At 40.1% G+C, this 239,475-nt stretch overlaps 2 protein-coding genes across 2 annotated transcripts; one reads left to right on the top strand and one right to left on the bottom strand.

The window, feature by feature from the left end:
* Positions 1-36,364: 36,364 nt before the first annotated feature.
* On the bottom strand, positions 36,365-212,870 carry LOC128739710 (uncharacterized). The gene is made up of 11 exons (XM_053835208.1): positions 209,809-212,870; positions 208,911-209,727; positions 147,541-147,955; positions 93,963-94,157; positions 72,419-72,996; positions 70,753-71,366; positions 38,415-38,761; positions 37,792-38,372; positions 37,130-37,735; positions 36,524-36,949; positions 36,365-36,478 (listed from the first exon to the last, which is right to left on the bottom strand). Exons 1-11 carry the CDS (start codon positions 212,868-212,870, stop codon positions 36,365-36,367), a joined length of 7,755 nt encoding a protein of 2,584 aa, XP_053691183.1.
* LOC128744690 (glutamine synthetase 1, mitochondrial-like) lies at positions 47,961-49,166 on the top strand. Its single transcript, XM_053841859.1, has one exon. It carries the CDS (start codon positions 47,961-47,963, stop codon positions 49,164-49,166), a length of 1,206 nt encoding a protein of 401 aa, XP_053697834.1.
* Positions 212,871-239,475: the final 26,605 nt, after the last annotated feature.

The following is a 239,475-nucleotide window of genomic DNA, read 5'->3' as shown; positions in this document are numbered from 1 at the left end:
AATACGATATGTAGGCTAAAAATCTATTGGATTGGCAGATAAGACTCCAACCCATACTCTTTTGTTTGGTACCTAAAGATTTTATGCAATTAAACTACTGCCGCACCCTTACATTAGATAGTCTCATATCCAATTTTGTTCCCTCAATTTTTTATCATTCCAGATCAGCTCTCCGACGATGATAATTAGAGAAGTGCTATCCGTATCTTAACGAACGTTTGAAGGAAGGGAGTATCATGGAGTATTGTTAGTAGGAGTAGGAGTATTAAAGGAAGTATGATGGAATGAAAACGCCAGTGGTTTCCTTTACACCTTTTCTCTACTGCTACTATTTACTATTATTTGATCTTAACGGTACAATGTTCAAAATTAAGGTATCATTCAATAATGACGTCCATTGCTTATGGGGGGAGGGGGTTGTCAATTTTGTGACAGGTTGTGACAAAGGGGGGGAGGGGGTCTAGGCAAATGTGACATCCGTCGAAAAAAATTGCATTGCAAAAATATGTTTCTCAGTCATTCATCACTCATCGATTTATTCCGATTTAGAACTTATTGTTACAGCTGACGGCGCTTGAATGTCACGCACAATTTATCAATGCTAACTAGATAGACCACGCGTTACATTGAATGATTTATGTAAATCAATTTCAGTTCATTTGCAATCAAAGTTTCTAGCTTTTTACTAAATATTGGATAGAAAAGTACAATGAATTCTAAAAGCTATCGTCACGATGTAGTGAAACCTGCTTCGCCGATGCAGGTTGAAGCTTGTTTTGAAGCGGAGCCGTGCTACTTCAATTGAAACCAAAGCTTCATTTCTTCATTGATTTGTAACAATTTGCAATTGAATGTTGTTAGAGACCTTGTTCGCAGTTAGGCGCATCTTCAACCTCTCCACGACCTGTTAATATTCTCAATAATCGTGCTATACTAGCAGAATAAACGATTTGTCATCTTAATGAAAAAGCCCTCCCAAGAAACATTTATGCGCTGATTAAACATTTTAGCAGCCATTATTATTCAGCCATAGCAGGATAGGCATCGAATAAAATTTATGTAAACAATTCTACAATACTTATTCAGACGAAAATGGAGAACTTGTACAACCTATTTCGTTTGAGGTAGAAAAAACAGTTATTAAGCAATTATATCGCCCTTTATATAACCTTTGAGCGCCTTATTTCCACCTTTTCGCAAATTGGTTGTTAAAATGCACAAAAGCCTCTATTAAGCTTCATTGCAGCTTCGAAGGCAGCTATTAGCAAACCCGAAGCTTGATAAAATCACCAAATTTACATGTTTAAGAGCTGAAAAAAGGTTTTTATTTCTAAAACTAAACCATGGCTCAGCCACAGGTTGAATAAATTCAGCTATAAAAGCGTTTGATCAACCTGAAATTGTTACTTTGGTAGCTACTTTCAAAGCTGCAAGGGAGCTTAATAGAGGTTTTTGCGCGTTTATAAATAACCAAATTGCGCAATGTTGTCAGTTCTACTTTTAGAACGAGAAATAGTTTTGCAATGCTTTTTCAGCCGCTTAATCAACGTCTCATCAGCCTCTATGCAGCCAAAAAATAATTTATTTGAGTAGTTCTCGCTGAAACGGGGCCACTACTAACACGAGGTCTTCAAATATTGGAACTTTTGCGCTTAATTGATTGAAAATGGGTAAAAAATAAGAATTATACTTTTGATACCTCGAAATAGTACACCCCTCGTTCGCCAAGGGGCCTAACAGTTTCAAAAAAAGTTGAATTTTGAGCTAACCTCCAGATCTATGCCATGTGATATTTCATAAATTTGCCATGAAACAACTAACAAATGGCCCGGTTCTGTAAAGACGAAAAACAGGGCTTTCAAAGGGAATAAATTTTTTTGGCGGCCATCTTGGATTTGGTCGCCATATTGGATTTTATCAAAAAATGACCGTTTTCACCATGAGCCCCCCAACCGACTTTCATTTTAAGACCACCATTGGAAAGCTATAAGAATGCTATAAGAAATGCCATAAGAAAAATTCATAAAATTAGGTGTGCAACAGCATTAACTGAATAAAACAATCAGTTATTTGTAGCAAGGTTCACAATTTTCATATAATTGTTGTGATATTTCCAAAATTTGCTAAAAACCAAACTTAAAGCGACACGGTTTTGTAAAGAGGAAAGATACGGCTCATAAACGAAGTGAAAAAAAAATTGGCGGACATCTTAGATTCGGCAGCCATGTTGGATTTTATCAAAAAATCGCCGTTTTCGCCATGATCCCCCAAACCGATTTTAATTTCAAGATTACCATCGGAAAGCTGAGAAAAAATCCTAACGGGTGGCAACTAACATTTTGTATTTTTTTGCGGCCATTATACTCAACAACAAACGATCTAAGAGAGAAATGAGAGTATGTATGTGTAAGCTCTCTCTCTCCTCTTTTTGTTAATATTTTTTATTTTGTTTATACTTACCCAGTTTTGCTAAAAATGGCGTCAAAACAAGAAGCATTTCGGGAGCGCGTTGTACACTTCTACGAACTGCAACAGAAATCTCGGCAAAAAGTGTACGGTACAACATTTAAAAAGCAAATATATTGCAGCTTCGACTGTTTACCATATCCTAAGATGCCCAACAACTATTCGTAAGCAAGGTAGTGGAAGACCAGCCAACATTATGGACGCAGAAGGACATCGTTCTCTTTCTTGTTTCTTCAACAACAAGCCTTCTGGTTTGACTATCAATTAAGATGCACCAGACATATGTTTGGAGAAAATTTTGATCCCGTTTCTACAAACATATCATGCAGATGGACAATACGTGTTTTGGTCGGATAAAGCATCATCGTATTACGCCGAAAAACACAATCGTTCCTGAATACCCATTCGATCCCATTTTTAACCAAAAACCGTGACCCGAAAAATCTGTCTCAGTGCGCCCAGTCGATGATTTCTGCGGGATTTTAAGTTCCTTGATGTACAAAAATAATTGGAGAGCCACGATTTGCAAATAGTTGATTGGTAGAATCAAGACATGCATTCGCAAAGTTGACATGATGGCAGTACAACGCTGTGGCTGGAAAACCGATTGATAATAACTTTCTTTTTGCATAACATTAAATCTTTTGCAAAAAAAAAAAATGAAAAATTGTACATCTAAATTTAAGAAATATTGTATGCTATGATTTTTAAGGGGTTTTTACGCCTGAGATGGGATCGTAAATGTTGCACAAAATACCTTTCCAACTTGGCTTTTCCCCTTTTATACATATATAAATAAAAAAAACACTTTACTTTGATGAATTTTTGTTTGCGTGCTAAAACAAAATACTAGAATATGGCAATATGGCTTCGCATAAAAAATGATTTTGGTGTTGAACTGCGGTATTCTTCAAAATAGTAGCAAAAAATCTGTTTGGTCAGGGTGCTACCGATTTAATGGCTCTATAAAACATTATTTAACAGATTTATTGCGGTTTGGCAAGCAACCGCAAGATGATCAATTTTGATTGGTGCGCCATTTTGTATTGCTACGCCACACTTATGGTAAGTTTATAAGAGACGTAGTGCAGCAAACGAGTTTTAACGTGGTAATATAAGCAACCATAATAAATTTGCTTTATTAACAGTTTTATTATGGTTCTCTAGCTAGCTATAAGTGTGTTTCGACTCGGATCCTTTCGGTATTGCGCAATACCATAATAAAACCAGAGGTAATGATTAATACCGCAATAAAATCTTTGTAAAATTCAAGTAAAACCAGGTAGCTTAAGAACTTTTACTTGGATTATCACCTTGTAGATCACTATTGAATTGTTTTGCGGTCCGACATTTTTTTTTTAAGTTATAAGCAAAAATATAAAAATTACGTGACATGATTTTCTCCGGAACCGCTCAACCGGTTGTAACAATGTTAGTATCAAATTAAAGCTCTTGCTTCCGCATATGTTTTCGGAGAGTTTTATTGAAAACAATCAAGCGGTTCAAAAGTTATGCTTAAAAATGTGCTTTTTCAAGGTGTCAATTAGTCGAACGTTTCACAGAGACGGCCAAACCGATTTATGCGCTATTAGTCTCAATTGTTAGGTAATATAGCCTCATAGATCACTATTGATTTGTTTTTTGATTGGATGTTCAATTTGAAAATTATGAGCAGTCGAGTACAGCATAATAAAATTTACAATTATTTATAACGATTTTAACCAGATAATTAATCAGATTTCAATTATTTTAGTATCAAACGAGAGGCCTTAACGCTGTGAACATATCTGCTAAATTTGATTAGAATTGGCCTTACCAGTCAAAAGTTACTTGATACAATATTGATGAAATTATCTAAGAAAACTTTACTGGTATGAACCAAATAGAAGAAAAACCTAGTGTGCCTAATTTTTCAGGTGGTGTAACTTTGGAAAACTTTATTAAAAAATATGGTGCAACTTTTTCCATTATTGGGGTGACCGTAAATCCACCTATTAGGGCGATACAAATCTTTGTTTTGTTTAAATGCATTCAGAAAAGTACAGTGTCTCAACAAAAGTTCTAGAACACAGTAAAATAAGCAACTTTTCTGCACATAATGGAAACGAAAAAACAGCTATTTTTACGCAAAACACTAAGGCGTAAATCTAAGTTTTCACTCTTTTTCAGCGCCTACTGATTCCCATCACGGAGTCTTACGGCTTAATGTTATACCTCCCCGGATAGAGGTCATCCTAATGAATACAATGGTGTATAATAAGCACATGATTTTGTCGTATTAGCAATGTCAATGTGCATTTCATGCTAAAGTGTCCGTTATAGTCGTATGAATTTTAAATCAGAACATGTTTCTGATAAGAATGCTTATGGTATTATGCTTCTGAAGTTCTTCGGCCCATACTGGTACGGTAATTTTGATGAATTCACTGTCCTGTAGGTCATAATTTAATAGAAACCTTAGAATTTCGTTTCGAATTTTTGACATTTTATATCGAAATAATATACTTATTTCACAATTCACATCTCAGGCAAGATTATTAGGATAACAAAAATGCACTAACCAGCATTATTTCAATCGATACACTTTGTCACTGGGCACTATCACTAAAACTTCATTTTAATTTCAACTACAAAAGTGTCGAACTTTTGAACTTATCGTACCTATCATGTCGAGTATCGCGTATAAACTGAGTTTGAATAGCAAACAAATCTGCACAAAAAAATATATTTCGGTAAACGATTCATACATTATTTTCCTACGCGAATAACTCGTTCCCTCTCCAAGAGGCCCAATCCACTGTGACGCCATATCGTTAAAAGTCGCAAAAAAAAACAAAAATTCATTCATCGTTCCAACGAACGTAGGCCTATCAACGGTAACACCCCACCGCCAAAACAAGACGACGCCTTTGAATTGCAAAAATTAAAGCATCGACTCTCACTGGACCACCGCACCGGTTGCAGTCATCACAATCTGCAGATCGTTCGTTGGCCAGAGTTGTCATCGGTCGCAATCGCAAAACAAGCCCGGTTCGTCGTTTACACATCGAAGCAAATCCCCCGGTCAGTCCAATGCAGTCCCAAGCACTATGAAGTAATTTCCATCGTTTTGTGAAATCAGCTGATGGTTGATCATCGAACAAAAACATCCAGATCTGAAACCTGAACTACGCCAAAATAAATGGTACCTACCAGATGACATACGTACGTTTTTCATTGCTGGCTGACCCTAAAATCGCTTTGTTCAGTTGCAAAGCCGTTTCAATTGTCATTATGGGTGATTTTGTGTGCCATTCCAAACCGTTGGTTGTTGGCATCCGATGAGGGTTCCCCCCGCTCGATGGATGGTGACGTAACATATTGACCTGGATTGGCATGGATTAAAATTTGCTTGATTCGAAAATGTTAATTGTCTTTAATTTTTCCATTAATTAATTTAGTCTCCAATCATATTAAATTTCTAGCATGCTAAAATACTATGAATTTTTAAATTTTGAACACACAGTAGTAATTTGTGTTCAATGGTTGGCAGTCGGACAACTTTACTGTTACGCTATTTGAGCATTCACCTAAGCGAAAAACAATGACGTTACACTTGTCCGATCTGATCCGACTGGTTTGGCTTTGGCGTCCCATTCGTCATTGAGTGGCTTCCCACGCATGTTTCGTGCACCTTTTTCGGACACAGTTGGTGTTAGTTGTGAGGCAATAGGTAGGTACCGGTTGGTTTTTGCAGACCGACGATTTTGCAATGCGAATGAGACCACAAGCTTTTAATGACTATAACCACTGGCCGTAGAGGTTTTTCAACTTTTACAAGTTTAAATTCTGCTTCGTAAAAATTACCAAATAAAGACACACATATTTGTAAAAGGGATTCTCAACGATATGACAAATGATCAGACTGTATATGAGCCAGACCGCAATTGAATAATTTTCCAGTAAATAAAATTTAAAGTAAATAAAATTGTTCAGTGGGATTTCAAGTTTGGCATGGTTCGATTTTAGCAACAAAAGTATCCGTTTTTGGCAACACAAAATAGTTCACTTCCAAAAATATGCTTAAATATCAGTCAGTTTCCGCATACATACTTTAACGGTAAATTAGCAGTCATTAACTGTTCGTCGGAGAGCTCAATTTCGGAAGCAGTTTTTGGGCCCAAAAGCGGGGTTCTGTTTATACAAATGTAAATACTGTATTCTTCTTGCCAATCTGAACACAGCGAATATATTTTCATGAACAGAATTTTTGTTTCAAACAAAAAAAAAACTGCTTTTAAAACTGGCAGAATCGATGACTGCTAATTTCACCTTAATATAAAGTTGTTCTGTGTGGCTGACTAAAGTGTTACATCGAAGTTCTAACCTCAACAGTGAATCGTTGAACGTTGGACACTCTGCGTCACCACTGATTTTGGCTTAGCCTGGAGCAAAAGTGCAGGACGTCCTTTCGGATCCAACGATTCAGCCGGGGAGGGTAAATCATGAATGCGAGAATGTATTCCATCGCACAATGAAGGATCGTGTTAGTGGCTTGTTTAAATGAACTTGAAACTATTCCCAAGTAGCACACTTTAGGTCCATGATAGTTGAAGCAACCGGATTACGACTGAAATTAGTCATATTTCGGTTACCACAACAACTTTGTAACAACCGTGCTAGTAGAGTTGAGCACCCGAATAGAGGGCACTTAACCCTCGTCGAGATTCGAGATTCGAACCGTAACCCTCTTCGAGATCCAAAGGGACTCGAGACTGCCCCTGATGCTCGAACAACACACATTACTCGATCCATCGTCGCCTTGACCAATAGCGTTAGTTAATCCGGAGATCCGTAGTAGTGCATAATCTACCATTGCTGATCTCGATCGATCGTGTCATACGCCGGTTTGAAGTCGATGATTAAATGCTGCGTGGGCACGTTGTATTCGCGACATTTCTGCAACACTTGCCGAAGCGCGAAAGTCTGATCCGTGGTGGCACGTGCACCCATGAATCCCGCTTAATATTGCCCCACGAACTCCTTTGCAAATGGTGATATTCGACGACATAAAAGTAGAGAGAGTACCTTGTAGGCGGCGTTCAACAGTGTGATACAACAGTCCAACTTGTCGCCCTTTTTGTAGATCGGACACACGATGTCTTCCGTCCACTCCTCCGGTAGTAGCTCCTCCTCCCAAATCTTGACAATGACTCAGTGTAGCGCTTTAGCCAGTGCATCACCACCGTATTTCAGCAGCTCGCCGGGTAGCTGATCAGCCCCAGACGCTTTATTGTTCTTCAGTCGACCGATCTCTTCTGCTACCTCCTGGAGGTCGGGGGCTGGTATTCTGTCGTCTTCTGCACGTGCTCCAAGATCTATTGCCATATCGTCACCTTCATGTTCAGCTACATCGCTGTTAAGGTGCTCGTCATAATACTGCTTCTACCTCTCGATCGCCTCACCTTCGTTTGTGAGAAGATTACCGTCTGAGTCCCGACACATATCGGCCTGCGGCACATGGCCTTTGCATGAACGGTTTAACTTTTCGTAGAACTTCCGTTTATCGTTAATACGGTACAGTTCTTCCATCGCCTCGCGATCTCGTTCTTCCTGTTGGCGCTTTTTTCTCCGGAAGACCGAGTTTTGCCCGTTCCGTGCTTGTTTATATCGATCCACATTCGTCCTCGTACAGTGTTGCAGCATTCTCGCACGTGCTGCATTCTCCTCCTGCACTAATTGCTCGCATTCGTCGTTGAACCAATCGTTTTTTCGGTTCGAATTCATTGTACCTAGTGCCGCTAGAGCAGTACTACCGATGGCGGTCTTAATGCCTTTCCAGCCATCTTCAAGAGTTGCTGCGCCAAGTTGCTCTTCCGTTGGTAGCGCTGCTTCCAGCTGCCGCGCGTATTCCTGGGCAACTCCGGTGTCTCGTAGCTGCTCGATGTTGGGTCGCGGCGTACGACTTCGACGCGTGTTATGGACCGTCGAGAGTTTTGAGCGCATGCAGACTGCAACTAGGAAATGGTCCGAATTTATATTCGCACTGCGGTAGGTGCGAACGTTTATAACATCAGAGAAGAATTTACCGTCGATTAGAATATGGTCAATTTGGTTTTCTATTCGTTAGTCTGGTGATCTCCAAGTGGCCTTGTGGATATCTTTGCGGGGGAAGAAGGTACTTCGGACTACCATACCGTGGGAAGCTGCAAAACTTACGCATCGTTGGCCGTTGTCGTTCGTTGCGGCATGCTGACTGTTTGGCCCGATTACCGGTCTATATTTAGCTTCCCGTCCTACCTGCGCGTTCATGTCACCGATGACGATTTTCACGTTCCGTCGCGGACAGTTCATTGGTTATTAGAAACACTGAAGATTGCCGCGAGCTTCAGAAAATTCTTCATCGTTTTGTTGAGTGGTGCAAGTGGAACCGTATTATCATAAGTGTCGAGAAATGCTGTGTTGTATCATTCACGCGTTGTAAAAATCCAATACTTCACGACTATTACATCGAAGGTAGTTGTTTGGCAAGAGTTCATGAAGTAAAAGACCTAGGCGTTACATTGGATAATAAATTGACTTTTGATACGCATCGATCGATCATCATACAGAAAGCAAACTGCCAGCTTGGGTTTATCAAAAAAGTTTGTAACGAGTTCAGTGATCCATTGTGCTTTCGATCGTTGTACTGCGCTTTGGTAAGACCTCTCCTAGAAACTGCTTGCATTGTTTGGGGCCCATATCAGGAGTACTGGAACGACCGTATAGAACAAATACAAAAGCGATTCGTTCGGTTTGCTCTACAACGATTACCTTGGAGAGATGCCAATAACCTGCCTTCGTATGCTGATCGGTGTCAACTGATCAATTTAAACACACTGCTTACACGTCGGAAAATTGCCCAGGCCACATTTTCCGCCAAAATTCTGAAAGGCGAAGTTGACTGCCCCGCCCTGCTGTCACGTTTCCAGTTCAACACGCCTGAACGGCCGTTACGTCAACGTAGCCTAATCCATTTACCATTCCACAGTAGTCAATACGGCAATAACGAACCAATAACCAGGCTCCAACGAACATTTGATGAGGTCATCGAACATTCGACTTTCACGAAACTACTGCTTCCTTCAAAAACATGCTGAAGACGACAAGAGTTTTTGACTAGTGGTGTATTATGTGTGGGACGTTTTTATTTAATTGTTTATGACTACTATATTATTTGTAATTTTTTATAGTTTGATATATGTATGTATGTGCCTAAAAGATGGTGGGGTTTTTATGCCTCTTGAGAATATCAAGACGGCTTTTCCCCACCCCAAGATCATTAAGATCAATTAGATCGGATGATTATATTCAATAAACATAAACATACACCTGCTCCAGCTGCGCGTAGAACGCCTTCTGCTCGTCATCGGGTATGTTATTGGACATGTTTCGGACACGATATACAAGCTACAACATGACTTAGGGCTGGCATTCGCGATGAGCTCCCCTAGTAAAGTCACGTTTTCCATTTGGCCGGCCGCCAGCACAGCTAGGGCTATATGGGAGTAAAGTCACGTGGTAGCGACTTGAAATGGCGAGGTGGCAAACGGTGCATGTGTCTCTGTCCCGAAAAACCTTACAGGCCTTCAAGTACGTGCCAAATCCATCGACGGGCGGTCCCCGGGCGGGAGTAGGTTCAGATGCATTTTCCTGATTTACGCCGATCTGGCTCTGAAGTGCAGTTGCCCATAAGGCGCTGCCCGAACCCTCGCATGGTTCTCCCTGTTCCATAGATCGCCATAGGATCATTAGAGCGACTACTTCAAATGGGCTTGGATAGTAGCTTGAAGGGGGACCCTTTAAAATCAAAATGAGTCTTCTAAACAAATTTACAGCAAGTGCAGATACGGTGGAAAACCCGTTCGCGAGAAGAGGTATCCAGCGTTCTCCACCAAGGGTGGAGAAGGATGCAACTAGAACCGCTAGCGTGGGTGGCAAGGGCAGCGGTATGCCTGCCACGCCAGACACAGCGATGGACGGCCCAGCGCTAATCAGAGCGATGGGAAATAATAGGGACGCACTACCTAAAGTGGTAGCAGCTCGACAAAATCATCGAGTTCACGTCAAGTCGTGGCAATTTCAAGCAGTGCTTGCTCATGTTTTAGAAAACCTTGAGTGCAGCAACCAAAACGCACAACGACCTCGTGGCGCATGTAGGAGAGATGAAGAAGGGGACCGTGAAGGCGTCGAACTCAATACAGACGAATGCCTGCCCGCTGACGGGGTGTCGCAACGCGGCCCAGGAGCCCACGGAGAGCGCTACCAGCAGCAGTAAGGCATCTGCCAAGCGTCTGAGACAGTCCTCGGGGGATGGCACCCCTGGTGGACCAAAAAACGCCTGATCGGTAAAAGCCCTCAGGCTATCGGGTTGGTGCAGCCAACCAAGTAACCAGCGGGAAGCATCAAGAAGGACCGTGAATCGAGGTCAATGCCCTGAACAAAAAAAAAAAGAGAAAGCTCCCCCTAAACCGACGGGGAATTATCATCAGGCGATTTACGGGAGTAAAAGGTGCTGAAAGGAGGACAGAGAACGTGAAGAATTAGAAGAACTATTCCGAACTAATGACACGTGCAAGTTTTACGAAAAGGTTAACCAAACACGTAACGGTTACATACCGGAACCGGACATGTGTAGGAACGAGGGAGGGAATCTAATCACAAAGCAGCGCGAGGTGGTCGTAGAACAGTTATGAGATCGTAGAACAGTTGTGAGATTTCAGAAGAGGAATAAATCGCTTTTGGAGACACTTTTTCAAACACACCTGTCTATTAGAGTGTCCCAAAATAGCACTATGTCAGAAAACCCGGCACGATGTGACACATTCTGATTTTCGATGTACAAAACTTTTTCGCAAACGAGCTGTTCTTTCGATGGCATTTTTCATATTTTTGCGCATCTGATAAAAAGACTCACACCGTATAACCAATGCACTTTGAACTTTTTCCATTCACCACTTGAAAAGTATCTCCATCTATTACCACCGCAGTTCCAACACCCGAAGAGCTACCACGTTCTCTACCAGCCACCATATACCGTGACCGCACATAATTGCGATCAGCTCCTAATTCCGATCACTCAGCCTAAAGAGTCATTTTTTAAAAAATTGAACCAAAATCTGTAGTAAATGAGTATGCTCCGTTGTTGTGCTATGTTTTTATGTGTCAATTGTTGAAAAATTACTGTCTTTGGGGAACCGAGCACTTCAAAATAAATTAAATACGACAGGCAGTCGCATAAAACGCCATCAAAATGTATTTTCTTAGCCGAAGTGCTAAGCGCACGATCAAATTTGCTAAGATTATAGCAGCGTAGAAACATATTACCTTCTTCGGTATTCTATCATAACAAATAGATACAAGCATATATAACCGTTTTATATCATATTTGGCTGAAAATATGCTGAATTTGTGGAATTTATTCCATTAAAGTGATTGATCGGAATTATGAACATAACTTTTTTTCCTGCTTTTAACTCCGATCACTATATCAAAGTTATAAACTCTCAAAATGCATGTTAACGAAGCTGCTATTTGGATTTTAGGGTTATTCGCAACATGATAACATGGTGGAAATATAGAAATCTTTTGACGTAGAACTACGTCTTACGACAGGATGTCAATCCAAAATTTGGAGTCAAACCAGCGCACTATGGTCCAGAAAGCCAAATTAGGTGGAAAAAATTGTTTACTCAGTAGTCGTTGATTTTAGACTATTTACGTCTTAGCAACAAAATCTTGATTTAGGATGGCGCTTTTTTTGGCATGAGCTATTTTAGGGTGACCCTTAAATTAACCAAGATCCAGAAATTATCTTCAAAACGAAATAAGATAGAGCGATATTCACTGCAGCAATTTCATAGCTTGAAATATTTTGAGTAATATTGTAGAAGACAAAATCCTTCTATCTCCAACCCTTTTCCATATTAGGGCGATTTTTCTGAGTCAAGTTAGGGTGACCCTGCTATTTTGCGATTTTTCTCCATAACTTTTTTATTTTGCATTTCTCGCAAAACACTTCTTCAGATGACTTTTGAAGCTCAATAAGACGCAACTTTTGGTGAAAAAAGAAATTGGCTATCTATTTTACTTCTACACTTATATTAAATTTTATGATAAAAATAGGCCGTTTTCAAATGTTAGTATCTCAGAAAGGTGCAAGCAGAATTAAAATCGGTTGATTGCGTTTGAAAGATCGTGATTTTTTGTGCATAATATCAAAAAATTGGAGAGTGGATTTTTTTCTATCTCAAATAAATCAACTTTGAATATGTGTGGTTTTAACATATTTAAGTATATAAAAGTAAACGAGTTGCGCCATAACTCCGGAAGGCCTTGACTGTTCTTGATTAAACTTAGCGTACATGTTTCTTGACATAAGTAAATCAGTACAGGGGGTTGACAAAAGCGGGGTGGTCGCTGAAAATGGGAGCGGGAGGTACAAATAAGTAAAAGTGGCTGTAATTATATTGCATTTAAACCGTTATAAGTTGTGTGAGTGGTCCAAATCTAAAGGAGAATGTATAAACTTAACCTCATGTTTGTTGACTTGAACTTTATAATGAGGTTATACATTAAAAACGGTAGACTTTCCAATAAACAGAGGGAATGGTAGACAAAGTAAAATCATATGTGTTTCATAGTATCATGGAGTGGAACTACCGAATGAGAAGTTTAAATAGTTTTCTACCCGCGACGGGGATTTCCGTGATTCCCACCTCCCCTTTCATCAGAGGCCACCATTCTTTTGTCTTTCAGCCACTTGTACATTTGTTTTCGTTAAGGTTAAAAATCACAGGCGAGCGTGTGTGAAAAGCATAGCATCCAAAGCGTACTCCACTGACGCAAGCCTACGCCAAACAACTGCTGGCACTGTGTGCATACATTCTGCGTTCGTTCGTTTTTTATTTGTTAACGGAGACTTTAAATCATTAGATTCATTCGTCTCCGATATACATTCTGCTACCTGCACACTCGCGAGTGTACAGCCTCATATTAACTTTCTACACATCCCGCCCGCGAATCTAAATCTCACGAGCTGTACATAGGTCGTGAGCACGAGCGGCACACTAGGTCGTATGGATACGGATTTTACTTTTCTTCTTCATTTTACACCCTCGCTTACACAGGCGGGTAAGTGTGCGGGCCAATGCGAGCGATGATAGGTATCAACTACTGGGTTGCAATGACGAGCGTAAGCAACGACCGTAGCTGATAACTAAATAGCAAAGCATTGCAAAGCCTAGGTGCTACATTCCGTTATCGAAACTTGACCTTCTGTTTTTTTATACGACAGATTTTGCAGCCAGCTGTTAGAGTGCAGGACAATTGCAGGGCCAGTTGCTACGATCCTGTTGACTCTAACAGCCTCTCCCAGTCGGAATTCGAACATATGACGGCTGGCTTATTAGACCAGCATCATACCTCGAAGCCAACTGGGAGGTGATAACTAAATACACTATGGCAAAAACTTGTCGCAGTGCATGAGAATATCAGCAAAGAAATCCGAAAGAAACGATCATGCATATGTGTTCGTTAGAAGTCATGACGCGAATGCGGTCTTCACAACACTACGTTTCAGTTTGCAAATTCTCATAATACAAAAAACAAAGCTTTATTCCTCATTTAGACATATCTACCGCTTTCCTTGATAAGCTCTTCTCGGTCAGCGGCCCTTTTGTCTACAGCAACGCGTACGTCTCTCCGAAGATAATGAAAGAGACATAAAGTCTTCCTTATATTGTTCTACTTCCGTAGTTGTGACCCTCCCATCTTTTCACACGCTCTTCATCTTATCTCCCAGCCACTTGTACAACTTCTAACCGACCAAATGCAAGATATTATTATTATTATCTATACCTATAAAGAAGGATTTCTGTCTGTCTGTCTGTCTGTCTGTCTGTCTGTCTGTCTGTCTGTCTGTCTGTCTGTCTGTCTGTCTGTCTGTCTGTCTGTCTGTCTGTCTGTCTGTCTGTCTGTCTGTCTGTCTGTCTGTCTGTCTGTCTGTCTGTCTGTCTGTCTGTCTGTCTGTCTGTCTGTCTGTCTGTCTGTCTGTCTGTCTGTCTGTCTGTCTGTCTGTCTGTCTGTCTGTCTGTCTGTCTGTCTGTCTGTCTGTCTGTCTGTCTGTCTGTCTGTCTGTCTGTCTGTCTGTCTGTCTGTCTGTCTGTCTGTCTGTCTGTCTGTCTGTCTGTCTGTCTGTCTGTCTGTCTGTCTGTCTGTCTGTCTGTCTGTCTGTCTGTCTGTCTGTCTGTCTGTCTGTCTGTCTGTCTGTCTGTCTGTCTGTCTGTCTGTCTGTCTGTCTGTCTGTCTGTCTGTCTGTCTGTCTGTCTGTCTGTCTGTCTGTCTGTCTGTCTGTCTGTCTGTCTGTCTGTCTGTCTGTCTGTCTGTCTGTCTGTCTGTCTGTCTGTCTGTCTGTCTGTCTGTCTGTCTGTCTGTCTGTCTGTCTGTCTGTCTGTCTGTCTGTCTGTCTGTCTGTCTGTCTGTCTGTCTGTCTGTCTGTCTGTCTGTCTGTCTGTCTGTCTGTCTGTCTGTCTGTCTGTCTGTCTGTCTGTCTGTCTGTCTGTCTGTCTGTCTGTCTGTCTGTCTGTCTGTCTGTCTGTCTGTCTGTCTGTCTGTCTGTCTGTCTGTCTGTCTGTCTGTCTGTCTGTCTGTCTGTCTGTCTGTCTGTCTGTCTGTCTGTCTGTCTGTCTGTCTGTCTGTCTGTCTGTCTGTCTGTCTGTCTGTCTGTCTGTCTGTCTGTCTGTCTGTCTGTCTGTCTGTCTGTCTGTCTGTCTGTCTGTCTGTCTGTCTGTCTGTCTGTCTGTCTGTCTGTCTGTCTGTCTGTCTGTCTGTCTGTCTGTCTGTCTGTCTGTCTGTCTGTCTGTCTGTCTGTCTGTCTGTCTGTCTGTCTGTCTGTCTGTCTGTCTGTCTGTCTGTCTGTCTGTCTGTCTGTCTGTCTGTCTGTCTGTCTGTCTGTCTGTCTGTCTGTCTGTCTGTCTGTCTGTCTGTCTGTCTGTCTGTCTGTCTGTCTGTCTGTCTGTCTGTCTGTCTGTCTGTCTGTCTGTCTGTCTGTCTGTCTGTCTGTCTGTCTGTCTGTCTGTCTGTCTGTCTGTCTGTCTGTCTGTCTGTCTGTCTGTCTGTCTGTCTGTCTGTCTGTCTGTCTGTCTGTCTGTCTGTCTGTCTGTCTGTCTGTCTGTCTGTCTGTCTGTCTGTCTGTCTGTCTGTCTGTCTGTCTGTCTGTCTGTCTGTCTGTCTGTCTGTCTGTCTGTCTGTCTGTCTGTCTGTCTGTCTGTCTGTCTGTCTGTCTGTCTGTCTGTCTGTCTGTCTGTCTGTCTGTCTGTCTGTCTGTCTGTCTGTCTGTCTGTCTGTCTGTCTGTCTGTCTGTCTGTCTGTCTGTCTGTCTGTCTGTCTGTCTGTCTGTCTGTCTGTCTGTCTGTCTGTCTGTCTGTCTGTCTGTCTGTCTGTCTGTCTGTCTGTCTGTCTGTCTGTCTGTCTGTCTGTCTGTCTGTCTGTCTGTCTGTCTGTCTGTCTGTCTGTCTGTCTGTCTGTCTGTCTGTCTGTCTGTCTGTCTGTCTGTCTGTCTGTCTGTCTGTCTGTCTGTCTGTCTGTCTGTCTGTCTGTCTGTCTGTCTGTCTGTCTGTCTGTCTGTCTGTCTGTCTGTCTGTCTGTCTGTCTGTCTGTCTGTCTGTCTGTCTGTCTGTCTGTCTGTCTGTCTGTCTGTCTGTCTGTCTGTCTGTCTGTCTGTCTGTCTGTCTGTCTGTCTGTCTGTCTGTCTGTCTGTCTGTCTGTCTGTCTGTCTGTCTGTCTGTCTGTCTGTCTGTCTGTCTGTCTGTCTGTCTGTCTGTCTGTCTGTCTGTCTGTCTGTCTGTCTGTCTGTCTGTCTGTCTGTCTGTCTGTCTGTCTGTCTGTCTGTCTGTCTGTCTGTCTGTCTGTCTGTCTGTCTGTCTGTCTGTCTGTCTGTCTGTCTGTCTGTCTGTCTGTCTGTCTGTCTGTCTGTCTGTCTGTCTGTCTGTCTGTCTGTCTGTCTGTCTGTCTGTCTGTCTGTCTGTCTGTCTGTCTGTCTGTCTGTCTGTCTGTCTGTCTGTCTGTCTGTCTGTCTGTCTGTCTGTCTGTCTGTCTGTCTGTCTGTCTGTCTGTCTGTCTGTCTGTCTGTCTGTCTGTCTGTCTGTCTGTCTGTCTGTCTGTCTGTCTGTCTGTCTGTCTGTCTGTCTGTCTGTCTGTCTGTCTGTCTGTCTGTCTGTCTGTCTGTCTGTCTGTCTGTCTGTCTGTCTGTCTGTCTGTCTGTCTGTCTGTCTGTCTGTCTGTCTGTCTGTCTGTCTGTCTGTCTGTCTGTCTGTCTGTCTGTCTGTCTGTCTGTCTGTCTGTCTGTCTGTCTGTCTGTCTGTCTGTCTGTCTGTCTGTCTGTCTGTCTGTCTGTCTGTCTGTCTGTCTGTCTGTCTGTCTGTCTGTCTGTCTGTCTGTCTGTCTGTCTGTCTGTCTGTCTGTCTGTCTGTCTGTCTGTCTGTCTGTCTGTCTGTCTGTCTGTCTGTCTGTCTGTCTGTCTGTCTGTCTGTCTGTCTGTCTGTCTGTCTGTCTGTCTGTCTGTCTGTCTGTCTGTCTGTCTGTCTGTCTGTCTGTCTGTCTGTCTGTCTGTCTGTCTGTCTGTCTGTCTGTCTGTCTGTCTGTCTGTCTGTCTGTCTGTCTGTCTGTCTGTCTGTCTGTCTGTCTGTCTGTCTGTCTGTCTGTCTGTCTGTCTGTCTGTCTGTCTGTCTGTCTGTCTGTCTGTCTGTCTGTCTGTCTGTCTGTCTGTCTGTCTGTCTGTCTGTCTGTCTGTCTGTCTGTCTGTCTGTCTGTCTGTCTGTCTGTCTGTCTGTCTGTCTGTCTGTCTGTCTGTCTGTCTGTCTGTCTGTCTGTCTGTCTGTCTGTCTGTCTGTCTGTCTGTCTGTCTGTCTGTCTGTCTGTCTGTCTGTCTGTCTGTCTGTCTGTCTGTCTGTCTGTCTGTCTGTCTGTCTGTCTGTCTGTCTGTCTGTCTGTCTGTCTGTCTGTCTGTCTGTCTGTCTGTCTGTCTGTCTGTCTGTCTGTCTGTCTGTCTGTCTGTCTGTCTGTCTGTCTGTCTGTCTGTCTGTCTGTCTGTCTGTCTGTCTGTCTGTCTGTCTGTCTGTCTGTCTGTCTGTCTGTCTGTCTGTCTGTCTGTCTGTCTGTCTGTCTGTCTGTCTGTCTGTCTGTCTGTCTGTCTGTCTGTCTGTCTGTCTGTCTGTCTGTCTGTCTGTCTGTCTGTCTGTCTGTCTGTCTGTCTGTCTGTCTGTCTGTCTGTCTGTCTGTCTGTCTGTCTGTCTGTCTGTCTGTCTGTCTGTCTGTCTGTCTGTCTGTCTGTCTGTCTGTCTGTCTGTCTGTCTGTCTGTCTGTCTGTCTGTCTGTCTGTCTGTCTGTCTGTCTGTCTGTCTGTCTGTCTGTCTGTCTGTCTGTCTGTCTGTCTGTCTGTCTGTCTGTCTGTCTGTCTGTCTGTCTGTCTGTCTGTCTGTCTGTCTGTCTGTCTGTCTGTCTGTCTGTCTGTCTGTCTGTCTGTCTGTCTGTCTGTCTGTCTGTCTGTCTGTCTGTCTGTCTGTCTGTCTGTCTGTCTGTCTGTCTGTCTGTCTGTCTGTCTGTCTGTCTGTCTGTCTGTCTGTCTGTCTGTCTGTCTGTCTGTCTGTCTGTCTGTCTGTCTGTCCTGTGTTCCTTATAGAAACAAAAACTACTGAACCAATCGGCGTGAAAATTTGCATGTAGAGGTTTTTGGGGCCAGGAAAGGTTTTAGTGATGGTTAGAGACCCCTCCCCCCACTAAGAGGGGGGGCTCCCATACAAATGAAACACAAATTTCTGCATAACTCGAGAACTAATCAAGCAAATAGAACCAAATTTGGCATGTGGGTGTTTTCGGTGACAAGAATTTATTCTAGGGTAATTTGAGACCCCTCCCCTCTTTATAAGGGGAATTATAACTCCTCTCCCCTTTAAGAGGGGGGGTTTCCATACAAATTTCCTCATAACTCGAGAACTAATCAAGCAAATAGAACCAAATTTGGCATGTGAAGGTTTTCGAGGGCAAGAAAATTTTCTATGTTGAATTAGGACCCCTCCTCACTTTAAGAGGGGGGGCTCCTGTACAAATGAAATACCAATTTCCTCATAACTCGAGAACTAATCAAGCAAATGGAACCAAATTTGGTATGTGTGTGTTTTTGAAGACAAAATTTTTTTCTATGATGAATTGGGACCCCTCCCCACTTTAAGAGGGGGGGCGGGCTCCTATACAAACGAAATACAAATTTCCTTATAACTCGAGAGCTAATCCAGCAAATGGAACAAAATTTGGCATGTAGGTGTTTTTGGGGGCAAGAATGTTTCCTATGATGAATAAGAACCTCTCCCCACTTTAGGAGGGGGGGCTCCTATACAAATGAAATACAAATTTCCTCATAACTCGAGAACTAATCAAGCAAATAGAACCAAATTTGGCATGTGGGTGTTTTCGGTGACAAGAATTTATTCTATGGTAAATTGAGACCCCTCCCTCTTTATAAGGGGAATTGTAACTCCTCTCCCCTTTAAGAGGGGGGGCTTCCATACAAATTTCCTCATAACTCGAGAACTAATCAAGCAAATGGAACCAACTTTGGCATGTGAAGGTTTTCGAGGGCAAGAAAATTTTCTACGGTGAATTAGGACCCCTCCCCACTCTAAGAGGGGGGGCTCCTGTACAAATGAAATACAAATTTCCTCATAACTCGAGAACTAATCAAGCGAATTGAACCAAATTTGGCATGTGTGTGTTTTTGGAGACAATTTTTTTTTCAATGATGAATTGGGACCCCTCCCCACTTTAGGAGGGGGGGTCCTATACAAACGAAATACAAATTTCCTCATAACTCGAGAACTAATCCAGCAAATGGAACCAAATTTGGCGTGTAGGTGTTTTTGGAGGCAAGAATTTTTTCTGTGATGAATTAGGACCTCTCCCCACATTAGGAGGGGGGGCTCCAATACAAATGAAATACAAATTTCCCCATAACTCGAGAACTAATCAAGCAAATAGAACCAAATTCGGCATGTGGAGGTTTTTGGAGGCAAAAATATTTTCTACGGTGAATTAGGATCCTTCCACACTTCAAGAGGGGGGGCTTCTACACAAATGAAATACAAATTTCCTCATAATTCGAGAACTAATCAAGCAAATGGAACCATATTTGGCATGTGGGTGTTTTTGGAGGCAACCATTTTTCCCATGATGAATTAGGACTTCTTACCTTTTTAGGAGGGGGGGGGGGCTCAAACGAAATACAAATTTGCTCATAACTTTAGAACTAATCAAGCAAATGGAACCAAATTTGGCATGTGAGAGTTTTAGATGGCAGAATTTTTTTTCTGTGGTGTATTACGACCCCTTTCCCTTTTAAGAGGGTGGGCTCCCATACAAATGAAATACAAATTTCCTTATAATTTGAGTACTAATCAAGCAAATGGAACCAAATTTAGCATGTAGGAGATTTTTGAGTCTTGAATTTATTTTATGATAGTTAGAGACCTCTCACCCCTGTGGTAGGGGGATATGGACTCTCATACAAATAAAACAGAAATTTTTGCGAAACTCAAAAACTAATCCAACTCGAGAAATTCAAGACTCTTCCATAAAACATTAATCAATAACAAGACCACAAAAACTATCTATAGTAACACTAGATCATTCAGGACGAGCCGGTCGCGAGTGTTGCCGGTGACCCGCCGTCGGAAGCGCCGCCCACTGGGGGGCTTGCAAAACTCGAGAAGTGACAAAGATCATCCGAGATTCATGATTTATGTACAACACAGGTTAATTTGTGGCAATACGAAGTTTGTCGGGTCAGCTAGTTATTCTATATTTGAGAGGTTTTCAGCCTGTGGCTGGTTCGCCCCTTAATGCAAGAGGATCGCAGCCACTTTTACTTATTTGTACCTCCCGCTCCCATTTTCAGCGACCACCCCGCTTTTGTCAACCCCCTGTACTGATTTACTTATGTCAAGAAACATGTACGCTAAGTTTAATCAAGAACAGTCAAGGCCTTCCGGAGTTATGGCGCAACTCGTTTACTTTTATATACTTAAATATGTTAAAACCACACATATTCAAAGTTGATTTATTTGAGATAGAAAAAAATCCACTCTCCAATTTTTTGATATTATGCACAAAAAATCACGATCTTTCAAACGCAATCAACCGATTTTAATTCTGCTTGCACCTTTCTGAGATACTAACATTTGAAAACGGCCTATTTTTATCATAAAATTTAATATAAGTGTAGAAGTAAAATAGATAGCCAATTTCTTTTTTCGCCAAAAGTTGCGTCTTATTGAGCTTCAAAAGTCATCTGAAGAAGTGTTTTGCGAGAAATGCAAAATAAAAAAGTTATGGAGAAAAATCGCAAAATAGCAGGGTCACCCTAACTTGACTCAGGAAAATCGCCCTAATATGGAAACGGTTCGAGATAGAAGGATTTTGTCTTCTACAATATTATTCAAAATATTTCAAGCTATGAAATTGCTGCAGTGAATATCGCTCTATCTTGTTTCGTTTTGAAGATAATTTCTGGATCTTGGTTAATTTAAGGGTCACCCTAAAATAGCTCATGCCAAAAAAGCGCCATCCTAAATCAAGATTATGTTTCTAAGACGTAAAATTTAAAACGGATTTTGATCATAAACGATGCAGCAATTGTACGGCTTTCTTAAAAAGATTGTTTGCCAATCACTATTTAGTGAAAATTAACGAAAACTTTCATTTTTTCATTTTTTAGCGCATAAGGGGGTCTAGGAGACCATGTCGCCAGTAAGAAATATCTATACCTTCCATGCTGTGCTAAGGTAGAGGGAGATGTTTGGCATCTCAGAATAATAATCTTGGTAATCGAGTGAATGATCGGAAAGTAGTGGATAGCTGAGATAAAGCTGACAATAGTGTTGAATATAAAAACAGAATGAGATTGCAGCGTATAGATGATGCAAATGCCGTGTAGTTCTTTAATCAAAATGCTGTTGGGGACACATACCCTATCTTGTACCTAAATACCTGCTATAAAGGGTACCTGGAGTAATCTTCGTTACCAACCTCAGTTTACAGATCCTATTTTGTATCTGTTCCGTTTAAACTTCTTCCCTTTCTGTCATTTACGTGTTAGTTCTAGTCCAGTCGAGCTTGCCGCTTTGACGGCCTCGGTATCGGTTACGGGTTAAGCAGATTTTGAAGTAAGATTGATGCCATTGTATTGCTTTTTCGAAACATGTTCGCGACTCGTGAAAATTAACGAAAAGTTTCAAGCTAAAATTTTTCCACATATTTTCCGTATAATAGTCTTGTTGCCCAGGCTGCGGACAGACGGACGACCATTACACATGCCATTATTAATGCCTGTTCTCTTATTAGAACATATTACTTTGAGGACTCATAGTTTTCTCCTAGAACTTTATTGATAGCTGGATGCGTGTGGCAGATTTCTATACTGATATATTCCGATTTTGGCACTGGTAAAAATCTTCTTTTTTGGTATCACAAAATACCTCTCCTACCAAAAATACGCTCCAATTTATTAAGCAAGATAATATTATTATGCTGTTGGTTTTTTCTCACTTTACACTACACATATATCAATATGGTGTAAAATTCTTTAATATTCGAGGTTTCTTCTACAGCCTAACGTAGTTCTACGCCAACTACGCGGTCATATCTGGAACACAACCTTTCTGATTTGAAGGCTGAATGTGGCTCAGTTTTATTATAATTGTAACAATTGAACGAAGATAAAAGAAGGGGAAGGTTTCATAATCCTAATATTCGAGGTTTCTTCTACAGCCTAACGTAGTTCTACGCCAACTACGCGGTCATATCTGGAACACAACCTTTCTGATTTGAAGGCTGAATGTGGCTCAGTTTTATTATAATTGTAACAATTGAACGAAGATAAAAGAAGGGGAAGGTTTCATAATCCGCTTGTCGTGCTCTAATGATAATAATGATCATTAACGCAAGCAGAAGATGACTGGTAGGGGAATTGTCGTCAGACTCTATAAACGCAAAACATTTCAGATCCACTTTCACTTTCGTATCCATTTGGTACAAATTGACAATAGTTTTATACTTTAACAGCTAATCATGACGTGATCGGAATTAGAATCACCCCTTAAAATCGGAATTAGGTGCACTGATACAGCATACTTCGATGCATTTTTTGTAACTTTCGGTTAATAATTTAGGCATTTTAACATTTTTCCATGAAACATAATTGAAAATACTTGCTAAAGACACATACTATGTAAATAAATGTGTAACCTTTATTTTTCAGTAGGGACTCAAAGATGAATCATGCCTTAGGTGATCGGAATTAGGTGCTTTCACGGTACTTCGTTTTGGCAGAGTTTATGACAAGCGCTGTTCACGCAGCTTCCTCTTTAGGAGGCATGAATGCCTCTTCCATAGCTCTATGGTTAACATTGATGATATCGATGTCTTTCGCGAACCACAGGGGCAAGTGAGACTTCGTGATGTAGGTACCGTTTCTTTGCACACCTGCCTTTCGACCAGCATCTTCCAATGCAATGTTGAATAGCAAATTCGATAACCAATCATCTTGCTTGGAATCATCTAACATCGCAAACGCGTCTGACGTCTCGCCCGCTATTCTGACGCTTGATTTTGATCCATTTGATTCATACGTGCCTAGTCAATTTTGTTGGAAAACCATGTTCAAGTATAATCCGCCACAGTTTATTTCGTTTAACTGAATCGTACGTCGTTTTGAAGCCTATGAAAAATGGTGAGTCTGCAAGTTGAATTGTCGCAATTTATCGAGGATTTGTCGTAAGGCGAACATTTGGTCCGTCGTGGAGCGTTCCTCTCGAAAAGCGTACTGGTATTCGCCATCAAAGATTTCCTGTAACGGCTTAAGTCTATGAAACAGGATGCGTCCAAATTTACTTTTAGCCAGGCCTTATGAATCACGAACTACAGGCACTGCTTGGAAAAATTCCCATCGTCTATCTGGCGGAAGTCGGTAGGCTATGGTGAGCCGAACACGTCGTAAGGATGCCGGATGACAGGGCGAAGAAAACAGTTATCTTCAACAACCCAACGTGTATAAAGGCTCGACCAGGCCGAAAGTGATTTTCGATTTCTGAGACGACATGAAAATTGGTGACGAGTGGCTCAAGTGGCTCAAGTGGTAAAAATATTTTACTGGAGGAGTATCGAGATTACTACGTTGCGGTACAATACTGGTCTTACAAACCAACCGTCGTATGTTAGAATCGCGGCTGTGCGGTGCTGCTAGAGTCAGTTGACCGTTACACTAGCCCCGTAATTGTCCTGTACTCTAACAGTCGGCTGGGAAGTCTGTCCATAAAGAGGGGTCAAGCCTTTGAAAGACGTTTAAGCCCAAGGCTTTACTCCGTTAGATTAAAAATATTATGTAAAAGATATGCCCTTAGGGTGATAGATGAAAATCGTTTTGCTTCGATTTAGATGTAGATGTACTTTAGATTTGAAGAGAAATAGTTAATCTCTTATGACATCATTCCTCACTCGCATTCGTTGACTTTGTCTTCCACACTGAAGTGGGGAAAGTAACATGGCAACCTTACTTACCCGATTTTGCAGCCACAACCTTGCTCTGCATCACCAAATATGTTTTAAATCACATTCAACTTACCGTAAAATCTCCCAACAAACGTAACGCCTTTGTTCACGATGATTGTTTATATTTGCCAAATATGATAGTAAGCAACCATCAGTGAAACGTTCGCTTATTGTTCAGCCAAACGATGACGTACTTACGTTTTTTTGTTTTCTTCCCAAGGTTTACTGCTGCAAAAGCTGCGAAATTCTTCTTAAGGCGTGGGTGTGGGCGTCAGACTCAACGAAAAAAATCGACTCATTTTAAAGCCCGGTTGTCATTGTGCAAAGCAATAAATGCTTTCGTCTTCGGTTTCACGTCCAGCTGGCCTTGACCGGCATTTCTGTCGAAGCCGCGGCTGATACTATCCGCTATCCGGTTTCGGTGGGAAGTCGGCCTGTTAAGTTAGTTGAAAGCCGCAAGGCCATGGTTTATTTTTATTAAAAACAATAATTTATTTCAATTTACCTTACTTGATAACTCTAACCTTTACAAGTCTATTTTCTTGTTTCATTTTCTTTTTTGTGTGTGTTTCACTCAATTTACCATTTTTGTTTTTCACTGATTTTTTTTTTTTTGTTTTCTTGTGTAGCGTTCAATTGAATAGTAAATGTTTAATTTTTTGTTAATGAGATAAACAACATTCCTTAATGGTTCAATCTTCCGAAGTACAGTTCAAAAGGATACATTCGATTTGAGTCAACGTTCCAAAATAACGAGCATGCTGTCGTCGGTTCTTGTAACCAATTTCTTTTTTTTTACTAGATGCGTTCACAATGATTCCCGCGCATAGCTTACCGGGGCCCTAACCTTCCATTCTCTAGCATGTCATTCTGTTTGTTCCAATAAATATATAGTATATATAGTTTTTTTTTGAGATTTCACTTTACCAAACAGATGTTTTAATGTTTGCTTTGAGATTCACTTACATCGTGGTTGTTTTTGTTTAATTTTTGTTCTAAATAGTTTCACTCTTGTTTTGTTTATTTTGCTCTACTTTTAAAGTACATTAATAGTTTAATTTTTTTATATATGATTTTCTTTTTAAACTAGTACACTTTTGTTGCTTTGCTGCTAACTGACGTCTAGCTTCGTCGGTAATGTTTTGCGGTGTTCTACCTTTTCGTCACGTCAACTTTTGCCTATCTTCCTCCTTCGTCCGTCAGCGTTATTGAAATATTAAATCCTTTCAACGATATAGCAATTGTTACATCATTATTTGCTGTGTTTGCAATGTGTCATTTAACTGTAGCAGAATATGTGTGTACATTTGTTTACTTTTTACGTTCTACTTGTTTGCTATGCTACGACCATCTGTGGCTAGTTTGCTCTGCTTATTATGTGTATATACTGTTGTCAAAAAAGTTGCTTCCACATGTCAGTTGTGCGATGTACAAGAATCTCCTTAACCACTACTTAATTCCCATTGTTTTCTAAGCGCGCGTGCGCTTCCTAGAACCAAGTTCAATTCACCAAAACCGCTCAGCCGAGCTAGATCGAAACCGAAACGAAGGGTGGTGGTACTTAAAGTTTAAACGAAGACATACGTGATTCTAGTTTTTCTTAGAAAAAAAACACACACACTCACTCAACTAAGAACGTAAGACTAACACAGCTTTAAGTGAAAAAACAAAAACCCCTTTTATTTGGAAAGTCTTTGGTGAGTTATTTTTTTCGTTCTATACTTGCCGAATGTAATCGTTAGAATCAGATCAGATCAGATCGGAACCGAGGAGCAAATGAAACAAGCACAAACATCCAGCTCTGTAAAAGGTACAACTATTTGTTTCGTCTTCCTTTGGCACTAAGTATAGTTAAAGGTTTTGTTTTATTTATTTCTGTTTTGTTTTTTTTTCTTTATTGGTTTTGTTTGAGTGGGTGGCTAGCTCGAATACACTTTTATTTTTGTTTATGTGTTTGTTTGTTTTTTTTTCTCAGTTTATTTCTTAGGGCGTATATTTACTAGTATTGTATTACTGTTGCTGATTTCTGTTTGCTCTCGAGGCCAAATTAGCTACCACTAGAGTTCGTTCTGTTTCACGCCCAAACATTTCCGACGACAATTTGAGCGATTATTACGAATGTCTGTTCTCCATCTGCTTTTATTGTACAATATTTTGCTTGAGTTCATTTGAAATGCATATATGAATTATTCTAGCTTAACAGTAGTCGTAATTATTTACTTTTCTTCGGCATTTTCTGTTTGAGTAATGTGTCATATTTACAATTTATAGCGTTTATTTAATGTTTTTCGACTGAAACGCTCGTTTTATCGGGTTTCGTCGGACCATTCTAAGCCTGTTTTTTTTTTCTCTTTATTCTAGGAATAGTGACTTTTTACAATTCTGCCTACAAACTATTATGTGGTTTCAATTCTCTTGTGTTTATTATTTGGTTTTGCTGGCTCCCGCTTACGCTGCTAACTTACCTTCAAACTAGCTAATTTACGATCCAATTTTAGATTTTGGTGTATTTTTGGTTAATGTTCAACGATGTAAAGAAATTTTTACGGAAAAGTGCTTACAATAGAGTTAAACAGATTGTCCCGGTGGTAAAACTTTTTGAGTCATTTGGCAATAACACGAACAGGTTTATTTTTTAGTATGTGTCAGTCAGTTTTGTGTAAATTTAAAATTAACAGATCATCCTCATCCTGACAGAAATTTATCTGCTTATGTTTACAGATAGCTTAGCGTTTCGATGTCGTATATCTATTCCATAAAAATTTTTTTCCTTTTTAGGTTAAAAATCTCTTTGGTGATGTCCAATTTCTTAAACTATTCGATTACTAAATAATCGAATAATTTGCTGTGACTTGTTATGCGGTTTATGAAGAATATCAATTTGATTTCTATAGATTTGCTCACTAATGTAATTAGGTTTCCATCATGGGCTCAACAAACACAGTAGGCAGTGAAAAGTGCCATCATAATGCATATTTTTCATTGAAAACATAAACAACATTGGCACAAAGATCAAAAGTTTGATGCTTTTCGCAGGCTCGTACGAACGGATGTTTATCAGAAGGTAATAAGTAAATCATAAACAAATCCATGATAATCGATATCGTAGAGCGTTGAAACTGGTCCACAAATACGACTGTTCAAAAGTGATTGAAACAAAGGAAAACAATAAACCGAGGTGCGTAATGCATAACACATAACTAAAGGCATCTTTACAGTTTCCGTGGAGATAAAGATCAGCTGGAGAAATCAAAGTGTCTTTAGAATAAGGTAATGTTTCTAAAATCTGTTTCTAAAATCCCAACCGACGAGTGAAACCCCAAGAGGAAGTAGGCGGCATAATATGAAGACGCTGCCTGCATTCGAAGCCGAAGAACCTTCTCTGGGAATTAAACCCCTTAACGCTACCTTTTATAATGGAACCCTATAGCAGAATACCGTGGTCCCCCGCTAATTTGAACGGCCATCTTATATATGCTGAAACTTGTATTAACTGCCCCCCCTCCCTACTCTTTGTTACCACCAAAACATGGCTTTATTTAGTTGGCAGTTGCAAACAGCGAATAGCTCGTTCTCCGATCGAGTTTTTATCAGCATCGTTAGGAAAACGGAATGTGGAACAGATTAACACGCAAGGTCAGTACAAAACAAAAAATGCACGAAAAAATTGACAGCCCTGCCTGAGAGCGGTTGGCGGAAGGCATGGTTGGTAAATGGTTGGTTAATGCGTAAAACAGACCGCATAGTGGTCCTTAGCCTCTTATCCAGCAACTGCTATCTCTCCCTCCACATGGTAACAGCCGGAATACGAGCAACTTTAGCGGAGATCTGGTAACCAAACCCGGTGGAAACTAAAAGTAATGGGCTGGAAAGCGATCAATGAGAGGATGTGCGTGTTGAGGGTAAAAGGCCATCCTAAACGCCGAGTGCAGACCATAGAGGACTTGGGTGTTACTATTGATTCCAAAACCAGATTCAACGAACATATTTCAAAAATCACTGCTAAGGCCTTCGCAATACTTGGATTCGTGAAAAGAAACACCAACGCATTCCAGGATATATATGCGCTTAAATTGTCGTATTGTGCAGTTGTTCGCAGCATTCTGGAGCACGCAGTTGTTGTGTGGGCACCATATTATGCTGTGCATATCAACAGAATAGAGGCCACACAGTAGAACTTTTTGAGATATGCTCTACGTCTTCTGCCCTGGAACGATGCCGCAAAACTACCAGCCTACGAGGAACGTTGCAAACTTATTGATCTGCATTCGTTAGCTGCCAGAATAAAATTACTGCAACGGCTTTTTGTCTTCGCATTACTGAGTTGAGATGTCGATTGCAGCTCGCTCTTAAGCCAGGTAGACATTCATGTTCCCCGAAGGCAGCTTCGAAATCATATCCTACTGTGGCAGCCCTCGCGTCGCATAAACTACGGATACAACGAACCTTGGGCCATGTGTTGTTTTCAATGAAATTAGTGAAGCTTATGATTTTCAAATAAGTAAGACTGTTTTTAGACGTAGAATCCAATCATTAGTTTAGTAAATTGTCTGTGTAACTTTTGTGTTGAAGATGTAATAAATAAATTGAATAAACATGGATTGTCCACTCGAAGGTAGACCTGAAGAATAGAAGGAAGCGTTCTATGTGCAGCTGGAGGCAACGTACGACAGTTGCTTACCACGCAACATCAACATCGTCATCGGAGATTTGAACGCCCAGGTTCAAATTCGGCCCAGGCGGCCGAAAATTACGCGCGCGTACTGGATGAAGGTCTGCTTTCCTCTGTGGAGTTAGATGCTTTGACCCTCGAGGCTCGAACCGCAGTGCTAGGAGTGGTAACCTCGAGTGCATGAAATGATTGGTTTGACGGGGAATGCCAACAAGCGATAGAGAGGAAAAAAAGTGCTTGGAAAAACATATCCCCGAGAGAGAATTTGGCCAAGTATCGACGAGTGGGGAATGAGTTGACCACGATCCTAAGAAGGGAAAAGCGTCAGAAGGAGGAAAGAGATCGTGAGAAGCTGGAACAACTATTCCGGGCTAATGACACGCGCAAGTTTTACGAGAAGGTCAACCAAACTCGTAAGGGCTACACACGTAAACCTGACATGTGTAAAGACGGAGGGTGGGACAAGAACCGCTAGCAGCGGCACTTCATTGGATAATTTCAAGGATTTGGAGGAGGAGCAACTACCGGGCGAGTGGATGGAAGATGTAGTCTGTCCCATCTACAAAAAGGGCGACCGACTCGATTGCTGTAATTACAACGGCATCACGTTGGTCAAGCCCGCCTAAAAGGTTCTCTCCTAGATTTTATTGTGTCGTCTATCCCCAATAGCAAGAGATCTCATAGGTCAGGCGGGCTTTATGGGGGCCCGTGCTACTACGGATCTACGGATTGCTCTCTGACAAATCCTCCAGAAATGTCAGAAGTACAACTAGTTCACGCATCATATTTTCGTGGATTTCAGAGCAGCATACGATACAGTTGAACGCTAACAGCTATGGCAGATAATGCACGAATGCGGTTTTCCGGACAGACTGACGCGGCTGGTTAAAGCTAACCTGGAGCAAGTGATGTGCTACGTGCGCGTTTCGGGGACACTCTCGAGTCCTTTCGAATCGCGCAGAGGGTTGCGGCAAGGGGATGGACTGTCCTGTATGTTATTCAATATCGATATTGAAGGTGTGATCCGGCGAGCGGGCATCGAAACGAGAGGAACTATCTTCAGCAAGAGTAGCCAACTTCTAGCCTTTGCAGACGACCTCGACATCATTACTGGAAACCTTGGGACTAAAAATGGAAGCTAGGAGGATAGGATTACAAATCACTACGTCAAAAACCAAACAAATGGTAGGAAGAAGCTCCAGAGAAAACAACGTTTAACTCCCACAGACAGTGATTATTAACGGCGATGAACTGGAAGTGGTTGATGAGTTCGTATATTTGAGATCTCTGGTCACCGCCGCCAATAATACGGGCAAGGAGATCCAATGACGCATTCAAGCTAGAAATCGAACCTACTTTTCCTTCCGCAAGACGCTTCGATCAAGGAGCATACGTCGCCGTGCAAAGCTGACGATGTACAAAACGCTAATCAGATCGGTAGTCCTCTACCGCTAGATTGCGAGTTTACGGAGCGTGAAGAAATAGAACTACTGCAGCAAATCACTATGAGAGCGTGAGAAAGTCCGCAATAACGCTTCGAAAACGTCATAAGTTTAGACGAGGTAAATAAAACAGCTATGAATCGCGAGGTCTTTTGAAGCAAAGAGTTAAACAGAAGCCGTTCTGGAATAGGGTAAACAACGTATTTTGAACTCCATAAGCAGCTGTGCATAATTTGGACACTTCAAAATCAAATGGAAGTGTCCAAATTATGTACAGCAGCTGATAGGTACCAAAATAGGTTGGTTACCCTACAAGCCCAAAGTGAAATAGGGAAAAGTAAAGCCATGGGTATAAACGTCCTTTAGAACTTGACCCTTCTTTATAGACAGACTTCGCAGCCGGTTATTAGAGTACATGAAAATTACGGAGCTAGTGCAAAGATCCTATTGATTCTATACGCAGCACCGCTCAGTCAAGACTCAAACATACGACGACTGGCTTGTTAGGCTAGCATCGTACCCCGGAGCTAACTGGGTGGACAAATAGGGAAACAGGGGAAACAACCGATTTGTTAGGCAGCAGACCGGTCACCGAGTTCCAAAAAGCTACAGTCATTCTCTTGGTAAATGCGTTCGATGCGGTTCATTTCGCCAAAACGGAGAATCTCGAGAGTGTTTTGCCCGAGGTGCGAAGTGCAATATCTACGGGCAGCGAGGACATTACGCTAGGAAGAGCAGAAGCGTAAAAATTTAAAAAAATATATCAAGGTGATTGGAAGTCTTATGCATACGCAAACTGCGATCCACTTGACGAGGCTGCCATTTTTTAAGCTTGGATCTCTGTCAATCCAACGAAACCCAGAAGCTACGCCGAGTTCTTCGTGTTTGCGGGTGCACGAAAATCTTTACTAAGTAAACGTACATCAGATGAATTAAAGATTTTGAAAAAAGGACTCAATGTACTACACATCAATTCAGTTGGTGGATTGGGGATCAAAGCACTGGTCAAAGCTTTCTCGAAGTTTCCTAATATCCAAATAATATAGTCTATTGATCGCACAGTACCTCCAAAGAAGATCGCTTACTTAAGAATTCCCTCTGCATTGCGGAAAAAGTTGATGATAAAATACAAGAAATGCTTTTCAATGACGTCATCGAAAAGGTTGAAGGTCCTACTGAATTGATATCACCTATGGTGGTGGTCCCTGAGGGTAAGAATGATGTTATAATATGTATCAAACATTCTAATTCTACATTCTACGCCATTTAATTTCCCGTTATCGACATTTTTCTAAATTTACTTAGAAGGTCCAAAATTTACTCACATTTGGACACAAAATACGCCTATCAGTATGTCGAGCTTCATCCAGAATCCAGAGACATAACAACATTTATAACCTGAAGAGGTCTGATGCGATTTAAACGCCTGTTGTTCGGGATAAACTGTGCACTCGAAGTTTTCCAAAGAATTTCGATGGAAATGCCACCTGATCGATCGATCGATATGTAATTGTCTATATTGACGATATCGTCGTTTCTGGTAGGACCGAAAGAGAGTACGACACGCGGCTTCAGCAGAGGTGCTAGCGGATTGGATTGGTTAATGAATAGGAATAATGTAATCCTGAACAAAAGAAAATGTATCTTCGGAGTAGAAATATCAAATTCTGGGGTTTGAAGTGAGCGCGCACTGTAGGTATAAGTCCGTCGGAAGAGAAAATAATAGCGACTGAAAACTTCCGTCCACCATCATCCAAAGAAGTAATCCGGACTCCGGAGTTTCCTAAGACTTGTCAGCTTTGTCGGACAATTTATTCCAAATCTATCTGCGAGAACGGAAAATCTGTGGAATTGATGATGATAATTTACGTCACGACCTTTGTAACAACGTTCGTAAATTTGGATATTTTAATCCAAGTGATGTCACAAGGTTAAATATCGATGCCTCTCCGGTAGGTCTAGGTTCAGTACTTGTTCAAAGAGACAGCAAGAATCTACCAAGGATTATATGCTTTCCTTTCAAAGGTCTAACTAAGGTAGAAAGAGTGTAGCCACAAACACAACGAAATTTTATTTATATCTTTTCGGACTTCGGCTTACCATTTCACCGAACACTAGAATATGTGTATGGGACGATTCAAATATGACGTCCACTAAATTTCTGCTTTTTTAGACCCCCCTCCCCCATCTGTCCCGTTGTGTCACAAAACACAACCTCCACCCTCCCACCTTTAGACGTCACACAAACCCAAAATAAAAATGTAAAGCGTGTTGAAAGTAAAAAGTGGTTTTAAAAATAGCTTAACGTTTTAAGAGTTAGTGTATGATTAAAAAACTATAGAAACTAACAATTAATAACAAATAATAACTGCTAACAAGGGTTCTAACAACATTCAATTGCAAATTGTTACAAATCAATGAAGAAATGAAGCTTTGGTTTCAATTGAAGTAGCACGGCTCCGCATCAAAACGATAGCTGACGACGATACGCTTTATGAGTTCATTGTACTTTTCTATCCAATATTTAGTAATAGCTAGAAACTTTGATTTCAAATGAACTGAAATTGATTTACATATATCCTTCAATGTAACGCGTGGTCTATCTAGTTAACATTGACGAATTGTGCCTGACTTTCAAGCGCCGTCAGCTGGAACAATAAGTTCGAAAATCTAAATAAATGGATGAGTGATGAAAGACTGAGAAATATATTTTTGCTGCCTTTTGAAGAAAATGCAATTTTTTTCGACGAATGTCACATTTGCCTAGACCCCGCCCCCTTTGCCACAACCTGTCACAAAATTGACACCCCCCTCTCCCCCAGAAGCAATGTACGCCATTATTGAATGATCCCTATGGAGGAAAGCATCGCGAATGGAATACAAAGATCCTTTTGCAGTGCACGAAGGACCCTTGGCCGTCGGTTATGAAGGCTTTGGGCACACAATGTTGCTCAACGGAACTATTTAGATACAAAGCGATTGAAAGAAAACCCACTGTGATCGACGGTATAGTTGTAAGGGATGAAAGAATTGTTCTACTAAAAAATCTGCCCCAAAGTGCACAGCAGAGTGCACATCGAGGTTACCCTGGAGCGGTTACTATGCGAAGGAGCCTTAGAGAAAAAATCTGGTGGCTATGCATGGATCGAGATATGGCAAATGCAGTGCAATAATGTGCTGGATATGCAGCCGCTTGTGAACAACATTCACCCGACCTAATGATACACAAAGAGGTGCCGAAGTGACCATGGCAAGAAAATTGGAATTGATTTCTTTCCTGCAAAAAAACGTGCTTCGTCCCTAGTTATCGTAGATTAGTACAGTCGATTCTTGAAAGCGATGGAAATGAAAACGACGAACGCCGCTATGACCATTGAGGCATTGGAAGAAGTTTCCGTGAGCAAACATATCCAGAAACTATTCGTAGTGACAATGGTTCGCCGTTTGCCAGCGAAGAGTTTGCCGAATATTGCAAGTACAAAAATATTGCGGCCATTCCGTATTACGAGGACAACAAATTGTAATTTGGTTAAGCTGGTTCAAGACCATATGTACATGTACAACACGACTCCACATTCGATAACCGAAAAAGCGCCATTGGAACTGATTGGGCGTCCGGTTAAGGATCTTTTACCGTCGTTGAGAACAGACCCACACTAGCACAGAGATGTTGAGGTACGAGAACGGTATTTACGGTATGAAGAAACTGCAAGGAAAGTATTACGCGGATAATCGTAGGCAAGCTAAACCTTCTGACATAAATGTAGGCGATTCTGTAATATTACGGAACTATGAGACAGGCAAACTGGAACCAAAATTTCGACTTGAAAAATTTACAGTTTTAAAGAAAAATGGGAATGATACTATAACTACTAATAAGAGGGAGTTATGTATCGTATCAGTAAGGCCATTGCAAATTATTTTTAAAGTTTTAAACTTTATAAAATATTTATAATGGCCTAACGCAGTTGCGAAAATTCACCTTCACTGGTTGAAAAAGGTGACTGATTCGGAAGAACAAGAAGATCCGGATATAAACTAATAAACCGGGTCCTCGGACAATAAAACGTAAACAAGTTGACACGTCAAGTTACAAGTCCCACGATAATCCAGAGCCAACAGTAAAATGCACATTAAGAGAAGAAAAGATTTCATTAAAATACCTATAATGGTAACATTGATTTCTTTATGTAACCTAATTTGATGGCGTGGAAAATTAATTGAATAAAAATAATAAAAAAAATTAACTTTCTACAAGCACTGCTTACTCACTGAAATATTTGTTCGTTCGCTTAATATGCGTTCATTATTTAATGCTTCGTACACACCCCATGAGTTGAAAAGCAACTTAAGTGTCATAATCATGTCATAACAGCATGCAGAACGGATAAAAGCAAAGTTATGAGTTGATTTGCTAGAAACTACGCTCGATGCTTTGTTCGTACAGCCAGGTCCACTCCAGAGCGAAGAAGTAGGACATCGCGAGGCACTTCTTGCCGCCAAATATAGGTAATCCGACATTCAAAACATTCTTTCTCTTCTGGAGAATGGCAAGAACGTCAAACAAAGCCTGGTTCCGGCTGCCGAAAGCAAGGTGGCTACATCGTTGACCTAGATTGGAGCAACCGGCCTAACGGCGAAGAAGAACCTGGGCAAAATCATCTACTATAAGGAGTGGTTGAAGATATTGGTCAAAACTTCCTTCGGCTAAGCGCATCGTCGCGATGACGCTGGATGGCAACGACTGGCAGTGGGCCCATCAAAAAGGTAAGTGATGACATCAAATATAGATCCCACATCAAGTTCACGAAGAAGGTTCTTCTGTGGTTAACGATAAGCGAGAAGGGAATGTCCAGGTCGCTGTTCTTTCCATCGCGGCTTGCAGTGACCGGAAGGATAAGCAGTATGAAGTGCCTGCCACAATTGCCGCCTTTGGACGACCATACTTCAGCCGTTTAAACCAAGATTACCAACCCTTTCGACGTCCCAGGCCGATAGAAAAACCTCAATTGCAGGATCTACTCCAATGAATTCGTGGCCAAAACAGAGCAGCAGCTGTTCGCCAAAGCCACAAGAGAGAAAAGTTTGTTCCATTGAATTATCTTTTGGAGTTTTTTATCGCCTTCCGAAATAAGTTCATTTTTTAATGCATACATTAGTGTTCCACGTTCCGTTTAGGTCTGAGGACGCAGACGAGTAAATTGGTCGTAGAACAAAGTTGGACGTAATACTTTGGACAATGGGTTTGGAAAACAGTTACCGACATTAAATTATAACCATTTTTTTATCGAAGAGATTTTAAATTTTAAATTCATTCATCTCTTGCAAAGCCATTGACAATGTCGAAATATATATAAACTAATAGTCTGATGCAAGATCTCGATATTTATAACACCTAAAATAAACTGACGCAGGCATTTGACGATGATTAAAAGAATAAAATAAACCATGTTCTTATTTTTGCCAAAATAGCTCAACCCAGTACGGACAGTTGAAAAAATAGTTCATCAATAGATTAAAAGTTTACCGCGGAGAAGCTCATTGTTAGCACCTCGAATAGACGTTTACGTACTAGAAGAAAACAGTTTTGTAACAGTGTTCACCGCCTGAGCGTGTCCGAACGGTTCGTCGGATAACAACTACATAATTGAGCTTTACCTTTGGAAGGAAGATCGATATGAACAATATCAATTGCAACGAAAAAAAAACACGATCACGAAAATGATTTCAGTGCGAGGCGCACTTTGCTGAGCTCGATAGTTTTTAGTTTCACGTCGATAAAGTAGAAAGAACACCGACAAATGTAGAAGAACTGTCAGTGGAACTGCGAATCGGAATAAACAGTCAAAAACCTTTGGTATATCATGTGTAACTTGACCTCACCCAAAAATATGTACAACTTGCCTGAACTGTTGTCTACCCTCTATGGTTTGATTACTTGATTTTTTGGTTTTACAGCTTCGCTTCTTATCTACACTACCTTTAGGGTCATGGCTACAAGCTTACTTACGTGGAGGGAACCTACGAGAAAGCAATGAAAATTGAGCATCTTTTTTTCCTAGAAAAAGGGGAATCCATTCCATAAACGCTATGATTTACAAACTTGGAAAATTCTCGTTGTGTGCGATTTTTGTCCACATGTGATCCTTAACTGAACGCACACTCCGCCTCACTTCGATTCGCTTGCAATCGCCGTCGATTCCACTAGACTAAAATTATTGTTGTTATTCTTACCAATAGTAAAGCTACCTTCCTCGAAGTTCTGCTGCAGTTGCTGCTGTTTCTGCTCAATTCGTATCGTAAAATTGATCTAATCGCCGTGTCAAACGTTCATCGCATAGAACACAGCACCCTGGCCTTGGGTGCCGCTTCCTGTGGAGGCGCCAGCGGATGACGCTGTCGGACCTGCTGGACCAGCCGTCGGTGGCCCGTGACCTTGTGACGTGGGCGAAAGAAGATTGCCGGCATCCGCTGGTTGAACGCTGGCCGCACCCTCAGGAGCTCCACGTTCGGTAAATTTAACCCCTCCTTTTTCCACCGGATACTGACTATAGGCTGGAGGTTTCCCTTGGGGTGCATTGGTATTGGGACCAGTAACCGCAGCTACCGCTGATGATGTGGCTGGATTCGCGCTAGTTCCTAGCCGCGGCAGGGTGGAGTAATGTGGTGGGAGAGCTCCACGACCGGCTACTACGTGTAGCTGCATACCGGGAAGCGGATATCCTACGGGAACTCGAATTGTTTGTTGTGTTACCTAAAAATGTGTGAAAATTTTTGTTATTAACCAACTGTAAAGCTTTCCAAACCAAGTCCGGAGCTTCCATCTCAGAACTTGATTCCGTCCACATCAATAGTGAAAATGAAACCACACTAAGCGAAATGAACGAAATGAATAATCGCAAGCTACTAAAATCACACAGGTTCCACGTCTCACCTGTTGATACTCAACAATATTGTGCTGCCGGCGGTAGTTTTCCTGCTCCTGGGCCGTGTAACGCTGATAGGTTTCGGCATTGTACGGGATCAGTACCATCGTCTGGTGGTAGTTGCGCAACGGTGGCGGAGACTCCGGCCGACGAGTGGGACTTCGGGCAAACTTGCCGTAAGCCGCTGGATCTGCTGCGGCGGCTGCCGCTGCCGACTGATGTATATGGTGGGCCGTATGAACTGCGTGATGCTGTGTGTGTATCTGCTGGGACTGCACGTGAACCGTATTGGCCTGGATGTTGCCGACAGGCAGCTGAGCACAGTTCTGGTAGATTGCCTCCTGACCGTGGTAACTGTGGCGTGCCTGAGCTGGGATATGGTAGTAATTTCCGTGCGGATCGACAGCGGCAACCATGTTGGGACCGGCGGCCACAGCAGCTACAGCCTTCGTTTGGGACTGGTCCACCGGATAGTAACTCCAGGAAGCGGTATGTTGATGAGTCGTAATTTGTTGTTTTGCTGCGGCCAACTGCAAACTGCTAGCCGTATGGGGTCGTGGGAATGTGTTTGATTGTATTGGGTGAGGTGACGCTGCACTAGACTGAGACTTAGGCTGCAATAAATTTCATAAATAAGCGACTTAAAAAATAATGAACATTCAACGTTTACCTGCGGGGGTGAAGGAGCGGCCAATTGAGCTTGCATTTGCTGCAAGATTTCGTTGGTTGAACCGAAGCGGGGTTTGATGCCTCGAACCGAGGGCCGTGAATTGAATCCATAATCATTATGCTCATCATCATCGGAACCGGCACCGGAAGCGGGTGCCGAGGTAGACGTTTCTGCACTGTAACGCTTCTTTAGTCGCTCCGTGCGGGCTCCCTCCTGTTGCACAAATGCTGCTAACTCGTCCGATTCCTGACCGGGTGTACCGGCAATCACATCCGGAGCCACCTTCTTACCATCGTCATCATGTAGCGCAGCATCGATATCGCCCAGACTGTATTCGGTGCACTGGGAACTACCCAATGAATTTCTGTCCCCGGGTTGAGCCAGTGTGTAGTATGACAGATCGTCGCGTTGGCCAGCAACGCACGCTGTCAGTGGAGCAAGCGTGGAAAGGAACTGCCTTCGTGAACCGTCGGTTTGACGCTGCTGCGGTGGTTGATGGATTTGTGTGTGTGCACCCTGAATTTGAACGCCCATTCCGATGTCAGGCCCAGCCGGACAACGGCAGTCCTGCAAATAATCACCATATACCTACACAAAACGTCCGATCTGCATCTAAATTTATCATACCTGTGGGATTATTACAATCGGATTCTCGTCCGCTTCCGGGATTTTCTCCTGCCGTCGATCCCGGTGAAACAGATCGGTGATCTTCTTGTAAGTCGATCCGTTCGATCCACTGGATGAGCTGGATGCCGACGAACTGGGCGAGAAACTTTTGTCGGGAATGTATTTGGGTTGCTGTGGATTTTCCTCACCGGCCGGACTATCCCTCCGCTCCATATCTCCTAGGTCGGCAGCGTGCCCTTGGTGATCGCCATCTCCACCCTCGTCAATCGGATCATCGATGTCGCACGTTAACTGACGAATACGTTCCTCTAGCGAGGTGACGTCTCGTACTGGGATCTTTTTCCTGTGAACAAAAGAAGCGTAATGATTTTAGTCAATGCTTTGCAGAAGAGTTATGCACCTGACAGAGGTGAACCGGCGAGCTTCTGGTAAAATGATATCTAATTATATTTTTTCTTGGAAAATTATAATTTCGACCCAGCCGCTCGAAGAAGCTGCATGCCTGCAAAGTGCAGCAGAAGCTGAAAAGAACGACCGAGAATAAGATGGCCTCACCGTTCCGCGTCTTGTGCCGGGATGTCGGATCAACCGGCTGAACGGAGAAAAAGTTACCTGGTTATCGGGCGTTTTACGTTAAAAAATCATTGTTATAGTTGAGTGACTGGTTGGCGTGGGAACTCAGCCCTCGCTACGGAATAGCTATAACTGTAAATAATACTAGCTCTAACCCAGTGGTGCCCAGGCATAGGCATGGTGCGGGCCAAATCAGATCGCCCATGAATGCCGCGGGCCGCAATAATCTCTGGCAATTCCTGTGCATAACAAAATGTAAAATAGGTAGCTACAAAAACCATTTTCTAGGAATCACCATTAGATTTAAACCGGAAAGCATTCAGATTCACAACATGCACGAGACATAACGATTAAATGAGGGACTCCTATATCATCAAAATTTTTTCTGCTAAGTCCACCATCTTTCAAATCAGTCCGCGGGCCGCACGAATCATCTTAAAGGGCCACATGCGGCCTGTGGGCCGCAGTTTGGCCATCACTGCTCTAACCAGTGATGCCAGATCTTCGGATTTAACCGTAGTTCTACGGATTTAGACATTTTTTACGGACCTTCGGATCAAGTGCTCGTATATATGGGTTTTCATAAACTTCACGGAAATGATTGAAAATTTCTTTCAGTTACAAAATTCATGGGTACATTACACACAAACAACGAAGAGACGCAGTAAAGACGACGAAAAGTAATTGCAAAGACGTCAAAATAATGACAAAAATTTGAAAAAATGAAGTGTAAAAAGTGTTAAAAGAGAGAAGTAACATGATAAAAACGACGATGAAACATCGATGAAAATGCAACAGCAACATTTTTGTTGTCTTGACAAGCAACAGTATCGCAAGAAATTAACAAAAAAAAATGATGAAGAGACAACAAAAAACAACAAAAGACGATAAAAAGATGACAAAAATGAAGAAAAGACGATGAAAGACCCCAAAACAGCAACGAAAAAGTCGGCATAAAGTATGAACAAAAATACGAGAACGAAACGAACGAGAGAACGAAAAGATGTCTAAATATCAATTAAATAGCGAAAATAAGCCAAAACAGCGACAAAAAAAACATGGCTAAATACGACAAAGAAAACAAAAAATACGATAAAAAGAGGTTTAAAAGTTTAAACAGGCGTCAAAATAGAAATGAAAAAAACGAAATAAAAACGCCAAAGCCGAATGAAAAAGCGACAAAAATGTTAAAAATAAACTTCAAAAAACGACGAACAGACGTCGAAAATATCTGGAAATCATAGCAAAAAGACGTTTTCATGACCTTCAGGATGGACATCAGAATGCCCTATTTCTAAAAGACGGTTGTAAAAATACGCGCTGTTGTATTTTATACAACGCCTGTGAAACGTTAACTTTATCTCGGGCAATAAAAAAGTCACTCTTTTCAGCAAAGTGATTCAGTAGACTAAGGTCTTTCAATCGCTGGACAAAGTTTTTTTAAATCTTTCACCAAGTGGCGTTAGTATTCGAGTAAATTTTATTTTGTTTCAGCCTGCCTATGAATTAAAATTGGCATCACTAACGAAGCGTTAAGCCTATATAGTGGCGTATGGGGTTGAAAATGCTAATGAGTTGATTTTCCTGTATAAATTTATATAAATTTTAACCAATTTTGCGCATATGGGACCGCTGATGTCATAAAAAAGACTAGCGCTGGAAAAACGAGGATTTTTTCCATTCTCGAGCTAGTTTACGGAGCTGCTTTTGTGCTATTTCTTTGATGTTATCTCGTTTCCCTACTTTCCCCCTTTACAGTTTTTCAAGTTTTTACACATATTCATTTAGCCTGCAAAAATTATCTTTTGTGTAAGACCATGTAAATACAGTAGTACTCCTCCGAAAATTTTTGGTAAACATATTAAATATGCATCTTAGTGAAAAACAGTCTTCACAGAAAATGTGTGTTTTAGCATACTGAATAACTTTTAAAGCAATACAAAAATCGTGTGCGAATTTATTGAGCATAATTGATTTTTAGGTGCTCTTTTTAAACACATAATTAGGGTATTTTGCCTATCATTGAACGATTCCAATGATTGGACAACGTCCAATAAAACGCTAATTTTAGAATATATATACGATCAAGCCCTATCCAAGTGCACGAATTACTCACTTTGATCAGTTGTGGATCATTTCTTGTAACAATAGCGTTACACAAGGCAAGATTTAATAACAAAGATTCAAGTTAAACATTGTCATATACAATATGGGCTATAACCCTCAATTTTGTTAGCATTTCAGATAAGAAACATGTCTCACTAATTAACGTTTAAAATACTTATATTACCATATCATGCTGTACACAGCTAATGATATTCATGTATGCACTATTTGTCAACATTTTCAAGCAAAATAAAAAATTACTTATAGTTTTTAAAGTATTAAGATTTGACTGTTTAATCATTGGACAATAAAGCAATGGTTGTCCTAAGCTTGTACAAGAACTGAAATAGCATGAAAAAACCGCATTATTTCTCATTATGCATGTGTATTTGACAGTTTTTATGTTTATGGCACTGTTTACAAAAGGTTTTCATTTGTACGCAAAAGTTTTCCGATGAAAATTTATGTAATGGTATTAATTTTTTATTTTACATACATCCAAGCTCTTAATTTTTTTTGTTTTAATGCAACAATTTCGAGAAAAATAGTCCTTTTGCAAATTAAAGCTACTCCAGATTTGTTTAAACTATTTGTACTTGTACCTTATCTGAGAAATTTTACTATCGTGTATTTGATTTGGTGCTAAAAGTGGCTGCTCCTGAATTAGGGTAATCACAAAAATCACCATTTTAGTCTAAAAACTTGAAGAAAATTAAGAAGTTTGAATCACCGAATCGTTCCGGTCTTATTGGTACTGACAGCAAACGTAAGATACTTCTATGAATATTGTAGAATAATATTGGGTTGAAACAATTTTTTTATATAACGTTGAAAATATTTTGTTTTCTAAATTTTCGCTAACAATGGCGAGCTAGTTTTTAATATTTTTTGAGAGCTAAATAATTTTAGCTCTCAAAAAATATAAGCTAAATTTATCATTACTTTTGAAAAATTTTGAATTTTATAATTTTATTTCTTTTATAAATAAAGGTTCGATGATGAAACGAAGATGAATGGTGTATTTTTTCAACTGTAAGGAAATGGATTTTCGTAGTTTTTCAGATTATTATCTCGCTTACAAATTTGTTTCGAGTAACCAGGAGAGAAACAAACATAGTTTCCCTTGTAAAAACAGTTCTTGCCAATAGACCGCAGGAAATAGAAGAATAGCAAAAAGTATACTTCGAGGGAACTGTAAAGAGAGAAAAATTTGCGGGAAAGCAACAGAAATGAAGGAGAAGAGCATCGAAGTTTAGAAGGGGAAAATAACATCCCTTAAGAAATATATTGATAATTAGTAACATGTTTACTAATTGCGGGTTATTTTTAATGAATATATCTTAAAATGTATTCATTCTTAATAGTAAGCTATAAAATTAACTTTGAGGTCGGTACAATATATTGCATGTCCAACCATTGGACAATAAGTGTCCAACTATAGGACAATACGGTTTCAGAACTGTTCAACGATTGGGCATTCAAGCGTTTTCAAAAAATCGCATATTTTTCCACGAAAAGCTTATTTATTTCGTGAAAATGGCCATGTAATGTGAACACATTTTGTATCTGATTCAGATTTTTATGTTTCTGTCTATTTGTAATTATTTGTTTAGCAAATATCGTTAAAACTCAAAACTCAGAGGCTTAGCTGTGCGATCATTGGCAAATTACCCTATATAATGCAATTAAATTCGCAACCAGTAAGACACAGTTAGTTGCTATATTCCGCAAAGTTGCTTATTTTAGTATATTCTACAACTTTTTGGAGAATAATAATTTTTTTGGAATCATTTGAAAACAAAGGTAAAACAAGAGTATGTATCACCCTAAAAGCTGAATCCACGTAGCAAACTACTATGATTTTGGAGGTTTCATTAGGGTGATACAAATGTTCATTTCTTTAAATGCGTTTAAAAAGGCATGGTGAAGACACCAAATAGTTGCAAAGTTGTAGAACACATTAAAACAAGCAACTTTGTTAAATACAGTAACTCTCTACCTCTTTTCCTAAACGAGCTAAAAAAAATTTTATCAAACGTAAGACATTTTTCAATTGATTTTTTCTGAGATTCCTTTGGAGATGGAAATATTTTTTTATAGAGAGAATATAGTACTTTCACCTAATGGTTGTCTGGTTTGCGTGAAGCTACTCGAAATCGAAATCGAAATAGTCGCACAGTTAGCTTCGAGGTACGACGCTGGTCTAACAAGCCAGTCGTCTTATGTTCGAATCTCGGCTAGGCGGTGCTTCCTAGTTAGAGTCAGTAGGATTGTTGCACTGGCCCCGTAATTTTCCTGTACTCTAACAGCCGGCTGCGAAGTCTGTCGATAAAGAAGGGCAATGTCTAAAGACGGTATAAACCCATGGCTTTGCTTTTTGCTCGAAATCGAATTTTTTTTTTGAATAGTGCGAATTTTATTTTCAAATCTATCTATCTATCTATCTATATATATATAAGAGCCTTGTCTGTAGCCAAAACGAGGGACGCCATATATTTTCGTGGTAATAATCGCCCACTTTGGGCAAAGACTCAAACCAATCATACCAAATTGCATACAAGACGAGCAAAATTAACGTAGTTGCACCTCATAGAGTTGCATAGCATTAGCGTTACATAGCGTACCTCCAATTTGCTCTCAATAAGACGCGAGGTGTCGCACGCGTGTTACAGCTAGTATATATATAAGAGGCTTATCTGAGGCCAAAACCAAGTCCCTGACAGGATGTCATAAGAGGCTTATCGGTAACTAAAAACCAGCCCCTGGCAGGAAATCATTCTTTCATAGCAATGGGTTCTATTCTCATTCTCCTCGCTGGTCGACTGCTCGATTGCTCAACTGGTCGACTAGACTGCTCGATTTGATTGCTCGACTAAACAACTCAACTGAACTGCTCAACTGGTTATTCATCAAACTTGGCACAATTGTTCCTTGGCATAAGAGAATCAGCACTGTTCGTTATCAGTCCGTTCTTTATCAAACTTGGCATACATGTTCCTTGACATCGGGGAATCAGCACCAGGGGTTGACAAAAGGGGATGGGAAAGGGGATGAGACTAATAGGGGGAGAGACGGTAAAAGATGGGAGTTGATAAAAGAGGGGGTAACAGGGGGAAGACTCCGAAATGTTTGGACGGTTCTTCCTTAAGTGACGGTGGGACACAAGAAGGAGCTGATGACAAGAGGATGCTGACAGGAAGGGGGGAGTAACGCCCACATGACTGTAACAATTTATCCGTACAACAGAAAAATCCAAATACGAAACACTAAACGGCAATGTTCGCAGCTGTAGATTTGTAGATCAAGTGTAATTATGCGCCGAATCAAAGTGATCCATGTAAAAAGTATTCGACCATTAGTGCTAAGTGTTGCTGGCCGACTCTATTTGAGTCACAGGGGCAATCATTCAAACTGTGTGGAGTTGATCTGAGAACACCATGTTTTTCCCATGGTCAACTTTTTTGTGGCATATTCCAGAGTGGGCTCGGCCAATAATTTGTGTACACTTGCTCCTGGTGGTGAAACTAAAAGCATTGTTTACAAACAAGTTTTGTCTTGAAGTGAGATGAAAGGAATGACAGGTTTTTTGTATCCATGGAAGAAAAACTGTTGCACCTTCTACTTTTTTTGAAAAATTCAATAACAAAACTATTCATTGTTAGCGGAAGGTGCAAATAGGATAAATATCTTTGTTTCTCTTCCTGTATAGAGTTTTATAGGGATTTCCGTAAAGAAAACAGATGTGTTAGTGGCCGGGTAGACAAAAGAGGGAGAGCTGACAAATAAGGAGGAACGTCCAAAAGAGGAACATGCGTTATATTTTTGCATTATAAGCATTTCGGTTACAATAATTGATGTACAAGTGGCTGTGAGACGAAGGCGCTCCGAGTAAGATCGGGTACTCAGCTAGAAATTTTTAAATATGCGTTCTAGCGACAAACAGTGTTCAGAGAAAATATGTATTTTGGTAGACAAAATAACTTTGTGGAACACTCGAAAACAATAAAAAAGTCGTGTGCAAAGTTATTGAGCGTAATTGATTTTTAAGTACTCTTATTTAACACATCATTATATTTCGCAGCCGGTAAGAGATAGATAGGTACTATATTCAGCAAAGATACTTATTTTAGTATGTTCTGAAACTTTTTGGAGAAATTTTAAATTAGGCCATTACAAATATTCCGGTGTTCGGCCACTGAAGGGGTGGAGGGCGAAAAAAAAACAAAGTGAATTTTTTAATCGAGCTTTTGCTCAACATGGATTTTAAGAATTTTTATTTAAGGTTTAAACGTGAAAACCGAATCTGTTCTTGCTTATAATATATACGTTATTATTTTCTATGCAAAAATATACGAAAAAAGACAAAAACGAAGGAAAATGTTTTTGGACGATTTTCGGAAATTCGAATTTCCATTTCTGTTTCGTGCTAGAAGCGTTAATTCAACTCGGAGACTCATTTTTCGAGTTTTTCAGACTGTAGAGCCCACAGACAATTGATTTTATAAAAAGAAATTTGACTCATATCCTACAAATTATTTTTTTGCCCACCGATTTTTCAAGCCAATTTCCAAGGGGGGTGACAAAAACTTTAAATATAATTTACAATGGCTTTATTTAAAAAAAAAACAAAGTTTGTATACCACTAAAAGGTGAATTCACGGTCATTCTAATAGTATAGAAAGATGCGCTATATTTTATTAACTTCTCCGAAGACACCACCCCACAGTGGTCCAATCAGCGAAATACGTGATCGAGTGAAATTGCGCCAAAACGTAAAGTTTTTCGCATATAGTGTCGTTAGGAACATTTCTTGGTATAACAAGCCCCTTCTTGTGAGAGAAATCTTTGGGTGGTTAATTCCCTTAAAAGTGACATAAGAAATTTATTTTCTCGTACATTAGAGATACAGGTTTGGTACTTTCGGCAAAGTTGTAGTAAACATCAATGCAAACAACTTTGTGAAAGACACTATACTTGTATCTCTTCATGGAAATTATCTATGAAGCATTATTCGTGGACAAACCCTTTAAAACAGTTTTTAAACCCTGACTTATTCTGGTCAACTTTTACGTGTTTATAGTGTTCTAGAAAGTTGTTTATCTGGCTAAAATCAACGTTTTTGTAGAACATTATTATAAGTGACTTTCTGAAGTTTCGGAGATTTTGAGCATTTTTGATGAAAAATAGTACTACTTTGAGCTAAAATATTTCCCAAGGAGGCAAGGAGGCACTTCCCTAACACAGACATCAAATTTGTCTAAGTGTAATCGCGGTCGTATTTTGTTGCGACGACAGGGCTTTATTACTCTTTCTGGCGTACTTCCCAAGCAAAGACATCAAAGTGATCTTGGTTCAATCCTTGCAAAAAATCTTCGACCTGTTGGGACGGGGGTGTATTGTCACTTTTTTTTCTAAAAACACGCTCAAATAATGATGGCGTCTTTTCCAAGCAAACACGAAGCGAGGATTTCCAGTTAGACAATTTTCAATTTTTCAATAGTGCGTACTTTGAAATCGATAGGTTTCTACAGAAACCGATGGGGTCGATGCGTAGAAGATTTTCCGATCGATCGAGATAAAAATATTGAAAATTGATCTAGAAACCGTTAAGCTGTTAGCGCTCAAAATCTATCATTTTTTGTGACGCTCGAGTTTTTTTAATTTTTTGGAATGACACCTTATCCCAAACTTTGCCGTACGACGTAGTCCTACGTCAAAAATGATTGAAAATAGGCGCGAGACCCGTTACTCTGCCATACATATACAACATAAGTTCAAACCGATCGATACTATTTTGCTAGCATAATAATCGATTCCGTATGTGGGCTTTACGAAGGATAAAAACCGAGTGTAATGAACGAATAAAAACTTGCCGAAAATACCCTCAAACTCCCTATAACGTTGTGTCCTATATACATTCATTCTGTGAGGCTTCTTGTTTCATTATAGTGTTGCGAACAGCTGCTCATTTTGTCCTACTTCCCACATAGAAACATTTGCGTGATGACTGTTGCTATTTGTTTCTGTTGTTGGTTCAATTATGGAAAGACAGACAGAACCCGAATAAGTACCCAGATTGGATAGTTTTGAACACTTTCATGACTTTCACAGATTTCAGGCGCAGGGTTGCTGTTAGATTTTGGGATTTTCCACTCCTTAATTGTCACTGCTTTCGGTTCGCTGTCTTCCAACTTGAAGAAGGAAGCACACGCTTGGGATGTTCTTCTCGTTTTCTTGGTCCGTACTTATTCTCTCTACCTACCGGCACGTTTCGCCTGAAGAAGTAAAAGCTATCCGACCGGCTCTGCTAAAATAAAAATAATAAATAAGGGAGGAATATTTTTTGTCCTCAACGCCAGCCAGACCGATTCGAGCGAGGGTTTCCCTCATTTCAGCGTTGTTACAAGTACTATTTTATCAACGAATAAAATATGCCATGATGCTCACAGATTTCATTAGATGTAAAAAGAAATTAACCATTTTTATAAATAGAGTACCTTGACAAAAGTTTCAAACTGAAGTAATCATAAAAGTCTCAAATATTTTTTGTTCGAAAGACTTGCTCCGGTGGCAAGCCTGGTCAGGCTTGTATGCGTATTTTACGCTCTGCTCTCTCACATCGCCGCCGGTTGAGCGGTTCTCAGTCGCGGTTTGGCTTGTATCGCAGTGGTTCGTTTACCAGGCGTTTGACCTGTGTGTTGTACCAACGTACCGGAGTTTTATCTGCTGAGTAAGTGCATATTCCTGGCTGCATTCGTTTGCGAAGCGATTTATTTGTGCAAGAAGCATTTGATTTGTCTTTTAGATTGTGCATTGCAAGGCAACTGGTGTTCGTGTTCGTGGGCTGCAGCCGCAAAACAGCAATGGCATCCAGAATCGTTAGCATCTTGTGTCGCCAGAATGTGTCGCTATTTAGAGGTCGTTCCTCATCGCGCATGATCCATATCAGTTCCACTGTTTGTTCCAATATTCTAAAGGACTCGCCAAATGCACAGCTCAATAAAACTCTGCTGGATCGTTACCGCCGGCTGAAGTACAATCCTAAGTACATTCAAGCAACTTATGTTTGGATCGATGGCACTGGTGAACATGTACGCCTGAAGGACCGTGTGCTGGACTTTGCACCGGAGAAGCCAGAAGATTGTCCGAGTTGGCAGTATGATGGTAGTTCCACGTATCAGGCTTTGGGTGGTAATTCCGATATGAAGTTGGTTCCACGAGCTCTCTATAGAGACCCCTTCAAATCTGGTGAAAAGGATGTGATTGTGCTGTGCGATACTTATCAACCGGATGGCAAGCCAACTGATTCGAATAAACGAGCGGCAATGCAAGAAGCGTACAATAAAACGAAATCATTGGAACCGTGGTTTGGAATTGAACAAGAGTACACTTTCCTCGATATTGACCATCGTCCGCTGGGCTGGCCTTCAGGTGGATTTCCCGGCCCTCAAGGACCCTACTATTGCGCCACGGGAGCCGAAAATGTAGTCGGTCGTGATATTGCTGAAGCTCATGCCATCGCTTGTCTGTATGCCGGAATTGATTTTGCCGGGACGAACGCTGAGGTAATGCCAGCGCAGTGGGAGTTTCAGGTTGGTCCAAGTCTAGGAATGAAGTGTGCCGACGATATCTGGGTTTCTCGCTACATTCTTTGGCGCATCGCCGAGGATTATGGTGTGGTGGTCACATTTGATCCAAAGCCTATGGAAGGAAACTGGAACGGAGCTGGTGGGCATTGTAATTTCTCCACCAAAGCCATGCGGGAGGACGGCGGACTTGATGTTATCAAAGCGGCCATCGAGAAGCTGTCTAAGAAGCATGACAAGCATATCAAAGCGTACGATCCTCGCGGTGGCAAGGACAACGAGCGGCGTCTGGTCGGTCGGTTGGAGACTTCGTCGATCGATAAGTTCAGCTGGGGTGTCGCCGATCGGAGCACCAGTGTGCGCATTCCGCGCAGTGTCGCCAATGCCGGCAAGGGGTACTTCGAAGACAGGCGGCCCAGCTCCAACTGCGACCCGTACAGCGTTTGCAACGCGATCTTAACTACTTGCTTGATTGAAGAGTAATTTAGAACATCAATACCGTGAAAGAGTAGATTTAATGGGCTTCTTCCAGTGTCAATGTGCTTTTACAATATACCTCAACTTATTGTGAATTTAAACAACATTTCAGACAAATATGAATAACAATAAAGTTTACCATATTACATATATGTATTACAAATATCAAATTAATTCGTTCAATAAATTAGAATATGTGTTTTGTCGTGAATTGATCAGATATAACTTTGTTTTTTAATTTTAGTAACATTTTATCCATATTTCCTAGGCTTTCCGCCGTGAAACTTAAATTTCTGGGTTTTAAAAGCTACTCAAGCTATTATACAAGTCAGACACCAAAGGTTCAGGTTGCAAGTCTTTTTAGCATAGTTGAACATGTAAAACTTTCACAAATGGGTCGCCTTTTTGATTATCGAGAGGAAAAAATGATTCTTTTTGCTTTTGTTTCGTATTTCACTTGAATTAATAAGACAAAGCATGAAACTTCGCATAGCAAAAAGAAGAAAAAGTTGGGTTTTAACTGCGCTGTAAGTTCTGGCTTAAAAGACCAATGAAGTATTTTCCTAATTTATTTTCTTAGATGCAGAAAAGAAAGATAAATAAATAACCTAATTTTGAGTGCCTTAGTAGAATTTTGAATAAGAGTAAAAGAGAGAATTTTTCATTTAATTCGACTACTATAGAATTCACACAATATTCATTACACAAATAAATCGTTTGTTTGAATGTCATTGTTGACAAGCAACAACAAAAATGATTCTTTTAAAATTTTGAACCAATCCTTATATTTTTTTGATGAATCATATAACTTATCTATATATATATATATATATATATGACTTATCTCTTTTTTTTCCTTCTCGCTTGGTTTGGCGCAGACCGAGGGGTCCATATCAGCCATGTCATATCATTGTAACAATGTTTACATTTAGAACTTAGTAAACGAGCGCGTTTTGGAATAAATTCAAATTGAAGAAGTGGTAGTTGTGAACAGTGTTAAATGCTTAATTTTAATTCTTTAAGGAATTTCGCGTATTGTATGATCTTATCTATTTGGTTTTCCGCAAGAATGGAAGTTATGTCAATTTTATTATAGAGAACAGTATATTTTCTTCTGATACTATTGTGTTTAGGACAATCATGTAAAATGTGTACCGTGTGTTCCGTTATATTACAGTGTTCGCAATTATCATTTGCGATTAAACCCCATAAGCAAAGTCTATCCTTAGTGGCAGTATGGCCTGATCTGAGTCTGTTGATAGTTACTGTGTATTCAGTAGAAATTTCCAAATTTTTAAACCATGGGTCCAATGTAAGTTCTGGCATGATTTCGCGGTGATAACATCCTTTGGTTTCAGACAATGTTTTATACCGTTCTTTCCAGAAGCAAATCGTTTCGTTTCTAAAGCTTAGTATCAAGTCATTTTTGGTGAGCGATGTGTCTTCAATGCATGTTCTTTCTGTACCAAGCTTTGCAGCTTGGTCTGCTCTCTCGTTTCCAGTCAAACCAATGTGCCCTGGAATCCATTGTATTGTGATACTTTCTATGTTTGATTGACTTACTAATCCGAATAGTTTACCAATGAGATAGTTATCCGATGATTTGTCGCCTTGAATTAGCTTGGCTGCACTTTTGAAGTCTGTAAAAATGACCGCCGTCTTAATACGTTTAGTAATTAAGTATTCAACTGCTTTAATGATGGCTATAATCTCAGCGTTCATTATTGTAATTTGGGTTTTCAGTCTTCCACTGTAAGACAGCATTTGTTGTTTGTCGTAGTAGCCGTAGCCAGTTTTACTATTAATTTTTGAACCATCAGTATAAATGTGATATGAATTTTTGTATTGTGTATTAATTATTCTTACAACGATTTGTTTTTGGATGGTGACGTTTGATTTTTTTCTTAAATTATCTATTTCAGATTTAACTGTGATTTTATTTGTTCGTTGATAGTTTATTTTTTTAGCAAGTTGTAATATGTGATAGTTGTTAATGCTTGCAATGTATTCCAGGTAAGTCATGTGTTTGTCTTCACTGTCAGTTTGTATGAAATGGTACAAAAAAGGTGTCAATGGGGTATTGTCATTATAAATTAACTTAACTATTTCTTTAAAAGCTAGTATTTCAGCTCTTTCTTTTAGCGGTAAAATGCCTGATTCAGCTAAGATGACGTGGTTAGGAGTGGACTTGAGATATCTCATAGATACTCTAATATACAAGTGTTGGACGGTTTCTAACTTGGAGAATGAGGTTTTGGAGGTTCCTGCAATTACCGTCAGACCGTAATCAAGGTGTGGTTGTACTATTGCTTTTGCAATACGCAACATAGTTTTCGGGTGTGCACCGTTTTTCTTTTTGGTTAGCATTTTAAGTATGTTAATTTTTCGTTTAGCTTTGGCAACTGTAGTTTGTATATGCTTATTGTAATTAAGTTTATAATCTATAAGGATTCCCAAAAATCTATGTATGGTTTTAATTTCAACCGGGAAGTTGTTGAGTTGAATATTTGTGTTTGGATGAAAAGTATTATAAAAAATCATGGCCCCGCTCTTGTCAGGGTTGATTACCATGTCAAGTTCGGAGAAGATATTGGATAATTGTGCCAGGAAAGTATTCATCTTATCGGTAGCATTGCACAAATTATTAGCCTTTACCAGAACTGTAAAATCGTCTGCGTATTGAACTAATATTTTGTCTTGCGTTGATATTGAGTGCGTTTGAATTGTATACATGTTGAATAACGTTGGTGAGAGGGAGCAACCCTGAGGAAGTCCCTTGTTCGTAGTTCTGTTTATTACAGTTCCATCTGCAAGCGTAAGAGAAACATTTCTTAGTTTAAGATAGTGGTAAATCCAATTGGTTATTGATTGTGGAACGTTTCTATTTTCTAGAATTGTTAACAATTTAGTTATATTGACGTTATCGAACGCCTTACTAAGGTCCAGGAAAGTGGCAATAATAGTCTGTCCGTCTCGTTTACTTTGTTTGACATGGGATAACAGTGTATTCATACAGTTAGATGTCGATATCTTACTTTTAAAGCCGAAGGAATATAACGGTATTAATTTGTTTTGTTCAATATATGTAGATAATTTCCGTTTAATGCAAAAATTAACTATTTTCAAAATGACGCATAACATTGACAAGGGTCTGTATGAAATAGCTAGATTCGGATCCTTGTTTGGTTTTAAGATGGGAATAATTTTTGTGTTTCTCCAATCCTCAGGGATAGTCCCGTCATTGACCGTGACCTCCATTATTTCTATAATTCGAGATAGTAAGTGAAAGTTCATATTTTTTAAAACGTAAAATGAGATACCGTCTATACCAGGAGTTGATGTGCTTTTCTTACTGTTTATTAGTTTTATAACTTCATGAATATTGATTTTTATTGAGTCATTAGTTGGTTTGGGGTAAAAGTCAATTTCTTCCGCTTGTGGGAAGTTGGTGTCCATAAACTGGGTTGCTACTGAGTGGTCATTTAAAAGGCTTACGTTATTTTTTGAAGGAAATCCTCCGCCTATTCTTTTAATGGTATTCCAGAGAGTTTTTTGGTCCATGTCTGGATTAATAGAGTCGATTAGCTCGTTCCAACTTTGTCTGGAAGCTGTCCTAATCATCCTTTTCAGTTTAGCTTTGGATTTCTTGAATTCAATGTAGTTTTCATATGTTTGATTTCGGTAGTATTGAATCAAGTGGCTGTTTTTAATCTTATGTTGTTCATTAATTTCCTTATTCCACCAAGGTTTAGGAATTCGATTGCTATTAGAACGATAGAATTTAGCCTTATTAATTTGTTCTCCCAAAACAGTTATAAGGTCAACTCCGCAACTTATAGAAGAGGGGTGGAGGTTATTAATATTTTCGATTGCATGTGTTTTGTTTACACATTCAGTAGGAAAGTTATAATTTTTAGTGCCGTTTTGGATGCTGAATTTTATTATTTTATGGTTGCTAAAAACTTCATCGTGAATAACATTCCAGTCAGTTTTACATGCTATTTCAGGAGAAGCGAAGGTAAGATCAATAACCGACGGTTGACTATCTGGAGGTTTAATAAGCGTAGCGGTACCGTCATTGAGCATGACTAGGTCTGTATTATCAAAAAGATTAGCAATCAGTTCACCTCGGGGACAGGTAGAACGTTGCGGATTCCAAGTTTGGTTATGTGCGTTAAAATCACCCGCAATTATTGTGTTTAAATTAAATTTTTCTATCTCATATATGATTTTATTTAATGGATCTCTTATTTCATGGTTTCGAATTGGCAATGGTGGTACATAAATAGATGTTATAATCATTGTTGGTTCTGTGTTTAAAGTTTTAATGGCTATTGCTTCTACTGGGTTGTGTTGTGGGAGTTTTACTATTTCAAACCTTAGTTCTTTTCTAATTAAAATTCCTACCCCACCGTATCCAGCGGGTCTTGAGTGCTTAATAAATGTATATCCCTTAAAATCAAAGTTTTCATTAGGTCGCATCCAAATTTCTTGTAATAGTGCGATATCGATTTTATTTTTTGAAAGGAAGTGTATAAGTAATTTACGTGTATCTGTGGGTCTGATGCTAGTAATGTTGTGTTGCATGATGTTTAAATTTTTGTATTTATCCATTGTTGGTTGAAAGAGGGATATGATCGTTATTTAACTGTATTACTTCCGGATTTAATAAGGATTGTATTTGGTCGCTTATGTCAATCAAGAAAATGTCAGAGTCTATTGAGTTTTTACGATGTTTATACTGTTCTGAATGTTTGATGATAGAAGAGTGTATTGTTTTGATCTTATGCATTAGAGTATTTAAATTTAGTTCTTTAAAAAGTTGTTCCTTTACCTGTTTAACGATGTTATCAAACTCTATTCTATCCAAGGAATCGTTTGTATGCGACCGTTGGTTAGTGGTGACGTTTGCTAAGGTTCGTTGGTACTGAAGCTGTGTGAAGTTGTTAAAATTTCGTGTTTGTGGTTCTGTTACGGGCTGTTGATCGGGGAGTTGTGGAAAATCTCTTATTGAATCGATTCTGTGTTGTACCCTCTGATATTTAGGGAACTTGTCTGCGGCTTCGAGAAACGTGAGCTTATCAGTCGCCATAGCATAGCGAATCTTGTCTTGTCTGGCTCTTTCCGGGCAATCTCTGCTATTTGCTGGATGTGCACCAAAGCAATGTACGCACTTGGGTGTTGTAGTACATTCTTTATCAATATGATTGTAACCACAATTGACGCAACGGGGCTCTTTGGTTCGGCAAGCTTTGGGTTTATGCCCGTATCTCCAACATAGGCTACACATTTTAAGCGGAAAAATATAATAGTCGACTTTTGTATCAATTCCAAAGATTGAAACTTGATCGGGGAGCGTTTGTCCTTCAACATAAATTTTAACAGTGTATGTGGGTACAAGGATATCATCAATCTTTCTGCTTATACGTTCTATCTTTGTCACTTTCTTGTTTCCTGCGTTCATGTTTTCTAGGATTTCTGCTTCTGAAAGCGAAGGGGGTACATTTCGAATGACTCCGATTGTTTCTCTTAGCATGTTCGGGATATAGATTTGTAACTTAAATTCGTCTGTTAATATTTTTGAGTTTAGAAGAACTTCAGCGTCTCTGGGTTTATCAAATGATATTCTAAATCGTCCTTGTCCTGCTGCCTTTAATTCTTTGTATTTTTTGATACCGACTTTATATAAGATTTTTGCAAGTTCCATCGGGTGAATTGTTTTTGGGGTTGTTTTATTTTCGGTTTTGTTTTCATCTGGTAGTTTTTGTCTCTCAATAAAGAAAATGTTGCTGGTTGTATTTTTAATCCAGTTATCTTTGTATACTTTGTTTAATGATGGATTTGTGTTCTTTGTTTTCTGTAGTTGTTCTGTTGTATTGGAATTAATTTGGGTTTTGTGATTTTGTGAACTGGTTGATTGATTCGGAAAATCGTCTGTAATCATTTTATCTGTGATGTCCTCTTGAGATTTGGTATTCTTATCTGTTTTATTCTCCTTTATCTTTTTGTTAACCATATTTCTGTTCTTTTTATTTACCGTACCTTCAGATGACGAGTGTCATCGCTTATTTCATATCTACGACGTAAATTTCTTCTTTCTATTTCTATGTTAATCTGAGAATCATCGAGCTGCTGGGGGTCCAGGCAGTCCTCAAATCCTCCAAAATCGCTATCTTCGCTATTCATACACTGTACATAACTTACCCTAATGCTTACATAAGAAACTAAAGAAAACTAAGAGAATACAATATATCTAGTTGAAATATTTAAAAGTTCGATTTAATATAACTTTTTCACATCCGCCAAACTTGTTGAAAATATTCGAAAATTTTAGAAGCAAAAAACCACGTGTCGCGTAAAAGAAAAAAATGGCCGATACTTTCCGATCTTTCCACTGCGAGGTTTTGAGCGAGAATGACTTATCTCTTGATCAAATAAAAGGATTGAAATTCAAATACAATGCGTTAAATTTGATGGACATTTTTTATAATACATTGCGTTTGTGGGGTTTCAAACTATTCAAATATTTCGCAAATACATACTACCTTCTTTAGTGCTTTGGTGAATCATCATATTCCATTTTATTGAAACATTTCTTGTTGTCGATGGCCTTACAACAAAAGCTTGCTTGATGAGAACAAACCAATGCATGCTGCTGATGCTGACTTTGATGCAGGTTTACCATTCAATAACTTTCGCTCTACCGAACGGAACAGTTTTGAATCCAATTAACTCTACTCTTAATTATCACCAGGCTAATTGAATCGTTTGTTTGAGAAACCCCACAAACGCCATTTTTATGAAAATGGACTTTTTAACAGTTTTCGAATCCTTGAGGAGATCCACACCTTCCCTCAAAATTCCAGAAAAAGTTAGTTCCACGAACCCCTTTTAATTGGGGTTGCAAATATCCGTTTGTTTGAGAAACCCCAAATATCCATGTTTCCGATAATCACCTAGAGCGGCGCTGCGATAGGTACAAAATTATCATTCAATATTTACGTGCAATGTTGTATTCGCAACACAATTCAATAGTGTAAAAATGTCTTTGGAATCGAAAAATTACGAGTTGGACACAGTCAAAAAGAAGAAACATAGTGTTCGGCGGACTAAAGAATGCAAGGCGAAGGTTATTAAAAGTAAAAGAACGACGTCGAAAAGAAAAGGATGTTTTAGCTGAAAAAGTGCGAGCTGATTGCAAATGCAGATAAGCTTGGATTAGTTAGTCGACAAGATAAATGCAAATAAACCGTACTTGTAATCTAGATATAGTAAGAACTGTAGCAATCTCGTTCCAGAAATCGACAGACTAAACTATCCATGCGTTTCTCACAAAAGCAGTAACCCACCATTTACTATACACTGTTAATAATAGCACAATACAGTAGACTCTCGGAAAAGTTAACTCTCTAAAAAGTTAATTGTTCAGAAAAGTTAAGCGCATATCAGCTCTCATGCAACGCTCTAAAAAGTTAATATTTAACTTAACTTTTCTGAGAGTTTGAATTTATTGGTTGTCCAAGCGTTCGTACACACACGTTTCGGTTTATTGTCGCCTTTCCACAGTCATACAGAGTCATTCAGAGTCGCATCATAACTGGGGTTCAATTAAACTTAAATTAAAATAATTGCAACAATAGCGTATTGAACTATTTGCTAGTTACACATAGTTACTTCAGGATTATTGATAACATACTGGAAAAGCGCAAACTCAGATTGAGTTTTAAATGCAAAAGAAGGAACAGCAAGAAACTAAAAATAAGCGCGAACATTATCAAAACGTAGTCGCAGACTATACGAAAAAAACCAAAGTAAACTAGTGTAACCGACTATTTTAAACTTACTGAAAGAAACTAAGTATTATTTCATAAAGATCTTGCTACATATTTCTTTTCATTACATTTTCAAAATACATAAAAATGTCTATCCTATATCCCGGAGTGCATTTTTCGCTTTTGTATTTATCATTTTCAATAATTTTAGGGACTACTCGGAAAAGTTAATATTTCGGAAAAGTTAATCGACCCATTCCCCAATCGATTAACTTTTCCGAGAGTATACTGTATATAAATAAAAGGCTTAATCTTCTATTTATCTTTTTTGTTAACTCGTTGCTTTTCCTAATGTAAATAATCCGTCGAGCACTCCCGAGTAACTGCAAAATCAATAATTTATCATTTCGAAGTATTTAAGATGCTGTTCACGTATCTTCATTTCCTTTTGGTATAACGTAATTTGAGAACAGGCCCTTATTCTCAGATTCTGTTCCATAATCATAGTACGATTGTTATCCAAGATTTAAAATGTTTATTTTCTGGTTATAATATCTTTCATTACTACTAGCAAAGTATCAAGGTATTCTATTCGATGTGAATTCGTGTTACTGTGGTCCATTTATGCAGTTCAAAAACCGCTGTTACTCCATTTACCTTTTATTTTTTAATAGGTAAATGCAAACCATGATAAAAATTTGGATTAAAAAAGAACAAAACTTTTTCTAAAACTTGTATTATTCTACTTCAAAATTTTTAATAAATAATATTTAGCGCCCCTCCCCTCTTTTTCCTCTTAGCGGTACGTAGTTTTTTAACATCCTCAGTGATATATGGTAGCAAATTACATACTATGAGTATGGAAAGAGCACAAGTTTGAATAAAAACGGCTTAAAACTACTTAAGTGCACTGTCAATTTCTCGTTTGTTTGAGAAACCCCAAATATCCATCAACTTTAAAGCCTTGCAATTTCAGCTAGAATCATTATTTTGATCAAAAGATAAGTCTACATAATGTATTTTAGATATTATCATAGAACCTCATACCAAAAAATGTAAGGATTGGTTCAAAATTTTGAGAAAATCAGTTTATTGTTGTTTTCCAACAATAGTGTCGAGTGGACTTGTGGGGTTTCTCAAACAAACGATTCAATTGGCTAAGATATGACATGAGTGATTAGATAAGACATAGCTAAGATATATATTTTACGCTGCGAACAACATGATTGATTAATTAAATTGGCAAAATAAAACAAGCGTTGATTTGTCTGAGTAGTTTTGGAATGTGCCAATGACTGATGTCAGAAAATTATTCTATAAATTGAATTTTACCAATATGGTCGCTGTAAACCAAATCGTTCCGAATAATCTGACAGTAAAACTCTAACTTTTCTGCTCACGGATGTATTTTAAAGCTAACAATGCTGATGAACTGATTTAACCACAGACCTCATAGTCCCTAGACAAGTATTGGCGCTGGCATCGCTGGATATTTGCAGGTTATGTTGTTTTGCTATGTTCTGTACTACAAACGTCAAATTTGATTACATTGAACTCGTGCAGATCAATATTAACCATATACAACGTTGATAGATTGAACACACTTGAAGATTTTTCTTGCAAAAATGGGGCAGGAATACTGAGTAGTAAGCTGCAGACGTGGGTGCTAATTATCTAAGCGGTAAGCGGGTCCAACGGGTCCTTTTACTAGACTAGTGGATTGAGTCCTGAGTCGATGCGAACAAACTGCAAGTATGCTTGCGTATGCTTTCAATTGTCGAGCCTATAGGATAACCTGCACCACAATTTGCAGCAGATTTTTACCGGTTAGCTGATACATACTTTTAAACCCGACACACCACACACTGACTGGGGCAGATTCGGCAACTAATTTAACACAAAAATAAATATCCGAAATGACAATAACTTCGCTGCTTTAGCCACCTATTTCACTGCGATAGCCCGTAACTCTGCGGGCTGCAGATTGTACTTATTCCAACATCCGCAGCTGCTCCCGGCAACTTCAGCGATTTCAAAATGAATATAAAATATATTTAAAAACGGTCGATTGTTTGATAAAAGGGATCCGTTACTGTATCGCAAGCACCGAGCACCGACACCGGGTAGTTGTTTTTTCCTTTTTCTTTTTGGTAAACGTAAACACACTTTTGACACTTGTAGTTCAGAAGTGCTGGCTTCTTGCTGGAAGATGATTTTCCAGGAATACAATGGGAACACTAGCGCCAATACTTGTCTAGAGGTATGAGGTCTGTTGATTTAACTTTTACCAGAACGACAAGCGAAGAGCATTATTAAATTATGGCGGTGGCTGTCAAGCAGCGAAAGCTTAATCGGTTTTATTGCTGCTTTTAGCAGAGCGTGATACAACTACTTGAGCGTATATCCTGATTCTCATAGAGGTTACGAAAACATTCTGAGGAGTGGGTCACTTGGTCAGAAAGCAGTTTTATAGTGGTCATCAGAAAGTTCTGGTGGAGCTCTTAGTTTTATTAGCGGTTTTATGGTCATGAAAACCACTACACGAACATAATAAAACTTGGAATTGTTACTTGGGTTGTCTCGGCACTATAAGATGGCAGCACCATCACGAGACTCGGTAGCGTGGCCCTAGTACAACTACCTATCTAAATGCAAAATACTAAAACAGTCAAGGAAATTCTACTGGGAATATTTGGCATGCACATAGGCGGCGAAATAAGGACATGGAATGGAAGCAGCAGATCGCTAAATTTCATGGGCGGCAACAGGGTGCTGCATGATCAGTTAGAATCCCGAAAGTTTGGCATCGTGACAGTGCAGGAGTGTGGAGGGTCCGAGGCGGCCCAGCCCAATTCTACCAGAGCAGTGGAGTGACCAACAAGTTGGGAACGGCTTTGTAGTAACGGGCAGAATGCAAGATCGCATAATGAATTAAAAGCAATCAACGAGAAAGAAGCGCTCTATGCACGGGACATCCAGATCGTCATCGGGAATATAAACGCCCAGGTCGACAGGGAAGCAATGCATAGATTGGGGATGGAGCCTCATAGCCTGCACACCGACTCGAGCGATAACGGCCAACGTTGCATGAACTTTGCAGCTTCCCGAGGTTTGGTGACCAGAAGCACTTTCTTTCCCGCAAAGATATCCCCAAAGCCACCTGGAGATCACCTAATCAACGAATATTGAACCAAATAATCGATCACATTCTCGTACATCATCAACGTACGCATTCTACATGGTGTGGATATCGACTCGCATCATTGCATATAGTAGCAGTACATGTGCGCCTCCCAGTTGGCTTCAAGGTATGACGCTGGTCTAATAATAGGCTGCTAGAATCAATAAGATCGTAGCAACAGGCCCTGCAATTGTCCTGCACTCTAACAGCTGGCTGCAAGGTCTGTCGTATAAAAACAGAAGGTCTAGTTTCGATAACGGAATGTAGCACCTAGGCTTTGCTTTACATGTGCGCTTTAAACTATCAACGCGATGGTATATACCAATCGCTCGTCGGTTGAACATTTGGCATTTGGGTAACCCACGAGACGGACGTCCATGAGGCCACAAGCGGAATGCTAGGATAAGAAACCTCAGGTGCACGAAATTATTGGTTTGACGGCGAATGCCAACGAGCGGTGGAGAGGAAAACAGAGCTTGGAAAAATTATTTAAGCATTGGACGGAGAATTTGGCCAAGTATCGAAAGGCGCAGAATGAGTTGACCACGACCCTGAAGAGGAAAAATCACCAGAAGGAGGACAGAGATCGGGAAGAGCTAGAACAACTATTCTGGGCTAATGAGACACGCAAGTTCTATGAAAAGGTGAAATAATCTCGTGAAGGGTACACACCGAAGCCTGATATATGTAGGGAGGGGGACGGAAACCTGGTCACAAACGAACGCGAGATGGTCGATAAGTGGAACCAATTCTTCGATAGGCATTCTAATCGCAATATAACAGACGGAGACGGAACTGAAGCTTCCCTAGGAGTGCCTACAAACGATAACAGGGAGAAATCGCTCAGTTGAAGAATAATAGAACCGTCAGAAAAGCCGCCTTACGGCAGAACTCCATAAATATGACCAAGCACCACTAGCAACGGCACTTCACTGGCTTATTGCAAGGATTTGGGAGGATAAGAAGCTACCGGAGGAATGGATGGAAGTAATTACCACGGAACTACGGGGATCAACGCCACCTACAAGGTGCTCTCCCAGATTTTATGACGTCCTAATAGCAAGAGAATTCGTAGGGCAATATCAGGTGGACTTTATAAGGTACCGTGCTACTACGGATCAAATTGTCACGCTCCGACACATCCTCTAGAAATGTTGCCCACGTATCATATTTTTTTCTACATCAGGGAAATAAAAATATTTTTCCTGGACCTATTTCCGTTCTTTATTCAGCTCCAGTTTATACATCTGTAAGTGTCTTCACTGCTGCCCATCAACGTACTCCATCGCGCCCTGACCTAACCACAACTCGAACGGAAGAGGACAGAGATATATGACACAATCAATAACTGTCTAAATGATCCACGTCTTATGTTCACAATTACCACTATAATAGTCATGAACCATTGCCAATAAACGAAACATAACTATGAACAGTATCGCGCCTTCCTGATAGAGTACGCAATCTTGAAAACGTTGTAGGTAATTAGGTTTATGATATACTACGCCATTCCACATGCAGAAAGCCAAAGTCGCATAATACGCAAACGGTAACATCACTGAAACGACGAATTTTGCAAGTTCTGCATATTTTGGTAGACATATCCAAGTTACAATGATCATAATGACGGGATTCAGGAAAGCGTACAAAATTGCTAATTTCCGATACCAGCGTAAATCCATAGTTTGTTCACGTACAGAATCAAGACAACAGAAACCACTTTAGTACAGCTCGTTCGCTACTGCGCTGCTGGGGCTAAAATTTCGTAGATTACAAGGCAGCATAAGATACAGTCGAGCACGAATATTCAGCTAGAGACAATGCATGAAAACAGTTTTTCAGACAAACTGACGCGGTGGATCAAAGCTGCCTTAGAGCGAGTGATGGCTAGGGTTACTCTCGAGTCCATTAAAATCACACGGAGGGTTGCGGCAATGGGATGGAATTTCTTGTATTTTATACAACATCGCTATTGAAGATGTGATCTGGCAAGTGGGCTTCGAAACGAGAGGAACGATCTTCAGCAATAGTATCCAACTCCTAGCCTTTGCAGACTACCTCGACATCATTACTAGAAACCGTGGGACGGCGGAGGCAAACTAAAAACAGATGCTAGAAGGATTGGGTTACAAATCAATGCGTCGAAAACCAAATATAAAGAGTGTCCACGGTTAAATTGCAGCACACTCAAATTGCTCTATCTTTTGAATTTGCATAGAGAAAGTTCAAAGTGCATTGTTTATACTGTATGAGTCTTTTTATCAGGTGCGTAAAGATATGAAAAATGTCGTCGAAAGAACTGCTCGTTTGCGAAAAAGTTCTGCACAAGTACATCGAAAATCAGAATTCGTCACATCGTGCTATCGGTAAAAAGTTGGAATCCCAAATTCTACCTACTGCAAAGTGTAAGTTTGATGTTCCAGAGAACCTCCAAAAACAGAAAATATCGAACTTTGCCAAAAAATTCGTGATTTGGCAAGCAATTTGTTCATGTGGAAAGCGGAGTACACCCTTCGCGACCCCAGGTTCATAAACATAGACAGGTGTGTTTGAGAGAGTGTCTCCAAAAGCGATTTCTTCCTCTTCTGAAGTCTCACAACTGTCCTACGATCATCTGGTAGGATTTGACTTCATGGCATTGTGCGAAGGTCGTGCTGGAGTGGCATAAGGTAAATGTCGATTTCGTGGCGAAAGATTAAAATCCCTCAAATACACCGGTGCTGGGGCCAATCGAGATATACTCGGCTATTATGAAGCAGAATCTTCTGAAACATCCTAAAGTAGTTAAAACAGTTGAAGAAATGAAGAAAGCATGGGCAAATATGCAACTCCGATCCCGACCTCCTCGTGGTACCAGCCGGAATACGAGCAACCTTAGCGGAGATCGGGTAACCAACCCCGGTGGAAACTAAGGTCGTATACCAACCGTGAAGGAGGTATTGTGAGTCTCGGCACTATAAGATGGCAGCCCCATCGCGAGACTCGGTAGTGTTGCCCCAGTACGGCTACACACCTAAATTAAAAAACTTACAAAATTCAAGTAAATTCGGAGCGGAATATTCGGCTTCGACCTAGGCGACGGAACAAGGACGACGAATGGAGACTCGGGACTTGGAACTGCAGATCGCTAAATTTCGCAGGTTGCGAGCGGGTGCTGATTGAACAGCTTGAACCCCGCAAACTCGGCATCGTAGCTCTGCAGGAAATCTGTCGCAAAGGAGAGAAGGTATGGAAGATCCGTGGCGGAAAGGCCCAGTTTTACCAGAGCGGTGGCACTACCAACGAACTGGGAACGGGGTTTGTAGTGTTGGGCGGAATGCAGGATCGCGTGATAGATTGGAAGGCGATCAACGAGAGAATGTGTGTTTTGAGGATAAAGGGCCGTTTCTTCAATTATAGCATAATTAACGTGCACTGCCCGCACGAAGGTAGACCCGACGATGAGAAAGAAGCGTTCTACGCGAGGCTGGAGGAAACGTACGACAGCTGCTCGTCACGGGACATCAAGATCGTCATCGGGGATATGAACGCCCAGGTCGGTAGGGAAGAAATGTATAGACCGGTGGTAGGACCCCATAGCCTGCACACCGACACAAACGATAACGGCCAACGATGTATAAACTTCGCAGCTTCCCGAGGCCTGGTGATCCGAAGCACCTTTTTCCCGCGCAAGGATATCCACAAAACCACCTGGAGATCACCTGACCAACGCACAATGAACCAAATTGACCACGTTCTCATAGAGGTTTTTCTCTAACATCACGAACGTACGCTCCCGACGGGTGCGGATATTGATCATTACCTAGTTGCAGTACATGTACGCCCAAAGCTGTCCACTGTATACCGGACACGTCAAAGCCGCCCTACTCGACTGAACATCAAGCAGCTAGATAACCCGCAAGCCGTCGAGAACTACGCGCGAATACTAAATGAGGCACTGCCTTCTTCCCAGGAGTTAGGTGCTTCAAACCTCGAAGACGGTTGGGGCAGAATATGCTCGGTCATCGGAGATTCGGAGAGACCGCTACCGCGGCACTAGGTATTGAACCTGAACTACACAAAATGATTGCATTGATGGGGAATTCCAACAAGCGGTGGAGGGGAAAAACTGCTTGGAAAAATTATCTAAGTATTGCCCCTAGAGAGAACCTGGCCAAATACCGACGAGTTAGGAACCAATTGACCACGATCCTGAGGAGGACAGAGATCGTGAAGAATTAGAACAACTATTCCAAGCTAATGAGACGCGCAAGTTTTATGAGAAGGCGAACCAAACTCGGAAGGGCTACACACCGAACATGTGTAGGGACGAGGGAGGGCATCTAATCACAAACGAGCGCGAGGTGGTCGACAGAAGCAAGCAGTTCTTCGTTGAACACCACAATGGCGAAGTCGCAGAAGGAAGCGGAATGGAAATTAACCTAGGAGCGCCCATGGAGGATAGTAATGTCCTAACACCTGATCTCCAAGATGCCAAATGAGAAATCAGCCTGCTGAAGACCAATGAAGCCGCTGGGAAAGACCGCCTACATGGCGGAGAAACGCTAGCAAAGGCTCTACACTGGTTTTTTTCGAGGATTTGGGAGGAGGAAAAGCTACCGGAGGAATGGATGGAAGGAGTGGTTTGTCCCATCTACAAAAAGGGTGATCGGCTAGATTGCTGCAACTATTGCGGGATTACGCTGGTAAACGCCGCTTACAAGGTACTCTCCCAGATCCTGTAACGCCGATTGTCACCGATAGCACAAGGTTTCGTAAGGAATTATCAGGCGGGTTTCATGGGGGCTCGCGCAACTACGGACCAAATTTTTACTATCCGGCAGGTCTTGCAGAAATGTCGGGGGTACAACGTGCCCACGCATCACATCTTTATTGATTTCAAAGCAGCATACGATACAGTCGATGGAGACAAGCTATGGCAGATAATGCACGAATACAGTTTTCCGGACAAACTGACGCGACTGATCAGAGCTACATTGGATCGAGTGATGTGTTTCGTACGCATCTCTGGGACACTCTCGAGTCCCTTCGAGACGCGACGAGGGTTGAGACAAGGTGACGGTCTATCCTGCATGCTGTTCAACATCGCTCTTGAGGGGGTGATCCGACGAGCGGGCATCGAAACGAGAGGCACGATTTTTACCAAGGGTAACCAACTTCTAGGCTTTGCAGATGACTTCGATAACATAGCCAGGAACTTTGCGACGGCGGAGGCAATCTACGCCAGACTGAAAGCGGAGTCTAGGAGAATTGGGCTAAAAATAAATGCGTCGAAGACCAAATACATGAAAGAAAAAGGCTCTAAGGAAACAAACGTGCGCCTCCCACGGACGGTAACCGTTGACGGCGACGATCTAGAAGTGGTAGAGGAGTTCGTGTATTTGGGATCGCTGGTGACCGCGGACAACAACACTAGTAAGGAGATCCAGCGGCGCATCCAAGCGGGAAATCGGGCCTACTTTCCCTTTCGTAAAATACTACGATCATGAAGCATACGCCGCTGTACGAAGATAACAATGTACAAAACCCTTATTAGACCGGTAGTTCTTTATGAACTTGAAGCCGTGACGCTGCTCACGGAGGACACACGCGCCTTTGCCGTGTTCGAGCGGAAAGTGCTGCGGACGATATTTGGCGGAGTACAAACTGAAAGCGGAGAGTGGCGGAGGCGTATGAATCACGAGCTACAGGCATTGCTTGGGGAGACTCCCATCGTACATCTAGCGAAAGTTAGCAGGCTACGGTGGGCCGGACACGTCGGAAGCACGCCGGACGACAGTGCGACGAAAATAGTCCTCTTCAACAATCCCACCGGCACCAAGAACAGGGGGGGCTCAACGTGCACGATGGCTCGACCAGGTCGAAAGCGACTTGCGACTTCTGAGACGACTAGGAAATTGGCAACGAGTGGCCCAAGGCCGAGTTGAATGGTAGTTCTTTATGAACTTAAAGCCGTGACGCTGCTCACGGAGGACGAGACGAGTGATTCAAACAGCACGAGCCACCCCGGCTCTATGCTGAAGAAGAAGAAGAAGAAGAAGATGGGCAAATATGCAAACCATGTCGATTTTGAGGTTGTGCAAGATCTTATGGATGGGGTTAAGGCCAAAGTACCGACATTCGGATACGGAAGTGAAATTTAATAAAATAAAAACACTAAAACTAAGTTTGATTGTTTTTTTTATGCCCTGAAAGTTTGATGACAATCGGATAAAAACTCAAGTTTTGCGAATTAATTTTGTGTGTTGCAATTTTACCGTGGACACCCTTTACGGTAGGAAGAGGCTCCAGAGAAAACAACGTTAGCCTCCTACGGACAGTGACTATTGACGGTGATCAACTGAAAGTGGCGGATGAGTTTATATAGGGTAAGGAACGAGTTAAGCAGTGTTACCTATTTTAATCAGTTGAACATAAATGATCCGAAAATGCACTTTTTTATTCATATTTTCCAAATCTTTTGATAGGATCATCTTCACAAATCACTTAACCATACATTTGGTTCACACAAACACAATTTACTGGGTTTCCGACAAGAAATATGATGAATTAAAAATTGTTGTCCAAAAACGTACGTTTTTCAGCTGCTCTTCAGCAATCGCCACCTCGCTACTAACGAATTCATCAAATTTTCAGCACTGATTACAACCACTCTGAAAGTCAAGCACTCAATTGTCACATACCATATTATTCAGTCTCTTTTTACCTTTGTTATACTATAACAAAGGTTTAGGAATTGGTCGAAAAACACGAAATTGATCCGAGGCCCGGAGGGCCGAGCCACATATACCAATCGATAGGGTTCGACGAACTGAGCAATGTCTGTGTGTGTGTGTGTGTGTGTGTATGTGTGTATGTATGTGCGGGGCGCAACTTTTCTATCGTCTGTTTCTCGGAGATGGCTGAACCTATTTGTTCGCAATTACTTTTGTTTGAAAGGTATTATTGCCTAGTATATCACTATTGAATTAGTTCGAGGTCCGACATTTCGTTTAAAAGTTATAAGTAAAAACGTGAAAATTACGTGACACGATTTTCTCCGGAACCAAGTGACCGATTTCAACGATCTTGGTATCGAATGAAAGCTCTTGTTAATGCTAAATTTTTCGGGTAAATTTTATTGAAAACAAACAAGTAGTTTAAAAGTTATCCTTAAAAAACCTGTTTTGACAAGGTAATAATTATCGCCTGTTTCTTAGAGATGGCTAAACCGACTTAGGCGCTTTTAGTCTCATTTGAAAGGTAACATAGCCTAATAGATCACTATTGATTTGTTTTTTGATTGGACGTTTAATTTGAAAATTATAAGCAATTGAATACAACACATTAAAATTTACAATAATTTATAACTATTTCATCTAAGATGATTTATCTAGTTTGAATTATTTTTGCATCAAACTAGAGATTTTAATGCTGCAAATATATCTGCAAAATTTCAGAAGAATTGGTTTTGCCGATCAAAAGATATTAACCCTCCAACACTCGCGCCAACTTTTGTAATACGGTTACTCGCGCGCACAATGGCCCGAAGCCAAAAAGACATGCGCACTAGAGTTTTGACTGGGAAAACTTGGTTTTAGGTTTATCGAACCTTTGGAAGAATTTCTTGAAATTGAAAGTTCTATCGTCTGGTGCAATTTAAATTTTGATTAATCCCCCTAAAAGTGAAATAAAAAAAATGTTTTTCTTCAGTTTCAATATAACACATTGATGTGTTCTGCAAAGTTTTAGAGCATATCATTACAAGAAATTTTGCTGAAGACAGTAACCCTCTATCTCTTCAGCGAAGCTAGAAAAATCTTATTTATTGTATATGAATTAGTGAAATCAGTTTTTCATTTTAGCTCTTTTCGTAATTGTTGTATGACTTTTTCATGTATTACAAAGTTGCACAAATAGTAAAAATACATAATTTTTCTGAATATAGTAAACCTCTACGTTTGCTTGTTTAGGAACTTTAGAACTTTGATTATAAAAAATACCCTAATTTTGACCCCGAATCACTCGACTACCAACAGACGGATACATTTTAAACATTTTACATTATTGCTGATTGTTTTGATGCACATAGACACCATTTTTCCATATGAAGAAACGAGAGAAAATTCCAGTTGGGCCAATTCCGGTACACCTCATATGGATGCTTCATTTCTGTGATGTCAGTTTATGCTGATCTATTTTTTCAACAATTTAAAGTATTAATGCATTGACTAATTATGACATTTTGCTCATAAAAAGTTTATTGAAGAATATACGTTAGTTACACAACGATTTGTAACTTTATAACAATATGGCGTTCGAAAACCTACACGTGTTGTACAAAATATAACAGCGTGAGTAGCCGAAGGTTAATAAAAATTGATGAAATTTATTCTGGAAAACTTTATTGGTGTGAATCAAATAGGCATTACAGGAAATTATGCATAGTTCAAAAATCTATAAACTAGACCTTTACTACGCAATGTATATGTTCAAGAATAATATTTGCTCTTACAACTTACTTTTACTTGCACTTACTCAAATTATTAACAACTTACTTATCTTTATTCAGCACTTTCATGAAAAAAGGATCTATCAAAATGGTGGTCATATTTTGTTCAAATTTTGCAAACTTATTCAATTTTGAAAAATTTTATGTAAAGCAACGCAGTACGTAACGTTAACCAATAGATGAATTATACTCCGAAGACGTGTCGATTTCTATCTCAAATAGCAAGAAAGACCGTATAACAAAGGTTCCTTTCACCACTAGGTGGATTAAATCGGGTTTTTTCTATTATCTAAGGCTTTGTCACTAGCCGAAAGTTTTATTATTTTCTAACAAAACTGAAAACAAATTCTGAATTGATGGAACCTGTTCACCAGTAGCAGCAGCTGCAGCACAACTGATGAACTATCGTGTTGCCAAGATACTGTTTCGGTTCTGGAAATAAGAATTTTTAGTTTGAAATTAACTGAAACCTCCTATGGTGAAAACGTGGTTCAATACTTTTAAGAGAAAAGGATGTTCATAATTCTCAGTGATTTAATGAAGCAACGATGTGTTTCAATGTTATTTGCTTTGACAACACTGTTCTAAAGTTAGATCGTGTGCACTTCTATGTTTGCCTCTTTTGTTCTCCCACCATCCTTATGAACAGCGAGTGAGACGTCAAACTCGCAGTTTCCCATAAGAACACAAGAGAATAAAAGAGACGACGAATACCGTTTGCCGAACGGTGCGGTGAGTGTATGCCCCGATAAACAATTTAGACAGATGGCATTTTACGCATATGCCGATACGCTATGCCGATTACGCATCAGATGCCGATTAGTAGGTCGCGGATAGGAACGCGAACTTACTGAATAGGGGGAAAAGTTCGAGGGATTTTTTAACGGGACGTAAAAAAATTCAGATTTCAGGATTGCTGAAAACAGCACCCTGCGGGTGAAAATGGGTTCGGTGTGTTCAAAATTAGTTCCATCGCCCCAACTTTTAAAGCGAAAAATCATAAGTTTAGCTCAACAATAGTGTCTTCCAATGGTAACAGCTTGAAGAACTAAAGATAGCAAGAAGATTGGTATGCTGATATCCCCCACTTAGTCAACCCATCGCTTGTAATAAGGTAAAACAATCAGTGACCCGCTTAGACTGCTTAAAACTAGTTCTTTACCCTATTTAGGATCTCTGGTAACCGCCGACAATAATACGAGTAAGGAGACTCAACAGCACATTGAAGCTGGAAGTCGGCCCTTCTTTTCCCTCGGCAAGACGCTTCGACGCTACATAAACTACATAAACTACTACGAGCTGCAAGCACTACTTGGAAACATTTTCATCGTAGATCTGGCGAAAGTTAGGAGACTACAGTGGGCCGATCACGTTTCAAGAATGCCAAACGACTGTGCAGTGAAATCCGTTTTCTTCAAGAACCCCACTGGCCCCAAGAATAGAGAGGTCCAACGTGTTAGATGTCTCGACCAGGTTGAAACCAACTTGCGTGTGTCGAGACGCTCAGCGAATTGGCGACGAGCTGTCCAGGACCGAAAGAAAAACTAGATGCCCAGCAAAACCACCCAGACTCTATGTTGCTTGAAGAACTACAAAAATATTGTTTTTAATGTTCAGTTATTTTTTTTGTGAAATGGTTTTCGAATATTTTGACTAACGTATCAATTCTTGATTGCAGAAAAAAAACATTTTAACTACCCAATAGATTAAATCGAGTATCGATTTGCTGCATAGGTATTAAAATATTAAAGAGGGAGAGGTGCCACTGTACGAGCGTTTACTCAAGCAGCATGTGTTTTTCGAAATTGAATGTGAGGACAGCTTGAGCCGATTTTGGTTCAAAACGAGTATAGTTGACTGCAACCGCTGTGATAACAACTGAGATGCAATAAACAATATCTTCGCATCCAAAACAGTGCTCTACAAATTGTTGACAATTTATTACACTTTCAGCTGAATTAACGCTAAAGGTTTGTTCTTTTAAAACAGTGTGACTTTATAAAAAGTGCAGAAAAAGTTCTCAAATTGGATGTAAGTATGTTTTATATAAACTGTGCTTTGAACATTTGATACTTGAAAATCGACATTTGAAATCGAAAAATTTGTAAATGTATCACATATAAATCAACAAATCAGTTATTTACTCACTTCGGTTCATACTTGATGAGTGACCGGCGAAGGGCATTCCGTTCGATCGTCCTTCGAATGGTGTCCGTTTCCGTCCCGCAGGAACCACCCGGGCTGCCGGTCGTTACCGAACCGCCACCGGCGGCCGGATTGATGTTACTGCTACTGCTATTGCTGGTGATACTGTGCTGGTGGACCAGGGCGGGTTTTTTCGAGTCATCAAAAGCCTTCAGTGCCTCCTGCGTTAGTGCCGTTGGGTTACCGGCCGTGCTGGCGCTGGTCGTGTTCACTGCCGCCATCTGTACGCCCGTTGCCATGGTGGTGGTGGCCGTGGCCACCGTCATCACCGTCGCACAACCGGCCGACGAAAGCAACGGACTGATTGCTGAACTCGGAAACAGCTGCCGAACGGCCGAATTCGGTCGGAGCGCATTGTGGAACAGACTGGACGAGTGCCGCTTCAGCGTATCCGACATATAGTTAATAGGCTTTCCGGTGCCCATTTCACCTTCGCCGAGACCGGACTGAACCTCTCCGTCGCAGCAGGCCTCCCGGATGGTGGACTCCTCGGTGAACCGAACCGACCGTTTCGAGCTGGTTTCCTCGTCCGATGTCACGTTCGTTGAATCGTCATGCTGCAGAAAAAAAGAAGTAGAAGAGAGAAACGGAAGACAGAAACGGAAGCAAGCGGTAAAATTGATTAGTATTCGAGTGCCTTCGGTTGGAAAATCCTGTCTATTGGGAGAGAATTCCAATAATATTGCTACTTTCATTAGATGCTCTTTAATCAATCGCTGAGCTCTGCAGTTCAGACCCCCCGACCCAGTCCAGCTCAGAAAGTGCTCGGGTACTTATCTATCCTTCGTGCTTCAACGTACCTCCTAGTTGCAACATCATTTGCTTCGTTTCTTCAGAACGGTAGATCAAAAGGAAGATTTTTCGAATGCTCATTTTTGCCGATTAAAATATTAAGTCAGAATCTGAAGCTAATAAACAGGATTACCGTAGCTCTAGGGAAACCTTGACGGAGCAATCGTTATTTTTGATTGATGAAAATAACAAACATAAATCGAAGCATCGCTTTCAGGGCCGGATTACTAGCTTAAGCTATAATACAGTACCGAAGGAAATTGTTTTCACAATAAATAACTCTCTCTTTCCTGAACAATATCCGATGGAAACGAAAAGTTTCTATCCTGTGGTTGACAATCCAGTGTCACAGCTTAGTTGAGTTTCCTTGGTTTGGAAACATTGCATTTTGGCACCGGAAACTGTGATTTGATAATCTATAAGATTTACTTTTTTGCTGAACAAATTAGTTTAGTGTGTTTACACTTGATACAAACAATTTAGTGTGTTTACACTTGATAATAATGATAGAAAAAATAGTCTACTTTCAAAACGTGCATTGTAGTGTGCTTCAGAAAATATGATGCGGCGCTATCCCTCCTCGAGTTTCTCCAATGGCTATAAACCATGATCATTGCAATAGTGCAAACCCTTGCTTTTGAGCAGAGCAAAGCTCATAAATTTCGCAGCTGGATAATAAAATTAACAGTTATTCTAAAACTGCATACTGGCTGGCCGTGACAATAAATCAAAGCCTTTTATTTTTAAACCAATAGGTAATAAATGTAGCGGAAAGCACCCAATTTCGATAAGATACTGTAAACAAAAAAAAACTCACCTGTGCCGGTGGTTGATTCTGCTGCTGCGCGTGCTGATGAAGATGGGCCTGCTGGTGTTGCTGTTGTTGTTGTTGCTGATGCTGCTGTTGCTGCTGCTGTTGCTGTTCATTTTTCCACAGTTTTCCACCCTTGAGGATGCCACTGATTGCCTGTGCCGTACTAAGCGGTTTGTGTTTTCCCAGTTCGTAGTGGTTGTTCGCCAGGGCTGAGGATTGATCCGCCGGCCCAGTTTTTGCAGTCGCCGATTTTTGTTGCATTGCTCGAAGGTCGTTGTTGTTGCTGAGGCTATTGCTGCTACCGGTGTGGGCGGCCGAGGCAGGCACCGCCGTCGATCCAGTCTCGTTGCTCGATGTCACTGTAACGATAGCAATTGAAGCAGCCGCCGTCGTTGTCGGCGGCGGCGGCGGCGGAGGTTCCGTATCAGTTTGGGTCTTTTGGATGATCCGCCGTTCGGTGACGGTTGTCATCGTGATGGTTTCGACTATGTAACGCTGCGGACTCGGTTGCACCGGAAGCGTTCCCCCGGCCGACGGTGCCGAGCCAGACCCGGCTGACTGACTTATGCTGTCATCATCGCCTGCGGTAGGTCGGCGGATAGGCGGATAAAACCACCGCGGTTGGTTAGGTTGTTAGATGTGCGATTTTCCATAATCCAGCATTTTAATGCACCCAAATGCACATACACACACAGAGCCACAACCGATGGAGGACATGAGTTAACGGTTTTCGCATGTGTCAGACATTTTTTTGGTGCGGTATGGAAACGTGTTGTTGAATTGGTTAATGTTTTTAGCAGTTTGACCGCCACAATGCAGGTTATGCAAATACAGAGTAGAGAAGAGGTATAATCAGTTATTTGGATGGGTGATTTGTTCCCCGTTGGCATTGAAACCGATTAGATTCTATTGTTGAAGAATTTGGCACTAATTAACTAGCCACTAACGTGCGGGTGTGTGTATTCTGGGAAAGCATTCCAAATTTCCACCTGGCGAAATACGGATTTCGTGCACTAAAAGCGATTTATGAAATGGGACGTGCTGTGATCTGTGGCAGTAATGTAAGTGCAAATGAATGCGCTGCATATGTGATAGATGGGAATTTGCATTCGAAACGGACAGAAGCTTCCGTGTGGAAATGTTTACAGTGTTTGAACGAGGTGCAGTACAGCGGATAATTGTCTGACTAGTTTACACCTGCTAGCTACTGACTGAGTGGAGAATTTACATTTCAGGAAGGGATGAATTTACATGGCTTCTAACAAAGTTCAACGATCAAGAACGAATGTGAACTCTGGTATTATTGGCCGAATAATTTGACACCTTCGCAACAATGCAGTCTGCACTTTGGTTGTTGCGTTACATAGAGAGTTACAATTCCAGGTGAAGTGAAATTTCTAAATATCGGTCGAGATCAAGTCCTACTGTTATGATAGTAATCGCAGGTGGGCATCAAAATGAGTGCACAAGTTTGGGCTGAAGGGTCTTAGAATTTCATGAAATTGCGTAAGCATGTTGTCTACCCAGTCAGCAATATGAGTTTTATTGCACTCTTATGTTTTGATAGCCAATTGTGTTCATAAGAGTATAATGAAACTCAAATAGTTGCTTGGGTGTGAAACTATTAACGAAAACAATATTCGAAAATTCGAGCTCTCCTCAATTTTCCCAAGGAAACTTTTCGATTTTCACGGCCTTTCCGATTTATTTACGGCATTTTCTTTCCGATTCATTTACGACAAAATCAGATGAAAATGGCCCAAATAGAGTACGCGTAACACGTGTCCATATATCTATCTATCTATTAGAGATGGTCGGATATGAAAATTTGAATACCCGAACCCGACCCGTACCCGATCAAAAAAAAAAATTTAAAACCCGTACCCGACCCGAACTCACAAGTTTATTATTTTTGATACCCGAACCCGACCGCAACCCGACGGGCCCGGGTACCCGACCATCTTTAGTGCTAAATGTGGTCAATAGGGATACCCGACTCGACCCGTACCCGGTTTCAAAAACAAAAATTAAGAACCCGTACCTGACCCGAACCCGCAAATTATTTTTTATCAATATCCGAACCCGACCCAAACCCGGCGGGTACGGGTACGGGTGCGGGTTCCGGGCAAATTTTCCGCTACCCGACCATCTCTACTATCTATTTATCTATTTATCTATATATATAAAAGTGAGCATGAGTATGTTTGTATGTTCCGCCATAATTCCAGAACGCTTTGACCGATCTCCACCAAACTTGGCACACATGTTCCTTGATACAAGAGAATCAGCACTGGGGGGTTGACAAAAAGGGGAGGGGGGTTCGTAACAGGGGGAGAGACCCTAACTCCGAAATGCTTGGACGGTTATTCATCAAACTTGGCACAATCGTTCCTTGGCATAAGAGAATCAGCACGAGGGAGGGAGGTTCCCTGATAGGAGGAAGGGTCCCTAATATGGGGGAGGCCATAACTCCGAAACGCCTTGACCGTTCTTTATCAAACTTGGCACACATGTTCCTTGACATCAGGGAAATAGCACGGTTGACAAAGAGGGGAGGGAAACTAATAGGGGGGAGACCATAACTCCGAAATAAAAGGGGGGGTCGTAACAGGGGGGAGGCCATAACTCCGAAATGCCTGGACGGTTATTCATCAAACTTGGCACACATGCTCTTTGACATAAGAGAATCAGCACTGGGGGGTTAGCAAAAACGATGGGGGAGGGTCCCTAATAGGGGGGAGCCCATCACTCCGATACGTCTTGGCCGTTCTTTATCAAAGTTGGCTCACATGTTCTTTGACATCTGGGAATCAGCACCGGGAGTTGACAAAGGGGGTGGACTAATAGGGGGGAGACGATAGCTCCGAAACGCCTTGACCGTTCTTTATCAAACTTTTATACATGTTCCTTAATATAAGAGAATCAGAACTGAAGGGGTAGGCAAAAGAGGTGGGGGAGTAACAGGGGGAAGACTCCGAAATGTTTGGACGGCTCTTCCTCATGTGATGATGAGACAAAAGAAGGAGCTGATAACAGGAGGTTGCTGACAGGAAGAGGGAGAAACGCTCACATGACTGTAACAATTTATCCGTACAACAGAAAAAATCAAAATACAAAACACTAAACTGCAATGCTTGCAGCTGTAGATTTGTCTAGTGTAATTATGCACCGAATCAAAGAGACCCGTATGATAAGTGTTGTGTTCGATCACTATAGTAAGTTATTAGGCCGTATGAATAAAACAGTTTACTTTGCTTTTCCCGTTTAGATTGTATGGGAGCATTTACTCTAACTCTTTTATTCATACGGCCTATTATTAGTGGTTTTTATTGAAATGTGAAGTTGACACTGCCTTCTGTCAGTTCCAGATACAGCATGTAGTATACAGTCGTCCAATTCTCCAAGACCAGTATTTTGAAGTGCCTTTCAGTAATGATGAGCGAGAAAATTTGTTTTTATTTTGCTTCAAACCCGCTCTACGGGAAGCGTCTTGCACCTCAAAAGGCAAATTTAACAAGGTAAGTTTAACATTTCGTGAAAATGAGTTATGGTATAAGTTAATTTAAAACAAAACTTATTTTAGTGAATGGCAACATGAAGCAAAAAGTTCCATCTGAGACCAATGGTAAACCAGCAATAGAACCTGGAGGATGAAAAGCGCAACGCAAAGCGCATTATTTTCGTTCCAAACATTTCTTCCCATCAAAATTTTGTGAATGTAAAGTTTGCGATTTCAAGAGCGTACGGTCAAGTTTTACTTCCGCGTAACTTTCAAACTCCGTTGTATCGTCATATTTAGCATAGCTTTAGACCAAACTTCAAGGGATCAGCCATCGATCAAAACTAATATACTATAAGGTATTTCAGCGTGATATTGACATCTATACCTATAAAAATGGATTTCTGTCTGTCTGTCCTGTGTTCCTTATAGAATCAAAAACTACTGAACCAATCGGCGTGAAAATTTGCATGTAGAGGTTTTTGGGGCCAGGAAAGGTTTTAGTGATGGTTAGAGACCCCTCCCCCCACTAAGAGGGGGGGGCTCCCATACAAATGAAACACAAATTTCTGCATAACTCGAGAACTAATCAAGCAAATAGAACCAAATTTGGCATGTGGGTGTTTTCGGTGACAAGAATTTATTCTAGGGTAATTTGAGACCCCTCCCCTCTTTATAAGGGGAATTATAACTCCTCTCCCCTTTAAGAGGGGGGGTTTCCATACAAATTTCCTCATAACTCGAGAACTAATCAAGCAAATGGAACCAAATTTGGCATGTGAAAGTTTTCGAGGGCAAGAAAATTTTCTATGTTGAATTAGGACCCCTCCTCACTTTAAGAGGGGGGGCTCATGTACAAATGAAATACCAATTTCCTCATAACTCGAGAACTAATCAAGCAAATGGAACCAAATTTGGCATGTGTGTGTTTTTGGAGACAAAATTTTTTTCTATGATGAATTGGGACCCCTCCCCACTTTAAGTGGGGGGGGGGGGCTCCTATACAAACGAAATACAAATTTCCTTATAACTCGAGAGCTAATCCAGCAAATGGAACCAAATTTGGCATGTAGGTGTTTTTGGAGGCAAGAATTTTTTCTATGATGAATAAGAACCTCTCCCCACTTTAGGAGGGGGGGCTCCTATACAAATGAAATACAAATTTCCTCATAACTCGAGAACTAATCAAGCAAATAGAACCAAATTTGGCATGTGGGTGTTTTCGGTGACAAGAATTTATTCTATGGTAAATTGAGACCCCTCCCTCTTTATAAGGGGAATTGTAACTCCTCTCCCCTTTAAGAGGGGGGGCTTCCATACAAATTTCCTCATAACTCGAGAACTAATCAAGCAAATGGAACCAAATTTGGCATGTGAAGGTTTTCGAGGGCAGGAAAATTTTCTACGGTGAATTAGGACCCCTCCCCACTCTAAGAGGGGGGGCTCCTATACAAATGAAATACAAATTTCCTCCTAACTCGAGAACTAATCAAGCAATAGAACAACATTTGGCATGTGGGTGTTTTTTTTGGTGACAAGAATTTATTCTATGGTGAATTGAGACCGCTCCCCTCTTTGTAAGAGGAATTATAACTCCTCTCCCCTTTAAGAAGGGAGGCTTCCATACAAATTTCCTCATAACTCGAGAACTAATCAAGCAAATGCAACCAAATTTGGCATGTGAAGGTTTTCGAGAGCAAGAAAATTTTCTATGGTGAATTAGGACCCCTCCCCACTTTAAGAGGAGGGGCTCCTGTACAAATGAAATACAAATTTCCTCATAACTCGAGAACTAATCAAGCGAATTGAACCAAATTTGGCATATGTGTGTTTTTGGAGACAATTTTTTTTTTCAATGATGAACTGGGACCCCTTCCCACTTTAGGAGGGGGGGTCCTATACAAACGAAATACAAATTTCCTCATAACTCGAGAACTAATCCAGCAAATGGAACCAAATTTGGCGTGTAGGTGTTTTTGGAGGCAAGAATTTTTTCTGTGATGAATTAGGACCTCTTCCCACATTAGGAGAGGGGGCTCCAATACAAATGAAATACAAATTTCCCCATAACTCGAGAACTAATCAAGAAAATAGAACCAAATTCGGCATGTGGAGGTTTTTGGAGGCAAAAATATTTTCTACGGTGAATTAGGATCCTTCCACACTTCAAGAGGGGGGGCTTCTACACAAATGAAATACAAATTTCCTCATAATTCGAGAACTAATCAAGTAAATGGAACCATATTTGGCATGTGGGTGTTTTTGGAGGCAACCATTTTTCCCATTATGAATTAGGACTTCTTACCTTTTTAGGAGGGGGGGGCTCCCATTCAAACGAAATACAAATTTGCTCATAACTTTAGAACTAATCAAGCAAATGGAACCAAATTTGGCATGTGAGAGTTTTAGATGGCAGAATTTTTTTTCTGTGGTGTATTACGACCCCTTTCCCTTTTAAGAGGGTGGGCTCCCATACAAATGAAATACAAATTTCCTTATAATTTGAGTACTAATCAAGCAAATGGAACCAAATTTAGCATGTAGGAGATTTTTGAGTCTTGAATTTATTTTATGATAGTTAGAGACCTCTCACCCCTGTGGTAGGGGGATATGGACTCTCATACAAATAAAACAGAAATTTTTGCGAAACTCAAAAACTAATCCAACTCGAGAAATTCGAGACTCTTCCATAAAACATTAATCAATAACAAGACCAGAAAAACTATCTATAGTAACACTAGATCATTCAGGACGAGCCGGTCGCGAGTGTTGCCGGTGACCCGCCGTCGGAAGCGCCGCCCACTGGGGGGCTTGCAAAACTCGAGATAGTGACAAAGATCATCCGAGATTCATGATTTATGTACAACACAGGTTAATTTGTGGCAATACGAAGTTTGTCGGGTCAGCTAGTATAATATAAATTGAAATTTTGTTTCCTCACTAGGTTTATTTCCAACGCAGTGTGTATAGTACTGAGTCCCTGTATGTGTATTGTGGAGAATACACCAACTACACCATGGCTAACATTTAAATAGCAGGTTCGAATACCTTGTTTGCTCTGCGGTCTAAGAAAGATTCATCCTGTTGATTCACAACCTTATGAAACAGTGGAAAAACATGCACGTGTCAGCTCTTTCACGAATATTTCAGTTAGAGTATCCTAACGCCTGTAACCAGCAAAATGATGTTGTTGGTACTAGTTGGTCTTAGTGAATTGCTTGATCTTTCGTGATTTTTGGAAGAAGATGACGATGAATTGACTATCGAACATCTCGATTAAATTCGTTACATCAGTGTTGTATGTATTACATGATATTATTTTCGACAACATATTGTTAGTTTACCTTCGATTAAGTTTGTAATTGTTTTCTCTAAAGTATGTATATTTAAGTATGATCTATAACAGGTTTCGATTCAGTTGGTGTTTATAGAACCTTCTATGTCGATTATAGGTGCTCCCAAGGTGAGTTAAAATAGGTGATCTAGTTTTCAGTTTGTAGAACAGAAGTGCGCGGAACGATTGGTTAGCAACCATCGACGTTGTTTATACATTCAACAGTTTCCACTTTGAAAATTTCAGTGGTCGTCAAGGGTAAGCCAGCGGGGGTGAAAAACAAATTTGAACATCAGAAAACCTCTCTTGACTAACCTTGGGTGCTCCGTGTTTTTTTATTTTCCCCTAAATAAACAATCTGTTCCGTGATCGTCATAAGGGGGGCCGGTTACCAACGGGACTGTGATATTATTATGCAATAGACGAAGAACACGTGTTGCTAAATGCACACCACCGCCAGCGGCGGTGGCTGCAAACTGACTGAACTTCCAGGAATTAATACATTCTCGGATGCTGCAAGCTTCCGTGCTGTACAGCCCTCCTACTACTACGCTGAATCCAAGAACCGGGGACTCAGGAGCTGAATGTATCTTGCTAAACGGCTGTGATTCGCCCACACCGGCATAGCTCCGCTGGGGGAATTGATTGCTAAGCGGCTGCGAAGTCACCCACACCGGCATAGCTGAAGCGTAAATGTCCGATAACGATTGCACATATCTATATATTATATGTCAGTTCGCAGCCACCGCCGCTGGCGGTGGTGTGCATATAGCAACACTTGTTCGTCATTGCATAATAATATCACAGTCCCGTTGGTAACCGGCCCCCCTAACGACGATCACGGAACATTGGTGCCGTGACCAGGATTTGTCCTGGCACTGACAACGTTTTACCAACGGGACTTCAGTTTTATCGATCGTGTTATCGGTCCACAGTCACACGTGATATTTTCGGTAGTAGGATAGTGACTTGAACAGTAACAGTTTACTAACGGGACATCAAATCCATCGACCGTGTTGCTGCATTGCTACAAGAGTGTATTACATTTGGCATTCACGTAGTGGGATGATGCTGCTGAACCTTGCTGTGCTCGTCGTACCAGAGGAAGTACGGCATATCGATAGTCGAAATAGGATTTCATTCACTACGCTTCAGCTAGGCCGGTGTGGGTGACTTCGCAGCCGCTTAGCAACAAATCCCCGAGCGGAGCTATGCCGGTGTGGGCGAATCACAGCCGCTTAGTAAAATACATTCAGCTTCTGAATCCCCGGTTTTGGATTCAGCTAGTAGTAGGAGGGCTGTACAGCACCGAAGCTTGCAGCATCCGAGGGTGTATTCTTATCAGCAAGTGCTTGGTTGCGGTTAGAAGTTTCGTCTGGGTCGTTCGCCAGAAGGAAGCTAACTCGCTGACACTTGACGTTCATCCATTTCGTTTCATCGGTACATCGTAGAACAATTCATGTGTGATAAAATCCGGCCACCAAGCGCCAATTTGTGAGGACGCCAGGTCCAGTTGTTATGATCCGGCCAATCAGCGCCAATTTGTGAGGACGCCAGGTCCAGTTGTGATAATCCGGCCATCCAGCGCCAATTCGTTTTTGATGATCCAGCCACTCGGCTCCATGTTGGGAGGACACCAGGTCCAGATACGTGAGAAAAAAAAAAAAAAAAAAAAACAATGTTCCGGATCGTCGTTAGGGGGGCCGATTACCAACGGGACTGGATGTCTTATATCCTTATATCTTTCAAAAACAGTTCCGATTTATCCATCATACAAGTCAATATCACTCTATCTTGGCCCAATGATGAAAATATCCCCAGTAGTTCCTGTATTCCATTTGGTACAAAAATCGGAGGGATGCCCTTTACAAGGTCGTAAGACAAACATCTTCTGGCGCGTTCAAATTCCTCGTGATATAATCTTTGACAATAACAATTCTCTATCAGTGATTTGAGACTATTCCACATCGGGTACATCATGATATTGTCATTTCTCTTCAGATTCTGACAAACCATATAGACTTCAGATGTTTGGGAGCTACTCAATTCTGTTTGCACCAATGAAACAGATATGAAATACTTCCCAAGCAAAATCAATGGAGAATCCTTTGACATCACCCTCCCCAAGTAAGTCTTAATAATCAATGTCGTACTCAATTCAAACAATTTTGATAAATTCTCTTTGATTTGTGTATCTATTGCATTAATATCTTCTATAGAATTGATTTCCATGTCGAACACCCCGAGATCAATTTTTAAGCCATATTTATCTTTCAAGCGTCTGAAACTCTTCCAAGTCTCCGGAGATCTTAAATCTGAAGGATTTTCCCAGGCATCTTTAAGATTCACACATCTCAGTTTAATGTCCGAACTCATTGCATTTATGGCACTAGGTGGTGCAGGTAACGATCCTCCTAATGATACATCCTCCATGACGATTAAGTTGTTGAAGATCAATCTTGAATTGACGTATTTCCTAAGCAAACTGGCGCTGATACCTCCAGATCCATCTCCTCCACATAAAATAGCTCGAGGCATCACAGAAAAATGGTTTAATATTATTTCCATTTTGAGAAATGATCCTGTAGCTATTTGAGGTATTCGGATGCCAGATATCAGTGGATTCTGGATTCTTGGCACGAGAATGTTTGGTGGTGCGACATACTCACTCGTATAGGAAACCACATACTCCTGGACGCCACTGGGTACTTCATTTGAAAAGATCAACGGTTCATCAGATATCTTTGGAATTGAATCTAAAAATGGTATTGTCTTTACTGCATGTCTAACTTCACTTTGACACAACCAAATGTTCCCTCTCACTGAAATTAAATTTTGTATTTCAGACTTCATCTCTCCAGTTTTCACGCAGGTTAGGAGATCACTGATTCCCCTGGCATAAGAGAGGAAGTCCGGGACCGTCAATCTATACATGGACAATGATAGTTCGTAAGACAAGATTAACAAGCCAGCCAATTTTATACTTGCAAAATCCGCAAATATCCATAAATCTGGTTTGGTCCCTATTGTATTCTCCAACCAATCTTTAAATTCGTAATCCAGTAAATATGTTCTTATCTGTATTGCTGAATCTGATTTGTTAACTGGATAAGATGGAGGGATCCTATTTGAGTGTTGTCGCAGAGTTAAACTAATCGAATTGCTTTGGACAAAGATTAGAAAATCATTATTCTGGGTAATCCGTTCAATTTGTCTTCTGTAACATGCTCTAACAATACATCCTGGTTGATTACTGGTGAAAAACGATCTTCTCTGCAGAGCCTCCATTAGGGCTGCTCTAAACAAGCCATCTCTTAGACCTGTCAAGTATGTGGGAGCGTACAATTTATTCCTTAATCCCAATGGAAATAATCCATCCAAAACACTCGTATCTGAATAACTCTGATGTAAACATCCGTAAACAACTCCATGCAGAATTCCAATTTGAGTCGAGCATTCTTGAGAATTTAATTTATCCCAGTTCCCTGGAGTCAACTCTATTGATTGTGATGGATTCATCCAGGAGATGTCTTCAGGCTTCCATTTTGCCAAAATACTACTGACGTCCTTGAAATTGAATTCCAACTCGGATTCCAATGTTACTTCTTCTATCGGTCTAAGACAGGATTCGCATTTGATGTGGAAGTGATAAGTTTTAGGATTTGGCATTTCGGCATGTAATTCGCCTACTGTCTGTTGAGCATACAACATTAGGGACTGATACATGAAATCATAATTTTTGTCTTCTAAATTTTTGAACTGATCTGTTGAGATGATCATCCTGCTGCCATAGACTGATGTATTTGCGATGTACCCACCAGCAGAGACTCTGCTACAACCAAAGCGATGGAGTGCGGAACCAGTTCGACTGAAACCTGCTATTTCCCCTCCCGGATCTTCACCTGTTAGCGAATGAATGTTACCTTTTATTGATCTTCCTAATTTGCTATTAGGCTTGATAAACCAATAGATACCTCGTCTTAATTCTGAGGCTCTCCTGATGAAAGGAATATCTGTATCTTTCTCCCAGGATTGAATTAAACTGGTGTTTTCAGCCGTAGTAGAACCTAAGTATGGAGGATATGGTCCCCTTTCATCTTCTGGGTTTGCAATACCTTGTGGAACAATAACTACAATATGACATGATAGCGGAGTAGGTCTGTTGCATGGTGTGCATTCATGATGATCTGAGGTTATTTCAGATATCATTTCCAAGGGATGAGGAACTGTTGTACCTACTATCTTCCTCCCCCATGATGATGTCCTTAGCTGATCTGCATGTGAAGCCGAGCACGACCAAATTTCCTTATTCTTATTTTTTGTGAACGAAATCAAGGATCGAATTGCTCCCAATTCACATTTGACTATAGCACTGTCCACTAATTCTCGAAATTTACTTTTGAATAAATTCCGAATGGTCTTGGAATTTTCGAATAACCCAATAACCGAATCCGTTATACCGAAAAATGTTGCTGCACGAAATTCACTTAAAAATCTCGGGAAACACGGAGTAATTCCCTGCAAAAAAGACACAAAGGATTCTTCTGAGTCTTTCACATAAACTATTGCATCTCGAATGATCTCATTCTTAATTGAGCTTGGGTCGTTCAACATAGCTTGTTTAATTTCATCTTTAATCAAATTCTGTGCACTCAGACTCCTCGGAATGTTGAGAGATGTGGGATCTTCCAACAATTTAGAAAATGCTTTTCTGGATGGGACTGACAACTGAGGAGATCCGAATGTTGCAGCTAACCTGGCCAATCCTGATCTAGTGGTTCCCTTGTATACTGCCTTCCAAAATGACAATGCCTCAGTCACAGGATCCGGAAACATCCTAATATGAAATCGAGTGATTGACATCCCATTAATCCCTCCTAATGATGGGTCCAAATATAAAACTCCAATTTTATATTCTGTGGAATCTAGTGCTTTAGGATGTCTTAGGAGGTTGCGAGGACTGGTTCGTAATGCTGGATTGTGCATGGTCATAATTTCATTCACGAAATTACCTAACCAGTTGTAATTGACAATGGCGTTCACCGGACTTTTCGAATAGTGAGAAACTGTGAGACAATTTGTGGATACGGTTGCCAAAACATTCCCAAGTGACGGTAATTGATCGTTGGTTGTGCATGTTATTCGAGAATATCTCTTCTCTTCAAGGCAAGTGATGTTTCCTCGGAATAATATCACTTTCCCATAAATTAACAAATCTGCAGCTTGAAGAGTTTCATCTTCATTTATTCTTAACCCTATTCGTTTTGTTGCAACCCGTATAGCATTCATAATCACTTCATTATTCTGTGCTATCTTCTTGAGGTGACTTCTTAATTCATGTTCCTCCGTATAAGGATTGACACTGTACTCAGAACAAATAACCTGATTATCTCCCTGAGCGAGGATTCGTATTGATGTATTTCTTATTCGAGACTCTCTCTCTATGACTAACAAATTCAGTAGACTCCAACCCTTTTGTCTTAAGCCTTCTAATCCCCCAAGCTGACCATTCCAGCACACACGGAAATTTGGATCGACATTTTTTACTTGATTACCTTCTACCTTCATTAGATCAGGACGATCTCTGTAGTAAATCAAAGATTTCTCAAAGAATTCATGGGTCCTTAGGAATAAATTTGGATATCCAAAAAATTGACCTAAGACTTTAAATATCGGTCCTGTCGCTGTTTTCCTTTGGAAGTTATTCCATTTCTCATAATCCAAATGATTACTAATTGTAATCTTGGAGTAAGACCGTCCACCTTGCCCACTGGTATTTCTCAGCATTTTCTTGATAAGTGACGTTTGATCATCTGCCATGGTTAGACCTGAGAAAAGTGGTAAAACTTTACTCTTAATCAAGTATTCTGTGAATACAAAATATTGCCTAAGTGACCAGCTCATCAAGGCGAAAAACCGACCTTTCCACTTTATCTCCCTTTCCTTTGCTTTCAGTCCTATTATCAATTCATTCGGTGTCAATCCACTTTTATCTATCCTATCCAGAAATTCTGGCCAGTTCGTGGCAGGAGTATCTATTAGGGTTTGAAGAACCTTCTTAGTAGGAATTGGTAGACCGGGGTTTTCTTTTAAATGTTTAATTAATTTATCTCTGTTGATTGAGTGTGTTTTATCTGAATAAAGCAAAGCTGGATCTACCGTAGCAGGAATGTCCCAACACTTGTCTATCGGGAGCAGATTCCACTCATCTGGATACGCTAACAATGTATCAATTGCAGGCCAAGTGTTGTTTTCAATATGTTTCTTCAACGAATGATCATGAGGAACTTCATGTCTCTTTACTGCCCACTTACCAGTTTCCAGAAATTGTGCATGTAGTATCCTGAAAGTTAAATCTGATGCTAACTTTTCGGAATATGCTTCATCTATAACATCCTCTGTTGATGTCACGTTTTTATACAAGGCACACAAGCCTTCTTTATAATTAATGAAGGGATGTCCCCAATGTCTGAATGAACCGTACATTGTGAGTAATAACTTTTTGTTCTCAACCTTTTGTATGATATCAAAGAATTCCTTAGCATATGGATTCAATTTTCTGCAGTCATTCATTTTTCCATCCAAATACTCACCAAATCTTGGAAATTTAGGAATTAATGGTCTAGCTTCAGAGGCAATGCCTGCTAATTTAGCAGAAGTTAGTGGTTCTAATAACCCTATAGTTTCGTAACCTTTCATAGAGTCGTGTTCAATGACTCGGTCACCGACTAGATACAATTTTTCCATGATCGGACCGTGTTCGGGACCATATTTGTCTACAAACCTGTGATGAATTGAAAATAGTGTTTGAAATCTAGCAGTACAAGTATCTTTAAACATCAGCAACATATTTCTGTCCCATAGAGATTGATACTTCGGCAGATAGACTATGTCATGTCCGATATATACATCTCCAAAAATTTCTGACTTGTAAACTAATCCTGCTTTCAACCCAGACTTAGAATCAGTGGCACGAATTTTAAATGTCTTCTGCAGCTCCTTTAATTCATAACTTGTACCTGCATTTAATAACCATGCAATTATCAATGTTTCCAGCATGTATGATCCGTATTTGTATATCTCTTCTGTGTTGTTAAGTCTTGATCTAAACTCGATATTTTTATTTAACCATGCTTTGAAATAAGCTTCAACGACACTATGTGTTCTACTAGCCGATTTGTCAGTCTTCTCTAGCAAATCAACGAATTTAGTAGATTTTACGTTTTTCACTCTCCACATTTTCGCACATGTGGAGTGAAACCCCAATGGTTTTACAACATTGCTAATATCAGGTGCTGATCTTGTCAACCATTCTTTCCGATTCTTCCATTTCATTGAATAAAACAGTTTATCTTTCAGCCCCGTTTTGTGATATCTAAGGTAAGAATCCAACTCATCAACTATGAGTGGAGAATTTAATGTATAATCCCGATTATTTAACAATCGCGGTGACGTATCCGGCATTTTACTTCCTCCGCAGGAACTCTCGACATCTTGCCACAATGAAGAGGACCAACTTTCTGTGTAATCCTCGTGAACTTCTTCTTCCAACCTCTGTAGATCATCAACTTCTGCTTGATACCAGAACGTAGACATTTTGTCCGGTTTACCTGAGTATTGTTAAAAAAAAAAAAAAAAAAAAAAAACAATGTTCCGGATCGTCGTTAGGGGGGCCGATTACCAACGGGACTGGATGTCTTCACACTAAATAAAACTCTAGATTCATCTTACGGCAACCATCCGCCAACAGCGGTGGTTGCTAGTGCACTGTATAATTGCCATTTATTATTCGCCTTTTATACACTTGCGGTAAATAGATTTGTTACATGGTCAGAATAATAGCCTTTGTGCATCACGTTCAGTTGAACGGACAATAGCGTTTTGTGACTAGCTTCGGTTGGACAATAGACGCTAGCTGCGATGGATTACAATGCGGCTTTCTGCCGCAACATACTCCACCAGATAACATAGACTATATTTAAAAAAAAACCGCTAAATTTACCAGTAGTGAGTAACAGTAGCTTGTTACTTTAATTGTTTAGTATATTTTACGAAATAATGAGTACGTTCTTCGACTTTAAATGTGCATTAATACGAGAGAATGTCTAAAATAATCTAAAAGTCGGTTTTGAGTCGGTTACTTTAATTGGAGGTATATACGATTTTGATTGTATGTTTATATATATGCGATTCGTTGCATACTTCGATATTCGATGTCTGGTTATCTGGGTAGTGCTAAGTGTTGTTGGCCAACTCTATTTGAGTCACAGATTGCCGTCATATGCAAAAGTGACGTTAATCCATTTTGCACATTTTTCAGTAGAAGCAAAAATCGTAAATTTGCAGCATTTTTAATCCAAGAGCCAATTATGACATTTTGGTCTGTACAATTTGTTCGTTTTGATGTATACTAACTAACCATTGCTGTTCCTCTAGTTATTTTATTGAATACATGAATTGTAAGCGTTGACGTCACTTTTGTGTATAAATTCAAATTCAATTTTTACGTTTCGCTACAAAAGTGACGTCGGCGAACAAAACGGCAGGGACAGCATGCAAGTGCGTAATTTTACACGGATGGTGTCTTTAGAGATATTAATTTAAAAAATATGGTCCATCTTTTTAAATCATTATGATGATAATATATATCCACCTATTAGGGTGATAAAAATTTTGTTTTCTGTAAATCCATACAACAAATATAGCATCTTCATAAACCATTTGGATCACATTAATATAAGCAACTTTGATGAATACCCCTATTGTTTTGTAAAATATAATGACTTGTTAAAAAATACACTTAAAAATCATTGTATAACAATAACTTTGCATATGCTTTGCATTGTTTTGAAATGTTCTAGCGAGTTAGTTGTTATGTTAAAATAAGGTACACCGGGACAAGTGGGACCTAAAAAATGCATAGTTTGGGTTTATTCCACCGTGTTTTCTATATCTATGATTATTTCAAAATTCTTTTAGCACAGAAACTCTTCAGTGGTATCACTTCGAAGGATTAATTACGAAAAAGGCCTATCAATTTACATGAAATGAATCTGGAGGAGAATTTTCGAAATTATGGTGATAGGTCCCACTTGCCCCGGTAAATGGGGCAAGTGGGACCTATATTCAAATTTGATTAAAAAGCATAAAATAATAGTAAATTGTGTAAGTTAATGTACAGCAATGTTAAAGTATTGCAAGAAGCAATCAAAAACAATATTTGTACGAAGGGTTCATTCAATAGCGTAACAAAATCAGATCACAACGGGCAGCTTTATAATTTATATAAAACACAGATCGTGAGCAATTACGCTGTAAAGCATTATTGTAATGAAATGTAGTTGAATATGCGTTGTATCCAATTCTTGCGAGACGTAATTTAGGATTAATCATTGTTTAATAGCTCGAAAATACGATTATGATCTGTTTGTTCTACCATGCCCAATTCGGTAGAGCTACTCATAAGAGATAGTTACGTTTTAATAACCACAACACTTTATTGTTTCAATTCCAGTTGCAGATTTGCTTAATTATATCAAATTAGACTTTCGAAATTCAATTAACATCGTTTAGGTGTAACCAAAATGTGACCAAACTGTTTGTTCCCTCACAAGCTGTGAAGGCTTCTTTTTTGGGGCCCCTTGGTTTAGTCTTTTTCGGTTTTATTTTAGAGCTTTACTGGTATAAATATTATGTAATTGAACTGAAAATGTTCGATAGTTCATCTAAAAAATGTATTAAGACAGGAACCCAAGCAACCAAAAGTTCGAATTTCACTTAAGGAACAAAATTGAAAGTTCATATTTGGTTCAAATTTAGTTCCGCAGCACTTTCTTGCTGCACAACCAAACACTACATTTGTAAACCGAACTTCATTCTCATTAAAGTACCGTTAATATCTATAGCAACTTGAAAGTCCAGCATGCAGCTTGAAAGTTCAACATACAACTTGATCGTAACTTAGAGTTTAGATAATGGTGTCTAAGGAAGGTTAACAAGCTTTATATCTATGGATCTATAGCTTGCTAAGCAGCTTTACTTGTAATTAACCGAACTTCAAAGTTGCCTTGAGTTCGCTGCATAGAGCGCTAAGCAGCTTCTAAAGAAACTTTGGCAAAACTTTATAAAATAGCACTTTTAGTTCTATTTTTATACTTTTCTATTTTCTACCTCCGCCTCCTCCTAACTTTTGTAAAGTCGGTTCATGGGATTAAGATAGACCATATAAAAAAGCCTAACTAACACCGACCGCTGCTGGATTTGAACCCGAGTGTTCCTCGTTGCAAGCCTATCCTGATGCATTGCGCCATCTCTGACGCCGCTAGTGACATGAATTTTGCCGATGAGTTGTTCTTAAGGGTAAGTTCGTTTCGGGGCTGTGATAAATGAGAAATTAGCACATCGAGTAAAAACGATGCAAATCGCATATTCCAGCAACGGAGCAATGGTATGCGTCTAAGTCACCGAAAAGAACTAGTCGAGTTCAAATCCCCGAGGTTTTGGTTGGTGGTGTGTGGTAAGTTACAATAAATTAATATTTATAAAAAAACAGTCGACTATTAACCGAAATTAAATGCCTTAGTTAATAAGAAATGTCATGACTCTGCAACACAGGAAGTAGTGGGAAAATATTTCCACAATTTTTTTTATTTTTAAAATTATTGGAGTTTTGTTTTTGGGCTGAACAGTGTTCTATATAGCGACTTAAGTAAACTTTTTGCGAACTTTCTAGTTCTGTTAGAAGTTACTTTATATTCCCTTCGAAGTATAATCACCAAATACGAACTTGAAAGTACGGTTAATTACTTAAAAATGAAGTTGAATAGAGTTCTATTCATGATCATTTCGTTGGCTGATTAAGCCAAAAAATCCCCTTTTATCGGAACTTTTGGTTACTTGGGAAGTTTTGTGCTGAAACACTTTATTTTTAATAGGTCCCCCTTGCCCCGGGTGCTTTGAAGTGCCGACCTCATTTCGACCCATTTTTTTAATGCCTTTTGTCAAATTAAACAACTAGTTTTCGGGTGTAATTTGTTAATACACTCATTATGTTTACCTACTGTCAGAAAAACATGTACTTTTACGTAAAGCCTGTGGCCAAAATATCATTTATAAAAAAGTACGTCAAACTTACAACGCAAATTGAAAATAACGCTCAAATTGAAAGACCAATTTTGATGTTTGGAATGCCTGTTATAAATAATCTATAATTTTAATACATGCGTTTGAGTTGTATCTTTCATTTCTAGAAAGGTTCGGTTGGAAAAAATGAGGTTGAGGAGAGTTATGAGCTCCGTTCCCACTTGCCCCGTATTCCCACTTGCCCCGGGGTACCTTACATATTTTCTCTGATAACTAGTTATCACTAGGATGCATGCATCTCTTTGTATCTTGCATTAATGATGTTTCCGAAAACATTGCCGTCATTCAGAACATCGGATGACCAAGACATTGACCATACTGAAGCTTTTCAAAAAGCAACTCTAAAACTGATTTCTATGAAAGTTGACCGTGTATAATTTAAATATAAAGTGCCTACCCGCAAAAAAATACACTAAAGATTGTAGTAGAAACAATGCGTCTACAACAGTTTTTATTGTGAACATTGAAACTTATGGTAAATTTATTGTAAAAGTGCCTCAAATTCAAATTTTAATATTTTTTGTTTCTTATTTTACGCTATAGAATTGGCCATATTCATTATAAATTTACCGCTTTTTTTAATTTGTGTTTTTGCCTAAAACCATGAAAGGCCATTACCATGAAAGGACGATAACTTTTACTGTAAATGAAAATTTTTGTTCGCGAAAAACTATTTTTTTTATGGTTCAGATACTTAACCCTTTATAAGGCAGTGGCAACTATATTGCCACCAACGAAAAATATTGTTTTTGCTTTTCTAACAATATCGTTTTAGCATATTATGTACTCAATATGTTCTGATAGCCTTTGTCAACATTCTCAATGTTAAATCGCTGAATTTGTAAAAATGGTAATTTACGAACCACTTTTAAGAAAACAAATCTTGGTTTTTGAGTGTCAACAGTAAATTTGGTTTAAATTCGTGAAAACCCATTAAATTGGAAACTTTTTGGATGGACTGAATATTAAGTTTACATAGATTATGCGGATTTATCCAAAAACTTAGAACCAATATTCGAGAACATGTTTTTTGGACTTAACGGGCTGCGGCAAACATATTGCTACCAACGTTTTGCGCTAGACGGGCAATGGCAACTATATTGCCACCAATTTTTTGAAGTTTTCCAGCTATTTTTCAAGCAAAAAAAGCTAAACGTTAATGAATACTTCGTATAGTTGTAGATTTAAATGGTAGAACTTGATCAGTTTCTTATATGCTGGATACTTTGTTCGTACTGCTAGCGCCACCCCGAAGCGAAGAAATGGGACATCACGAGACCTTTCGTGTCTGTCGGATTTTAGCCGATCCGGCATTTACAACATCCCCTATCTTCTGGGGAAAAGTGAGAGCCTCAAATGGAAATCTGATTCTGGCCGCCCGACGATACTGCACGGCCGTAAGAAGCAAGGTGGTCACATTGTTTCGCCGAGAGGTTGGAGTAACCGGCCAAATGGTGAAGGAGCTCCTGACTAAAAAAGGCCATTTTAAGGGGGCATAGTACTTTTTCAATTTAAAAAAATCGAAATTTTTTTTATTGATTATTTCGAAAGATTAACATTTTGGCCATGCGTGTTTCAAGTCATTTCGATGAATTCCAAAAATTGACAAAGTTACAGCTATTTGTACCGCGCATGTCTGCAGCGATTACACAGCGAATAAAAACTTCAATGTCGTTTTTCTCGAAACCAGGTTTTAAAAGTCGGTACCATAAATGTCTCAAGAACGGCTCAAGCAATTCTCATGATTCTTTTTTTGTTTTAAAGCCAACAAAATTATCTAGTGTTTGACCCATCCTTTTTTTGATATTACAATTTTTGTATATTTTTTAGAAATGTTTAAGGTCAATTTTTTCGACTAAAAACGTTACTGTTATGTTTGAATGTCCGCCATTTTGTTATGCGTTCGAATTTAAAAAAAAGGATGGGTCAAACACGAGATAATTTAATATACTTTCATGTCGTTTTGGAATTTTTCAATTCGGATAAGCCCCCCAGCGCCAATCCATGGTACCGTAAATCATGTTTTTTTTTCGAATGATCATGTTCAAGGAGCCGTAGGGGAGAGGGGAAGAGGTTCACATATGCAAACAAAATTGTAAATATTAGTATAAAGTGCAATGTTTTGAATGCGAAAAACCCGAATCGATTCGCTTTTCGCGTTATCGAGAAAAAAATATTTGAAATAAGGCAAAAAATATGGTGTAAAAAGTAATATGCCCCCTTAATGCGACAACGTTAGTAGAGACCGCCGGCCATGCCTGAGCAGCAAGCAATTATTCAGAAGGGCTGAAGTTGCTGCTGGAAAACTTCTTTCCGGCGAAACGCGACCTGACGAAACCTACTTGAAACTGGACGGCAACAACTGGCAGGACATCGGATACTTTACGTTCCCCTCCAAGGAGATAAGCGATGACCTCAAATATACATCCCACATCAAGTTCCTGAATAAGGCTCTTCTATGGCTGACGATGTAGTCTCTTGGCCGGATCCTGCCTTGCCGGCCAACCCTCCCAATGTCCCCCAGCTGTGACCGATATAAAATTTTTGGGCGAACAAAACTATTAACACTATCACTATAATACCAAACATTCTCTCCATTGGTCCTTGTCTTTTAGATTAAAAAAGAAATGATCTAAACGCAAAATCTAATAGGCCATTGGACGAATTAAACTTGTTCCAATCGGGTAAAACATCGTTTTCGGCCGGATATTTTAAATTTTGATTGCAAATATTTCTCTGTTCGAAATGAATAAACAAATCTAACAGAATTTGCCACCTTAACCCAATTTCATCCGTAAAAAGCGGTGAACTAGTTTTTAACTTACTTTTTAATGAACCTGCAAGCGGTAAGACCAATAAAAGCTTTCCTTGAAGTAAGTACTTTTCAAGAAGGAGTGGAGTTGTGTGAAAATGGAATTTCTGCTCAGGCCCGATGTAAAAAGCTTAAATGAGATGGCTGCTCAGCGAATTTCGGAAATAGGTTTTTCACGTCAAAAGCAATCGGTTTCCGTGTGTCGAATGCAGTAGTTCCGAATGCGTTCCGATACACGATACAGGTAAGTTTTATGTGGCTGACTGTGCTTGCTGCTTTATGTGGGCGATTAAGGCACCTGCTAGGTGTGCTAAATGTGGATTATGGAAAAATGCATTTAATTTTTTGTTTTCGTGTTCACCAATAAATGCTGTGCACCTGTTCGGGAATGGCTTATGATGGGAAATTTATTCATTGATTTATATACATTCTCTTCGAATTTCCAGTGATTGGATGCAGTAGTCTCGATTGCAGTAGAAGAGTTGAGCGGTGCAAAATTGCTTGGTGAGGTGGCGTTGCATTGTCGAAACGATCGCGAACTATTTTAGTGAACAGAATGTTGTATGCTGTGGCCAGTGATGTCCGATAATCGCTTGATTAATCGAGTAATCGATTTGGGCTTGCGTTTCCATTAACAGGTGAACAGAAGTAATTCCTCTGTTAATCGGATAAGGTGCCAAATCGGACATCACCGCCAAAAATGAAATGAGTTTTCACTAGTAATTGATGAAAATCGAAATTAAAAGCGGCAACAACTTACCTTGTGAGGCATCCTGTACCTGTTTGATGGTGAGGAATTTAGGCCGTTCCTCGCCGGCAATGATCTCCTTCTGGGTGATCCGCCGTTCCGGGGAGGACTTCTGGAGCGGCACCAGGGCGATCGGGAGGGTGGCATGCGGCGGTAGCGGGGCTTCCATCAACGGCGAAATGTCGTCCGAACATTGCGAGTCGCACTCTAGAGGAGAGAAAAAAACGCAAGATGAGGGGAATTAAAATTAATTTTATTTTGTCTGTGTGATGAGATGCTTTTGAGATGCTATCGGTATATCATAAAGTATAACTTTTCTTGGCGAAGGCGCTGGCGTCATTAAACTCAATGAAAGCCAAGAAAATACTGGAAAATATATGAGTTGCAATTAATGTTATACAGTTAGTAAAGTTTTTATTGTGCCTTGAGAAACGTCATTATTCCCTTCAGAATTTAACTGAACGGCATAAAGAAAATGGTAATAGTTTTTGAAGGACTTTTTTATTTGTTTTAGTGATTGGTGCGGTATCGTGTTAGCTCGGTTTATTTAAGGTTGTTAATCTTGATTAGGCATTATTCCCAAAATGAAGTCCGCTACTACGTAGTTTAGTTTTTTCAACCAGTGCTTGCTACAAGCTGATCATCGATAAATAGTATTAATTATAAAGCAAAACCGACGAAGCCTCCGCAAAGCTCATACTTATACAAGCAGTGCAAGAACAAACCAAATAAGAAAAAAATCTCAGCAATTCCTGAGAAAAACCAACTTGTAAATGCCCTCTTCGTTTCATTGAATCCCTCAGTTACCATTATGGCCGCAAACCAACTCACCTCCTACCAAACCCGCCACAAATGTTGTTTTGCAGCAGAATATTGCTGCCGAGCGAGAAACAAACGGGCAAATAATCTCCTCTAATTGTGGGTGCAAAATTTGGACAAACTTTTCCAATTTCATACATTTCGGGTCGGTGAATTCTGTGCTATCTGTATGTGGTGGAACGAAGCAATGAAGACTGCGAAAACCAAAAATGGTTTAAGATTTTTTTCTGGCAGAGAGAATAAAAATGTAAGTATTCCGTTTGTATCGGTATGCTAAAGAAAATAATTTCTATAGAATAAAATTAATTTGGCAAGGTAGATTGATTAATACTGGTTTACGTTATGCAAACCGCATAGCAAAAAATCCTATTCTGATTAGATTTTAGTCTACTGAATTCAAGAAAAATAATAGAAAAAGTCCATCAAGAGATCTGGGAAGATCTTGGAGATTTTGGAAGAAAAAGTTTCCAGAAGAAATGGATTTGTGGAGAAAGGGTCTTCGGAAGAAAGAGGTTTGGGAAGAAATTTGCGTTACTTCTCGGGTATTCCCCTGTCTTGCTAATTGCTACTATGGAGAGAAGAATAGAGTTTCGCTACAATTAGATCCCAAGCTTCAACAGATTACTTTAACATCAAGGTAGCTAGTGTCTTCACTACATGGAGGTCTATGCATCTTGAGATCAAAAGTTGAACAGATATTCAGGCGCCATGGGAGGTTTGACTTACCAACTCAAGCACACATTTCTTATACACAAATTTTTCGTCTATCATACAAATTTGCAATTGACTGATCGATATCCATGTTTTACTGTGGCGCGCTGCGTATTTATGTTTGTTTGATGACGTTGCAGAAATTCGGAAAGAAAGAGATTCGGGAAGAAAGAGATTTGGTAAGAAATGGATTTGGTAAGAAATGGATTTGGTAAGACATGAAATTTTGAAAAACGAAAAATGATTTTGGAAGAAATATTGCAGAAAATATTTGGGACGAAAGATAATTTGAAAAAATGGGATTTCTAAGGAAAGGAATTTGCGAAGACAGTGATTTGGGCAGACAGGGATTTGGAAAGAAAGGGATTTGGGAAGAAATTTTAGAAGAATGAAGTTTTGAAAGAAAGGAATCTTCTGAAAAAGGGATTTGGGAAGAAAGATATTTGAGAAGAAAAGGATTTTGTAAGAAAAAGGATTTGAAAGAAAGAGATTTGGGCAGAAAGAGACTTAAGAGAAAAGAAATTTTGGAAGGAGTTTAGAAAGAATGCGAATTGAGAGAAAAGAGATACTGGAAGAAAAAGGATTTGGAAAGGAGGACAAAGGTATTCGAGAAAAAGAGGATTTTTAAAGAAGAAAATTGGGAAAAAAGGAATTTTGGCAGGACGTGATTGAGGAAGAAAGGGATTTAGCAAGAAAGGGATTTGGGAAGAAAGAGTAATGAGAAAAAAGGGTTTTGGGGAGAAAGGAATTTTGGAAGACAGGGATTTGCGCGAATGATTTTAGGGATTTAAGAGATTTTGAATTCAAAGAAATTCTGGAAGAAAAACATTCGGGAAGAAAGAGATTTGGCAGTGTCTGGAACTGATAGCTAACGGAAAACTTAAAGTGGTCCCTAGAATATTCCCCGATAAATTCTCCTGCTTCGAGTTCACTGAGCATACTGGACTCCAAGGATGCACGCAACGAGCCATGATGTAAGCTCCTTCTGACTCCGTAGCAATCGAGCCATGTTTCTTCGTCAACTTTAAAAATAACGCCTGTTTATCTTTTCGCTGTCATCTCAGTCGTCCTGGCTCTATTCACGGTGGTTTGGAAGGAGTCTCCCAGCCTGTATTCTCTGGTAAGTATGTTGCTAAAACAAGACTTTTCTTCGTTGATGAAATGAAAAATTTCAGCCCTGTTCCGTCTACAAGCCGCTACAAGGTACAACTAGCGAATCCTGACCACAACGAATCTTGTTCTTCTCCTACTCTGCAACCGGACCGCACAGTGGACAATAATATGGAAATTCCCTATGGAAAAAGCATGCGCTCTCCACAGGCGTCCCGGTCCTGTGGTTGGTTATAGTGTGGAAATCTTGCAGTCCGCAGCTTCAGGCGAGTAGCTTTGCAACTCATGTAACGAACTCCCACTATCTGATGCATCCTTTTTCCGTTCGGCCAACATGCAGTCAAACCCAATCTGTGCCAGTCATATTACTAACGACGATGTGCTCATCTATTATCAAAACGCCGGAGGGATGAACTGCAACGTGAACGACTACCTTCAGGCTGCATCTGGCTGTGTTAAAACAGGCTCGCGAACTCTCTCTTGTCAGGTATTCGGTCCCCAAACTGAATTCTTCCGTTGCGACCATGGCCCAGAAATAATCGAAAATTAACGGGCGGCGGTGTGCTTGTTGCGGTGAACACGAAACTGAAATCAAAAGTGAGATTGCGACAGACCAACCACTTGACCAACGAGAACAATGAACTGGATCTTTCCTTCGTCAGCGTACAGGATGTTGCTCCAGTGGTTTCGCTCGCTCCATCGTCACTAATTTAGCAAGTGAGACATCAGCCTCTAATAGTCCTTGCCCTAAGCAATCACCACACAAATATAACGAAAACCGTCCCCCCTGTTTCAGATGACTTTCGAAATGCAGCTCACCGAAGCATTGCCGAATTCTTCACCACTATCAACTAGTTTGATGTTCTCGATGGAAATGAAGCCGACAACACCGCCTTGACTCTTTCGCACATAAGTGGGCACGCAATCGATCGTCATGTACCTAAGATAGTAAACAGCTAGCCTTGGTTGACCCGCGAGCTTCGCATGCTGAAGACGAAAAATAGGGCTGCGCTGTAGGGAACGCTGTATACAACAGTCGGGATTGCTTTAGACGACACCTGCAGAGAATTCAGCGAATCTGAAGGTGAAACCGAAGACTTTCTAAAAGTATGTTAGCAATCAGAGTAAGGAATCGCGCCTTCCTTCAACTATGACCCCGAATGGTGAGGTTACTTCAGATCTTCATTATATCTCAGTATTTTTCGGGCGCTTGCAATGTTCCGCTAATGAATGAGAATACGCAGGGTACTCTCAACATCGACAAATGATCTCTAGAGTCACCTCAACGGTAAAATCCTCGACTAAAGCCGGCCCAGATGGTATTCCGACCGGAGTTTTTGAAATGGCACACCGCTGACCTACTTATTCTCCTTCGGTTGGTGTTTAGCCTGTCCGTCCGCCCGTTCGACAAAATCAGGCATTCTATTGCAATTAGTAAATTGAAAAGACTCGGTATCGGCGGGAGTGTGTTACGTTGGTTTAATTTTTATCTTGCAGCTCGCAAACTGATTGTAACGGTTGAAGGTTTTCAATCTAATGCGTTTTCGGCCTCGTCTGGAATCCCACAAGGCAGACATCTGGGACCGGTAATTTTGCTGCTGTACTTTAATGATGTCAACCATGTTATTAAAGGCCCTCGTTTATCCTATGCCGACAATCTGAAGATTTACTTGAGGATTTGCTCCAAGGTCGATCCAATTTCGCTTTAACGAGAGCTTCCCAAGTAGCAATTCTAAAGCCACTTGGTTTTACTTGAATTTTATAAAGGTTTTATTGCCGTATTAATCATTACCTCTGGGTTTATTGTGGTATTGCGCAATATCAAGAGGATACGAGTCCAAATACACTTATAACTAGCTAGAAAACCATAATAAAACTGCTAATAAAGCAAATTTATTGTGGTTGCTTATATTATCACGTTAAAACTTGGTGGCTGCACCACGTCTCTTATAAACTTACCATAAGTGTGGCGTGGCAATACAAAATGGCGCACCAATCAAAATTGATCTTATCGCGGTTACTTGTCAAACCGCAATAAATCTGTTAGTTTTAAGGAGCTATTGAAGCGGTAATACCCTAACCAAGCAGTTTTTTTGCTGCTATTATGAAGAATACCAAAGTTCAACACCAAAATCATTTTTTTATGCGAAGCCATATTGCCATATTGTAGTATTTTGTTTTAGCTCGCAAACAACAGTTAATCAAAGCAAAGTGTTTTGCAGAAAGAAAGTTATTATCAATCGGTTTTCCTGTCAGAGGAAGCAACTAAAATGATTTTGCTAGAAATTGAGATTCACTAACTGAATATTTTCAATTTGTTAAAACAACCAGTTTTCGAAAATTGCAAAATTTCAATGGCGCGCTGATTATATCGACCTATCATATCAATATGCACGATGAAATTAAATGCGCACATGCTGAAACAAAGGAAATTGCTTAAAATTTAATAAATATTCTATGGGATATTTTATTCTGGTCGCTATAAACCAAATCGTTCAGAACGATCTGTCAGTCAAAGTTAAACTTTTCTGATCACGGCTATATTTTCAAGTTGACAACTTATTTAGCTTTCGCCAGAAAAGCGAAAAGTGAAAAGCTTTTTTAAATTATGGCGATGGCTGTCATCAGCCAAAGCTTAACCGGTTTTATTGCTGCTTTCAGCAGAGCGTGATACGACTACTTGAGTTTATAACCTGATTCTCATAGCGGTTATGAAAACATTCTGAAGAGTGGGCCACTTGGTCAGAAAGCAGTTTTATAGCGGTCATCAGAAAGTTCTGGTGAAACTCACAGTTTTATTAACGGTTTTATGAAATTGGTCATGAAAACTACTATACGAACGTAATAAAACTTGGAATTGTTACTTGGGCTTGACACCTTTATGAATTGGTGTGAATCCTGAAAAATGCTTCATTATTTCTTTCTCCCGAATCCATCTGCCTGGATTTTTTAACTACAATCGCTATGGTACTGAAATCCAACGTTTCGACCAGGTGAAAGAATTCGGCGTTATCTCGTTATCTCGGACTGTCAGGTATCCTTTAAACGGCACAATTCCTTCCTTGTGGACAAAGCATCCAGAACTTAAGGCTTCACCAACGTGTATTGTCTCAAGGCATTATAAAGCTTATTCAGAATGCTCATAATGCTGTTCGACTTTCGAATTCGATTCCATTGCCTTGCATCCGTGCTTCCAAAACGGGATGTCTATTCCATAGACAGACATTGAACGCTTAAAGTAACTAGACGTGCCTGTTTTGCGTCCGAAGATGGCCGAAAGAATGCAGTAGGCTGAAACGCGTCACGCATAAAACAAACATAGTATCATTTCACCGAAAAGAATCAAGCAATCTCAAATCATAATATTGCGGTGATTTAACGTTCTAATTAAAATGGATAGGTAAAGAAATTTCCGAGTCGAATCTGTGAGAACAATTACTTATAGATAACATCTCATTCTACAACATCTGCCTTAATACGAATGATTCAGGATCTTCATCAATTTATACAAGGCGTTAGGTAACTCGTTGTAAATATTTCAGGAAAATTTTTCTTCGAATATGGTAAAATCTCGATCATTACAGGGTTTTGAAACATTTTTAGTTTTCGGTTCTGTTTGCCTAGTACAAAAAGTATGCTAGCTAACTTAATTCTGCAGTTTTCATTCGAAAGCTAAGAAAATTTCTTCGATAAAGTTAATTACTTTCATCTACCAATTTAAAATTTGTCCTAAGCGTGAAACGCTGATCTCTTTTAGTTTCCTTGTTATTTAATTTTAAACGTATCGTTTTGGGTGTTGAATATCGAACTCATACATCACGCATAGCACAGTAGATCACCGTGTGTGACGGATACGGTCTGACGCGTATGGAAAACAACAACGAAACAGACTTTTTAGGTCTCTTTACGACGTTTTTGAAAACGATTGCAACATCAAAATATATTCTCCGGAAGAACTCGCGGACAATCACCTTAGCTGTGGCGTCGCTAATTGTTAAACACGTTATTTTCAACGAGACTTCGAATAGAGAAGCATAAGCAAGTGGCGTCAGCAATCGACTTTGAAAATTTGCGGATTGCGGGAAATTATCCCAAGACAAGCGTAAGCCAAGCTGCGCCACAGTCCCGTGTCACACTGAAAGTTATGGAGCATACAAAACTGCATCCCTTCCACACTACAGGTTTAAGAGCTGCTACCTGCGGATAAACTCAAGCGGCTTGGATTTTTCAGTATTATGTAAACATAAGTGGAGGCAAATCCTCAATTTATGTAAAACATTGTTGTTGCTGTTATTGTTTTTCATACGTGTTAGATCGTGCCGACGCACGCGGTGATCTAGTGTGCTATGCGTGATGTATGAATTCGTGCTGCTTTCAGATACTGGTTAAACACTCAACACGATGCGTTTAAAATTAAATTGCAACAAAACTAAAACAGCCTTAACCCCATAAAATGAATTATAGTAGGTTATCAGAGCTTCAAATTGATGTACAAAAGCAATCAACTTTATTACACCTTTTTTGGAAAAATTTCGAGGAAGCGCCTCAAGAAACACGTATATCAAAGCTTTTTACTTCTGAAAAGTTAGTAAATTTCATGAAACAGGAGGTTGAAGGGTGATTTTCAGTACAAAATTTTCTTAGCTTTCGAATGTACGTATCATAATTGAGCTAGATAGCAAACTTTTTATTGAAGTTTTTGGACTGAAGTTTTTGACTTTGACTTTTGAGTTTTGAAAAACCCAATGTCGAGAGAAATTTCAGTTGTGTGGCAAAGTAACTTGTTAATACATATTCTACAATTTTTCTGTAGAAACCAAGTCTCTATCTCGCAACACAAAGAAGTTAAATTGTTGGTTATCATCAAATTTCGCTTTTAGATTTTGGAAGGCGTTCATCGAACAAATGTTCCGAAGACACTATACTCCTAAAATGAAATCAAAAGATGCTAAGAATAAAATATCACCATTTACCAGCACTGCTTGGCCCTAAATGGCATTCATCGTATTTGAATTTTTGGAATATTTACTGAAACGAAATTTCTAGATTTAAAATTCAGTTTAAGATTTCGTAAGAACCGACTATTTTTACAATTATTATTTATCGTGTATGATGTAAGTGAAAGCAAGGTACAAAATTGCAAATAGCACTGAAACAGTCGTCGTTTCCGAAGTAACAATTTAATTAACACCAACTAACATTTATTATACTCTTCAAACGGTTTTCAACTTCAAGTTTATAAAACTGTTAATAAAACTTAGATATCCCCGCAATCTTCTGTCAGCATCTATAAAACCATTATACAGGAATCCCCCGAATAACTCGATGGGTGGTACTGTACGCCCATCATGATATCTTAGTTGTCCATTAACCAATGAAGTTGAATTTTGCTGGTTGACTAGGTTATATTACATACTAACAATGTACCAAAAATAAACTTTATTGATTAACGGTAACGGACAACTGAGAAATCGTCGTGGGCGTACACCACCACCCACCGCGTTATTCGGGGGACTGCTGTACTACCAAATGTTACCAAGGTTTTTATAACCTCTTTAAAATTAACGTTATAAGCTTAAGTAGTCTTATTACGCTCACTCTAAAAACAGATCAAATTATTCCGATCGATTTGGCGTATAGCGACCTTAATAAAAAGAATCCAAAAGAAAAAATAATAAATTTTCAGCTGTTTCCGTCCGTAATTCTGCAGCATATGCGCATTAAATTTTATCGTGCATATTGGAATGATAGGTTGCTAAAATCAATCTATCGTCGAATATTTTCAATTTTGAAAAACCTATTGTTTAAACATACTAAATATATTCGATCAATTTCTAGCAAAATCATTTTAGTTACATTCTGTGGCATGATATCGATCGATAGATTGTAACTTGGTTTCTGCAACTCACGCTTTGCTTTGTTGAATCAATTGCTTGCGAACCAAAAAAAAAGCTAGAATATGGCAATATGGCCTATCATAAAAATGTTTTCGGTGTTGAATTCTAGTTTTCTTCATAATAGCAACAATAGATCTGTTTGGTCAAGGTGTTACCATTTTAATGTATAAAACTAACAGACTTCTCCCGGGTTGACAAGCAACCACAAAATCAATTTTGTATTGCTACGCCTTCTCGAAGAAACACTTAAAGTAAGTTTTTAAAAGACCAGTTGGCCCGGCAAACTTCGTACTGCTGCTAAATGATTTAGGTAACCCTCGGATCGGTAGTTTCTACCATGGTTTTTCTTTCTGTGTAGAAGCATTGCATAGACAAAAATTTTATCTTCAAACTTTTCTCAGGGTATGAAATGGGGAAGGCAACTAGGAAAAAGCGCCCAACATAGCTCTAGCCATCCCAAGCCCCTACCTACCGCCTCCTCGTGGCTATACCTGGAAATACTTCAATTTGTATAATTAAGTAGCCAAGCTAGGAGGTGCGGGGTCAAGCGATTTTTAGTTCCTAACCTTACAATTGTAGTTTTAGGCAACCATTAAACCACACGACCTTTTTTCCAAGTATTATATGATTTAAACTAATATTTTTGGCAAACTAATCTATTTTTAGAGAGCGAAATAAGGCGCTATATCCTTGGCCAATTGCAGCCTGGCTTCTGGTCTAAATGCCATTAGTTCATCCCTGATGGTCCGGAGTATCACTTAACCTATATTAGCAAAGATACTCCCAACGACTGTAAATAAATCATTATCTATGTATATGGGAAGCGTTTGGTACGAGAGGTTCGCGCTTTCTTCCTTCCCCTTGATTTCAAGGAGTTTAATGAAATTAGATATTTTTTCTGGTTCCACTTGATTCCTTGGAATTCTCTCTGCGGTACACGCTGCGCAGTTGGCCTGGCCGTTGACAAGAAAAATGATTGATTCAAGTAATCGTCATTTTCCAGGATGCCTTCAAGAATTGGCTGCGTTAGTGTGAGATTAGATTAGATTAGATTAGATTAGATTATGAGAATTTTCGTTACAATAACAGATGTTTAAGTGACAGAGAAACAAAAGGGCTTCGAATAAGATCGGGCAATCAGTTAGTAATTGACTAAAATACTGCAAACAAAATCCAACAATTGCTATAAGAAATTAATATGCAAGCACATACATCTTAGCGAAACTCAACTCAACTGACAAAAATCCATTGATTTGTTGGTTTTCCTCATTGCCTTTGAATGCTGCCACCTGCTGGCGTTGACACTTTTCCAGCTTTGTTTGATTAATGCGCTTGTTTGCTTTAATTGTAATTAGAATTGGAAAAGTCAATTCGTTAGCAGGCAAGAGCAACGGTTTCCGGCTTAAATTCTTTCGAATCCGAACGGTAAGTAACACACATTCGTTTGAGTACCGAAGCGATAGCTATTTTTACAGCACCAGGGGCAAGCAAGCAATTAAAATTTCATCCGGTTAGCTTGGATTTTCCTGCTCCCAGGCTGGCAGGTGGATTCCGTGGGCCTACCTCCATCCCGGGCTAGTAGAAAAACTCTCCTAGGCAGACAGGTAGGTACCGATGCAAATGGATGCATATTCTGACGTACCACAACTCACCCATACCGGAGGCAACGGATCGCGCGCAACCTGCCACAGTTAGTTCCGTTCAAGTTACATTTCCATTACGGAAAAAAGCGACTCGAGTTGATGCCAAAAAAAAATCTATTATTTGAGCTGAATCTGGGTTGAGAACTTTGTTCGCTACCGGTTTGAAATAATTAATTATTCGGATGACTGACGGAAGGCAGTAAGTCAGAAATCTACGTTAAATTATGTAATATATGACGTTAGTTAGTGTTAGTGTGATAGTAACGGTAAATTAGTGGTTAACGAAAGACCAAAAAGCCGGAAGTGAATTAGTGAATGCGGCAGGCTGTTTGGTGAACTGTGTAGGGCGAATTGTCATCAATCACTGGGCACGAGCACGAATTCTAATTATGTAGTCGCTTCATCATTCACTCGGTATGATTAAGAGAGAATACTTTAACAAACGATATGAAACCATCGGTACTGGCTGAATCAATACGACTCCAATTTCAAACGATATATTTGTCCGTAGAAAACTAATTCCATGTTTGCTACCGGATAATATGGAAAAATAGATTGCGTTTTTGCGTGGATGTAGCTGCGTATCGATTCCTGACGTATTCACTACACTCTGCTGCTGCCAGGAAACGGAACAGTAACGGAACAGGGATTTATCCATGTCAGCAGAAGTGTGACAAAAAGTTATTGCTTATGTTGCTTCTCTTATTAATTGAATGTATCGATCGGCGCAGGATATTGGTTGTTGGGAGAAAATCACGGTCCATCACCACCCATTCGAAAACCTGTTCGGCTAGAAAACAATGAAAGTCAGCACAGTCATAGGCTCCGATGTGCTAACTCAGCTGGACAGCAGTGGAAGGCAGTTGGAATCGAGTAATTCATTTCGAAACGAATTTCTTCTTATCAACAACGACCATTCCATTTTCTCGTCCTTTGTGGAATAATTAATGGCTTCTAGAACAGCCCACGCTTAATTGTGCAAAAGATGTATCGATTTGATAGCTTATTTACCCTTTATGGTTATTTAGGTTTCATTTCTAGATATTTTACTGTTGATATTGCATATCGTAAACAAGTTCTTCAAATTGTTCACCAAGACTTTCCCGAAGACGGCATTTCGATCAGGAATATATTTTGTTTAAACTTGAACTAGTCTTTCCTTAAGCTACAGTAGACGAAGTCTGCAAGATGACTTTAAGTTGCCGTCCACTTTTGGGACTCGTATCAAAAGCTAATCTAATAACCCTCCCAAATGAGACGTTGAAACATAATCAATTTAACTCAACGAAAAACTGCACCCTACAAGGGTTTGCGAAGCACTGACTGCCCTTTCGGGCAGCATGATAAAACATGATCCCGAGCAGAGCAGGCAGCGCTGAAAGCCCGCATTGCTCACATCAACTTTTAAAATATGTTGACATTCATAATAGTTTAAGAGATTACACACCGATAAGCTTTTCTCTCCTGAACGTGGACACGCAAACCGTCAACCAACCCGTGCCAAGCTCGGAAGATAAAGTAAAAAACTTTTCCCTCCGTAAATGGATTTACGGACTTTCACAGTCCGGCCGGCAGTCAGGAATAAAAATTTACTCAGGGTAACACGCCCGGGCAGTGCTAGTGCCAGTGGATGCTGGGGAAAAAACTCCGAACCTTCTCGGTAAGACTGTCACGTCTGCTGAGCCTTACGAGGAGAATATTCGCCTATGTACCACCCACCAGCAGATCACATACATACCCATACACACATCCAGTGGGTAGAATGGCCAAGGCGATGGAAGCTGGTGGTTATAATAACAATAATAAATGGATGTGAAGGCGAAGCAGGCGTTCGTTTTATGGGTTAATCGTCGAGCACTTGACTTGTGCTGCGCCATATTGCGATCGTTACCGAGTTTTAGCTTCCATCCAGTGGGGTAGTACTCGGTGACACATGGTGAATTGATGAACAAACTTAATGCTGCCGAGAAAAGGCCATTGCGGCACGGCAATCAGGAATCAAGCCAGGATTCAAGTTCACGTGATTTCTACTGGCGGAAAACGACCAAACTTGCGACTTGCGAATGGGGAAAATAACCGATATATAGGCACCATCCAATAGCCGATAACGCAAGAATCACTTATGGCAGTTTTATTCTTTTGCTTGGGCTGAATAATAAAATCCGCTGGTAGGATATACTGGAAAAGGATACATTTCTCAGCTGATTTGTTTCCAAGCCAGCTTACGTTACTTTTACTACTATTTAAGTTTTACAACGGAGAATTCAGCTGTTACGTTTCATGATCAGCTATTTTTGGAAAATATTCAAGCTAATAGAACCAGTTTAAGGGTCATTGAAACCCTACTATTTTCGTTTATAAATGCAAAAGCTTATTCACGATATGGCGTGCATGAACTTTTTTCCACTTGTTTAGCAGTGAACTCCATTTCTAGTGGAACTTCATCACATCCCTTACCCTTCACAATCGACCAGTATCGGTCTGAATCGGCCGAAGCTCCGGGCCATTGGCAGGATTTCACTCTTTGGTCACCACAGTGACGCCAATGTCATTGTACCTACTACTGTTTGTCCAAATTTGAATAGTGCAGACAGCTTTCCCATTTGGGCCAGCAAAGGCATATAATCTCATGCTACTGCCGAACAGACTGCAAACTCTTCTGTAGGAAAGCTTTTTGATACAATTCCTCGTTCATGGTGGCAGAAGTTACAAAAACCTCATTTATCCATTGGCAGCTGAAAATTGCTTACCAAACGTATGGAAAATGTTTTGAAACTTTGACCTATTATTTATTTTACATTCTTCAAGGACACTCTATCAGTCGATTGACACTCTATAGGTATACAAACTTGCACTGAAATTTGTCCGAAATGGTCTTACAGTATGTTTTATGAACACCACAGTAGTGTTTGTGTTAATAAGGTCATTACAAAAATTTTATAAAGTATTTATCTTTCCGGTGTTGAGCTACTACGTACAATGCTGTCTGCTCTTTATCAAGTATCTGTGTCTCGTAGAAATAACTTGTCGTTAAAATTTTGTACGTATAATTAAAAAAACATTTTATGACAGACCTAACATATTACACATTGTAGCAATCCCTGGAGAAGACTGAAATACACAGCTGAAACGTTGGAAAGATGACAAAATCTGTTCTACTTGTAATGCGGCTTTCATGAAGGTTCTGCGCGTGCGGAAAAACCTGCTTTGGATGTGTGATGAATGTGTGAAGCTTATGCAAATTCCCCGCTTCAAAACGGTTATGTCTTCAGTAAGCTCAGCTGTCTCATCGATCGAAGATAGCCATCGTGTAGCCATTAGTGAGCTTAAAGAAGCTTTTTCGGTTAAAAGTAAACAAATGCAGCAGCTTTCTAAGAAGGTCACCGAGACAGCGTCGACGCCACTATCTTCTAAAATAACGTTACGGGAACCGCCACTAAAACGTCGTCGTGAAGAGCGTGTGATGACTAGCTTGCCGCCCCTCATCGGCACCAAGTCCACCACTTCACTGACCGTACCGACTGTTCCTCCCCCAAAGGAGCTCTTTTGGCTGTACATGTCTCGTTTTCACCCTAGTGTAAAGTCCGAGACCGTTACTGAATTGGCGGGACTGCTTACAGTGTGAGGATCCTATCAAAGTGGTCCCTCTTCTGAAGAAGGTTGCCGACCTAAATGCGATGAACTTCATCTCCTTCAAAATTGGTCTGGATAAAAAATATCGCAGTGTCGCACTGGATCCAGGTACTTGGCCAAACGGTATTGCTTTTCGGGAATTTGATAACCCAAATTCCAAAGGTTATTGGGCTCCGCCTAACAATCATTCGTTGCTGACTACTCCTCGTGTTGAGGTAACCCCGGCTGGCGATTTTTTATCCGCCAACACCGAACCGGGCTCTTCGCAAATGGAGTGCGCCTAGATACAACGGACCATTCAGTCCTCGATTCTGCTCCAGCTCCATCGTTACGCCGCTGGTTACCGGGATGCACCGATTCTAGCACTTTGGGAACTCCTGACCCCCCGCCGTAGTCGCGCCTGTCCGGCCTGCGTTCAACAGCCATCCCGGTCCTACGTGCGGCTTTGGGGAACGGGGTTTCCGAAATTGCTTTCATGGCAAGTACAAATTTGTTAGTCCGCAACTCACCACTGACCCGCTCTGCGCTTCTAGCCTACTGAATTCTAACGTCAATGGGTTCCATCTGGATAGAAATGTTAATGCCATCTCCGACCTTGCTCCAGCTCCACCATCACTCCGGCAGCTACCGGGATGCACCGATTTTAGCATTGTGGGAACTCCTGACCCCCCAGCCGAAGTCGCGCCTTTCCTGCCTGCGTTCAACAGTCGTCCTGGTCCTACGTGCGGTTGCGGGGAACGGAGTTTCCAACATTGCATTCATGGCAAGTACGAACTTTCAAGCCCGCATCGCACCACTGATCCGCTCTGCGCTTCTAGGCCACTAAACCCCAACGCTCCTGCCTTCCATGGACGACGCAGAACTGGTACCTCAACATTAGAGCCGAACAATGCAGCTGTTGCATCTAGCGATGTGGACGATAACCGTCCCATGCGTTGTTACTATCAGAACGTGCGAGGATTACGGACAAAGGTAGACCCGTTTTTTTTGGCTGCTAGCGAGTGCGACTACGATGTTATTGTGCTGACCAAGACATGGCTGGACGAATGTTTGTACAGTGCGCAACTGTTCGGCAATGGCTTTGCTGTCCATCGCACCGATCGTAACCCCTTGAACAGTAGGAAAACCCGTGGCGGGAGTGTTCTGATTGCTGTTTCAACTCGATGGAACACTTACATCGATCCAACGCCTGTGTCCAATGCTATAGAGCAGCTATGGATCAGAATCGCTACGCCTCGTCGAGTTGTGAGTGTGAGTGTCATCTATTTGCCCCCGGATCGACGTAACGATATTAACAGCATTCATGAGCTCGTGGACTCTATCGGTGCTGTTTTCTCCAACTTGGACCTCAGTGACTATGCTCTGCAGTTTGGGGACTATAATCAACCTCAGCTCCGGTGGTGCAAGTCGAGCGACGGGTCTTTCCAGGTCGACTCCCACATGGCTTTATCTGCTGCCAGCTCTACACTTATCGACGGTTTTGCCCTATATGGGTTGATGCAAGTCAATGGTATTGCCAACAAAAACGCCAGATTTCTTGATTTAGTCTTGAGTAACAAGGCCGCAACGCCAGTCTGCACCGTTTCGGAAGCAATTGAGCCTTTGATCACTCTCGACGCAGACCATCCTGCTTTGGACGTCCTGTTGAATCTCCCAACGCCGATCATTTTTGAGTCTGCCTTCGGGAATGATGGTACACCGGACTTTCGCCGAGCTGATCATGATGGAATCAGATCCGCTATCTCTCGCGTTGACTGGCAGACAATAAACTCTGCTACATGTATTGACGACGCCGTCGATTATTTCCAGCGAAAAATCGTAAACCTAATTAGTGAATTTGTACCCGACGCCCACCCGCCTTTAAAACCTCCTTGGTCGAATAATCACCTACGCAGACTAAAACGGCTGAGGGCTAGAGCTCTACGAAGATACTGCCGGAATCGTTCTCACCTTACAAAACAGGAATTCAATCGTGCGAGTAACGACTACAAGAAACTGAATAGATTTCTGTACCAACGCTATGTTCTCCGCACACAGGCTTCTCTGTGCAGGAATCCAAAGCGATTTTGGCATTTCGTAAATTCCAAGAAAAAAGAGGCTGGTCTGCCAATGTCGGTTCACCTTGGGGAACAAGTTGCTAACTCTGAACTTGAGAAGAGCGATCTTTTCGTCCAACACTTTAGGAATTCGTTCAACGAACGTTCTACCTCACCTGCACAAGTCGCCATTGCCATCAACGACTGTCCTAGTGATACTTTTGAGTTTCGTCCATTTCACATTAGTGAACAAATCGTAATGTCTGCACTCCAAAAGTTAAAGCTTTCTTATGCTGCTAGTCCCAATGGCATTCCAGCGTCCATTCTAAAGTTGTGCTCGGAGGTGTTAGTTACTCCACTTACAAAACTGTTTAACATGTCACTGCAAGAGAACAAATTTCCTAAATGGAAATCCTCATTTATGTTCCCTGTTCACAAGAAAGGTGATAAGAGAGACGTTCGGAATTACAGAGGCGTCACCTCCTTATGCTGCTGTTCTAAAGTTTTTGAGATTATTATCAATGAGGCGTTTTTCTGCTCATGTAAGAACTACATTTCAACTGCTCAGCATGGATTCTATCCCATGCGGTTTGTTGCGACAAATTTGACTGAATTTGCATCACTATGCGTTCGCACAATGGACAACGGTGGACAAGTTGATGCTGTCTACACTGATCTCAAGGCAGCATTTGATCAAGTGGATCACGAAATACTGCTAAGAAAACTACTCACGAAAACTAGAAAAACTTGAAGTTAACAGATCCTTAGTCGCCTGGTTCAGATCCTATCTGATTAACCGATCGCTTCACGTTAGGATCGGAGCTTCTAGTTCCGAAGTGTTTACGAATGTTTCGGGTGTCCCCCAGGGTAGTAACCTTGGGCCACTTTTGTTCTCGTTATTTATCAACGAACTTTCTGTCATACTGCCATCTGGTTGCCGCCTGTTTTACGCCGACGACGTCAAAATATATAACATCATCAACAGTACTAATGATTGTGGCTACTTGCAACTAAGTGTAGATCGTATGCAGAGTTGGTGCTCCCGGAATTTTTTGACACTTAGTATCAACAAATGCAATGTGATAACCTTTCACCGTAGACAGAAACCGATCATGTTTACTTATTCAATTGCTGGACACAGACTTCAACGGGTCTACCAAATTAGAGACTTGGGAGTTACTCTTGACTGTGAGTTGACCTTCAAACCTTACTACAACGACATTCTGACGAAAGCCAACAGACAACTTGGTTTTATACTCAAAATCTCCGAAGACTTTCGCGACCCGCTGTGCCTACGGGCGTTGTATTGTGCACTAGTCCGCTCAGTTCTTGAGTTTAGTAGTGTGGTATGGTGTCCATACCAAGCGTGTTGGATTGCTAGATTCGAGCGAGTACAAAAAAGGTTTGTTCGCTACGCACTTCGTTGGCTACCATAGCGTGATGCTACGAACCTGCCTTCCTACACTGATCGCTGTCGGCTACTTGGAATTGATACCCTAGAACGGAGAAGATTCATCGCACAAGCTTTCTTTGCTGCTAAGATCATCACTTCGGAAGTCGATTCATCTGAACTACTCCGGCAGTTTTACTTCTATGCTCCAAAGAGAGTTATACGTCAACGCAACTTTTTACACCTCGCAGCTCGTAGTCGACAATACGGATAAAATGAGCCAATCCGTGCCATTGCCAGTGCATTCAATCTCGCTTACAGCATTTTTGACTTTAACGTTCCATTGCATGTTTTTATGAGAAGACTATCATGATCCTGTGTTCGTTTTATTTTTCATTAAGACAATATTTTGTCAGATGAATTTTATTCAATAAATAATAATAATAATAATAGACTGACAGCCAATTAAAACGAGAATATTAAATTCTACAGTCGACATAACAAGTTCATGGTAGCAATGGCGAATACAGCACATCCAAGCTTGAACTGCTACGTTGACATACACTACAGTCACGCCACCACACACAGGCTAGAACAATATGCATCTCTAAATGTTAAATTAGCAAATATGGTGAGTCGAAAAACTTTCTGATAAAATGCAGAAAGGACGGTGCAAGCCCTGCGCATATAACCAATGCATTCAGATGCATATACTCGCTACTAGAGGAAAACAGCAAGATCTCTAATCATATTGAAAGGTTCAAAAGCCCTATACTGTCTGTAGAAATTCAAGACACGTTTCTCCATACATTTTCTTCGTGGTTACCTTGCTTCACAAGCAGGGACGACAGTTAAACACACCACCTGTTTAGTGTGCTTTCCTTTTACAAAATAAAAGCAACAAAACCTCCCGTCCCAACAGGTCCAAGATTCTTAACGGCGTTTAAACCTATACCAATTTGATATCTGTGATTGGGAAGTACGTCAGAGTGCAAATCCGACCCTTTTCTTCGACTGATTTTATCGTAGGAACATTTAATCTAGTCCAATTTGATGTCCTGAAAGTAAACAGTTTTGTGTAAAACCATCCCTTTTCTTCAACCGATGATAAAATCGGTGAACATTGAACATTGATTCTAGTCGAATTCGATGTCCTGATAGTGAAACGTTATGAAAAATCGAATCATCCTTTCCTTTTGTCCGATTACATCCACGAAACCAGCATATCTGTGCTATTTTGAGGCGATAAGCGTACTGCAGATTATTTGTAAACAATTCGCTTTTATAAGCTTTTGTATACGACGAGATTCAACTCTACATGATTGGTATAATGCTATACACTTCTGTGGTGAAAATCGTATGCAAATCGGTTGTCATCATTTTGTACGATTGAATTTAAACTAGGGTGCTTTGTGTACGATTCCGATTGTATATCATTGTAGTGTAGCTATTATTTAAGTACAGTTGGACAGTTGGATAGAGTATTGGCAGTTTAAATATGGTTTTCAAGCATCTGTTTTGCAAGACTTGAATCTTCTTCAGTTTTGATTTACAGGCATGACCCCATGCTATTGCTAAGTGTTGGATTTGGGAATGGATGCAACCATAGTAAAACTGTAACAGTGCCTTTCTAGGAACGAAGCAACTCACTTTCCTCAATGGCACCAGATAATGATGAGATCTTCTGCTGCAAATGCCTAATTTGCTGATCCCAAGACAACGTAGAGCCAAGGTAAATACCCAGGTATTAAAAATTATCCACTTTATCTATCAGTATTTCGTTAACACACAGGTTTAAGTGACCGGTTGGTGGTTGGTGGATGGAATACCATATACTTGGTTTTTCCCAAGTTAAGCGAAAGCAAATTCGCGTCAAAATATTGTGACAGAATTTTTAAATCCTGTTCCATTGCTGATATCACACTGCCAATGTCAGCGCAAGGGTAAAACAATGCCGTGTCATCCGTGAATAACCTTAAATTTAAATTTCCAATGTCGTTTAAGTAGCTTAGAAAAAATAACGGACCAATATTGCTACCTTGCGGCACACCAACTTCAATTTTCTGGGGTGAGCTGCGTGCATCACCAATTATTACAAATTGTGTCCTATTGGTTAAATAACTGCGAATAATGTTATTTGCGACTCCTCTTATATCATATAATTCTAGTTTCTGTAGTAAGATATTATGATGTTATTGGTATCATTGATGTAGCTCGAAGATATTATGATACGCTTATCAAATGCTTTTTTGAGATCGAGAAATAATCCTCCAACAAGTTTTTTGGACTCAATTTCATTGATTATGCCGTCTACTAGCTCTGTTATGGCTGTCATAGTACTGCATTGCTTTCTGAAGCCGTATTGATATTTGTAAAGGGCATTATTTGCTTTGAAAAAGTCTAAAAGTCGAGAAACGAGCAATTTTTCTAAGATCTTGTTGAAGACAGATAATGTAGAGATTGGACGATAGTTGCACGCAACCAAGGGATTATCCGTTTTAAAGATTGGCACTACCCTTGCAGTTTTTAAACAGTTAGGATATTCTCCTGTGTCAATAATTTTATTGGAAGCTTGGCTTAAAATTGACGCAAAGGCCTGGGGATTATTTTTAACTGTTCTTGCTGTTATGTTATCTGGTCCACAGCAATTATTTGCATCTAGGTCTTTAATTAAGGCAACGGCTTCATTTGCGCTTGCGGGGCGTAAAAAGATTGTGTTCGAGACACATCTGATATTACTAGTAGGGCTAGCATTCGTTGGACTTATTTTGCTTGTAAGATTCGCACCAATACTCGAAAAATAGTTGTTAAAAATTTCACAGACGTGTTGCGCATCAGAAACTCTGTTCCCGTTTTCAATTAGGTTTATTTGTTCTTTTCCTTTACAACGCCCAAATATCACATTAATATTTTTCCAAAGCTTTGAATGCCATCTACTTTTATCTACTTCCTGTTTTTCTGTTTTCTACTTCTCTGTTCTTCTGTCTTTTCGTATTTCTGAGAGACATTATCTGTTTTTCTACTTTTCTGCTTTTTTATGTTTCTGTCTTTCGGTTTTTCTGTTTTTCTGTCTTTCGGTTTTTCTGTTTTCCTGTTTTTCTGTTTTTTCTGTTTTTTCTGTTTTTTCTGTTTTTCTGTTTTTTCTGTTTTTCGATTTTTCTGTTTTTCTGTTGGGTATGAAATGGGGAAGGCAAATGAGGAGCGTCCAATATAGCTCTAGCCATCCCAAGCCCCTACCTAGCACCTCCACGTGGCCATACCCGGTAACGCTCTATTGAGTAGCCAAGCTAGGAGGTGTGATGCTGGGTGGGTCCCGGCTGCCTGATCTCAAAATCGTGGTTTTGGGCAGACGGCGGAGCCACACGGCCTTCCTAATATAAGTTATTTTAATTATTTTTTTCGTTTTAGCTTATGAAGCATCTCCTGCTATATAGTAAAAACTTTGGCCAAAACGAGTTTTAATACTGCACATGGATACCAGAATGAAAAAAATAAATTAATTATTAGAAGCATGGGACCTCAAAGAACACAACTCTATTCCATACGAAGGACTGCTGGTGAGATTGTTCTATTTTTGCCCATATGTAAAACATTTCATCTTAATATAGTATTAATAGTATTATTATTGATATCATAAATGTGGAAGGCCTGAATCCTTAAGGTCTGAAGCAAATATGGCACTTCTCAGTTCAAAACAAACAAATCCTCACGTGGGTTAGAGTTGGTGCAGCGAAAATGATTATTACATGGAAGGATCCTAATGCTGGATGGCGACTCTTATAACCGCGGAATGCACACAAGTGCCTCTGCTTGTGAGTCCGCCCAATCCCTTTTGGCCTTTCTGTAACTGTGTTAGTGTGAAATTCATTTGATAATCAAATTTGGATCTACTGTAATTCTACCTACATACATTGGCAAGACCTTGAAGTGATGGTGGCTTTCCCCTACTACAACTACAGTTCGGACTCGATCATCCGGGGATTCGATTAGCCGGGGATTCGATTATCCAGGGATTCGATTATCCGGGTTTTTAAACTCGATTATCCGGGTGAAAAAAAACTTTTTTTTAAATAAAATTTATTTTAAACACAAATGTCATATTTTTCACGTTAGATAATGATTCCAGCATGACAAATACTGATTCACTTCCCTAAAGGTATAACATTCCTTTCCCATATATATTTTTATCAGGGAGTGATGCAGATAATGGAATTAATTTTTAGTTTTTAAATTGTCGCGTGGTATGATTCATAATTCATCATCACCATCATCATCATCAACATTATCATCATCAAAATCATCATCAACAAAATCATCATCATCAACAAAAACCATCATCATCATCAAAATCATCATCATCATCAGTGAAAAAATCTAAGAAAGGATTGTTCTAACTTTAGGGTAAATTATTCAATAATACATAAAAGTATAAAAACATGGCATACAAGAAAATTGCACCAAAAATAATATTCATCAGTGAAAAATGTCGTAAGAAAGGAATTTTCTAACTTGAGGGGAGATTAATCAACACTAAAAATAGATTTATAACACCTACAAGTCAAAGCACATGACCCTCAAAAAAAATTTTAGAATCAAAAATATGAGTCGATTATCCGGGCTGAAATTAAAAGTGAACACCCGGATAATCGAATTCAGGTGGTATTATTACTTTTGTTTTTTTTTCTGTTCTTCCGTTTTTCTGTTTTTCTGTTTTTCTGTTTTTCTGTTTTTCTGTTTTTCTGTTTTCTGTTTTCTGTTTTCTGTTTTCTGTTTTCTGTTTTCTGTTTTCTGTTTTCTGTTTTCTGTTTTCTGTTTTCTGTTTTCTGTTTTCTGTTTTCTGTCTTCTGTTTTCTGTTTTCTGTTTTCTGTTTTCTGTTTTCTGTTTTCTGTTTTCTGTTTTCTGTTTTCTGTTTTCTGTTTTCTGTTTTCTGTTTTCTGTTTTCTGTTTTCTGTTTTCTGTTTTCTGTTTTCTGTTTTCTGTTTTCTGTTTTCTGTTTTCTGTTTTCTGTTTTCTGTTTTCTGTTTTCTGTTTTCTGTTTTCTGTTTTCTGTTTTCTGTTTTCTGTTTTCTGTTTTCTGTTTTCTGTTTTCTGTTTTCTGTTTTCTGTTTTCTGTTTTCTGTTTTCTGTTTTCTGTTTTCTGTTTTCTGTTTTCTGTTTTCTGTTTTCTGTTTTCTGTTTTCTGTTTTCTGTTTTCTGTTTTCTGTTTTCTGTTTTCTGTTTTCTGTTTTCTGTTTTCTGTTTTCTGTTTTCTGTTTTCTGTTTTCTGTTTTCTGTTTTCTGTTTTCTGTTTTCTGTTTTCTGTTTTCTGTTTTCTGTTTTCTGTTTTCTGTTTTCTGTTTTCTGTTTTCTGTTTTCTGTTTTCTGTTTTCTGTTTTCTGTTTTCTGTTTTCTGTTTTCTGTTTTCTGTTTTCTGTTTTCTGTTTTCTGTTTTCTGTTTTCTGTTTTCTGTTTTCTGTTTTCTGTTTTCTGTTTTCTGTTTTTCTGTTTTTCTGTTTTTCTGTTTTTCTGTTTTTCTGTTTTCTGTTTTCAGTTTTAATTGTCATGTAAAGCGGCTGTGCATGTCTTACAGCCATCAACACCAATTTATTTAGAAATTTTATATTGTTATATTTGATCTTGCAACTTTTAATTTGGTTTCATTTTATTGATTTCTGCGTAATTTTTCTGTTTTAATTTGGATATTTTTACATATTATGTGTTATATCTACATGCTGTATATATAGATAGGATCGAAAGCAAAGCTTGCAACCGCGTAACTGAAAAACTAGTTAAATTTTGCTTGATATATTTGAAAAACAAAACTACTTAAAACACAAATCATTTTATAATGGTCGCCAAGTTGGTTTCATTTAATTTTTCCTGTACAGAAATGAAACTGCCGTAAATGGCTCTATTTCAGGGCTAACCGTTGGGCAATAAATCGACTTCTTTCGCAGGCCGTTGTTTGTTTGCCAACTGCCAAAGTCCGTGAGAAACTAAATACCGATAAGCGGTTCCGCAGAGGATGATTTATTCATTTGGATTTCAATTTTTTTAGTATTTGAATTCCCGGGTCGCTTCATTGGATTCTCAAAATAATCAAATGAATGGATCATTGATTAAATTGACTACAAAACTAATTTGTTCTAAATGATTACTTCGTAACGTTCAAACTTCATAGCGTTGAATTAATAAAATTTCTTATTTTTGATAATATTATGCAATCCATAACTTAAATAATTTTTTGGACCAATAAAAAATTTAAAAAAATTCAAATCGTTAATCATATGGATGAGAACAATATGCTGGAAATGTGCTTTCGTGCTGCCATGCCGGTGCGAAATGGTGGCGATAGATCATAAACACAAATACGAACATAAAATTTAACTTTAGATGTGCTTGGGTTGGAATTTTTCCCTAGCCGATAGCAAATTCAAATCACAACGCGATTTGGCAACATGTTTGCGTCCACGGACGTTGTTTTTTCTCCGTTGACCTTCTGGTTATTCTTTTGGTTTGAAGCTATTCGTAGGAAATTTATGTTCCACTGAATTTACGGGCAGTAGAAAAAGATATTATCATTTCAGCAAATTCTAGACTGCTTACCAGACTCCTTGGTATTGTTTGCTAGCCGCTTACCTGGAAGGATAAGATAAAAATCAATGTAATTGAGATATAGTTAGCTAAGCTTTAACGAATTTGGATAATATTATCTTTAAAATGTTATCTTATAAAAGTTATGTTAATAATGTTAACGAATGTTTGCCTTTGATCCACAAAAATGTGCTAATCAAGCAGATTGTTTAAAGAAAATCACCTCAAATAAAAGTCACCAGTTTATCCAGAATTAGCATCATCACTGGCAATGAAATAAAACTAATCACCATTGAAGCACTAACAGTGGAAACTAGAGGAAAAATTTCAAAGCAGAATAAAATAATGAACGTGGCAGCGGAAAAAAATTGCTGCATTGCAAAGTTGAACGGTACATTTGGTAGAAATATTGTCAGTCATCGAAAGTGGGCTGCTGCTGCTATAAAATTTATTCAAATTTTCGAACGAAGCCGAGGGATTGCTTGAATTGATGATTCAAGCGCAAATTTCATGAGATGGAAATGAATCGAAAATTCCCTAATACTCGTCAGCATACATCGGAACGTGTCACGGTTCGCCTTCATGCTGTATTTTCTATTGATTATTGTATATCCATATTAATGGATCAGAAAAAAATGTACGCATATCAGTTACCATTCACAATAGATCTTTTCGATGTGAACAGATAAAATCAGCAGTATTTAATTATGTACTTAAAATAACTACGGAATGTTAAGAAAATAATCGCATCAATCCGCGGCACAGAAAAGAATATTTAATGTTGTAGACTTTATTCAACCAAAACATAGTTGGTGTAATCGAAATTGTGCGTTTGTCCGTGAAATTCTAATGTCAATGAACTGAATGTTAATTTGAAACAAATGTACAAAAGTTCATGGAAACAAAAGCTCGTTAAGGTTTTGTAATATTTTGTATACACAGCAAAATATGAGTGCGTGTTACAAGCAATAATTTACCAAACACAAAGACTGTCCACAATAATAATTACCTTCCTCGCTGGTAAAGTAAAATTGCCCAACTAATTCGGCAAATCCCGTGTAAATAGTCATTGTAACTATTATTTGGATCACTAACACTCACGAATGCTCGGACGAATGCTACACCGTGTCACAATTGAAAACACTTTGGGGAAGCCAGAACCGTGTTCCTCGGCAGTGAACCCGTCTGCGCGCACACACCCACAAAACCACAAACAAACGCTAGAAAACAATTGCAAAGGCACGCTTTTGTCGTAAATTCTCCGGCACGCACGTTACCGCTGGTTGATTACTTTCAGCTCGCCACGGCTATGACATAACACTGTACAAACACGCGTCAAAAACACACCAAGCATGTATATTACAACCTTCCGTCGTCGTTGGTCTACGGCATGAACTTCCTTTGCTGACCGGTCAGTCAGTGACCAGACCGTTTAGGTTGCACTGGAAAATAGGCTCTTGGCTTTGACAGGCTGCAGCTCACGCTAGTTTTAACCACTCCGAGGAGGGAAGGACACTATCAATTTTCGTCACACGCAATAGTAATTAATTTAACTAGTCAATTTGTCACCAACGAGTCCAAAACCGTATCGCAAAATGGATTTGGAGAAAATCGATTTCCGTTGAATCGTTTCACTTATCAGCTTTACAACTGAGCTCACGAACTATCGAACGAAAGGACGCGATTACTTAGAACTGAATCCACCTGATACGGTTCACCTGCTGGAATCACTTTCGTGTTCTTTAACTAAAGCGTTGGCGTTGAAATGGTCCCTGATAGTAGGAGCAATTTAATTAGCAATCAATGCTGTCTGATATCTAGGTGTTTCTTTTTCCAGCACGTTCGAAGGATGTGTGTAGCACACGCGAATTAGACCGGCATCGAACAGAGCTGAACAGGGAATGCCCATCATGCACGGGCTGGGAAAAAATACGAAAAACTTCTTCATCCGGTCGGTAGAGTGCCATTCTAGCATGATGGCTAACCGGACCCCGATGCGATCCCGCGATCGGATCGTTTGCGTAACACAAGCGGAAAAGGTACAAATCAACCGTACAATGTTTCCCTCTCGTTGCACTTCCATTGCAAACACACGGGCTGGTTGGCTGGTTGGCTGGCTGGTTGCGGTATATTTCCGCCGAAGGTTGCGTGCAAAAGGTTTCGGAGGAGGGGATTTATAATGTTTGTGTGCACGATTTGATGACAAAAATCAATTCTTCAACAAACGGGAGAGCCCACTCCAATAGATTTATCATACCATTTTCGCGAACAAAGAAGATGGAATTCGTTTGTTTGACAAAACGATTGATTTCAAATCATAAACTGTCAACTCAAAGCAAATAATAGTCGATTGCAACACTCCGCAGTAGTAAGCCCGGGCGGTGACAACTCTAATACAATTAGATTCCATTTTAATTTGCTTTTGAGATTTTAATTTTCTCCATTTTCTTATATTTTTGTTGTTATTCATTTTAAAAATTCAGACACGTAATTCGTTGATTTGTGCTAGATCTTAAGCTAAATTTTAGATAAATCGCCAGGTCTTTTCGCCATGCTCTTTTAGCTTCGATCTTTTCATTACTGTATCAAAAGTCAAAGCCAAAGTGAATTTGAAAAAGTGGTGCATTGGCCATTTGTAGAATTAGTTATTAACTGCAATAATGTTGAAGTAAACATTGCTATACTTTTTGCATTTACAGCGCTATAGGGCTACTACCCGGTTGGTAGCAACCCACGTTCGTTGAAACTCGGTCAGGATTATTGAGATAAATCTGCTGACCATATTCCAAGTGTCCTCATCTAGACACATCTTCTCAACAATGCTGTGTAAGTATACTGCGGGCATGTCCTCGCGCACCGTTTCGTATCTGGGACATACAAAGACCACATGCTTCAACATCGCCACACTCCGGACATAAGGGCGACCTTGCATGCCCGAATCGGTGTAAATACTGTCGAAAGCACCCGTGTCACGAGAGAAATTTCGTCAGATAGAAACTCACATCTCCGTGCTTCCTGTTCGTTCACCCAGTCTGAGAGTATCAGTAATCGGTAATAGTCTATGCGTCCATCTTCCATTAGTGGCTGAGCTCCACTCTTGTTGCCGCTTTTATAGTTTTTAGAATTCCTCAAGTATCTTTCCGCCTATAGCATTCACTGTCGTCCTGCAAAACGATGTCTATGAGAATCATTTCGGACGCATTGCCATGAGCCGGTACATACTGTTCAATTTCTTCTTATCCTGCTAGACTTTTAGCGCGCTACTCAACTTGGACCACCGTATCGCAGTATTGAGGAGGATGCACTGGCTAAAGTACGTCTTTGACTGCTGTTTGGGTCAGAGTTGTTTGGCATGATTCTGGCGAGCGCGTAAATCGTATCTCCGGCTTTCTGGCTGGTGTAGTCGACGTGATGATTGAAATTTAAACGGTCATCAGCAAGGCTTCGACTGATCCTTTTTTTCTGCCGCAGTCACAGCAACGCGCATTCAAGTTCACACCGTCCGTTTAGTGGTGAAATACGAACGCTATGTATAACACAACTGGCAGTTTGCTCAGTCAAACGCCGATTGCACGCAGTAGAACGAACGCGTTCTAAAGCTTTTTAACATTTTTGTTTCGATCAAGCTGCCTTTATCGTTTGGAGCAGCGAATGACTGCAAAACAGTCAAATGACTGGCAGTCACCACGCTAACGAAAAGCAACCGCACAATCGTATGATTCAATACTACAAATAAAAACAACCACTACATGTGCATGGAAGAAGTCGGTCGGACTCCGTCCAATACAAACGAATATTTTGCTTGCGTCGGACCGACGTTCGGGTGACAAACTATTACTGTGAGCAGCTGATTTGGAGACAAAAAGAGAAACGAAAAAATACGTCACCGTATGCTTCCAGTCAGTTTGCTGTTTATATTCTCAAAGCGCAAAGCAAAACGGGAGATCGACTGTTTGCTTTTGCGGAGATGCCGCATGAATTGTAAGACGGCAGCAGCGCAAGCGGCAGATTGACTGGATTCAAAAAACAGTCAAATGATCGTTCAAAAAGCGGAGTTTGAATGCGGAAAGTTCGCATTCACGGCAGCACATTCAACTTGCGATCCCTTTTCAAGCCCTGGTCATCAGTCCATACCCCTAGGTATTTCAACCATCGCCTTGAGGCTACCGTGTGCTCTCCCACAACAATCTCCGCGGATTGAACTGCTTTGCGGTTGCTGCCCACCAACACTGACGTAGTCCTGATAGTCCGTTGTCCCTTGTTCGTCTCGTAAAACAGCACCCGATTCACAAAGTATTCCAAGCAACAATGTAAGTTTTATTGTACTCTAATGGTGGTCTTCAAGACCAGTTTTGGTCTTAAATGCCATCATAAGAGTGTAATAAAACCCAAATTGTTACTAGGGTAGCTTCATGAGATCCTGCACAAGTAATCGGGGACTCTAATCCTATATAGCGCTATAGCGTTCGCCTCTAAGCTGGCACTTTTGAATGCGTTCTTGACGTCAATCCTTATCACTGCGCAGTGTCGGGGTATTCTACGCTTCTGATTGGATGCCTTTTGGAGCACTTTGTAAATGGTCTCCACTGTTGATCTCCCATTATGAAACCCGAACAATCTCTCTGAAAGTCCATGATCACCCTCCAAACATACCGTAAACCTGTTCAAAATGATTCTCTGCAGTAGTTTTGCTAGTGCATCTAGCAAGCATGTGGGTCTATAAGATGCTGGATCTCCCGGAGAATTCCTGATTTTGGCAGCAACACCAGCTTCTGTATTTTCCACCTCTCTGGGAAATGGTCTTCTTCCAGACATTTCTGTATTACTGTCCTGAACATGTCTGGATACACTTACACTGAGCTGAGTTATCACTACTCCATATACGTTATCCCATGAGTTGACTTTCGCGCTATGAGACCTTCTGAACAGCTCGACTTATTCTTCTTTATCGCATTTTTTAGTACGGCCTTGGCAACTCCAACTCCGCTCTTCCATTCCTGCGTCATTTTATTCTCTTTGGAAGCTTCTTCTTGGCCTGAGTCATTTGGCACAAAGTACGCAGAGTACCTCGTTCCACCAATAAGCTGGGAGTCGCTTATTTCTCGGTTTTGCTGGTTTCCTCGACATTGTTGCATCGCATGCTTTCACTAACATTTCCATCATTTTGTCTGCGAAACGCTGTCCGTACGTAGCACTTCAATAAAAAACGGCCTTGTCGAAAGCCTTCGTTGTCCACCTTTGTTTATTGGCTCTATTTTTTTGGAGCTGCTACGGGATTCTGTGCACCAATGGAAACCGAATCGCCAATGGAAAACCGGTCTTTAAAATCTCTTCCAATTTTTGCAATTAATCCCAACTGGCGAGTCGCTTTTGAGATCATCGTTGTACAGTGGCGATCGAAAGTTAGTTTCAGATCGAGAATCACACCAAGGTCATTCACATGCTCAACCCTTTTTAGTATCTGGTCGTCAATTTTGAAGTCGAAAACTATAGGCGATTTGATTCGGTGAAACATCATAATCATAATCGCATTTATAAACGCTGATAGTCTGTTATTCACTTTGCACCAATTTACAAATGTGTCCAAGATAAGTTGAAGGCGATAACAATCCTCGATGCAAAGAATCGTCAAGTAGATTTTAAAATCATCAGCATAAACCAGTCTACGTCCTCTTTCAAGGGCAGAGGCAGCGTCGTTAAAGAATAGAATAGAAGTGAATAAAAGTGGTCCTAAGTTACTGCCTTGTGGGACAACCAGATTGATTCGTAAACGGGGACGATACCTTTGAGCCAAGTTTCACTTGTAACTCTGTCGCACAAATACGAGCGTCACCATGTAACAAACTGTTGCGAATCACCTAGTCGTAATATTTTCTCAAGCAATATGCGATGATCGATGCTATCGAAGGCAGTTTTTAAATCAGTATATATTACGTCTACTTGCACTTTGCGCTCCATTTCAGTAATGCAGTTGGAAGCAAAGTCAAGTAGGTTCGTTGTCACAGAGCGGCCAGCCGTTGTTGCCATGTTGGTTAGAGGAAATGTAATGTTTAGTCCTACGAATTAAAGCATCTCTCACGATTATTTCAAGTAATTTGGACGCGGAGGATAAACCGGTAATACCACGGTAGTTCCTGACACTTCGGTGATCTCCACTTTTGAATACCGGAAACATGAACGAATGCTTCCAAATGTCCGGAAATTTTCCTTGCGCGAAAGATGTATTAAAGATACAGCAGAGGAGTGCAGCTAAAGCTGCGGTACACCGGCAAAAAAACAACGGCAATGTTCCATCCTTCAAGTTTGCCACCAACGATTAACTGCAGAAGGTGACGGTGTGGTCACCTAGATATTGAAATACCAACAGCAATGTGTGATCCTTACTTTCTCCGTGCATTCCCTAGTCTCCCGAAACTATCGTCAAGTATTACTTCGGGGGGAGGATGTGCCTTTGCACTTCTCTGTTACCTGTCGAGACGTTCATTGATACGGGTATGACGACCAACTTGACTTCCATCCCTTCACGGTCACCCTTGCGGGGCTTCTTCTGTGGCAATACCGTTAGCTGGCATACAATAATCAACGATGGATTTAGGCCGTGTTTTACGTCTCGTTACCTTGAGCCCACCAAGTGAGCTCCGGGGGCTGGCCTAACAAGCCAGTCGTCGTATGCTCGAATCTCAACTGGGCGATGCCGCTACAGAGTTCTTGTGAAACTACCCTGCTAACAGCATTCCAGATGCTCTCGTCTTTACACATCCGTTATGTTCCGCACATTTAACCCAGAAAGTTCACTACTTCGAATCTTGGGCATTCGAATATTACGTCCCTTGATGTTTCTTTCACGCTCCCGCATTTTGAGCAGGATGGTTGATAAAACCGACATAAGTCTGTGCGTCCATGTGCAGTTTGACGCCGCATCCCATTCCAGTTTCCATTTGGGCAGGCCTTTACCACTTGCTAACAGACATGGTTCACGTGAAATTAAACCGATCATCGATCATCACTCCCCGGTGCTTCAGTACTCGCTTCGAGGCTATGACGTACTGCTTTGCAGTTACTGACCTACAATACTTCCGTTTTGTAGTGAGCTTTCTGCAGCTTTGCTCCTTATATCCATCTCTTAATCGTACCGATTGCCTTCGTGGCCAGCATTTATACCTCAAGCCAGCAAAGCCAGCGACCCCTGCCCCTTTGTACAGCTTTAGAGTCAACACACCGTTGCACACAATCTCCGAAGGCACTTATTATTTAACTTTCATGCACCTCAAATTTCTCTTCACAAGGTGTTAGTATTGGTCAACACGATTAATTTAAAAAACATATTCTATTTTTACTCTCAATCTCAAATTCGGTACAATTTCTCATTCCAATCCCACTTTCAATTTCCCAAAGTTTTGTATAAATTTATCAATCCCCCTTGCAGTGACATGCAGTGAAAAATAAGTTTTTCCAAAAATCTGAAAAAATAGAGAAGCGGCACTGCAAAGGGGATTGATCAATCCGTACAAAACTTTGAGAAATTGAATGTGGGTCAGAATGAGTAGTTATACCAAATTAGGTTGAACTCGGAGGTGGTCGATTACATTTTGTGGAGTGAAATCTGAGGTTCATGAAAGTTAATTATTAAGTGCCTTTGGACATAGTGTACGTTGTACATCCCGTTCAAGAGCGTTCGACCGAGAATAGAGCCTTGCGGGACTCCATTTGCGTAACTAAAAGGGGTGCCTAGGGGACCAGGCCACCTCCAGAGTTCGGCAGGTCTCCTTCAGAAATTTTCACCATTGGAATTTGAAAACCGGAAAAAATTCAACGTATACGTTCTCAAAGATAATTTCCTCCTAATGACGAAGTTGCAAAAGCAGGCGGAACGGAAGTTAGCCTGGGAGTGCCAATGGAAGATACTAATGTCCTAGCACCTGATCTCCAATTAAGTCAAACGAGAAATCGGGATACTGAAGGCTAATAAAGCCGCTTGTAAGGGCCGTCTACCGGCAGAGGTTTATAAGTATGGTCGAGAAACGCTGGGAACGGCTCCATACTGGGTTATTTCCAAGATTTAGGAGGTGCCGGTGGAGAGCTGCCGGAGGGATGGATGAAAGGAGAGACATAACGCTAGTAAAGCGGCCTACAAAGTACTCTCCCAAATTTTGTTACATCTGCTGTTACTGATAGTACAAGGTTTGAGGGAGTATGTTTATTTATTTATTTTTTTACTTTAAATACATGGCATAAGACAAAGTCTCTTAGAAAGTTATGTATGTATCAAAGTATGTAGGGAATTACCAAGCAGCTTTCACGGGGGCTCAGGTAACTACGGAACATATTATAACCATCCGACAGATCTTGCAGAAATGTCGGGAGTACAACGTGCCCGCGATCCACATCTTTAATGTTGTTGAAGCAGCACACGATACAGTCGATCGAGACCACCTATATGGCAGAAAATGCAAGAACACGGTTTTGCGCATAAACTGACGGGACTGATCAGAATTGCATTGGATCGAGTTTGTGTTTTGTGCGCATCTCGGAGACACTCTCGAGTCCCTTCAAGACTCAACGAGGGTTGAAACAAGGTGATGGCTTATCCTGCATGCTGTTCAACAGCACTTTTGAGGGGGTGATCCGACGAGCGGGTATAGAAACGAGAGGCACAATTTTTAGCAAGGGTAGCCAACTCCTAACCAGCAACTTTTCAACGCAAAACGGAATTCAAGCCGGGATGCTGCTCACGGTAGACATACGCGCCATTGCCGTGTTAGAGCTCGAGAAATTGTTGCAGACAACATTTGGCGGAGTACAAACTGAAAGCGGAGAATAGTGGAGGGTAATGAATCACAAGCTACAGGTACTGCACTACTACCCCACTCCACTGCCCAAGCATTAAAATCTCCTCCGATAATTATCGGCATTCTTCCAATGAGCTTTTCAGTAAGTGCTTTATGGTCCTTGGCGGGGCATAACAGCTACATATATAGATCCCATTGATTTTGGCGATCACGAAATCTGCATACGAATTTGAAATCACCTCTTGGGAAATCTTCCTATCACATGTATGACAGCTATCGCTACCCTATCCGCGACCCAGTAACCATTGTGGAGTGGAACTCAGTACGACTCAGCGATCAATACGATGTCGCACTTAGTTTCCGTTGTCGACTGCCACAACAGTTACAGTGCTATGTCCCAATGGTTGGAGTTGATTTGGGTAATCTCCATCATTATTGACCAGCCAGCGAAATCCTGTACGCCTGGTATATGCAACCTCCCGTCACATAGTCGTCGCCATCCTTCTTTGCACAGTACACACTTCGTGCAGACTTTTGCCATGTGTCTATTTTCACCGCATTTCCAGCACAGACCAGATCTGGACCTTTGCTATTTCTCGCCAGGTAACCACAGCACATGCATTTGAAGCATCTCTCCATTTGTATGGCATCTCACACTTCACTGCACTTTAAGCGCGCTCCGAGGTTCCTCCTCCGGATGGTCTCATTCAGGTTTCTACATTCAAACACTGACTCTTGGGATAGGGCTCGAACATTTGCCTTTTTCGCCAAAAAATTTTCGATGAACTGCTTGAAGGCTTTAGCCTCTTGATGGACAGGGCTCTCTCCAGTTCAAAGATCATCTCGTCTCTTTGAATGCGCCTGTTTCTTCCGACGCTCTCCCCTAGTTCCCACAGTTTCAAGTTTTTGCTCACTTTCCGGCGAATTTCTGCGTATGATAGTTTCGTTCGTAGCTACGACAATCACAGCATCACCCTTATACTTCTCTCGACTACTCGTGAGTTTCTCTTTCGTTCTGTGCTTCTAGTTTGTTCCCTCTTATTTTTGCTCCCTTTTGCTATTCTGGTTTCCGACCGTGCGCCACCCGCTGCTTTCGCCAACGTGCTCCGAATCTACGTTGACCTGTTGGTCATCCTTGTGTTTCTTGACCTCCTCGTTCTCACCAGATGTTTCTCTTTTTCGTTTCTCTGACCGTGGATTCGGGAGTCCCTTTGACGTTTCATTTTCCATTACCACGGATTTGATGGTCGTTACAAGATGCCCAATTTTTAAATGTACTTTACCTTGTCTTTAATGAACTCATAGAGTTCATTCGCCTTCTATTAAACATCCACTATAGCCAATCTCTCAAGCTGCAGACCATCTTGGGATGTAACGCCACTGGCCTTCGGAGTAACCAACTTACTGGTCCCAGGACCGGCACCTGCTTGAGCTCCTTGCTGCCCTTGTAGAGATTCTACACTATTGATGTGGTCACAGAGCCTGAAACTGGTGACCGCATAAGCTTTCCACTCCTAGCGAACGCATCGGTTCGTTCGTGGTCACTTGGGATTTGTAATCTTCATGTTCTTGGTACCCCCTCTGGACCGCAATTTCCACTCGTTGTAAATAGTCGCCTTCCGTGATCTCATGTTTGTCAGAGAGGCCATCCTTGAGCTGACATGATCCCTTATGAGGGCTGTGTTTAAAACCAGATCGGCGTAATTCAGGAAAGGGCCATATGAGCCTACTCCCCACTACTTGGTGACGAGTTTCAAACGTACACGTAGGCCTGCCAAATTTTTAACGGCACGGGGGCAGCCAAGCTATGGGCCCACTACCTTTTCTAGGAAGTGTCACTCTTCCATACTCAGGTAGTGGAATAGCACGACTACCAGCACTGATGCGCCATATCCCATCTTTGAACTATCTCATGTGTTTGCCATTCCATATCACCAGTTCTTACTGTCTTACTGGCATCGATCCTGACGATGGACGATGCAATATTTGCAAGTAGTGCCTGCAACTTGTGGTTCATACGCATGTGCCACTTTCCGCTATCCGTTTGTACTCTGTCAAAAATAGACCGCTACACAAAAACCTTGGGCTTAAACGTTTCTCTGGGACTTGACCCTTCTTTATCGACAGACTACACAGCCGGCTATTAGAGTACAGGACAGTTACGGGGCTAGCGCAATAATCCTACTAACTCTATCTAGCAACACCGCCTGGCCGAGATTTGAACATACGACGACTGGCTTTTTAGGCCAGCATCCCTTGCCCTTGCCGAAACCCTCTGCGCAATTCGAGGGGACTTAAGAGTGCCACCGCGTCAATCAGCCGCGTCAATTTGTCCGAAAACCCGTTCTCGTGCTTTATCTGCCAAAGCTGTTCGCGCTCGACTGTATCGTATGCTACCCTGAAATCTACAAAAATATGATGTGCGGACACGTTGTTATCCCGATAGTTTTGCACAATTATTCGGAGAGTAAAAATTTGGTCCGTAGTAGTACGGGCCCCCATAAAGCTCGCTAAATACTGCCCTACGATTTTAAAATCCGGCAGTTTCTCTTTCTATCGAATTTATAAAATTGTCCAGAGGATTGGCGTTGCTAGTTATTCTTTGTCATCTTTGAGAGTTCGCTTGATTTCGAAATGTCATCCCAAAAATAGCAACATTCCAATTTTAATTAATTCCATTCACCCACTGCCGACGCTCGCGTACTGTTTCGTTGACTTCTCGTTGCATAAAGTCAACCACGGTACGACCCCATCCTGGCGGTCTGTGGTCAATGAAGTTTGTTGTTTTCATATTTTACTTTCGAATTGAAACCACTTGCTGGAAGGCGGTTGTCCGGTGGGCGTCGGCGGCACATAGCAACGCTGCGCTGCTGCGGCGAAGTGGGTCTTTTAATGAAATAAAAAGCGACCTTTATGCTCGGCCTCCGGCAGGCGCAGCGCCCGCGTTTCCACACCAACCAACCGAGAGCTGGCCAGTTTTTCCCGGAGGCTTCTGGCGAGGCAGAGGTAAACCAGTAGTAATGGTCACCATGAAAGAAAGATGCCTTCCTGTTTCGTGTGAAATAGCTCTGCCCCGCACGGTGCGCACTGTGATATCGTTCGAATTTATATCTGGGAATTTTCTTTTTTCTGCTTTCCACGAATCTCGCCCAGAGTGTCGGTTCTGCCCAGAGCAGAGCCAGAATGGCTTGCTGGCAATATGCGTGCGAAACTATTGCACCTAACAAAGAGCGGCATTGTTTCCGAAAGTCTGCTATGTTTAGCTTCATAAATCAGAAACAGAAATTATTCCTCTAAACTTCTGGCCAACGCTGCTGGTAAATTAGAAATTTTGCACCCGGTGACTATAGCTTGCTATGGCCGTTTTTGTCTAGAGCCTTGACCTTTGTTGTGAAAAGATACATAAAACTGAAATTTATTGAAGTAGCTTCTTCATTCTATTTATGTTTGTAAAAGTTTTTGATCTGATTTTTATCGGCTGCGCCGACCGAGCAGCTTGTTTTGCTGTCGGTTGCCACTGTATTATGGCGCTTTCTGTACAAAAGTATTTGCGATTGCGGACGTCTCTAACCTTCGGCAAAAAAGTCCCGTCAGTTAAATTTATTGAAATTTATTTATTTGGTTGGTGCAAAGTTGTCTGTATTAGCCTCTTGAATGGTTAGAAACAAGAAAAAGTAATTTATATTTTAACTTTTTTTAGATGAAAGCCAAGTGTTGGCTAGTTTGGTCGCCACCATCAAAAACTAGTCGTACTTTTTTCCATTCCAATGATTTATAAATCCTGTTTCATCACATTTTACAATCAATTTAGCCAACGCGAAATAAGCTCAATGAGAAGCGACCCCGAAAGAGCCAGCAAATAATGAAATAATCAAATTAAACTTTTCCGAATCCCTCGAGTCCGGCTTAGCTAAACGTTAGTGTTCCTTTCCTAAGCCAAGCGCCCGATGACGTTCCCGGACGTTGCGGTCCAATTAAAAACTTTTGGCAAACAATCGTTTCATTAGCAAACAGGGATTTATGTAAAGCGCGACAGCCATCACAGTTACAAACTGTAGGTTCCATACTTTCACCAACCCGGATGTTCGCTAAATTTTCCAAACAGCTTGGCATGGAACTTACTCGGAGCTCGGCTCCGAAGTCAATATTGCATGAAATTCGTTCAACTTTCAGCAATAGTTAATAGTTGCTGTTAACGTAGTCCCGCCGAAATCCCGCCGACAGCACCGTGACGACGTTTCCCCCGGCTCGGTTCGTTCGGGCAATTTACTTATCAAAATAATGGAACTGTGCTTCCGCTGGTTTTGTCCGCTCGGCTCGTTCGATAAGCACCGTCACTGCTCGCCGTCCGCATAGTCCGAAACCATAACACAACGGCATTGTCCCCCTACACCCCGGTATCGAATGCAACATTCGCCATGCGTGAGTGAGTTCCGAACGAAGTCCCCAATTTACGTATTTCCTTCCGTTTTATAGTATGTATAGTTATCTATAGGGCCAGTTTCCACGCCTCGGTTAATGTCACTCGACTAATCCCAACTTGTTGATGCGGATGTTCGGGGTCTAGTTTGGTTACGCATGGTGACATTCACTTGGCTGCGAATTCACGTTGTAGTACTATCGGGATGAGTTAGGAGGAGTGAAATGGCATTAATCGCCTTCGGAACGTGTTGGGACACGAATTAAGCGACTGGCAAAAGTTCCTGTACACAACCTTTCATAAGAAGCATTTCACTGATTTGTTGCTGTTTACCATGAGCTCCGAAAGTTTCATCTCAAGAGTTCCTTTTTAATGTAAAGCTAATGGAAATTGATTACGAAATCGCTGTGGCAGTTTTGCTCTCAGCTCGTTTTTCGATTTAAAAAAATTGCTAGATAACAATTTGTTACAAAGCAGTAATGTCATTTTGTCAATTTCTATGACATTGTAATCGTTAAGGCATCGATAGAAATAAAATGATTAGGTTTATTACCGTATCAAATTAGTATAATTTGATCAAACAATTTCAATCAATTAAGTTATTCAGGCTTGCACAATCAAATCGAACACCCAGTCAGTGCCAGTAGTTGGGTGCAACGCTATTATCTCGAACAGTTGGCATTTATTCTTGCATTCAAGGTTATCAAGAAGATAACAGGTTTTTTCTATTTCTGAAAAATGAGAAAAATAGAGTTAAACAATCTATATATCTCTTGCGCTTTCATGCCTGTTCGGTAACGAACTGGTAAATATGGGTATCAGCCTCAGGTCTCTTTGAACCACCTTGTTTGTTTGGTCAGAGTAGGAAGATACTCTCTGATCTAGCGTCTCCAAAAGAGGTCCAAGGTGTGCTGGATCATATGCCAAGAACTACAAATAGCTTTTTAGTTGAATCGATCGCCTTTACGGTTGGTTGCTTTGCGCCACCAAAGGTACCTAGTAAAACGTGGTTTGGTGTAAGCGCTTCCTTTTCAGCCACTTCAAGGAAGTAGATAAGCTAATGGTCGTGTGTTGACAATAGCTTCGGCTTCTACGGCTACGATGTACATTCATCGTCCAAGGTCCAACTCGCGTTCTTGTGAAATACCACTCATTGCTGTTTTGACAGACCGCACCAAACGCTCCCAGGAAACGCCCACACGGGATGCGAGCGGCGGTAGCGGTGTCTTCATGAATATGCTTAACTTGATCCTTCGATATGTTCTCCGCTCCCGTTACTCCCATTACTTACGTACTTATACTGGTGCGAAGTCCCCCAGGATTTGACCTGCATAATAATGTTCTTCCAACTAACTCGGCCCATGGCTATCCGTCTCCAATTTCTCGACTGTCCCACACTATCCAGGCCATGCTCCACGTGGTCTAACCATCGAGCACGCTGTGCACCTCTACATCTGGTACCAACCGGATTCGAGGCGAAAACCATTTTTGCGGGGTTTTTATCCGGCATTCTCACAACACATCCCGTTCATAAAGGTACAAAGCGTTAGTTAACGTTACGTGCCTGTCGGGGACTACCGGTCTTATTAGTGTTTTGTACATGGTACATTTAATATTTTTTGAAACGATGGTTTTGCCTTTCTACTATATAAATATATAGTATAAAGGTATAGAAATCACTTGGAAAACCGGAAATGGAAAGAAGGTCCTGCGGGCCGAATGTTATATACCATTCGACTCAGTTTCGAAAACTGAGCATTTTCTGTGTGTGTGTATGTATGTGTGTGTGTGTGTGTGTGTGTGTGTGTGTGTGTGTGTGTGTGTGTGTGTGTGTGTGTGTGTGTGTGTGTGTGTGTGTGTGTGTGTGTGTGTGTGTGTGTGTGTGTGTGTGTGTGTGTGTGTGTGTGTGTGTGTGTGTGTGTGTGTGTGTGTGTGTGTGTGTGTGTGTGTGTGTGTGTGTGTGTGTGTGTGTGTGTGTGTGTGTGTGTGTGTGTGTGTGTGTGTGTGTGTGTGTGTGTGTGTGTGTGTGTGTGTGTGTGTGTGTGTGTGTGTGTGTGTGTGTGTGTGTGTGTGTGTGTGTGTGTGTGTGTGTGTGTGTGTGTGTGTGTGTGTGTGTGTGTGTGTGTGTGTGTGTGTGTGTGTGTGTGTGTGTGTGTGTGTGTGTGTGTGTGTGTGTGTGTGTGTGTGTGTGTGTGTGTGTGTGTGTGTGTGTGTGTGTATGTGACGCTTTTAATCTCACTCACTTTTCTCGGAGATGGCTGGACCGATTTTAAAGTTCTTAGTGTCAAATGAAAGGTCTAGGTGTCCCATTGGTCGCTATTGAATTTCATACTGATCGGACTTTTAGTTCAAAAGTTATGTATAAAAATACGAAAAATATGGGACTTCATTATCTCATAGGTCTCTTAACCGATTTGAACAAAATTGATTGCATATGAAAGAGGAGCCTTGCAAACCCTTAACTTCCAAATTTCATGACGATTGGACTTGTAGTTTGAAAGTTACATAAAGAAATGTGAAAAAATAATATTTAAAACATATTTATGTAACATATAAGCATTAATTTAATGAAAAACCCGAATTAATCCACATAGCGGCGTGACCTAGCCTTTCTACTGCCACAATAATCATTATTTAGTTTCTCAGGAGCATCTATAATTAACTTGACTTTATTTTTAAATATCCGTTCTGTATTCCTCAAAATCCTTATTTGCCAGTAAAATTCACAACGTCCAATACGTAGAATAATTATATTTTCTTTCCTTGGGTGCGTAGATAGTTGAAAGCGTCATTTATGTTACTTGATGAACACCTTATTTAGTTTTATAATTTTTACGTGATTTATAAAAAAAAATATAATTTTTGCAGACTTGAATGAATATATATAGAAAATTAGAAATTAATCCTCTAACGGGTCTACAGACGGCCTTAACTTTCGGGCTTCAGAGCCACATACGAAACATGTTTCGAATTGACAATCTTTGAAAAACAAAAGTTCAGAAAAATTATCATTATACTTCGCTTTTGAAGAAAAAGGATATCTACAACAAAATGATTCATCTCAAAATTTTACTATTAGTTTGCTTGGCTTCAATTTTGCAATATAGGTAGGTATCTGAATTAGAAAAAATAACTGAATAGAGCATTAGATATGAAAAGAGAAATTGAAATTTTTCTTAGCTGGCGCTCTTTCAAATAATTATTTTTGCATGAAAATCAAAACTTAAGCTTCTTTTGAATGTACTTTCTAGAAAAGTTAGTCATTAGCTTGGTCGCATCGTTTTTACAATGTATCCCATAAGAGGGACAGGGAAACAAGATGAGATAAAAAAATAGTGCAAAAGCTTCGCCATAAACATGCTTGAGAATGGGAAATATGATCGATATGATTTCAAGTGCTTGTCATTTTTTATTTATTTATTAAAACATGATACATGACATAAGACATCTATCCTTGAAAATGTCACTAACGAAAACAAATTTTATAAAATTATTACCGTGCAACGTTTACTTCCTATTTTTCATATAACATGCCTAAGCTCTAGTATCTATTGATAGAAAAGAGCTTCTATTGATGCGCAAAATTTGTTTGAAATTTGTATAATTTTGTTTGGAAAAATAAACTCACTAGTATTTTTAATCCTATACACCACTAGACCTACATGCTTAAATTAACTGCTTTTCTTCGCTTTTTGCTTTTCAACAATTGTGAGTAACATCAAGTGCAGAAAATGACAATTGAAATCTGAAAGCAAAGAAAAGAAAAAACTTTTCAATTGAATCCCGCTACTTAATATTTATTTGCAACAGATACGTAGTTCGCCTACGACGTGCAGGCTTCATCACTGTCTTATTTCAAAGCGTATACGTATCTGTCGCGAATAAATATTAAATAGTGGAATTTAGTCGGTAAAAGTTTTTTTCTTTTCTTTTATTTCAGAGTTCGTATTCCACTAAGAGACTTCAAAAACTTCAGACAATTGACCTGTTTCTCATTTTTCTTGAATTTCAATGCAAATTTAAAAATTGCAAATAGTAATAACTTACACACATACATACACACATACATACATACATACATAAATACATACATACATACATACACACATACATACATCACACACATTGAATACAACCAACATTTGATTGATATGATTTGATTTCACACGTTTTAACGGTTTAATATACGGGGCTTAAATGTTAAAGTTTGAATAACTTTTGAATGAACCGTCCGATTTTAAATAACTCGGTTTCGTTAGATAGATCTCAGCAGTAATTTTCAAATAATAATAAAATGTGTGATGTTTTTCATTGAATTAATGTATATATGTTACAAAAATATGTTTTAAATACTATTTTTTCACATTTCTTTATGTAACTTTCAAACTACAAGTTCAATCGTCATGAAATTTGAAAGTTAAGGGTTTGCAAGGCTCGTCTTTCATATGCAATCAATTTGTTCAAATCGGTTAAGGGACCTATGAGATAATGAAGTCCCATATTTTTCGTATTTTTATACATAAGTTTTGAACTAAAAGTCCGATCAGTATGAAATTCAATAGCGACCAATGGGCCATTTAGACCTTTCATTTGACACTAAGAACATTAAAATCGGTCCAGCCATCTCCGAGAAAAGTGAGTGAGATTAAAAGCGTCACATACACACACACACATACACACACACACACACACACACACACACACACACACACACACACACACACACACACACACACACACACACACACACACACACACACACACACACACACACACACACACACACACACACACACACACACACACACACACACACACACACACACACACACACACACACACACACACACACACACACACACACACACACACACACACACACACACACACACACACACACACACACACACACACACACACACACACACACACACACACACACATACATACACACACACAGAAAATGCTCAGTTTTCGAAACTGAGTCGAATGGTATATGACATTCGGCCCGCAGGACCTTCTTTCCATTTCCGGTTTTCCGAGTGATTTCTATACCTTTATACTATATATTTATATAGTAGAAAGGCAAAACATCACACATTTTATGATTATTTGAAAATTACTGCTGAGATCTATCAAACGAAACCAAGTTATTTAAAATCGGACGGTTCATTCAAAAGTTATTCAAACTTTAACACTTAAGCACCGTATATTAAACCGTTAAAACGTGTGAAATCAAAACATATCAATCAAATGTTGATTGTATTCAATGTATGAGATGTGTGTGATGTATGTATGTATATATGTATGTATGTATGTATGTATGTATGTATGTATGCATGTATGTATGTATGTATGTGTGTATGTATGTATGTATGTATGTGATGACAATTTGAAATTTTAAAATTTGCAATGAAATTCAAGAAAAGTGAGAAACATGTCAATTGTCTGAAGTTTTTGAAACCTCTTAGTGGAATGCGAACTCTGAAATTAAAGAAAAGAAAAAACTTTTACTGACTAAATTCCACTATTTAATATTTATTCGCGACAGATACGTATACGCTTTGAAATAAGACACTGATGAAGCCTGCACGTCGTAGGCGAACTACGTATCTGTTGCAAATAAATATTAAATAGTGGGATTCAATCGAAAAGTTTTTTCTTTTCTTTGATTTCAGATTTCAATTGTCATTTTCTTCACTTGCTGTTACTCACAATTGTACAAGAAAAGCAAAAAGCGAAGAAAAGCAGTTTATTTAACCCTAGAGCGGTCGCGCTAGTGTACTGAGTACACGCGTTTTCGAAAAACGCGAAAAAATCATCGAAATTTTAATCAAATCACACCAGGTTTTGGTTGTATTCGAAGATCTACTCTTCCTCTTTCTAATGATGCCAAAATATAGAAAAAAGAAATAAAAAAAGTGGTCGAAAGATGCTTGTAAAAATGGTGTGTCCGCGCGCGTGTACTCAGTACACCAGCGCGACCACTAACGTAACTTTTTTGAAATGAAAAAAGTTACGCAAGCGGTCGCGTCGTGTACTGAGTACACGGCGGGCAATAACTCAAGTTTGTGAATAGATAGAAGGTTGCGACTTTCGACAAAGTTGCTTATCTAGTTAAGACACATCCCGTGATATACAACAAAATTCGGAACTGATTCGCTAGATGGCGCTAATAATGAAGCAATTAAATTCATTTAAGAATATTTTAAAACCGTAATGAGCTAAAAGGTTACTATTTACTACAAAGTTGTTTGTAAAGCCAAGACGCATTTGGTAACGAACTCTGAAGTTTGGAACTAGTCCGCTAGATGGAGTATACGGTGAAATTTAATTCATTTGGCGATATTTCCGAACCATGACGAGATAGAAGGTTGATGTTTTCGACAAAGTTGTTTATCATGTCAATATGCTTCCGATGAAGGTAAATTAAATTCGGAATGAAGTAGTAGTAGGTGGAGATGATGAGAAAATCAAATTATTTTCGGAATATTGCGGAACCATGATGGCATAGAACACTGCTGTTCGCTACAAAGTGGTTTCTGTAGTCAAAACACGTTAGATAACGTATCGTTGTCCTTTTCATCATCGATTGCGTTGTCAATTCCAGTCAATCAACAGCTATTGTTATGGTTTCCTGAAAGAAGCAATTGATACGTATTGCTTCAACTTTTATCAAAAGACAAGATGAAGAGCACAGACTGATCAAAATGCTTTTGACGAAGCAATTTCGTCGTCTACATAGTCTATATAGAAATATCACCAGAACAAGATTCCTGGAAACCCGTGCTGCGTTTCCATCACATTCTTTAAAAAATATTTTAGAGTGTTTGAGTCCCTATTCTTCCCAGGGTCGCTAATAGGTTTATTCGAAAACCTGGCAAACACGAATAAATGTCAAAATCTGGCGATCAATTTGACCGATGGGGAGGACTTTTTCGGGAAACGTCTTGCCAGTTTTGATCAACGCCGGTACAAAATGTTGTCTGAAATTAGGAGCGATGACTCCTTTGCAGAACGGAGAAACAAAAATCTGGCAAAAATCTGGGACATTACCAAATATCTGGAAGATTTAGAACTTTGTCTGGTATGCAATAAAAAATCTGGTAAAATCTAGATTTATCAGCAAAGCAAAACCATGCATGGATATAAACGTCCTTCAGAACTTGACCCTTCTTTATCGATAGATATCGCTGCCGGTTATTAGAGTACAGGAAAATCACTGGGCTAGTGCAAAGATCCTATTAACTCTGAAGCGGCACCGCCCAGTCGAGACTCGAACATACGACGAGTGGCTTGTTGGGCCAGCAACGTATCCCGGAGTTAACTTGGCAGACAGGTATAATGGCAACGTTGATGCTTGCAATTATTAACGTGTGCGTGATGATAAAACCAAAGCTATTTGTTTTGCTAACGCGACAACACGACTGAAGTGCACTCTCTTGATACTCATTTGCAAAACAGCTTGCTTTTTTCATTGGGCTCGAATTCTTTACTCTTTCCTTGTATTACGTGTGTGTTATTTCCTGTATGATATAAGTGACCGTAATAAGAATATTATAGAATTGTTAGGAATCTAATGTACATTTTTCATTCTCATTATCATAGCAGGAAATAAAACAAACAAATGCTCGTTTTGTATTATTTTATGGTAAGTGTCAACATAATTCTAACATTCTAATGTTTAAAGCATTACCTCAACATACCATAGCAAGCTTCCCTAATAACATACTCATTATAAAACTGTACAACTAATTGTTATACAACTAATGTGAGTCATTAATAAATTGATTTAAATAAAAGTATCGTAAGTGTGCTACTTGGGTAAGTTGAATAAGTATCATGTATCCCTAGGTGATATGTGCATTATTCAGTTTGTCAACATTGTCGATGATTCACAAACTCTGTTTTGGGAAAATCGTCAAAAAAATACTATTTACAAACATTTTGGTGTTCTTTTCCAGACCAGATAAGCCATTTTACCGTTTATTCGACATAAGCTGAGATATCGCAAAAAGAAATATGATTTTACCAACTGCGACATCTAGCGGGACAGTTCTGAATTTGACCGATCATTTTCAAATTCGTCTTGTCTAGACACACAACTTTGTCAAAAACCGCCACTTTCTATCGTATCATGGTCATGAGATATCATCATAAGATTATAATTTGACCACGCGCGCCACCTACTGAGACAGTTTCAAACTTTGTTATGAATTTCCAAATGTGTCTTGTTCGAACAAATAACTTTGTAGAACACAATAACAGTCTATCTCGTCACGACTCTGAGATATTCCAAAAAAACTCAATATGCTCGTTATAAGCGCCATCTACCGTATCAGTTCCGAATTTTGTTATCCGCAGTCAGATTGATCTCGTCCAGATAAACAACTTTGCCAAAGACAGCAATCGTCTATCTCTTCTCAGTCCCGAGATATTAGAGATTCTAGTATCGAGATTCTAGAATCATTTGTTTTGGTCGCCATTTGCGCCATCTAGTGGATCAGTTTTCAAACTTTATTGTTCGTTTCCAGATGCGTCTTAAATTGATAAACAACTTTGTCGAAAACCGCAACCTTCTATTTCATGTCAGTCCTGAGATATAGGCAGTATTATTCGCCGTGTACTCAGTACACGACGCGACCGCTTATGTAACTTTTTTTAACGCGACCGCTCTAAGGTTAAGCATGTAGGTATAGTGGTGTATAGAATCAAAAATACTAGTGAGTTGATTTTTCCAAATAAATTTGTACAAATTTCAAACAAATTCTGCGCATCAATAGATGCTCTTTTCAATCAATAGATACTAGAGTTTAGAAATGTTATATGAAAAATAGGAAGTAAACGTTGCACGGTAGACATTTTGTAAGATTTGTTTTCGTTAGTGATATTTTAAAGGACAGATGTCATGTTTTAATAAATAAATCAAAAAAAGACAAGCACTGGGAATCATATCGATCGTATTTCCCATTCTCAAGCATGTTTATGGCGCAGCTTTGGCACTATTTTTCGACCTCATCTTGTTTTCCTAACCCACTAACATTGTAAAAACGATGCGATCAAGCTAATGACTATCTTTTCATGAAAGTACATTCAAAAGAAGCTTAAGTTTTGATTTTCATGCAAAAATAATTATCTGAAGGAGCGCTAGCTAAGAAATAGTTCCATTTCTCGTTTTCATATCTAATGCTCTATTCAGTAATTTTTTTTTAATTCAGATATATTGCAAAATTGAAGCCAAGCAAACCAATAGTAAAATTTTGAGATCAATCATTTTGTTGTAGATATCCTTTTTCTTCAAAAGCGAAATATAATAATAATTTTTCTGAACTCTTGTTTTTCAAAGATGCTAACTTTTGAATGCATGGTATCAATATCAAAATATCAAAAAATCTGCTATGAACAAATACTTCATATTGTCAATTCAAAACAAGTTTCGTATGTGGCTCTGAAGCCCGATAGTTAAGGCCGTCTGTAGACCCGTTAGAGGGTTAATTTCTAATTTTCTATACATATTCATTCAAGTCTGTAAAAATTATCTTTTGTGTTTACATTATTTTTCTATAAATATTATAAAACTAAATAAGGTGTTCATCAAGTAACATAAATGACGCTTACATGTATTTACGCACCCAAGGAAAGAAAATATAATTCTACACAATACGTTGTGAATTTTACTGGCAAATAAGGATTTTGAGGAATACGGAACGGATATTTAAAAATATAGTCTAATATAACATCTATACATCTACAATTAAGTTCCTGAGAAATTAAATAATGATTATTGTGGCAGTAGAAAGGCTAGGTCACGCCGCTAGGTGGATTAATTCGGGTTTTTATAATTGATGGAGGGATGGTAGGGGAAAGTAATGAAAATTTTTTGGGAAAGGAGAGGAAAGAGTGGAAAGGAAGGGGGGGGTAATAGGTAGCACGCTTAACAAGTTGCCGTTGTAACTCCTATCTTTTGTCCAATGCTGGAAGGTGCATGGGTTCCAGCCTCAAGCTGTTACGCGTATTCAGTAGCGAACCCAAGTAACCGGAGTTGTTGCAGATTATACCGTGGTGGCCGGTGAAGGCCCTAACCTAGTGAGGTTGGCTTTGAACCAACCTACATAGCCAATGTAATGGGAGCGGGAACTCTTATCCCTACCTCCACGCGGTGTCGGCTGGACGCAACCGGCCCTGGGATCGAACAAATATCAGTCTTTGGGCAGGAGAGTTTTTAGTAGGTAGGCGCGAGTTGGCACCTTGCGAATTCTATTCGGCGCCCTGGCGAGGTGCTGTCTATGAAGATATAAAAAAGACGTCATAGTGCCCGGTTGAAGCTCAGGACCATGAACCAAAAAGCCACGTCGGGAGTGCCATGGACACATTAGGGCCGATTCCAGGAAGATTCCAATTATGGTGTACGTACTGGAATGGTGGGATATGTTTGGATAATACGCAATAGGGCCGGCAGCTTTGCTATTCTACTACCTTCTTGGGTAAGAAAGGGTGACACCTTCCTGAAAAGGCGATTAGGTTAAATAATGATACAGCTGCCTTGCGTCACCGTAAAACCGTGGCTGGTCTCTAAGTACGTTCGCAACTCGTCACATACGTTAAAGTCCGTGATTGTAGGCTCCGATGCAACATTCCTGATTAGGGCCAATCTGGTTCTGCATCCTATTTCCGTAAAGGATAGCGGTACAACCCTCGCATGACCTTACTGTTTGCTTGGATAACCATGGGCGACTACATATTATGAGCGGAGATAGCGGAGAAAAGTTGGAACCCATTAGAATGGACCGTTTTATAAAACTTGGTGCTGGTAAAGATGACTGTTGAAATGGTGCGAAATCCCCGAAAATTTTGCCACTTCCGCTAAGGCTATGCCCACGCCAAGTAGAGCTCTTACCAAGCGCAAAGCGGTGACGCCTTGCGACAAGCCAAAGCTAGTAGTGAAGACCAACCACGCCTGTACCGCGTGGTGCATCCGGGATCGAAGGCAAATGACAAGTGGTTAGGTGGAAACTCAGAAACCGATTGCAAAGCCAAAGTCGAAGAAGGCCCATAAGGGCAATGCGTTAATAATGAAGCTGATAGGTAAAGTGTTGTACGCTGATCTACTCCGCATGGTGCAGGCCGGGTCCACGCTGCAAGAGCTTGGGGCTAACGTAAACACCTGTCGAACCCAAGCAGAGGAGATGCTCTTCGAGCTCAAAAAGGACCCGACGGAAAAGTACCTAGGCGAAGCAAGCCAGGTCGAGGTCGCAACGTACTCTCTTCGAGTGTAAAATTCTCGACAAGGTCACTACCGCAGTTGACCTGCAAATGCTCTGAGGGACCAGCTCCAAGTTGAAGTGGCGCCCTCAGACTACAGATTGCGAAAGGCATACGATGATATGCGGTGATACGGAGCAAATCGTAACCAATAATGTGTCTGAAACCATCGCCAGCAATATGTTGGCGTCTGGAAAAATTAAAATCGGTTAGTCTGTGCGTGCACTCACGACTAAGCAGCGCGTGGAACATTGTTTCAAGTGCATGAGTTTCGGCCAACGGGCGTGGAAATGCAAAGCCCCCGATCGGTCCAAGGGTAAGGGCGAAGTGGTGAGGAAGGCCACTTCGCGAAAGGGTGTACCACCCAAATGCCTGCTCTGAACAGCAGAAGCGGGCAATAAACCTCAATCACTGCGCCACAGCGCAGCAGTTGCTCTGGCAATCGGTTTCCGAGATGACCTTTACCACAGACCCCTACCGTATCTCTCAGGGCAACGGTAACTGGGTGACGGATACGGGTTGGATGGCAGCAAATTGCTGACATGGACTGATACGATCCAAGAAGTGGAACGTGAGCGACCAAGAATGGAACGTGAGTGCTATAGCTGATGACGTCTACATCTGCAGCTTACTGGAAACTTTGTTCAAGCTGGATGTGCGTCTGGCAAACGCCTCAAAAACGCCGGGGAACGATCGTCATGGCACTGCCTTGTTGAGAGTACTAGACCACCTATGCAAGTCACTTAGAAGCTACTTTGATAACCAGACGCTGGTGTACGACACAGCTGATGGTGCAAAGAAGTACAAAATGACTGCGGGTGTTCCACAGGGCTCGAACTCGGTCCAACACTCTGGAACGCCATAAAGTATTGAGAATCAAACCGGCTTCGTCGACGATATGGTCCTAACCATCGTAGGTGAGTTTCTCGAAGAAGTGGAAATGCTGGCGTCAGATGCCATGAGCATAATCGAGAAATAGATGGTTACTCAATAACGATAAAAGCACAGAAATGCAGTGCAGAATACAGCATACACCCGGGCAACATTACAATAGATCAATAATGTTGTGGTCAAAGTGATAAGCCCACACAAAAAAAGATGGTTAATGTCAATGTACGATTGGTACACCATAAGACTGTAGCTGTAATGATCAGCAACCGCAAGGCGGCCCTAGAGACCAAGATTATGGTACGGGTACAAGTGATCTAAACGTAAAGTGAAGTACTTGGGTGTCATGGCAGACAATAGGCTAAACTTCACTGGCCATGAGGATTATGCCTGTGGTACGGCGTCAGTGTCCAGTATCCAAGCCTAAGTCCGAGTCCAAGAGTTCAAGTCTAAAAGTTCAAGTTCAAATCCAAATTCAAGTTCAAGTCCAAGTCCAAGTCCAAGTCCAAGTCCAAGTCCAAGTCCAAGTCCAAGTCCAAGTCCAAGTCCAAGTCCAAGTCCAAGTCCAAGTCCAAGTCCAAGTCCAAGTCCAAGTCCAAGTCCAAGTCCAAGTCCAAGTCCAAGTCCAAGTCCAAGTCCAAGTCCAAGTCCAAGTCCAAGTCCAAGTCCAAGTCCAAGTCCAAGTCCAAGTCCAAGTCCAAGTCCAAGTCCAAGTCCAAGTCCAAGTCCAAGTCCAAGTCCAAGTCCAAGTCCAAGTCCAAGTCCAAGTCCAAGTCCAAGTCCAAGTCCAAGTCCAAGTCCAAGTCCAAGTCCAAGTCCAAGTCCAAGTCCAAGTCCAAGTCCAAGTCCAAGTCCAAGTCCAAGTCCAAGTCCAAGTCCAAGTGCAAGTCCAAGTCCAAGTCCAAGTGCAAGTCCAAGTCCAAGTCCAAGTCCAAATCCAAGTCCAAGTCCAAGTCCAAATCCATGTCCATGTCCATGTCCATGTCCATGTCCATGTCCATGTCCATGTCCATGTCCATGTCCATGTCCATGTCCATGCCCATGTCCAAGTCCATATCCAAGTCCCAATCCCAGCGCAAGTCCAAGTCGCAGTCCAAGTCCATGTCCAAATCCGAGTCCAGGCATCCAAGTCAAGAATTAAAGTCCAAAAGTTCAATTCCAAATTCAAGAATCCAAGTCCAACTATCCAAGCATAAGAGGCCAAGTCCAGCAATCCAAGCATAAGAGGCCAAGTCCATGTCCATTTGCAAATCCATGTCCAAGTCCGACTCCAAGTCAATGTCCAAGTCCGAGTCTAAAAATTCAAGTCTAAGAGTTCAAATCCAAAAGTCCAAGTCTAAGGAGTCCAAGTCCATGTCCAAGTCAAGTTCAAGTCCATGTCCATGTCCATGTCCATGTCCTAGTCCAAGTCCAAGTCCATGTCCATGTCCAAATCCAAGTCGAAGTCCATGTCCAAGTCCCAGTCCAAGTCCAAAGTCTAATACCGTGAATGCCGTCTAGAAAATAGTTCCTTGCTGGCGATACGTACCGGGAACCAACGGAGTATTGTAGAATGGATTTCAAGGATTATTTTGAAGTTTTAGGTTAATACCTAAATTGTTACGCAGCGGATTTTAAAAATTCTAAAAATTATCTAGTACGTATTCCGCATGGTTTGATAGTTGGCATCGTACCTTCTAGCCATATCCCGGATGAGGATACCAAGTTTGGACTTATCGCACCTCAATATCTTCCCCCTCGGCTTTCGATTCCTAGTTCCGGTTTTCTTAAAAGTTCTTTACCGGCTTTCCACACCTAGGTTCTCCTTATAATCTTTTAGAACATTAAACGCTGTTGGTTTTTAGCTCTTTCACCAATTTTGATTCAGACCACCTTGGATTTTCTAGGTGTTTGTGCAAAAAAATTTTTGCGTCGTTCGAGTTCTATTCTGTATTGCTCCGCAATGTGGTGGAATTTTTTGACGAAACTTGCACAAGTTATTCTTGATAAACATGTAAACAAAGGTATGCCGGTGGTACAAGGAGAGTCCAAATTTACTTTTAGCCAGGCATTACAGGTATAGATTGCAGCCTAAAACCTTGGTGGATACAAACCTTGCTAGTTCATGAGTGCCACGAGGCAGTCACTTAGGACCGTTGCAGTTCGTGATTCTAATGAATGAATTTGCTGAGATTTTTTTCCATGCAGCTAGTTTAATTTACACGAAAAATGTGAGATAGTTTTTTCGTATCAAATCCATAGACTGATGGCCTGAAACAGCACTGCGGCAAATGGAAAATAAATTTTAAATAACGCTTACCGGAATAGTGTTATGCCACATGTATTCTCGTAACCTGTAATGGTAATATTCGACCGCTCGCCCAGTTTCACTAGACGCATCAGTGACACGTTCAAAGAGAGCTTTGAAACGGGTTTCACTTGTCAGAAGGATTGGCCGTGACCTCGATGATCCCTGTGTCAAATTGGCAATCTACAAAGGTCTCGCTAGAAGCAAACTTGACTTTGCTAGCGTTTATTTTATTACTAAAACTTAATAAATTCTTTGTTACAAAGAATGCTCATTAGTCTTTCGTTTCTCTTCAATTAGTCTGTGTCAACGATATGATGTCATTAATATTCATGCGAAGGTCCTTTAGCCTTCACAAGTAGTACTTTAGCTTCATCAAAGTGCTTTGAACAGATCAGCTAGGATGAGTGAAAACCGTGCTGGTAAAGACTGAGATCCAGCGAAAAATACTTAGGTACATCAAATCTGACCTTCAGATTGTGTCTGACAATATAAATTACATAATGAATATTCTTTTCTCTGATAACAAATTATAATAATTAATGGTTTTTATTAGTTTCTCAAGTTGAACGGAAATTTTAATCTTTTGTTATGCTTTAATTCATCGACCTAAAGCTGCTTTCAGCTATCCATCCACTAAGAAATTTATCAAAAATCGACTAGATACATAACAGTTTGTATGCCAATCGATAAAAAGTTTTACTAAGAGTAACCGAAATTTCAACGAGCCGCGTCTTGTGGGTAAACTTAAAACTTCGAGAGAGAAAAAAATCAAATTATAATAAACGGTTGATTTCCGTCAAAGCCACAGGCATTAAGTAATTGGATGCATAATTTACCGCGGATAGCAACTTGGTATCAGTATTGGAGCCCCGCTGTACATACATACCACATTGCAACCGTCACGAGGGGAGAGTAAAATCTTTTCTAATTGTTTCCTTTTTCATGGCGGTTTTGCTTTCCTTTGGTGCTTCCTACCTACTGGTCAGAAGAAACTTGAGTCCTGATGAAGATGTCAGTTTCAATGGTTCTCGAGTCGAACGAAGAAAAACGACTTTTCGTACTTACTTTACACCACAGCAACTGTCCAACAACAGCATCAGCAGCGCAGCGGCGGGGAGAAGATGCTTACTGAACGCTTTTTTTTTTTTGTTTTTTCTCTGAACCGGAAATGAAATTTATTACGGAAGATTGACGCCTTGCTTCGATTGATGGTTTCCTTCGGTGCTGTGGGGAAAATCGGTGCTGTTGTTCTGAATGGGTAGATTTGTTTGACTGCACCGTGCGCTGGAGACGCTTTGAATAATTTAGTATTTTTGCACCGACTGAACGAATACAAGTGTGAAATCAACCTGGCGGGCTATATATTCAAAGCAGCATTTGCTCACAGCAATGTTTTCCGGGGTAGAGACGCTGCTGGAGGGATAGAGATTTCCGGGGTACAGACAACCGTCAGGGAATGACAAATTAAGATTGTCACGGAAGAAATTCTATTAGCTATGCTCCATTAAATGTCGAAAATACAGAGCTAAATGTCGAAATTGTAAGGATTTTCACTACCTTTATATGCAGTTGAAAATATCGAAATGAAATTTTGCGACCGAAGCGGTTCATGAAAGAAAATTCTAGTCCGTCCGATTGAATAGCTAGACATTTAACCGCTCAATTTTTCTACTCCATTGCTTCGTGGCAGGTTGGCACCGATCCAGCTGTTCTGCAAGTAATTACATCTAAAGCAAAGGAATTTAGAACGAAAGAGAACATTTTCGAAAGCAGTTTTGTGCTGAAAGAGTATTTCTAGCATTCGTAAATTTCATTCGAGAAATGCTAGGGAGATAGAAAAAAACTCTTTCCGCAATGGTACTTGTTTCAACTCGAACTAAACTTTTCGTACAAATAATGCTGCACCTCAAGAGACCATTATTATCAATGCTTTCAGCATCCATCGCCTTGTTTGTGCCCACAAATCCGTAATGCTTGTTTATTTATTGTTGAAAATAAGAAAATCGACGATAGTTTCTCTTGGTTCATGGTTTTGCCTTTTTATCTAAAAATATTCTTACTCACACTTTGAACAATACGCAAAGTTTACTAACAGTTTAGGAAAAGAAAAGTTAAAGTTAAAGCTTACCTTCATCGTGCAACTGCTTGGCGGCGCACTCCGCACACTCGGCACATTCGGTACAAACAGTCTGCTGCTGTTGCTGCGACGGGGGCGGTGGCGGCGGCGGCTGGGTTTGTCCTGTCCCGGTAGTACCGGTGCCTCCGGTACCACCGCTACCGCTGCCGCCGGTCTGGGAGGTCTGAGTGCTGCCCGTTTGTTGTCCCTGCTGGCCAGCAGCAGCCCGTGCGGCCAACATGGCCGCCCGTTGCTGCTGTAGCCGCTGGATAACTTGAAGCTGCTGAATATGTTGTGCACCGAAGACATGGCCACCGAGGGCGCCGCCGAGCGCATTGTCCAACAGCCCACTGCCGTCCTTATAGCCCTCGGGAGGGCTCAGCGTGGCCTGATCGACAAACTCTATGGGTGGAGCAAACTTGGGACTCTGCAAGTAGAGACAGCAAAACAAAGGCAGTTAGAAATTGTTCATTAAATTCGTCATAGGTATACGAGTCTGGATAGGATCGACAATTGAAGAGAGAACACATTAACGTGACTAAGAAAGCGTGACATTCTACGATCGGTATTGTCATTGTTTATGTTACGTAGCACGTGTTCGATCGCGACGGACAATATTCATCAGAGGGGGAGAACTCGTTCGGTTTAATTTAACAGGGCACGGCTTCCTGTGCCGGAATCGGTATCTTAGCCGAACCGTGAACGATCGTCGTCGAGCTTGCTCCATGGGTTTTCATTTTCGATAATGCAATGCTTACTGAAGTGGAATCCGTTGTGTAATTGATGCATTCTGAAGGAGTGACTGTGGGAATTGATGCGAAAACCAAACTACTGCTTTCGAGATTCAAGATATTCCGTTGGACAAAGTTGTTAAGCGGCAACATGATCTCATAATTGTCCTTTGCTAGGTATAAATTATGGAATATAATTATTTGATCATTATCAATGAAACATTCTGTTTTTTGTTAACTAACAACATGTAATAATCATGCAGTGTGCCTACAAGAGCATAAAATCACATTTGAAATATGTTTCGTAAAAACATTCACTTTTTAAAGCTCGTGAAAACTGCAAAACACTAATTTCCGATAGTTTTATTTACATTTTAGCAGCGAAATAAATAGGAAAACTTTTTTGTACCTAAAGCACCATGCTGGCATTGGTGCGCTGTAACACGGATTGATTAAACAGCATCTTTAATATTTACAGTACGTTTTTAAATGCCAAACAATAAAACGTCAGTGAAAAAAATCCCAATATAAATAGTGAATAGAAACATTTGGAATTTTTCATGATAGAAAAGTGGAATGAAGTTTTACTGTGTTTTTATTCATTACTGCTACTTTTCGGCTACCTAGACGACGGGACAGTTTATGCCTATTTCCAAATTTGGCAAGCCTTAATTATACACTTGGTTTGACAAAACATTCTTCGTTAAATACTCGTCAATTTCCGCACTCCTTATATTTGCGCTTGACGATTGCCAAATATTTTGTAATGAGCTTAGTTCCGGAAAATATCCGATAGGTCGGCACGTTAAACAACAAAACGTTTGCAGGGGTAGCTTTATTATGTTGGAATGACGCGACATCTGGCTTAACCCATTCCCTTTTATGAGTCACTAGCTGACCCGACAAACTTCGTATTGCCACAAATTAACCTGTGTTGTACATAAATCATGAATCTCGGATGATCTTTGTCACAATCTTGAGTTTTGCAAGCCCCCCAGTGGGCGGCGCTTCCGACGGCGGGTCACCGGCAACACTCGCGACCGTCTCGTCCTGAATGATCTAGTGTTACTATAGATAGTTTTTGTGGTCTTGTATTGACTAATGTTTTATGGAAGAGTCTCGAATTTCTCGAGTTCGATTAGTTTTTGAGTTTTGCAAAAATTTCTGTTTTATTTGTATGAGAGTCCATATCCCCCTCCCACAGGGGTGAGAGGTCTCTAACTATCGTAAAATAAATTCAAGACTCCAAAATCTCCCACATGCCAAATTTGGTTCCATTTGCTTGATTAGTTCTCAAGTTATAAGGAAATTTGAATTTCATTTGTATGGGAGCTCCCCTCTTAAAAGGGAAGATGGGCCATAACTCGCTTTCTAAAGAAGAGAGGGGTCTCAATTCACCATAGAAAAAAATCTTGCGTCCAAAACCACTTACATGTCAAATTTGGTTCCATTTGCTTGATTAGTTCTCGAGTTATGAGGAAATTTGTTTTTCATTTGTATAGGAGCCCCCCCTCTTAAAGTGGGGAAATCCATAGAAAATATACCATAGAAAATATTCTTGCCTACAAAAAACCCACATGATAAATTTGGTTCCATTTGCTTGATTAGTTCTAGAGTTATGAGGAAATTTGTATTTCATTTGTGTAGAAGCATCCCCTCTTAAAGTTGGGAGGGGTCCTAATTCACCATAGAAAATATTTTTGCCTCCAGAAACCTCCACATGCCAAATTTGGTTCTATTTGCTTGATTAGTTCTCGAGTTATGAGGAAATTTGAATTTCATTTGTATAGGAGCCCCCCCTCCTAAAGTGGGTAGGGGTCCCAATTCATCATAGAAAAAAATTTTGTCTCCAAAAACACCCACGTGCCAAATTTGGTTCCATTTCCTTGATTAGTTCTCGAGTTATGAGGAAATTTGTATTTTGTTTGTATGGGAGCCCCCCCCCTCTTAAAGTTGGGAGGGGTCCTAATTCACCATAGAAAATATTCTTGCCCTCGAAAACTTTCACATGCCAAATTTGGTTTCATTTGCTTGATTAGCTCTCGAGTTATGAGGAAATTTGTATTTCATTTGTATAGGAGCCCCCCCTCCTAAAGTGAGGAGGGGTCCCAATTCATCATAGAAAAAATTTTTGTCTCCAAAAACACCCACGTGCCAAATTTGTTCCATTTGCTTGATTAGTTCTCGAGTTATGAGGAAATTTGTATTTCGTTTGTATAGGAGCCCCCCTAATTTAGGGGAGGGGTCCTAATTTACTATAAAAAATATTCTTGTCCTCGAAAACCTTCACATGCCAAATTTGGTTCCATTTGCTGGATTAGTTCTCGAGTTATGAGGAAATTTGTATGGAAGTCCCCCCTTTTAAAGAGGAGAGGAGTTATAATTCCCCTTATAAAGAGGGGAGGGGTCTCAATTTACCATAGAATAAATTCTTGTCACCAAAAACACCCACATGCCAAATTTTGTTCTATTTGCTTGATTAGTTCTCGAGTTATGCAGAAATTTGTGTTTCATTTGTATGGGAGCCCCCCCTCTTAGTGGGGGGAGGGGTCTCTAACCATCACTAAAACCTTTTCTGGCCCCAAGAAACCTCTACATGCATATTTTAATGCCGATTTGTTCAGTAGATTTCGATTCTATAAGGAACATACGGACAGACAGACAGACAGACAGACAGACAGACAGACAGACAGACAGACAGAAATCCTTCTTTATAGGTATAGACTAGCTGACCCGACAAACTTCGTATTGCCACAAATTAACCTGTGTTGTACATAAATCATAAATCTCAGACGATCTTTGTCACAATCTCGAGTTTTGCAAGTTTCTGAGGAGTTCAACCTTAGATTATTCATTTTGGCAGTTACGTAACTATGAAAGCATCCCAGGTAACCAATAAGCATCACCAATGCTATTGAAATGTAGGCCAATAAACATTTAAGTCGCCTTAAATGCTGCTTAAATGCTATTTTGGCAAGATATACAGCTACTTTACTGATAACCTTCTTATAGTGCTGACAATGCTTATTTACAGCTAATTACCGACACGAACAATTTGAATACAATTTTGGATGCCAATTTACAATACCTATGCAGTCAAAAAGCTAATATACAACAACGTGCAGTATAAAATGCCAGATACGCTGATTTGCTACTTATGTTAATGCTTATTAGTTACCTGAAATAGGTACTTTAATATACAAATTTGCAATTTTTCCTCTCAGTAAAGTAGAAAACAACTGCCCTGTCCCCTCATTGCATAGCCAGAAAGCGGATAGTAATATTCGCCATGATTGTACAACATTTCGCCGAATATAATTTTGCGAAAAACCTTAAACGGAAAACTTTTTTGTGGAAAGTACCATTTCGCGATCCTCTCCTTACTCGCTGTCGCTCGTTCCAGGAAACCCAGGTAGACCTAGGAAAACAAATAAACCTAGACAGTAGTGATTTCTGCGGGGAATTGCCTCCCCCCAGCGGGCCGCCTCCGACGGCGGGTCGCCGGCAACACTCGCGGCCGTATCGTCCTGAATGATCAAGTGTTACTATAGATAGTATCAAATAGAGTATCAAATTTCTCGAGTCCGATTAGTTTTTGTGTGTCGCAAAAATTTCTGTTTTATTTGTATGAGAGTCCATATCCCCCTACCACAGGGGTGAGGGGTCTCTAACTATCATAAAATAAATTCAAGACTCCAAAATCTCCCACATGCCAAATTTGGTTCCATTTGCTTGATTAGTTCTCAAGTTATAAGGAAGTTTGAATTTCATTTGTATGGGAGCCCCCACCCCGTCCTAAACAGGGGAGGGGTCTCAATTCAACATAGAAAAAAATTCTGCCCCCTACAAGCCCCACATGCCAAATTTGGTTCCATTTGCTTGATTAGTACTCAAATTATAAGGAAATTTGTATTTCATTTGTTTGGGAGCCCCCCCCCCCCCTCTTAAAAGGGGAAGAGGTCGTAATTCACCATAGAAAAAATTTCTGCCATCTAAAACTCCCACATGCCAAATTTGGTTCCATTTGCTTGATTAGTTCTCGAGTTATGAGGAAATTTGCATTTCGTTTGTATAGGAGCCCCCCCTCTTAAAGTAGGCAGGGATCCTAATTCACCATAGAAAATATTCTTGCCCTCGAAAAATTTCACTAGCCACATTTTGTTCCATTTGCTTGATAAGTTCTTGAGTTATGAGGAAATTTGTATTTCATTTGTATAGGAGCCCCCCTCCTAAAGTGGGTAGGGGTCCCAATTCATCATAGAAAAAATTTTTGTCTCCAAAAACACCCACATGCCAAATTTGGTTCCATTTGCTTGATTATTTCTCGAGTTAGGAGGAAATTTGTGTGGAAGCCCCCCCTCTTAAAGGGGAGAGGAGTCATAATTCCCCTTCTAAAGAGGGGAGTGGTCTCAATTTACCATAGAATAAATTCTTGTCACCAAAAACACCCGCTTATACAAACACGCGGTTACAGGAATATTAGGATTAATGGGGATACTTGTGTTGTAAATTGGGTAGATACTTGAATTCAACTCCAAAAAATAAACATTGCCTTTGTATGCCGCTACCATAAACACTCTTTAATCTACGTGAATCTGTTGAAAAATCAAATTTTTTCGTCTAAATAGAATTCCCCAGTTCAAGGAACCAACTTATTCCATTAGGATTCCATAAGGACTGTCTTCCATCAGCCAATGGTAAACAACACGAAAACTGCTTTAAAAACTGATTTACTGTCATCTTCATTTAGGTACGGCCACAGATTATTGCGATTATTGTGCATGAAAACGCAAAAGTATAGAGGAAAGTCGTGTATGGCCGGACAGGCTTCTATGCCCGGACACTGGCGATTTCTCAAAAACAATAAATGATAAAATTATTTGGAAAGAATGAAGTTATAGTACTTTAAAAGTACTATTTAAAGGTACTATTTTTTGCAAATAATTTGATCATTTCTAGTGTCGAAGAGTAGAGTGTCGAAAGGAACTAGTAAGATGCAGAGGACGTTAGCTAATTGATATTTTAACTTGCTGTCCACATGTTAGTTGTAAGCCAAGTTTACTTCAAATCAATCTATCACAATGAATGATGCTATCAACACTTTCGTGGAAATTGATGAATGTGAATCAGTGTTGTAAATGATAACCCAGAACAGTTATTTATTTTCTCGGTTTAACCGTAGTTGTAAACAAGGTCCAGCTCCAGTTTCAAACCACTTAGCAAAGCAAAGCCTAGGTGCTACATTCCGTTATCGAAACTTGACCTTCTGTTTTTATACGACAGACTTCGCAGCCAGCTGTTAGAGTGTAGGACAATTGCAGGGCCAGTTGCTACGATCCTATTGACTCTAACAGCCTCTCCCAGTCACGATTCGAACATACGACGACTGGATTATTAGGCCAGCGTCATACTTCGAAGCCAACTGGGAGGCTTCAAACCACTTAAAGTTACTTAAAGCTGACCAGTCCTACTACAAGTCTTCAAAAAATTGTCAAAATACGAAATCATCGCCAATCTTTAGAAGATGTGTAATTGTAGCCTGATGGTTTAGCTCTTAGTGGAATTACCAACTCTAAGAAAAAATGATATTACAAAGTACACACAATTAGGGTTTTTAACTTAAATTTATTTAACAAATAAGCATAAGCATAGGATACCGCCCGTGTGATGCTACTCCATTATTGACCAGGACCGATGAAAATAACAAAATGATGGTTGGAAAAAGCATGCTTGGGACAACACACTATTCCTCATTGTGCAACCTTATCAGGTCCCTGCATGCTGATCAATACCGACGCTGGCCACGTCCGAATGCGGGTCCTGGTGGGATAGGAAGGAATGTTAGTCCAATACTTGTTGCTACTAATGACCAGGGAATCCTCTGCATTTTCACAAGCATTTCGGGAAAGGAATTGTTGTTAGTAAAAGGGAGAGCTAGATAAAGATCCAATTTCATTGAAATGTAATTTGTTGAAAACTACACGCGGTGTCGGTGTGGAATAATGCAACAAACGAGGCAAAAAACAAACGATGCTAAATTGCCATACGAAACGATGTTCGTTATGTAACACCATTTATTTGAAACTAACCTGGATATTCGAAAGTTTTCTTGTAGTCAGTAATTACGAAAATTAAGATCACAACTACACCTTTTTGTAAATTTAATAAAATTAATAAATTTAATATAATGTAATGGTACAACATAAACAACTGTGATTTGTTAAATTATATCGAAAAATACTACGCACATGCAAGATTCACAGTGGCTTGAATTCCACCTGAAAATAAAAATCAGGCACAATAAAACAAGCCAATACAGTCCCCAAGTTGATAAGCATTTCCTCTTACCAACGCTAATATGCAGAGATATAGCGCCCTACACGCTTGTCTTAAATTTATTTAACAAATGTATATAAATGTTTTAGGACACACTCAATTACAAAACTGAGTATCAAACTGTTGAACATTTTCAAATTGTCAAGCATTATCGAATTACACCCGCCTTGGTTGTCTTGCGTGAACCCCACGTTCGTTCCAGACTTTCATACTTTTTTTTTCTATTTTTGTATGGACATTATCACTGCGACCATTATTTCGATCTGGTGTGATAGCGTTCAAGTATATTTTTCTGTATTCCGTATTTCGTTTTTTTTTTAGCATCGCTACGGCCTGCGGGGACTGCTTTTCCGTGCTCAGTGTCATAAGTGTTAGTGTTTTCACCCTTTTTTTCAAGTTTCACACTCTCACGACAGGAAGTGTGCAGTCTAATTATAATTTGCCGATTGACAAGAAGTTTCATTACGCATCTTGAGCCAGTACCACTGTTATAAATTTACCCTGGTAAGAGCTTTCATTGTTGGTAAATAAAGAATCCATCTAATCATCATCCCCTTTCTAAACCAAAGCCCGTTTTGTCCAACTTATACTAGCAAATCTGGTAGGTACAGTGATGGAGTGTTTGAAAGTTTAAGTGTTTTTAGTGTTGCTGAATCAATAACGCCTGGCTAAAAATAAATTCGGACGCCTCTCATGAGCCACCGGCACGCCCCTTGTGGTGAGAACTGTTTGACATAACTTTGTGTACATGTTTATGAAGAAAAACTGGTGCAAGTTGCGTCAAAATATTCCACCACTTTGCGAAGCTGTACCTGGAAAATCTGGAGTGGTCTGGTTGGAATTCATTTCCTCCTCCATCATATGAAGCACGCTGTGACGCTGTGTGCTTAAACAGCTTCAGTTAAGTAGTCGTGAAATAGCGATAGCTGTAAATAGTTTCCAGCGCTTTGCTTAGTCACGTCTTTTAAACTCGCTGCTTACAACCCAGTAGTATCAGGGAAACAGCCTTCAGTTGATGTTTTTTGAATCATTACTTATAAAGATCATTACATGCATTGAGTTTCTAGATTTAAGTCACGCGCATTTAAGCATTAGTAAAGATATTTGAACCAAACCACGAGTAAATATTATAGTTGCCCTGGCAAAAATGAGCATTTATAAACAATTCAACGAAATCAAGAACAAACCTACTGCTGTCTTGTTACTTTAATGCTGCGTCAACGCGTCCGTCTGCTTTATTCTTACATAGCTACCCGTGAGTAACAATTTTGGGAGCAATATACGGCCCAAAACAGGGGCTCTGTTTTTGAAAATGTATTCACTGCATTCTTCTTGTCGATCTGAACACAGAGTATATTTTCATGAACAGAATTTTTATTAAAAAAAAAACTGCTTTTGAAATTCTCAAAATCAACGACGACTCATTTCATCTTAAGTCAATTGGGAATGAAAACTATATTGTTTACTTGCAAAATAAAAACAAGAGAGCCTAAATTTGAACCTTGAGGTACACAGGAGCTATTTTACTAGCGTTCTCGCCGTTAAATTTGATCGGTTAAATACGATTCAAGGGTACGGGCTCAATTTCAATTTATAGGTGATTTCGTCCGGGACCCTTTGTGGGGACTACCTTGTTTAAACCTTGCAAAATATCCTGAACATGACGTTGAAGCCTGGCTAAAAGTTAATCTGGACGCACAGAATAACTTATGATTCGGGACTGGAGTATCGCAAAAAAACATAAATGACTGGATGGCAGTATTTTTATTCTGCGTTAAGTTTCATATTATTAAATTATAGCATTTCTCTGGTTGTGATAAAATGTCGAACTATTTTGCTCATTATACCCTGCACAGTTGAAGATGCGACTGAATCACTATCGTTCACTCTAAAAACTTCTTAACTATATAAGTAATTTAACTAATGTCTAAATATAGTACGAGGTTAAGAAAATCTTAAGAGGTTAAGAAATCGAAATATCTTTTAATAACATGGAGTTGACTTTTAATTTTGAAAGAGTTTTCCCATAACTACTCCATTTAGGAACAGAGATTACGCTGGATGGTAAGCACGAGACACAATTTGCAAAGCAAAAAGTACCTTTTTCAATCAGCATATTCAATATGATTCGGAAGCAAAAAAGAAAGTTCGCTCGAAGAAAAAGTAAAAAAAAACTTCCTTCCTGTGTATTTGTAGTACTCGCTCCGGGCATACCTCGTGGATTCGCGTCGCAAAAGGGCAACCAAGGGTAGGTACTTCTACTTAGACTGACGTCCTTGCGTGTGAAAGCGGGTGGTTTCGTTTTATTTTTATATTTTTATTTTTTTTTCTTGCGAAACATCAACAACAACAACACTCAAAAGGCCACGGTTCACTCCACCTCCTAACCGAACTGTGTGTATCCTTCTGGCATGCATTAAACGGGAAAAACCGCACAAGACAGGTTTTTTTCCTCTCTGAATTACTGGGTCACGCCACGTTGAGGTTCGAGCGTGGCACCCGACAGTTTTCTAGCCTTGACGCGTTCATTTCCGGAAACAGTAGGGTCAAAGGCGGATGATGTAATGGACCTTGTTAGCCGGTAAATGGAACAGTAAATTACTGCTTCCGGGCGGGGCAAGAAAGCTAATCTATGACGGCAGGGCTGGGTTTTATCGACCGGTCGGCTGCCGCTGCATATGTACTTGTACGGGATGTGCATTAAGGATGTCGAAGCTGTTGTAGTATAACTGCTGGTGATAGTTGAAGTTATGCTCAGAAATGCGGGTTTGTGTTTTTTTGGGTGCCATTTTTTCTTAAGAGTTGTCAATGGTACTAGGAAGGATGTAAAAGTCTAGGTTTCAGTGCAACGAGTGAAACACAAAATGAACATTGGAGTATTATTGTATGCTAAAGTATAATACGAGTAAATAGAAAATTATAAATTATCAAGCTCTTTGGAAGACACCAACTGTCTTCTTGCGTCAGGTCGACAGAAAACATATCCAGAGCCAAGTTGCGCTGTAAGCCCGAGTGGTGCCATCGAGTTAATCATCATAGTTAGTAAATCACAGAAATGTTATGGAAATGACGCTTGAGGAAATGAGTAAACAGAACCGAGTAAATGCTAATGAGCGTCAGCTGGAAATACATGCTACACAGAACGAAAAAATGAATCTCACATTCGACGTAAACTGAAACTGAAATTTTTCCATTAAATAAAACGTAAATAGCCTAACCCGTTTTATAGGATGTATTTTTACATCAAACTAAACGTAATACATAAGCCTTTAAGTGAAATAACACGTAATTTTATATGATTTGCGATGTTCCATTTATGTGCATGTCAGAAGACGTAAAATTGCAAGATTTTTTCGAAGTGTGTACAGCAGCGACTCCAACTGACGTATGCCAGCAATTCTATGGTAGGTATATTAAAGCAGTAGCTTGTCGGGTCCATACTGTGATCACTGACAAACAGACATAACACTCATTGTTCCATTCTTTGTAGGATGTAACAGTGATTTCAAATTTGGTTTTGTTTGGAAATGTCTCCGCATTCGTTATAGTGGCGCTTTTTAACGAAAGCAGGGGAAGACCATTTCCAAAAGACTTGGTTAACCAAGGCGTAAATTAATATTTGATAATGTCGATCATAGATAGTGCTAGTGAGCAAACAAAATGTGTGTGACGATAGTTTTTATTTGTTGTTGTTTGAATCGTATTGTTTATTGCATTGTCTGCAGAGAGGTATGTCTGTTTGTCTGCACTACAACATTGACTAGAAGGCTAACATCCGAACAGAGAGAAATGCCATTTCCAGCAATTATATTTTGTTGAACAAATCGACTGCATAGTAGATTGATGCGAAGAAAGTTGCTGGCTAAACATATTCTGGTTGTGTGAACCAAGGATTGTTGAGTCCATAACCTTCAGCTGATTAGAAAGGTTAAACTAACGGACGACGAACGATAGATGTTAATTGAAAAACAATTTTCTGTAATTATACTACATATTTCTTAGCTCAAGTTTCTCTTATCATTTTACAAGTTATCAAATATTTTGATGAAAAATACCTACTTTTCAAATTGTAGCCATGCTGATTCCCTCATGTTAAATGCCAACTTTGTGGAACAACCGTTCAAGTTTTCCACAGTTATGATGGTGCAAACAAACATGTAAACCTACATTGACTTTTATATAGAAAGATTATAAGTTTAGCAACGTTCATCATTGTTCTCCAACTTTAATCGCAACGCACTGTTCCTGAATCATACCTAGCTGAGATGAAATTTGGTCTGGATTGCTTTACGAAGCAAGAAACTTAATAATAAATTATGAACCAGTAAGAAAAAGATCGCTGGTTTATGCTTTCCGGTGGTCAAAGTTTATACTTCGTGCCCTAATCCTTCGGTGGTTATGGCGGAATAATAATTCTTACCGTTCTCAGTGGATCCCATTAAATCTCTCTCACCAGCAGTGTAGCGCGGGCTGGCAGCAGCCGATAAATTTTTCACCTATATCCGTTTAGAGAGGACCTTTACGCGAACGGTTTCTCTCTGGCTGCTTTGTGACGAGGCCGTTTTCGGTTGGCGAATTTCGTTCAGATCAAAGCGGTTTATAATTACCGCCTAACCAGGCCGAGAGCGGATTTAAATAACTCGCCGGAATGTTTTGCTTTTGCAATGCCTCTGACTCAGGTCAGCTAAATTAACAGTATCATCAGGGATTAGCCACCAAAGCATCCGGATGCGACTTTTTTTTTTGTTCGGGGTGATACTGAGGGGTAATAGGTACACTCAAAAAATTCGGCACGTTGCATCCACGTGAAAAATCATGTAAACTTCTGTACAGCAACTTACGTGAGCTTTATGTACTAGTTAATGGGAAAATTGATACAACTTACCGGGATCGCACGTAAACTGGTTAGTATGAGTGCGAGTTACCAACAATTCACGTGAATGTTACATGAAAAGTGTGATGGATGAAAATTACTTATGTTTTCACGTAAACTTGACGTGCTAATTTTTTTTGAGTGTAGAGACAGCAGAATGGTCTTGATTAGGATTTTCGACAGGTTACCAAAAGGAGAAAAGAGTGCTGGTGAGGCCAGCCGCCTGTTGGTGAGTAGGTATATGATACTTGCAAAGTTTGAGAAGTCGACGGGCAGACGGGCTATCTGTTTGCTTTATTCAAATTCGTTTTTACTGTTCAAGCTAGAAACTTGCGAGAAACGAAACAAAATTTGACTAATAGCTTTATTAGTGGAATGAAACTCGAAAAATAACCTTCATCAAGGGTTGCTTTCTAGCTGGGAAAAGGGAATTTACTTTGCAGCGATCAGGGCTTCACTAGGCCATCTTGAACTGCGCGTATGAGAATTACTTTATTTACAATCCGTACATTTTATCAAACATATTAGTTGCATATACATTAAAATACAATTACTTGTTGCTTCCAGGGGTTTTTAATACATAGGTACATTATAGGAAAATTATTCTATTCATGTTTTATTATCACAGAACGGATTAGGAACAATGACTTGAATAACTGAACTTGTAGAGTATGTTTTTATAACGCTTTTTTATTGCCATGCTTCCTTTATCCTTTTATTCTATTCCCTTTTGATGAAAGATTTGGTCCATACTCCGAATATAAATTGAACGGTTTGATTTAGATGTGATAATTAAATAAAAAGAAATGGAACGGTGCGACCTTTAGTAACTAAAATATTTCTGTGTGGTCATAAACTGCAATGATTCGGTATGACCACTGTTGAATGATGTATATGGTTCGGTATGACCATAGATGAATTAAATGATTCGATGCGATCATTGTTGTATAGCCTATATGGTTCGGTACGACAGTAAATAAATTAAATGATTCGGTACGTTCATTGTTGACTAATCTATATGGTTCGGTATGACCATAGATGAGCTATATGATTTGGTACGATCATTGTTGAATGATGCATATGGTTCGATACGAACCACAGACTCAAAGTAGGTCCTTAGATGAATGAACTTGCTTAAAATACGACCATTGATAAAGATTAAATGGTTTTGTACGATCATTGTCGAATCATGGTTGTACCAGATTATATGCATAAGTAGTTATACAGGTTTAAGCTGTAGATTTATTTGGATTCCTGGCAGATGAAATCGCTGATCTATTTTAAATTTATAATTATATTTATTTACTGTGTCTTCAGTTGATACTGTACAGACTGACATAAATATCTAAATTAATTGTCTAACACTACTTTTAAAACGCTGTCTACTAAAATGAAAATCAATCACATCTAAATAATTCAACAGACTAAAACACTTCTCCAGCGGATCGTTTTGACCAAACACTGTTCTATGTTTGACAGTTAGGAATAACCAACGTTGGCGGGAGCGACGCGCTGGAACGAAAAAGTTTGCCAGTCGTAGAAGGTCTGGGCAGTCAATCCGATTGGTCTGTATTGCAAAGGCAAACATTCTTTGCAGGTATACACGTCGCTGGAGCAAAGGCTCCCGCCTTATCAGAAGGCATCGCTGTTCGTAAGGCGGCAATCTCATTTGTGGTTCATTCCAGGGCAGTCGAACGAAGCAGCGTTGAACCCTTTCAATGCTCGCATGATAAGGCTCGCATGATAAGCTGATCAGATTTGAACAGCATATTCGAGAACACTTCGAACGAGGGAGCAATAGAGCGTCTTCAGTGCGTACACATCACAGAATTCACGAGCATTCCGGCGGATGAATCCGAGCATGGCAAAATCCTTGGAAGTAGTCGCACGGATGTGTTCGTTGAAACAAAGTTTGCAGTTCATTGTCACTCCCAAGTCGATTATCGACGTAGCACGATCCAAACTGTAACCATTTACACTGTAGTTATAAGTCAGCTAAGTCCACGCTTTGGTAAAACTTATTATTTTGCACTTTTTTGTATTCATCTCCATGCCATTTAAGACACACCAACCGGCTATGCTGTCAACGTCTTGCTCTAAAGCAGCACAGTCGAACAACGGGCTAATGGTTCGATATAATCTTCAAGTCGTCAGCGTACATAAGGTGGTGATAGTTAATTCGGTAGCTCAAATCGTTCAGGAACAAGATGAAAATCAAGGGACTAAGATGGGGACCTTGCGGTACGTCAGATGGTGTTGAAAAACTACCTGACTCGACCGATCCTAATTTAACGACAGCTGATCTATTCAATAGATATGACTTCAATGAGGAAAACCTAGCTTCTCAAGCTTATCCAGTGTTAATTCGCGGGGTAGATTGTCGAACGCCTTGGCAAAATTCACGTAAACGTAAATGTAAACGTAAATTTAAAGCTGCATAGAGCTTGAAGAGATGTTGATTAAGCGACTAGGAAATCATTGCAAAACTATTTCACATTTTAAAAATGGAATTGGCAGGATTACGCAAACCGGTGATTTAAAAGCGTGGAAAAGCCTCTGTTAAGCTTCATTGCACCTTCCAAAGCAACAATTAAGAAGCCCAAAGCTTAAATAATTCGCCAGATATAGGTATTTAAGAGCTGAACAAAGTTTTTCATTTCTATTAACAAAGTTTCGTTCCGACAAAGGTTGAATTGCATCAGCTTTAAAAGCATGTGATCAGCCTGAAATTGCTACTTGAGACACTTTGCGATGCACGGAAGTTCATTATGGACAGGAGTTTCGACGAATCAATTTCGCTATTCAGCACTTTGTCCACGAGTAATATCTGCTGTAGCTTGCGATGCCGTTCAAATGTGTAAATTAGATATTTTTGGTATGCTTTTAAATTTAGTAGTTTTATCTACTATCATATTCTATCATATTTTATCTTATAAGATAAAGAGAGATGTGGGTGTTGAATGCCTTTGGTGTAGAATATCGCTTATCCTAGCATCAGAACAGGCCTCGCGCAATATACCAACGATACATTGCGCTACCGTCGCGAGAAATGAGAATTAACTCAAAAGAGTAGGTGCGTGATCGAATCGGCAATCATCGGTATCATCTAAATTCCAACCTCGGTCTCAAAGACATAACTGCTGAGCACAGCCTGTCGTCTGCTGCTGGTTAAACAAGTAAGATTAGGGCGAATCTTCATGGCAGGCTTTATTGAGGCTTTCACATCTTCAATCGATTTTATTGATGTACTGTATGAATTAATTCGAAACCAAAGTTTTGTATGAAGACCGTGGTAGACGGAATATTGGAATGTATGACGTGATGCAGTCCTTTTTAAACGAACTGCAGTTAAATACTAGCAACGGAGTTCTTTACATGTTTAAACTTAGTTGATTTTTTTCGATGAGGGTTGCATACTTCTAGAGGTATATTTGAAGTACGTTGGTCATCGTGTAAAGAGTCGGTCTTACGAGCGCCACCTTCCGTCACTGTAGTTGCCTCGCCGAATTCGTGAGCTAATCTACCTCTATAGCAAGTATCCTATTTGTAAGAGGATGCAGAGCTCTGATGAATCTACACGGCACGGCAGCCGTAACAAGTATCACCGCATCGACTACCTCAAATATCCTTGTATACTATTAAAACGATAGAGGAATTTACATTTATTGGGGTATTTCATCTGACACAAAAATTGTCTTAATGAATAAAAACTTATAACAAATTACACCTCTTCAATTTCAATGCAAACAAGTGCGATGGTTCGCCGAATAGTTCCTCCACCTTTGAGAATGAACAGCTTTCTTCCCAGAATCGATTATCCGGGCGATCACTTTTATTTTCAGCCCGGATAATCGAATCACCCGGATAATAGAATCATATTTTTTGTACTAAAGTTTTTTTTCAATTTAAGTGTTTGCGACTTGTAGGTGTCATACACTCAAAAAAATCAGCACGTCAAGTTTACGTGAAAACATAGGTATTTCTCATCCATCACACTTTTCATGTAACATTCACGTGAATTGTTGGTAACTAACCAGTTTACGTGCAATCACGGTAAATTTTATCAATCAAGCGTGTAGGGCGCTATATCTCTGCATATTAGCGTTGGTAAGAGGAAATGCTTATCAACTTAGGGACTATATTGGCTCGTTTCATTATCCTTGATTTCCCTGATCGCGGATAAGTTCAAGTTGTTACGTGGTTTTTGAGCCGTAAATCTCGCATGTGCATGGTATTTTTCGATATAAATTAAATTATGGTTGTAAATAAGCACCATTGGTATTGTATTAAATTTGTTAAAAAGGTATTTTTTATATCTTAATTTTCGTAGTTACTGACTTTACAAGAAAATTTTCGAATATCCAGCTTAGTCTCATATGACTGATGCTTACATACTTACATTATCCATCTAGCTCCGCCCATCTACTAACAACAATTCCTTTCCCGAAATACTTGTGAAGATGCAGAGGATTCCCTGGTCTTTAGTAGCAACAAGTATTGGACTAACATTCCTTTCCATCCCACCAGGACCCGCATTCGGACGTGGCCGGCGTCGGTATTGATCAGCATGCAGGGACCTGATAAGGTTGCACAATGAAAAATAGCGTGCTGTCCCAAGTATGCTTTTTCCAGCCATCATTTTGCAATTTTCATCGGTCTTGGTCAATAACGGAGTAGCAGCACACGGGCGGTATCCTATGCTTATGCTTATGCTTATGCTTAATCACGGTAAATTTTATCAATTTTCCCATTAACTAGAACATGAAATTCACGTGAGTTGCTGTACAGAATTTTACTTGATTTTTCACGTGGATGCAACGTGTCGATTTTTTGGAGTGTAAATCTATTTCTAGTACTGAGTAATCTCCCCTAAAGTTAGAAAATTCCTTTCTTCGATTTTTTTTACTGATGATGATGATGCTGATGATGATTTTGGTGGATTATGACGATGGTGATGATGATGATTTTAACAATAATGATCATGATTATGATGACGATGATGAGAATGATGACGATGATGATGATAATGATCATAATGATGATGATCATGACGATGATGATTGTGATGATGATGATGTTTTTGATGATGATGATGATGATGATGATGATGATGATGATGATGATGATGATGATGATGATGATGATGATGATGATGATGATGATGATGATGATGATGATGATGATGATGATGATGATGATGATGATGATGATGATGATGATGATGATGATGATGATGATGATGATGATGATGATGATGATGATGATGATGATGATGATGATGATGATGATGATGATGATGATGATAATGATCATGGTGATGATGATGAATTATGAATCATACCACGCAACAAATTAAAAATTAATACCATTATCTGCATTACTCGCTGATAACAATATATAAAAAAGGCATTTTGTACCTTTAGGGAAGTGAAGTAGTGTTTGTTATGCTAGAACGTGAAATTTGTGTTCAAAATAAATTATACAAAAAAATTGTTTTTTTTTCACTCGGATAATCGAGTCTAAAAACCCAGATAATCGAATCCCCGGATAATCGAGTCCGAACTGTTTTTCGATATGTAGGGTAAGGTACCAGTTAATTAGGGGTCGGTTATTTTAATCAATTGAAAAAAAATAAGCTTAAAGTGCAATATATTGTTCATATTTTCAATTTTTTTAAGAACTTCATCTTGAATCACTTAACCATATATGTAATTGTTGCAAACCAAATTTACTGTTTTTTCGTCAAAATATATGATAAATTTAAAATTATTGTCACAAAACTTACATTTTGTCTGCTGCTGGAGAGAATAGCCACCCCGCTACTAAGGCTGTGAACCATTTCACGAAATTTTTAACTTTTAGTTAAAATTTGACAGTTCGATAGTTATTTCTCCTCGAGTGATTAAAATCAGTTCAGAATGCGAACCATTTCGCATTTGACAGATTGGTAGTTGTTTTGCTCAATGAGAGCGTATAACGTGAGGATGAAGATATGTTTCTGTAATATCAAATTTATTTATTCAGTCCGGGTTGGAATTGAATAAAGTTTTGGTGAAATTTTCATTTGCTATTTGATAGATAAAATTCATCTCATTTCAACCCGGATGGAATAAACATCTTCGTTGTACGATAAGCATTCATACATTGGTAAAAAAAAAATCCAGCAAAAAATCAGCGAAACACGTCGAAGCTCTCTTCCTCACCTGTGCATATTTCATTGGCTCTCAGAATAACCATCTAACTGTCCAAAATAACCATGCTTAAAGTGAAATTAGTCGTCATGGATTCTGCCAATGAAAGGCAGTTTTTTTGTTTGAAAAAAAAATTCTGTCCATGAAAATATATTCGCTGTGTTCAGATAGGCAAAAAGACTGCAGTATTTACATTTTTATAAACAGAATTCCGCGTTTGGGCCCAAAAACTGGTTCTGAAATTGGGCTTTCCGACAAAAAGTTAATGACTGCTAGTTTCCCGTTAAGAGCAGCGTTATTTTCGACAGAAGGTGAAATAACTATCAAACTGTCAAATTTTACATAAAAAGTTAAAAATTTCGCGAAATGGCTCACAGCCTAAGCAGTCCATCACATTTTCGAGCACTGATTACAGCATTTCCAAAAGTTCAATAGTTTCTAGAGAAATTATGTCCCTAATTATCTTTTCATTATTAAGTTTGCAATCCAACAGTAAAATTTAGGCCTGCCTAAGTAAACCACCTTGGTAAATAAAATGCGTCCCAGCTGATTAAAATTAGTTTCAGCGCTTCAATTTTTAATGTAAAACAAATCACAAATTTAGCTTAATAATAGGAACGGATTTTCAGTGGTAACAGCTTGATGAACAAAGTTAACAGAAAATTGATATTGGCCCTGTTAGTCAACCCATCGTTTACGATAACGCAAGACAATCAGTGATTCGCGTAGACTGCTTAAAACAGGTTCCTTACCCTACTTGGACGCACTGTTCTCCACTCAAAATAACCCACAAGTCCTTTCTACGTGAAAAATCACGTAAATTTCTCTACAGGAAGTTACGTGACTTTCAGCTGATTGATATTGGAAAAAATAATAACATCTAACTGATTTTCACGTTAATGCATTAGTATGCGTGCAAACTGCCTGAAAATCACATAAATATTACAGGAAAAGCTGGATGGAAAATATTCACATAACTTTTCCTATGATTTCGGCGTGAAATTTATTTTGAGTTTCGTAAAATACACATCTTGCCAAGTTTCGTGCGTACACGGAAAGAAATCCGATTCCGATACCATGAATAAAATCATGAAATCATAAAATTTGAATTGCTGTCAAATCATGACTAAATTGCCCTATCAGGCAACACAAAATCATGAATAATAGTTCATGATCTTGCGTTGTGTTGTACTGCAAGAAGTTCGTGATATCATGATTATGATCGTGATATCATGGTGTATTTTCATAAAACATAAGCTAGAAACCTGAAATCATGAGTCATCTTGCTCATTTTGGAGATTGAATTTCTATCCGTGTATTTCGAAGCAACGGAAAGTAATGAGGTCATTCGAGGTGAAGACTGTGCTGAGCCGCAATGATATAAGCAGCATGTGACGACCAAAATACGCGCTCGTAAAGTACATCGTAAACATTTGATAAAACTGGTGCCCTAGAAAACTTCGGACAGCTTTCTGGCATGTCTTTTAACACTGTCAAGCACGGTAATAGCATTGAAGAGCATTTTAGGATGAAGAAATGCAATTTTGTACTGTAACACGTGAAGACGAGGTAGGATGTTCATCATTTTATGCTAGAAATGCAAAAGTCAATATGATACTACTCAAAAAATTTTGAGCTTAAATTCTGAGTACCCGAGTAAAGTTTGAAATATATGAATATTATTATGATAAAATTACTGCTACCTATTTTCACATATTTTTTTGTGAAGTGATCAGTTCAAATTATATTATAATGATAATTCTTTAGCAAGATGCAAACTAATTCAGCTTTCTTATTGATATTGTGTAACAACAAGATTAATATTTCATTTGATATTTTTGACAGCAAAAGTAGTATTCAATTTTATTTCACGGCGTGAAATTTTTGCAATCAATTTCGATATTTCAACCTCCAAGTCTTATCGGGTAATCAAAATCCATGACATCAAGATATCTAATTAAGTTTACAACCTGCTCTAAAACTTTACTCGGATATGAGATATATTAATTTTTCTTACTAACTAACGTCGGACGTCACAACTAGTACAAGTACTCTGCATTTGAAATAAATTTATTTCCTTTTTTTTGTTTGAATCATTTCTCCCTTAACGGCGCCTTTAGCGAGTCGGTATGCGGCAAAATGAAACGGGACATAATTCAGTTATAAAATTCCGCACATTAAACTCGTTTGCTTCAGTGTGCACCAAAAAATAAACGGCATCAGTGCTTTTTGTTGCTCTCCTTTTTTTTGCGAATAAAATAAATTAAAGACGTTAAGAACTTGTGTCGTTATTGAGAGCGAAAAGCATAACGATACTAGTTTTGCACTCAACATTTCATTGTTTTTCTCAATCTTTAAGATTTAATGTGGTATTGATAGGGCTTTGAATTTTAAAACCAAAATCAAAAAAAAATGCTACTTCCCCAAAGTGGCTTCAATAAAAGCTTGCTGTATTCTTAAACGAATTTTCCTATGCACGGAATTTATGAGACTCTGAGAGTTTTACTAACTGTAAGAACTTTTCAATTAACTTAATCGAAGAAACGGCTCTAATAGTTCATTTCAGCGAACAAATGTCCGTATATTTCGGTTTCAAATTACAATTCTTTTGCTTTCACTCTGCGCTAGGATGCGAAGCCACAGCCTAGGCAAATCGATTGCATCAGACCGCAGCGAATTTTTCGCCAATTTTATTTTTTTTTTCTTCTTCGAGTACAGTAGACTCTCGGAAAAGTTAACTCTCTGAAAAATTAATTGTTCAGAAAAGTTAAGCGAATATTAGCTCTCATGCAACGCTCTAAAAAGTTAATTTTTGGCTTAACTTTTCTGAGAGTTTAAATTTATTGGTTGTCCAAAGCGTTCATTCACACGCGTGTGTTTCCTTTTATCTTTCTCATTTTTCGGTTTATTATCGCCTTTCCACAACTTAATACAGAGTATCATCATAGCTGGGATTAAATTAAATTCTTGTACCGGACAGTTGTAGTACTAGTTCAATACGGCCACATAGTTGCTTCAGGATTTTTGATAACAAACTGGAAAAGCGGCATCTCAGATTGAATTTTAAATGCAAAAGAAGGAACAGTACAAATCAAAAAATAAGCGCGAACATTGTCAAAACGTTGTCGTAGACTACGAAAAATCAAAAGTAAACTAGAATAACCGACTATTTTAAATTTACTGAAAGGAACTAACTATCATTTCATAAGGATCTTGCTACATATTTCTTTACATTACAACTTCCAGATTCCTAAAAATGTATATCCTGTATCCGAGAATATATTTTTCGCTTTTGTATTTATCATTTTCGATGACTCTTAGGACTACTCAGAAAAGTTAATATTTCGGAAAAGTTAATCGACCCATTCCCCAATCGATTAACTTTTCCGAGAGTCTACTGTATTTCCATTTGGCATTCGGTCCAGCCAGACGGCTGCTGCCGCTGCATTTTGTCCACTTTCCCGTTTGGCACTCACACCAGTCAGTAGCAGCAGCAGCAGCATGGGGGCTCATTTTCCGTTGCATAATGATGGCCTCTTCCGGGTCGAGAACCGCGTCGATTGCCAGATGATTATGATGACGATGTCTTGCACAGAGGAAGAGCGAAACGGCGGGTTTGGGCCAACGTTATTTTTTTTGTCTTGCGCTTTCGGTTCCTTGTGGCAAATAATAGGCAGGTTCAATCTCGCCAGCAGACGAAGAGCATAGCTGCATATAGATTGGCTGCATTAAGAAATCGATAACTTTTTTTTTGTAAATAAATGAGGATTTTCTTTGCATCTTTTACGCTTGCTATATTAATTCAAATCTTCAAATTGTTAAACGAAGAGAGGAATACCACTCAACAAAAGTTGAGTTTCAGAAAAAGTCGTATCTGAAGCATCTTGAATTTAGATAAAAGTCCGAATCCAAGCCGAAATTCCTGAATTCGAACTACACACCATGCGCCTCCATCGATTATAATTCGATGCAGATGTCGTGTATTTCTTCGTGAGGACGGCCATCATACATATGTACTCGTATGTGCAGACAGAACAATCACTGCATCAGCGCAATATACCCTGTACACAGACAATCGACTGAATATTTTATCGATACGAAAGACAGACAGGCCCCGAAAAACGAAATGAAATAAACTCTTTACCAATTTATAAACTCCAGTTTATCTTAAACAGCGATAAAACTCGGTTCCTTTAAGCAATTTAAAGTTTTAAATTTTATCCGGATAGAAAGTTGCAAGGCTGAAACAAATTTCATTATTGTTATTTTATTTTTCTGTTATTTAATGTTTAGTGTTATTTAATATTTATTGGCTATATAATTAGTTTATGGACTTATGAAAGAAAGCAATATTTAAAAAAATTGAGCCCATCAATTTTCTCAGAAAAGTCAAATGGAAATCTACCGGTTTTCTCGCATTACTTCATTAGACTGCAATCAATCATAACAGCACAATGGTGATGGCAGATTTCTGGAGGTTTTGGCGGAATAAGACGAAGAACAGTTACTGTTAAAATACACGAGCAAAAGTCCTCTTTTAGTTGAGTGATCTTTAGCTCACTTTGACTTTGATCTCGTTCTATGCTTCATATTGCTTGCGGTTGGTATCACATAAATTATATGTGGTAACAATGATGTCAATATAAGTGCATTACACCAGAAAAGGTGAGTGCAAATCAAACAGCTACCGAAAAAAACAAGATTGATCAAAATCGAATGCAATTTCAACGTCTCAATCAACATTCCAGCAAATATTAGAAATCTTTCGGCCATTCAGAGTATGTAGCACTTTCAGTAAAATCGAACGAAAACGTTCAATCTGGCAAGGGTCAATTTTTCAGTCGATCGGTCGTTTGAAGATTCACTCTGCTGTGATGTGATGTTCCAGCCCAGAGTGTTTGTCACGAAAATAAGCAGTGTGGGTTGATGTTTCCGGTTTAAAAACAAGTGGACGAAAAGTAGCGGAACGGGGTGGAAGACGGAAGTGATAGCTCGTTTCCAGCGCCAAACTCGACAGCTAGCGCTAGTCATGGAAAGCAACTACGATGAGGACCAGTAGCGTGTCCAGATAAAAACAAAAGGTGGGGCACCCGATGTTTCAGAAGAGTGTTATGGCCTGGCAAAACGAAATAATTTGGACTGGAAGTCTTACTTGAAATTAGACATGACATGGAACTCAAAACATCGTTTGAAGTATTTATTTTAAAATCGGAATTGAAATTTTATTTGAAATTGGAATTTAACTAAACTTGGAATTGAATTGGATTGGATATGTCCAATTTATAAATTGGATAGAAATTAAATTTAAATGAGATTAGACATTGATCAAATTAAAGTGCAAGTTCGATTTCAATTTGGACCTAAAATTAGAATTAAAATTAGACTTGGAAATGAACTCATTTGAACTACCTGTTCTACTTCAAACCGGACATGGACACGAAATTAGACGCGAAGTTGTACTTAAAATTAGGATCGACATTTTCGTCTTAGTCCCGCATACGTTTTGCATTTTTTCTGTTTCGTTTTTTCTCTTTTGCAGTCCCGTTTCCCACTTTTTATTCCGTTTTTTCTCGTTTTCTGTACCATTTCCTTGGTTTTGGCTCTCACTTTCCTTCCGTTTTTCCTCTTTTTTGGGTTTCTTTTTTTTTATCTCGTGATTCCCATTTCATTATTCCGCTTTGCTTCGTTTTCTGCACCATTTTTTCTCATTTTCAGTCCCATTTTTCTTCATGTTCTTCATTCAGTTTCTGTTATTTTCTTTCCGACATTTTTATTCTTTGCTTTTTCACTTCCAGTTCTCGTCTTTTTCTAACTGCACTTTTTTGCTTTCATTCCTGTCTTTTGACTTCATCTGTTCCATTTTTCATCTTCATGATGCCTAGTTTTCCTTCTTTTCTGTCACGTTCATTTTGTTTTTGGCACCATTTTTTTCTTTTTTCTCTTTAGTTTTCCATTTCTATTTTCCGTTCTCTGTTTTCCATTTCTATTTTCCGTTCTTCTTCTAGTTTTCTTTTATTTTATCTGTTTTTCTAGTTTTTCTACTATTCCTGTCTCGTTTTTTCCATTTTTTGTTTCATCTCCTTCCCGTTTGACTACTTTTTCCCGTTTTCCTGGTTTCCTCCAACAGTTTTCTTTCTTTTTTCTCTCGCTATTCTGCTTCCATGATTCCTTCTTTGTCGCATTTTCCTTTTTTTCTCTCCCTCGTTTTTCCTTTTTCCGCTATTTTCTCTTTAGTCCCTGTATCGCCTTTTCGCCCTTTTCTATTGTCTTGATTTTATTCTGTTCCGTTTTCAGGGCTTATTTCCTCTTTTCTTGTCTCTTTTTTTCTTTTTCCGTCATATTTCGACTTTATGTTTTTTCCGTCCCAGTTTTCGTCTCTTTTCGCTTTTAAACTCTTTTTCTATCCCATTTTACGTACTGCTTCTATCACGTTTTTCTTGTGTTTCTATTTTATCCGTTTCTGCATTATGCCACTTCTGTATTTTCTTCTGTCTGTCCCTCCTATGTTCCTTTCTATGCAGTTTTCTCTCCTTTTCAGTTCGAACTTTCTCATTCTTTATCATTTCTTTCTCATTTTCATTTGTTTTCTGTTCCTTATTTCCGTATTTCTTGTCTCATTTTCCCTCTTTTTCCTTTTCTTTTTTTCTGTCCGTGTTTCATTATTCAGTTTTCATGTCCACACTATAATTTTCCTCCTATTTTTCTTCATCATTTTCTAATAGCGTGCTGTCCCAAGTATGCCTTTTCCAGCCAGCATTTTGCAATTTTCATCAGTCCTGGTCAATAACGGAGTTGCAACACACGGGCGGTATCCTATGCTTATGCTTATGCTTAAGTTTTTCGTCATCATTTTCTGTTATTTTCCGATTTTTTTATTCTAGTTTTCGCTTTTTTATTGCAAGTTCTCGACTTTTTCTAACTCCTATTCTATTCCGTTTTGCCTCGTTTTGATGCCTCGTTTTTCCTTCTTTTCTGTTACGATGATTTTATTTTTGGCTCCCTATTTCCTCTTTCCACTTTCCTCTTCAGTTTTCCATTTCAATGTTCCTGTTCCCTGGTCATATCCTATTTGACCTTTTCTTCCTGTTTTCCTCGTTTCCTCGTTCTGTATTCCTTTTCTTTCCCTCGTTTTCCCTTTTTCCGCTGCTCCGTTGTTTTCTTTTTCTCTATTCCTTTTCTCCCGTTATTTTCCCGTTTTATCGCCCTTTCGGTTAATGTTCCGATTTTTCGCCCTTCTCTTTTCGCTCGCTTTCTATCCCGTATTTCGTCATAATTTTCTGTTTTGATTTTTCTCGTCATTTTCTTCTTTTCTTCGTTTCTCTATTATCCTACTCGCGTATTTACTCCTTTTCTGTTTTCTTGTTTATCTCGTGTTTGCTCCTTCCCTGTTCTTCTTGTTTATCTCGCTTTTTCTCCTTTTCTATTCAATTTGTTCTTATTTTATATCTTATTTTTTCTTGTTTTCATTTTTTTCCGAATTTCTTGCTTCGTTTTCCCTCTCGTTGTCCCCTATACTTTTGCGCTGTTCCACTATTTCTTCTTTTGCTATTCCTTTTCTCTTCATTCTGTTGCGTTCATTCGTTCTTTTCCTGCAGGCTGAATTTCCTCTGTATTCTGTGTTTTCTTTCTTTTATTTTTTGCCATCTCGACTTTTCCTGTTCCGGTTTTCGTCTTCAACACCTTTTCTACCCAGTTTTTCATTTTCGTCTGTTTCGTTCTTCTCTTTAGGCCATTGCAAATCACTTTAAAAGTTTTTGTCACCCCCCCACCCCCTTCTTGGAAATTGGCTTGAAAAATCGAGGGGCAAAAAAATAATTTGTAGGATATGAGTTAATTTTTTTTTAAACTTAAAATAAAAATGCCTAAAATCCATATTTTTTTTGCTCGATTAAAAAAATTCTCTTTGTTTTTTTTCGCCCCCCCCCCCTTTAGTGGCCCAACACCGGAGGGACAAAAACTTTTTTAAATATTTGTAATGGCCTTATTGTATGCTGCTTTTCATAATTTTTTGCCACACTCTATTTTTCTTTTCCGTTTTACGTTTATGTTTTCTGTTTTCATCTTATCTATCCATTTTTTTTGTGTTCCTCTTTTCCCCCAAATCTGACCCTTTTTTCCTTTCGTTTTTATTTTGTTCATACCAGATTTTATTCTTTTTCTCTTTCACATTTTTACTCCTATTTTGTTCTCCATTATCCTTCTCCGGTAGTTTTTCTTTTCATCCTGTTTTATTCCGTTACATTTTCCCCTTTTCTGTCTAGTTTGTTTTCATTTTCTATCTCGTTCCTCGTTTTCTATATGCTCTTTGCTTCTTTTATCTTTCATTCTTCATCTTTTACTGTAAAGGGTCCTCGTTTTGCCTCTTCTTCTTGCTCATTTTTATCTTTTCCACACTTTTTTATGTCCCATTTTTCTTCCGCTTCTGTCACGTTTTTTCTTTCGTTTTTCTTTTATTTCATACCAGATTTTATTCTTTTGACATAGGACTACGTCTCTCAGGAAGCTGGCTGGTACAGGGGTCAATTCCAAAAAAAACATAAAATGCGAGCGCTAATAGACCTGCCAATTAAGAATGAATTTTGATGTTTTTAATACCGATTGAATAATGAAAAGTATCACATTTCATCATACATTTTTTTCGTGATTACTTTGTTTCACAGACAGGGTCGGCAGTTAAACACATCGTCTGTTTAGTGTGGTTTCATTTTACAAAAAAAGTAACAAAAAACCCCGTCTAAACAGGTCGAAGATTCTTTACAATATTTAAACCTATACCAATTTGATATCTGTGTTTGGGAAATACGCTAGAAACAGTGATAGTCTCCTTCATCCAACAAATTGACGATTTTTTGGACGATTTTAGTAATTGGTCGAAAAACACTAAATTGATCCCAGGTGTGTGTGTGTGTGTGTGTGTGTGTGTGTGTGTGTGTGTGTGTGTGTGTGTGTGTGTGTGTGTGTGTGTGTGTGTGTGTGTGTGTGTGTGTGTGTGTGTGTGTGTGTGTGTGTGTGTGTGTGTGTGTGTGTGTGTGTGTGTGTGTGTGTGTGTGTGTGTGTGTGTGTGTGTGTGTGTGTGTGTGTGTGTGTGTGTGTGTGTGTGTGTGTGTGTGAGAGGCTCTGATTTTCTATTGCCGGTTTCTCGAAGCAACCCTTGAATGCGCAATGTTGCTTTAAAACAACATAGCGAAAAACATCCCCAAGTAAGCATTTCAGGGTTAATGTATGTATACGGAAATTGACTAATATTTAAGCATAGTTTTGGAAGTGAAATATTTTGCCAAATTCGAAATCCCACTGTATTACTTTCAAAATCTCTGCAATTGCACTGAAGCGATAGGTTTTTGACTATCGAGCGATTTGTGTTTGCTTCGAGAATAAAAATACTCGATCAAATGTTTACGCAATGCCAAATTTCACTCGAAAATCTAGTACCACCTTATATCATACTCGTTTTCGAGCTCGAATGGAAATCGGCAATGCCAAACGTGATCGAAACGAACCAAAATCACTCGAAACGAGATACGCAGTGTCACCCCTGGTTGAACCTAATCGAACGCTATTACTTTTTTTGAAAGGTATTACTGCCTAGTATATCACTATTGAATTGTTTTGTGGTCCGGCATTTCGTTTAAAGGTTATAAGCAAAAATGTGAAAAATTACGTGAAACGATTTTCTCCGGAACCACACAATCGATTTCAACGATCTTGAAATTGAATTTGAAATTGAAATTGAGTCTAAATTAGACTTGACTGCAACTAAACTGAAAATTTCATATAAGCGAACTTGAGATTAAACTGTAACTATTTTAATTTACTAATCGCCAAAATAATGGGCGATTTAAGTAAAAACTATAAACCTCTGGGTTACAGAAATTATTTTGCTTTACATTAAATTTTACAGAGAAGGTGGGACACGTGCCCCAGTGTACTCCAGCCTGGGCACGCCAGTGACGACGGCGACGATTCTGCCGGATGGTTGGATTTCGTTCTATTTTTAGTTGGAATGAAAGTTATTTTAAGTCCTTATAATGGGCAGCATCAGTAACGGTGCGATCCCGAGCGACGATGAACTGGAAGGTGTCCTGCATCTAATCCGCGTCCAGAGTGGTATCGTCGGAATCTTCTGCCGAATGGAATGAAGCCAGAATCATTTCCTGCCTACACATATACATAGAGACGGTTCTTTCAGTTGAGATCATTTTTTAATCCCTTTGCAAACACCTGAGGGTAGTTTTGAAAAGGTAGGGTGAAGAATTTAATAAATGAGGGAGTTTTTGACGTTTCCTTGAATGAGGTCACGAAATTGCCACCCTACTGCCACTGACTGTGAATCTGGCAGCTATGTACCGATGTATGTATAAATACAGCAGCGAAGCTTGAGGAATTCTGACTTCGAATGGTTTTGCGAACTCATTTGCACACCATATATTTCTATTCCGTTAAGTTTTGCCTCGCGGTTAAACTCACTTTGCCGGGAAAATATTCACAGTACCTGAATGGTGGATTTTTTTTTCAGAAAACCAAGGACATAAACATAGCAAAGTTTTTTTTTCACCTCGAGCTTTACCATAGCTGGTGCAACTTCAAAGCCATAAACTGCCAGCATGGGCAAATGTAGTCAGTCGAATACACACCCTTTCGTGTCGTATGACGTCAGCGCTTGCCGGGAAAAGCTAGTATCCACCGGACCGTACAGTGCGGGTGGAGGATGTCATAAATAACGCACATAAACTGTCTGTCGGATGGAGTAGAACTGCTGGAAATTCCTGCGTGTTCAGTGGTAATGTGGCAACCGACCAGTTTAGCAGAGGATTACGCTGGCAGTGCCGTAGTGTTTGCAAGAGTAGACGAGAATCAAGATACATACATACATACATACATACATAAACGAAATAAAAGGAATTTTTATGTTCCACCGAGGGAGGATTTGCCGGCGCTAGGTGTGTTGCTTTGGAATGATGTGGCAAACTGAGGATGGTGTGATGGCAACCAGCCTAATTGCAAACAATCATATAAATTAATTATGGAAGGCAATGGTTGGTGCGCAGGAATTACCGCTAGCAATTTGCAGCGTGGCCTTTGGTTTAACCTTTGGAAAAATCAAAACCTGATTCAGTTTTTAACGCCGAATGACTTTTTGGTCTTGTTAAATATACTGAGATGACACGCGGTCGCATACTTCGCATTTGCATCAAATGTAGGGCAAACTTACAGAGGTTTGATAGTTTTTATTGTAGAGAAAACAGCTTCCCGAGAAAGATATTTGTTTAGATGAATAAACTAATGGGATTCCAGGGATAACACATAAAATGTTTGTATGCTTCCTCCTATATGTCGTTGTGATCCAACATTCTTATATTTTAACATGTGGAGAAAATTAGCAAAACTTGAGGCTTCCTGATTTTTATTTGACGGATTTAGCAACAATTTGAGCGCTGGCTATCATATACTGTCATGGGCGGTAACTTTATCTATGGCTGGCATGCTTGTCAAAATTGAGCGCGTACGGCGCGTCGCATATCTCTGCATGTTAGCGTTGGTAAGAGGAAATGCTCCTCCAGTTAGGTAATATGTGGGTTGGTTCCTGTGCCTGGTTTTTATTTCCAGGAATATTGAATTCGAATCAGCGGTGTAGTGGTTAGCATTGATTTCTTTCCAGACTAAGACTCGGGTTCAAATCCCATCTCCGCAGAATGACGAATGACCCCGAGCATGGTTTTCCGATCATGAGCCTTGAATCTCACATGTGAATCTATATATATATATATATATATATATATATATATATATATATATATATATATATATATATATATATATATATATATATATAAAAATGAAATGCCGTTCGTGTGTCCGGTATAGACTCGCAAACCGCCCGACGGATTTTGATGAAACTTGGCATACACATTGCGTTTGTTGTGAGGAATGTTGTTAGCATGGTTTGAGACCCCTCCCCCCTCTAGAAGGGAGGGCTCCCATACAAATGGAACACAAATTTCTTCATAACTCGGGAACTAATCAAGCAAATGGAACCAAATTTGGCATGTGAAGGTTTTCGGAGGCAGATATTTTTTCTATCGTAAATTAAGACTTCTCCTTCCTTTAATAGGGGGGGGGGGGGGCATTCATACAAATAAAACAAAAATTTCCTCATAACTTGACTATTAATCAAGCAAATGGAACCAAATTTGGCATGTGGGGGTTTCTAGAGACAGGATTTATTTCTACGGTTGTTTGAGACTCCAACAAATGAAACACAAATTTCTTTATAACTCGGGAACTAAATAAGCAAATGGAACCAAATTTGGCATGTGAAGGTTTTTGGAGGCAGACATTTTTTTTCCATGGTAGATTGAGAACACTCCTTCCTCTAAGAGGGGGGCTCCCATACAAATAAAACACAAATTTCCCCATAACTCGACTATTAATCAAGCAAATGAATTTGGAGGTTACTGGAGGCAAAATTTTTTTCTATGGCGTATTGAGATTCCTCTCCCCTCTGGAAGGGGGGAGGGCTCTCCTACAAATTAAACAGAATTTTTTTGCAATATTCAAAAAGTAATCGAACTCGCGAGTCGCGAGTGTTGCCGTCCATACTAAAATATAAGATAAATTTGGAACAAAATTGTTAAGAATAAATCGGTGAAGCCTAGATAATGGGTCAAATTAAATAAAAGTAAGATAATATAACACTTATTTTAAAAACAAAATTGAAGAGAAAATACATTGTTGAAATGAAAATATGAAGAAAATAATGTTGAGATTACACTAAGTTTATGGTTTCTGACTAGTTTTCAACTCATTTCAATCGAACTGCACTGATATTTTATTACGATTTTGCCAACATTAGCATTTTAAGGGTTGGTAATAAAACCCAAATCGTTACGTTGGACTTGCTGCTCGAGTCACAAATGCTGATGCGTTGGATTACAAATTTGCGGCATGATTTCCTTCTTTTTGTATAGTTTCCGTTTTCCCTGTTTCCATTTACTCTCTCTCTATTCTCTTCCTTTTCTGTTATCGTTTCTCCAATACCCTATTCCCGTATTTTTTACTTATTTATACCTCCTTTTCCGTCCCTCTTTTTCTGTCTGATTTGTCCTCGTTTTCGTTACCATTTTTTATTGTTCTATTTCGTTTTTCTTAGTCCATTTTTCTTCTTCTGTCCCGTTTTCCCATTTTTGTTCATATCTTTCTCCTTATGGGGAGTTTTATTTTTCTGCTTTGCAGTCAAATCGTTGATAAAAACGAACGTTTTTCTTCTACTTCTGACGTTTCGATTTGTATTAAATCTTTTTCAAGGATTCTATAAAAGGTGCATTTACAAAAATTGTTTGGTTAATATAACATTTACGCTTACAGCTTTTGTAAATGCTCCTTTTATAGAATCCTTGAAAAAGATTTAATAGAAATCGAAACGTCGGAAGAAGCAGAAAAACGTTCGTTTTTATCAGCAATTTGACTGCAAAGTCGAAAAACAATACTTTGCAAAGATACTCAGTCGAAAGCTACAATAAGAATTTCTCCTTATGTATCCCGCTTGACCCTTTCTCTTCCTCGTTTCCGTTATCGGTTTTCAATATTCTTTAGCTCTTTCCGTATTTTTTTTCTTATCTCGTTTTCCCACATTTTCTCTCTCATTTTTCATTTTTTCGTTTTTTCCTCTTTCTTTATTACTTTTCTCCTTGTTTCGTGTCTCGTTTTTTCGCCCTTTCTCCGATTTTCCTCTGCACCGTTTTTCATCTTTTATCTTTCTCGTTTCCACAATTTCAAGCCCGTTTTCATCTTTTATTTTTTGTCGTTTTCTGGCCCGTTTCGTCATTTTTCCCTTTTTTACTACTTTTTTGGTTTTTTTCCTTTTCTGTGAAGTTTATCACTCGTTCCACATTTTTCTTCGTTTTCGCTCCCGTTCTCCTTTTTTGTTCAAGAATTCCCTCCCATTGTGTCCCGTTTTTTTTTTCTTTCGCTTTTCTTTCTTTCGTGCTAGATTTATTCTTTTTCTCTCTCGCGTTTTTTTCCATTTCTGTCCCGTTTGTCCAGTCTTCGTCACGTTTTCCTTCGTTTGGTATTCCGTTTTTTCTCCTTCTATCTCAATATCCTGTTTTGCTTCAGCAGAAAACGTTAGCCCCATCGGCAATTCGCGAATATGCTCAGAAAATTTACTAATATTTTCATAAAAATCTATTTGCTCTTCAATGTTTGGTTCATGTGATATGGATTTCTGAATTAGGTGAATATTCACGAAAACCGAGTTTTTCGGAACAACAAAAAAATGTTATTATGAAAATTTTATCATTAACAGATGATTGATTAACAAGCAAGAAAAAATATTTCAAAACATGGACATGGAATGAAAATAAAGCAAAGCAAAGCCAAGGGTATAAACGTCCTTTAAGAACTTAACCGTTCTTTATCGTCAGATTTCACAGCCGGTTATTAGAGTACAGGGAAATTACGGAGTTAGTGCAAAGATCCCATTGACTCTATAAGCAATTTGTTAGGCCAGCGTAGTACCCCGGACTTAACTGGGCGGAATGGAAATGAATTAATTTTAAATTGGACTTGAAACTAGATTTGAAGTTTGACAAAGTTGAAATTAGACTTGGCAATGGGCATAAAATTAGGCTCGAAAATGAATTTTTTGGAAATTGGACATGAAATTAGCATTAAATTTGAACTTGAAATAATCTTAAATTAGGCTTGAAACAATAAGCATGAAGTTTAACTTATAGGTGGACTTGAAATTAAACTTGGGACTGGAAGTATTCTTACGTAATTAATTTACTTTTTGCAAAAATAATACCCGATTAAATTAAAAACTGCGGACTTCTGGGTCACAGAAATTATTTTGCTTTACAATAAATTTTACATTGAAGCTGTGGTCTGGGCAAACCAAGCGTGAAATATGAGAAATGACATATGACTTTTATTCGGTGAAGTTTAAGAAAAAAAATCAGACAGAAGATATTTTTGTGGAAACATATTGCACTCTTGAATAAACCTCATGAATAATAACAATAGCTTTCGGAGATTGCAATTATTTTATTACAGAAATAATACCGACAATGAGAGTCATGATATTCTCAGTTTTTGTTTGTTGAAAAAGGCCGCACTCGAGCAAGTGCTGCGAATAGACGTTTCACCATACAAAGGAATCGATCCCATTCTGTACCAACATATCCTTTGCTTCCGATGCACAGTACGCGATTTGCACCGTTCAGCTTCGTTAACTCCTCGACGTAACCGATCGATTGCATTCGAGAGGACTCTTCACACTACCGACCGACCGCCATTGTTGGCATCGTTGTCGTCACTGGCTCGAGTGTGTGCAGCATATTTGAAAGTTTCTCTTTGTTAGTCCAGTCTACGTAACGTACCTTATGACTGACTATACATACAGCACAATGTCTGCCGATTTGCACATACGCGTTGCAGTAGAAAGGATGGCAAAGAACACAAGGACGAACTTAGACAACCCCACCCCGGATATGACTTTCAATTTGTGAAGATAAGAGTGTGTATCAATGCCAGAACAGATTTTCACCAAGTTCAATCTTCGACACTGTATGGGTGACTAAGTTTCCTTTTTACCATCTGTGTATCTATTTTTGCACTTAATCTTCATTCATTATCTGATAAATAATCTTCGGCTTGGCTAGTGCCAAAATTCAACCAATTCTTTTTCGCTAGCAAAAGTTGAATCGTTCACTCAGAATAGACAATGAATGAATATATCTTCTGAGTAAAATAATTACCAGCTATTATGCTAGTGAATTTCTCTAAGAAAACTCATTGAAAAGCACTTTTATCTTTATAAGCTATTCAAACAAAAGCAATGCCATCAACTGTGCATTCTAGAAGCTGTATGTCTTCATTCATATTGGAGAGATACTCTTTGAGACATTCTTTTGTTGTCGAAGATGACTTTGGGCGATCAAGCGGAAGCATGCTCAATGATAAGCACTGCAGCAGGTATGCGCTTTGAATGCGGTCTTCAGATAGAAGTTCAAAGCTAGCAACAATAATTTCTCCTTTAGTGAAAATGTATCAATAGAAAGGTAATCAAATAGGAATTGCGGCATCTCCTTGATGTTGGTTTTATTCCTATCTCCTATGCTGTGGATGAGGATAGGAGGAATGAGTTTATTTATTGGGAGTGGACTAGATAGTATTGGCAGACCCATTTCAAGGATTTGTGATTTTCAATGTTGAAGAAGCAATTGTTGAGAAAAGTTTAGTAAATATAAATCAAAATCGCTAGCTATATTATATGTTTCTTCCTAGTCATCGAAACTTCGCAACTTGTTTGACAATTTTCGAATCGGATTGCATGCATAACTGAAAAAACAACAACCAAAGTGGGACAACTTTTGCAGGGTGAAAAAAGAATCTGTCTACCGTTTTCAATTCATAATAAAATAGAGCGACCTCTCAGCTGACGAAGGTTTTGATTTGTTTTGCAATCAATTTTCTTTCTGTCTCGTGCACTTTCGACGACTGAGATCAAACATTATTGAGTTCCCTGTGTTATATTACAGGAATGGACACTAAATTATCAGGATAATTAATGTCGTACCTATAAATGTAGAAAAATATTCGTTAGGGACGGTGCAAACTTCAAATCAAGGAACAATTATATTGATCAGATTTAAATTGATATAAATTCAAATATACTTGCAAATCAGGTGGATCAAGCTGAATAAAAGCCAATGGGATTCTATTTATCGTGTCTTACCTGGAAATAAAAGAAAATAGTTCATTAGTATTATGTATCACTGTACAAATATATTTAATGAAATAATTATAGCTTAATTAAGCACAATACAGATATAGATCGAAAACCTTCACCTCAGGAGAATGGTTAGACAAACAGAGAACCGGAATAAAAATATCCTACTGAAGCTGACGTTAGAGCGATTGGCTGTTGCTTTGTGATTGCCTGGAGATGTTTATAACATTGCACAATGGGCAAAAACGAGCTTGTAATCCCAAGAATTAGAAGCCGCTAGTTTGGAATCTTACAAGATACCTATTCCTATGTAAAAATATGCAAGAAATTGATTGGTGATGGTTTCTTCCTGCGCAGACTTCGGGAACTGGTCCATTTTGCCCTATTTGCCCCAAAAATCATGATAAAAGCTAATTAAACAGTATAAAAACTCATTTGCCGCCGGTGAAAAAAACTCAAATAGCTTCCAACTATTGTCAAAACATCAGAAGAAATAAATCCCATCGATTCCATCCATAAATACCTAATAAAACCTAATTGGAGCGATTAAAACTAATACAAAGACAAGGGAATAACCTCGAGTACCAGTTTACTAGAAAGACATCAGGAGAATTGAGTGTCATCGATTTAGTACCGTGATGAATTCACAATCGGTCCGTTTCGCCTGATTCTTTCCTAGATCTACACACTTAAAAAACTCAGCAAAATTTGCCCAGATTTGGACAGCCGAGCGTTCGGTGAAAATTTCAGTTTTGCAAATCGACGTTTACGGATCTTTACTAATGTTTGACATCATAAAAAAATTTACCGAACGCTCGGCTGTCCAAATCTCGGCAAAATTTTGCTGACTTCGGCACTTTTTTTTAAGGGTGTACAAAAACACGTTCATTTGCTATTGCGTAAAAAAAACCATAATTTTTCAAGGATGGTGTCTTTAGAGGAGTTTATCAATAAAATACGGTGCATCTTTTTAAGTTATTTGGGGCGAACCAACCAACGGTTGAAAGCCCCATCAAATAGTAAATAAATAAATTTTTAAGTTATCAAGGTGATCTTATATTCATGTCTCTGAGGGTGATACAAATTTTTGTTCTTTTGAATACGAATGAAAAAAATTTCATTCAGAAAAATTGTAGAGCACACTAAAATGAGCAACTTTGCTGAATATAGTAACTATCTATCTTTTGCTAGTTGCAAGATATAATGATTTGTTTAAAAAGTACAGTTAAATTTCAATTCTGCACAATAACTTCACATCTAATTTATTTATTACTTTCAATTGTTCTCCAAAGTTATTCAGTATGATGAAATACACATTTTTTGAAGACTGTTTTGGCATTTGAGTTAGTTTTAATTGCTTTAATTAGGTTATCTATGTATATGGGGGTTAATTGGGCAAAATGGACTATTCTTGCATTTCGCACAGTATGGAATGGATGGAATTTGATTCTTCTGATGTTTTGACAAAATTTGGATGCTATTTGAGTTCGTTTCACGAGTGGCAAATAGTTTTTTGTATTGTTCCATTAGCTTTTATAATGATTTTGGGGGAAAACAGTGCAAAACGGAACACTTCTCGAAGTCTGCGCAGGAAGAAACCATCACCAATCGATTTCCTGTATTTTATTACATAGACATAGGTATCTTGTAAGATTCCAAACCAACGGCTTCTAATTCTTGGAATTATGAGCTCGTTTTTGCCCATTGTGCATTGTCTGATAATTGTATCAATAAAAACCGCTAAGAAGGAGGTTTTCAAAACTTCAAAAGACAATAATTTATTTATTTATTTATTTAATTAATTAACTATTAACGTAAGACATTTGTCTTTTAAATTGTCAAATACGGTTCTTTCATAGAGTTTAACATTGTCATATTTCCAAAAATAATATCTTTAAATATACATTAATTATTAAAAAATGGCAAATCTTGGCCCCGTCGATTGTAAAAACTACCGTTTTTACCTTTGGAGTTTCTTGTTGGACTTTGAATTTCGAATTTTGACTTTTGGCTTTTGAACTTTTACTCCCAGTTTTCGACCTTCAATTTCTGACTTTGAATTTTCAACTTTGGATTTTTATTCTTCGAAATTCGACTTCATTTTTAATTTTCGACTTTGAAACTTCATTTTTTATTTTCGAGTAAACTTTAAGCATGACTTTGGACTTCCGGTTTTTGGCTTTCAACTGTTGACCTTTTATTTTTCATTTATGACTTGATTTTTCAGTGTTGACTGTTTGGTGTTTGGGTTCAGTGGCTTATAAGTTTGGTGTTGTTTTGGGTTTTGACTTTTGACTTTTGGCTTGTGACTTTTGACTTTTAACTTTTTACTTTTGACTAGACTTTTGATTTTTGATTTTTGACTTTAGACTTTAGACTTTAGACTTTAGACTTTAGACTTTAGACTTTAGATTTTTGACTTTTGACTTTTGATTCCTATTTCAAATTAAAATTCATCTCTAATTTAATGTTCAATATAAGTATTAAATCCAATTTAAAGTTCTTAACCTAATCGGCCAATAGTTTTGCCATAAGTAACTGGTAAACTGTGTCGACCTCATTTCAAAGCTTGGATTCGATACTCACAAGGAAAGAAATAAACCAGAACACACTGCCGTAGACTGTTGTGTTGAGTCAATAGTCCTAACGAGTTGAAGTTAACTTCTCCCTTTTGCAGCTAAAAATTGATTTCAATCGAGTCGCTCAACCCAGAAAGAAATTGATTGAATAACCTATAGTCGCTGATGTAGCCGTCAATCGCCGGAATTGGTTCAATTTTTCAGCAGCAGCAGCACCAGCACCTGTGGGTCTTTCGGCGGAAAAGCGGTCGATTTATGCTAGAAGCAAAAAAAAGCAGGCAAACAACCATCCACGAGGCCAACTAAGGTGGTTCGAAATGTGATCCGACCTTGGAAATGAATCAATAGGGAACGCTAAACCGGTCCCTAGCGTACGACGACGCAACCCTTGTCATTCTTTTTTTCGTTTTTCAACGGTACGTGGAATTGAATACATTTCTCTAACCGGAGAGGTGGGTGGTAGTGTCAGTGGGAGAACAAAAATCGCCTTAGGTGGAATAAACGTTGCCAATCTCGGTTCGGTTCGAAATAGGTAGCTAGTGCCACGAAGAGAGGTTTTACTAGTCGAAAAGGATTCTTGAGTTATTTATGGTAGGTATGATAAGTAATGAAATCTCCTCTGATGACAGACAAATGATAGGCTTTCAATTCTACCGATCTGGATGGATTGTCTTCAATCGATTCCAAATGAATGTTCCAATCGTGCGATAAATATCAAAAGATTACATTCTAAATGATAATCAAATAGTCAAAAACTAATAAGCATTCATTCTTATTTCGTCATTATTATTCTTATTCCAATAGTAAAAGCACTTAGAAGGCATTTATTAGTATTTCAAAATATAGATATGTTTCAAAATAATCGCAAAAATGTCGGTTCCTTGCGTCATCACGATGTTTATATTAGAGGATTTACCTGAAATCAAACACCAGCTGAATGTGCATCGTCCTCGACAGTGCACATCCATCAGGTGCGAGGTCTGCCCCGAAGTCTAGGGCTGTTCCGGGTTCTCTGCTGAATATAGTTTTGGCTACTCTTTCGTCGGACATTCTGTATCGGACATTTTTTGTATTTCATCTTTAATTTTTCGTCGTTTAATTATTTCGTATTTTCCTGTCATCTTTTTGTGTTTTTTTTTGTTTCAATTTTATTATAGTCACTTTAACAGGTCATTCGTGATTTCTACGAGACGAGAATTTGAACCCGAGTCCTCGGCGTGAGCCGTTTGAGCCAAAATACTGATACCTCGGCGTGAGAGGCGTAACTATACCGTGTTGACCCCTCGTTCTTGTTGTTTTTTAACGTTAGGTGGTTGTTCTACGTTATGGTGTTCTGTCATCGCCTTTTTGTAGCTTTTCTACATTTTTTTGATATTTTGTATTGCTTTTTGTGGCGTTTTCGGTTTGATGGCATCGTAATTAGTGTCTTTTTTGGCATAGTCACTGTTTTACTGACTTGTCTCTTCAGCCAAAGGTATATATTTATAGTCTATTTGTCGTTTTGTATTGCTGTTTTCTGGCATTTTTGTCACGGGTTTTACCCTTTTCTGGTGTCTTTTAATCGTATTTTGTCGTCGTTTGTCTTTTCGTCTACTTGTCTTCACTTCTTCGTCATGGCATTTCACTGTTTGTTCGTCGTTTATTTACTGTCTTTCCGTCATTCGTTCATCGTCTTTTCGTCACATTATCGTTGCTTTTTCGAAACCTTTTCGTCGTCTTATTGTCATCGCTTTGCTGCCTTTTCTCTATATTCGGCGTCTCATTATCATTTCTCTGTTGTATTTTTATTGTCCTTTTGCCATCTTTCCATCATATTTTGGTTTATTGACATGTAGCCGCCTTTTCTTCGTTTTATTGTCATCTTTTCATCATCTTTCGTCCTGTTTGTTGCCAAGCCAAGAAAAATGTTTTCTTTTTCTTGTCTTTTCGTTGGTCTTACGCCGTCTTTTTGACGACGTTTATTCGTCATTAATTCGTAGTCATTTTAACATGTTTTATCCCCTGTTTGGCAGTTTTTAAATGTCTCTTTCCCATTTTTTGTCGCAGTCTTGACACTCTTTTCGTCGTCTTTTTATCGTATTTTTACCATTTTTATCACTATTCCATTGACTTTGAATCACATTTTCATCAACATTTCGCTGTCTCTGCATTGTATTTTCTGTATATTTTAGTCATCTTTTCATCGCTTTTTAAAGGTTTATATGTCCAAGCGTTTTTATTTATCGCGTGCATAAAAAAAGCATATTAAACATTAATACATCAAATCATATAAATGAACTGCCAAAATCTAGGAATAAAAGAAATGAAAATACATTTCCATTTTGCCGTACTCTAATCAAGAAAATATCAGTATTACTATGAACGTAAATATCACTACGATCATAAAACGAAAGCAGAGAAGTGGAAAATGTTATGCCATTAACGGATATAATGATGAAACTTTCTATCTGCCGTCAAAGTGAAAAATTCTAGTTCTTATTGACAGCATACTTCTCATTAAAGTCAACTATTCTGCTCGCTTTTTTCTCTCAGAAAAAATAAAGTTATGTTTTTCGGGAAATTATACACTGCATTTAGCGTACTTTTGCTTTTTATCACTAAATGAAACTTTCATTTTTTTCCGCAAAGTTTAGAAAAATCCGTAGATTTGAGCACTTGATCTGTTGGTCCGTCAATAATTCCTAAATCCGTAGAACTACGGATAAATCCGTAGATCTGGCATCACTGCCTGGGTATACTTAACTGTCGTCCGTGAAGCAAGGCGATCACAAAGAAAATGTATGGGGGAACTTTGCCTTGAAACTGTTCGCTAATTTTCACTAGTCAGTGATTTGAAAAAGAAATTGTGTAGAAGATTTTTCGGCCGATTAGTGCAAAAATTTCGAAAATCGATCAGGAAATCGCTAAGATATAAGCATTTAAACCACTTTTCGAGAAAGATTTTTGGGAATGACACCCTATCTAGCCAAACTTCGCTGGAATTGAATTTGGAAATACGACTTGAAATGGGACATGCAATTTGACTTGAAATAGGACTTAAAATTAAAATGAAATTGAAATTTTAACTGAACTAGACATCAGAGTTAAAATTGAACCTCAAAAGTTCGATGTTGTGTTCGACAAAAGAGTCAGATTATTAGTTGAAAGTAAAAATTAAAAAGCAAAAGTAACAGCCAAAGGATAAAAATAAAAAGTTAATTCAAAAATGAAACGTTTAATGTTATAAATCAAAAGTTAAAATACGGAAATTAAAATTAAAAAAAAACGATCGCTACAAACCATAAGCCAAAATTAGAAGTTTAATGTTAAAAATCAATAGTAGAAGACAACCAAAAGCCAAAGAATCAAACGTCTAAAGTAAAAGAGTAAAAAGTCAAAAGTTAAAAAGAGAGTCAAAGTTTGAAACCAAAAATCAAAAGACAAAAAGCGAATCTAAAAGTCAACATGAAAGTCAAAAATCGTGAGTTGAAAAATTGTCAACAATAAGAGGTCAAAAGAAAAAAGTAAATAACCAAAATACTAAGTCATTTGATGATTTTTTTTATAATAACTCTAATATGGTATAGTCTTTGCTAATGGCAAGTATCTGATTCTAGTAGATTACCCAATTTAATGGATTTAATAACCTAGTTTTCTCTGTACAAAGAGAAATCGCTGGATTCTACTGTGATAAAATCGATTTTTTTTTCTTCAAAAGAAAGCTGTCAGGTAGAGTTGCTTTTAATCGCGTTCTGCGGCGTTAGGAATTTTAAACATGAACCGCTTGCTCATCAGTTGATTTGGTATTCAAGAAGAAGCTTCGCTTTGAAGGCGAAACACGTTCGCAACTTTTTTGATAAATATAACACCACCAGCCGCAAAATTCACGGCTGAACATTTGCCTCGACGTTGTGTCCTTCTTCCTAATACAATTGGAATGTATAGCTTCTCAATGAAGGATATTTTTATCCGATAAGTCCGTCTGCAAGCGGTTCACGTGACACGTCGGTTTGCGTGTTTATATTTGCGCGTGAAACACGCAGATTCACCGTCGGTGTTTTTCTAAAAAAAAAGCAATAAAATTACTTCAAGGAAAACCCCATAAAAATATATAACCTATTTGAGGCTAAGGTTATCTGGTTTTAAAATTGAATCGATACATTTCATGCGTTAACGATTCAATTTGTTTAGCTTGTTATCAATTTACTACGTTTGTATTAGCGAACACCAGAAACATTTTGGTGATTTTCTAATCAAAATATTCAATTACAGACGCCAGCGATGACAAGAGTGATAGTGAAAATCCCTCGCAACACAGAGCAGCGGCGCTCCTGTATTGATGCCCGAGATTTTCCAGCTACCCCACCACCATCACCAAATTCCTTACACCTACCGGTTGCAGTCTGTTTTGTGACAATTTTCTTGCTTCAATCTAATTTTGAATAGATAAATTCAGAACACCCGCGGTGGTATAAAGCGGGGAATAAAATGCGCCATCACGTCATTGTCGAGTCCGAAATTCGTGCTCTGTTCATAAAGTGTGGTAGATAACAAAATACGAGATGCAATAAAAACGTACGAATCACCAAAAACTAGACAACGTGGCGCCCACTAGAACTAGCCGGATGTTTGGCGAAACAGTTTCGTGGGAGTTAATGTTTACTCTTGGCCACGTACTAGCAAACGGATTCCCATTAAAGACCTGCTCGTAGTGAAAAAGCGCAAAACTTTTCTATGTTCTAATTATATGAAATACTGCCAGTAATGTGCAGCATCACGATAATTGCAACCCAAACTCAGCCACCAGTCTGAAAAGCAGCCCAACTTCATTACCCGTGAAGGCGAACTAGTTTTCAGTATCCATTGAAGAAAGTTGCGCCTTCCGCTTCAAAGAATCCAGCATCCGTTTCCTTTGGTGGGTAGGCTGAACGGAAGAGACTGTGCACATTTTCCTCCCAGTTGCACCCCCCCTTCCATCATCCTTTCCACTTCCACCACCAGGCGCGGATGTTTTCCACCCCACCCAACAGTATGCACCGTTCCTGGCTTTGCTAACTTGGAAACTAAGCTCTAGTTAGATGGTCCGACGGGATCGGCGAGAACGGAGACGGTCTCCGGTCCGGAATTCATTAGATCTTCTTACCGTGTCAGCCACCTTGCCACCGTCCGTCCTGCAGTACGATTCCGGTTGCGTGTTATTCACCCTCTGAATGTCCTCTGTGAAGAGTTATTTAAGTGTGGTGGATTTTTATCTTCTGCATTACACGCTCGTTTGCACTGTACCTTTATCGATTAAACCTGAATTTAATGGCTGAAAAAGCCTCGTTCTGAATGTGGGCTTAGAAATGTTTTTCAATGGATTCGTTGTGATTTTTAAATGCATTCGGTGACCCTTAATTGCTAGACTGCTACTGAAATCCTGACGCGGGGGCCAAAGGTGAGTTAACTTAATTTTTCACACAAAATGCTGTCTTCTATATACATAGAAGCAGGAAATAGAACCAGTTTCCTTAAACCATTACGATTGCATTTTTTCCCTCTCAATTTCAATACGAAACCCCCAGCAATCACAGCGTAAGTACTACAAGTGTAGCAATTTTATTTCACTTCCTCTCGTTTTTTTTCTCCTTCGAGAGTCACAAAACGGGAGCACCCACTAGAATGATGATTTCCGTCGCAGTTTTCCACATGTTTATGATGTGTCATGACTTTTTTCCAGCAGCAAAAAAAATCCCCGAATGGCCTCATCCATGTGTCGAAAATAAGCTCGAGCATAGGTGTTTGAAAAGAACGCGATGATTGGAAGTGAGTTGCTTGCTGTTGACATACCAGTCATTCTTCCCGTCATTCGATTCGGATGTGTCCTTTGTGGGGCAAAAAAAAACGTAAATGCGACTGTTGGTGGGAAAACTTCCCACGGAAGCAACGGTGGTTCCATTCAAATGCGATGTTTACTGAAAGATGAAGCTAAAACTCGTCCGTTCAATGGGCGGATAAGGTAGATGCTTTTGGATCGCAGACTACCATACCAATCGAGAACAGCGATTACGAATATTTTATGATGGTATATTTGGTTCGACGGGCAAAGGTTCAAGATGATTCTTTTAGCCTTTCAATATAGCATTTTTGCGTCAGTCATTCGATCCTTGAACGCACATTCTCGGTAGGAATCGATCACACAACGAAATCACGTTTTCTCCGTTAAAAGCATTCCTTAATAATCACATAGAAAGAAAAATATCGAAATGTCCTTTAAATGAGCACCCATGACCGTACGTACATGTCTGCGTACTTTGCCATCCTATATTCAGTTTTTCTTTTCTGCCGCAGCTGGAGTCTCCCATTGACTGCGAGTGAGCAGCAGCTGGCCGTCTTGCAGACAAAACCAAACCGTAGAGGCTGGGTGACATAGAAGATACCGCAAAATGGCGACAATTTCGGCAAATGGAAATTTATCGCTTTTCACCGGTCACGTACCAGGCGACCCACTGCCAACGCAATCGTCTACCCGACTGCTCCTGCTGCTACTGCTAGTGGACAGGTGCGGTCTCTTTTGTCCGATTGAGTGGTTTCGGAGGCATTCCGATGAGAGTCGTAATATCGACAATTTGGACGATAATAAATTCATGTTCCAAGCTATTGCCGAATAATAAGCAGGGAAATTTTGGAATTTTTCGCCGCCTTGGTCAACTGATACGAGAAAAGTTGTAAAAATTACCAGAAATGGTGAATTTCTGAATTATTTTGAAAAAATCACAAATTTCAAACCAATGTAATAAAGATTGTACTCGTAAAAATGCAACACTTTTTTTTGCGTATGGGAGAGACGTCTACAGTGAGACACTTTTTTTCCAAAATTTTTAAAAATTTTTTGGTGATAGTTACCAACGAGGTCTTCAATCCATTTGAAAGGTATATCCTTCTAGTTGTCTGAAAAAAGTTTCAGCCCTTTTGGTTAAAAGATAAAATAGTTACAAACGCAAATGTGAAGGTGTCTTTTTGGCTCACTGTTCCCCAGTAGGTGGGAAGAGTGAGACAACGAGTATTGAATACTGAGACACATATTAGAATTAAACTTAAACCATATTTTTTGGTTACAAAGAATAGTTTAGTGGTCGTACTTTTTATTTTGTGCATAAAGGATACATTATTGTTGTGCATTATTGAAAATTCCGATTTTTCTCACATCTACATTTATATTCATATAAAGGTCAAATCCTGGTTATCTGACCTTCAACTTACACTTCAGAACTCGTTTACAATCAATTTATATGGATTGATTTACAATTCAACACAAATTTTTTTTTTTTGAAAATTACCCACATCTGTTTGTCTCACTGTTCCCAATAGGAATGTTTTATAAGAAATAGTGAAATAGTGGTGTTAGCAAACAATTCAATGGTCTTATATTTTTTATTTTTTTCTCTCATTCCTATGAGATGCCATATAGTAAATTTAATTTGGATTAGTTATGCGATTTACCGTTAAAAATCACCTGAAAATGATCGCAATAAAATTTACTTTGACCCCCCCAAAAACGACTTTTGTTAAAAAATATACTAAAAAATTAACAAATTTTTCTCAAACTGTATTATGTGATATATATTCACAAACTTTACTTTGCAGGAAAATATCATGGATCTTGTATGTTTTATGGCGAAGCTATTCCCGATGTCTCACTGTTCCTGTTGTCTCACTGTTGACTACTCTCCCCTATAACTTTTTATTACATGGGTGTTGCAAATTGCAAATATTGCAAATTGATGTAATTTTGGGTAAAACTTGTTTAGAGTGTAATGTTTATATGTGCAAAATTTCGACACAATCTGTCAAGTAATTATCGAGATGGCTTCCAAGCGTGGTCAAGAGAAATCCAAGCCAGTCAGGTCATGAAACAGTAGGGAATTGATCATTCGACAGTATGCAATCGTTCAAGGAGATCCAGACGACCTAACGACGAGCGAAAGAAAAGCGAAGACGATCGACCAGTCAAAGAAGCTGACAGCTGTGGGATTACTTCAAGCACAATCCGAACCTTTTGACTCGGGACGTGGCCAAGAAGGTCAATTGGTCCGTCTGATTCGTCCAGCAGACAGTGAAGCGGGCAAATTTCATGTCTTTAAGGCAAAGAAGGCGTGTAACCGAACCGATACAAACAAAATACGGTGGCCAAATGCCGTACCAGGAAGCTGTACTGCGAGTGGTCAGTGAATCCGAAAGGCATCGTAATGGACGACGAGACAGATTCCCGGACTGGACTTTTTCGTCGCAAGTCCCGCCTGAATGTTCCGGAAGAAGATCGACAAATTTTCCGAGAAGTACTTGGTGTGGCAGGTGATCTGTGGTTACGGCAAATTCAGCAAGCCATACATAGCGACCGGCACCATCAACGGCCAAATATGACACTCTGTTTTGGCACGATCTGGTCATGGAGTGGCAGGAATCCAAACGATGTAGTTTTTGCACCGAAGGTTGTGTTGGTTTATTAGTTTTTGCACCGAACAATCTACGGCAGAGTGCAGATGGAAGACGAAACGTGAAGGAGGCGAACGAACCATGAATTGCATCAGCTGCAAAAATCGGTCGCCTGCGAAGGGCTGGGCACGTCGTGAGGATGTCGGACGACAGCCCGGTTAAAAAAGTTCTCAATAATGATCCGACTGGAACGAGACAGCGGGGCCCGCAGCGAGCAAGATGGATCGATCAAATGGGAGGCGACCTGCGGACCCTACGCACACTACGTGGCTGGCGAATTGCGGTCATGGACCGAGTGGAATGGAGACGACTTCTTCGTACAGCAGAGGTAATGACGGCTTGGAGCTGATTAAGTAAGTAAGTTTTGCACTGAAGGAGGCAAATCCAACAAACTTGCCAGAACTACGCCCAACAGGGAAATTCTGAGTGATTATAAAGGGCAAGCTCCGGAAAACAAGGAAGGTCTTCAGAAACGACCAAGATTTGAAAAAAGATTGAATGAAAATGTGTAAGAAAGATCACGCACGGTCTTTAAGTTATTTCTTCTTCTATCAGCAAAACAAGCAACACGTTTTTTAAAGGCCAACATCGACCATTTAAAACCTAGTTAAAACAAAAAAGTAGATAATAATAATCTAACTTTTATAATTTTAAAATGATCTGCTGAATTCTAGAATCTACTTTAAGCTGTATATTTTGTATTTTATATATTGTATATTGTCTATTGTCTATTGTCTATTGACTATTGTCTATTGTCTATTGTATATTATATATTGCATATTGCATATTGTATATTGTACATTGTACATTGTACATTGTACATTGTACATTGTACATTGTACATTGTACATTGTACATTGTACATTGTACATTGTATATTGTATATTGTATATTGTGTATATTGCATAGTACTAACTGCATGCTCGATTTTACTCCGGGTCCCTTTGTCTTTCAGCCACTTCTATATCTGTTATTATAACGAAAATTGTTCAAGAAACAAAAACCCTTTTTCTTCATTTGAATATCTCTACTCCCTTTGTTAGCCCCCCATCCCTATTATCCCCCAGCAACTTGTAAAGCTGTCTTCTTTTCAGTAACGCCTAAAAAGCGATTTGATTTTTTGAACCATGGCCATTGTCAATGGCCATCCTATTCCAATGAGGTTTAAAAAGGTGTGGAAGAAAAAAACCTTTGGTGGTATTAGCGAAAATTCAGAAAATGCCGTCAAACTACAAAAACAAATCGCGTTGAACAATGGGGTTTGTTTTTGGAGTTTGACGTCATGCTTGATCGTGATTGGTCGGTTTACGATTCCACCCACATCATGATGAAATTACTTCATTGCACTAACACCACTTAATCAAGATCGCTACACCTGTATATATCAAATTGATGCTATTCCCCATTTAGAAACCCCCGTCGAGTCTTTCTGCCACTTATACAACTGCTATTGGTCCAAATGCAACAGAAAGGCACGCCATTACCCAATTAACACTTATACCTCCCTTATAAGAAACCGCTCCCCCTTAGTTATTAACCCCTCTGCGTTGATGCTTTTATGTCATTATGTATTCATTATGTATTGCATGTATTATGTATGTCCTCCGTGAGAAGTGTCACAGCTTCAAATCCATACAGAATTACCGGTCTGATAAGCGTTTTGTGCATTGTCAGCTTCGTACGGCGGCATATGCTTCTAGACCGTAGCGTTCTGCGAAATGCAAAGTAGGCCCGATTTCTCACGTGGATGCACCACTGGACCTCCCTACTGATGTCCTTACCTTACCAACGATCCCAAATACACGAATTCTACCACCGCTTTCGACGCTGTAAGTGGTTACCGTCTGTGGGCAGCGTGCGTTTGTTTCCTTTGAGCCACTTCGTTTGATGTATTTGGTCTTCGACTCGTTTAGATCATCCAAAATCCGCTTTCAATCTAACGTAGTTTACCTCCGCCGTCGCAAAGCTCCTAGATTTCAAAGTCATCTGCAAGCTGCAAAGCCTAGGCGTTAGCACCTTTGGCGGAAATCGTGCCTCATGTTTCAATGCCTGCTCGTCGGATCATCCTCTGAAGAGCAATGTTCAACAGCATGCAGGATAAGCCATCGCCTTGTCTCAACCCTCGCCGTGTCTCAAAGGGACTCGAGAGCGTCCCCGAGATGCACACCCTGATGCATGCATGCGATGTAGCCCTGATCAGTCGCATCAGTTTATCCGCATAGCATATCTGCCATAGCAGGTCTAGATCGATTGTATCATATGCTGCTTTAAAATCAATAAAGATGTGATGTGTGGGCACGCAATACTCCTGACATTACTGCAACCAACCTTGTGCTATCGGTGGCAGTCGGCATAACAGTATCTGGTAGAGTATCATGCAGGCAGCCAAACCGATCACCATTTTTGTAGATGGGACAAACCACTCCTTCCATCCATTCCTCTGGTAGCTTAAATCTTGGAAATTACCCAGTGTAGAACCGCTGTCAGCATTTATCGGCTATGTTTATAAAGCTCTGCCGATAGGCGGTCCTTATCAGCTGCTTTGTTGATCTTCAGCAACCCGATTTCTCGTGTGACTTCTTAGAAATCAGTTACTGGGTCATTACTATCTTCTATGGGCACTCCTAGGTTAACTTCCGATTCGCCTCCTTGTAAAACCTCGCAATAAAGGTGTTCATCGAATAAATGCATCCACCTATCAACCACCTCGTGCACATTTGTGATTAGATTAGTGTGTAGCTCTTACGAGTTTGGTTCACCTTCTCGTAAAACTTGCACGTGTCATTGGCTCTAGACAATTGTTCTAATTCTTTACAATCTCTGTCCTCTTTTTAACGCTTTTTACTCTTCCTTGTCCAAGTTCTCCCTAGTGGCAATACTATTCGCGCGTAGTTCTCGACAGATTGCATGTTATCTAGTTGCCTGATGTTCAACCGAGAAGGACGACTTTGACGTACCGTCAAACGGGGTAACTTGCAACAGTTCTCAACTATGAGTGCAAGTGAAAACTTATCTGTAGTACATTTGAGGACATTTAATTAATACAAAGTTATTAGGTCTACCATAGAACAATTTCGCATATTGAGAAAAAATATGCGATCAATATTGGCTGTTGTAGAATTTTTTAACTAATTTGTTACTAGTAACCCCTTAAACGGGGTAACTTGCAACAAGCAATATCTTTTGGAAATTAAACGAATTTAAAGATTTATATGAGTTTCTTTTGACTTGAATATGCAAATAATAATCCGACTAGCGATTTTTAATGCTTTTGCTATGAATATACGCATAAATGTCCTATGTTACGTTGGTGAAAAAAATTATGAGCCCCGTAACGGAAATTACAGAAATAACTGTTTATATTATTCATGCAATTGATATTCCTTGGCTGGATCCGATAGAGCTGCCTTCTTTAAGGACCATTCATATATTACGTAACGCACTTAGGGAAGCGGGAGTTGTGTAACAACGCATTACACTTCGTACATCCACTATGTAAAATCGCGTCATGAAGTGGAGCGGGAGAGTTAAAAATCATCGATATCTCGGTCACGTAATATATAAATGTTCATTAGGTTACGAGTGATCGTAATTAGACACTGTCATATTGCTGGTCGATTCTCTCAGTGAGGTTATTTTCGTTTTGGTCTCTTATATGGTCATTTTCAGTATATCCAGGGAAAAACTAGCATATTTCCGACTTACCGAAAGTATCTTACACACTTCAGATGTGCTTTAGTATTGTTTGATGCAAAATTAAATGATAACGTGCCTCTTGAAGGTTACGGTACACAGCTTTTTTATCTACCAGCTGTTGCAAGTTACTCCGTTTAAGTAATTATTTTACGAATAACGTGCTAACAAGTAGGAAAAATAAAACTAGTCATCATAAATCAATTATTTTGTTTCCTAATTGTTCATTTTACTATAAAAAATGTATGTTAGGCTTCTTTTATTTGAAGTGTCTGTGAGCGACACAAACGTTTTACTGACGAAAAATCTTGTGGGATTTTTAAAAAATCACCAAAGCACCAGAAAATCAACATAACAGTATCTAAGGCTTCTTTGAACTGTTAACAACAAGATTCAGTGACTGATATAGATTAAAAATTAAAGTAACAGATCAAAAAGTACAGTAAATTGGATCGATATAGCACTGTTGCATGTTACCCCGTTTGACGGTATCTAGTAAAAGGTTGACAGTTTTGAGCGAACATATACTGCTATTAAGTGATGGTCATTGTCAATATCCGCACCTCATAGGGAACGTACGTTGGTGATGTTAGAGAAGAATCGGCCTTCTATAAGAACCTGGTCAATCTGGTCCGATGATCAGGTGATCTAAAATGGCTTTGTGAAAATCTTTGTGTGAGAAAAAGGTGCTCCGGATCACCAGGCCTCGGGGAGCTGCGAAGTTTATACATCGTTGGCCGTTATCGTTCTTGTCGGTGTGCAGGCTATGGGGTCCAATCACCGGTCTATGCATTTCTTCCCTACCGACCTGGGTATTTATATCCCCGATGGTGATCTTGAGGTCCCGTGGCGAGTAGTTGTCGTACGTTGCCTCCAGCATCACGTAGAATGCTTCCTTCTTGTCGTCGAGTCTACTCCATTTGGCCGGCCGCCAGCACAGCTAGGGCTATATGGGGTGGGGTCTACTGATGCTGTACTAATACTAATTATGTTGATGATGCTGTAATTGAAGAAACGGCCCTTTATCCTCAATAGATACATTCTCTGGTTGATCTCCTTCCAATCTATTACGCGACCCTGCATTCTGCCCAACACTACAAAGCCCGTTCCCAGTTCGTTGGTAGTGCCACCGCTCTGGAAAAACTGAGCCTTTCCTTCGGATCCGTCGGATCTTCCAAACCTCTCCTCTCTTCTTTGTGACAAATCGCCTGCAGAGCTATGATGCCGAGTTTACGGAGTTCAAGCGGCTCGAGTAGCACCTGGTCGCCACCTGCGAAATTTAGCGGTCTACCGAGTATCCATTCGTCGTCCTTGTTTTGTCGCCCAGGTCGATGCCGAATATTCCGAGCCGTATTTGCTTGAATGTATGTAGTAAGGTGGTTTTAGGAAGGGTACCTTATTAGGCCCATGCTGTCGAGTCTCGTGATGGGGCTGTCTATAGTGCCGAGATAACACAGTGCCTCTTTCCCTGTTGGTATACGATCTTAGTATCATCCAGGGTTGGTTACCCGATCTCCGCTAAAGTTGCTCGTACTCCGGCTGGTACCACGATTAGGTAGAAATATGTGTTGCTGAATAAGAGGTCAAGGATTGCTATGGGGCCTGTATTCGTATTATCTAGTGTTACCGATCACTTTCAAATAGATCGGTACAATGAAGGAGTTTTCAGTTTAGCGTTTAGTTCTTAAGTTGTAAATTATTGTTTTTTTTTGTATCATCGGCTCTATATCATTGTTGTTAGTTTATTAAATGTTTTGCTATTATAATATTTGTTAATTTTTGTTTAACATAGCTTTAAGGAAATACTAACAAATAAAAACCGTTTGATCCAGACACAACCCTGGGAGCTTTCAACCGGTTCGGCTATCTGAAACGCAAAGAAAGTTTGATAGCGAACCCACTGTATCCGGTTAGAGGAGTGAGAAGGGAGATAGTCGACGAGAGGGAGATAGAGGATGAAGGAAGGTGGAGGATGGATAGGCCGAAAAGGGGATCAGTCGAGCTCGAACCAGATGGACGATAGCAGCGAATACGTCAATCCTGCAGTAAAAGATCCAACGATACGTCTAGCAGAAAGTTTTATCGGTTACGCCGATAGGCAGCCCCGCAATAGGCTGTGTTGTCCTGCGAAAAATTGGCCAGTAGCTGCAGCTGTAAGTAGTGGTGAGTGGCGAGCAAATACGGCGTGAGAAGACGAAGTCGACGGTCGAAAGCCACGAAGGCAGCTAGCAGGCAGTGTTTGTTACCCATTCTGGGCTGAGGAGGATTCCCGACGCTGGACGTCTGTGTTTCAAATGGTCGGAGACGCAAGATCTATAGCTGTGACCATCGTTCGGGCATGTCATCGCTTCTAGGCCCCGCAATTCGACCGTAGTGCGGTCGTGGTATGTACCCTCTCTCCCTATCGTCATCCTGCATGTCATCGGTGGGCCCCAACGCGTCGTGATCGGTACCGCAACGAAAATGTTAAAAATCCAGAATAAATAGTTAAAATGGAATTCTATTTTTAAGCTTAAAGAGCCGATCCCTTTTCCTCTGAATACTCTTTCGTTGTTCCGCTTTGCTGATTGAGACGGTAAGTAGTCGAATGTGCTGAGTCCCCCGAACACGCTACGACCCTGAGTAGATAGAATGAGCTAGCAGGGCAGTGTGAGCTTTCTCATACTTACACTAGCCATTCACCAAACCAATTAATGAGCATTTGATTCTGATTAACGTCGACCAAGATTGACAAATTATGAGTCTCAAATAGCTTGCTTCCCTGGCTAAGCCGTATTGCAATTGCAAAATTACTGTAAACTTTTTCAGAACGGTTCTGGAGTTTCCCAAGGTTTCATATTAGGACTTTTGCAATTTTCGCAGTTTGCTTCTAGAAATAAGGTTATGCTATGCGAACGATCACGCAGTCGTGATACCAATATGCGGCGATTGGTTCGCTAGACCAGGAATGAAGTCGAGGCCAACTGGGAGGCTCTACTCTACTAGACCATCTACTAAACTAGTTAGCTGGGCTTTCACTCAACTGCCTAAGGTCAATTGATGGGTTCAAATTTCAAAAAGGAATGGATTAATTTCAAACAACCCTTCTGCTTCTTACCACTCAAAACGATCAGTGGAATGCAAAAAGCAACGGCCCACGAAACAATCACAAGTGATGCATCCTACCGTTGCATCTGCTGCAGCAGTGGGAAAATGGCTTCTTCCAATCACGCGTAATGCCCAATCAACCCTAGTGTCAGTCACTGTCGACCCAATTAGTTCGTACCTAGAACGTGAATTTTCAAAAGTGGCAAATTGGCAAACCATACGAAACTTGCGGTAAAAGGGAAAATCGGTCAATCGTATTTTGACGCACGGTTTTGTCTGGCTGGGCGTTCTTCAACTTTGATTTACTAACTGCCCACTTCGGTGGAAAGAGCACGGTTACGAAACACTGAGTTCAATTAAGTGGAGCAATTGCGCCGTAAATGGCTAGCACGGCACAGTCTGGCTTTACATTACAATTGTACCTATGTATGTATGTAGGACGGTTTCTTTACACCCGAATGGTATCGGAAATGCGTACAAGGACAATGCCAATAATACGGATTGACTGCCCTTCCTCTGCGATTACCATTTTATGTGTCGAGGACGGAATGCCTCAATCAAGGCACAAACAAAATAGCGTGGGCTTTCTGCGAGTGTACTTTTTGCCGTACATACATACTCACGTACATACATACATACATGCATACATACATACATACATACATACATACATTACAACACAGCAGTAAACCCATCTGGCAGAATCGGACGGAAATGGCAGCACAGAATGCGCTTCGCTATTTACGGAGGCAATAAATTATAACGTTCGTCAAGCGTGTGGAAAACTGAGCCTGAAAAACGTATCGATAAAATCGGAAACATGGAACATTGTGTATTCTTGGAAATCGGAGGCTTGTTTAGTGTTCTTTTTTTTTTTTTTTTTGTTATTCCGAGTGCTATTTATGAGAGCTGATTTGTTCGGGGATTGCCAGACTGGTTGTTTGAGATTGTGTAACACATTCGACTACGAAATACGATACGTTCCTATCTACGTAATTTGTAAATCATTTCCCACCGTTTGAAGAACCTTCAATCTCGGATATATGACTTTGTTATGCGGTAAAACATGAAATCCTGTGCGAGGGAAACTCGTCTAATTTGCTTTTTGCTTTGTTTAGTAACAATGCAGTAGATTATTTTTTCACCTTTTTGCTCAAAATTAAACCAGACTCCTAACAGAAGGCGGTATCTCGTGGTGTGTGATTAAAAGACGTTCGCCTCAAAAGGGAATGATTTCTATGCTGTGTAGCTGCACAACAGCTATCTGTTTTCCTCACAAAGTACAACTCATACAATGCAGCCGAGAATGTATCCTGTCGGAAGGAAGGAAAGCGCATGACCTTGACTCTCGTGACCCCATTTGTTCCCGTTTCATTCACTGCAGATGAGAATGAAGGCGAGAAAATTCTAGCCCTTGTCTGCCTTGCTTGTCACTCTTTCTCTACCCTTTTCTTTAACTGATGTAATATTTTATGAAGCTGATGGGTGTTGCGGTTTCTAAGATTGCAAAAACCTGTAGACAATCAGGCAACAGTGTGTTCTGGCCTTCCCCATGTGCCTAGTACACTAGACTCTCCAATGACGTTCATTTATTTTACGTGATTTATTTTTACGTCCACATTTTCAAGTCCGAAATTTGAAATAACGTCCTCTCTTTTTACATCAGGGCCGGCGCTTCCCGTCCCGACTACAATTTCTTAAAAAAACTTTTTTTTTATTGCAGATTTTGATTCTGCAGTCTTTTCCGCTTATTTTGATATTAAATTTGTAATAAGCATTCCGGTGCGGCGTAGAACAACTTCGGCGAAATAAAACGCCGCTCCTGGAAAACCACGTTATTCAAACTTCATGTACCTTTTTCTCAGAAACTACACAACATATTGGAACAAACTTTTTTTTGTTTTGTTGGTAGTAGCTTGGCAAAGACTTTTATAACTTTTGAGGTTTGTAAACGAAACACAGCCAGAGAAAAAAGATAAAGAAGACAAAATTTTATTTTTTCAGGCATCTTTTCTTATTCTTTTTTGTTTTCCACAGTTTGCGGGTATGTAAGTCGTAAAATGTCAGCACACAGCAATGCCGGCTGTTTATCGTTTGTTCTGGGGCCGCCACTTTGAGAATTTACGTGGAGCGACAAATTGGCTAGCGCCGGCCCTGACGTCCATAGTATGAATTAACGTCCTCTCTTTTTACGACCAAAATTTGTATTAACGTCCTCCATTTTTATGTTTAAAGTTTGAATTAACGTCCACTCATTCTACGTCCAATATTTGAATTAACGTTCTCTCGATTTACATCCTAAATTTGAATTAACGTCCTAAATTTGCATTGACGTCCTCTCTTTTTACGCTCAAAGTTTGTCCTCTCTTGTTTACGTCCAAAATATGAATTTAGGTCCTCTTTTTTTCACTTTCATTTTTTTCATTTCTTTTCAAAATTTGGATTAACGTGCTCTCTTTTTACGTCTAAAGTTTGAATTAACGTCCTCTTTTTTATGACTGATTTTGTTAACGTCCCCCCAATAGTCGATGTAGTACGACACTTGAGTGTATAATATTTTATAACTTATGTTTATTCTTACCACAATAATACTTATAAAAGAGCTCAGTGACACTTCCAGAAACTATTGGAAAATGGATTTGAATGATTTTACATTTACACAATTTATCTTTTTTGCTGATTTGCAATCGCAACAGGATAGAAAGAAATAAAATCAGTAAAACCATTGCTAAAAAAAACTCGGGCTATGCTCGCTAAGATACGCAGGTAAGGCACCCAAACAATCACATACGCAATGCAATGTAAAACAAATCTTTTCCCGCTTTTCGAAATTGAAGTGCTTGTATGTTAAGCTACGAATCAAATTTTTGAAGGGAAATTGCCGCCTTCCCTGAATCAAGAAGATAAAACGTAACAATTTCTTCATTCCTATTTGGAAGTTCTCTGCATTCGAGCACATTCACTGACGATTCTGAACTATGTACTTTGTATTACTTTCTTCGTTGCAGACGCTTGAGTTGAAATGAGTCGTCATTGATTTTGTACATTTCAAAAGCAGTTTTTTTGTTGGAAGCAAAAATTCTGTTCATGAAAATTTATTCGTTGTGTTCAGATTAGCCAGAAAAATGCAGTGAATACATTTTTAAATACCGAAGCCCTGTTTTGTGCCCAAAAATTACTTCCGAAACTGGGCTTTCGGACGAAAAATTAATGACTGCTCATTTCCCCTTAAGGGGAAAAATACTTCTTGACATCTTTCTCAAACGAACCATGGTCATGTTAATTAAAAATTTCGAAAAATTATGGTATACCCCAGTTAGCCCAATTTCCGTACGCTACGTGTATTAGTATTAGGCGCTTCCTATAACGCGGTCCCAATTAAACGTGTTAAACAAATCTCTACTGTACTTTATTCGTTGCAGACGTTCAAGACATAAACAGTGTTCCACCGATGGGTTAAGTAATTCCTGTGCCATCGCCATCTCTGACTTTGACATCATTTAAGAAGAAGCCTTACCATGGTTGCTGAATGTATTCGTTGAAGTCAAATTTTGCTGCTTTGCTATTGCTCAAGAAGAAGCCTGGTGGATTATCAACACTGTTTCTGAAACATTGCGCTACAACACTGCACTGGCACTCCCACTCAGATTGATCTTGAAATGCTCCCTCGCCACTGGAGTTTTCCCTCGTGCTTGAAAACATGCTTCGATTACCCCATTTCATAAATCTGGCAACTTGAATAACGTTGAAAATTGCTTTCCCTATTCCGTTCAGAGTACCTCAAGGCTGTATCCTAGGACTTTTGTGCTTTTTGTGTATGATATTTGCGATTGGATCGATTCTGAGAAAATGAGAAAAAAAACTAACAAGAGTCAAGAAATATCTTCTCGGAACATTCGGCATGGACCAAAGCGACATGGAATAAGGATATGGAATAGAGACTTGGTACCTGGAACTGCAGATCGCAAAATTTCGTTGGTGGCGACAGGGTGCTGCTCGATCAGCAAGCTCGATCAGCACTGCAGGAGACCTGTCGCAAAGGCGAGAAGGTGTGAAGGATCCGTGGCGGCAAAGCCCGATTTTTCCAGAGTGATGGAGCGACCAACGAGCTGGGAACGGGCTTCGTAGTGTTGAGCAAAATGCAGGATCGCGTAATGGACTGGAAAGCGATCAACGAGAGGATGTGCGAGTTGAGGATAAAAGGCCATTTCTTCAACTACACCATCATAAACGTCCATTGTCCACACGAAGGTAGACCCGACGACGAGAAGGAAGGGTTCTATGCGCAGCTGGAGGCACGTACGACAGCTGCTCACCACGGGACGTCAAGATCGTCATCGGGGATATGAACGCCCAAATCGGCAGGGAAGCAATGTATAGACCGGTGATCGGGCCCCATAGCCTGCACACCGACACGAACGATAACAGCCAGCGATACATCAACTTTGCGGCTTCCCGAGGCTTGGTGATCAAAAGCACCTTCTTTTCCCACGAAGATATCCACAAGGCCACCTGGAGATCACCTGACCAACGAACCTCGAACCAAATCGACCATATTCTCATCGAGGGCCGGTTCTTCTCGAACATCCCCAATGTATGCTCTCTACGGAGCGCGGATATTGACTCGGACCACTACCTAGTAGCAGTACATGTGCGCTCAAAATTATCGACGGTTTATACCACGCGACAAAGTCGCCCTCCTCGGCTAAACATTCGGCAACTAAACAACCCGCGAACTGCCGAAAACTACGCGCGCAAACTGGATGAAACTCTGCCTTTCTCTGTGGAGCTAGATGCTTCGACCCTCGAAAACGGATGGAGTAGGATACGCTTGGCCGTCAACGAGGCCGCAACCGCGGTACTAGGTATGGAAACCTCGAGTGCACCAAATGATTGGTTTGACGGGGAATGCCAAGAAGCGATAGAGAGGAAAAATAGAGCTTGGTAAAACTATCTGAGCATATCCACGAGAGAGAATTTTGCCAAGTATCGACGAGCGAGGAATGCGTTGACCACGATCCTGAGGAGGAAAAAGCGCCAGAAGGAGGACAGACATCGCGAGGAGCTTGAACAACTCTTGATTGAACTTGATTCCGGGCTAATGACACCCGCAGGTTTTACGAGAAGGTGAACCAAACTCGCAAGGCCCACACACCAAAACCTGACATGTGTATGGACGAGGGAGGGGATCACAAATGAGCGCGAGGTGGTCGACAGGTGGAAGCAGTTCTTCGATGAGCACCTCTATAGCAGCAGGAAATGCGATGAAAGTTAACCTTGGAGTACCTGCAAACGACAACAGTGTACCGGCTCCCGATCTCGAAGAGATGCGACGAGAAATCGGTCTGCTGAAGAATAATAGAGCCGCCGGAAAGGACCGACTCCCGGCAGAACTCTACAAAAATGGCCAAGAACCGCTAGCAACGGCACTTCACTGGCTGATTTCAAGGATTTGGGAAGAAGAGAAACTACCGGAGGAGTGGATGGAAGGCGTAATCTGTCCCATCTACAAAAAGGGCGACCGGCTAGACTGCTGTAACTACCGCGGCATTACGCTGGTCAACGCCGCCTACAAGGTGCACTTCCAGATTTTGTTGCGTCGTTTATCCTTAATAGCAAGAGAATTCGTAGGGCAGTATCAGGCGGGCTTTATGGGGGCCCGTGCTACTACGGATCCAATTTTTATTCTCCGACAAATTCTTCAGAAATGTCGAGAGTACAACGTGCCCACGCATCATATTTTCGTGGATTTCAGAGCAGCATACGATACCGTTGAACGCGAACAGCTATGGCAGATAATGCACGAGTACGGTTTTCCGGACAAACTGACGCGGCTGATCAAAGCTAATCTAGAACGAGTGATGTGCTACGTGCGTGTTTCGGGGACACTCTCAAGTCCTTTCGAATCGCGCAGAGGGTTACGGCAAGGGAAGAGACTGTCCTGTATGTTATTCAATATCGCTATTGAAGGTGTGATCCGGCGAGCGGGCATCGAAACGAGAGGAACGATCTTCAGCAAGAGTAGCCAACTCCTAGACTTTGCAGACGACCTCGACATCATTACTAGAAACCATGGGACGGCGGAGGCAACCTACGCCAGACTAAACACGGAGGCTAGGAGGATAGGGTTACAAATCAATGCGTTGATATATGGTAGGAAGAGGCACCCGAGAAAGTAACGTTTGCCTCCCACGGACAGTGACTATTGACGGCGATGAACTGGAAGTAGTTGATGAGTTCGTATAATTGGGGTCTCTGGTTACCGCCGACAATAATACGAGTAAGGATATCCAACGACGCATTCAAGCTGGAAATCGAACCTACTTTTCCCTTCGCAAGACGTTTCGATCAAGGAGCATTCGCCGCCGCACAAAGCTGACGATGTACAAAGCGCTAATCAGACCGCCAGTCCTCTACGGACTACAGACAGTAACTTTACTTACGGAAGACATACGTGCACTTGCCGTTTTTGAACGAAAGGTGTTGCGGACTATTTTTGGCGGAGTACAAACGGAAAGCGGAGACTGGTGGAGACGTATGAATCACGAGCTACAGGCACTGCTTTGAGAGATTCCCATTGTACACCTGGCGAAAGTTGGGAGATTAGGTGGGCCAGCCACATCGCAAGGATGTCGGACGACTGTGTAGTGGAAAATCCGTTCTCTTCATGAACCCCACTGGCACCAGTAATAGAAGGGCTCAACGTGCTAGATGGCTCGACCAGGTTGAAGCCGACTTACGTGTGTCGAGACGCGCAACGAATTGGCGACGAGTAGCCCAGGACCGAGTACAATGGAGAAGAATTTTTGATACGGCAAGAGCCACCCCTGCTCTCGGCTGAATAAGTAAGTAAGTAATTTTTGCATTCAAATTGTTTATAGCAATAGCTTCAATGTTATAAAAAATATTATTTGAAATTTTTATTAAGAGACACTTGCTCGTGAGTTACGTTAAAAAAACATGCATAAGACACGTAAGTTGCTTTCAACAGGGACATTATTTCATCACTGTGACAGCAAAAAATGTCAAAATCCTATAATATCGGTACCGACTTACAACGCAATTTCAACCGTTTCGTGCCCTACTTCGACTTTAATATCAGCCGCAACGTGCTGAAAGCCTGATTTAGAAGGCTAGATATTAGATATTAGTGGAGATTATGCTGGAAAAAAAGGACTACTATGAACATGGACTGTATGAACATGTTCTTGGAAGCGGCTAAGTCGACAAGTCTTAAGCCGTTTTCGATGGTTTACTGGTGTGCTCTGAGCCGTCCAATCACCGATGTTAATTCCTGCTCCTGATCAACCAGAACAATATAATTCCCGATGATGTTATTGGCATCATATCTTGGGCAGCGGTCGTTTTCGCTTTCCAACTACAGGTAAATTTCGTCTTTGTCAGCACCGGAACTTCCAAGGTGAGGGCTGAAAACGTTAATTACACAAATATTAAAAAATCGCCCGCTACCCGCTCAACCGTTTTTGCTTTATTTTTCTGCCAAATGACTCTTTATGTTTACGTCAATGCTTTTATGGCAAACGACGTAATGCCAAACAGTATCATGCCAATTGAACTTATGGTAAACGGGCGGCTCTCGTTCTCATTATATTGTGATGGAGCAATGACTGGCTGCCGAATGTTTTACTCACTAAACTACTAAACTGCGAGCAATGATAGAATTGAAGAATAGTAAAAAAATTAAGTATTAGATTACCTAATATAACGGGCGCCGGTAGTTTAGTGAGTAAAACATTCGGATGCCAAACAAAAGAGCATGGGTGCGAGCCCCACCTGAACAACTGGATGAATTTTTGGTCAATATCGATATTTTCCAGTTCATCACATCATTCTTCGCATCAGACACTTCCTCTCTTTCCAAAAGAGTTTGATGACCCCGCATAGTCATATACGAGTAAATAAGAGAGATTATCAGTATGTTTATATGCACGAAATAACAATACTGACTCATTCTTGGCGTGATACCAGTATTTCAGTCAATTCTTAAATGCGCTCGCTGAAAAAAATCATTTATAAAGAAAACTTACTTATCTAAAGGTGGAAAACATAATTTACTCTGGGGATGTTTTTCAGTATGTTGTTTTAAAGCAACATTGCGCATTTAAGGGTTAATAAACTATGATAATATAAAGGGTATGTGAAAAATTTCCAATGTCATCACGTGAATCAATTTAGGTTCATGGTTTAAAAGCCAACTAACTACGCATTCTAGATAAAATGTTGTTCAATGAAAACGATCGTAAAATCCAATTGTTTATCTTAATTTGGGTGAACCTTTTCTCTTGTCAATCGTCATTGATTTCCCAAGCGAAAACCCAATCTGGCTTTTCTGATATCGCTCTGCTTGTATGCTGCTTAATTGCGGAGTGTGTTTTGCCTCAGTGACTTCTTGAAACCCTATAAGTGACCAGTCACTAATATTGGTTATCTATTTTTTAAATTTCAATATTAGGAATTTTAAAACTGGCAAACCAAAATTATTTGCAGCAATTTTTCACGTTTCATTTTACAGCTTTCAATTTACTATCTACAGCAAAGTGAATTTGGCAGCAAATAGGAATAAATATGTGTAAGATGCTCAGCTCGGAACCGAGCAGGCAAAATCATGCGCCTCCACCTCCAATCGATTCCACCCGTCCCCATAACGAGAAAAACCAAACGAATAAGTTAGTCCAGATCACTTACCGGTGGCGTCCGTCCGTCGTCCGTGTAGCCGCAGTTGCAGCCTTCGTCACAACATATTCTAACGAGCTCATGTTCGCCGCAGGTGCACGGCTCCTCGTCCTCCTCGTCGTACGGGCAGTCCTCCCGGATCAGTATGATGTAGTCGGCTTCGAAAAATTCATTTCGCGTCTCGTCGAACACGACCCGATTCTTCCGCACCGGCGGCGGCCGGTTCGGTTTCTTCAGCAGGCCCCGCAGTGTGCCCGTCGTTTCGCGCATATCGAGCGGCAGCGTGCGGTAAATCGGAACCGCCTCGATCACACACTCGCAACCGTTTTCGTCACTAACACTGACACTGGCCCGCTGGCTGTCGCTAGTACCGATCAGCAAACCACCGACACTGCCGACTTCGCTCTCTAGCTCCTCCTCGAGCTCGTCATAGCAGTACTTAATCTGGTAGACCGCCGGTTCGTACTGGCTCAGATGGCGCGTGTCAAACTCACAATTGGTGTGCGGATCAGCCGCTAGAAGCTTTTCTAGGTTCAGAAACTCTTGATTTTCTTCACTTTCACTTTGCTGAGCACCGAAATCTTCTTCTTCCACTTCTTCTATCTCCCCAACTTCGTCTTCTGATTCACGAAACACAGTTTCTACTACTTCCAACGGATCTTCTATGCGAGGTTTCCCATTGGGAAAGATTTTACAGATTTCCTCCGATTCAACACTGGATTCCGGCGTTCCTAAACTTGGCCGATAATCCTCATGCAAGAGGATAGTCTTCAACGAAGCTGGTGCCGGACGATTACCGTTCTCGTCAAGCGGGGGAGGTGGTTCTTCTCTTTCGTTTTCCGCCCTTAACGACGGCACGGCCAGTGGCAGGATTGATGATGTATGGTTCTCTTGAGACTGCCCCTCTGACGGTTGTGGAGGTCGTGGAGGAGTCCGCGAGGGAGGAAAAAGATGCTGCGGGAGCAAAGATGGTAGCGATGTAGCCTTGAATAGAGCGACTGTCTCCGAGTTGCCAGTAATCGGATCAACCGAAACGGGTGAATAATTGTTTTCACTGACGACGGCCTTGTCGTTTCGATCTTCGCTGCTAATGTAATTATTCTCGGAGAAAGCTTTCTGTTGCTGCTGCCGTTGTTTGTTTCGTTCGAGATCGATACAGGAGAGAGAAAGCAGCGAGGATGCCGAGAGGGAGAGCAGCGAGGACGAGAATGGGGGTAAACGTGGAACGTTAGATTTGCTGGATAAATGACTCAGCTGATCCTGGGTGTCATCCTTGGTTAGGCAACTAAGAGACGATGTTCTCCACGATGGCACAAAACTTCGACCGGAGCGAGACTGTCTTTCCTGCTCCTGTTCTTCCCTGGTGGCCGCTGTCAGTGACGGTGTCGATGATGCTGGCACTGACGATGACTGGGAGGCTGCGTTTGTGTTGAGCTGCCTATCTGCCAGCAACGTCGAGAGTGAACTCAACGAAGATGACAACGTCTGAGCAGGCAGCCCCGATGGAGTCGCAGGTGAGCTTAGCGATTCACGTAATAACTTTTTGGTGGATGCAAATCCACGAAATCGCTCCTCTAGGCGTTTCAATCGATTGCTGGCTTCGAAACACTCCTGCTTCTCACTCAAAAATGCCAATGGAGGTCGTAAATACTGCTCGCTAGTTTGTGTCGCAAAGTGCGTGTCCTTTCGTTCGTCTATCTCCGATTCACTTACATACGAATCGTAGAAATTTCGTAGGTCAGAATCGCCATTTTCACACACTTGAACACTTATTTCACTGGTTTTTTTCGGCGATGGGAAATTTCCGAGAAAAGTTTGCGTATCCTGGTCACGACAGTGGCCTACAGGTTTCTTCTTGTCACAGCTGTCGTTTAGCACTAGCGAAGGTTCACAGATTTGAGACTCTGCACGAGTAGCAGCAGTAGCACTTCCACTTTCACCTCCACTATCGTCGATGTCATCGTCGATAATAATAATTCCACTGTCAGCACTGGATGGGGTAACGTTGCTGCTGTTGTTCCTGGTACTATTAGTATTGGTGGCACAATCCTTCAGGATCTTCTCACCAGTTGGGAAAGGTCCGTCTGGGTCGACTGGAGATGGTCTATCACCCGAAGAAAAAAATCCAAACTCACTTATTCCATGAACACTGATATGAGCATTAAGGGTAACTTCCACATTTAGGCCGTAAGCTGACGGGGCTCCATCGGGTGGCACCAATGGAGGACGTGGTGGCGGAGGAGGAGAACAGGTTCCATAATAATTTTCACTCTCACTGTCCGAACTTTTGTGGTAGGAATTTTCCTCCTGACAAAAATGGACCTCCTTTCCGACACGTTGACCACTGTTTTCGACACTGTTCACGCCCCGGTGCGATGGCGATGGAACTTGAATCGATTTTTCGCACAACTGGTGTGATTCCGGAGAATTTTTTGGTCCAAATTCCAGCTGTTCAGAACCAGTAGGTACTAATGTTACAACATTTTCTGCTTCTTTGGCAAGTGGCTGCAGACTATGCTGACTCGAGTCCGTTTCATCGATTCTTGCTACCGTTGACTCCTCCTGACGGCTTTCGGATCCAGTTCGGCCCAGCCGAAGGGGGCTCGAATAGGCAGTGCTGCCATACGCTCTCTCCAGTAGTTCATCCTGAACGTCAACAATATTGCCCTCGTCCTCGTGACCGCCTCTGCTGCCATCGATCGATTCACGGTATGCACTAAATCCCACTGACAACCGTTTGCCACCACCGTCGGAACAGACAGTGCTGGTGTTGCCAGTTTTTGCACATGCGTTCTGCTTCCGTGCTCTCTCAACGCTCGAGAAGTCCTCTGGAATTTCGTCGATTTTCTTCTCCCAAGTCTGTGCATCGGAATCCAAACGCTTCAGTGTATTGGTGCTGTTTGTCGGTAACGCAGTCTGGTGCTGCTCCACAGGCGAAAAGTCCAAGAGGGTGGTAGATTCTGGTCCATCAAAGGTTCCTCTCGCCTGATGCTGGCACTGATATCGATGACAATGATGATGACGCTCACGACCATCGTAATGTGGTGACGACGGACATGCGCACTCAACCGATTCCTTTTCTTTTATTACTTTTCGCACATTGCTACTGTTTCTGGTGCTGATATTGTTCCCACTGTCAACGTGACCACTCTCATTCGTAATAGAAACAATGTCATGCAATGTTTGCATAGTCTCTGTTGATATTTCATTACCACCAGCAACCGTCGCGTCCACCCGCCGCCACCCACTATCACACCCATGATGGGCGGTATCGCTTACATCCCATTCACCTTCCGCAGAGGGCAGTATTACACATTCTCTCTCCTCATTCGTCTTTTCGACACTTTCCTTCTGATCCGACTTCCCTTCCTCACCGAACAGTAAATCATCTAACAGAAACGTCACCTTTTTTACTTTCGGCTTCTGATTCCGTTGCACATCCGGTGCAGCTACAATCTCGGTGCTGAAATCAATCAGATCCCCTTCGCCGTCTTCAACTTTCCGCTGACTCTGCATCAGCTGATTGGCATTATTATTACAATCGCTACTACTACTGTTTTCCCCCGGCGTCTCCGCCGCCGCATTCGTTGTCGTCGTCGTCGTCGTTGCACCTACCTCGAATATGTCATTGTGCCACCTTTCCAGGGTATCGATCAGATTTCGACTGACAGCGGAGCATGGTTCAACGTTCTCCAGCTCCTGACATTGTTGCTGGTGCTTTTTGAGCGTTCGCTTGACTGCAACCCCCACAATAACAGGTGGCTGCTTGCAGTTAGGCAGTGCTGCAATGAAATCCGATCCATTTTTACCCCCCTGGGAAGGAACACTGTTCGAACTGCAAAGTGTGTCACCATTCGAACCGACTGTGACTGCTGGTGGATCCGGTTGGAGTGGGTAGTCTTTAAGCAGGTCATCGATGCTGCTGATGTTGCTGGCCGTCGTTTGCAGCAGCAGATGTTTAAGGGTTTCCATGTTGCCTCGTTGCCTGGTTCACAGTGCCAGCCGCAGGTCATCGGATTTTACGCTGCAGAATCTGCGGAACGGATGGGAGAGAGAAAAAAAATGAAAAACCAATTAGTGACCAGGTGAAAGGGGCAGGGGAATTCCCAACCTGATGGAAAACCGAAGCAAAAATCACTTAAAATGTTCACATGTTCGTTTGTTGATAATTGATGATAAATTCGGCATCTGTGCTGAATGTTGTAAAAAGACGTGTAAGTTTTTTTTATTGCAAATATAATCTGCTTTTGGAAATGATTCAACTATTTTTTTTGGCAAACTTTGAGCAATGCTTTTCTATATTCTACATTTCTAGGAGTGAGTCTCCTGTGCTAGTAGAAACTTGACAAGTTTCATAAGACTAATACCTAATATGCACAAAAAATAAAAAGCTAAATATATCTTTTACTATAAATTGTATTTTATATAGAACATTTAATAATGTCCAACATGATTCAAAATTACAAGCCAACGGTAGGAAACAAAATTGTTCGTCGAATGAAAAAAGACCGATTCAAAAATCCTTTGCTTCACCTAATTTTTATAAAATACTAGCTGACCCGAAAATCTTCGTATTGCCACAAATTAAACTGTATTGTACATAAATCTTGAATCTCGGATGACCTTTATCACAATCTCGAGTTTTGCAAGTTTTTGAGGAGTTCATGGGTGTTTTAATATACAAATTTTCCTCACAGTAAAATAGAAAAAAACTCTTCCCATTGCTTAGTCTGATTAAATAAAGCGGATAGCATTTAAACATTCGCCATCATTACAAACCATTTCGCCGAATACCATTTTGCAGAACACCAATTCTCGGTTGACCATAACGCGGATCATAACGCAGAATACCATTTTGCGAAAAACTTTACGCGGGATGTACCATTTCACGGAAAATCTTTTCGTAGGAAGTACCATTTCGCCGGGGTGATCCTACTGAAGGAAAGTAATAGAGGTCAGTAGATCTAGGAAAATAAATAAACCTAGATAGAGGTGATCTCTGCGCACCCCCCCGCAGGGGCCTGCGCTTCGGACGGCAGGTCGCCGGCAACACTACCGCCCTGTGTCCGTCTCTCCCTGAAACATCTACTGTTACCATTGATAGTTTCTGGTGGTCTTGTTATTGATTACTGTTTTATGAAAGAGTCTAAAATTTCTCGAGTTCGATTAGTTTTCGAGTTACGCAAAAATTTCTGTTTTATTTGTATGAGAGTCCCTCTCCCCCTACCCCCGGGGAGTCTCAGACCATCATTAAAAAAATTCCTGCCTCCGAAACCCCCCACATGCCAAATTTGGTTCCATTTGCTTGATTAGTTCTCGAGTTATGAGGATATTTGTATTTCATTTGTATAGGAGCCCCCCCCCCCCGCTATTGAAGGGGGAGGGGTCATAATTCCCCTCCTAAAGAGGGGAGGTGTCTCAATTCACCATAGAAAAAAATTGCCTGCAAAAACGCACACATGCTAAATTTGGTTGCATTTGCTTGATTAGTTCTGGAGTTATGAGGAAATTTGTATTTCATTTGTGTAGGAGCCCCCCCCCTTAAAGGGGAGAGGAGTCATAATTCTCTTTCTAAAAAGGGGAGGGGTCTCAACTTACCATAGAAAAAATTCTTGTCACCAAACACACACCTACCTGTCAAATTTTGTTCCATTTGCTTGATTAGTTCTCTAGCTATGCAGAAATTTGTGTTTCATTTGTATGGGAGCCCCCCCTTTTTGGTGGGGGGAGGGGTCTCTAACCATCATAAGAACCTTCCCTGATCCCAAAAACCTCTACATGCAAATTTTCACGCCGATTGGTTCAGTAGTTTTCGATTCTATTCGGAACATCCCGACAGACAGACAGACAGACAGACAGACAGACAGACAGACAGACAGACAGACAGACAGACAGACAGACAGACAGACAGACAGACAGACAGACAGACAGACAGACAGACAGACAGACAGACAGACAGACAGACAGACAGACAGACAGACAGACAGACAGACAGACAGACAGACAGACAGACAGACAGACAGACAGACAGACAGACAGACAGACAGACAGACAGACAGACAGACAGACAGACAGACAGACAGACAGACAGACAGACAGACAGACAGACAGACAGACAGACAGACAGACAGACAGACAGACAGACAGACAGACAGACAGACAGACAGACAGACAGACAGACAGACAGACAGACAGACAGACAGACAGACAGACAGACAGACAGACAGACAGACAGACAGACAGACAGACAGACAGACAGACAGACAGACAGACAGACAGACAGACAGACAGACAGACAGACAGACAGACAGACAGACAGACAGACAGACAGACAGACAGACAGACAGACAGACAGACAGACAGACAGACAGACAGACAGACAGACAGACAGACAGACAGACAGACAGACAGACAGACAGACAGACAGACAGACAGACAGACAGACAGACAGACAGACAGACAGACAGACAGACAGACAGACAGACAGACAGACAGACAGACAGACAGACAGACAGACAGACAGACAGACAGACAGACAGACAGACAGACAGACAGACAGACAGACAGACAGACAGACAGACAGACAGACAGACAGACAGACAGACAGACAGACAGACAGACAGACAGACAGACAGACAGACAGACAGACAGACAGACAGACAGACAGACAGACAGACAGACAGACAGACAGACAGACAGACAGACAGACAGACAGACAGACAGACAGACAGACAGACAGACAGACAGACAGACAGACAGACAGACAGACAGACAGACAGACAGACAGACAGACAGACAGACAGACAGACAGACAGACAGACAGACAGACAGACAGACAGACAGACAGACAGACAGACAGACAGACAGACAGACAGACAGACAGACAGACAGACAGACAGACAGACAGACAGACAGACAGACAGACAGACAGACAGACAGACAGACAGACAGACAGACAGACAGACAGACAGACAGACAGACAGACAGACAGACAGACAGACAGACAGACAGACAGACAGACAGACAGACAGACAGACAGACAGACAGACAGACAGACAGACAGACAGACAGACAGACAGACAGACAGACAGACAGACAGACAGACAGACAGACAGACAGACAGACAGACAGACAGACAGACAGACAGACAGACAGACAGACAGACAGACAGACAGACAGACAGACAGACAGACAGACAGACAGACAGACAGACAGACAGACAGACAGACAGACAGACAGACAGACAGACAGACAGACAGACAGACAGACAGACAGACAGACAGACAGACAGACAGACAGACAGACAGACAGACAGACAGACAGACAGACAGACAGACAGACAGACAGACAGACAGACAGACAGACAGACAGACAGACAGACAGACAGACAGACAGACAGACAGACAGACAGACAGACAGACAGACAGACAGACAGACAGACAGACAGACAGACAGACAGACAGACAGACAGACAGACAGACAGACAGACAGACAGACAGACAGACAGACAGACAGACAGACAGACAGACAGACAGACAGACAGACAGACAGACAGACAGACAGACAGACAGACAGACAGACAGACAGACAGACAGACAGACAGACAGACAGACAGACAGACAGACAGACAGACAGACAGACAGACAGACAGACAGACAGACAGACAGACAGACAGACAGACAGACAGACAGACAGACAGACAGACAGACAGACAGACAGACAGACAGACAGACAGACAGACAGACAGACAGACAGACAGACAGACAGACAGACAGACAGACAGACAGACAGACAGACAGACAGACAGACAGACAGACAGACAGACAGACAGACAGACAGACAGACAGACAGACAGACAGACAGACAGACAGACAGACAGACAGACAGACAGACAGACAGACAGACAGACAGACAGACAGACAGACAGACAGACAGACAGACAGACAGACAGACAGACAGACAGACAGACAGACAGACAGACAGACAGACAGACAGACAGACAGACAGACAGACAGACAGACAGACAGACAGACAGACAGACAGACAGACAGACAGACAGACAGACAGACAGACAGACAGACAGACAGACAGACAGACAGACAGACAGACAGACAGACAGACAGACAGACAGACAGACAGACAGACAGACAGACAGACAGACAGACAGACAGACAGACAGACAGACAGACAGACAGACAGACAGACAGACAGACAGACAGACAGACAGACAGACAGACAGACAGACAGACAGACAGACAGACAGACAGACAGACAGACAGACAGACAGACAGACAGACAGACAGACAGACAGACAGACAGACAGACAGACAGACAGACAGACAGACAGACAGACAGACAGACAGACAGACAGACAGACAGACAGACAGACAGACAGACAGACAGACAGACAGACAGACAGACAGACAGACAGACAGACAGACAGACAGACAGACAGACAGACAGACAGACAGACAGACAGACAGACAGACAGACAGACAGACAGACAGACAGACAGACAGACAGACAGACAGACAGACAGACAGACAGACAGACAGACAGACAGACAGACAGACAGACAGACAGACAGACAGACAGACAGACAGACAGACAGACAGACAGACAGACAGACAGACAGACAGACAGACAGACAGACAGACAGACAGACAGACAGACAGACAGACAGACAGACAGACAGACAGACAGACAGAATTTGGACAGACCGAGCCGTACCGAATTCTTCCCGTTAACGGTAACTGAGCAGCTGATAAAGCAGCAATGCTGCAATATACGTAATGGCCAAGTTCCCTCTTGAGGAGGTGGTATGAACTGGATCGACCGAAGGTTTCATGATTATCAAACTCAACGGGATCTTTATATGCTGCTGTTACATACATACTTTGACAAGGATTTGTTCCTTGAAGCTCTCCGGGTGGACTGCGGAAGCTTGATCCCTTATGCGAGTGGGTTGATGGACACGCTGACGAGGGAATGTGATGCTACCAACCGAAAAATACCCGACGCCCAGCTTACTGGTGGAATGAGACACTCAGCAATTTTCATGCAAGTTGTCTCAGAGTCAGAAGAGGCGTCTAGATAGCCATGACTGCAGGGAAGCGTGAAAAACGTTGCATGGTTTTCAGACTAGCTAAAGCTGAATTGAAACAGGAGAAAAAGCAGAGCAAACGCAGCTGCTACAAACAGCGGTGCCGAGAAGCTGACGCTAACCTCTGGAGTGACGCGTATCGCATCGTGATGGCGAAAGCCAAAGATCTTCAAACAACCAAGATGTCTGTCTGTCTGACTCGACACTATGGGCTTGCAGTGTCCTGGTATCGTATTCCCTCAGTAACGTATGCATTAAAACATGCAAGATAAAAACTAAGACAGCTATTTGAGTTTGATAAATTTCCCATGGAAGGTAATTATATTAGTTTACTTGCAAAAAATTCTACAGCTCTATCAATCGAACTCTAACCGTGATGGCGAAAACATTGAAGCTTCTCCGTTCAGAAGTGCGCGCGCTTCCGCCGGTCGAAAATGAACATCGAGCGGCACTTTATGGACGCCGGATACGCCCGTTCCGGCATCTACAATATCTGGGCACTATTGGACAACAATCAGAGCATCGAAAGAAAGCCCGATTCCGGACGGCCAATGACTCTGAGCGACAAGAAGCTCCAAAGGATGCTGAAGAGGACGACCGAGGAAAAAGTAGCTACAACGCTGCCTGCGCTTGGTGGGGAGGTCGGTGAAACCAGTGAAGAAATACCTGGCGAGCATGGACATATATGTCAGGAAGCGGCAGTCCCGTCCACTGGTCTCGGAGCTGCAGGCAATGACGCAGCGGCAGCGGCAGTGGCTGAATAAGATGGTTAAGACGATTTTCCCGGCGAATCGCGATGTGGCGGTGGTGATGAACGACGAGACCTATCTCACCCTGGATGGCAACGACTGGCAGGGCACTTCGTATTTTACTTCCCCCACGAAAGAAGTGAGCTCCGAGGTAAAGTTTATTTCACACACCAAGTTCCCCAAGAAGGTGCTGCTGAGGCTGACAATCAGCGAGAAGGATATGTCAAAGCCGCTCTTTTTTCGCTCCGGACTGGCCGTGAACGGAGAAATTTATAGTACGAAGTGCCTGCCGGAATTTTCAACGTTCATCTAGAAATACCATAAGGGCGAAGATGCGGTGTTCTGGCCGGATCTGGCGTCGGCCCACTACTCGAAGCGAACGTTGGAAGAATTTCTGGGAAAACCTGAAGCGTAAGATCTGCTCCAACAATTTTGTCGCGAAAACTGAGGAGCAATTGATAAATAAAACGAAAAAAGAACTCAAAAACATGCCTACACGTATGGTTAACTCGCACTGGTTAACTGACCGCTCGCAAGGGCGTAGAATTTTTTTGCAAGTAAGCTAATATAATTCTATAATAATAATTTTTATGATTTCTATGATAAATTCTATGATATAATTCTATGATATGTCTTTTGAACGAATATATTTTGTTACATTCGCGTTTAACTTTTGTCCTGTAACCCACCCCTTTTTTAGCTCATAATTTTTTTTTCTTAAATTCAATCTAGAGACTATTGGAAGATTTTTAGCAATAACGGAATACAAATACGAGTACTTTTTTCAGAGCAGAATCAATCAAAAGCTGCGTCTTAAAGTGTCATTGCAAGCTATTTAAACTTGAAATAAACTTGCCAACTATTCTGCGGAAGACCTAACATTCTACAAGCCTATGTTTATCGTATGTTACTACAATTTATCCCACGCTAAGAAGGAAAACTATTTCAATTCTGCTGCCTTTCGAGCAAGATAATGATTCACTCAAGCAACATCAAAATAGCATACCTCTAGAAGGTTCAAGATAACTATAACCACTTTCGACCAGCAGCATTCTGAATAGCTTATTGTTCCGTAGCCGGTCAGTCCACTATTGACAACAGAAAATAATTTTCCACGCTCGCTAGTACCGTCGTCAACATATTTCCCGCAAAACTTTTTACGACCGAGTGCCGGTCTGGCTGAGCTGCCTATAGTGTCATCGGCCGGTGGAAGGATTTCTCATCGAAAATATGCCAAGTCAGCAACTCGGCAGCGCAGCGGCCGCCTGCCGGTAGTAACGAGAACAATGCAAATGTTTTGTATAAATTATTAACTTTCTCACACATAAATTACATCAACCTGTGCGGTTCCCGCTCGGGTGCAGGCCGCATCCGCCGGGTGAAAGCGGATTGGTTTTCCTCGTTGCTCCAGTTAGATTAGATGATCGAATCAGATCGAATTCCAATATCGGTTATCAGCAGATTTGCAGAAATGGGCGCACCGGGATTAAAGCTTCGATTTGAGTCAATTTCGTTTTGCGACAGACGAACAAATTGGGAGGTGTGATGGGTAAAAAACAGAAATGATCCAAATTTATCGAATTGATCGTCTGCAGTCTACGAAAACCTTTCATGAATATTTTTCGAAATAATTATTCTCCGTATTTTATGAAAATGTATTAAGCAATATTGAATCATTAAAGTGAGTTTTCTAGTAAGCTCGAATATTACAGAAGAGTTGTCGGATTGATAATTATTAATTAGTGAAAAATAATCTAATAAACAAGGGTCCAAACTGCAACCGCAGATTGTTTGATTAAAATTTCAATTTTCCACACCCACCGAGCTCGTCCTTTTCCACCGAAGGGCGTTGGTGGCTTGGCATTGGCGGAATGAAATGATAAGCACAAGGATCATCCAAAACCAAACTCGGTTTTAATTTCGCCTACTCAAGCGGCAAGCCCAAAGTCCGCCGTCATCCGTAGCGAAAGAATTGTTAGCCCGTCCAACAAATTGCCGTAGAATTAATTGCTATAATTTAGTGGAAACCGTCGCCATCGGGTCTAGACGTTGCAAAAGACACCCACACAGTCTACATAAATGTCATCAAGGTATGAAGTAGATGTAATATTACGATGCCGAGGGTTTGAGGCTATAATTAAAGACTTCGATTCGGTTAAATCTTTAGAACGGTGGCGCTATAGTGTGGTTCAGTAGTGTGACCCGAAAAAGAGCAAGGCACTTTTTAGATACCGCTAGCAACGTCATCAGCTGCAAGCATCGGCCTAAGAAGTGTAACTTACACGTAATGATTCAAGCCGTATTATGTGGATAGCGATAGATAGTTGCTATTATTTCTGTACCGGCTGCCTTCCTCTTCGCATCACTTCACTTGTTTCGAAGGGATCTTACAACGTTACAGCACCATCTCGACAAGAGAAGATGTTCACTGCCTCCGGCAGCCGGTAGCTGTACTTACAGCATCTTCACGTTGCTGACTCTATTTCAGGGTAATCACAGAAGATGAAAATACAAAGATGAAAGCATTCGTTGGTAAGGTGCTTGCGCTGTCGATTGCCTGCCATTGCTGTTGCTGCTGCTGCTGCTGCTGCTGCTGCCGCTTCTGGTGCTGCCACTGTTAACATTCCACGATATAAGGCAAAATAGATTACTGTTATGCAATAAGACAATGCGTGGGAGTTTTCCTTCCCTAGTCGGTGTAACTCTATAGTAAAGCTAACCACTTAACTCCTGCGCTGTTGCTGTTAAAAAAAACACCGCAAAAATGTTGCAGAGGGTGATTCGTTTTGTTTTTCATTTAAAAGAATGTGATTGTTTTTGAAGAGATTCGAACTAAGTGAAATCTGATTTTAAAGATATGCGGAAAATAATAGAGTAAACTCTATAACTTGATCATTCCGGGAAAGTTTGTGTTTGTTACGCTTATTTATAACTGTTTATTTTAATCTTAACGGCCGAAGTTAAACACTACACTTAAGGAGTGAAATTTTCTTTAGATACTATTATTAAGAAACTTTAGTACTTCTTATATCTAGTACAATATAAGTTAATTAAACTTATATTTTCAACAAACACCTATAACAACAGAGAACAAACTATTAAAATTTTTGCTGAATTTTTCCCAACATTTCAAGTAATTCTCAAACTTATAATTAGGCTATTATATATGCAGAAAAAGATCTTCATCAAACATCGATTTTCCATCAGATCGATTTAATTAACGACCACGTGCGGCTCATCAATAAAATCTGTAACAGTAAAGTGTGCAATTCATTAACCTTGGCAGGCGTAATTGAGATTGCCTCTCGATTACCACCGTTGTTGTTGTTGCTGTTGGACGACAGGTAGCCTTTCGGAGGATGGACGCTACACCGACCGACTGATTGGCTTGCCGGCCGTTGTTGCTGGCCGGCGAAATCCGCCACTGTGCCATGGGATTGCAAAAGTTTCGCGCTTCATCAAGAGAAACTAGCGTTGACCTACGGTGTTGTCGTTGTTGTCGTAGCCAGCGAAGGCTACGATTTTTTTTTGCTGTCGTTTTCCTACAATCATCTCACAGTGATCTTCTATTAGGGCTGCCTACCCGACTAAGCTTTGACAACAAAAATATATCAAAATTACTATATATTTTGCTGTTGATATCAACTAGAAATCATGTTTTGTTACCGAGTCTAAATCACACTTAGGATGTATCAGATTTTGCTTTCATTTTGTTTTCATTTTGTTGAAAGAAGATGCCTTGAAATATTTTCTTTATGATGTATACAAACCTGCAATATTTAAATCAATCTAGGGTACGGGAGGGTATTCCCAGCACGCTCTAATTTCGGCATTTTGGCAACACTTTCCCAAATAAAAACTTTGCCGCTATATAACAATAGTGAAAAGAATGTAGCACTCACAAGCTTTAATGTGTTTTAACTATTTTCATAAAAATGTAAGTAATTTGCTAAATTTTGTTCAATAAACATCAAAACCACTGTTTTTCCACTGGCACGTAAAATTAGGCTGAAAAAATCAGCAGCAATCGCTTACGCGTATCCGTATCTAGAAACTAAACAGCTGTGAATATGCTATCACAGAACAATTCCACTTCTTTTTATCACGGAAGAACACAAAAATTCTCCTCTGATATGAAAATATAAATCAATTTTCATTCACTAGCCATTAGCAGCATTTTGTTTTTAATACCAGCATATGGTGCGTTATTTACACTACTACCAATATATGTGCTGACATATCTGGTATTTGAGTGAAAACTGGTGCTATGAGCGCTATGGTGTATATGAACGATTCAATGATACACTAGCGCCAGCAGCCAGCTGTTGTCACTGCAAAACTAATTATCTTCAATGAGCCCGGAATGTAGGCAATAGCGAGAAGTTATCCATCGGTCTCTCTTTTCTTGTCTCTTTTGATCTGTTTTTGAAAAGCATTTAATCGCTGTGCTGGCTAGTTCGGCCTATCGGATTTAAAAAACACAGACACCACTATAGAAAATGGGCTTAATTTAGCCGCAGCGACTTCATCATATCTCGCGACTATAACTCAAATTCAGTAGCGTTTTATTAAGACCAAAATACACGCCGATACTCAGTAAATATTATTCTATCAACTGGTATAAAAACCTTGTCTCGAATAAATGTAGTTTCAACGTAATTCCTGAGTATTGTTCAGGCTACCGCTTAATGGGCTGGAAATACCCACCCGTACCCTATTTTCACTTAAATTTTTTATAGTAAAATGGTCAGTTCAAATTATATGATGATAGCAATATGATGATGATATGCCTGTGACGCGCCGCTTAGCTTCCCTTCAGAAATGGTGCGTTAACAATATGGGAAACCACAACTTTCCCGGTGGACTGGATGCAGGGCATATTGGTTAAGTCCCTAAAAAAGGAGACTAACTGAATGCGGTAACTGTCGTGGTATCACGTTGCTCTGTATTACACTCAAAGTACTCTGTAAGGTAATCCTCAACCGGATCCAGGACAAGATTGACGCTACTCTCCGGCGGCAGCAAGCTGGATTCCGTGCTGGCCGATCATGGGTAGACCATATCACAACGCTCCGCATTATATTGGAGCAGATCAACGAATTCCAGGACTCTCTTCTGCTGGTGTCCGTTGACTTCCAAAAGGCGTTCGAGCACGTCTTAAGCACGAAAACATCTGAGACGCACTCAGGCGTAGAGAAGTTCCAGATAAGCTAGTCCATCTCATCGAGGCTCGGTACGAGGCGTTCCCAAAGTTTTTCCGTCCCTATAAGGGTTACTGCTGGCTTGAGACAGGGCTGCATTTTATCACCATTTCTGTTTCTCATCGTTATAGATGAGACATTAGTTGGAGCAATTGAGGATTGCCTTGGAATTCTCTAACGATGGAGCAGCTAAATGACCTTTACCTATCCGACGACATTGTCTTGCTCGCACAACGTCGAAACGACATACAGAGCAAGTTAGATGACCTCTCCGAGAGCTCTCAGGCAGCAGCTCTCACAGTCAATGTAGCAAAAACTAAGTCAATGGTAGTGAACACTGACAGTTCCACCAACTTCACAGTAGCGGGACAACAAGTTGAGCAGGTAGCCTTTCAATATCTTGGTAGCCAAACAACACCTGAAGGTGGTACCAAGACTTATATAGCGACACGGATCAGAAAGACCAGGGGTGCCTTTGCAGGCCCGCGAAACATTTGGCGCTCAAACCAGATCAATCTACGTACGAAAACCCGAATCTTTAATTCAAGCGTTAAATCCGTACTGCTGTATGCCTGCGAAACGTGGTGCGTCTCAGCGGAGACCTGCGATATATCATTCGTGCCTGGTGGTCTGACAACTGAATATCCAATGGGAAACTCTATCGTAGATGTCACTAACGGCCAATAGCAACAGAAATTCGTGAACGTAGGTGGAAGTGTCACACCTTGAGGAAAGGAGCGAACGAAATCTGCAGAGAAGCACTCGATTGGAATCCGCAAGGACAGCGCAGAAGAGACAGACCCAGAGGCGCACAGCTGGGGGACGTTGGGAGTGTTGCCGGTCTTTAGTTCTTGATGAAGGCGGCATCTTCCGGCAGGCACTTCGTACTAAGCTTCGCTGGAAAGAACGACGGCTTGGACATTCCCTTCACGTTGATCGTCAGGCAGAGAAGGACATTTCTCTGGAACTAGGAGTGGGAGATATTATTGACATCATCGTTTATCTCCTTAGAGGCGGACGTAAAGTACTCGTTTCCCTGCCGGTCGTTGCCCTAGAGTATTTAATAGGTGTCGTCATCCATTATGACCGCTCCTTTTAGGCAATTGCCTCAGACACGGCCGGTTTGGACCAACACTTCCGCATAAAAATGTCTATTTTGACCAGGTACTTCTTCACCGTTTGGCCGGTTGCTCCGACCTCTCGGCCTAAGGCGCAGAACGATGAGGCCACCTGGCTCTCGGTGTTCTCCTTCAGCTTCTGCTGTACTTTACGGTTCTCGTAGCACCGTTGAACGGCCGGAACCGGTTTCCGTTCGACGCTATCGCCTTTCTTAAGAAGGAAGAGGATGTTGTAGAAATCGGATCGGTTTTATCCGGCGGACAGGAAGTTCTTTATGATGTTCAACTTCTTCTCTCCACCTCCAGTAGTACGAACAAAGCATCGAGCGTAGTTGACTATTTGTGCCATGGCTGCTGTAAATTTACTGATAGCGCCGTCAATTTATTTTTTTATCTTAACACAACAAGATTGGTAAAGTACAGATGGATTCACCACTCGAGGACAGGGTAATCGCAACAATTACTAAAAAAAAGTTCATTTTCTAATGCAAACATTAAATACTGAACTGATCTTTTTTCTATGCAAGAAATTAGTAGAGTTGTTTTCCAAACACGATACCATTATCTATTGTGTAATGTAGAACACGCACGCCAAAAAGGGTTACCATTTTAATACAATATTCGATGGCCTGTCTTCTCCGACTCTGCTCACGCTGTGTTGTTCCTAATTTGACACGTCCTGAACAAGAATCATCTACATAGATATAGGCGAAAAAAGAAAAAGAAAGAAGAGTGCATAACTGATCATTGCAACAAATAACTAACCAGTAATTTGGACCAAACCATTGAAAATAAACACCCATCAAGGTGTATATCTCTCCAGTCAGTGCCTTAAGAAAATTATAGCTAAACCGAATTCAGTGAACATGTTAATGAATAATTATATTCATTAAATATTTTGACAATTTTTAATTTACTGTTCCAACCAAATCTTTCGCGGTGGAACGGCCAAACCCATCAGATGGAGTCTCGACATAAACAAAAATCGGTAGCAGGATTAGTTTACGTTTACGATTGCCACTGGTCTGACTGTTCGTTATCGAGCTGGATTATCTCTATTTCCTCGTTTCCTCGGTTTACCCAAATTAACGCAATGGGTTTCCTACGGTGTGTGAATAAGCTTCCTATTGGAAGTTGCGGCGTGCTGCCCACCAACAACGCGTGTAATTTGGGGCCTGGTTTTCGACTGAACATTTCATTATTTCATTGAGGTTAATTTCAAGCGGTGCGCTTTATTTAGTGTCGCAAAAGAAGCCCCTAAAATAATAGCAATATTATGAGGCATCTTCAGATTCACCTGTAATTCCAGTGGAACGCCGATAATGACAGTTGGAACACGTCTTTTATTAAAACACTGAAATCGACGTTTATGACGTCCCAAACCGGTTCCACCGAGTCGCGGGAGTCAACGAAAAAAAAAAATGCACATAATTTTCCATTCATTAGCAACTTTGCAACGGTTGGCTGCTTCACGCGTCTCATGGGGGTACTTAAAGGGAAGCAAATATCTGCAGGAATAAATATGAACACCATTCGGTTCGCTCCCACACCGCTCTACGGTGCATGCCAGCCGTTCTGGTCCAGTGCACTTTCCCACGATATCAACAACCTGACAACAGCAGTAGCAGCATGATTTTGACGGTGACCGATTCGTCGACAACGGGTGAAGAAAGTGAAGAATAGCAAGCTACCAGGCACCTGTCGTAGTGTAGGATGTATGGTTCAGGATCTGTTTGATTTTGTAAATTGTATTCAATTTTGTATTCTCATTTAAAGTAGGGTTTAGTGTTAATTCCCGTCGTAGTAAAGAAAGCCATAATTTTCATCATTTCTCGATTTTAACGAATAATCCAAAAGTTGTTGTGCTGATTGGACTCAAACGCACTTACCTTCTGATCCGTGCGCTTTAATTTCACAAATAAGCGATTATTTTTTCAATCCGTCGCATCGTTTTAAAATGCGTCCATCAAAATTTTTTTTCGTCCGAACCATAAATAATATGTATCAAGGGGTTTCCAGCAAGACACATAAATGCGTCTTGAAGCCTGTTCCATATTATATGGTTACCCGAGTAAAGTTTTAGAGCAAATTGAAAACAAAATTTGATACCTTGATGTAACGGATTTTCATTACTCAGTGTGATTTCATTTTGGTCGACTTAGCGGTTAAAATATCAAAATTGATTGCAAAAATTTCACGCGGTGAAATTAAATTAAATACAACTTTTGCTATCAAAAATATCAAGCGAAATACTAATCATGCTGTTACACAATATTAATGGGAAAGCTGAATTAGTTATCATTTTGCTATCATACTCGACTGTGCGGTGCTTCTATAAAGTCAGTAGGATCGTTGCACTAGCACCGTAATTGTCATGTGCACTAATAATCGGCTGCGAAGTCAGTCGATAAAGAAGGGTCAGGTTCTTAAAATCGTTTATATCCATGGATTTGCTTTGCTTTTATATTCGTTCAGGTCTACAAATATTAACGTAAATATTATAAAACTAAATATAAATCAAGTAAATTAAATAACACTTACAACTAATTACGCACACTAGGAATGAAAATATAATTATTGCACGCAGTACATTCTTGTGAATTTTACTGTTAACCCTTTGTCTGTACACTGGGGTCAATTTGACCCCAGAACACTTTGAGAAGCTATAACTTTTTTGTTTTTCAATGAATTAATCTACTTTTTTCGCGACTAGGTGTGTCTACCGGAGATATTTTATTATAGAAGTTATTAGATCGAAAAACTTCGAAAACTTACGTTTTGCGACAATTTTATTGAAAAACTTACGTTGTCTGTACATTGGGGTCAATTTGACCCCAAAATTCAAACTGCTATATCTCAACGAAAACTTGACAGATTTCCGAATTTTTAGATGTTTCACAAAGGTAATTTAATGGACTAAATGATAAAATTTTAAATGGCGACTTGGCAGGGGGAACTTTTCACAAGGAGGGGTTTTAGTAAAGAAAAGTCGGAAAAATCGGATTTCAGATTTCTGACGTTTATATCACGAAATCCCTACCACCTAGAGTGATAGTCCCTTCTACAAAAATATGCGCGTACACGAGATCTTCAAAGTTACATATGGCATTTTACAGCATTTACTCGCTAGGTGGCGTTAATGTGAGAACAATCAACTTTTTTGTCTTAAATTTATGAACGATTCTACTCGTGTAAATCGTTCTTGCTCGAGGAAAATTTGGACAGAAAAACAAGCTTTGCAATAAACATGGTCTTGTGACAGATAAAACCTATGGCTAATAGTGTGGTTCAGAATTTGATCGCTAGGTGGCATAGGTGGTCCATTTTTTTATCGCAGCTTAGAATACTGACTAAATGTAAAATTTGTGTCTACGGCATAATTGTTCAAATAATCGAGACCACTCTATTCTGAAAATTTTGATACAAAATTCAGTCGTCACATGACGCTAGTGATGTATTCATTTTTTTCCGGTATTATGTTCAAGTTTTGCCGATTGTTTTAACAGGCATCCTGGCTGAATCGGCTATATAATATTGCGAATAATTATTACTAGTTTTATTTTGCGAATTAATGTCAAAGACGACGACTTTTGACGAAACAATATGTTCATATAGAATAAATAAAACAAAACAAAAAACACACTAGCGTCACCTGGTGATTAAATACTGTGCTAAACTGTCTGTCATAGAATGAATCTATTCCATTTCACCAATCTTGCCAAAGGCAAAAAACTTGCATGCAATAAACTTTTTTAACTGCGACCAATATTTATAAAATTGTACACGTACACCACCTGGCGGATGAATTCTGAACCGATCACCATGGTTTTATTCACCACCGGACTATGTTCACTTCATATCTTGTCTATATAATCAACATTAGCAAGAACAAGAACGATTCACACTAGTAGAACCCAAAAAATTTGCATCCAAAAATATCTATTTTTCTAGATAAACACCACCTAGCGAGCAAATCCTGTAAAATGCCACAAGTAACTTTGAAGACCTCGTGTTCGTGTATATTTTTGTAGAAGAAAGCATCGTTCTAAGTGGTAAGGATTTCGTGATATAAACGTCAGAAATCTGGGAAAAATCCGATTTTTCCGACTTTTCTTTACTAAAACCCCTCCTTGTAAAAGGACCACCCCGCCAAGTCACAATTCATAATTCTATTATTTAGTGCATTAAATTACCTTTCTAAAACATTTGAAAACTCGGAAATCCGTCTATTTTTCGCTGAGATATAGAGGTTTGAATTTTGGGGTCAAATTGACCCCAATGTACAGACAACGTAAGTATTTTTTTGTACAGATAGAAGGTTAAATAACGATTTTGACTGATAATCAAAAATATATGTAGAAAGGCCAGGTCACACTGCTAGGTGGATTAATTCAGGTTTTTCTGCTATACCAAGCTACATTCAAAAAATCGGCACGTCGTATCCACGTGAAAAATCATGTAAATTTCTGTACAGCAACTTACCTGAACTTCATGTACATACTAGCTAATAGGAAAGTTGATAAAATTTACCGGCATCGCACGTAAACTGGTTAGTATGAGTGCGAGTTACCAATAATTCATGTGAATGTTACATGAAAAGTTTGATGGATGAAAATTACCTATGTTTTCACGTAAACTTGATGTGCCGATTTTTTTGAGTGTAGATTTTGAGGAAACAAAACATGAAAACATAATGATTTTGTATAAAAAAGTCCGCAGAATCAAATAGGATTTACCCAACCCCCGGGCATCTACTATGTTTCCTGAAACCGACACAAAATTAGGTTGCGCTACAGGCATTTTGCTTTTAATACGCAGCATTCACACGGCAGTGAAGTGATGCAATCAAGCCAACAAACATAATCACGTAGAAGTGAAGAATTTTACATGAATCTCAATAACAATTCATCGATAAAAAATTTTACTATCAACTAACAGAAAACGTTGCCTTTAGGACAAAAAATAAATGACAATGCAGCGAAAATCACGTGCGGCTCTGCACAAATATCGTGTGAATCGTTCTTTTACACGCACACTAGTGATCCGATACGTATAAAAGTGATTCAGTGATCCAGCTATGTTGGCTTCACCTATTTTGTTCGCAAACGTCAAAGTTGCCACCGGGGTGGATTTACCCCATTTGGCTTAGAGCACATTAATTTTTTTGGTTGAGGTCCCGTTTGGAATGGTCGGTTTGATAATCGCAATCAGTAATAGATAATTACCATATTGTACTAAGCTGCTCATTTTAGTATGTTCTACAATTTCTGTGAAAAAAAAATTTTTTTTTGGGAGGCATTTAAAATAGGTGGATTTACGGTTAACCTAATAGTGATAAAAAGATGCGCCATATTTTATTGATAAACTTCTCCCAAGACACCACCCCACAGTGGTTCAAAAGGCGAAATACGTGATCGTGTGATATTGCGCCGAAACGTGAAGCTTTTCGCATGTAGTGTCTTTAGGAACATTTCTTGGTATAATAAGCCTCTTCTTGTGAGAGAAATTTTTGGGTGATTGATTCCCTTAGAAGTGAGATACGAAATTTATTTTCTCTTATATTCAAGATACAGGTGTGATACTTTCGACAAAGTTGTTGTAAATATTAATACAAACAACTTTGTCAAAGACACCATACTTGTATCTCTTCATGGAAATTATCTATTAGGCGTTATTCGTGGACAAACCCTTTAACACAGTTTTTAAACCCTGACTTATTCTGGTCAATTTTGACGTGTTCATAGTGTTCTAGAAAGTTGTTTATCTTGCTAAAAACAACGTTTCTGTAGAACATTATTATATGTTATTTTTCAAAGTTTCGGAGATTTTGAGCTTTTTTGGTGAAAAATAGTACTTCTTTGAGCTTAAATATTTCCCAAGGTGGCAAATTGTGGCAGATCAAACAACTCCTACCTAAAAGTACAACAAAAACCCTGTAAAAGCAAGTGTCAATTGATTGTATCCGTTTGTATCCTCAAAAGTTATATTTGTTTTAAAAATCCATCTCAGTCATGCTTACAGAACAATTAAACTGTACTTCGGATGCAATAAGCGCCATTTTGTTTACGTTGACAATCTCTTTCTAACAAGTTAAGTTACCAGCAATTTTTTCGCCTATTTCACTGCGTAACCCCCTTGAAAAGTTACGCAGCCTTTACGCAGTAGCAAATGATATCACGTTTTACCTTTGTTATACTATAACAAAGGTTTAGGAATTGGTCGAAAAACACGAAATTGATCCGAGGCCCGGAGGGCCGAGCCACATATACCAATCGACAGGGTTCGACGAATTGAGCAATGTCTGTGTGTGTGTGTGTGTATGTATGTGCGGGGCGCAACTTTTCTATCGCCTGTTTCTCGGAGATGGCTGAACCGATTTGTTCGCTATTACTTTTGCTTGAAAGGTATTATTGGCTAGTATATCACTATTGAATTAGTTCGAGGTCCGACATTTCGTTTAAAAGTTATAAGTAAAAACGTGAAAATTACGTGACACGATTTTCTCCGGTGCCAAGTGACCGATTTCAACGATCTTGGTATCGAATGAAAGCTCTTGTTAACGCTAAATTTTTCGGGTAAATTTTATTGAAAACAAACAAGCAGTTTAAAAGTTATCCTAAAAAACCTGTTTTGACAAGGTAATAATTATCGCCTGTTTCTTAGAGATGGCTAAACCAACTTAGGCGCTATTAGTCTCATTTGAAAGGTAACATAGCCTAATAGATCACTATTGATTTGTTTTTTGATTGGACGTTTAATTTGAAAGTTACGAGCAATTGAATACAACACATTAAAATTTATAATAATTTATAACCATTTCATCTAAGATGATTTATCTAGTTTGAATTATTTTGACATCAGATTAGAGATTTTAATGCTGCAAATATATCTGCAAAATTTCAGTAGAATTGGTTTTGCCGATCAAAAGATATTAACCCTCCAACACTCGCGCCAACTTTTGTAATACGGGTTATTCGCGCGCACAATGGCCCAAAGCCAAAAAGACATGCGCACTAGAGTTTTGACTGGGAAAACTTGGTTTTAGGTTTATGGAACCTTTGGAAGAATCTCTTGAAATTGAAAGTTCTATCGTCTGGTGCAATTTAAATTTTGATTAATCCCCCTAAAAGTGGAATAAAAAAATTATTTTTCTTCAGTTTCAATATAACACATTGATGTATTCTGCAAAGTTTTAGAGTATATTATTACAAGAAATTTCGCTGAAGACAGTAACCCCCTATCTCTTCAGCGAAGCTAGAAAAATATTATTTATTGTATATGAATTAGTGAAATCAGTTTTTTCTTTTAGCTCTTTTCGTAATTGTTGTATGACATTTTCATGTATTACAAAGTTGCACAAATAGTAAAAATACACAACTTTGCTGAATATAGTATACCTCTATGTTTGCTTGTTTAGGAACTGTAGAACTTTGATTATAAAAAATACCCTAATTTTGACTCCGGATTACTCGACTACCAACAGACGGATACATTTTAAACATTTTACATTATTGCTGATTGTTTTGATGCATACAGACACCATTTTTCCATATGAAGAAACGAGAGAAAATTCCAGGCCAATTCCGGTACACCTCATATGCTGATTGCTTCATTTCTGTGATGTCAGTTTATGCTGATCAATTTTCCCAACAATTTAAAGTATTAATGCATTGAATAATTTTGACATTTGGCTCATAACAAGTTTATTGAAGAATATACGTTAGTTACACAACGATTTGTAACTTTATAACAATATGGCGTTCAAAAACCTACACGTGTTATACAAAATACAACAGCGTGAGTAACGGAAGGTTAATAAAAATTGATGAAATTTATTCTAGAAAACTTTATTGGTGTGAATCAAATAGGCATTACAGGAAATTATGCATAGTTCAAAAATCTATAAACTAGACCTTTACTACGCAATGTATATGTTAAAGAATAATATTTGCTCTTACAACCTACTTTTACTTGCACTTACTCAAATTATTAACAACTTACTTATCCTTATTCAGCAATTTCATGAAAAAAGGATCTATCAAAATTTATAAGTGGTCATATTTTGTTCAAATTTTGTAAACGTATTCAATTTTCAAAAATTTTATGTAAACCAACGCACTACGCAACGTTAACCAATAGATGGATTATACTCCGAAGACGTGTCGGTTTCTATCTCAAATAGCAACTAAGACCGTATAACAAAGGTTCCCTTCACCACTAGGTGGATTAAATCGGGTTTTTGCGATTTGGCTCGACTTTGCTGAAGCATTCTTGAAGAAGGTTTAATAACCGTAGGACAAGGAAAATTTGTTCCACTGAATTATCTTTTGCAAATTTTTTTCCATCGCCATCCGAAATTAGTCCATTTGTTAATAATACGTTAACACAATAAAAACAAGAATAAGAAAGTATTTTAAATAAAATTCAAGTTTTTAATCTGTACAGGTCGGACTCGATTATATACCATAATTTTTTCACTGCATATAATCGAATCCTCCATATAATCGAAAAGAAAATTTTTATTTTTGGCTCTCACGTTAAAGGCAGAAAATACCTTTCTTACATTAAAAATGAATATGAATGTACGCAGAAAAGTACTATCGCAAAACAATTGAACCGATTTTCTTCAAACTCGCTGTAATTTTTCCTTTTCGAAAATACTAATACTCGTAATTTTTTATTTGGCACCTAGGGTGGCCGTTTCTGAGTTAGGATGGTGCTAAAAATGCGATTTTGATCTTCCTTCCTACCTCAATATTTTTCTAGAAAGCCCATTAAAATACCTTTCATTTGCTGCGTCAACGCTTTAAATCTGTCCAGTGGTTCAAAAGTTATGAAGGAAGGTAGGTACTGATCGCATTTTTTGGAACCACCCTAACTCAGAAAGCACTAGCCAAATAAAAAATGACGGGCTTAATTATTTTCAAAAAAAGAAAAAATAGAGCGAGCTTTAACAAAATCGGAGCAAATTTTTTTTTGACTATATATAATCTAGTCTAAAATTGTATATAATCGAATCATATATAATCGAATCTGTTTATAATCAAGTCTCTATATAATCGAGTCCGACCTGTATATATAATTTTGTGTAAGTATTTTCGACAGTGTCGAAACGGGAAAACAGAGACGAATAAAGTCGGAAGTTTTTTGGCCGAGCGAGGTGGCGGTACTTTCGTTTTCTTCACAGCCAGTTCGTACGTTCAACGAAATATGTAATCGTTTAAATAATACCCAGGATTGACAGGATAGCAACCATTTGATGTTAGTAGCTAACGAAACTAGTACAAATTGATATAGCATGCATGACATGAATAAACTTTCGTTGGTATACAATATTTCATTCGTTCCACCTCACCGCTTTCCCCTTGTTTTTGGTCCATGGTACATATTGGCTAACCCTTCATGCGGAAAGCCATCAAACTAGTAATGCATTAAATTCTGACAAGGTAACATTCCCGGCAATCCAGGTTCCGATCCTGTCGTAAATTTTGCTGGTTTCCCCTTATTCTTCCTTAATCGAGTTGTGCTTCCGATACGGTTCACTAGTTTCTGGTTTCGTCGTTAAAGGTGTGGAACTATGGAAATTCGTCTTTGCGATTTCTATAGTAAATGTTAAACTTATAATGCTATTCATAATGTGAACCGATGGTAACCGAGTTCCACGTACAATGTTGCACAAACTTGAAGGCAAGAAGATGAGTACAGTCTGGACTGGAGGAGCAACTCCTCCGGCTGGCAGCAAAAGTCAACTTCAGTAACCGCACTCGCTGTGCATGTCAGTCTTAACCATGGCACAAAGTTTACGTTTTGCAGCGAGGGAAACCGCAGCCACAGCCGATTTCATGAAAGTCTATTCTAAACGTATTTGGAGCAGCAGGGTAAGCCGAGGAAGGAAAAAACTTACTCATTTCAACCAACCTTTACGGAAACCAACCGAGCCCCAACCAGCTTATAAGAGTTCCTAGTTTCGGATTTGGTGACAGGAGGCAGCCCGGAAAAGTTATAATATCACCAGGAAGTATCAACTGGTTGGGGAAATTGATTATCCTATGCTTTGATATAGGATAGTTTTGATGTTTGGCAGTACATGAAAGCTAAAAAGAAATTAGGAATAATTTAATTAATATATCTGTTTGATCTAGAAAATTAGAAATGCTTTATTAGCATCCAGAGAAATTTGATTTTAGTGGCGGTTACCCCAAAGATAGTTACGCTAGGAGAACAATATTGGGAAGCTAAAATAAATTTGATATATTTGCATTTACTTCCTGCACGGCAGGCAATAAATAACAACCAAACCAAGTGCAAACAATTTACGTTGTCAACTAGTGACTGATAGTCACGCAAGCTAAAACAACACACTGGAAAATAAATAAATAGAGCGGAAACTTCCGATAAACGAATTTGTCACTTATCATCCAACATTCCTTCTAGTCATCGCGTGGCCCTGTGTGCACCAAACAAAGAAGCAAGACAGAAACGCATGACGTCGTCGCGTCGCGTCCTCGTCATCGTAAAGTTACCTTCACATTGGCAAACCATAATTCCGAAAATTCCCAATTCGCACGACGAACCGCAACGAGAACGGAAGATCTCCGTGTGAGTTCTCACACGGTAATCTCGAAGCGGAAACGCGCCAACTTCCCACAGACCTTGGGTACCGTGCCACCGGGTGGTTTTGGTCCGTTTCGAACCCCTCGAACCTCCGGGTGGATTATGAATTAACGTGTTTCAATTGGTTGATCCTCCCTGATTCGACGGTGCCCACTAATGAGAGAATCTTAAACATCCACTTAGAGGAGGTATGTGCAGAACGTGGCGGAACCTGAAACGCATGACAGCATAATATCCTTCACTGATTTTCGCATGCTTCTTTGGCTTCGCGTCGCGTCGGATGGTTCTCCGATCCCCGGATGGCGCTGCGCTGCTAGCTGATGCAGTGTTCTCACGTGAACGGAAAAAATGCATACCCACTTTCGGACCGCACTTGCATTCTTCGTTTGTGGCTTTTAATTTTATTTTTCCTTTAATTCGTTGTTTCTTACTTCTTTGTTGCTTTTTCACCGTCAATCTGCCGGTGGAAATTTAAAGGGAACGATCAGTGGGAAACATGACGTCACACCGATCGTTGCAGGTGTATTTTGAAAAGGTTATGAAGCAACAGCTGTCCATCCAGAAGTGGTTAGTTTACCCAGCGAAGTGTGTGCAGATAAATGTAGGACACATTCGGAATCCATTTTGCATAAGAAAACAAGGTTTCGAATCAAGAAGCTAACGAATCTGAACCAGTAAGCCAATTAAAAATATCGCTTAAGTCACATCACACATTAAATAATAATTACCGATAATTTGTGTTAATTATAAACCTTTTGATTGAACTGTAGATTTTACAGGCGTTATCCCAAGTAACAATTCTAAGTTTTATCACGCTCCTCTAGTAGTTTTCATAACTAATTTCATAAAGCCGCTAATAAAACTATGAGTTCCACCAGAACTTTCTGATGACCGCTATAAAACGGCCTTCCGACCAAAGGACCCACTCTTCAGAAGGTTTTAATCTCTTTAAGAATCAGGTTATAAGCTTAAGTAGTCTAATCGCACTTTGCAGAAAGCAGCAATAAAACCATTAGGCTTTGCGCTGCTTGACAGCTAACGCCAAACGCTTTTCGCTACAAAACTATAAAGCATAAAACTGGCTCTGATGAAAAGGTAAAGCAGTCCACCAGCTTTGTTAACTTAAAAATACACCCGTGAGCAGAAAAGTTAAAGCTTTACTGTCAGATCATCCTGATCGTTTTTGGTTTTTAGCGATCATAATAAAATGTCCCATAGAATAATTAATAAATTTTCAGCCGTCTCCGTTGGTTTGCAGCACATACGCATTAAATTTTATCGTGCATATTGATGCATATTGCATATTGAAATTTTGCAATTTTCGAAAACTGGTTGTTTTAACAAAATAAATGTATGTAACAGATTTATTGCGGTTTGATCACTTTGATCAGAAGATCAATTTTGATTGGTGCGAAATATTGTATTGCTGCGCCCCACATATGGTAAGTTTATAAGAGACATGGTGCAGCCAACTTTTATCGTTGTGATAGAAGCAACCACAATAAATTAGCTTTATTGACATATTATTGTTTTATAGCTAGCTATCACTTCTCAGTTAGGTGGCTTGCCGTCCTAAGACAAACTTACTTACTTATGTGTCCATGTCCGCCGGTCCGGCAGAACAAAGGGATGAAATCAGAGATCTCCACTGCTGACGGTTACCCGCCATGGCTTTTACCTGTCGCCAGGACAGGTTCTCGTCTACAACCCGGATGTCGTTGGCTAAGCTCCGTCGCCATGAGCCTCTGGGTCTGCCTCTTCTACGCTGTCCTTGTGGGTTCCAATCGAGTGCTTCTCTGCAAACCTAGCTCGCTCCTTTCCTCAAGGTGTGTCCGATCCGCTTCGGCTAGGTCGAGGTCATTTAGCTGCTCCATCGTTAGAGGATTCCAAGGCAATCCTCGTTTTGGTCTACTGTCAATTGCTCCAACTAATATAACGAAGAGAAACAGAAGCGGTGATAAAATGCAGCCCTGTCTCACGCCAGCAGTAACCCTTATGGGGTCGGACAAGACGCCGTCGTACAAAACCTTGCACGAGAACGCCTCGTACTGAGCCTCGATGAGATGTTCTAGCTTATCTGGAACTCCTCTACTCCTAAGTGCGCCCCAGTTCGGCGTATCGTTGACGGGCAGCTGTCTTAGCCGATCTGGTGCGCGCTCGCTCAATGCCGGCTTTCGCCTCTCTCCACTCGTCGATCTTCCTCCAAGCTTCATCCAAAAGCCACTCCCTCCGCCCGCTGCGCGCTTTGCCGAGGGTTTCATCACTGGTCGTGATGAAGGCGTTCTTGATGCCGGTCCATCGCTCTTCGACGGTTCCACCAGGTGGCAACTCCGAGGCTCGAGATTCAAGTTGTTCTACAAAGGCCCTTTTCACCTCAGAATTCTCCAATCGGCGCACGTCGTAGCGGCATCCAACTTTTTCCTCCCGTCGTTGGACACGTGCGACGCGCAGACGTATCTCAGCGATAACAAGATGACGGTCGGATGCAATATCAGCGCTGCGTTTGTTGCGTACATCAAGAAGGCTGCTTCGCCATTTCCGGCTGATGCAGATGTGGTCGATTTGATTTTCTGTTCGGCCGTCGCGGGAAACCCACGTGAGTATGTACTGGTCTATGGGGGAAGAGCGATTCACCAATGACCATGTTGTTATTACCACAGAATTCTGTAAACAGCTCCCCGTTTTCGCTCATCTCTCCTAAGCCATGGCGTCCCATGACGCGTTCAAGGTCCGCGTTGTTTGAGCCAGTCTTCGCGTTGAAGTCGCCCATGTGAATTTGGATGTCCCCCTTCGGGATTTTCTCAACCACGCTGTTCAGCTGGCTGTAAAAGCTCTCTTTCTCCTGCAGGTCGGCAGCATCTGTTGGCGCATAGCACTGGATTGCCGTAAGGTTCCTAACCCGTGTTCTAAATTTGGCAACGATTATTCGCTCATTTATCGGCTCCCACTTCATCAGGGCCGCATGTGCCCTTGGGCTCAGTAGGAATCCAACTCCTCTTTCTCGAGTAGCACTTTCACCTCGTATGCCAGAGTAGAGCAAGACTTGCCCGGATGATGTCCTGTATTCGCCAGTACCCGGCCAGCGGACCTCGCTCAGCCTCAGGATTTCAAGTTTCAGGTGGCTAGCTTCCCTTGCAAGTTGAGCCAGCTTGCAAGTTGAGCCAGCCAAGGGTCAGTATATTCCATGTTCCGATTCGTGTCCGTGTTTTCATGCTAAAGGTCGTTGCCAATAATCCAGAGAGATTTCTTCTTTCATTTTCGGTAACTTTTTTTTCCGGTACAGTAGGCTGTTAACCTAAGGTCCTTATCCCGCTGATGGGGCTGCCATCTTAATGTGGACGGGAGCCACTGTGCCTTTCCTGTTAGCCCTTTCCTGTTAGCATATGACAACCGAAGTTGCGTACCCCAGCCGGCACCTCGTGGAGGTAGGAATAGGAGTTAATGAACAGAGGTTATGGAACGCACATGTTCACCCTTTGCCAGCCGTCCTAAGACAAAGCCTGTTGAACAAAGTTTCTCCATGTAACATGGTTGAGGGCTACCGCACTCCAATTCCTCGGACACCGAGTACTCTCCGCCAGATCTCGCTTCGCCTGGTCTAACCATCTTGCTCACTGCGCTCCTGGTCGTATTGTTCCTACCGGATTTGAGGTGAACACCATCTTTGCAGGGTAGTTGTCCGGTATTCTTGCAACATGTCCTGCCCATCGTATCGTATCGTATCGTCCAGCTTTAGCCACCTTCTGGATACTGGGTTCGCCATAGAGCTGTGCGAGTTCATGGTTCATCCTC

Source organism: Sabethes cyaneus, chromosome 3 (assembly GCF_943734655.1).
Source record: "Sabethes cyaneus chromosome 3, idSabCyanKW18_F2, whole genome shotgun sequence".
Taxonomy (NCBI): Eukaryota; Metazoa; Arthropoda; class Insecta; order Diptera; family Culicidae; genus Sabethes; species Sabethes cyaneus.
The sequence above is the reverse complement of the archived record's forward strand: the minus strand, read 5'-3'. Positions and strand labels throughout refer to the sequence as shown.

Bases quoted from the DNA above. Each gene is read 5' to 3' on its own strand.
- LOC128744690 (XM_053841859.1), top strand. From the start codon at position 47,961: ATGGCATCCAGAATCGTTAGCATCTTGTGTCGCCAGAATGTGTCGCTA.
- LOC128739710 (XM_053835208.1), bottom strand. From the start codon at position 212,870: ATGGAAACCCTTAAACATCTGCTGCTGCAAACGACGGCCAGCAACATC. The intron at 37,736-37,791 runs GTAAACGTTGAA...AATTTATTGCAG, and splicing joins CCGCTCCTTCACCCCCGCAG to CCTAAGTCTCAGTCTAGTGC. The intron at 36,950-37,129 runs GTGAGACGTGGA...ACACATTTTTAG, and splicing joins ATATTGTTGAGTATCAACAG to GTAACACAACAAACAATTCG.